This window comes from Oncorhynchus keta, chromosome 3 (genome assembly GCF_023373465.1).
Source record: "Oncorhynchus keta strain PuntledgeMale-10-30-2019 chromosome 3, Oket_V2, whole genome shotgun sequence".
Lineage (NCBI taxonomy): Eukaryota > Metazoa > Chordata > Actinopteri > Salmoniformes > Salmonidae > Oncorhynchus > Oncorhynchus keta.
Window position 1 is genome coordinate 390,305 of NC_068423.1, and position 248,551 is coordinate 638,855.

The following is a 248,551-nucleotide window of genomic DNA, read 5'->3' on the forward strand; positions in this document are numbered from 1 at the left end:
ATCGTTCAGCCTCGATTCGGTGAAACAAGATATTACAGTTTTTTAAATCTAGTTGGTAGGATAGTCTCAAACAGAGATCATCCAGTTTATTCTCCAGTGATTGCACGTTGGCCAATAGCATGGAGGAGGAGATGTGAGGGTGCTTTGCTGGTGTCACTGTCAGTGATTTATTTAGAATTCAAGGCACACTTAACCAGCATGGCTACCACAGCATTCTGCAGCAATACTCCATCCCATCTGGTTTGCGCTTAGTGGGGCTATCATTTGTTTTTCAACAGGAAAATGACCCAACACACCTCCACACTGTGTAGTGGCTATTTGACCAAGAAGGAGAGTGATGGAGTGCTACATCAAATGACTTGACCTCTGCAATCACCCGACTTCAACCCAATTGGGATGAGTTGGACCGCAGAGTGAAGGAAAAGCAGTGCTCAGCGTATGTGGGAGCTCCTTCAAGACTGTTGAAAATGCATTCCAGGTGAAGCTGGTTGAGAGAATGCCAATGAAAGCTGTCATCAAGGAAAAGGGTGGGTACTTTAAAGAATCTAAAATTCTATTTTGATTTGTTTAACACTTTTTTTGGTTACTACATGATTCTATATGTGTTATTTCATAGTGTTGATGTCTTTCACTACTATTCTAAAAAAATGTAAAATGTAAAAAAAAAACCTTCAAACAAGTAGGTGTGTCCAAACATTTGACTGGGACTGTAATGTTAAATAGACGTCTGTGCCCAGTGGGATGGGTCGTTCCACTAATTCTGTGCCTTTTGAGGAGTGTATAGTAACTTCATAAAAAGTGTACTTAACTTAATAAAAAGAACTTTTTCCTATCTCAAGAGGTTTAATTAAAAAAATACTCTAGTAAGTGCCAATTAAAGTAATGAGTTGACCGTAACAGGGTTGACGATTTCATCTTAAATCAGCCATAAATCCCCTTGTGACAGGGGGAATGGAAGCTTGTTCTGTGCAACAGGGAGTGGCAATTGAATTCGAGCATCACAAAAATTAAATAGCTCAAATATTTCTAGCCTGTCTATCTATGCGTAACAGAGTTGATGTTTTAAGCTCGAACCGCTCGTTTTCTACCACAAAACATACATTGACAAACAAAGGGGAGAACCAGCTCACTTGCTTTTACACTATGATTTGACTATTAGATGTTCAATGTTTCTTTTTGACAAAATATTTAAAAAGGAATAGTTTCACCATATTAAAACGACAGTTCAGTTCACGTAACATAACAGGGTTGTTCTTAAATGATGGACTAAGGCTTTACAATTATTATTTTGGGATTACGTGTTCGAAATCTTCCTAAAAGTGACACCGGGTTGACCGAGGAACATGTCACAATGCTGTATTTCGGCAATTTAGTAAGCTTTTATTAATGTAAAAATATTATTGATTGAATTCTCCATGTGGTCTATATTAAATGGCACTTAATTTAATACAACAGGCTTTTGAAATTCAATATTGGTGCACATTTAAAAAACAAAAACAACGACAAAAGGGACACAAAGGTACTCTTTTCGTGGAACGACTCAGATACAGACACAGACTCACAGCAAGCATGCCCAGCCATTTATTATCTGGGTTTCCCTGGAATAGCTGACTCTGTATTGAAGGAGCTCTTTGATCTCCACATCTCTAATGTGTGCCTGGCTGCATACATTGTAACGGCGTTCTTCGTTTGTGGAAAGAGAGTCGGACCGAAATGCAGCGTAGTGGTTACTCATGACTTTAATAGAGGAAAGCGATACATGAAATAACTATAACAAAATACAAAACAACAAACGGAACGTGAAATCTAATTACAGCCTATCTGGTGAACACTACACAGAGACAGGAACAATCACCCACAAAATACAAAGCGAAACCAGGCTACCTAAATACGGTTCCCAATCAGAGACAACGAGAATCACCTGACTCTGATTGAGAACCGCCTCAGGCAGCCAAGCCTATACAACACCCCTAATCAGCCGCGATCCCACATACTACAAACCCCAATACGAACATACAATATAACATAAACCCATGTCACACCCTGGCCTGATCAAATAATAAAGAAAACACAAAATACTATGACCAAGGCGTGACATACATGCTATAATGTTCTGTTATTGGGGATCGATGCAGTTCAGAACTCTCCCATAGTATGCAGATGTGATTATCATCGCTTAAAGCGTGTTCAGTGTTCAACCAGCCAATCATTATGAGTTAATTTAACGGCCGGTTACCTCCCAAATGGCACCCCATTTCTTATATAGTGCACTACTTTTGATGAGGGCCCATAGGGCTCTGGTCAAAAGTAGTGCACTACTATGTAGGCAATAGGATGGCATTTGGGGGCGCACACCAGTCTCTCTCTGAAGCCCTAGCCGAGTTAGGCTGCATGCACACAGACCAAATCGGAAATATTAGCCAATAAACGATTGACAATTTTGCTTCAAAGTATTCAGACCCCTTGACTTTTTCCATATTTTGTTATGTTACAGACTTATTCTAAAATGGATTCAAATATTTTTTTCCCTTCGTCAATCAATACACAATACCCCATAATGACAAAGCAAATACAGGTTGGTAGAAATGTTTGTAAATGTATTAAAAAATACAAGTATTCAGAACCTTTGCTGTGAGAGACGAAATTGACCTCAAGTGCATCCTGTTTCCATTGTTCATCCTTGAGATGTTTCTACAACTTGATTGGAGTCCACCTGTGGTAAATTCAATTGATTGGGCATGATTTGGAAAGGCATACACCTGTCTATATAAGGTCCAACATTTGTCAGTATATGTCAAAGCAAAAACCAAGCCATGAGGTCAAAGGAATTGTCCGTAGAGCTCCAAGAGAGGATTGTGTCGAGCCACAGGGGAAGGGTACCAAAAAATGTCTGCAGCATTGAAGGTCCCCAAGAACACAGTGGCCTCCATCATTCTTAAATAGAAGAAGTTTGGAACCACCAAGACTCTTCCTAGAGCTGGCCGCCCGGCCAAACTGAGCATTCGGGGGAGAAGGGCCTTGGTCAGGAAGATGACCAAGAACCCGATGGTCACTCTGACAGAGTTCCAGAGATCCTCTGTGGAGATGGGAGAACCTTCCAGAAGGACAACCATCTCTGCAGCACTCCACCACTCAGGCCCTTATGATAGAGTGGCCAGATGGAAGCCACTCCTCAGTAAAAGACACATGACAGCCCATTTGGAATTTGCCAAAAGGCACCTAGACTCTCGGACCATGAGGATCAAGATTCTCTGGTCTGATGAAACCAATATGAAACTCTTTGGCCTGAATGCCACATCTGAATGCCACCATTCCAGGTATCTGGAGGATACCTGGAACCATCCCTGTGAGGATGTTTTTCAGCGGCAGGGACTGGGAGACTAGTGAGGATCGAGAGAAAGCAAAGTACAGAGAGATCCTTGAAGAAAACCTGCTCCAGAGCGTTCAAGACCTTAGACTGGGTTTCACCTCAGGACAATGACCCTAAGCACATAGCCAAGACAACGCAGGAGTGGCTTCGGGACAAGTCTCTGAATGTCCTTGAATGGCCCAGCCAGAGCACGGACTTGAACCAAATCGAACATCTCTAGAGATCTGAAAATAGCTGTGCAGCAACCTGACACAGCTTGAGAGGATCTGCAGACAAGAATGGCAGAAACTCCCTAAATACAGGTGTGTCAAGCTTGTAGCGTCATACCCAAATAGACTCAAGGCTGTAACCGCTGCCAAATGTGCTTCAACAAACTACTCAGTAAAGGGTCTGAATACTTATGTAAATGTGATATTTCAGTTTTTTGTTGTTGCTTTGTCATCATTGGGTATTGTGTGTAGATTGATGAAAAAAACAACAATTTAATCAATTTTAGAACAAGGCTGTAACGTAACAAAATATGGAAAAGGTGAAGGGGTCTGAATATCTTCTGAATGCACCGTATGTGTTCTAGTCAAAGTCAAAGACACTGGAGGTAATATTTTGAGCCAGAGACATATATTTTGTAGATGGTTCTGTCCACAGCCAACTCGTATGCTTTCAAGCTGTTCACCACTATGGAGAAGTTTCCCTGGTAGAATAGTCAGGGATGTCCTCTTGTCTACCTTCCCGTTCTTAAACCTTCCCGCCCTGCACTACTCTTCCTCTGGATCAAAGCACCACCCTTCCTCTGGGAAGGGCCAGCAAGCTCGCCCTACTAACCTGTTGCACTGCAGCAGAATCTGTCCGACACAGTCGGTGCTGAATTGGAAGGCATTGCACAGCACCGCAGCAGTAACCAAATCCCCTGGCTTCTCCAAAGTTTGACCATAGGACAGGGCTGCCTGCTCACACTCAGCAGCATGAAGACCCTTTCACCTCTACATTTTTTTCCTCTGCATGTGTGTGAGTGCATTTGGCTTGTGTGTGACTGTTGGTGTGTGTGTCTGTGTGTGACTCCATGCAAGAGGCTGCATTATTGATGAGAAGAGGAAGGAAGGATTGAAAGCAGTGCCGGGACTGTGTGTGTGCGTGTGCGAGTGTGTGCGTGTGTGTGTGAGTGTATAGAAGAGATGGGGGAGAGGAGTTCGGTGCAGCAGCACAAGCATCCTCCCTACGATGGTGGGCTTTGCAACTATTCCCAGAAAATCATCTCCTGCTTCGGACTGGACGGTAACAGAGAGGGGTGGTTGTCCTGTACAGTGTGGAGGAGGGTTGGAAGGAACATACCAATGACTGAGTATATATGACGTTAATTTCTCTCAATTATCCGGATGTCTAGGATGACATAGGAATGTTGTCTTTTGTGTCTAGTCATGGTGTGTTTGTGAGAGTGTGTGTCTTGGTGTGTATTTGTTTGTGTGAGTATCGATGTGTGCCGGGCTGACTGGGTGTGTAGCTAGCTGCACCCACAGATAGACGGTAGAATAGGGTAGCAGGGACGAGCAGGGCCGTGCCCCACTGCAGCATAACTAACCAGCATGTCCTCTAACAGAGCTAGCATAGATCACCAGCCTGTGTGTGTGTGTGTGTGCGTGCGTGCGTGCGTGCGTGCGTGTGTCCTCTGCCTTATTCTTTATCATGCCATATCCTTTTATCTACATTTTATTGGTATCTTTACTGTACATTGGATGTGTGAGAAATTGATGTAGGATAGATTTGTGGGTGAGAAATAGACCGATAAATAAAACATTGTCAGTATTAAAATGATCAATAAGCAGTAATAAGCCCTAGTTCTCTGCAGTAATAAGCCCTAGTTTCTTTGCCTGTTCATCTCGCATATTACCTCTCACCGGGAGAGCCTGATGATTTTCTAAATGTGGCTTGGGAAGGAAAATCCAGTCCTTAATGAAGTAGATGGAAGGTATCATCTTTAGTTCATGAAGTCTCACGCAAAGATGCATCCAAAGATGGATGAAAGAAGGGGGCTTGTAGAGGGACATCTGCTATATCTGGATGTTTTTCCTTCTATTATAAATCCTTTTTTGGGAATCTTAGTGATAATACATTTTTCCCAAACATTAAATGGTTTCAAGATTACAAGACCAATCCAAGACCCTCTACATAGTTTATATCCCCCTAATCTCGAGGCTGTGTGTGTGTGTGTTTATGGTTTTAATGAAGTAGAGGCAACAAATGTGACCTGCAAAGTAACAGAATATAAGTAATGCTGCTAATAAGGCTTAATTTGTAATCAAGTTGTTGTAACCAATGTAATTGTGACTTGAATCAATGTGGTCCTGTGCCTCAGTTGGTAAAAGCATGACTAGCAACACCAAGGTTGTACGTTCAATTCTCTCAGGGATCACATACATAGTGGTGTAAAGTACTTTACCAAAAATACTTTAAAATACTACTTAAGGTTTTTTGGCGGGGTATCTGTACTTTACTTTACTATTTATATTTTTGATAACTTTTACTTCACTACATTCCTAAAGAAAGTAATGTACTTTTTACTCCATACATTTTCCCTGAGTACCAAAGTACTCGTTACATTTTGAATGCTTAGCCGGACTGGAAAATTCACAGACTGCCTCTGATCTGGCGGACTTACTAAACACACATGCTACGTTTGTAAATGATGTCTGAGTGTCGGGAGTGTTCCCCTGGCTATCTGTAAATTGTGTCTGAGCGTTGGAGTGTTCCCGTGGCTAAAAAACAAGAAAATGGTGCTGTCTGGTTTACTTTTTGTAAGGAATTTGAAATAATTTATACTTTGGCTTTTGATACTTAAGTATATTTGATCAATTACATTTACTTTTGATACTTAAGTATATTTAAAACCTTACACTTTTACTCAAGTAGTATTTTACTGGGTGACTAACTTTTACATGAGCCATTTTTTATGAAGGTATCTTTACTTTTACTCAAGTATGACAATTGGATACTTTGTCCACCACTGCATACATAATGAACATGTATGCACACAGTGTTTAGATAAAAGCTCCTGCTAAATTGAACATTTAGAGCATAGTGTAACCTGGCTACTTTACATCTCATATAACCACTCAGCATGTAGGAAGATAAGGTCTTCCTAAGGACTTTGTTTTTACTAGAAATAATGCACATTATAAATAAACAATTAACTTGAATCACGTTTTTTTTAATTTTATTTAACCTTTTCAACTAGGCAAGTCAGTTAAGAACAAATTCTTATTTACAATGGTGGCCTACCCCAGCCAATCCCGGACGATGCTGGGTCAATTGTGCGCCGCCCTATGTGACTGAACAAGTGAACCTATTATAATTTCCTTTATTTATTTGTGTGCGCGCGCATGTTTATGCATCTATTATACAGTTGAAGTCGGAAGTTTACATACACATAGGGTGGAGTCATTAAAACTCGCTTTTCAACCACTCCACAAATTTCTTGTTAAAAAACTATAGTTTCCTGGACAATACGCTGACAAAAGTGGAAAACCATGCAATACTAAAGGTGGACTGTTGGACTGTTCATTTGAAAATCCTGAATGCCTATGGGGTGTAGCCTCAGGGGGAGGATGGGGTTGTCGTACCTATCAAGAATGACATCAGTTGTTATAGAATGTAATAGATGTTGAACTTCCTAACATACAGTTGAAGTCGGAAGTTTACATACACATAGGTTGGAGTCATTAAAAAACTCATTTTTTCAACCACTCCACAAATGTATTGTTAACAAACTATAGTTTTGACAAGTCTGTTATGACATCTACTTTGTGCATGACACAAGTAATATTTCCAACAATTGTTTACAGACAGATTATTTCACTTATAATTCACTGTATCACAATTCCAGTGGGTCAGAAGTTTACATACACTAAGTTGACTGTGCCTTTAAACAGCTTGGAAAATTCCAGAAAACTATGTCATGGCTTTAGAAGTGTAATGCCCGGGGTGTAGTGGAGGAAGGAGTCAGACGCAGGAGACAGAGAGTTCAGAGTAGCGCTACTTCTTTATTCACCAACCAGGTGAAAACAGACGCCACTCAAAACAAATGCCCCAAAACACAGGGGAACTAAACAGTCCCGAAAATAACTCATGTACACGAACAACCGTGACTTACAGGCGTGTACACGAGTACACATAAAACAATCCCGCACACCCAGCAGGTGGACCGGCTGGCTAATAAAGCCCAACTAATAAACCTAATTAACAACAGGTGTAACTAATAAACAGACAAGGGGGGGGAGGAAAAGATCAGTGGCAGCTAGTAGGCCGGTGACGACGACCACCGAGCACCACCCGAACGGGAAGGGGAGCCACCTCCGGTAGGAGTCGTGACAAGAAGCTTCTGATAGGCTAATTGACATCATTGGAGGTGTACCTGTGGATGTATCTCAAGGCCTACCTTCAAACTCAGTGCCTCATTGCTTGACATCATGGGAAAATCAAAAGAAATCAGACAAGACCTCTGAAAAATAATGGTCTGGTTCATCCTTGGGAGAAATTTCAAAACGTCTGAAGGTACCACGTTCATCTGTACAGACAATAAACACCATGGGACCACACAGCCATCATACCGCTCAGTAAGGAGACTGGTTCTGTCTCCTAGAGATTAACGTACTTTGGTGCGAAAAGTGCAAATCAATCCCAGAACAACAGCAAAGGACCTTGTGAAGATGCTGGAGGAAACAGGTACAAAAGTATCTATATCCACAGCAAAACAAGTCCTATATAACCTGAAAGGCCGCCCAGCAAGGAAGAAGTCACTGCTCCAAAACCGCCATAAAAAGCCAGACTACGGTTTGCAACTGCACATGGGGACAAATATCATAATTTTTGGAGAAATGTCCTCTAGTCTGATTAAAAGGAAAATAGAACTGCTTGGCCCTAATGACCATCGTTATGTTTGGAGGAAAAAGGGGGAGCTTGCAACCCGAAGAACACCATCCCAACCGTGAAGCACGGGGGTGGCAGCATCATGTTGAGGGGGTGCTTTGCTGCAGGAGGGACTGGTGCACTTCACAAAATAGATGGGAGCATGAGGAAGGACAATTATGTCGATATATTGAAGCAACATCTCAAGACATCAGTCAGGAAGTTAAATCTTGGTCGCAAATGGGTCTTCCAAATGGACAATGTCCCCAAGCATACTTCCAAAGTTGTGGCAAAATGGCTTAAGGACAACAAATTCAAGGTATTGGAGTGGCAATCACAAAGCCCTGACCTAGAAAATATGTGGGCAGAACTGAAAAAGCATGTGCAAGCAAGGAGGCCTACAAACCTCACTCAGTTACACCAGCTCTGTCAGGAGGAATAGGCCAAAATTCGCCCAATTTATTGTGGGAAGCTTGTGGAAGGCTACCCGAAACGTTTGTCCCAAGTTAAACAATTTAAAGGCAATGCCAATCAACTACTAATTGTCTGTATGTAAACTTCTGACCCACTGGGAATGTGATGAAAGAAATAAAAGCTGAAAGAAATTATTCTCTCTACTGACATTTCACATTCTTAAAATAAAGTGGTGATCCGAACTGACCTAAGACCGGGAATTTTTAGGATTAAATGTCATGAATTGTGAAGAACTGAGTTTAATTGTATTTGGCCATGGTGTATGTAAACTTCCGACTTCAACTGTATTTCTGTGATCCTTTTCTGAGAGTTTACTAAACAGACAATTATTTATTTAATGGTATTTAATAGACAAGACAGGACAGAGGGTTTAGTTCTATTCTAAAATTGTAAACCTCACAATTCCACAACCTTAATTGGACAGATTTGATCGTGAACAACAGACTCATCCATGAATGGTTGTGGAGCAAATCGGAAACTGCAGTGTAATGGAAAATCTAATATCGAACAAAAGCATGATGCCGTTATTAATATTCTTAATGCGACCTGTCCCAGTAAATTATTGTGACCAGTGGCATGGCTCTTTTTTAACATCACTGTCCCAGAGCACCCATCAGGTGCAAGAGCCAATGAGTGTGGCAGTGACACATCGTAAAGGAAAACTGTAATTTATACGGTGCATTTATGTATTATCAACAGTAAATACTGTGAAACGTTTTACTGGAGCATACTGTAAATTGTGGTGAAACAATTGCTGTATTTTGAATGGTGCTGTAATTCCACTCCACAAAATACAGTACGTTACAGTACCATCTTTTTTTTGGAGCACTAGTGCATGGTACTGTTGTTTTTCTCTCATTAACATATTTTGATGTGTGACTTGTAAGAGGCTTTGTTTGTCGCACCCGTTTGTGAGAGTCCTATATCAATTTGCCTCCTATGTGATAATAGTGCCCTATCAATATAAGCAAACCTTAAACCTTTAATGGTTGAGAATTTTGCCATGTCCTTTTGGTTTGTTTGGCCCTGTAGTCGCTGCCAATTTCAAAGCCTTTTTTAAGGCCTCTAGAAGTGCAAGTGATTGATATGCTGTAATCTATCAATCAATCAAATGTATTTATAAAGCCCTTTTTACATCAGCAGATGTCACAAAGTGCTATACAGAAACCCAGCCTAAAACCCCAAACAGCAAGCAATGCAGATGTAGAAGCACGGAGGACAGGAAAAACTCCCTAGAAAGGCAGGAACCTAGGAAGAAACCTAGAGGAACCAGGTTCTGAGGGGTGGCCAGTCCTCTTCTGGCTGTGCCGGGTGGAGATTATAAGAGTAAATGGCCATTTAAGGCCAGATTGTTCTTCAAGATGTTCAAATGTTCATAGATGACCAGCAGGGTCAAATAATAATCAGTGGTTGTAGAGGGTGCAATTGGTCAGTATCTCATGAGTATATTGGCTTTTCATAGCCGAGCATTCAGTTAGAGACAGCAGGTGTGGTAGAGGGAGAGCGTCTTAAACAGCAGGTCCGGGACAAGGTCAGGATTCCCTTGCCACAGGCAGAACACTTGGAACTGGAGCAGCATCATGACCAGGTGGACTGGGGACAGCCAGGAGTCATCAGGCCAGGTAGTCTTGAGGCTTAATCCTAGGGCTCTGGTCCTCCGAGAGGGGAGGGAGAGAGCAAGAATTAGGGGGATTACACTTAAATTCACACAGGACACCAGATAAGGCAGGAAAATTACACCATATATAACAGACTGACTCTAGCCCCGTGCCACAGACTATTGCAGTATAGATGCTGGAGACTGAGACGGGTGGGTCGGGGGACACTGTGGCCCCATCCGACGATACCCACAGACAGGGACAACCAGGCAGGATATAACTCCACCCACTTTGCCAAAAAACAGCCCCCATACCACTAGAGGGATATCAACAGACCACCAACTTACTACCCTGAGACTAGGCTGAGTATAGCCCCCGAAGATCTTCTCCACCGCACAAGCCGGAGGGGGTGCAAAACAGAACAGGAAGATCATGTCTGTGACTCAACCTACCCAAGTGACCCCTCCTAGGTAGGGCATGGGAAGAGCACTAGTAAGCCAGTGACTCAGCCCCAGTAATAGGGTCAGAGGAAGAGAAGCCCAGTGGAGAAAGGCGATCTGGCCAGGCATAGACAACAAGGGCATTTTGTCAATACAGTGCCTTGCCATTCACCTTCGCACCCCTGGGCCAGACCACGCAATCATAGGATCTACTGAAGAGATGAGTTTTCAATAAAGTCTTAAAGGTTGAGACTGAATGTGCGTCAATCACATGGATAGACAGACCATTCCATAAAAATGGAGCTCTATAGAAGAAAGCCCTGCTTCCAGCTGTTTTCTTTGAAATTCTAACGACAATAAGGAGGCCTGCATCTTGTGACTGTAGCGTACATGTAGGTATGTACAGCAGGACCAAATCGGAGCGATAGGTAGGAGCAAGCCCATGTAATGCTTTGTAGGTTAGCAGTAAAACCTTGAAATCAGACCGAGCCATAACAGGAAGCCAATGTAGAGCAGCTAGCACTTGAGTAATATGATCAAATTTTTGGGTTCTAATCAGGATTCTAGCTGCCGTGTTTAGAACTAACTTATTTAGTGCTTTATTCGGGTAGCTGGAGAGTAGAGCATTGGATCAGTCTAATCTAGAAGTGACAAAAGCATGGATTAGCTTTTCTGCATCATTTTTGGACAAAAGGTTTCTAATTTTTGCTTTGTTACGAAGATGGAAAAAAGCTTGAAATATTCCTGATATTTTTGTCAAAAGAGAGATCAGTGTCCAGAGTAACTCAGAGGTCCTTCAGTTTTATTTGAGATGACTGTACGACCATCAAGATTAATTGTCAGATCCAACAGCAGATCTCTTTGTTTCTTGGGACCTAGAACTAGCCTCTGTGTTTTGTCAGAGTATAAAAGTAAAACGTTTGCCGCCATCCACTTCCTACTGTCTGAAACACAGGCTTCCAGTGTAGGCAATTTTGGGGCTTCACCATGTTTCATCGAAATGTAAAGCTGTGTGTTATCCACATAGCAGTGAAAGTTTACATTGTTTTTCCAAATGACATCACCAAGAGATTATATAGTGAAAACAATAGTGGTTTAAAATGGAACAAGGGCCTCCCGAGTCACGCAGTGGTCTCAGGCACTGCATCGCAGTGCTAGCTGTGCCACTAGAGATTCTGGGTTCTAGTCCGGGCTCTGTCACAGCTGGCCGCGACTGGAAGAGCCATGGGACGGCACACAATTGGCCCAGCGTCGTACGGGTTAGGGGAGGGTTTGGCCGGCAGCGATGTCCTTTTCCCATCGTGCACGAACGACTCCTGTGGCGGATCGGGCGCAGTGAATGCTGACACAGTCGCCAGGTGTATGGTGTTTCCTCCGACACATTGGTCGCCGTTGGCTTCCGGGTTAAGTGGGCATTGTGTCAAGAAGCAGTGCTGCTTGGTTGGGTTGTGTTTCAGAGGACGCACGGCTGTCGACTTTTGCCTCTCCCGAGTCTGAACGGGAGTTGCAGCGATGAGACAAGACTGTAACTACCAACCCGATACCACGAAATTGGGGAGAAAAGGGGCAGGCGGGACAGAACCGTGAGTAACACCGGAACTTACAATTGATTTGTCAGAGGACAAACCATCCACAGAGACGAGCTGATATCTTTGACAGATAATATCTAAACCAGGCAAGAACTTGTCAGTGCAAACCAATTAGGGTTTCTAATCTCTCCAAAATAATTTGGTGTGCAGCACCAAGGTCTAGGAGCACGAGGACAGATACAGAACCTTGGTCTGATGCCATTTTATTATTTTTTAAATATTTGTTTTAATATATATTTTTCTTACATGTTCCAGGTCAAGGTTTGACTTTTTCAAGAGCCTTTATTACTGCCACTTCTAGTGAATTTGGTACCCATCCGGTGGATAGGGAGCCATTTATTATGTTCAACATGGGAGGGCCAAGCATAGAAAGTAGCTCTTTCAGTAGTTTAGTTGGAATAGAGTCCAGTAAGCAGCTTGACGGTTTAGAGGCCATGACTATTTTCATGAATGCGTCAAGAGATACAGGATTAACTTCTTATGGGCAGGTGGGACGGTAGCGTCCAACATCCGGTGAAATTACAGAACGTGAAATTCAAATGACAGTATTATAAATATTTAACATTCATAAAATCACAATATATCAAAATAATGAATAAAGATTAACTTCTTGATAATCCAGCCGCTGTGTCAGATTTCAACAAGGCTTTACGGCGAGAGCAAACCATGCAATTATCTGGTTGACTGCGCCCCGCATACGAACACATGAAAACCATATTTCAACCAGGCAGGTGTGACATGAAAGTCAGAAATAGCGATAAAAAAAATGCCTTAACTTTGATGATCTTCTTCTGTTGGCACTCCAAAAGCTCCCAGTAACATCACAAATGGTCCTTTTGTCGATAATGTCCTTGTTTATATCCATAAAAACTCAGTTTAGCTGACACGCTTCAGTCAATAATCCACCCAGTTTCCCTCCATCAAAATGCATACAAAATGAATCCCAAACGTTACTAATGAACTTTTCCAAACAAGTCAAACAACATTTATAATTAACCTCTTGCTCCTTCCTACCTGACACGCAGGTGTCCCATCTAGACATATGGAAATGCAAATGCACTACGCTAAATGCTAATAGTACTAGTTAAAACTCAAACGTTCATTAAAATACACATGCAGGGTATTGAATTAAAGCTACACTCGTTGTGAATCCAGGCAACAAGTCAGATTTTTAAAATTCTTTTCGGCGAAAGCATGAGAAGCTATTATCTGATAGCATGTAACACCCCAAAAGACCCGCAGGGGACGTAAACAAAATAATTAGCATAGTCGTCGCTACACCAACCGCACAAATAAAATATAAAACATTCATTACCTTTGACCATCTTCTTTGTTGGCACTCCTAGATGTCCCATAATCACTATTGGGTCTTTTCTTTTCCGATTAAATCGGTCCATATATAGCCTAGATATCGATCTATGAAGACTGTGTGATAAACGAAAAAAATAGCGTCTTGTAACGTCATTTTTTAAAATTAAAAAAGTTGACGATAAACTTTCACAAAACACTTCGAAATACTTTTGTAATGCAACTTTAGGTATTAGTACACGTTAATAAGCGATCAAATTAATCACGAGACGAAGTGTATTCTATAGGGGTACGTCTGGAAATAATGTCCGGGTAAATCTCAACCAAAATATCCGGTCGGAGACCTGAAGAAAAAGCCTGTCTCTCTTGTTCGTTTGACCAAGAAACAAAGACTAGGCAAATGACAAGACTGTTGACATCGTGTGGAAGCTGTAGGTACTGCAACCTCGGCCGCATTTATTGTGGTTCACCTTTATCAATCGGTTGAAGTCGCGCATGGATATATTTTTCCATTTTCAGTGATCAGATTTTCCTGCACTTTTCGATGAAACGCACGTTCTGTTATAGTCACAGCCGTGATTTAACCAGTTTTATAAACGTCTGTGTTTTCTATCCACACATACTAATCATATGCATATACTATATTCCTGGCCTGAGTAGCAGGGCGCTGAAATGCTGCGCGATTTTTAACAGAATGTTCGAAAAAGTAAGGGGTAGGAGTAACAGGTTAAGCCTTTAGGTACCCTAATAAGTTATTGTCTTTACCGGAGAAAAATGCCAAAGAACGCTTTCTCTTCCACGCGCTTGGAAACACTACAGCCTAAATGGAAGCCAACTCGAAAAACTACAATTGTTTGTTGACATCTAGTGGAAGCCCTAGGAACTGCAATCTGGGAGGACTTGGCCTTATAATAAAAGTGGTAGCCATTGAAAATTGTGGGGGTTGGGGGGGGGTTGTCCTCAGGGTTTCGCCTGCCATATCAGTTATGTTATACTCACAGACAGTTTTAGAAACTTTAGAGTGATTCCTATCCAAATCTACCAATTATATGCATATCCTAGCTTTTGGGCCTGAGTAACAGGTAGTTTACTTTGGGCACGCTTTTCATCCGGACGTCAAAATACTGCCCCCTACCTAAGAGAGGTTAAAACACTTGAGTGTCTCCATTGATCCTAGGTCCTGGCAGTTCTGTGCAGAATAACTGAGCTTTGGAGAAATACGCAGATTCAAAGTGGAGTCTTTAATTTGCTTTCTAATGATCATGATCTTTTCATCAGAGAAGTTCATGAATTTATCACTGCTGAAGTGACAGCTGTCCCCTCTTGTTGAATGCTGCTTTTTAGTTATCTTTGCGACAGTATCAAAAATAAAACTTGGAATGATCTTATTCTCTTCAATTAGGTTTGAAAAATTGGATGATTGAGCAGCAGATGCTCTCTGCCTGCTTGTTTGCTGTCTTGACCTCGACCCTGAAGCCTGAAGTGAACACCTTTGGTACAGGTTCCATTTTTGAAGAGTTACCACTGTTCTGGAGGTCTGGAATGTACACTTGAAGGAGATCTACATGATGAGATAATTTTGGAAATGTACATCACTGTCTTTGGATCTTTACATGACACAGGATGGTAGATGTCTGACATGTTCATAGCTCCGAGATATTTTTTAGGCCTGTCCCTACGTTTTTGTCAAAGTCTTCTACAGTGGAGGTTTGAAGTGTCCTTGTAGAGCTTAGAGCCATCCTAGGATTCTGTCTGAATTGTACTTAATGTTGCACCCTGCTTTGTGGGAAGGCTGAGGGGAAGCCGGGCAACATGCCTACCCTCAGCCTGTGGACCGCCCCACAAGCATCAAACGTAGAAACTCATTCAAGTGCATGTCCATCATCGACGACGGGCACGTGGCTGAGGTGGTCTACCTCATCCCTAAAGTGTACATTTGGCAGCTGCCGTACCTCAACCCTAACTATTTTCTGAATGAGAGACTTGTCAATTTGGCACCAGATAGGGCTATGGTATGGGGTTGGAGGTGCCGGCAGGGGGAACCTATCTTGTCTGTCTGTCCCAAAGTCAACTAGGTGAAAAATCTGTCGATGCACCCTTGAGCAAGGCACTTAACCCTAATTGTAACTGTAAGTCGTTCTGGATAAGAGCGTCTGCTAAATGATTCAAATGTAAATATCTGTCTACTGGCCTGTGTGTGTGCGTGCAAATCCACGTTTGTGGTGTGTCACGCAATTATATCTTATTGACTCCAACAAAGTGTTATTGCAGAGAAGTCAAAAATGAATTGCTGCCCTCTCGAAACGTATGTAATATCAAAATTATGCAGGCAAAGGGGCCTCAGTTTGCCATGCAAGGAACCGAGATGGTGCTTTACATCAGGATTACATCAGGATTACAGTAAGCATGAGGACAAGCCAGATATTATTCATACACTGACTCCATGCCAGGCTGCATCCCAAATGGCACCCTATTCCCTATATAATGCACTACCCATAGGGCCTTGATGTTTGAGCATTGAAGTTCCAAAAAACATTCCCCTGTCCCCTGTGTTCTCTGGATTTTAGGTTGATCAGTTGAAACGGATTGTTTGTTGGTCTATCCTTGGTAGTGTACAGTGTTTTCTTTAAGTAGGCATGCACATCTAGCCACCGCGGGGAGAACTACTGTATTTTATGTTAGTTGTAAACTGGTTGTTTGAAGACGTTTAGTCAACATATTTGACAGGTTATCTAACCATTAAACAACCCAAATATCACGTCTTGACATTCTAAGAACTCTTTACCTGGTTATAACAGAGACCAGTTGTGTAATGAATTTCCTCCTCTTCTTCCGAAGAGGAGAGGCGAAACGGATCAGAGGACCAATACGCGGCGTGGTAATTGTCCATGGTTCTTTTTAATACATTAAGGTACACATGAACAACTGACTACAAAAAAACAAGAAATGTGAAAACTCAAAACAGTCCTATCTGGTGCAAAGACAGAGACAGGAACAATCACCCACAAACACACAGTGAAACCCAGGCTACCTAATCAAATCAAATTGTATTTTTCACATACACATGGTTAGCAGATGTTAATGCGAGTGTAGTGAAATGCTTGTGCTTCTAGTTCCGACAATGCAGTGATAACCAACAAGTAATCTAACTAACAATTCCAAAACTACTGTCTTATACACAGTGTAAGGGGATAAAGAATATGTACATAAGGATATATGAATGAGTGATGGTACAGAGCAGCATACAGTAGATGGTATCGAGTACAGTATATACATATGAGATGAGTATGTCGACAAAGTAAACAAAGTGGCATAGTTAAAGTGGCTAGTGATACATGTATTACATAAGGATGCAGTCGATGATGTAGAGTACAGTATATACGTATTCATATGAGATGAATAATGTAGGGTAAGTAACATTATATAAGGCAGCATTGTTTAAAGTGGCTAGTGATATATTTACATCATTTCCCATCAATTCCCATTATTAAAGTGGCTGGAGTTGGGTCAGTGTCAATGACAGTGTGTTGGCAGCAGCCACTCAATGTTAGTGGTGGCTGTTTAACAGTCTGATGGCCTTGAGATAGAAGCTGTTTTTCAGTCTCTCGGTCCCAGCTTTGATGCACCTGTACTGACCTCGCCTTCTGGATGATAGCGGGGTGAACAGGCAGTGGTTCGGGTGGTTGATGTCCTTGATGATCTTTATGGCCTTCCTGTAACATCGGGTGGTGTAGGTGTCCTGGAGGGCAGGTAGTTTGCCCCGGTGATGCGTTGTGCAGACCTCACTACCCTCTGGAGAGCCTTACGGTTGAGGGCGGAGCAGTTGCCGTACCAGGCGGTGATACAGCCCGCCAGGATGCTCTCGATTGTGCATCTGTAGAAGTTTGAGTGCTTTTGGTGACAAGCCGAATTTCTTCAGCCTCCTGAGGTTGAAGAGGCGCTGCTGCGCCTTCTTCACGACGCTGTCAGTGTGAGTGGACCAATTCAGTTTGTCTGTGATGTGTATGCCGAGGAACTTAAAACTTGCTACCCTCTCCACTACTGTTCCATCGATGTGGATAGGGGGGTGTTCCCTCTGCTGTTTCCTGAAGTCCACAATCATCTTCTTAGTTTTGTTGACGTTGAGTGTGAGGTTATTTTCCTGACACCACACTCCGAGGGCCCTCACCTCCTCCCTGTAGGCCGTCTCGTCGTTGTTGGTAATCAAGCCTACCACTGTTGTGTCGTCCGCAAACTTGATGATTGAGTTGGAGGCGTGCGTGGCCACGCAGTCGTGGGTGAACAGGGAGTACATGAGAGGGCTCAGAACGCACCCTTGTGGGGCCCCCGTGTTGAGGATCAGCGGGGAGGAGATGTTGTTGCCTACCCTCACCACCTGGGGGCGGCCCGTCAAGAAGCTTGATGACGAGCTTGGAGGGTACTATGGTGTTGAATGCCGAGCTGTAGTCGATGAACAGCATTCTCACATAGGTATTCCTCTTGTCCAGGTGGGTTAGGGCAGTGTGCAGTGTGGTTGAGATTGCATCGTCTGTGGACCTATTTGGGTGGTAAGCAAATTGGAGTGGGTCTAGGGTGTCAGGTAGGGTGGAGGTGATATGGTTCTTGACTAGTCTCTCAAAGCACTTCATGATGACGGAAGTGAGTGCTACGGGGCGGTAGTCGTTTAGCTCAGTTACCTTAGCTTTCTTGGGAACAGGAACAATGGTGGCCCTCTTGAAGCATGTGGGAACAGCAGACTGGTATAGGGATTGATTGAATATGTCCGTAAACACACCGGCCAGCTGGTCTGCGCATGCTCTGAGGGCGCGGCTGGGGATGCCGTCTGGGCCTGCAGCCTTGCGAGGGTTAACACGTTTAAATGTCTTACTCACCTCGGCTGCAGTGAAGGAGAGACCGCATGTTTTCGTTGCAGGCCGTGTCAGTGGCACTGTATTGTCCTCAAAGCGGGCAAAAAGTTATTTAGTCTGCCTGGGAGCAAGACATCCTGGTCCGTGACTGGGCTGGGTTTCTTCTTGTAGTCCGTGATTGACTGTAGACCCTGCCACATGCCTCTTGTGTCTGAGCCATTGAATTGAGATTCCACTTTGTCTCTGTACTGACGCTTAGCTTGTTTAATAGCCTTGCGGAGGAATAGCTGCATTGTTGATATTCGGACATGTTACCAGACACCTTGCCCTGATTAAAAGCAGTGGTTCGCGCTTTCAGTTTCACGCGAATGCTGCCATCAATCCACGGTTTCTGGTTAGGGAATGTTTTTATCGTTGCTATGGGAACGACATCTTCGACGCACGTTCTAATGAACTCGCACACCGAATCAGCGTATTCGTCAATATTTTTATCTGACGCAATACGAAACATGTCCCAGTCCACGTGATGGAAGCAGTCTTGGAGTGTGGAGTCAGCTTGGTCTGACCAGCGTTGGACAGACCTCAGCGTGGGAGCCTCTTGTTTTAGTTTCTGCCTGTAGGCAGGGATCAGCAAAATGGAGTCGTGGTCAGCTTTTCCGAAAGGGGGGCGGGGCAGGGTCTTATATGCGTCGCGGAAGTTAGAATAACAATGATCCAAGGTTTTTCCACCCCTGGTTGCGCAATCGATATGCTGATTAAATTTAGGGAGTCTTGTTTTCAGATTAGCTTTGTTAAAATCCCCAGCTACAATGAATGCAGCCTCCGGATAAATGGTTTCCAGTTTGCAAAGAGTTAAATAAAGTTTGTTCTGAGCCATCGATGTTTCTGCTTGGGGGGGTATATACGGCTGTGATTATAATCGAAGAAAATTCTCTTGGAAGATAATGGGGTCTACATTTGATTGTGAGGAATTCTAAATAAGGTGAACAGAAGGATTTGAGTTCCTGTATGTTTCCTTCATCACACCATGTCTCGTTAGTCATGAGGCATACGCCCCCGCCACTCTTCTTACCAGAAAGATGTTTGTTTCTGTCGGCGCGATGCGTGGAGAAACCCGTTGGCTGCACCGCATCGGATAGCGTCTCTCCAGTGAGCCATGTTTCCGTGAAGCAGAGGACGTTACAGTCTCTGATGTCCCTCTGGAATGCCACCCTTGCTCGGATTTCGTCAACCTTGTTGTCAAGAGACTGGACATTGGCAAGAAGAATGCTAGGTAGTAAAAGTATGATTTTCAATCAGAGACAACTAATGACACCTGCCTCTGATTGAGAACCATACTAGGCCGAAACATAGAAATACCCAAATCATAGAAAAACAAACATAGACTGCCCACCCAACTCACGCCCTGACCATACTAACTAAATACAAAAACACAGGAAATAAAGGTCAGAACGTGACAAGTTGATTAATATGGTTAGGATGTCTTCTCAACCTAAAAGGCAGTCTACATCAAGAAAAGGATGACTACATGGGGGGCATAAGACTAGAATAACTCTGTCCCAAATGGCAGGCTATTCCCTATTTTAGTGCATTACTTATGACCAGGGCCAATTGGTACTGTATGTAGTGAAGTAAATAGGGAAAATGATGCCATTTAGGATGCACTTCAGATTGAAAGTATGCATGATAACTAACTCCCTCTTATCACATGAGCTATAATGCCCAGACTGCTTTTTCTAATGGCTGACAATCTCTGTTTTGTAATGCCTGATCATTTTAGAACCCCCCGCCCCCCTCTTGACGGTGGAGAGAAAAAAATGAAGGTGTAAAGTAAATTTCTTGCACTTCTACACATTTTGCCATGGGGAGTAGAGACTGTGAGTCACATGGCTGTGGCTTGCTATATAAAGCAGACATTAAGGCATTCAGTTTCTGTTTGATTGAACATTTTACTTGGCTAGTCAGTTAAGAACAAATTCTTATTTACAATGACAGCCTACCGCAGCCAAACCCAGACAATGCTGGGCCAATTGTGCGCTGCCCTATGGGACTCCCAATCACAGCCGGGTGTGATGCAGCCTGGATTTGACCAGGGACTGCAGTGATGCCTCTTGCACTAAGATGCAGTGCCTTAGACCACTGTGCCACTCGGGAGCCCCAAATGACCTAAGCCACTTTGAATGTGGTATGATCGTCAGTGCCAGGTGCGCAGGATCCAGTATCTCAGAAACGGCCACACTCTTGGGCTTTTCACGCACTACAGTTTCTAGGGTTTACCAATAATGGGGCGACAAACAAAAAACATCCATTCAGCTGTAGGCCTGTGGGTGAAAACAGCTTGTTTATGAGAGGTCAAAGGAGAATGGAAAGAATTGTGCAAGCTAACAGGCGGGCTACAAATGGACAAATAACGGTTCAGTACAACAGTGGTGTGCAGAACGGCATCTCTTAATGCACAACTCGTCAAGCCGTGTCATGGATGGGCTATTGCAGCAGATGACCACATCTGGTTCCACTCCTATCAGCTAGAAACAAGATGAAGTGGCTCCAGTGGGCATGTGATCACCAACACTAGACAAATGAAGAGTTGAAAAACATTGCCTGGAACATGACAACGAGTTCAGTTTACTTGAGTGGCCTGCGCAGTCGCTAGACCTCAACCCAATAGAGCATCTTTGGGATGAGATGGAACAGGCTGTTTGCAGCATGAATGTACTTCCGTTCAATCTGCAGCAACTGTGCGATGCCATCACCTCAGAATAGACCAACATCCCCCTTGTAGAATGCCCCAAATACAGTGCCTTGCGAAAGTATTCAGCCCCCTTGAACTTTGCGACCTTTTTCCACATTTCAGGCTTCAAACATAAAGATATAAAACTGTATTTTTTTGTGAAGAATCAACAACAAGTGGGACACAATCATGAAGTGGAACGACATTTATTGGATATTTCATCCTTTTTATACAAATCAAAAACTGAAAAATTGGGCGTGCAAAATTATTCTAGCTTTATTCTGGCCTCTAGCTTCCTGAACGCCGTGTCTCCCGCTCACCTAACATAGTAATCAACTACCGAACAGCTCCCTGTTTCATCTATTGCTGCTCATTGAACTCTATGATCACTCGGCTACACAGCTGATGCCTGCTGGACTGTTCATTAACACAGTACTTCATTTTTTTTTATCTGTCGGAGCCAGCCTCGAACTAAGGCCCTCCCTGTGTGTAGCTAACTGACCCTCTCTGCCCATTTATTGCCATATACACGTTGTTGTTGTCTTAGCTGTTTACCTGTCGTTGTCTCACCCGCTGTTGTCTTAGCTCTCCCAATCAACACCTGTGATTGCTTTTATGCCACTCTCTAACGTCAATATACCTTGTGTACTGTTGTTTAGGGCAGCTCTCATTGTTTTGTTTTACTGCGGAGTCATGAGTCCTGCTCAACATGCCTCAGATTGCCCCCTTGTCCCACCCCCCACACATGCGGAGACCGCACCTAGCTTAACTGGCGCCTGCAGAGATGCAACCTCTCTCATTGTCACTCAATGCCTAAGTTTACCCCCACTGTATTCACACCCTACCATACCCTTGTCTGTACACTACGCCCTGAATCTATCCTAGCACGCCCAGAAATCTGCTCCTTTTAGTCTCTGTCCCCAACGCACCAGACGACCAGTCTTGATAGCCTTTAGCCGTACCCTCATCCTACTCCTCCCTTGTTCCTCTGGTGATGGTCATCATTTATCGCCCTCCAGGTCCCCTCGGAGAGTTCATCAATGAGCTTGATGTCTTGATAAGCTCCTTTCCTGAGGACGGCTCACCTCTCACAGTTCTGGGCGACTTTAACCTCCCCACGTCTACCTTTGACTCATTCCTCTCTGCCTCCTTCTTTCCACTCCTCTCCTCTCCTCTTTTGACCTCACCCTCTCACCTTCCCCCCCTACTCACAAGGCAGGCAATACGCTCGACCTCATCTTTACTAGATGCTGTTCTTCCACTAACCTCATTGCAACTCCCCTCCAAGTCTCCGACCACTACCTTGTATCCTTTTCCCTCTCGCTCTCATCCAACACTTCCCACACTGCCCCTACTCGGATGGTATTGCGCCGTCCCAACCTTCGCTCTCTCTCCCCTGCTACTCTCTCCTCTTCCATCCTATCATCTCTTCCCTCTGCTCAAACCTTCTCCAACCTATCTCCTGATTCTGCCTCCTCAATCCTCCTCTCCTCCCTTTCTGCATCCTTTGACTCTCTATGTCCCCTATCTTCCAGGCCGGCTCGGTCCTCCCCTCCCGCTCCGTGGCTCGACGACTCATTGCGAGCTCACAGAACAGGGCTCCGGGCAGCCGAGCGGAAATGGAGGAATACTCGCCTCCCTGCGGACCTGGCATCCTTTTACTCCCTCCTCTCTACATTTTCCTCCTCTGTCTCTGCTGCTAAAGCCACTTTCTACCACTCTAAATTCCAAGCATCTGCCTCTAACCCTAGGAAGCTCTTTGCCACCTTCTCCTCCCTCCTGAATCCTCCCCCCTCCTCCCTCTCTGCAGATGACTTCGTCAACCATTTTGAAAAGAAGGTCGACGTCATCCGATCCTCGTTTGCTAAGTCAAACGACACCGCTGGTTCTGCTCACACTGCCCTACCCTGTGCTCTGACCTCTTTCTCCGCTCTCTCTCCAGATGAAATCTCGCGTCTTGTGACGGCCGGCCGCCCAACAACCTGCCCGCTCGACCCTATCCCCTCCTCTCTTCTCCAGACCATTTCCGGAGACCTTCTCCCTTACCTCACCTTGCTCATCAACTCATCCCTGACCGCTGGCTACGTCCCTTCCGTCTTCAAGAGAGCGAGAGTTGCACCCCTTCTGAAAAAACCTACACTCGATCCCTCCGATGTCAACAACTACAGACCAGTATCCCTTCTTTCTTTTCTCTCCAAAACTCTTGAACGTGCCGTCCTTGGCCAGCTCTCCCGCTATCTCTCTCAGAATGACCTTCTTGATCCAAATCAGTCAGGTTTCAAGACTAGTCATTCAACTGAGACTGCTCTTCTCTGTATCACGGAGGCGCTCCGCACTGCTAAAGCTAACTCTCTCTCCTCTGCTCTCATGCTTCTAGACCTATCGTCTGCCTTCGATATTGTGAACCATCAGATCCTCCTCTCCACCCTCTCCGAGTTGGGCATCTCCGGCGCGGCCCACGCTTGGATTGCGTCCTACCTGACAGGTCGCTCCTACCAGGTGGCGTGGCGAGAATCTGTCTCCTCACCACGCGCTCTCACCACTGGTGTCCCCCAGGGCTCTGTTCTAGGCCCTCTCCTATTCTCGCTATACACCAAGTCACTTGGCTCTGTCATAACCTCACATGGTCTCTCCTATCATTGATATGCAGACGACACACAATTAATCTTCTCCTTTCCCCCTTCTGATGACCAGGTGGCGAATCGCATCTCTGCATGTCTGACAGACATATCAGTGTGGATGACGGATCACCACCTCAAGCTGAACCTCGGCAAGACGGAGCTGCTCTTCCTCCCGGGGAAGGACTGCCCGTTCCATGATCTCGCCATCACGGTTGACAACTCCATTGTGTTCATGCTCTACAACATCCGCAGAGTAAGACCCTGCCTCACACAGGAAGCGGCGCAGGTCCTAATCCAGGCACTTGTCATCTCCCGTCTGGATTACTGCAACTCGCTGTTGGCTGGGCTCCCTGCCTGTGCCATTAAACCCCTACAACTCATTCAGAACGCTGCATCCCGTCTGGTGTTCAACCTTCCCAAGTTCTCTCACGTCACCCCGCTCCTCCGCTCTCTCCACTGGCTTCCAGTTGAAGCTCGCATCCGCTACAAGACCATGGTGCTTGCCTACGGAGCTGTGAGGGGAACGGCACCTCAGTACCTCCAGGCTCTGATCAGGCCCTACACCCAAACAAGGGCACTGCGTTCATCCACCTCTGGCCTGCTCGCCTCCCTACCACTGAGGAAGTACAGTTCCCGCTCAGCCCAGTCAAAACTGTTCGCTGCTCTGGCTCCCCAATGGTGGAACACACTCCCTCACGACGCCAGGACAGCGGAGTCAATCACCACCTTCCGGAGACACCTGAAACCCCACCTCTTTAAGGAATACCTAGGATAGGATAAAGTAATCCTTCTCACCCCCCCCTTAAAAGATTTAGATGCACTATTGTAAAGTGGCTGTTCCACTGGATGTCATAAGGTGAATGCACCAATTTGTAAGTCGCTCTGGATAAGAGCGTCTGCTAAATGACTTAAATGTAAAATGTAAACCCAGGCCCTGTGTGTCCCCAGGCGCTTGCTTTATTCATTGCTTTAGGACACAAAAATTCAGATATTCCATCCCTAATTACAACATTTCCCATCAAGACAGAACTGCTAAAGGGGTGGAATTGCAATCTACTGTAGAGAGAGCCTGCAGAGTTCTGTCCTACTATCCTGGTCTATGCCCAAACAGTTTGAGCTTCTACTTTTAAAGATCCATCTCTCTTGAAATAGGTCCCTCACTGTTGCCGCTTGTTATAGACCCCCCTCAGCTCCCAGCTGTGCCCTGGACACCAAAAGTGAATTGATTGCCCCCATCTATAGTCAGAGTACGTACTGCTAGGTAACCTAAATTGGGATATACTTAACACCCCGGCCATCCTACAATCTAAGATAGACGCCCTCAATTATTATTTCAATTATCAAAGAACCTACCAGGTACAACCACAAATCCGTAAACATGGGCACCCTCATAGATATTATCCTTACCAACTTGCCCTCTAAATAAACCTCTGCTGTTTTCAACCAGGATCTCAGCGATCACTGCCTCATTGCATGCGTCTGTTATGAGTCCACGGCCAAACGACCACCACTCATCACTGTCAAACACTCCCTAAAACACTTCTGTGAGCAGGCCATCCCTAATCGACCTGGCCCGGGTATCCTGGAAGGATATTGACCTCATCCCGTCAGTAGAGAATGCCTGGTTATTCTTTGAGAGTGCTTTCCTCACCATCTTAAATAAGCATGCCCCTTTCAAAAAATGTAGAACTAAGGACAGATATAGCCCTTGGTTCACTCTGCCCTTGACCAGCACAAAAACACCCTGTGGCGTACTGCACTGGCATCGAATAGTCCCCACGTTATACAACTTTTCAGGGAAGCAAGGAACCAATACACACAAAGGCTAGCCTTATCAAACAGAAATTTGCATCCTGCAGCACTGATTCCAAAAAGTTTTGGGACACTGTAAAGTCCATAGAGAATTAGAGTACCTTCTCCCAGCTGCCCACTGTACTGAGACTAGGAAACACTGTCACTACTGGCCCAAGCCCCCCCCGCTTCTCCTTCACCTAAATCCAGACAGCTGATGTTCTAAGAGCTGCAAAATCTGGATCCCTACAAATCAGCTGGGCTAGACAATCTAGACCCTCTATTCTTAACATTAGCCACTGCCATTGTTGAAACCCCGATTACTAGTCTGTTCAACCTCTTTCGTATCGTCTGAGATTCCTAAAGATTGGAAAGTGGCCACGGTCATCCTCTTCTTCAAAGGGGGAGACACTCTGTTACAGACCTATATTCATCCTACCCTGCCTTTCTAAAGTCTTCGAAAGCCAAGTGATCAAACAGATCACCGACCATTTTGAATCCAAACGTATCTTCTCCGCTATGCAATCTGGTTTCCGAACTGGTCATGGGGGCACCTCAGCCACGCTCAAGGTCCTAAACAATATCATAACCGCCATCAATAAAGACAGTACTGTTTAACAGTCTTCGTCAACCTGGCCAAGGCTTTCGACTCTGTCAATCACCGTATTCTTATCAGCCAACTCAACAGCCTTAGTTTCTCTAATGACTGCCTCGCCTGGTTCACTAACTACTTCTCAGATAGAGTTCAGTGTGTGAAATTGGAGGGCCTCTGGAAGTCTCTATGGGGGTGCCACAGGGTTCAATTCTCTGGCCGACATTTTTCTCTGTATATATCAATGACGTCAGTCTTGGTGATTCTTTGATCCAGCTCTACGCAGACGACACCATTCTGTATACATCTGGCCCTTCTTTGGACACTGTGTTAACAAACCTCCAGATGACCATCAATGCCATACAACACTTCTTCCATGGCCTCCAACTGCTCTTAAATGCTAGTAAAACAAAATGCATGCTCTTCAACAGATAGCTGCTCGCACCTGCCCGCCCGACTAGCATCACTACTCTGGATGGTTCTGACTTGTAGACAACTACAAATACCTAGGTGTCTGGCTAGACTGTAAACTCTCCTTTCAGACTCACATTAAGCATCTCCAATCCAAAGTTCAATCAGCTTCCTATTTCGCAACAAAGCCTCCTTCACTCATGATGCCACTTATCCTCGTAAAACTGACTATCCTACTGATCTTTGACTTCAGCTATGGCATTTACATATTAGCCTCCAACACTCTACTCAGCGAAGTCGATGCAGTCTATCACAGTGCCATCTGTTTTTTCACCAAAGCCCATATACTACCCACCACTGTGACCTGTATGCTTTCGTTGGCTGGTCCTCGCTACATATTCATTGCCAAACCCACTGGCTCCAGGTCATCTTTAAGTCGTTGCTAGGTATAGCTCCAGCAGGTATATTTCATTGGTGATCCCCAAAGCCAACACCTCCTTTGGCCACCACCACCAAGTTGGAGACCTACATCTCCCTCACTAACTTTAAGAGTCAGCTGTCAGATCAGCTTACTGATCACTGCAGCTGTACACAGCCCATCTGTAAATAGTTCATCCAACTACCTACCTACCTCATCCACATATTTGTTTTTGTTTTTCTGCTCTTTTGCACACCAGTATTTCTACTGGCATATCCTCATCTGCACATCTTTCACTCCAGTGTAAATTGCTAAATTATAATTACTTTGCCACTATTGGCCTATTTATTGCCTTACCTCCTTACTTCATTTGCACACACTGTATACATATTTTTCTATTGTGTTATTGACTGCACGCTTGTTTATCCCAGGCAGGCCAAGAAATTATTTGAATGACTGATTACTAGAGGTACTGGGACTCAAAAACGGACAAAATAATGTCCGTAATGACAAAATAATGTTTGTGTGTGGGCATAATGTCACATATAGGGGGATGTTTTGGGGGTCCGGAGTGTATATGTGACTTGTTTCAGGAAACTAGGCGTATGTCGCGTGTCATTACTTCACAGGAGAAACATTTGAACATAAACTTGTTTTATTTTATCAAAATGTTTTTTTTTTCTTGCAGAAATGCATTCACGAAATGCAGCACAGTTGCAGTCATCAATGCTCTGGATAACATAAAAACAGCCTAACCAACTCTGCTCGGGCGAGTAAAATGGTCAGAAGGAGCTGTTCTCTCATTTGTGTGTGAACATAGCTAGCAAGCTAGCCAACATTAGCCAGTTAACTTGGGTGTTTGACTGCTGCTGTTCCAATCAACCTTACTCCTTGGCCAGAGCGAAACGCTCTGAATTTACAAATGTACAATCTGACAACACTCTGAGACTACGAACGCCCAGAAAACACTGCAGATTAAATTTATGAACACACCCATGGTATAAACCAGCCTTTAGTCTTGAAATCTTCTGTTGTTTAGCGCATGGCCTCATATGTGAATCCTTAACGGGATAAGGCTAAAGCTTAAGAGGGTGTGAACGAGGCTGAATGGGTGTAGACAAAGACCTCTCCATTATGTGTTGATCAACTTTTAAGGTAGAATTACTTTCGCATTGTTCCTCAAGTTTAGTGTATGATATCATTTTCTAGCTCTGTGTCTCAACTTTTATCCAATGTAAAAAACACCACTTCAAATTTTTCTACATAAGACCGAATCGAGCGGGTCGGTCATATAATTGTAAAACGGCAGCAGCTGCCACCTAGACACTGCACTGAGGAGAGGGCTAACACAACAGAGGTGATGAGCGAGGGGAGGGGGATACAAGGGGAGTGTGAGGGGGAAGTGGGGGTAGAAAATAGGCTGGCAGAAGGCATACCCCATGCTGCCGTATTGAATTACGGAAAATAGATTTTCTACGGCATGTTTCACCTCTGTCTAGCTTGCATAGCTCATTTTTCACTCAAGGACACACCAGCTCCCTGGACACATTTTTTACATATCACCCCTCATTTTCTGATCAGTTTTACCTGGATATCAATGGTCATGGTGAAAGAAAAAGGTAACTGAATCGTATTGTAGTTGCTGTGTCTGTGTGGTTTTTGTTTGTCAGCATTATTGTCCGCAGTCGGTTCTGATGTGCAGTGTGTTTTTGTGGATCTGTCCTGGTTTGAATGTTACATTGTACATGTATTGCATGTATTGCTGGTATGTAAGTTGGTGACCAGTATTAGTAATCAGCAACCAAATTTTGTAAGGATTGTTTTTTTGAAGGAGCATTCCAAAGCATAACCAATCTACAATAGTTAGAACAGAGCTCTTACAACCCTGTTCCTGCAGAACTACAGTCCTGTAGATTTTCTCTCCAACACTAATCAAGGGCACATGTTTCTAATAATTAGCTGGTTGATAATCTGAATCAGGTTAGTTACAACGGGGGTTGGAGCAAAAACCTACAGGAGGGTAGGTCTCCAGGAACAGGGTTGGAGAGCCCTGGGTTAGAAGATCTCTCTTTGCTGTCAAGGAGTTATCTGAAGCGTAGCGCTCTGCTGATAAAGACACATACGCAAACATACAGTACAGTTCCTTATGCTGAAATATGCCTGTTGATATTTGGGTTGGACAGTGATGCTTTTCCTGGCAAAACAGTTAATTTAATGGCTTGATGGCCAGTTTGAGTGGTGAGTTTGTGGTAAGGTAATGTACATTTGTGTACAGTGGAAAGTGGAGCACTAGTGTAGAGGTCACAAGAGGCTGCTGAGGGGAGGACAGCTCATAATAATGGCTGTAATGGAATGGTATCATTTGATGAGTTCAATACCATTCTATTTACTTTGTTCCAGCCATTACTATAAGACTTTCCTCCCCAATTAAGGTGCCACCAACCTCCTGTGGTAGGGATCTATACTGTGCCGAGCAGCCCCAGTTGGACTGCACACACACTCATCTGTCTGCAACTGTAACCATGGCAACTGGTTAAAAGGTACACTCCATTGTTATCTGCCGTGGCCTCATTCATAGAGAGCTATTTCTTACTAAAAATCAATCCATGTCCTACCATAATATGTATCAAGTTGAAATATGTGTGTGTAAAAAAAGAAGCTACCACTTGTCTTTTCCTACTAGCATTGACTTTTCTTATTTATTAAGGAAACATTTACTTACTATGACTGTGATATGTAGTTGTCTCACCTATCTATCTTAAGATGAATGCACTAACTGTAAGTCGCTTTGGATAAGAGTGTCTGCTGAATGACTAAAATGTAAATGTGTGTTTGTGTGCAGGTCTGTGTGCCTGCATGCTTGTATCTATGTAAATGTGTATGGTGATTGTGTGTGTTTGTGTCAGTGTGTGTATGTCAGTGTAAATGCATCACAGTCATCACATTAGTCTTATCAATACTTTATTTTAAATCATACACTCTTAGACAAAAGTGCTATCTAGAACCTAAAAGGGTTCTTCAGCTGTCCCCATAAGCAAATCCTTTGAAGAACCCCTTTTAGTTCCAGTTAGAACCTTTTCCACAGAGGGTAGAGCTCGGCTACCCCGAACCGAGCCCGATGGGCGCCGACATTATACATCGGGTTAGGGCTGGGTAAGGCCTGCTTTTTCCTCAATAACTATGGTACGGTCAGGGTTCGGGTACAACTAAATTGATTGCTAACATTTTGAAGCCAAGAAATTTGCGAGTGCTCTGCTGTGCCGTACAATCATATCTAACTAAGATCATAACATGGTGTCAGAAGTGCTTCAACCTCATCAAAAATAAAACATAAGAGATTATTTCACATAAAATAATTATGTTCCTTGAGTTTTGTCGGAGTTTAGACTGACGAAAAGTAGCAAACTGCTCTCTCATGTCTCTTTATTGAGCAGAGCAGCCCAAGCGGAGCCGTTGCTATGGATACTTAGACTCAGAGAGCCGCCATGAGTAGGCATGGGTAGGGCTCGGGCTTGAAATGTATGCCCATGCAGGGCTCTAACAGAGGGTTCTACATGGAACCAGAAGGGTTCTCCTATGGGGACAGCTGAATAACCCTTTTGGAACCATTTTTTCTAAGAGTGTATGAACAGACAGTGACAGTTGTGTATGTGTATGTAACAGAGACAGAAGCCTGCTACATGGCAGACCAATCCGAACTCATCTCTCGACATGAGTGCATTATCTCAGCCAATCATGGCTAGTGGGAAGGTTCCATGCTTTTTCTGCAGTTAAACCAACTGGTCTCGTAATTTAACAATTTCATTCATATTTATAGATTGCATACAAGTTTGTTACTTAGGCACATGAAAGTTCACATGTTCCAGAATGCATTTCTGCCAAAAGCGCATTTTGATTAAAAACACAACGTTCATGTTCAAATGGTTCTCCTGTGAAGTCATGATGTGCGACATACGATTATTTTCCTGAAACAAGTCACTTATTTTAAGTCTTTCTAAAATCCCCTATGGCAAAAAATGAATGGTGAAAAAAACAATTGGAAGCATTTCAGTTTGACCGCTAGGTTTTATGGGTATTATGACTTATAATGTGGTACTATATGGCCTGCATGTTTTTCCAAAGAGCTTGCCATGAACCACTAAATCACAGACAGGCAGACCGACAAACAGACCACATGACATGGTCTATCTGAGACCCACTGAGCTTTGGTGTCTGAGCTGAATGTGTGGCACATGAAAAAATAAGTTAAACAATGACTACACTCAGAGTGATCGTACTTGTTGGTGGATTTCCCTATTAAACTAAGAATGCTCTTGATATACTTGACAATTTACAGGGTATGCCACATACACCCGAGGAGATAGACTGATCTACTTGCTTTGAGCTATTTGTCCTCTTTACCCCATCACATCATTAATGTTTGCTTCAGTTTTGTGTGTGTGTGTGTGTGTGTGTGTGTGTGTGTGTGTGTGTGTGTGTGTGCGTGTGCGTGTGTGTCTGTGTCTGTGTGCGTGCACTGTACAGTCTCTGTGTCTAATCTTATGTTGGCTCAATGATAACCTATGGTGTTATGTGTATCATTACCACATTCACTTTTGTATTTTAATGCCTCTCCCAGCATCTCTGATTTTGCAGAGTATTGCAGAAACTGCAGTAGTGCCTCCTCTTTGGATGGTGCCTCTCTCTCCATCTGTATCTCTCTCTCTCTCCTAAGTGACAATCATCCTCACTATTGCCATTTGCTCTGTGCTAAAACTGAACCACTATTCTGATTATTATAGGAAATGTGACACAAAATTCGAAATAGAAAAGATAGCCTAGATTTGGGTCTGATTTTGGATCCTGTAATGGACAGTCGTCTTTCAGATGGAGAGAACCATGCATTTATAATATCATTTTAATGAATTTCAGACACAAGGATTTGTATTGTTTGAAATAGAATAGAATAGGGGGTTTTGGACACAGTCCTCCTGTATAAAAAAAACTATACATTACACACTTGACACATGCACATGTTTACAAGACACACGGTACACACGGTATGTACCACCAGCTGGTAAATTGAAAGTCATTCTGCGTTCATACAGTATATGGCAGGTACCTGTGTTAGTTAGAACACACCAACAACAATAACTCTCTGGTCTAGGACAGCCAGCCATTTAGAAACAATCATTATTCTGTGTTAGGTCCCGAGGGATTAGTTTGTCAGGGGTTGGGGGCCTGGTAGAGGGAGATACGTTTCCCCCCAATGTTTGAAGTGCTTTGTCTAGGAAGATGGTGCAGGGGCTGGTGGGTGGTTGGGGGTAGGGGTTGTGAATCAAATCATACATATTTATAAGAGGGAAGTTTAAGGACATCTTGTTATGTTTGTGTGATGAAAAGTAAACCACACCCACACCATAACACACATACACACACGCAAGCTTGCGTACCGATGCCTCCCTTCCAGACGAGCTTAACACATTTTATGCTCGATTCAAGGCAGACAATAACGAGCCATCCTGGAAGACTCTCGCTGCTCCGGACAATCAGGTGCTTTCGCTCTCTGAGGCTGACGTGAGGAAAACTCTCAAAAGAGTGAATACTCAAAAAGCCTTCATCCCTGTGGCAATGTGAAAAAAAAAATATGCATAAAAAATATATATTATTTTTGAAAATGTCACAATATTGTTTTTGCGCAAGTTGGATGTACATGAATCAAAACTTGAGTATTCTTCCTTCAAAGCTTGTTTTCCATCTTCTTTTAATATACGTAGCCAATTTATTTTCATCACTATTATTTCCATGACTGATCAAATCTAATTTTCTCATGGCTCTTTCTTGTCCCTCTGCAGAAGACATGTTTTATCCAAGATGGCGTAGCAGTGCAGACGTGGTTTTGTCATCCTCTCATGTGTTTTTTGTATTTTTCGTCTTTTTTGTAAATATTTTGTTCAATTTTTAATTTAAATATACCTTCCGGTAACCCGCCTCACCCAATGTGATACGGATCCACTTTTTTATATACCTTATAGCCAGAACCTCCATCAGAAGCTAGCCATCAGAAGCTAACCAGCTAATTTATCTATTAGCTATTTAGTCATTGTCAGCCACTGCTAGCGACCTTTACCTTTTTTAGCCTGGATATTACTTGCCAGCCTGCCAGCATCGGACTGTTTTCTCACAACAACGCCGGATTCCTGCAGTAAGCCCTGGACTTTTACTCCTGATCATCACAGCTAGCTAGCTGCCACCGAGTGACCCCGCCCTGAAGCTAGCCCTGAGCCAGGCCCACATCCCGGCCTACTCAGTGATCACCTCCCGGACCCTACCCCAACACGGCTTGAACTCCTCTACTTCACCGGATCCTGCCGTAAGATCCGGTCCCTTACATCGGATCACCACTGCTAGCTAGCTGCTACCGAGTGGCTATAGTGGCTAATGCCCCTGCCCTGAAGCTAGCACCATTTAGCCACGAGCCAGGCACATCTCCCGGCTAGCAAACGAAACTACTACAACTACAATACCTCTTTCGCCATCTGTCCCGGACCCTTTGTCATCACGGCACCCCGCCATTCCACCAAGACTGGTCAGCTATCCGCTGTGCCCTCAACCGGCCTTTGCCGGACGTCGAAGCAGAAGCTTCTATTAACTCCCGGCCTGTTAACTTTAATCGCTGTGTCTCCCGCGTGCTAGCGTAGTAACAACTACCCCGCGGCTTCCCTGCTCCATCTATTGCTGGTCACTGGACCCTATGATCACTTGGCTACATAGCTGATGCCTGCTGGACTGTTCAATAATCACGGTACTCCATTTTGTTCATTTTTGTTTATCGAACAGGCCCTGTGTGTAGTTAACTGTCCATCTCTGCCCATTCATCACCATTTTACCTGTTGTTGTTGTCTTAGCTGATTAGCTGTTGTTGTCTTAGCTAGCGCTCCCAATCAACACCTGTGACTGTTTTTATGCTTCACTTTATGTCTCTCAAATGTCAATATGCCTTGTACTGTTGTTTAGGATAGTTATCATTGTTTTAGTTTACTGTAGAGCCCCTAATCCCACTCAACATGCCTCAGACACTTCCTTTGTCCCACATCCCACACATGCTGGAACTTCACCAAGCATAACTAGCGTGTCCAGAGATGTAACCTCTCTTATCATCACTCAGTGCCTGGGCTTACCTCCACTGTACCTGCACCCCACCATACCCCTGTCTGTACATTATGCCCTAAACCTATTCTACCAAGCCCAGAAATCTGCTCATTTTATTCTCTGTCCCCAACGCACTAGACAACCAGTCTTGATAGCCTTTAGCCGTACCTTCATCCCCCCTCTGTTCCTCTGATGACGTGGTTAACCCAGGCCCTGCGTGTCCCCAGGCACTCTCATTTGTTGACTTCTGTAGCCGAAAAAGCCTTGGTTTCATGCATGTTAACATCAGAAGCCTCCTCCCTAAGTTTGTTTTACTCACTGCTTTAGCACACTCTGCCAACCCTGATGTCCTTGCCATGTCTGAATCCTGGTTTAGGAAGGCCACCAAAAATTCGGAGATTTCCATACCCAACTACAGGAGTTGCAATCTTCTCCAGAGATAGCCTGCAAAGTTCTGTCATACTTTCCAGGTCTATGCCCAAACAGTTCAAGCTTCTAATTTTTTAAATGAATCTTTCCAGAAATAAGTCTCTCACTGTTGACGCCTGTTTTTGACCCCCCTCTGCTCCCAGCTGTGCCCTGGACACCATATGTGAATTGATTTCCCCCATCTATCTTCAGAGTTCGTTCTGTTAGGTGACCTAAACTGGGATATACTTAACACCCTGGCAGCCCTACGATCTAAGCTAGATGCCCTCAATCTCACATAAAATTATCAAGGAACCCACCAGGTACAACCCTACATCTGTAAACATGGTCACCCTCATAGATATTATCCTGACCAACTTGCCCTCCAAATACTCCGCCGCTGTTTTCAATCAGGATCTCAGCGATCACTGCCTCATTGCCTGCATCCACTATGGGTCCGCGGTCAAGCTACCAACCCTCATCACTGTCAAAGGCTCCCTAAGACACTTCTGCGAGCAGGCCTTTCTAATTGACCTGGCCCGGGTATCCTGGAAGGATACTGACCTCATCCCGTCAGTCGGGGAAGCCTGGTCGTTCTTTAAAAGTAATTTCCTCACCATCTTAAATAAGCATGCCCCTTTCAAAAAATGTAGAACTAAGAACAGATATAGCCCTTGGTTCACTCCAGACCTGACTGCCCTCTACCAGCAAAAAAAATATCCTGTGGTGGACTGCACTAGCATCAAATAGTCCCTGCGATATGCAAGTAGTCCCTGCGATATGCAAGTCAGGAACCATTACACGCAGTCAGTCGGGAAAGCAAAGACTAGGTTTTTCAAACAGAAATTTGCATCCTGCAGCTCTCACTCCAAAAAGTTTTGGGACACGAAAAAGTCCATGGAGAATAAGAGCACCTCCTCCCAGCTGCCCACTGCACTTAGGCTAGGTAACACTTTCACCACCGATAAATCCACGAGAATCGAGAATTTCAATAGGCATTTCTCCATGTCTGGCATGCTTTCCTCCTGGCTACCCTGACTCCAGCCAACAGCTCCGCACTCCCCGCAGCTACTTGCCCAAGCCTCCCCAGCTTCTCCTTCACCCAAATCCAGATAGCAGATGTTCTGAAAGAGCTGCAAAACCTGGACCCATACAAATCAGCTGGGCTAGACCCTCTCTTTTTAAAATTATCCGCCACCATTGTTGCAACCCCTATTACCAGTCTGTTCAACCTCTCTTTCATATCGTCTGAGATCCCTAAAGATTGGAAAGCTGCCGCGGTCATCCCCTCTTAAAAGGGGGTGACACTCTAAACCCAAACTGCTACAGACCTATAGCTATCCCTCCCTGTCTTTCAAAAGTCTTCGAAAGCCAAGTCAATAAACAGATCACTGACCATTTCGAAACCCACCGTACCTTCTCCGCTGTGCAATCCGGTTTCTGAGCTGGTCACGGGTGCACCTTGGCAACACTCAAGGTACTAAATTATATCATATCCACCATGGATAAAAGACAGTACTGTGCAGCCGTCTTCATTGACCTGGCCAAGGCTTTCAACTCTGTCATTCACCACATTCTTATTGGCCAACTCAATACCCTTGGTTTCTCATCGCCTGGTTCACTAACTACTTCTCAGACAGATTTCAGTGTGTCAAATCAGAGGGCTTGTTGTCCGGACCTCTGGCAGTCTCTATGGGGGTACCACAGGGTTCAATTCTCGGGCCGACTCTTTTCTCTGTATATATCAACAATGTCGCTCTTGCTGAGGGTGATTCCCTGATCCACCTCTATGCAGACGACATGATTCTGTATACATCTGGCCCTTCCTTAGTCACTGTGTTAACTAACCTCCAAACGAGCTTCAATGCCATACAACACTCCTTCCATGGTCTGCAACTGCTCTTAAACGCTAGTAAAACCAAATGCATGCTTTTCAACCGTTCGCTGCCCACACCCGCCCGCCCGCCCAACTAGCATCACTACTCTGGGCGGTTCTAACTTAGAATATGTGGACGGCTACAAATAACTAGGTGTCTGGCTAGACTGTAAACTCTCCATCCAGACTCGCAACAAAGCCTCCTTCACACACGCCGCCAAACATACCCCCGCAAAACTGACTATCCTACCGATACTCGACTTCGGCGATGTCATTTACAAAATAGCTTCCAATACTCTACTCAGCAAACTGGATGCAGTCTATCACAGTGCCATGCTCTAGTTGGCTGGCCCTCACTACATATTCGTCACCAGACTACTGGCTCCAGGTCATCTATAAGTCGATGCTAGGTAAAGCTCCGCCTTATCTCAGCTCACTAGTCACGATAACAATACCCACCCGTAGCACACGCTCTAGCAGGTATATTTCACTGGCCATCCCCAAAGCCAACATGTACTTTGGCCGCCTTTCCTTCCAGTACTCTGCTGCCAATGACTGGAACGAATGACAAAAATCGCTGAAGCTGGAGACCTATATTTCCCTCACTAACTTTAAACATCAGCTATCAGCCCATCTGTAAATAGCCCATCCAATCAACCTACTTCATCCCCATTTTGTTTTTATTTACTTTTCTGCTCTTTTGCACACCAGTATTTCTACTTGCACATCATCATCTTCTCATCTATCACTCGTGTTAATTTGCTAAATTGTAACTATTTCGCTACTATGGCCTATTTATTGCCTTACATCCTCACGCCATTTGCACACACTGTAAATAGACTTTCTTTTTTTCTATTGTATTGTTGACTGTATGCTTGTTTATGTGTAACTCTGTGTTGTTGTTTGTGTCGCACTGCTTTGCTTTATCTTACCCAGGTCGCAGTTGTAAATGAGAACTTGTTCTCGACTAGCTGTCCTGGTTAAAGGTGAAATAAAAATTTAAAATAAAATATGGTGAGTAATACTTTTAGAACATTGAAACACAAGGAAATCACAGTATTGAATTGCAATATGCAGTACCAGTCAAATGTTTGGACACACCTACTCATTCAAGGGTTTTATTTATTTGTTATTATTTTCTACATTGTAAAATAATAGTGAAGACATCAAAACTATTAAATTAAACATGGAATCATACAGTGACCAAAAAGTGTTAAACAAATCAAAATATATCTTATATTTGAGATTCTTCAAACCACATCAACACATCAGAAATACTCATAATAAACATTGATAAAGATACAACTATTATACATGGAACTTTAGATTAACTTCTCCTTAATGCAAGATTTAAACATTTTTTTACGGAGAAAGCAAACTATGCAATAATCTGAGTACAGCCTTTAGACAACAAAGCAGCCAAAAAGATACCCGTATTGGGTATTCAACATTACTCAGAAATAGCATTTTAAATATTCACTTACCTTTGGAATCCCAGTTCCACCATAAATGTTTTGATTTGTTCGATAATGTCCATCAGTTATGTCCAAATATCTTCTTTTGTTAGGGCGTTTGGTAAACAAATCCAAAAGCGCGATCAGGTCGCGCCGAACGTCGGATGAGAAGTTCAAAAAGTTCCATTACATCCCGTAGAAACATGCCAACCTAAGTATGGAATCAATCTTTAGGATGTTGTTAACATAAAACTTCATTAATGTTCCAACCGGAAAATTCCTTTGTCTGTACAAATGAAGTGGAACGTAGCTACCTTTCACCTGAGCACGCCAGACTGAGGCTGTGCACTCTGCCAGACCACTCACTGAAAGAGCCCTTATGAGCTCCTACTTTAGAGTAGAATCCTCAAAAAAGGTTCTAAATACTGTTGACATCTAGTGGAAGCCTTGGGAAGTGAAACATAACTAATATCACCCTGTATCTTCAATGGGGGCTGAGTTGAAAAACTACAAACCTCAGATTTCCCACTTCCTTTTTCCCACTTGGATTTTGTCTCAGGTTTTTGCCTGCCATATGAGTTCTGTTATATTCACAGGCATCATTCAAATAATTTTAGAAACTTCAGAGTGTGTTCTATCCAATAATAATAATAATATGCATATATTAGCATCTGGGACAGAGTAGGAGGCAGTTCACTCTGGGCACGCTATTCATCCAAAAGTGAAAATGCTGCCCCCTATCCCTAAAAGGTTAATTGCCTGTGTATATTTGTTCCTAACCTCCCTGAAAAGTTGCATATCACGGGGGCTATTCGATGCTAATGCAGAACGCCACAGGATGTTTTTGTGCTGGTCAAGGGCAGACAGGTCTGGAGTGAACCAAGGGCTATATCTATTCCTAGTTCTACATTTTTTGAATTTATCAATTTAATTTATGTCATTCATTTTACCATTTGTACGTGATGTTGTATCGGGGTTCCATCACTTTTCTTAAATCCTCTTTGTTTCCACACAGCTCCAAATAAGTGGCATACTCCATGTGCATAGGCTGAGTCAGTGTCTATGTTTACTGTTGTGTGCAAACCTGGTCAAGAACTACAGGAAACGTATGATCTCTGTAATTACAAACAAAAGTTTCTGTACCAAATATTAAGGTCTGCTTTTCTGATGTATCAAATACTTATGTCATGCAATAAAATTCATGACTTAAAAATCATACAATGTGATTTTCTGGATTTTTGTTTTAGATTCCGTCTCTCACAGTTGAAGTGTACCTATGAAAAAAATTACAGAGCTCTACATACTTTGTAAGTAGGAAAACCTGCAAAATCGGCAGTGTATTAAATAATTGTTCTCCTCACTGTACGTATTTACTCCCTATTTTCATTTTTTGTGCTATTCCCTTATTAAAACACCTTATCTTGTTCTTTATATTACTCCCTATAGATCCAGGGCTAAAAACGTTAACGATCTCTTCAAGCCATAATATTTAGATTTGTATTTATATATTTTTCTTTCTCTATTATTGTACTTGGACTATTGGTAATTACCCATTTATCGTTTTTTAATAATTATTCTCTCTTTTTGAGTATATTCTTACTTACGATTTCTATAGACTGTATATTCATCCACTTAGCAGTACACAATTTAACGGTCTCACCAGGCAATCGCTAATATCGTCTCAACATTTATTATGAAGTTACTATATTGTTCATGTATTTGACAATTTCTCCTAACTGTTCAAACTTCTAGTATCATATTCCTTCAATGGGTGTTTATGTACCTGTCATGCCCTGACCTTAGATATCTCTGTTTTCTTTATATTTTGGCTAGGTCAGGGTGTGACTAGGCTGGGTACGCTAGTTTTTTGTATTGTCTAGGGTTTTTGCATTGTCTAGGGTTTTTGTATGTTTAGGGGTTTGTAGGTCTAGGGGTTTTTGTATTCTATGGTGGCCTGATGTGGTTCCCAATCAGAGACAGCTGTTTCTCGTTGTCTCTGATTGGGGATCATATTTAGGGAGCCATTTCCCTTTGGTGTTTGTGGGATCTTGTCTATGTTTAGTTGCCTGTCAGCACTTGTTTGTATAGCTTCACGTTTTGGTATTTTGTTAGTTTGTTCAGTGTTCATTCTTTTAATTAATAAAAATGTACGCATACCACGCTACGCCTTGGTCTCCTTCATACGACGAACGTGACAGTACCAATCACATTCACTTCCCCTAGTGCAGAACTGGTTGCGTCCCCTTCGTCAGACCAAGAGAGGTACGAACCTTTTGTCCCACAACAGCAGATAACTGTCACACTCACGTTCACGCTTTCCTAAGCGACCTGAGTATACCGGATTTGCATCTTATTTAATTAATTAATGATACACTCCCTCAACACGATACGTAATCAAATAGTATTTCTCTTACACTTTCCTAAGTGATCTTTCACGCTTTCCTAAGCGACACTTTCCTAAGTGACCTTTCACCTGAGTATACAGGATTTTAATTTGCAATTTCCGATTCACTTTCTAGCTGTCCTCATTGATTCACTTCCACGACATGATAAGCGCTCTTTAATTTTATTCGACCATGCATATGGACAATTGTCACCTCAAACTAGATTGAACAGACCTGTCAATAGGGCAGACAGATAACTTGAAAAAGACCGATCACCCTCCCCAGCTGAGTGACTGCGTGAGCCAGACAAATTGAATGACCCGCTGACAAGGACCAATTGAATCAGACAAATGGGCTGAGTTTGCACGCAACTCACACAGGTCTAATCAAACATACCCCGGCCAAACAAAATCAGTCAACATAGTCACGACTTAACCAGTCTGAACAACTGGTCAGATGAACCATCTGACCAAATCAGATGAATAACCCCACCCAACTGAACCAGTCAAAACAGATGGTGCACACAATTCTCCCTCTCCAATGGTCATACACAAATTACTATATGGTAATGAGCTCACGGTTGCAAGCTCAAAAGCTTTATTTTACCCCCAATATTTAGCATGCATTTCATTGAACTCAAAAGCTCCCAATATTTCTTTGGTTCATCAAATTTGGAGAGACCTCCTCGGTGACCTACCTCTGAGGTGCGTTCAAATAGACTTTTATTTATCAATATAACAAAAGCTGAGCTAATTCATGAAGTAACTCCCTTCCAGTCTTGGCACAGGCTTCTTATACATTTATCCTCCTTACGTCATACTCATAGTAACTCCTCTTAATGGCTCATCACCTCTGGCATTTAGCCACCGTTATCATATTGCCTTCATATTAGGACATTGAACCTGTAGAGTCACAGAAATAGTTTCATGCATGTAGGAACATAGTAACAGACCTTGGCCCTCTACGAAAATAACCGATACATGCCATCATGCTAACTCCTCTGAAAGGGACACCGCTGTTCTGGAAAAACCCCAAGAGGTGTAACCATAGCAACAGCCCATAGTTGGCCATAACCGTTACAGGAATAACCAAATTAGTGTCCAACCCCCAGGTCTAATGGTGTCTAATGACCCAGAGCACAAAACTAGTGCACTAGTTTTGCTGGCTCCTTCTGAAATAAATAATTGCCACATATGTACTGAAAAATTTACAATAATATGTACATATAACTAGGAATAAAGTGTCAGATAGTTAACAGTAACAGCAGTTTATGTGATGAGTCAAAAAAGGTAGTGCAAAAATAGTTAACCAAATAGCTACACGGACTAACTATTTAGTAGTCTTATGGCTTGGGGTTAGAAGCTGTTCAGGGTCCTGTTGGTTCCAGACCGCATCGGTACCACTTGCCGTGCAGGCCTTCCTCTGACACCGCCTGGTATTGAGGTCCTGGATGGCAGGGAGCTTGGCCCCAGTGATGTACTGGGCCGGCCGCACTACAGGTCGAATGCCAAGCAGTTACCATACCAAGCGGTGATACAGCCAGTCAAGATGCTCTCAATGGTGCAACTGTACAACTTTATCAGGATCTGATGGCCCATGCCCAATTATTTTCAGTCTCCTGAGGGGGGAGAGGTGTTGTTGTACCCTCTTCACAACCGTGTTGTGTTTTTCCCATGATAGATCCTTAGTGATGTGGACACTGAGGAACTTGAAGCTCTTGACCCGCTCCACTACAGCCCCATAGATGGGAATGGGGGTGTGCTCAGCCCTCTGTTTCCTCTGGTCCACGATCAGTCGTCAGTGATCAGGCCTATCCCCTTTGCATCGTCAGCAAACTTGATGGTGTGGACACATAGTTGTAGGTGAATGGGTAGTACAGGAGAGAACTAAGCACGGCAAATGTGTTGTTGCCTACTCATCACCTGGATATTATTAATAATATGCATGTCAATCTATCCTGGCTCAAAGTGAGGAGAGATTGACTTCAACAATGCTTGTATTTATGAGAAGTATTGACATGTTGAATGCACCGATCTGTCTGTTTGAACTACACAGCACGGACACCCATGCACACGACATGACACAAGACGTCTCTTCACAGTCCCCAAGTCCAGAACAGACTATGGAAGGTGCACAGTACTAAATCGAGCCAAGACTACCTGGAACTCTATTCCACATCAAGTAACTCATGCAAGCATTACAATTAGATTTAAAAAACAGATTAAAAAAAAAACACATTATGGAAGAGTGGGGACTGTGAAGCAACACAAACATAGCCACAGACACATGCATACACACACACATGCACGATAGCATATGCACTATACACACAGGTACACATGGATTTTGTACTGTATATTTGGTAGTGGTGGGTAGGGGCCTGAGGACACACAGCCAATGTATTGTATTTAAAATTGTATAACCTTCCTTAATTTAGCTGGACCCCAGGAAGAGTAGCTAATGGGTATCCATAATAAATACAAAATACCTGGGGGCGTCCCATCAGGAAGTCCAGGATCCTGTGGATCTGTTTGGGTGGTATGCGAATTGGAGTGGGTCCAGGGTTTCTGGGATGATGGTGTTGATGTAAGCCAAGACCGGCCTTTCAAAGCATTTCATGGCTACAGATGTGAGTGCTACAGGGTAATTGTCATTTAAACAGGTTACTTTGGTATTCTTGAGCTAAAACTGCTTGTTGTCAGAGAGGAAGAAGTGATCTTTCATCTGTGTTGTGGGTGGCAGGTGGAGGGGTGTCTGAGTGAGTAGGAAGGTGCACAGCGTAAACAGCACTGAAGTTTCTCTGTCCAGTGTTTGTGTTCTTTTGCCAATTTTAATATTTTATTTTTATTGGCCAGACTGAGATATGGCTTTTTCTTTGCAACTGTGCCTAGAAAGCCAGCATCCCAGAGTCACCTCTTCACTGTTGACATTGAGACTGGTGTTTTGCGGGTACTATTTAATGAAGCTGCCAGTTAAGAACTTGTGAGGCGTCTGTTTCTAGACACTCTAATTGACAACAGTTTTCAGGTGTGCTAACATAATTGCAAAAGGGTTTTTAATTATCAATTATCCTTTCAAAATTATAAACTTGGATTAGCTAACACATCGTGCCATTGGAACACAGGAGTGATGGTTACTGATAATGGGCCTCTGTACGCCTATGTAGATATTCCATAAAAATCTCCAGCTACAATAGTCAGTTACAACATTAACAATGTCTACATTGTATTTCAAAAATTTATGTTATTTTAATGGACAAAAAATGTGCTTTTCTTTCAAAAACAAGAACATTTCTAAGTGACCCCAAACTTTTGAACAGTAGTGTAAATTCAAATTAATTGAATTAATTTATATATATATATATATCACCCAGCCCTAGCCTAGTCCAGGACTCGTATTCTTAAAGTATCTCATAGTAGGAGTGCTAATGTGGGATCAGTTTTGCCTTTTGGATCTAGCACTTTTAGCACTGAGACGCTTTATACGCTTGGACTAAAAAGCATTATACATGCTTATAAATCTAAGTCTAGGATTAGTCTGTGTGCGGGAAACCAGACCTATAATGTGTGTGATTATAGTGGTTCATGTCTATCTCTGTTCTATTCTAGTGGCACATGCGCAGGACACACACCATTCCAATGAGAAGCCTCTGATTCAGTGCTACAAGTGTGGGGAGCCATGTAAGGGTGAGGTGCTGCGGGTCCAGTCCAAGCACTTCCACCTGAAGTGCTTCACCTGTAAAGGTAAGTACAGTACCAAACCCTGGAGATCATTTGAGGGGACTCTAGCGATAATCCATATTCAAGTCATTGAGCTCTCCCAGGGTGAATGTAGCCTTCAAACAGCATGCATGATGGCAGTTGTGTTGTTAGACAATAGTGCTGAGGGATTAGTGCTTTTTGAGTTTGGTTCGGTTTCGGTACAATTCTTTTTTTAAACATACGTTTTTTAAAATTTCAAATTCAATATATTTTTTTTGTTTTCAATGAGAGCACAATGGTAAAGGCCGTCAGCTGCCACAGTAGACGGAACTTCCCGCCAGAGTTCAAGTAATTTAGAGTTCTATACCAGGCGGTGTCAGAGAAAGGCCCTAAAAATTATCAAAGACTCCAGCCATCCTAGTCATCGACTGTTCTCTCTGCTAAAGCACGGCAAGTTGTACCGGAGCGCCAAGTCGAGGTCCAAGAGGCTTCTAAACAGCTTCTACACCCAAGCCATAACACTCCTGAAAATCTAATCAAATGGCTACCCAAATGACTATTTGCATTGCCCCGCCCCCCTCTACGCTGCTGCTACTCTCTTTTAGTCACTTTAATAACTCTACCTAAATGTTCATACGACCTCAATTACCTCGACTAACCGGTGCCCCTGCACATTGACTCTGTACCGGTACCCACTGTATATAGCCTCGTTATTGTTATTTTACTGCTGCTCTTTAATTATTTGTCACTTTTATTTCTTACTTTTTTAGGTATATTCTTAACTGCATTGTTGTTTAAGGGCTTGTAAGTAAGCATTTCACTGTAAGGTCTACACTTGTTGTATTCGGCGCATGTGACAAATAAAATTAGATTTAATTTCATTTAAACTTTTGCCTTCTACTGTAGCGTTGTTTTCTACCGGATGTTAATTTGCACTGTCCGTTTACTGAAATCCCCATAGCAATGCATATCGTCGTGCAGGCTTGGTTTTGCCATCAATCTCTTTCTTGCTTTCTTGTTCCGCTATACCAAATAGTATGAAGTGTTTTGCGTCCCTACTCTAAATGCAGAATTACTTTAATAAAATATTTAAGTTGTGTATATTACATTTGTTTTATTTGATTACTTTATTATTTATTTCCAATTCATCATCTCATCTTAATAGAGCTGCTGCCTATGCTGTCTGACTAAATCACTATTTTAGTAGTTTTTCTAAGTAAATAAGGCATACTTTTATGACTGCTGAATACCAACTATCAATCATGTAGATCAAGTATTTTCAGGTAGACATACCATGAGCAGCAACGTATCTCTATCCCTCCCTCCTGCATTCTTCTGTCTCTTTTATTTAGCAGGCGTGAAAGACACACAGACCGGACAAGTGTGTGCACAATGGATTATGGTTATTGTAGTTAATTACCACATTTTCTGCTCTAAACTATTTGGAATATTGGCCTGTTGGAAACCAACTCCCCACTACATCACAGTTTGGGCTTGATCTGTTTTAACTCTAGAGAAACTATGCATTGAGCTCACAAAAAATATTGAAATCTAATAATTGAACCGATGTCAGTGACTTGCTTGTTTAAGAATCCAAAAATTATCGCTCAGCACTATTAGCCAATGTCAAAGCTAGCTAGCACAAGCTTCCCTCTCCCGATCGACTGTCGTGTGGTTGTGTCACAGAAGTGAATAATATTAGGACATTTTCAATTATGGTTGCTAGTCCTCTCATCGGCGACCGTTAAATCGCTGTGTGTCCTTGTCTCCTCCTTCCATTGAAATTGTCTGGTCACTAATTACAGCCCCAAGTGTGAGCCCAGTGCAAGTGAAGTCACTAAAGCCATCTGTTCCCAATGGATCACAGTCTGTGCTTCTTCACCCAAGTTCCAGAGGACTACAGTGTGTGATGGCCTGTTATCCCATGTTGTGTAAAGGTGACAAGTGCCTTGATGTGAATCTGATAGTAAACAGATTGATCATCCAATTAGTTACTCTTTTTCCACAGCTGCTGTATCATCTCAGACTGGGGATGGAGCGCACTGAGTCCGGAAAGCGAGACTACCAATTAGTTAGTTAGCTAGCCAGGTCATCAGATCCTACTGCCCTAAAAGCGCTCTCCTGGCCCCTTACACTAAGTCTGAATTTGTCCTGCTAGGTGACCTAAACTGGGACATGCTTAAACCACCTGACCAAGTCCTAAAGCAATGGGACTCCATAATGAATGACTCCAAACACGCAGAAAAGGCTACTCTCCTTGATGTTATCCTCACAAATAATCGTGATTATGTATCAGTCTGGTGTTTTCTGTCATGTTACAGCCTGTGTTCGTAATGGCTGCTCAGTGAAACGACCTGTCCTGATTTGTCATAGACGCTTGCTAAAAAAACTTTCATGAGCAAGCCTTCCTTCATGAACTGGCCTCTGTAAAATGGTATAGAATCAGCATGGACCTTCGTTTTTCATATTTTTTTTTATAACAAACACACCCCCATAAAGAAAATTAGAATTAAAAACAGGTTCAGCCCGAGGTTCGACCATGACCTTGCAGAGTTACTCCATCCCAAGAATTGCATTTAGCAAAAGGCTTGGCACACCCATACTCAGGCTGACTGGCTCTCGTTCAAGCAAATGAGAAATAAGTGCACTCAGGCTATCCAGAAGGCCAAAGTTAGTTACTTTAAGGAGCAGTTCTCTCTGTGGGTCTAACCCCAAGAAGTTCTGGAAAACAGTTAAAGACCTGGAGAATAAACCCTCCTCCTCACAGCTACCAATGACCCTTAAAGTTGATGATGTGCTTGTTACTGACAAGAAGCACATGGCTGAGCTCTTTAGTCACCACTTCATTAAGTCAGGATTGCTATTTGACTCAGCCATGCCTCCTTGCCCGTCCAATATTTCCTCATCTCCCACCCCGTCTAATGCGACTATCCCTGATGATTTTCCCTCATTGTCCTCTGCCCCACTACAAAGTCTCTACTTGCAGGCAGTCTGAGGCGCTAAAGAAGCTCCTAAAACTTGACCCCCAAAAAACATCTGGGTCAGATGGTTAGACCCTTTCTTCTTTAAGGTTGCTGACCATATCATTGCCAAGCCTGTCTCTCCTTTCTGGGAAGGTTCCTGTTGCTTGGAAGGCAGCCACGGTTCATCATTTATGTAAAGGGGGAGATCAAGCTGATCCTAACTGTTATAGGCCTATTTTGCCCAGTTTATCAAAAGTGTTGGAAAAACTTGTCCATAATCACCTGACTGGCTTTCAATGTCTATACTATTATCTCGGGTATGCAATCTGGTTTCCGCTCAGGTTATGGATGTTTCACTGAAACCTTAAAGGTCCTCAATGATGTCACCATTTCCCTTGATTTTAAGCAATATTGTGCTGCTATTTTTATTGACTTGGCCAAAGCTTTTGATATGGTAGACCATTCCATTCCTAAGGAGTATTGGTGTCTCTGAGGGTTCTTTGGCCTGGTTTGCTAACTACCTCTCTCAAAGAGTGTAGTGGCTCAATCCTTGGCCCTACGCTCTTCTCAATTTACATCAACAACATAGCTCAGGCAGTAGGAAGCTCTCTCATCAATTTATATGCAAATGATAGTCTTATACTCAGCTCGCCCCTCCCCAAATGTTGTGTTAAATGCTTTACAACCAAGCTTTCTTAGTGTCTCTACCCTTAACCTTGTTCTGAACACCTTCAAAATAAAGGTCATGTGAAGAATGTTCCTCTCCCCACAGGTGTGATTAATACCTCTGATGGTGAAGAGCTTGAGACACTGTCCATCTCTCAGCACATATCAAAGCTGCAGGCTAAAGTTAAATCTAGACTTGTTTCCTCTATTGTAATCGCTCCTCTTTCACCCCAGCTGCCAAATTAACCCTGATTCAAATGACCATCCTACCTACGCTAGATTACGCCAGGTCGCAGTTGTAACATCATTTATAGATCGGCAGGTAAGGGTGCTCTTGAGCGGCTAGATGTTCTTTACCATTCGGCCATCAGATTTTCCATCAATGCCCCTTATAGGAAGCATCACTGCACTGTAAACTCTGTATACCCATTGCAAGACCCACTGGTTGATGTTAATTTATAAAACACTCTTACACGGAACCCAAACCGGCTGCGCACGTGCGCCATCGTGCATACATTTATTTTGTCCCCCTACACCAAACACGATCCTGACACGCAGGTTAAAATATCAAAACAAACTCTGAACCAATGACATTAATTTGGGGACAGGTCGAAAAGCATTAAACATTTATGGCAATTTAGCTAGCTAGCTTGCTGTTGCTAGCTAATTTGGCCTTGGACATAAACATTAGGTTGTTATTTTACCTGAAAACAATTAATCCACACATAAAACGGTCAACCGAATCATTTCTAGTCATCTCTCCTCCTTCCAGGCTTTTTCATCTTTGAACTTATATAGTGATTGTCATCTAAACTTTCATAGTATTACCACGACAACCGGCAAAACAGTTTGTCTTTCAATCACCCAGGTGGGAATAACCAATGAGGAGATGGCACGTGGGTACCTGCTTATATAAACCAATGAGGAGTTGGGAGAGGCAGGACTTGCAGCGCGATCTGCGTCAGAAATAGAAAGGACTTCTATTTTAGCCCTTGGCAACGCAGATGCTCGCTGATGCGGGCGAGCAGTGTGGGTGCAGTAAATTAATAACATAGATTTCTAAATGTATTTTGCAATGCTCGCTCACGCGATGCGAGCAGTGTCGTCAGGGTATTAGGCCTCCCCTCTATCTGAGATATCTACTGCAGCCCTCATCCTCCACATACAACACCCGTTCTGCCAGTCACATTCTGTTAAAGGTCCCCAAAGTGCACACATCCCTGGGTCTTTTCAGTTCGTTGCAGCTAGCAACTGGAACAAGCTGGAACAAACACTCAAACTGGACAGTTTTATCTCAAGCTCTTCATTCAAAAACTCAATCATGGACACTCTTACTGACAGTTGTGGTTGCTTTGCGTGGTGTATTGTCTCCACCTTCTTGCCCTTTGTGCTGTTGTCTGTGCCCAATAATGTTTGTACCATGTTTTGTGCTGCTACCATGTTGTGTTGCTACCATGTTGTTGTCATGTGTTGCTACCATGCCATGTTGTCTTAGGTCTCTCAAATATAGCCCTTCTTACATCAGCTGATATATCAAAGTGCTGTACAGAAACCCAGCCTAAAACCCCAAACGGCAAGCAATGCAGGTGTAGAAGCACGGTGGCTAGGAAAAACTCCCTAGAAAGGCCAGTACCTAGGAAGAAACCTAGAGATGAACCAGGCTATGAGGGGTGGCCAGTCCTCTTCTGGCTGTGCCGGGTGGAGATTATAACTGAACATGGCCAAGATGTTCAAATGTTCATAAATGACCAGCATAGTCAAATAATAATAATCACAGTAGTTGTCGAGGGGGCAGCAAGTCAGCACCTCAGGAGTAAATGTCAGTTGGCTTTTCATAGCCGATCATTAAGAGTATCTCTACCGCTCCTGCTGTCTCTAGAGAGTTGAAAACAGGTCTGGGACAGGTAGCACGCCCGGTGAACAGGTCAGGATTCCATAGCCGCAGGCAGAACAGTTGAAACTTGTTGAAACCCTTCACAGTGCACTACTATTGACCATAGCCCTATGAGCCTTAGCCAATAGTAGTGTACTATATATGGAATAGGGTACTATTTGGGACACCCACTTTAACTTAATTTGCATTGTTGTTACAACATGCTCCCTCCTACACGTATGTCAGCCAGACATAATCATTATGCTAAAAATGTGTGCATGGTTCTATTGAGATCTCTGTGATAGAGTACTTTCTGATGTGTTGTCTCCAGAAAAATTGGTTGTAACATACTCCCACAGTGCCACTCCTGCACATGCAAATACTGTTCACATGCACACGTGTACACGTACACACAGACACAGGACACAAACCCCACATGGTATTTGTGCTTGACTGTCTATAAAGGAACTCATTGCATGCAGAGAAAAGCTCATCTTGGCACTGTGCATGCATTTCACTTTCAAATACGAATGGTTTATAACTCGCAGCTTCTCACATAGGGAGACAAACACAAGCCATGATAACGGCAAACACCGTTACCTGGCATGCAAACCAGCCTGGCCTGTGTGGCCTAAACCTACTTTAGATGAGGTGGTCTGAGGACCAATTAAATATCTGTGCGTCCCAAATGGCTCATATTCCCTACATAGTGCACCACTTTTGACCAGAGCCCTATGGATTCTGGTCAAAAGTAGTGCACTAGAGAATAGGATGTCATTTGGCACACACATATACTGTACCTCTGACTGAAATCGATTTGGTAAAGAACTAATCTTGTCACACCCGCAACTCTGAGCCTTGATCCAATTAAACATTATTCTCTCTCTCTGTCCTATTCATCCCTGGGATTGAATGTGGCTCGTTGCATAAGGACGATTAGACCTAGTTATCTCAAGCATTGAACCGTCCCAGGCTCCTAGTCCTCAGTTCTCTGGCTTTTGTTATGCTCTCTTTTGTAATTGCACAATGTATCGTACATTACTCATATGGTAATTGTATGGCTATAATTAAGTTGTCTCCGACCTGCCAAAACACTGTCTCTTTAAACTGAAAGAGTTTTATTAAACACAGAACTGTTATTCTGTCACATTTATACAACTCAACCTCTCTGCATACTAATGAAATATGCAAAACAAAGTGCAATATAAGTGTAATAGGTCACATAATATTGTGACATAATAACAGATCAGTGATCTTCAAGTTGAGGATAACAGGGAGCTGACCCATGATGGGATATAGGTCAATGGTAATTGATCAGATCCTACAACAGATAGAAATACAACAGCACCATAGGTCCTCTCAGACCTCTGTGGTTGGACCATTTAAAGAGGAAGTTCAGGGTTTTACAACTTGATGTTAGGTTAAGGGACCACCGAAAACAACCAATACAAACTTCAGCTAAATTTAGCCACCGCTAGCTAAAAATCTATGGGAGTGATATGGGCAATCGAACTTCCTCTTTGAAATCATCCATCCAAACCCACTGACTAAAGCCATGTAAGGATATCTGGGTGTAGGTGCTGGTAGAGAGTAGCCTTGCATGCAGTCTCAGAGCGTGCTGCTTTAAGACGTCTGTTGGAAAGAGACTAGTTGGAGAGCCATGGATGATCTAGTCCCACACATTGTTTTTACCACTGATGTATACAGCATTTGACGCAACTGTTTTCATACAACAGAGCTGCACACAAATAATCAAATAAACGTTGTGGAGACACCACACAATGGTTGTGTAAAGATTTTTGTGCAGACCTACTCTCTATTGTATCAACAAAAAAAATCAGTTGTACATCCAATTGTGAAACCTGAGTGTGTGCGGGGCCATAGATCTTCATTCACACTGTTGACGACCAGCAGGCTGTATTGACTGTAGCGGTCTGGGCTGTGCTGACTGACTGAGAACTAACAGGCCATGGTAAATCCCCGGCCACAGATAGTCTATTTTGAGTCTGCAGAGCTGCTGGTCCAAGATAAATACCTTGAGTTTTAACTGTCATTCATTAAGTGAATGGTGGCAGTTGTGACACTCCTAGTTGGAGATAACCTCGTCCCCAGGCTCAATTCCCACTGGGCACACATAGGTTGAATCAACGTTGTTTCAACATAATTTGTCAATGTATTGTGATGTGGAATCATCATGGTAATTTGAAAAAGTCATTAACCAGTATTGTTTTCATCTCATTTCAACCAGTGTTGTAAACATTGAAATTAGGGTAAAACTTAAACTTAAATACATGGACTTAAATGTAGATTCAGTTATATGACTGTAAGTCGCTTTGGATAAAAGCGTCAGCTAAATGGCATATATTATTATTATATTATATGGCATAAATGCAAAAAGTAAACAGCGTAGTAGGTAAATTTCTGCAACAACTATGGTCAACTATGGTCCTTCTGTAGCTCAGTTGGTAGAGCATGGCGCTTGTAACGCCAGGGTAGTGGGTTCGATCCCCGGGACCACCCATACGTAGAATGTATGCACACATGACTGTAAGTCGCTTTGGATAAAAGCGTCTGCTAAATGGCATATATTATTATTATTATTATTATTATTATTATTATTATATTATTAACTAAGAGCGTTAAAGCATGAGGCTCAACTTCATTGCTGTTTTTGGTCGAGTGGCTATCACAATGTGAACAGCTTGAAGTGAACCCGTGCACATGCGCAGATACTGTGTGTGAGCGAAGTCTTGCATCTCGCTCATCTCAATATCTGCTATGGCAACGTCATTTCGCTGAGTCTTCCTTTAACTTGACTAACATGTTGTTTCATCAATATAATTTCAACAAAATCATCAGAACTATGTAACCATTGAAATGGTGTTAAATTCCAAATAGAAAGGTAATTCAAGTGGGTGGTTGAATTTTAGATTTAATTACAGTGGCTTGCAAAAGTATACACCCCCCTTGGCATGTTTCCTATTTTGTTGCCTTACAACCTGGAAATAAAATAGATTTTTGGGGGGTTTGTATCATTTCATTTACACAACAGGCCTACTACATTGAAGAAGCAAAATATATTTTATTGGGGAACAAACAAGAAATAAAACAATGCAAACTTGAGTGTGGTTAACTATTCACCCCCCAAAGTCAATACTTCGTAGAGCCACCTTTTGCAGCAATTACAGCTGCAAGTCTCTAGGGGTATGTCTCAATAACCTTGGCACATCTAGTCACTGGGATTTTTGCCCATTCTTCAAGACAAACTGCTCCAGCTCCTTCAAATTGGATGGGTTCCGCTGGTGTACAGCAATCTTTGTCATACCACAGTTTCTCAATTGGATTGAGGTCTGGGCTTTGACTAGGCCATTCCAAGAGATTTAAATGTTTCCCCTTAAACCACTCGAGTGTTGCTTTAGAAATATACTTAGGGTCATTGAACTGCTGGAAGGTGAACCTCTGTCCCAGTCTCAAATCTCTGGAAGACAAACAGGTTCCCCTCAAGAATTTTCCTGTATTTAGCGCCATCCATCATTCCTTCAATTCTGACCAGTTGCCCAATCCCTGCTGATGAAAACCATCCCCATAGCATGATTCTGCCCCCACTATGCTTCACTGTGGGGATGGTGTCTTGGGGTGATGAGAGTTGTTGGTTTGCACCAGACATATAATTTTCCTTGATAGCCAAAAAGCTAAATTTTAGTCTCATCTGACCAGAGTACATTCTTCCATATGATTGGGGAGTCTCCTACATGCCTTTTGGCCGAACACCAAATGATTTGCTTATTTTTTTCTTTAAGCTTTTTTTTCTGGCCACTCTTCCGTAGAGCCCAGCTCTGTCAAGTATACGGCTTAAAGTGGTTCTATGGACAGTTACTCTAATCTCCGCTGTGGAGCTTTGCAGCTCCTTCAGTGTTATCGTTGGTCTCTTTATTGCCTCTCTGATTAATGCCCTCCTTGCCTGGTCTGTGAGTTTTGGTGGGCGGCCTTCTCTTGGCAGGTTTGTTGTGGTGCCATATTCTTTCCATTTTTAGAAAATGGATCCGTGGGATGTTCAATGTTTCGGATATTTTTTTTACCCAACCCTGATCTGCACTTCTCCACAACTTTGTCCCTGACTGGTTTGGAGAGCTCCTTGGTCTTCATGGTGCCCCTTGCTTAGTGGTGTTGCAGACTCTGCGGCATTTAAGAACAGGGGTATATATACTGAGATCATGAGACAGATCATGTGACACTTAGATTGCACACAGGTTGACTTAACTAATTATGTGACTTCTGAAGGTAATTGGTTGCACCAGATCATATTTAGGGGCCTCACGGCCGATACATAAAACTCTGACGAAGGCTGCGAGGCCGATACGTAAAGCTTATTAAAGAGCAGTGATACTATCAAGAGCAGAGTGTGGGTTTCCTCTTTTTTCTCTCCTATGTTTACAACAACGTCATACTATCAACCTAAATAAAGAGGTATATTGAAATAGAATGTGAAGCCACAGTCCAATGATTTCTGCCTGAACAGTGAGAGATAATGAGCGATAATGTACTGCATTTCAGTGAGAACAAGTCTACCATCCAAATACCTACCTCTATGTACCCTGCTTAGCTTTGGAAACAAGCTGTGTTCGTTTCAACTGAGATATCAGGTCAACACATTTAGACATTGATCAGCGTCCATACTCATTTGCGTAAACTACCTAAATAACATAGTTGAATGTAACTAACTTTAGTTGAAAGTAACTAAGCTGTATGTGAAAGTCAATTCAGAGTGAGGATGTAGGCTACATTGACATGGGACCTGGTCAAAAATACTGCACTAAATAAGTAATGGAGGCCAATTGGAATGCAGACTTAGAGTTCTAAATTACAAATACAATAAGCAATATCTGTAAATTGTCAGCGAAGGAACCTTGATGTTCTGGAATTAACTTTCCTCATATGGGCAATATTGGGATTCAGATTATTGACACTTTCTTTTCAGTGTAACATAGTACAGGGTTGGGTGATGTCAACCGTTGCCCCATTGTGGTTATGTACAATGGTATTGCCCCTTATTGGCCAACCGCCAATTAATTTTAAAGAAAATTAAAAGCAGCGTTGAGCTATAGCGCAAAATAGCTCGCTACAACTGGACGAATCATAACGAAAGATTGTGTTGTGTTAAATTACATGTCTTTACCGTTAGGCCCATAAAAAAGTGTAAGGGCCTGCACACACAGGATGTCCCGTTTAAAGCATAAAGACCCCCGAATGTCAAGGTACAGTGTATTCAGACCCCTTCACTTTTTCCACATTTTGTTAAGTTACAGCCTTATTACAAAATGGATTAAATTGTTTTCCCCTCCTTATCAATCTACACACAATAACCCATAATAACAAAGCAAAAACAGGTTTTTAGACATTTTTGCTCCCAAAAAATAACATTTACATAAGTATTCAGACCCTTTTCTCAGTACTTTGTTGAAGTACCTTTGGCAGCAATTACAGCCTCGAGTCTTAGCTATGATGCTACAAGCTTGGCACACCTGTATTTGGGGAGTTTCTCCCATTCTTCTCTGCAGATCCTCTCAAGCACTGTCAGGTTGGATGGGGAGCGTCGCTGTACAGCTATTTTCAGGTCTCTCCAGGGACATTCAGAGACTTGTCCCACTCCTGCGTTGTCTTGGCTGTGTGCTTAGTCATTACCTTGTTGGAAGGTGAACCTTCACGCCAGTCTGGAGCAGGTTTTCATCAAGGATCTCTCTGTGCTCCGTTCATCTTTCCCTCGATCCTGACTAGTCTCCCAGTCCGTGCCGCTGAAAAACATCCCCACAGCATGATGCTTCCATTTAAGAACAATGTAGGCCACTGTGTTCTTTTGAACCTTCAATGCTGCAGAATTTGTTTTGTACCTTTCCCCAGTTCTGTGCCTCAACACAATCCTGTCTCAGAGCTCTACGGACAATTCCTTCAACCTCATTGCTTGGTTTTTGCTCTGACATGCATTGTCAGCTGTGGGGCCTTATATAGACAGGTGTGTGCCTTTACAAATCATATCCAATCAATGTAATTTACCACAGGTGGACTCCAATCAAGTTGTAGAAACATCTCAAGGATGATCAAAGGAAACAGGATGCACCTGAGCTCAATTGAGTCTCATGGCAAAGGATCTGAATACTACGCTTTGTCATTGAGGTATTGTGTGTAGATGGATTAAATATATATTTTTCTTATCAATTTTTGAATGAGGCTGTAATGTACCAAAATGTGGAAAAAGTGAAGGGGTCTGAATACTTTTTCCGAATGCACTGTATATTTTGCACTCTGCTTAAACTTCACAATGCACTCTGCTTAAACTTCACAATGATTTTTCTCGCTCTTAATAATTATGTTTTCTTTGTTTACTACACCTGGTATTCACAAGTGGTCTCCTATCCCAGTTCTAACCAGGCCCGACCCTGAACAGTCATGGTGGTATGGCCACAAGCAGATTTTTTTTCAACCTAATTTTCTCCCTGAATTTGGTCCCTTGGCTCATCTCTACATATCCTCAATGGGACAATTGTGCGCCGTCCTATCCCTATAGGGCTCCCGGTCGGTTGTGACACAGCCTGGCAGGTAGTAGTGCCTCTGCATTGCAGGCAATGCTTTTGACCGCTGCACCACCCAGGACCCCAAGGTTGTCCAGCACACAGCTTTGACCTACTACAGTAGCTATGTTGGCCTATTGTACTTCAGACAATGTGTATCAGACCAATGCCTACATCTCACTTAACATTTTACTGCAGTGGACTAAATCAGGGACACAGAGTTTCTACAAATCTGTACTTTGAAACACAAGTATATACCTCAGATGGAATCTAAAACAAAAATCCAGAAAATCACATTGTATGATTTTTAAGTAATTAATTTGCATTTTATTGCATGACATAAGTATTTGATACATCAGAAAAGCATAACTTAATATTTGGTACAGAAACCTTTTGCAATTACAGAGATCATACGTTTCCTGTAGTTCTTGACCAGGTTTGCACACAACGCAGCAGGGATTTTTGCCCACTCCTCCATACAGACCTTCTCCAGATCCTTCAGGTTTCGGGGCTGTTACTGGGCAATATGGACTTTCAGCTCTCTCCAAAGATTTTCTATTGGGTTCAGGTCTGGAGACTGGTTAGGACCTTGAGATGCTTCTTACGGAGCCACTCCTTAGTTGCCCTGGCTGTGTGTTTCTGGTCGTTGTCATGTTGGAAGACCCAGCCACGACCCATCTTCAATGCTCTTACTAAGGGAAGGAGGTTGTTGGCCAAGATATCGCGATACATGGCCCTATTGTCATGGATAATTGTTTCAGAAATATAATACTCTCAGAAGAACTTTGTGAATTCAATGTAGACTTTAATACAAGTTATTAAGAGCCGTGCTGGTCCACGGAACAGCCGCCGCTTCTCAGCACTGGCTCTGCTTTTATACATACATAGTATTTGTGTACATCACATATGTAAATAAAGTTACTCCCCCTTAGTATCTGCTTTTGGTTACAACGATGGCAGAACTCTTTCCATGTTCTAAAAATAATGTATGTATTGCATGCTTATGTTTTACGTGTTAGTCATCAGTTATCTTGCCTACATCTTTCTTCCTGTATCCTGCTGACCACAGCATGTTCAGCTGTCATGAATGCACGTATGGTCTTGGTTAATGTATTCTTTCAAAAATAGAGTATGGTCTGGGTGTCATATGGCCTGCATATCATCTTCTCTTAATGTGCATGTCCTTGCTACTTCAGCCTAGCAGCCAAACCTATCTACATGCAATGCTGAGCTTTCCTCAATGGTTCGCTCCAACACTATCCATCCTCCCCTCAATACGGTGCAGTCGTCCTGTCCCCTTTGCAGAAAAGCATCCCCAAAGAATGATGTTTCCACCTCCATGCTTCACGGTTGAGATGGTGTTCTTGGGGTTGTACTCATCCTTCTTCTTCCTCCAAACACGGCGAGTGGAGTTTTTACCAAAAAGCTCTATTTTTGTCTCATCAGACCACATGACCTTCTCCGATTCCTCCTCTGGATCATCCAGATGGTCATTGGCAAACTTCAGATGGGCCTGGACATGCGCTGGCTTGAGCAGGGGGACCGTGCGTGCGCTGCAGGATTTTAATCCATGACGGCGTAGTGTGTTACTAATGGTTTTCTTTGAGACTGTGGTCCCAGCTCTCTTCAGGTCATTGACCAGGTCCTGCCGTGTAGTTCTGGGCTGATCGCTCACCTCCCTCATGATCATTGATGCCCCACGAGGTGAGATCTTGCATGGAGCCCCAGACCGAGTGTGATTGACCGTCATTTTGAACTTCTTCCATTTTCTAATAATTGCGCCAACAGTTGTTGCCTTCTCACCAAGCTGCTTGCCTATTGTCCTGTAGCCCATCCCAGCCTTGTGCAGGTCTACAATTTTATCCCTGATGTCCTTACACAGCTCTCTGGTCTTGGCCATTGTGGAGAGTTTGGAGTCTGTTTGATTGAATGTGTGGACAGGTGTCTTTTATACAGGTAACGAGTTCAAACAGATGCAGTTAATACAGGTAATGAGTGGAGAACAGGAGGGGTTCTAAAATAAAAACTATCAGGTCTGTGAGAGCCGGAATTCTTACTGGTTGGTAGGTGATCAAATACTTGTCATGCAATACAATTAAAATTAATTACTTAAAAATCATACAATGTGATTTTCTGGATTTTTGTTTTAGATTCCGTCTCTCACAGTTGAAGTGTACCTATGATAAAAAATGACAGACCTCTACATGCTTGTGTAAGTAGGAAAACCGGCAAAATCGGCAGTGTATCAAATACTTGTTCTCCCCACAGTAGTTGAAATGTATTACATTTTTTATTATAGCATCACAATTTTACACTTTATATACATCACAGAGGACTGAAATATAACAAAACAGTTCGACATAGAAACACCAGATTTGTCCGTTTTTTTAAATAAGCTTTATTAATTATGAAATAATTAAAAATATAAATAACAGAAGAGGGTGTATTTGGTCATTGACTGCAGGAATGGGCTACAACAGTTTGTTATTAATAGACACTAGTGTACATCCCAAAACATACATGTGGAAAAATAATACATTATTTACAAGTGCAAAATACAGCAGTGCTAGCAATCCAATAGGGGAAGACCCCAGGAGGGGGCATCTTAATAATTGATTTATTTGAAGGTGGAAGATATTGTTCTTGTCTCTGGAAATACAATCAATACGTAACCTTACATATCCACAGAGGTATTGGCATTTTATTTTTTGGATTGTTCTGTTGTCATACCCTTTGTCAAATGGAGACACAAACACACATTCCTGCAGTCGTACACATGGAAGATCAACAAATGGATTTTCAGTTTTCCTCAAAACCATCAAACTTTATTAATAATTAGTGCAGTAATGGAGCGTTATCTCTACACCATTGAGTGACCGTTAAAGCCCAAATAAGCAGGGTTCGGAAACAACTCTTTATAGTCATCCTCGGTCCTCATAACAAAAAACAAAATGTGAAATTATACACAGGTACATTGTGCGCTCATATTTACAAGATATTTGCATGGTGCCAAATATCCATCTCTAGGTCATTTACTACTTGTATATCCAAAAATACTAATGCAACATGGGACACTAGGTCCTTCCCTTAAATGTATGAAGTCCAGCATTCATTAATAACCTAGAGGGAGGGTTCTCCTCACTCTGGCAGACAGATAATCATTTCACAGACACTGCTCATGGAATGGAATGTTGTCTTCTCACCAAACCATCATGTATCGACTGTTAGTGTTAAACCTCAGAGGCTCATCTCAGAAAAAGGCAGTGAGAATGTAAATAGGAATACATTCTAATATAAAAGTAATGTGCTTAACATAATGTTGTAATTCTACCACAGATGATTGGATGGATATTTTTTTTTATTCACCTTTATTTAACCAGGTTGGCCAGTTGAGAACAAGTTCTCATTTACAACGGCGATATATATATATATATATATATATATGGATATGGATGCAAGGAGGATAGATGAATAAATAGCATGACTTACTGACTTCTGTTGCGTCCCTGCAGTGTGTGGCTGTGACCTGGCTCACGGAGGCTTCTTCATGAAAAATGGAGACTACCTGTGTACCCTGGACTACCAGCGAATGCACGGTACACGCTGCAACGGCTGTAGGGACTTTGTGGAGGGAGAAGTGGTCACTGCCCTAGGCAAGACTTACCACCCTGCCTGCTTTGTCTGCACCATCTGCAAGTAAGAATCTCCTTTTCAAAGGAGCCCTGGTCAAGAGCTAGCAGAATTACTTATTATCCATCTCATTACTCTTATTGTTCACATTCATTTTACTCTTATCATCCTGTCTGCATCCTCGTCTGCATTGATTGCGTTGGTCTTGAAATGGGTTAATCGGCTCACTCCAACAATGCTGACACACCTTCACCTCATCATACACTGTTAATCAATACACTGAATATTCCCAAACTGATGTACCCTAATGTGACCCGTGCTACACATCTGTCTATATCCGTCTGGTGTCTGATCATTTGTCCATGTATCTTTCTGTCTCTCCCACAGACGACCATTTCCTGCTGGAGATAGGGTCACCTTCAATGGCAAAGACTGTCTGTGTCAGTACTGTGTCCAGCCCATGTCCCCAGGACCTGGCAAAGACCTCATCGACTCCAACTGTAAGTAGCCTCTGTCTCCACTATAACTACAGTACTGTAGTTACATTGAACTAACATTTAAACTCAAATACTAAAAAAAATGTACCAAACAATTTATTTGAGTTCAGATGATGTGTGTAACCCATTGTCTGTGATAACCACCAGAACTCTGTAAAATACTAGTAACCAATATAAAGTATTCAGTAATAAGTACAGCCATTTTTGGGGGAAATATGTTGGTTTGTTAGTGAGAACACTGGACAAAATAGTTGAGTGCAGGCCAACATAATGCAATTTATTTTGAAGAGAGGGTCTGAAGGTAGCTGTTAAACACAGGCTGTAGACTTGGAACATGCTGGCCTAGGCAGAGTTGCAAAGAAAAAGCCATAACAGACTGGCCAATAAAAAAAAATGTAAGATGGGCAAAAGAACAGACACTGGACAGAGGAACTCTGCCTAGAAGGCCAGCATCCCGGAGTCGCCTCTTCACTGTTGACGTTGAGACTGGTGTTTTGCGGGTACTATTTAATGAAGCTTCTAGTTGAGGACTTGTGTGAGGCGTCTGTTTCTCAAACAAGTCACTCTAATGTACTTGTCCTCTTACTCAGTTGTGCACCGGGGCCTCCCACTCCTCTTTATATTCTGGTTAGAGCCAGTCTGTGGTGTTCTGTGAAGGGAGTAGTCAAATCCAATCAAATAAAATTTTATTTGTCACATACACATGGTTAGTAGATGTTAATGCGAGTGTAGCGAAATGCTTGTGCTTCTAGTTCTGACAATGCTGTCTTATACACAGTGTAAGGGAATAAAGAATATGTACATAAAGATATATGAATGAGTGATGGTACAGAGCAGCATAGGCAAGATACAGTAGATGGTATCGAGTACAGTATATACATATGAGATGAGAATGTAAACAAAGTGGCATAGTTAAAGTGGCTAGTGATACATGTATTACATAAGGATGCAGTAGATGATATAGAGTACAGTATATACGTATGCATATGAGATGAATAATGTAGGGTATGTAACATTATATTAGGTAGCATTGTTTAAAGTGGCTAGTGATATATTTTACATCATTTCCCATCAATTCCCATTATGAAAGTGGCTGGAGTTGAGTCAGTGTCAGTGTCAGTGTGTTGGCAGCAGCCACTCAATGTTAGTGGTGGCTGTTTAACAGTCTGATGGTCTTGAGATAGAAGCTGTTTTTCAGTCTCTCGGTTCCAGCTTTGATGCACCTGTACTGACCTCGCCTTCTGGATGATAGCGGGGTGAACAGGCAGTGGCTCGGGTGGTTGTTGTCCTTGATGATCTTTATGGCCTCCCTGTAACATCGGGTGGTGTAGGTGTCCTGGAGGGCAGGTAGTTTGCCCCCGGTGATGCGTTGTGCAGACCTCACTACCCTCTGGAGAGCCTTACGGTTGTGGGCCATACCAGGCGGTGATACAGCCCGCCAGGATGCTCTCGATTGTGCATCTGTAGAAGTTTGTGAGTGCTTTTGGTGACCAGCCGAATTTCTTCAGCCTCCTGAGGTTGAAGAGGCGCTGCTGCGCCTTCTTCACGATGCTGTCTGTGTGAGTGGACCAATTCAGTTTGTCTGTGATGTGTATGCCGAGGAACTTAAAACTTGCTACCCTCTCCACTACTGTTCCATCGATGTGGATGGGGTGTTCCCTCTGCTGTTTCCTGAAGTCCACAATCATCTCCTTAGTTTTGTTGACGTTGAGTGTGAGGTTATTTTCCTGACACCACACTCCGAGGGCCCTCACCTCCTCCCTGTAGGCCGTCTCGTCGTTGTTGGTAATCAAGCTTACCACTGTTGTGTCGTCCGCAAACTTGATGATTGAGTTGGAGGCATGCCTGGCCACGCAGTCGTGGGTGAACAGGGAGTACAGGAGAGGGCTCAGAACGCACCCTTGTGGGGCCCCAGTGTTGAGGATCAGCGGGGTGGAGATGTTGTTGCCTACCCTCACCACCTGGGGGCGGCCCATCAGGAAGTCCAGTACCCAGTTGCACAGTAGTAGTACGAAGCGTTGTATGAGATCTTCAGTTTCTTGGCAATTTTCACATGGAATATCCTTCATTTCTCAGAACAAGAATGGACTGATGAGTTTCAGAAGAAAGATCTTTGTTTCTGGCCATTTTGAGCATGTAATCGAACCCACAAATGCTGATACCACAGATATTCAACTAAACTCAGCAAAAAAAGAAACGTCCTCTCACTGTCAACTGTGTTCATTTTCATCAACATGTGTAAATATTTGTATGAACATAAGATTCAACAACTTGAAACAAACTGAACAAGTTCCACAGACATGTGCCTAACAGCAATTTAATAATGTGTCCCTGAACAAAGGGGGGGGTCAAAATCAAAAGACGGTCAATATCTGTTGTGGACACCAGCTGAATTCAGCACTGCAGTGCATCTCCTCCTCATGGACAGCACCATATTTGCCAGTTCTTGCTGTGAGATTTTACCCCACTCTTCCACCAAGGCACCTTGCAAGTTCCCGGACATTTCTGGGGGGAATGCCTCTAGCACTCAACCTCCGATCCAACAGGTCCCAGACGTGATCAATGGGATTGAGATCTGGGCTCTTCGCTGGCCATGGCAGAACACTGACATTCCTGTCTTACAGGAAATCACACAAAGAATGGCTGATGCCATTGTCATGCTGGAGGGTCATGGCAGGATGAGCCTGCAGGAAGTGTACCACATGAGGGAGGAGGATGTGTTCCCTGTAAAGCACAGTTTTGAGATTGCAAGCAATGACAATAACCTCAGTCCGATGATGCTGTGACACACTGCTCCAGACCGTGACGGACCCTCCACCTCCAAATCATTCCGCTCCAGAGTACAGGCCTTGGTGTAATGCTCATTCCTTTGACGTTAAACGCAAATCCGACCATCACCCCTGGGTGAGACAAAACTGCGACCCGCCAGTGAAGAGCACTTTTTGCCAGTCCTGTCTGCTCTAGCGACATTGGGTTTGTGCCCATAAGCAACGTTGCTGCCAATGATGTCTGGTGAGGACATGCCTTACAACAGGCCTACAAGTCCAATCTGAGCACTGATGGAGGGATTGTGCGTTCCTGGTGTAAATCAAGGAGTTGTTGTTGCCATCCTGTACCTATCCCGCAGGTGTGATGTTAGGATGTACCGATCCTGTGCAGGTGTTGTTACACGTGGTATGCCACTGCGAGGATGATCAGCTGTCCGTCCTGTCTCACTGTAGGGCCATCTTAGGCTTCTCACAGTATGGACATTGCAATTTATTGCGCTGGCCACATCTGCAGTCCTCATGCCTCCTTGCAGCATGCCTAAGGCAGGTTCACGCAGATAAGCAGGGACACTGGACATCTTTCTCTGGTGTTTTTCAGAGTCAGTAGAAAGGCCTCTTTAGTGTCCTGAATTTTCACAACTGTGACATTAATTGCCTACCATTTGTAAGCTGTATTTCTGATCAATTTGATGTTATTTTAAATGGACAAAAATCTGCTGTTCTTTCAAAAACAAGGACCCAAAGTGACCCCAAACTTTTGAACGCTATTTATGTTTTTTAATTTTTTATACATTTGCAAACTTTTCCAAAAACCTGTTTTTGCTTTGTCATTATGGGATAGTGTGTGTAGATTAATTAGAAGAAAACAACAACAATTTACTCAATTTTAGAATAAGGCTGTAATGTGGCTACCCCGGTCAACTGCCCAGCACCCCCCACAGCAACTCGCCCAAGCCTCCCCCATTTCTCCTTCACCCAAATCCAGATAGCTAATGTTCTGAAAGAGCTGCAAAATCTGGACCCCTACAAATCAGCCGAGCTAGACAATCTGGACCCTCTCTTTCTAAAATGATCTGCCGAAATTGTTGCAACCCCTATTACTAGCCTCTTTCATATCGTCTGAGATTCCCAGAGATTGGAAAGCTGCCGCGATCATCCCCCTCTTCAAATGTGGTGGCACTCTAGTCCCAAACTGCTACAGACCTATACAGTATGTCCTAACCTGCCTTTCTAAGGTCTCCGAAAGCCAAATTAACAAACAGATTACCGACCATTTAGAATCCAACTATACTTTCTCCGCTATGCAATCTGGTTTCAGTGCTGGTCATGGGTGCGCCTTAGCCACGCTCAAGGTCCTAAACGATATCATAACCGCAATCGATAAGAGGCATTACTGTGCAGCCATATTCATCGACCTGGCCAAGGCTTTCCCCTCTGTCAATCGTCACATTCTTATCGGCAGACTCAACAGCCTTGGTTTCTCAAATGACTGCCTCGCCTGGTTCACCAACTACTTCTCAAACCGAGTTCAGTGTGTCAAATCAGAGGGCCTGTTGTCTGGACCTCTGGCAGTCTCTATGGGAGTGCCACGGGGTTAAATTCTCGGGCCGACTCTCTTCTCTGTATACATCAATGATCTCACCCTTGCTGCTGGTGATTCTCTGATCCACCTCTACGCAGACAATCTGTATACTTCTGGCCCTCCTTTGGACACTGTGTTAACTAACCTCCAGACGAGAGTCAATGCCATACAACTCTCCTTCCGTGGCCTCCTACTAATCTTAAATTCAAGTAAAACTAAATGCATGCTCTTCACCCGATCTCTGCCAGCACCTGCCCGCCCATCCAGCATCACTACTCTGGACAACTACAAATACCTAGATGTCTGGTTAGATTGTAAACTCTCCTTCCAGACTCACATTAAGCATCTCCAATCCAAAATTAAATCTAGAAACAACTTATTTCACAACAAAGCATCCTTCACTCATGCTGCCAAAAATACCCTTGTAAAACTGACCAACCTACCGATCCTCAACTTCAGCAATGTTATTTACAAAATAGCCTCCAACACTCTACTCAACAAATTGGATGCAGTCTATCACAGTGCCATCCTTTTTGTCACCAAAGCCCCATATACTACCCACCACTGACCTGTACTCTCTCGTTGGCTGGCCATCGCTTCATACTCGTCACCAAACCCACTGGCTCCAGGTCATCTACAAATTTCTCCTAGGTAAAGCCCCACCTTATCTCAGCTCACTGGTCACCATAGCAGGATCCACCCGTAGCACGCACTCCAGCAGGTATATCTCACTGGTCACCCCGAAACCCAATTCCTACTTTGGCCGCCTTTCCTTCCAGTTCTCTGCTGCCAATGACTGGAATGAACTGCAAACATCACTGAAGCTGGAGACTCATATCATATCTCCCTCACTAACTAGCTTTAAGCACTAGCTGTCAGAGCAGCTCGCAGATCACTGCACCTGTACATAGCTCATCCAACTACCTCATCCCCATACTGTATTGATTTATCTATCTATCTTGCTCCTTTCCACCCAATTATCTCTACTTGCACGTTCATATTCTGCACATCTATCACTACATTGTTTAATTGGTATATTGTAATTACTTCACCACCATGGCCTATCTATTGCCATACCTCCCTTATCTTAACTCATTTGCACACACTGTATATATACTTTTTCAACTCTATTATTGACTGTATTTTTGTTTATTCCACGTGTAACTCTGTTGTTGTATGTTTTGAACTGCTTTGCTTTTTCTTGGCCAGGTTGCAGTTGTAAATGAGAACTTGTTCTCAACTAGTCTACCTGGTTAAATAAGGTGAAATAAAAATAATAAAAAAATGTAACAAAATGGAGTAAGTGAACGGGTCTGAATGCTTTCCGAATGCACCGTTATCTTGAATCAGAGGCAAAAACGGGGCAATCAGTTACCAGTCTAATAGTACGGAAATTGACAGCATCAATAGTCCTTTGCCAGTGCTTTGACCAAGGGCCCATTCCGGTAGTTGACGAGGAGGCAGGCAACGGTGTAGAGCTGGTTGATGCACCCAGTGATGGAGAGAGGGATGACCATGTCAAACAGCTTGTCCTCGTTCACTCTGCGAATCAGTCGCTCCACATGGACCCTCAGCCGAGCAATGGCTTGAGTCTCCTTGACTTCTGCTGCTGGCATCTGTACCCTCTGAGAGGAAATCCGGTCGTAGGACCTTGCAGGGCACACAGTCGTCCACGATTATGGACATCCCTGCTTTCAGCACAGGCACGATACCCGACTGCTTCAGGATCTCCTTGTCACTTACAGAACCTCAGTGCAAACACCTTTGTTGCAGCCCTTTACTATGTGGTGCCATGCCAATCATCACCTTGAAAGTGCAGTGGGACTTCATTCTGAAGCAGGAGAGAAGATCGTGTTAGACTGCACAGAGTTGTGTTGCTAATCACCACGTGTGTCTGTGTATTCCTTAAATTCCTCTCGCAGGTGAGCCTTGAATGCTTCCTCGGACATCCAGATACACACTGACCCAAGAATTGTGTAAAGAAAGTCGCCCCATGTTGTCACGATGCATCTCACAGTCGACTGAATCTGTGGGCCGGATCCCTCTACTTCAGACTCAGTGAAAGATAGGTCATGAAAAGGAAAACAACATGTATATGGACTGCAGAAAAAAAGGATTATGAAAAAAAAGGATTATGATGCATGAATATGCAAAATTATAACTAAAATTATCAACCCTCCAGAGGGCAGAAATTATTCACTGTTATAGGTTATGATTTATCTTCCCTCCCTAAAATATTCATTATCATGATTGGTTTAATGGCTTAAAGTAGATTCAAGAAGCTTCAAGCTTGTCAAAGTGGCATTTAGCACTTCTGTGTTTGTCTAAGGTCAGTTGTAGCTTTGACGATTACCACTGCATTTCCTGGTAAATAGTAAATTCAAGTAGTGTGACCTCATTCCTCTTTGCAGCTGCCCTTGCTATGGTCACACTGGAGGCCATTAGGTGGGCATACTTCGCAAACCTATACTCAGTTTATTAGGTACACCCATATCGTACTGGGTCATTCTACAAGGTGTCAGAAATGTTCCACAGGGATGTTGGTTCAGATTGGACGGTGTATCCGAAAGATGCTCTATTGGGTTGAGGTCTGGGACTGTGCAGGCCACTCAAGTAAACTGAACTTGTTGTCATGCGATGCATTTTCGTGAACGGGGTGGTGTACCTAATAAACTCGCCTGTGAGTGTATATGTCAGAAGTGGGAAATATGATGAATGAGGAGAATGACGTAATTGATATCTAATCCTAGGTGTTGTTACTGCCTCCAGAGGGAAGTACTACCCAGGAGTATATAACGCGTCAATAACACCTACAGCGTCATTGCGCAAAATGGTACGCAGCATCATCTGGATATGTGTACCACAAAAGTTCAACATTCACATTCTGCTACCATTTCTGTCAACTCATCGACACATACAATTTGATGCATACTGTACAAATCCAACGTGCAGTATGCACCACACAGAACACACATTGCAACGCAATGCTGCAAAGCAAACACAGTGTTCCATTGGAAATGAATGTACTTCTGGTGTTCCAAAACGCAATGACACTGTCGGTGTGATCGAGGCGTAAGACACAAGATCCTTTTACTGCCACCAGGGCAACAAAATAACACCAGACAAATGCAGATAAATTAAGGAATGATGAGAAAATAAAAATATTATTGTTACCTACAACAAAGATCAAGGCAATGGTTTTGTGCAAACAGTTTAAAGCCTTTATTAAACAAAGCATTTATTTATGTTGGTTTTTACTTAATTTGTTGTATGCTTATTTTTACACATTGTTTCTACTCAAGCCACAACACAGTTTTGGTCTCAGTCTATTTAGACCTTGTTTTAAATGACCTTTTGATACCATATATTATTCATTTTATAGAAGCAAAGCAGCACTCTTTATCCTCTCTATATTATTATCATTACCATAACCTACCTTGTCTAGAACCGTGTATCGGAGGCAGCAAAATCGCTCCGAACAGAAATCGCTGACAGACAGATATTTCCTCCACCTGTCTCCTCAGTTTCTCTACCTCCTTATGAAGATCTTTGCCTTGCTCCAGTGCCAGGTCAGCAGCTGAACAATAATCATGATACAGGTGGAGGAAGTCATTCATCCACCTGAGCCAGCTCATAAGTTGGTTGTTCTCTCCTTTGCCATACCCCAGGTCTTGGCACTGTAACTTAATAGTCATTCCACTGGAACAGGGTGGGGAGAGCTCCCTTCCTGAGTAGCCAACGTCCAGTGGGGGTTAAAGGCTCGATAAAGTCATCACTTTGGAAGTGGCAGCTGCAGACCCTTGTATGGGAGGTGATGTTGAATCTCACATCAAATTTTCCATTGCACGTGTGAAAGCTCAACATATATCTTGGAGGAAGTTGCACACAGTGGTATACAGCAATGCTCAGCTGTACTGCTACCTTCATGTCGTAAAATTCTAAAAACCTTCCTTAAACTAATTTGAGGTTAGGCTATAATGGAAAACAAAAATATATAACAAATGGTACTAATAAAAATATAAGATTTGTTTGGCTGACAATTTATGCTTTCCCTGCTAGCTAGCTATTGTATCAAAGATGATGAGTGCGCAATACTGGTAATCAAGGGCTAGCTGTAATTTTTGCCGAAATACATAGGCTAGTGGGCATGCATAAAGCGAATTGTTACACAGCAATGATTTGATATTGAGATTAAAAAAGGCTGCATTGAAACTTTAAAAAGAGCTGAGTGTACCAAGTCCAGGCAGTGATTTCCTGTTTGTTTGTTTTCTTCTGTTAGGTGTCAAATGAACACGACCCTGGTTTCTCTCTGTGTAGCCAGTTAGCTTATATACAGGGGTATCCATAAATAAGGGTGCTGATTCTCCTCATGTCATCATTTCAAGCTCTTTATACTCGGTGTGTCATCACACATGTCATGGGATGACACTGGGATCCTATAACATGACTGGGAGCTTAGGAAGAAGTGATTTATTTCTTTGTAGATCGCCTGGATAAGCTTTTGGTAATTAAGTGATAATGCCCAATAATGCCCGAGAAGCCGGTGTTTGTTGGATATATTGGCACGGGTGTTAGGCCCGAGACGAAGTCATTGTTATAATATTGTTTTCCAGTAGCCTAATTACAAGTGAACTTAGAAATAACACAAACAGGCTATGAACAACACACCTTAGACCACATATGTCAGAGTCAAGGCCCGCGGGCCACATCCGGCCCGCGAGAAGGTTTTTTACGGCCCCTGGGATGATCTTGATTTATTATTAGAACCGGCCCGCAGACCGCAGCAAGCCGGCAGCCCGCAGATCTTTTACACGCACCAATACTACATTTCCCACAATGCAACGGTGACGCACCGAGCAGTAGGCTGCTTCATTTCAATATTTATTGGCACAGCAGTTGTCAGCATCACAGTAAAATTAACTTTCAGATACCCATCAAAAATGGCAAAACGGAAGGTGGACACTGAGAACCGGGGTTTCAAACAAGGTGGGAGTCGGAGTATTTGTTCACGGAGGTAGCTGGAAAACCTGTGTGTCTTCTGTGTGGAGAAAGTGTGGCGGTACTGAAAGAGTATAATCTGAGACGACATTATGAAACGAAACACGCGGACAAAAACAAGAATATGGACATGGAACAAAGGCTACAAAAGGCAGAGGAATTAAAACGAGGCCTCAAATCTCGACAGGCTCTGTTCAAAAAAGCCAAATCACAAGGCCAGGCTGCTGTCAAGGCCAGTTTTATTTTGGCAGAAGAGATCGCTAAATCAGCCCGGCCATTTACGGAGGGGATTTCATCAAAAACTGCATGATTAAAGTTTGTGACGAAGTTTGCCCAGAAAAAAGGCAACTCTTTTAAATGTGAGTCTGAGCAGAAACACCATTGCCGAGAGAGTAGACCAGTTGTCCATCAATCTAAAAGAGCAGCTTGTGAAAAAGGGAAAAGATTTCATTGCATATTCCTTGGCTGTGGATGAGAGCACCGACATTTCTGACATTGCCCAGTTGTCAATTTTCATCCGCGGAGTGGACTCCAGCCTAAGCGTGACAGAGGAGTTTTTGGCTTTACGTCCTATGCATGGCACAACTACGGGGCATGATTTGTATGAAGAGGTGTCAAGATGTGTAAATGAGATGGAGCTGCCTTGGGAAAAACTCGTGGGTTTGACAACCGACGGAGCACCTGCGATGTGTGGACACAGGAGCGGACTGGTGGCGAAGATACGGGAAAAGATGCAAGAGGAAAACGCGACAGGTGAGCTGACAGCTTATCATTGTATCATACACCAGGAAGCGTTGTGCGGTAAAGCCTTGAAAATGGAGCATGTAATGAGCATCATCACGCGCACAGTTAACTTTATCAGAGCCAAAGGTTTGAATCACCGCCAGTTCAAGGCATTTCTGACGGAGTTAGAAACGGAGCATGGTGATTTGCCTTATCACACAGAGGTGCGATGGCTAAGCCAGGGAAAGGTGCTTCAAAGATGTTTCGAGCTTCGTGAGGAGATTTGTCTGTTCTTGGACAGCAAAGGGAAAGACACAACACAACTCCGAGACGAAATGTTTCTGTGTGAAATGGCTTTTCTGTGTGACATTACGAGTCATCTGAATGCAATGAACTTGCAGCTGCAGGGTCGGGATCGTGTCATCTCTGATATGTACAGTACAGTGAAGGCATTTAAAACCAAACTGACTCTGTGGGAGACGCAGATGCGGAAAGAAAATTTGAGCCACTTTCCCAGCTGCCAGACCATGAAAGAGAAGCTCTCTACCAGTGCGTTCCCGAGCGCACAGTTGGCTGATAAAATAGGTATGCTTGCCGCTGACTTTCGACGCCGATTTGCTGACTTTGAAGCACAAAAAAGCAGGTTGGAACTGCTCGGTAACCCATTTGCTGTTGACGTGGAAAGCTCACCACCAAACCTCCAAATGGAGTTGATTGACCTCCAATGCAATGATGCACTGAGGGCAAAATATGCGGCAGTGGGTGCTGCGGAGTTCGCCCGTTTCCTCCCGACACAATGCCCCAGCTGCGCATCCAGGCTGCTCAAACGTTGTCTATGTTTGGCAGCACATACCTGTGTGAACAACTGTTTTCTTTGATGAACTTGAACAAAACATCACACAGAAGTCGACTTACTGCTGAACACCTCCACTCAATTCTGAGGATTTCCTCAGCTCAGAGCCTTACCCCGAACATTGATGAACTTGTGGAAAAGATGGGACACCACCAAGTATCACCCTCAACCTCAAACAAGTGAACATTACTGTGCAATCACATATTTAGAGTTTTTACTCAGTTCAAGTTTAAAAGTTAAAGTTTAATATTTGTTTTCACTGCATGTTACTTCTCCTTAAACAAAGTGTTGTTTTTGATTAATAGATTTTTGCACTTTATTTTATTGTATTTCAATCCAATTATATTTTAAAAATATTTCAGTTGAGTGGATGATAGAAAATTGCTATTATTGTTTTTTTCTTTGAAGTAAATTTAGCCCACTTTTGCTAAAATAGAAAATATAGGCTACTGATGGTGCCTTGAATACCGGTTTCTTTCATTTAATGTTCATGTTATGGGGATTTTTATATAAAGGAAATTTGTCTTTTGTGTCTGTTGAAAATTAAAGATTACTGACAGAGCCATAAGAAAATATTGCTTTATTTATCTGATCATATTGGAATATATTTGTTAGGTTTTCAGTAGGTTCAATTAGGTTCACTAGACTATATGCGTCATTTAAAAATTTTTCAATGAACATTCGAACAGTCCGGCCCTCGGCTTGTAGCTAAATTTTTTATTTGGCCCTCCGTCCATTTGACTTTGACACCCCTGCCTTAGACCGTTGTCGTCTGTTTTTACAAGGAATGAGATGGGCTTTGGTGCCAATATATCCAACAAACACAGGCTTCTCAGCATTATCACTTAAATATACCTTAACGGAAGATTGAAGCACCCATTAGTAAGCCATGGCTGTTGACCCTCTGCCACCATCTAGCGTATAGGTTTTGAATAGATGGAAACTATTGTTTGTGTGTGTGTGTGTGTGTGTTTTACAGGCTGTACGGGCTGTGGTAGAGACATTAAGAATGGTCAGGCTCTCTTAGCACTGGAGAGACAGTGGCACCTGGGCTGCTTTAAGTGTACGGCCTGTAAAAAAGTCCTCACTGGGGAGTACATCAGCAAGTAAGTCTAACCGCTATTATACACATGAAATGCTTACACACATAATGAAATACACAGTGTACTTGCAAACCAAGTAAAACCCACTATTCTATTATTTTATACACACAACATACTTGCAGACACAGTGAAATATACTATTCTATTTTATCCTATTCTAATGCCGTCTTTCTGTATTCTCCTATCTCTTTGCTCAGGGATGGCGCACCCTATTGTGAGAAGGACTACCAGATCCATTTTGGGGTCCAGTGCGAGGCATGCCAGCAGTTTATCACAGGCAAAGTGCTGGAAGTAAGCCAATCACCAATCACCTAACATTCATCATGTGAGAGGAGAGAGAGGAGGAGGCGGGACTGAGAAAGGTATTGGCGGACTGAACAAAGTTATGTAGAGCACCTCAAGATAAAAACATAATATTCAATATCGGCAAGTTAGACTAAATATTAGCACTACACAATCTGGTGAGTGATAACCTTCGGTCTGGATAATAACACAAAACCAATCTTAAGACATTATCGACAAATATTAAGAAAACAAGCAACACCCAAACATGACGGAGAGTAAGACAGGGGAACCGATTTCTAAACGAAAACGTGACTTAATTTATTTAATATATTTAATAAGGTCGAAACCGATCTGATAAAATCAATAAATGACAAGCTGGGTATACTTGAATTAGTCAGTAAGGATAGAAAAGAATTGAAGGCAAGCCTCGAGGTGAGTGATGAAAAAGCTGCGACATTGGAGAAGGAAACACACAACCTAAAAAGGGACACTAAATAAGATTGAAACCGAGGTGAATGAACTTAAAAAGGAGAACATCGTTCTGAGAGAAGCCTTACTTGCTGCAACTGTAAATCGAGACCTTTCTTGAGTTGGGCTCTGGGATGGTGCAACTGTTGAGAATGTGAGCCTATGGTTGTGTGGGGGGAAAGGGTTGAGTGTGTATGTGTGTATCCCACAACTGTTGCGAAGGAGTAAAAGATGTTAGGGACAATAGAGGATGATTCACAACAATTGTTTGCTAATATAATAATTGCTTGTAATAATGTAATTTTGATAATGGCGAGACTGGTGAGAGGTAAAATCCTTTCCATAAATGGTCTAAAATACATACAAATATGATTAGCAAATTATGCAAAATAAGAAACAAGATTCTTAAAATATATTGTTTTTTTATGGCTCTATATAATATAAATCGAGGTGAGGGAGATGGAAATGCATTTGGCATTTGATCTACTTCTGTTCTGTAAATGGCAGAAGGATGGATCCCAGTCTTTTCAGGGCTATGGGATACGGGGTGGTGGGGGTATGCCGGGCATTGAGATGACAACCCACCTCAGGATGAGGAGGGCTTATAGAAGGTGGAATAGTGGGGACCAATTGGAGGTTTACTTAGTAGCAATGCAAATATCATAGACACTCAATCATGGTACTTTTTAATTGTACGTTTAAAAACATATATTTTGATAAATAAAATTGAAAATTGTGTCTCATAATGGTAAGTGGTGAAATAAGTATTAGCCAGTTACAATTGTAATGGCCTAGCAGATAATAAGAAAAGGTGATCAGTATTTACCTGGCTCAAAGATAAGGAATATAATATATATTGTTTACAGGAAACCCATTCAACAATTTTAGATTAAGTTTTGTGGAAAATGGACTGGGGGTGAAATAAATTTCTCCCATGGGTAAAGAAATTCAAAAGGGGTGTCATGACGTTGGCCAATTGGGGGAGGTTTATGACCCCCATAAATATCCACCCCCTTTTTCCTCTATTTACTGATGTGACTATTGAAAATCCCTTTGTTAGCATAGAGAGTCTGGTAACATCAGAAGGTGGGAAACGGAACCATATTTCAGTAATCCAACCAGTTGGAAATATGCTTTGGTACTTAATGAATATGATGTCAGATCAGTTGGCGTCTGAGACATTATTACTGATGATAGGACGACAAACTGTATTTGGGAAAGTCTACACATTCTAGTTGGGCAATTTAAATGTTTAATATTAAACTATTTGTGAAAATATTAAATGTAATTTTGGCTTCTAAAGGAGAGAATTGGTTGTCATAGCGTAAACTCTGCTCACTCAGAGGCCCCGCCCAAGTGAACAGACATTGGTTGTAAACTATGAAACACTCCCTTCTTTCACAACTATATAAACCTGTTGAGGACTTGGGCACCAAATTATTTTTCAATCTTCAATTTAGAAATGCTACCAAAGAAAATGTATTCAATCTTGTTACAAATGGAGTCACGCATGATTCACTGAATGATATTTTGAAAGAGAAAGTACTTTAAGAATATATTTTCATTTCAGTCTCCTCCATCTCCACTAACTAAAATGAATTGTATGGATTTTGTTCCTAATGATAATGTAAAATTAACATCTGTACAGAAAGACTCATGTGAAGGCCAAATGACAGAGGAACTTATTGATGCAATCGTGGCCTTTAAGGATGGGAAAACTCCAGGGATGGATGGCATACCAGTGGAAGTATACGTTTTAGCCACTCCTATATAAATGCTAGATTATCAGACAAAGTCTGATATCATTATTACTGAAACAGGACCCAAATGCTATATATAAAGATCCAGTCCATTTAAAAAAAATTGGAGACCTCTTACACTTCAGTGTTGTGATGCAAAAATCCTAGCAAAATGTTTGGCGCATAGAATTAATAAAGCATTGTCAGATATTATTCATCCTAATCAGACAGTTTTTTTAACATGCATACATTACATACATTGGAGATAATATAAGTCAAGTCCTGGAAACAATAGAATACTATGAAATATTGGGGACACCAGGCCTGGTTACATAGCTGCTTTTGATAAAGTATGACTGGAGTTGCCATCAAAGTGTTAGCTGATAAAATTAGATCAAACAATAATATTAAGGGATTAGAAATCTGTGTCTTAGAAACTAGTGTCAATGTACGCTGATGATACATGTTCTCTTAAAACCACAATTAGAATCTCTCCACAGCCTCAGAGGACCTAGATACTTTTGCTATCCTCTCTGGATTAAAACCAAATTACGTTAAGTATTGGATCACAAAAAACTGCAAATTTTACATGACCATGTAGTTTACGAATTAAATGGTCTGACGGAGATGTGGACATACTCAGTATACAAATCCCAAAATAAATTATCTCACGCCATTACATTTTTATAGAAAGTTAGCAAAAATAGATAAGATCTTGCTACCATGAAATGGAAAATACCTGTATATTTGTGGAAAAATCACCTTGATTAACTCTTTAGTCATATCACAGTTGACCTATTTGCTGATGGTTTTCCCTACACCTTAGTGACCTGCTTTTTAAATTATATGAACAAAAAATATTCAATTGTATTTGGAACGGCGAGCCAGACAAAATTGAAAGGCCTATTTAAATAACGAATGTGAATTCGGAGGGCAGAAATTATTAAATATTAAAGCATTAGACCTCTCACTAAAGGCTTCAGTCCAAACTGGTTCTCTAGTAAATTGATAAGAATGTCTCATGCTATGTTCAAGAGGGCATTTTTCTCTTTATTCAGATTACACCTGTTCACTTTCGGTTGTTTGAAAAGGAAATTATCTCCAAAATATCATTATTTTTTAAACAATCCTTAGAAAGTTGGTTGCAATTTCATTTTAATCCACCTGAAAAGACAGACCAAATAATATCACAAATATTGTGGTTAAACTCAAATATACTAAATGATAAAAAAAATATAATAAATCGAAGAAATAAAAAAAAAAGGTATCATTTTGGGGAATCATATCATAAATAGGACTGGTGGAGTTATGTCACACAGACATTTTGAAATGTCTGCTCTACCCCAAATTACAACCAATTGATTGCAGCATCATCACAAAAATGGAAGAGGCAAGTAGAAGGGGAAAAAAGTAAGGAACTTGTATGTCGGCCCTGTATTAAAGAACATAAAAGGTTAAAGAAAAGTGTGATAAATAAAAACATACCAATTTCATTCAAAGACCAAAAAACTGACAGCTGTGCCATATAAATTGCAAAATAGTTGGGAAGAGATTTGCGATGTACCCATTCCATGGCACATGGTTTATGAATTGATACGCAAAACAACACCGGTTTCAAAACTTCACATTTTTCAATTTAAATAACTATACAATTTTTTTTGCATCCAATAGAATGTTATATATATGTGGGATACAATCTTCCCAGCTCTGCAGATTCTGCTGTGAGGAGGCAGAGTCATCAGATAATTTATTTTGGCATTGTCCATATGTAGCTAATTTTTGGTCACAGGTCCAGGAATGGCTGAAGAATTGCAACATTTGCCTAGAACTAATGCTGCAGATAGCAATACTGGGTGATTTGAGAAGCCAGTCAATAATTTAATATTTTTTTAATCAAAAATATGTATTTTTAATTTACAATCTGTAGAAGCTATGAGAATAGAAAGGTTCAATACATTTGTGAAGCATCATTGTACAGTTGAAAAATATATGGCAAATAGAAATCCAAAATAGATGATGTTGACAGATAGATGGGAGGGGTTGAATGGAGCTGAAGGGTGGGACAAATAACAAGAACCAATGTAAAACACACAGGGTCTGTAAAATGTATATAGGTTCAGAACTTTTGTGAAATAGCACAGTTACAAATAGAAATCAAACTGGATGGACATCAGAAATAGAGGAAGGGCTAAAAACAAACAAAATATAACTATTGTAAAATAGATTGTGTCTGTAAAATGTGTATAAGATATATAAACTGAATGTAGAAGCCTAAGTGTTTATTGGTTTTCTCCAATTAGGGAAGGGTGGTAGGGTTTGCGGGGAATAATAAAGGTATATTCTAAAAAAAAGTACGACCAATTTTTCAGTTTTTGATTTGTTAAAAAAGTTTGAAATATCCAATAAATGTCGTTCCACTTTATGATTGTGTCCCACTTGTTGTTGATTCTTCACAAAAAATACAGTTTTATATCTTTATGTTTGAAGCCTGAAATGTGGCAAAAGGTCGCAAAGTTCAAGGGGGCCGAATACTTTCGCTGTTGATTGTGGCCTGTGAAATGTTGTCCCACTCCTCATCAATGGCCGTGTGAAGTTGCTGGATATTGGCTGGAACTGGAACACGCTGTAGTACACGTCGATCCAGAGCATCACAAACATGCTCAATGGGTGACATGTCTTGTGAGTACACAGGCCATTGAAGAACTGGGAAATGTTCGGTTTCCAGGAATTGTGTACAGATCCTTGTGACATTGGGCCTTGCATTATCATGCTGAAACATGAGGTGCATTCAAATTGCCATTGCTAAAATTCAATTGTGTTCATTGTCCATAGCTTTTGCCTGTCCATACCATAACACCACTGCCACCATGGGGCACTCTGTTCACAATGTTGACATCAGCAAACTACTCCCTCACACTTTGCCATACACGTGGTCTGCGGTTGTGAGGCCGGTTGGATGTACTGCCAAATTTTCTAAAACGACATTGGAGGGCAGCTTATTGTAGAGAAATGAACATTCAATTCTCTGGCAACAGCTCTGGTGGACATTACTGAGGTCAGAATGCCAATTGCATGCCCTCTCAAACCTTGAGACATCTGTTGCGTTGTGTGACAAAACTGCACATTTTAGAGTGGCCTTTTATTGTCCCCAGCACAATGTGCACCTGTGTAATGATCATGCAGCTTCTTGATATGGCACACCTGTCAGGTAAATTGATTATTTTGGCAAAGGAGAAATACTCACTAACAGGTACGTAAAAAAATTGTGCACAAAATGTGAGAGAAATAAGACTTTTGTGCATATAGAACATTTTAGGGATCTTTTACTAAAGCTCATGAAATTATGATTTTTGTTCAGTGTATGGCCGCAAAACCGCTCCTTAACCCTATATTTGACGTAGCCTGACACAGAATCCTACTCAGATTGGAAATGGCCAAGGTAGTTGACAGATTATGAACAGGCCCTCATTAACATTGAGGGGGCTGTAGTGGAGCGGGTCTAGAGTTTCAAGTTCCTTGGTGTCCACATCACCAACAAACTATCATGGTCCAAAACACACCAAGACAGTTGTGAAGAGGGCACGATAACACCTTTACCCCTCAGGAGACTGAAAAGATTTGGCATGGGTCCTCAGATCCTCAAAGTTCTACAGCTGCACCATCGAGAGCATCCTGACCGGTTGCATCACCGCTTAGTAGGGCAACTGCTCAGCATCCGATCGTAAGGCGCTACAGAGGGTAGTGCATACGGCTCAGTACATCACTGGGGCCAAGCTTCCTGCCATCCAGGACACCCAAGTCATAGACTGTTCTCTCTGCTACTGCACAGCATGCGATACCGGGGCACCAAGTCTTGGTCCAAAAGGCTCCTTAAACAGCTTTTACCCCCAAGCCATAAGACTGCTGAACTATTAATCAAAATGGCCATCCAGACTATTTATTTATGCATAGTCACTTTACGCCTACCTACATGTACAAATTACCTCAACTAACCTACACCCCCACACATTGACTCAGTACCAACACCCTCTGTACTCTATATTGCGTTATTTTACTTAAGTTTATTTAGTAAATATTTTCATAACTCTATTTCTTGAACTGCATTGTTGGTTAAGGGCTTGTAAGGAAGCAATGAGGGTTAAGTGCCTTGGTCAAGGGTACATTGGCAGATTTTTCACCTTGTCGGCTCATGAATTGGAACAACTTGCCCAACACTAACCGCTAGCCTACCTGCCATCACCTTTGGTTATTATGAAGCTGTTTAAGAAACATCCTCTCCCTGTCAACTGCGTTTATTTTCAGCAAACTTTCCGTGTGTATTTTTATGAACATAAGATTCAACAACTGAGACATGAACTGAACAAGTTCCACGGATATGTGACTAACAGAAATGGATAATGTGTCCCTGAACAAAGGGGGTAGGGGTCAAAATCAAAAGTCAGTCCGTATCTGGTTTGGCCAACAGCTGCATGAAGTATCTCCTCCTCATGGACTGCACCAGATTTGCCAGTTCTTGCTGTGGGATGTTACCTCACTCTTCCACCAAGGCACCTGCAAGTTCACAGACATTTCTTGGGGGAATGGCCCTAGCCCTCACCCTCCTATTCAAACGGTACCAGACATGTTAAATGGGATTGAGATCCGGGCTCTTCGATGGCCATGGCAGAACACTGACATCCCTGTCTTGCAGGAAATCACACACATAATTAGCAGTATGGCTGGTGGCATTGTCATGCTGGAGGGTCACGTCAGGATGAGCCTGCAGGAAGGGTACCACATGAGGGAGGAGGATGTCTTCCCTGTAATGCACAGCGTTGAGATTGCCTGCAATGACAACAAGCTCAGTCCGATGATGCTGTGACACACTGCCCCAGACCATGACGGACGCTCAACCTCCAAATACAGGCCTCAGTGTAACGCTCATTCCTTCAACGATAAATGCAAATCCAACCATCACCCCTGGTGAGACAAAACCGCAACTCGTCAGTGAAGAGCACTTTTTGCCCGTCCTGTCTGGTCCAGCAATGGTGGGTTTGTGCCCATAGTCAACATCGTTTCTGGTGAGGACCTGCCTTACAACAGGCCTACAAGCCCTCAGTCTAGCCTTTCTCAGCCTATTGAGGACAGTCTGAGCACTGATGGAGGGATTGTGTGTTCCTGGTGTATCTTGGGCAGTTGTTGTTGCCATCTTGTACCTGTCCCTCAGGTGTGATGTACCGAAGAGCAGGTGTTGTTACACGTGGTCTGCTACTGTGAGGACGATCAGCTGTCCGTCTCCCTGTAGCGCTCTCTTAGGCGTCTCACAGTATGGACATTGCAATTTATTGCAATCTCTGCAGTACTGCAGTCCTCATGCCTCCTTGCTGCATGCCTAAGGCACACTCACGCAGATGAGCAGGGACCCTGGGCATTTTCTTTTGGTGTTTGTCAAAGTCAGTAGAAAGGCCTCTTTAGTGTCCTGAATTTTCATAACTGTGACCTTAATTGCCAACCGTCTATAAGCTGTTAGTGTCTTAACGACCGTTCCACAGGTGCATGTTTATTTAGTTTTTATGGTTCATTGAGCTAGCATGGGAAACAGTGTTTAAACCCTTTACAATGAAGATCAGTGAAGTGATTTGGATTTTTCCGAATTATCTTTGAAAGACATGGTCCTGAAAAAGGGATTTTTTTGCTGAGTTTATTAATTGCATTCATTTTTGTTTCTAAAATGTCATTTTGTGAACAGTTCTTTCACATCTCAAAATAGGACGATGCCCCTTTAAAGATAACTTCATTCCAAAAGACCTGGCTACAGTAGGCTAGACAAGAGAAATGCTGAAGTGTTTTTTTGTAGACTATCAACAGTAGCCAGCATATTGACAGTATGTTCACTATTGAAGGTTTACTCTTGTAAATCAGTTTCCCTAAAATAAATCAACTCAGCGAGATTGATGGCCGCTTCTTTTTACTCAGGACAGCTGGCGCGTGCTGTGTTAACGTAATTCAATTTCTGTGATGCTCAAGTGATCTAGAAGTTGTTACTTGCGGGAACGTATTGATGCTTGAATGAACATCCAATTATATTGCTCAAATATAAATGGCACAACTTTTGTACATGTAGTTTTCAATGGTAGACTGACAGATCAGGTAAATTTTGAACTGGAATGCAAAAATGTGCAGAGTACTGGCCCGGTCGGTGCTGATGCTTTCTTTGAAAGTGGTGAGAAGTAATGGGCAAATGTGGTCTCGCCACACGTTTTCCAGTGGTTCTGATATTAAAGCGTCTGATATTAAAGCGTCAATCTGTCATAATTTAAAAAAAATATTTACACTCATTGATTACTATATAATATAACTTATACAGTGAATTCGGAAAGTATTCAGACCCCTTGATTTTTTTCCAGATTTCGTTATGTTACAGCCTTAAACTTTTTTTTGTATTCAGATGTTTTACTCATTTTTTAAGCACCTTTGGCAGCAATTACAGCCTTGGGTATGACGCTACAAGCTTGGCACAGCTATATTTGGGGAGTTTCTCCTATTCTCTGCAGATCATCTCAAGCTCGGTCAGGTTGGATGGGGAGTGTCACTGCAGAGCTATTTTCAGGTCTCTCCAGAAATGTTCAATCTGGTTCAAGTCCGGGACACTCAAGGACAATCAGAGACTTGTTCTGAAGCCACTCCTGCATTGTCTTGGCTGTGTGCTTAGGGTCATTGTCCTGTTAGAAGGTGAACGTTCGCCCCAGTCTGAGATCCTGAGCGCTCTGGAGCAGATTATCATCAAAGATCTCTGTACTTTGCGCCGTTCATCTTTCCCTCGATCTTGACTACTCTCCCAGTCCCTGCCACTGAAACAGCCTTAGAACATGTATCTACGGCTGTCTGGACCAAAAGAGTATGGCATGACATACTCTTTCTGGCCAGACAGCATGGACTACGAATAGAGTACCAGTTAAAAGTTGACATACCTACTCATTCAAGGGTTTTCCTTTATTTTTACATTGTAGAATAATAGTGAATAGATCAAAACTATGAAATAACACATGTAGTAAGCAAATCAAAATACATTTTATATTCTTCAAAGTAGCCACTCTTTGCCTTGATCAATCAATCAAATTTTATTTATATAGCCCTTCGTACATCAGCTGATATCTCAAAGTGCTGTACAGAAACCCAGCCTAAAACCCCAAACAGCAAGCAATGCAGGTGTAGAAGCACGGTGGCTAGGAAAAACTCCCTAGAAAGGAGAGGAACCAGGCTATGTGGGGTGGCCAGTCCTCTTCTGGCTGTGCCGGGTGGAGATTATAACAGAACATGGCCAAGATGTTCAAATGTTCATAAATGACCAGCATGGTCGAATAATAACAAGGCAGAACAGTTGAAACTGGAGCAGCAGCACAGTCAAGTGGACTGGGGACAGCAAGGAGTCATCATGTCAGGTCGTCCTGGGGCACGGTCCTTGGGCTCAGGTCCTCCGAAAGAGAGAAAGAAAGAGAGAATTAGAGAGAACATATGTGGGGTGGCCAGTCCTCTTCTGGCTGTGCCGGGGGGAGATTATAACAGAACATGGCCAAGATGTTCAAATGTTCATAAATGACCAGCATGGTCAAATAATAGTAAGACAGAACAGTTGAAACTGGAGCAGTAGCATGGCCAGGTGGACTGGGGACAGCAAGGAGTAATCATGTCAGGTAGTCCTGGGGCATGGTCCTAGGGCTCAGGTCAGTTGAAACTGGAGCAGCAGATATGGCCAGGTGGACTGGGGACAGCAAGGAGCCATCATGTCAGGTAGTCCTGGGGCATGGTCCTAGGGCTCAGGTCCTCCGAGAGAGAGAAAGAAAGAAGGAGAGAATTAGAGAACGCACACTTAGATTCACACAGGACACCGAATAGGACAGGAGAAGTACTCCAGATATAACAAACTGACCCTAGCCCCCCGACACAAACTACTGCAGCATAAATACTGGAGGCTGAGACAGGAGCGGTCAGGAGACACTGTGGCCCCATCCGAGGACACCCCCGGACAGGGCCAAACAGGAAGGATATAACCCCACCCACTTTGCCAAAGCACAGCCCCCACACCACTAGAGGGATATCTTCAACCACCAACTTACCATCCTGAGACAAGCACAAGTATAGCCCACAAAGATCTCCGCCACGGCACAACCCAAGGGGGGGGGGCGCCAACCCAGACAGGATGACCACAACAGTGAATCAACCCACTCAGGTGACGCACCCCCTGCAGGGACGGCATGAGAGAGCCCCAGTAAGCCAGTGACTCAGCCCCTGTAATAGGGTTAGAGGCAGAGAATCCCAGTGGAAAGAGGGGAACTGGCCAGGCAGAGACAGCAAGGGCGGTTCGTTGCTCCAGAGCCTTTCCGTTCACCTTCCCACTCCTGGGCCAGACTACACTCAATCATATGATCCACTGAAGAGATAAGTCTTCAGTAAAGACTTAAAGGTTGAGACTGAGTTTGCGTCTCTGACATGGGTAGGCAGACCGTTCCATAAAAATGGAGCTCTATAGGAGAAAGCGCTGCCTCCAACTGTTTGCTTAGAAATTCTAGGGACAATTAGGAGGCCTGCGTCTTGTGACCGTAGCGTACGTGTAGGTATGTACGGCAGGACCAAATCAGAGAGATAGGTAGGAGCAAGCCCATGTAATGCTTTGTAGGTTAGCAGTAAAACCTTGAAATCAGCCCTTGCTTTGACAGGAAGCCAGTGTAGAGAGGCTAGCACTGGAGTAATATGATCAAATTTTTTGGTTCTAGTCAGGATTCTAGCAGCCGTATTTAGCACTAACTGAAGTTTATTTAGTGCTTTATCCGGGTAGCCGGAAAGTAGAGCATTGCAGTAGTCTAACCTAGAAGTGACAAAAGCATGGATTAATTTTTCTGCATCATTTTTGGACAGAAAGTTTCTGATTTTTGCAATATTACGTAGATGGAAAAAAGCTGTCCTCGAAATGGTCTTGATATGTTCTTCAAAAGAGAGATCAGGGTCCAGAGTAACGCAGAGGTCCTTCACAGTTTTATTTGAGACGACTGTACAACCATTAAGATTAATTGTCAGATTCAACAGAAGATCTCTTTGTTTCTTGGGACCTAGAACAAGCATCTCTGTTTTGTCCGAGTTTAATAGTAGAACGTTTTGCAGCCATCCACTTCCTTATGTCTGAAACGAGGGCAATTTTGGGGCTTCACCATGTTTCATTGAAATGTACAGCTGTGTGTCATCCGCATAGCAGTGAAAGTTAACATTATGTTTTCGAATAACATCCCCAAGAGGTAAAATGTATAGTGAAAACAATAGTGGTCCTAAAACAGAACCTTGAGGAACACCAAAATTTACAGTTGATTTGTCAGAGGACAAACCATTCACAGAGACAAACTGATATATTTCCGACAGATAAGATCTAAACCAGGCCAGAACATGTCCGTGTAGACCAATTTGGGTTTCCAATCTTTCCAAAAGAATGTGGTGATCGATGGTATCAAAAGCAGCACTAAGGTCTAGGAGCACGAGGACAGATGCAGAGCCTCGGTCCGATGCCATTAAAATGTAATTTACCACCTTCACAAGTGCCGTCTCAGTGCTATGATGGGGTCTAAAACCAGACTGAAGCATTTCGTATACATTGTTTGTCTTCAGGAAGGCAGTGAGTTGCTGCGCAACAGCCTTTTCTAACATTTTTGAGAGGAATGGAAGATTCGATATAGGCCGATAGTTTTTTATATTTTCTGGGTCAAGGTTTGGCTTTTTCAAGAGAGGCTTTATTACTGCCACTTTTAGTGAGTTTGGTACACATCCAGTGGATAGAGAGCCGTTTATTATGTTCAACATAGGAGGGCCAAGCACAGGAAGCAGCTCTTTCAGTAGTTTAGTTGGAATAGGGTCCAGTATGCAGCTTGAAGGTTTAGAGGCCATGATTATTTTCATCATTGTGTCAAGAGATATAGTACTAAAACACTTGAGCGTCTCTCTTGATCCTAGGTCCTGGCAGAGTTGTGCAGACTCAGGACAACTGAGGTTTGGAGGAATACGCAGGTTTAAAGAGGAGTCCGTAATTTGCTTTCTAATAATCATAATCTTTTCCTCAAAGAAGTTCATGAATGTATCACTGCTAAAGTGAAACTCATCCTCTCTTGGGGAATGCTGCTTTTTAGTTAGCTTTGCGACAGTATCAAAAAGGAATTTCGGATTGTTCTTATTTTCCTCAATTAGAAAAATAGGATGATCGAGCAGCAGTAAGGGCTCTTCGGTACTGCACGGTACCGTCTTTCCAAGCTAGTCGGAAGACTTCCAGTTTGGTGTGGCGCCATTTCCGTTCCAATTTTCTGGAAGCCTGCTTCAGAGCTCGGGTATTTTCTGTGTACCAGGGAGCTAGTTTCTTATGAGAAATGTTTTTAGTTTTGAGGGGTGCAACTGCATCTAGGGTATTGCACAAGGTTAAATAGAGATCCTCAGTTAGGTGGTTAACTGATTTTTGTCCTCTGGCGTCCTTGGGTAGGCAGAGTGAGTCTGGAAGGGCATCAAGGAATCTTTGTGTTGTCTGTGAATTTATAGCACGACTTTTGATGGTCCTTGGTTGGGGTCTGAGCAGATTATTTGTTGCAATTGCAAACGTAATAAAATGGTGGTCCGATAGTCCAGGATTATGAGGAAAAACATTAAGATCGACAACATTTATTCCATGGGACAAAACTAGGTCCAGCGTATGACTGTGACAAGGAGTGGGTCCAGAGACATGTTGGACAAAACCCACTGAGTCGATGATGGCTCCGAAAGCCTTTTGGAGTGGGTCTGTGGACTTTTCCATGTGAATATTAAAGTCACCAAAGATTAGAATATTATCTGCTATGACTACAAGGTCCGATAGGAATTCAGGGAACTCAGTGAGAAACGCTGTATATGGCCCAGGAGGCCTGTAAACAGTAGCTATAAAAAGTGATTGAGTCGGCTGCATAGATTTCATGACTAGAAGCTCAAAAGACGAAAACGTCATTTTTTTTTTTTGTAAATTGAAATTTGCTATCGTAAATGTTAGCAACACCTCCGCCTTCGCGGGATGCACGGGGGATATGGTCACTAGTGTAGCCAGGAGGTGAGGCCTCATTTAAAACAGTAAATTCATCAGGCTTAAGCCATGTTTCAGTCAGGCCAATCACATCAAGATTATGATCAGTGATTAGTTCATTGACTATAATTGCCTTTGAAGTAAGGGATCTAACATTAAGTAGCCCTATTTTGAGATGTGAGGTATCATGATCTCTTTCAGTAATTACAGGAATGGAGGTGGTCTTTATCCTAGTGAGATTGCTAAGGCGAACACCGCCATGTTTAGTTTTGCCCAACCTAGGTCGAGGCACAGACACGGTCTCAATGGTGATAGCTGAGCTGACTACACTGACTGTGCTAGTGGCAGACTCCACTATGCCTGGCCTGCACCCTATTTCATTGTGGAGCTAGAGGAGTTAGAGCCCTGTCTATGTTGGTAGATAAGATAACAGCACCCCTCCAGCTAGGATGGAGTCCGTCACTCCTCAGCAGGTCAGGCTTGGTCCTGTTTGTGGGCGAGTCCCAGAAAGAGGGCCAGTTATCTACAAATTCTATCTTTTGGCAGGGGCAGAAAACAGTTTTCAACCAGCGATTGAGTTGTGAGACTCTGCTGTAAGAGCTCATCACTCCCCCTAACTGGGAGGGGGCCAGAGACAATTACTCGATGCCGACACATATTTCTAGCTGATATGCACGCAGAAGCTATGTTGCACTTGGTGATCTCTGACTGTTTCATCCTAACATCGTTGGTGCCGACGTGGATAACAATATCTCTATACTCTCTACACTCGCCATTTTTAGCTTTAGCCAGCACCATCTTCAGATTAGCCTTAACGTCGGTAGCCCTGCCCCCTGGTAAACAGTGTATGATCGCTGGATGATTCGTTTTAAGTCTAATACTGCGGGTAATGGAGTCGCCAATGACTAGAGTTTTCAATTTGTCAGAGCTAATGGTGGGAAGCTTCGGCACTCAGACCCCATAACGGGAGGAGTAGAGACCAGAGAAGACTCGGCCTCTGACTCCGACCCGCTGCTTAATGGGGAAAACCGGTTGAAAGTTTCTGTCGGCTGAATGAGCGACACCGGTTGAGCTTTCCTACAGCATTTCCTTCCAGAAACCGTGAGAAAGTTGTCCGGCTGCGGGGACTGTGCCAGGGGATTTATACTACTATCTGTACTTACTGGTGGCACAGACGCTGTTTCATCCTTTCCTACACTGAAATTACCCTTGCCTAACGATTGCGTCTGAAGCTGGGCTTGTAGCACAGTGGTGTTCTTTCAACCAGCTTCATGAGGAATCCTTTTCCAACAGTCTACATATGTTGAGCATATGGAGCAGATTTTCATCGAGGATCTCTCTGTACTTTGCTCTGTTCATCTTCCCCTCGATCCTGACTACACTCTCAGTCCCTGCCGCTGAAAAACATCCCCATGGGCCTCCCGGGTGGCGCAGTGGTCTAGGGCTGTGCCACCAGAGACTCTGGGTTCGAGCCCAGGCTCTGTCGCAGCCGGCCGTGGCCGGGAGGTCCATGGGGCAACGCACAATTGACCTAGCGTTGTCTGGGTTAGGGAGGGTTTGGCCGGTAGGGATATCCTTGTCTCATCGCGCACTAGCGACTCCTGTGGCCGGCCAGTTGCAGTGCACGCTAACCAGGTCGCCAGGTGCACAGTGTTTACATTGGTGCGGCTGGCTTCCGGGTTGGATGCGCACTGTGTTAAGAAGCAGCGCGGCTTGGTTGGGTTGTGTTTCTGAGGATGCATGGCTTTCGACCTTCGTCTCTCCCGAGCCCGTACGGGAGTTGTAGCAATGAGACAAAATAGTAACTACTAACAATTTGATACTACGAAAGTGGGGAGAAAAAGGGGCTAAAATTTAAATAAAAAATAAATAAAAAACATCCCCACAGCATGATGCTGCCACCACCTTCACTGTTGGGATGGTGCTAGGTTTCCGACAGACATGACACTTGTCATTCAGGCCAAAGTGTTCAATCTTGGTGTCATCAGACCAGATAATCTTGTTTCTCATGGTCTGAGTCCTTTAGGTGCCTTTTGGCAAACTCCAAGCAGGCTGTCATGTGCCTTTTACTGAGGAGTGGCTCTGTCTAGCTCTGACATGCACTGTCCACTTTGGGACTTTATATAGACAGGTGAGCGCCTTTCCAAATCATGTCCAATCAATTGAATTTAAAACAGGTGGACTCCAATCAACAATCAAGTTGTAGAAATATCTCCTGGATGATCGATGGAAACAGGATGCACCTGAGCTCAATTTCAAGTCTCATAGCAAAGGGTCTGAATACTTAGCTAAATACGGTATTGATAAAAACCTGTTTTTGCTTTGTCATTATGGGGTATTTCGTGTAGATTGACATTTTTATTCAATCCATTTTAGAATAAGGCTGTAATTTAACTAAATTTAGAAAAAGGGGTCTGAATACTTTCCAAATGCACTGTATAATAAATGAGAGAAGGTTTGAATCCTAATCAACACATCCAATGTGAGTACATATTTTGTTTTTGTATTGTCGTCAAGCTGCTTATGCTGAAAAGCTTTGTTAGTGCATAAGGTCAAATTTTGCTTTTGAATTTCCGGTCTTTTTCGGCTTTAGTCAAAAGCTAATATTTCACTTAAAACGTTGTTTCAATTGAGAAAATGTACAAAAAGAAATCATCCCACCCTGGTCTTTAATGATAGAGATGCATTTAACATTACACAGCAGTAAGCAAACTTCAGCCTATTTCTTTATAGCCACAGGTAGGTGACGTCAAATGTAAGGTTAGAGCCATTATGATAGATGTGTGGCAGAAGACATGGGACAGCGAGCCCAAGAGCCGGCATTTATATGTTTTCCAAAGAAAGGTCAATTTAAAGGTCAGATTAATCAGGAAGAGGTGGTGTTTGCTCGGTTGAGTCTAGGACATTGTACATTGAACTCATCATTACATCTGGTTGGTAAGCATGTGAACGGTGTGTGTATGGCAGGGCTATTCAACTGGTGGCCCACGGGCCAGATCCGTCCCGTTTATTAAATTTAGACTGGCCGTTTGATGAATTCTGGACATTTAATAAAAGATCTCCCAAATAATCCCAGCCAAAATCCGACATGCAGTGGCAAAATAATACTAAAATGGCGCGGACAGACATGGCAGCTCTGCTTCTGGCTCCTAAGCAACTTTGCAATATTTTGTTTTGTTAGATACTACTGCACTGTTGGCGCCAGGAACACAAGCATTTCGCTACACCCGCAATAACATCTGTTAAATATGTGTATGTCAACAATAACATGTGATTTGAATAACACCATTGTGGTTGTCTAGTGTGTATTCTGGCGTTTTTTTGTGGTTTCTACAGGGCCGGCGTTATGGGTGGGCCTTAGGGGGGCGTGGCCCACCCTACCGTACCTCCTTGTCTGTCCAAATAAAATATTCATAATTTAATTGACTGAGATGCGCTCCGACAAAAAGACACATAAATCTCATTTAAAGTATACAAGCGAGCGAAACAGCACCCTTCTGTTTCAGCATGTGTAGACCATGTATCCGAGGCTGTCTGGACCAAAAGATTATGGCATGTCATAATATTTCTGGCATCATATACATGGACTACATGTACAGTACCAGTCAAAAGTTTGGACATACCTACTCATTCAAGGGGTTTCCTTTATTTGTACTATTTTCTACATTGTAGAAATTAAGTAACACAATCTATGAAATAACACATATGGAATCATGTAGTAAACAAAAAAGTGTTAAAACCAAAAACATTATAGATTCTTCAAAGTGGCCACCCTTTGCCTGATGACAGCTTTACACAATGTTGGCATTCTCTCAACCAGCTTCATGAGGAATGCTTTTCAAACAGACTACAAATGTTGAGCACTTGTTGGCTGCTTTTCCTTCACTCTGCGGTCCAACTCATCCCAAACCATCTCAATTAGGTTGAGGTCGGGTGATTGTGGAGGCCAAGTCATCTGATGTAGCACTCCATCACTCTCCTTCTTGGTCAAATTGCCCTTACCCAGCCTGGAGGTGTTTTGGGTCATTGTCCGGTTGAAAAACAAATGATAGTCCAACTAAGCACAAATCAGATGGGATGGCGTATTGCTGCAGAATGCTGTGGTAGCCATGCTGGTTAAGTGTGCCTTGAATTCTAAATAATATCACTGACAGTGTCACCAGCAAAGCACAATCACACCATCTCCTCTATGCTTCATGGTAGGAACCACACATGCAGAGATCATCCGTTCACCTACTCTGCATCTCATAGACACAGCAGTTGGAACCAAAAATCTCACATTTCCACTGGTCGTATGTCAATTGCTAGTGTTTCTTGGCCCAAGCAATTATCTTCTTATTGGTGTCCTTTAGTAGTGGTTTATTTGCAGCAATTCGACCATGGAGGCCTGATTCACGCAGTCTCCTCTGAACAGTTGATGTTGAGATGTGTCTGTTACCTGAACTCTGAATCATTTATTTGGCCTGCAATTTCTGAGGCTGGTAACTCTAATGAACTTATCCTCTGCAGCAGAGGTAACTCTGGCTCCTCCTTTCATGTGGCGGTCCTCATGAGAGTCAGTTTTATCATAGCGGTTGATGGTTTTTGCGACTTGAAGAAACTTTCAAAGCTCTTAAAATTGTCCGATTGACTGACCTTTATGTCTTAAAGTAATGAACTGTCATTTCTCGTTGCTTATTTCAGCTGTTCTTGACATAATATTGTTAGGTAAGAACTGACGGGGAACTATAAATGCTCAAACCAAGTTTATTCACCCAAATGGGTTGGACAGCTGAACAGACGAGAAACATATTCGCACAAGTACTGCTATATAACCCTTTCTCCTATGCTGAGTCTCCTTCTACACATCTGAACAGCCAATACATCTTCGTTGCTTGACAGAACCTTAGAGATATCGGTTCTTCCTCACTTCATCTGCCCTCGGCTCCAAATTCCTCACTCCTCCCCATAATATCCCTGATGTCTAAAATAACAATAACATATTCTGACATAATGTAAACATTCTACATTGGCATCTCTCCCTCTGTCATGGATAAGGATACTTCATATTTTCACATTTAGAACTCAGAACCCATCAATATGGACTTGGTATTTGATCAAATATGGCTATATTCTGTGGCATAGCAGTTCAGACGTCTTTTGTCCTCGTCTTGTCGTGTCCCGTATATATATATATATATAATAATAATAATAATAACTTTTTTCACATACATTTTATTTTTATTTTCCATCAACTCATCTTCAAAACACTCTCCTGCAACCCGCCTCACCAATTTATATTTATAAAAAAGTATTATTTACCTCAAATCTGTAATCCTCCAAGAAGCTATCCAGAAACTAGCCAGAAGCTAGCCAGGAGCTTGCCAGAAGCTAGCCCAGAAGCTAATCCAGAATCTAATCACAAGCTTGTTCAAAAGCTAGTTAGCTTCTTTACTGGCAAATCGTTAGTATTCAGCTAACCAGGGTTTGTGGTCATCAGCTATCCTTTAGCTCGAAAATCTATTGCCAGTTTTGTACGGCGCAGTGCAGCGCGGCTCGGAACGGAACATACCGGACCAATTTTTCTCTCCATGTCCCTGGATTTCAACTGCTCTCTGGACATTCATACCTGGATCTCACAGCTAGCTAGCTGCTATCCGTGTGACTATCGGCTTTCGTCGATTCCGAAGTAAACATCAATTATTCCGGAGCTAGCCAGCTCCGTCAATCCCTCCTGAGTTCCATCAATCACTCCTGGGCTGCAGTCACCTATCCGGACCCATTTTACTGCCTACGCAGAGCCCCACCGGGCCTTCACGACTGGACTGCCGACGTTATCTACCCGAAGGAGTTATCCGGCTGACTCCTCCGTCACGACGTTACCTGAACGCCCATCTGCGGCCTGCTAACCGTTAGCTGTCTTACCGGCTGCTATCTGAATAGACAATCGGACAATTTAGTTATTTTTATTATTATTATGTTTTCTTCTTGGGCCTCTATAACTATATCTATTGTTTTTATTTTTGTTGTTGGTGTGTGATTTGGATTAATCCCCTCTACCACACGGAACCCCACTAATCTACTGACGGAACGCAAGAGGTGGCTAATAACAGACCTCCATCCTATGCTAGCTTGCTACCGATGGCCTGGCTAGCTGTCTAAATCGCCGTGACCCCCATGCAACCTCTCCACTCACTGGACCCTTTTGATCACTCGACTAAGGATGCCTCTCCTTAATGTCAATACGTCTTGTCCATTGCTGTTCTGGTTAGTGTTTATTGGCTTATTTCACTGTAGAGCCTCTAGTCCTGCTCACTATACCTTATCCAACCTATTAGTTCCACCACCCACACATGCAATGACTTCTCCTGGTGTCAATGATGTTTCTAAGAGACAATATCTCTCTCTTCATCACTCAATACCTAGGTTTACCTCCACTGTATTCACATCCTACCATACCTTTGTCTGTACATTATACCTTGATGCTATTTTATCGCCCCCAGAAACCTCCTTTTACTCTCTGTTCCAGACGTTCTAGACGACCAATTCTTATTGCTTTTAGCCGCACCCTTATTCTACTCCTCCTATGTTCCTCTGGCGATGTAGAGGTGAATCCAGGCCCTGCAGTGCCTAGCTCCACTCCTATTCCCCAGGCACTCTCTTTTGACGACTTCTGTAACCGTAATAGCCTTGGTTTCATGCATGTTAACATTAGAAGCCTCCTCCCTAAGTTTGTTCTATTCACTGCTTTAGCACACTCTGCCAACCCGGATGTTCCAGCTGTGTCTGAATCCTGGCTTATGAAGACCACCAAAAATTCTGAAATTTTAATTCCAAACTACAACATTTTCAGACAAGATTTTCAGACAAGACGACGACCGCCGAGCACCGTCCGAACAGGCAGGGGAGCCAACTTCTGCGGAAGTCGTGACAGTACCCCCCCCCCCCACCCCCGCGTTCCGCCACCGGCCTCGAGGACGACCCGGAGGACGAGGCGCCGGGCGATCCGGGTGGAGGCGGTGGAAATCTCTCAGGAGAGAACGGTCCAAAATGTCCCCCACCCGAACCCAGCATCTCTCCTCCGAACCGTACCCCTCCCAGTCCACGAGATACTGTAGGCCCCCCACCCGGCGTCTCGAATCCAGAATGCCACAAACCGTGTACGCCGGGGACCACTCGATGTCCAGAGGGGGCGGAGGGACCTCAGGCACCTCACCTTCTTGCAGGGGACCAGCCACTACCGGCCTGAGGCGAGACACATGAAACGAGGGGTTAATACGGTAATACCTAGGAAGTTGTAACCTGTAACACACCTCGTTTATTCTCCTCGGGACTTTGAACGGCCCCAAACACTGCGGACCCAGCTTCCGACAGGGCAGGCGGAGGGGCAGGTTTCGGGTCAAGAGCCAGACCCTGTCCTCCGGTGCAAACATGGGGGCTTCACTTCGGTGCTGGTCAGCGCTCCTATTCTGCCGTTCTCCCGCTAACCTTAGCGAATCCTGGGCGGCTTTCCAGGTGTCCTTGGAGCGCTGTACCCATTCCTCAACCGCAGGAGCCTCGGTCTGGCTCTGATGCTCAGCCCAAGCGAGCTCAGCCCAAGGAATATACCGTGCCCAGTCCGGTCCCGGCAATAGGACCACAGAAACCTGCCCACATCCTGGTTTATGCGCTCCACCTGCCCATTACTCTGGGGGTGAAAACCTGAGGTTAAGCTGACCGAGACCCCCAGTCTCTCCATAAACGCCCTCCACACTCTGGACGTGAATTGGGGACCCCGATCAGAAACAATGTCCTCAGGCACCCCTTAGTGCCGGAAGACATGGGTAAACATGGCCTCCGCAGTCTGCAGGGCCGTAGGGAGACCGGGCAACGGGATGAGACGACAGGACTTAGAAAACTGATCCACAACATTTACATTTACATTTAAGTCATTTAGCAGACGCTCTTATCCAGAGCGACTTACAAATTGGTGCATTCACCTTATTCCCTGGGACGGGGGAAAGTGTGTCCACGGCCGTTGTGGAATGGGGAGGGGTTTTAACTTCCCTCTAGGCAAGTGCCGAGGAACCTTGCTCTGAGTGCACACTGAGCAGGAGGAGACATAAAATCTCACGTCCTTAGCCAGCGTGGTCCACCAGTATCTCCCTCTAAGACTCCGCACTGTCCTCTCGATGCCAGGATGACCCGAGGAGAGGAGAGTATGAGCCCACCGGATCAGCTTAGTCCCCGCTGGACAGTTAGGGGGGGGCGGCTCTAACCGTGAGGCCCTCTCTATCTCCGCGTCCACCTCCCATACCACCGGTGCCACGAGACATGAAGGTGGAATGATGGGAGTTGGCTCAACGGACCGCTCCTCGGTATCATAGAGGTGGGACAGTGCGTCGGCTTTTTGTGTTTTGGGAGCCTGGCCGGTATGAGATGGTAAACCGAAACCTGGTGAAAAACATGGCCCCTCGAGCTTGACGTGGATTTAGTCTCCTCGCTGCCCGGATATACTCAAGATTACGATGGTCAGTCCAGATGAGAAAAGGGTGTTTCGCCCCCTCAAGCCAATGTCTCCACACCTTCAGAGCCTTGACTACAGCTAACAACTCCCAGTCCCCCATGTCATAGTTTTGCTCCGCTGGACCGAGCTTTCTCGAAAAGAAGGCACAAGGGCGGAGCTTGGCTGGCACGCCCGAGCGCTGGGACAGCACGGCCCGACCCCCGCCCTCGGACGCGTCCACTTCCACTATGAACGCTAAAGAGTGGTTCGGATGCGCCAACACGAGCGCATTGGTGAACAGCTCCTTCAAACGACTGAAAGCTCTGCCCGCCTCTGCTGACCAACGCAAGCGCACCAGTCTTCCCTTCAGCTGTGAGGTGATGGGAGCAGCCACCTGACCAAAACCCCGGATAAACCTCCGGTAGTAATTGGCAAACCCTAAAAACCGCTGCACTTCTTTCACCGTGGTCGGAGTCGGCCAATTACGCACGGCTGTAACGCGGTCATCCTCCATCACCACCCCGGAGGTGGAAATACGATAACCCAGGAAGGAAACGGCCTGTTTGAAAAACTCACATTTCTCCGCCTTGCAGTACAGCTCCAGCAGTTGCCCAAGTACCTTACACACCAGAGACACATGCGCCGTGCGTGTGGCAGAATAGATCAAGATGTCATCGATGTACACCACCACTCCCTGCCCGAGCAGGTCTCAGAGAATCTCATCTACGAAGGATTGGAAGACGGCTGGAGCATTCTTCAACCCATATGGCATGACGCGGTACTCATAATGATCAGATGTAGTACTAAAGGCGGTTTTCCACTCATCTCCTCCCCGGATTCGTACCAGATTATACGCACTCCTCAGGTCCAGTTTTGTGAAGAAGCGCGCCCCGTGAAATGATTCCACCGCCGTAGCGATGAGAGGTAGTGGGTAACTAAACCCCACTGTGATGGAATTTAGACCTCTATAATCAATGCACGGACGCAGACCTCCATCCTTCTTCTTCACAAAAAAAGAAGCTCGAGGAGATGGGTGATGCGGAGGGCCGAATGCACCCCTGTCCCAGCGATTCAGAAACATATGTTTCCATCGCTACTGTCTCCTCCTGGGACAATGGATACACGTGACTCCGAGGAAGTGCAGCGTTCTCCAGAAGGTTTATCGCACAGTGCTCTCGACGATGGGGTGGTAATTGGGTCGCCCTCTTTTTACTGAAGGCGATAGCCAAATCGGCATATTCAGAGGGAATGCGCACGGTGGAAACCTGGTCTGGACTCTCCACCGTAGTCGCACCAACGGCAACTCCTATACACCTGCCTGAACACTCCTCTGACCACCCCTTAAGAGCCCCCTGTCGCCAGGAAATCACCGGGTTGTGTTGAGCTAGCCAGGGAATTCCCAATACCACTGGAAATCGCAGGTGAATCTTTAACCTGTTAGGAATCCGACCCCATCCCGGATCCGGGATTGTGACTACAGCCTCAAGCTCATTACCATAACGCAACATTAGCGATTTCTGAAAATTGCAAAATAGCAACATTAGACTGGCATTTCTGAAAATTGCAAAATGAAATAAATATGCCTGTCCTCAAGCTTATCCTTTTCTTAACAATCCTGTCGTCTCAGATTTTCAAAATATGCTTTAGAACCAGAGAAAATCAATAATTTGTGTAAGAGTGGTGATAGCTAGCGTAGCATTTAGCGTTAGCATTTAGCACGCAACATTCACAAAAACCAGCAAAGGGATCAAATAAAATCATTTACCTTTGAAGAACTTCAGATGTTTCAATGAGGAGACTCTCAGTTACATAGCAGATGTCCAGTTTTTCCTGAAAGATGCTTGTGTAGGACACAACGTTCCGTTTTGTTACTATGCATTTGGCTACCGAAACTAACCGAAAATTCAGTCACCTAAACGTCGAACTTTTTTCAGAATTAACTCCATAATATCGACTGAAACATGGAAAACGTTGTTTGAATCAATCCTCAAGGTGTTTGGTCATATATCTCTTCATTGAAATGCCAGTCCTAGACACGTGCATTCTTCTCTGATTCGGATGGAAAAATACTGGGACCTGACTTTTGCGCACCAATTTCCACGCAGACACCATGCGGGACACTTGGTAATTGTAGGCTCTTATGGCCAATCTTCCAATGATATGCCTACAAAGACGTCACAATGCTGCAGACACCTGGGGGAAACGATAGGAAGTGTCCGTTGATTCCTGTGCCATTCACAGCCATATAAGGAGATCATTGAAAACGTGCCTTCAAAAATCCTGTTGATTTCCTGGTCACTCAAACATCTTGGTTTTGCCTGTAGATATTGTTCTATGGCACTCACAGTGAAAATCTTTACAGTTCTGGAAACGTCAGAGTGTCTTCTTTCCAAAACTATCAATTCCAAGCATAGTCGAGCATCTTTTCGTGACAAAATATCGCGCTAAAAACGGGCACGTCTTTTTATCCAAAAATGAAATACTGCCCCTAGAGTTCTAACAGGTTAAGGAACAGACTAACCTGCTCCTTATGACCCCCCTGCGTTACCATGTCCAGCGGCACCGTAGCCTCCCGAACTACTCCTGACCCTAATGGTCGGCTATCTAAGGAGTGCACGGGGAAAGGTAGGTCTAACGACACCAGGGGAATCCCTAGCCTTAACGTGAGCCCATGATCCATGAAATTCACAGCTGCGCCTGAATCGACTAGCGCCTTATGCTGTAGAGAGGGAAGAAACCCAGGGAAAGAAGTTAACACATACATATGCCCGACAGGAAGCTCTGGGTGAGTCTGGTGCTTTACTCACCTAGGGTGATCGAGTAGTGCTCAGCCTGCCCTCCCGACTCTCAGACGAGTTCCTCCAACTGGTGCAGGAGGACACCCCTCCTCCGGTCTCCCTCGAAGCCGCCCCTCCTAACTCCATAGGGATAGGGGCAGGAGGGCTGGGAAGTGGAAACGACAGGACCTGATCCGAACGCCCGCGTGCAGCCAGCAGGTTGTCGAGACGGATAGCCAAGTCAATGAGTTCAACCAGTGTGAGGGTGGTGTCCCGACATGCTAGCTCCCTGTGGACGTCCTCCCTGAGACTGCATCGGAAATGATCTACCAGGGCCCTGCCGTTCCACCCTGCTTCTGCGGCCAAGGTCCTGAACTCCAGGGCAAAGTCCTGCACGCTCCTCGTCTCCTGACGCAGGTGGAACAGCCGTTCACCCGCCGCACGACCCTCTGGTGGATGGTCAAACACAGCTCGGAATCGGGGGGTGAACTCGGGGTAATGATCCCTCGCCGAGTCCGGACCATTCCACACTGCGTTGGCCCACTCGAGGGCTCGCCCAGTCAAACAGGAGTCGAGGGCGCTCACGCTCTCCTCTCCGGAGGGCACAGGACGCACGGTAGCCAGGTACAGTTCCAGTTGTAGAAGGAAACCCTGGCACCCAGCCGCCGTTCCATCATACTCCCGTGGGAGCGTCAGCCGAAGAGCCCCGGAGCCATATGTGTTAGCAGGAACAGGGGGTGCTGGAGGAGGGGGTGCTGGAGATGAGGTGGGAAGGCCACTCTTCTCCCATCGATCCATCCTCTCCATCATTTGGTCCATGGCCGAACCAATCCTATGAAGAGCGCTGGTATGATGGAAGACCCTTTCCTCCATCGATGGGAGAGGAGATGCGGCTACTCCTGTTGATTCCATGTAAGGGGTGCGGGATTCTGTCACAGCCTACTAGGAGTGGTGGGTTGGAATCAGGCACAGAGAGCAGGGTTCAGTAAATCGTGATTTATTCTCCGGCCAAAAAACGGTCACGCCAACATGCATTAAAACAGACCAGCCCAAACACAAGACCAAACAGTCTGGAGAATACAAACATGAAATCCACAACCAACTGAGTAACAAAAAACAATCCCGCACAAAACAAGGGCGGGTCAAACTACTACATATAGGGAAGCTAATTAAACCAAAATACACACAGGTGAAACTAATAAGACAAAACCAACAGACAAACGAAAAAGGGATCGGTAGCAGCTAGTAGGACAGTGACGATGACCGCCGAGCACCGCCCGAACAGGCAGGGGAGCCAACTTCGGCGGAAGTCGTGACACATTTTTCAATGTCTGATTGTCTTAACTCACCACGTACACCACTAACAACCTGAGCTTTTCGGTCATGTTTTCTTCGCTTCAAAAAAACAGACTTCGTTAACTAACATCCATTGCGATTGATAGTTCCTCAGTATTTCAAAAAACATTTCCAGCCCTCCCGGCCTCGATAATCACCAAGAGCAAAATACTCTGATCTGATGATATCATACATCCAGTGGAAACATCATTTAAAAACTGTCCCAAACTCATTAGCGCAGAAATTTCGGAAGGCCCGGAATAGGCTAGTTGATTCAATGTGGCAAGTTCACTAGCGACCTGCTTTGGGCCGGCCCTGGGTTTCAAGCGAATATGTGGTATGTTGAATTGGGCTCTAGTGTTTAAACGCTTTAAGCTACAAAATATTATGACCCCATTCCTGAAAGCTATGACAGTCAGAACACGTACGTGTTTTCCTCTCTGATGCTCACAAGGACTCGTTAGATGGGAGTGTGACAAAATGCACCTAATGACTGAGGGAAATGAATTCAAAGCATACTTCCTTCATACTGGAATTTGGCATTACCTGATTTTACATATCTCTGTATTATTAACTGCGAAAAAAAATGGAAAAAACGTTTTGAAGGGTCATCCGACTCGGAATTCCAAGTCGGATACTCTGGCATCTTTCTAGAAGTCCGACTTTTTGACCTGAAGATCACTGACTTCATGATTTTACCTTTTTCCCAGAGTTCCCAGCACCATGAAAGCACCATGACCATCAGATGCAGGTACCACCAGTCCAGTAAAATAAAACAGATAATTATTTGCAAATTATTCAAATGTATGCTTAGCTGTGCCTCGAAAGTGCTACACCATCTGATACATTTTGTTATCAAAGCTAGAGTTTTGAAAAGGCCAGGCATATAGCCAATATGCTGTGATAATGCATTAGGGCTACTGCACAAACCTCATTCCTACATAAGTTTTTATTAGGTTAATGTTAAAAAAATAAAAATAAATGTTTTAATAAATTATCTGAACGCTAGGTCTCAGCTTGCTTTTTGATTGTGAAAATGATCTTGACTAAGAAAAGGTTGGAGACAACTGATCTAGACTAATCACATTACCCTCCTCACCTCTCCCTGGCTACCGTATGTAAAAATGATCCACCTCTGTCAACACATTGACTATACTTCAATGGATGTTTGTATCTGTTTGCTTTATACCGCTCTCCGCGAGTCATCCAAAGTTGGAAATGTTAAGCCAAGAGTGTAATATACTATGTCTATAGTACACACTGTGCAATACTGTATAATACTCAAGATTACTACATACCTACAGTATCTGCCTTGAGTCATGCACTATCTGAAGTATAGGAGATGTAAATGGAGTGTGAACTGCCTGACAGTGCGGGGAGAGCACGGGAACTCGCACTTGTTTATAGCTTAGTCCTAGCTTTACATGTGTGGGTCGGCTGTAAACTCACGCCACGTATAAGCTTATTCTTGCTTATTTGTTGGGGTTCAAGTTGGCAGGATGTAAGGGAAGTATGTTTAGCAACTTAGTACTTAGTCCTGCAATGGTCAACTCTCATTAAGTTAGTTACTTTGCATAGCTTGTTCACCATGGAGATAAACGTGGTGCGCCTTGCGTCACCGGGGAGAGCTGCAAGTCCGCACGAGGGAAACATACAAAGCATCTCGATCTTGGCAAGGGTAGGCGTGGAGCCCGAGGGCTTAACAACACCGGGGGAGTACCCGGTGGACAAACCAAGACAAAGACAACTAGAACCAACCCTCAGCACCGCAATACGAGTATCACCCAGGTTGGTACACTGTCACAAGTAATTAAACGAAGGACAAACCCGAACAAGATGCCACATGCCAAACCGAGTGGGGGGACAGCAGAGCACCCAGATAGAGAGGCTAGCTAGCAAGGTTCTCTATGCTATTGATATCTGGGTATACTGTACATCTGCTCTTATACACTCTAACATAGAGCTCTTACCAAGAGAATCCTCTCAGGAGTGCGCAGAGAAAAAGAAGATGTGGCCCATGCAAGTCTCTTCTTATTGGTGTCCTTTAGTAGTGGTTTCTTTGCAGCAATTCGATCATGAAGGCCTGATTCACGTAGTTGAGATGTCTGTTACTTTAACTCTGTGAAGCATTTATTTGAGCAACAATCTGAGGTGCAGTTAACTCTAATGAACTTATCCCCTGCAGCAGAGGTAACTTTGGGTCTTCCTTTCCTGTGGCGTTCCTTCTGGGAACAAGTTTCAGTATAAGGCTTGGTGGTTTTTGCGACTGCACTTTAAGAAACTTTCAAAGTTCTTGAAGTTTTCCGTATTGACTGACCTTCATGTCCTAACTTAATGATGGACTGTAATTTCTCTTTGCTTATTTGAGCTGTTCTTGCAATAATATGGACTTGGTATTTTACCAAATAGGGCTATCTTCTGTATGCCAACCCTACCTTGTCACAACACAACTGATTGGCTCAAAAGGAATTCCACAAATGAACTTTTAACAAGGCACACCTGTTAATTGAAATGCATTCCAGGTGACTACCTCATGAAACTGGTTGAGAGAATGCCAAGTGTGCAAAGCTGTCATGAAGGCAAAGGGTGGCTACTTTGAAGAATCTTGAATATATAATATAATATATAATAACACCCTTTTGGCTACTACATGATTCCATATGTGTTATTTCATAGTTTTGATGTCTTCACTATTATTCTACAATGTAAGAAATAGTAAAACACTTAGAAAAATCATGGAATGAGTAGGTGTGTCCAAAATACATGTTTATACAGTTGAAGTCAGAAGTTCACATACACCTTAGCCAAATACAAATACATCCTAGTAAAAATTACCACAATAAGTTGGATTCCTCCTGACAGAGCTGGTGTAACTGGGTCAGGTTTGTAGGCCTCCTTGCTCGCACACGCTTTTTCAGTTCTGCCCACACATTTTCTATAGGATTGTGGTCAGTGCTTTGTGATGGACCCTCCATTACCTTGACTTTGTTGTCCTTAATTTGCCACAAATTTGGAAGTATGCTTAAGGTCATTGTCCATTTGGAAGACCCATTTGCGACCAAGCTTTAACTTCCTGACTGATGTCTTGAGATGTTGCTTCAATATATCCACATAATTTTCCTACCTCATGATGCCATCTATTTTATGACTTGCACCATTCCCTCCTGCAGCAAAGCACCCACACAACATGATGCTGCCACCCCCGTGCTTCACGGTTGGGATGATGTTCTTCGGCTTGCAAACTACCCCTTTTTACACCAAACATAACGATGGTGATTAGGGCCAAACAGTTCTATTTTTGTTTCATCAAACCAGAGGATATTTCTCCAAAACGTACGATCTTTGTCCCCATGTGCAGTTGAAAACCGTAGCCTGCTTTTTGTGGCGGTTTTGGAGCAGTGGCTTCTTCCTTGTTGAGTGGCCTTTCAGGTTATGCCAATATAGGACTAGTTTTACTGTGGATATAGATACTTTTGTACCTCCCAAGAATGAGCCAGACTTGTGGTGGTCTACAAATTTTTATCTGAAGTGTTGGCTGATTTCTTTTGATTTTCCCATAATGTCAAGCAAAGAGGCACTGAGTTTGAAGGTAGGCCTTGAAATACATCCTTAGGTACATCTCCAATTGACTCAAATGATGTCAATTAGCCAGAATCAGAAGCTTCTAAAACCATGATATCATTTTCTGGAATTTTCCAAGCTGTTTAAAGGTGCAGTCAACTTAGTGTGTGAACTTCTGACCCATGTGAATTGTGATACAGTGAATTATAAGTGAAATAATCTGTCTGTAAACAATTGTTGGAAAAATTACTTGTGTCATGCACAAAGTAGATGTCCTAACCGACTTGCCAAAACTATAGTTTGTTAACAAGAAATGTGTGGAGTGGTTGTAAAACAAGTTTTAATCTTCCGACTTCAACTGTATATGATTTTGTGTTCAGTAACTTATTTCCAGATTCTATTGTATTTCATTATTTGTGTGGTGAGTGAACTATGTCGTTTTTGATTCTCTGGGCACAGATATTTTAAAGTAAATTGCACTCTGAATATTGTTTTCTTTATTTTTGAATTATTATTTGGGGCATTAGTCTTGTCTTATTGTTTGATATACATTTCAGTATGTTCTGTTCTCTCTGTGTATCCTTTACTATTTTTCCAATACCTACTTTTACCTGAAGGGAAGTGACCCAGAAAATCAGTTGTTTTGACAATACAGTAAATGAGAGAGTATTCATGGGGTATATTAGACCCTCCATTTGCAGCCAATGGTTTTCTAAGTTTTCATATCCTCTTTAGCAACAGGTGACATGTAATGTTTAAGGAGTCATTTTATTATCACGATTACATTGTGCTCTGAGAATGGCCTTAGCTGCTGCAGACAATATGCCATTCAGGCCAATGAGTGTTACTGGGTATGGGACCTCACTAATGGGTTATAAGTGCTTTAGCCTTGTTTATCCACTGGCTACACAGAGGGATGAGACATTTTCCTATTATCTATCACCAAGAGAAGCCTTATGACACGATTACTGTAAGCCTGGAAGGCAGTGACATTATTCAAATATTTGATTTCCCATAACTCATAGTCTGATTGCATCTCTGTCTGCAGACACGCTGACACCTACTATGGCAGGAAAGAGAGAGAGGAGTGAGAGAGAGAGACAGAGAGGAATAACAGCAGCAGATGAGAGAGTAGGCAAGCAGAAGGATTTGAGTCACTTACATTGAGGCAGACAGATATGCTGCTTTGTTCAATTCTGGATACACTGATGAAATGGAGCCATTGCTACTCTTCCATTCCCAAGGGATTTGGCCATTACAGAGTGTGTGTGCAGAATATTAATCAAGAGATTACATAAGAGCATTTCACAATTCTGCTAAAGATGAATTTTGTGTAAATACATCGATACTAGAGTTTTGATTAGTGCGGTTTGTGTGTGAAGGTGGTCTTGATCCAACAGGGATGGTTAAAGACACATTTCCCAGGCCATAGCCCCATATCCGTGACACTTGTCTGTTAGAGTGCTGGTGAGTGGGAAGGGTGGTTGGTAAGGCTGTTTGCTGCTCCATTTGGGTATTTATCTCTTCTGGTCAGTGTCCCGTTCCTAAATGCATTAGTGAAATGTCGCTGTGTATGCAAAGCACCTCATTATGCAGTTTCAGGGGAGGATACTTTTGACTTAAGTACTGTACAAAGGGAAGACCGCTCCTATATTTGAAGGCAGGTTGAATGATCATGCTAGACAGTGAACCCTTGGTAGTGTGCCTGGATTAATGGGTGAATGAAAGGTTGATTTTAATCAGTTAACTGTATACAGTTTGTATACTACATTGATGTAAAGTAAATGTCTCTTGACTGCTCTTGCGAAGAAATGTACATACACTGGACATTACACTAAACCATGCCCTGGATGGAATAGTGAGTCTGCATGGCCTCAGGTGGATCATATATTCCAGTCCTTAATGATATCTGTGTGTGTTTTGTGTGTGTGTGTTGTTTCCAGGCAGGGGACAAACACTACCATCCCAGCTGTGCACGATGCAGCAGGTGCAACCAGATGTTCACAGAAGGAGAAGAGATGTACCTGCAAGGTAAGTAGCTAAATGGGCTGACATTATGATTGAAGCATTTTAAGGGTTATTACAGTATAGCTGGGTTGGTTTAGGCTGGTCCCAGATCTGCTGTATAGCCAACTTTTATGTTTGAACATACATGTTGGCAAGATAGCTCAAACATATCTGGGATCAGGTTAGGTTTGGATGTCTTTGTTCTCTAAGACCATCTGTCTCTGTTCTGTTCCACAGGATCAACCGTGTGGCACCCTGGCTGTAAGAACACAACCAGAACAGAGGAGCAACAGAGGGAACAGGTAGGAATCTATATCTAGACATGAATGACCTCTTGTACCTTGACCTTGTTTGCATTGTTCAAGTGTCTCTTCTGTGGTCAGCCAGTCCCAATTTGCTCCCAATACCCCTTCCCATTGGACTTAAACCTTCGATGTGTGCAGATGTGTAAGTAATAAATCAAAACAAAGTTGATTGGTCGCTTACACAGATTTGTAGGTCTTATAGCAGGTCCAACGAAATGCTTATGTTACTCGCTCCAATAGTACAGTAGAATGTCTCGTATATGCACAAATACAACAAAGAAAATCAACAACAAAAAAATCAAGAAATAACAATCCAAAGTAGATATATTAGAGTGAGCATGTTTGAGAATATACTGTAAATACGCGGTGGCTATAGACAATATATAATTTTGAAAAGATAATGGTATGTACAGTAGTTGGTACACTATATTTAGGATGAGCTATGTCGAGAATACAGTATATACAGACAGAGTGAGTAAACAACAGTATATTAGATGAATGAGGTGACCAGCATTCAATGACTTTATACATGGGGCATTAGTCTCAATGTGCAGGACTGAGTACCAGACAGGTAGCCAGCCGGCTAGTGATGGTTGTTCAATAGTCTGGTCATAAAAGCTGTTTCTCAGTCTCTGTCCCGGCTGATGCGCCTGTACCGTCTCTGTCTGCTAGATGGTAGCAGGGTGAACAGACCATGGCTTGGGTGCCTGAGGTCTTTAATAAAGTTCTTATTGGCCTTCCTTCAACACTGAGTGTTGTAAATGTCCTGGAGGGCAGGCAGCGTGCCCCCGGTGATGCACCACCCTCTGGAGAGCCATGTGGTTGATGGCGATGCAGTTTCCGTAACAGGTGGTGATGCAGCCCTACAGAAGAGTATGGTGGAAGCTCCACCACTACACGGCCTATACCTACCCAGACCTCTCAGATCTGCAAAGATCAAAGAGTTGGGGCTAAAAGGAAGGGGTAAGGAGCAAACTGAGACTGGCTGTGTCTGTGTTACTGGTTTTTAGGCGGCTAAAATGTATTTCTAGGCTGCACAGACACCTACAGACACCTCTTTAATCTTTGTCCGTCTTATGTCTACCTCTGTATGTAGTGTGTCCCTCACTCTGTAGTGGTTGTGTGCGCGTGAGCTGCAGGTTTGCGGTCAATTACATTTAATTTCAGTGAATTCATGAGGTATTGAATGAACTGAAATTCCAATTGAAAAGCATTGATATTTTTTTTATTGGAATTCAAATGTCAGTTTATTTCCATAATTGATTGAATTGAAATGGAATTGACCCCATCCCTGGTGAGCTGTGACTTGGACTGCTGAAGGGGCTCCATCTCAGTCACGTTGGAGAGGAAGCACAGGACAGCCCCTCTCTCAGACACACTCATGTGGAAAGAGTAAAGGCTAAAGACAAGGAAATATTTGAGAAGTCGACATAAAAATGGTTCAAATTATACATTAACTTTTGGGGATGCCCAATGTCTCTTGAGGATACCCGATTTGTTATGGGGGCACCCAGCCACCCCTGTAATTTGAGCCAAGAAGATACATATCAAACGATATATAGTGATGGTTGATTTCACCCTAAAACTCTTTACAAAGCCTCCATTTATAGTAACCATGTGGTTGTGAAAACATGATTCATGTCAATCAATACATGAATTCAGGACTGTTGTTTCCATCTGAAGTGCATTTCCCATGGGAATGCATTGTGGTATTTACAGTGTTAAGGTAAAGTCACAATGCAAATACCCTCATTCACTTTGCAAGAGGCAAATTAATGACATCATTGCAAGATAATGTGTTTGTATTTTATCTAAAGATTTAATCTACTTGTCATGTTACAATGTGGTGAAATTTCAAAAACAAAGTTAGGTTTTAAACTGTATTTTCTTTCTTGAACCTTTATTTATCCAGGCGAGTTCATTAAGAACAAGTTCTTTAAAATGACGGCCTGATGAATTCTTATTTCCCCCTCCTTTTGATGAATTAGTGATTGAGTGACAAATTTCATTCCTCATTTGCAAATTGAGGCGAACACAATACTGTAGCAACTTTGATCCAACACCTATAAAACTCATCAAGAGGTTGTTGGGATGTTGTCTTGACTTCCTTTTCTGTTCTCCTCTTGCAGCCTTCAAGATCGTCATCCGAGAGTATCTGTTCCAGACCTGGTTCAAGCATACATGGCTCACCAGGTCATACCATATATGTGAGTTCTGTCTACCATACAACTACACTCACACACATACTGGGCTGGATGTACTGCTTATATTTTTTGTAGGCCACATCCCTAGGGAAGCTTAAGATAAATTGTCATTCCATGTGTAAACTTTGTCTAACATGCTGACCAGATCGCGTGGAGCATTGCACGCATGTTGTTTTTGTCCCCCCACACCAGACACCATCAGGACACGCAGGTTGAATTAAAACAAACTGAACCAAAAATATTAATTATGGGGACAGTTTGAAAAGCAATAAACATTTATGGCAATTTAGCTAGTTAGCTTGTTGTTGCTAGCTAATTTGTCCTGGGATATAAACATTGGGTTGTTATTTTACCAGAAAAGCACAGACTAATCCACAGAATAGTAATTGCTCCTCCTTCAGGCTTCTTCTTCTTCTTTGGACTTTAAAAGGTGCATTACCACAACCGACTGGAATGTCAACCTCAGTTCATCTTGCAATCACCCACATGGGTATATGCTCCTAAAAATCAATGAGGATATGGCACGTGGGTAGGAGATGGGAGAGGCAGGACTTGCAGTTCTATTTTAGCACCTGGCCACGCAGACACTCGTGAGCAGTATGATTGAAAAACATGTATGTGTACATTTATTTTGCAATGCTCGCGCACGCGAAATGTCCGGTCTGGTCAGCATGTTAGTCGTAGACCTTATTCTTACCGATACATACATTTTCTGTTCAGCCTTACATCTAAAGTGGAAGGAGCCCTATGCTTATCAGACTCTCTTATCGTTCCTTTGTAGACACTGACAACTGGGGTTGTTGTTTTTTTGCAACCCCAGTGGTCAGGGTCTATAGAGGAACTTTTTAGCTGCCCTTATATATTACTAATACTGGCTAGTAGATGTGTGCTTTTAGTCATGTATAACCTCTCTCGCTCTGTCTCTATGTATGTATTGATCTGTCTATCTGTCTGTCTGTGTCCCTAGGCAAAAGTGGACAATGAGATCCTTGAATACAGGGACCTAGCCGCCATTCCCAAAGTCAAAGCCATTTATGATATAGACCGCCCTGATCTGATTACCTACGAGCCTTTGTACACCTTGTCCCTTGACGAGAGGGAGGAGAGGAAGGAGAGTGTGGGAGAGGTAATTAGCATGCAACCCTGCATGACCGTGTATGTGCTTGTGCGTGTGTGACGCATCATGTTGAAATGATCAAGCCCTCATTCTGAAGTTGCAAGCTGTGCCGGCTAAGTATTGGTTTGAGAGAAAACAGCTGTGATGCATAAATTATATTATCCTAAATCATATCCATTTTCTCCATCTCTCCCCCCCAGAGAGTCATGTGTCAGGCAATAAATATATCTGTTGTTGCAGGGTGGAAGGCAAACACTTTGTGTACATTTCGTATTTAGTAATAATAATACATTATAATTATACAGCACTTTTTCAAGGATCCAAAGTGTAGTGTTATTGTCACACTCAGGTTCATGGTAAACTCACCCTTATAAAGGAAAGCTATTATTGACACGAGAGTGCTCAGTAATTTTTCTGTGTCTACAGCTCCATACTGCGAGAAGGGAGCGTTCCCCCATGCCAGATGACAAGGTAAGACAGCCTCCAACTATTCTCATTGATGATAACATAGTGTTGGTGTGTGCTTAAAGTATGTTGTATGGCGTTTCTTTGCTTACAGTACGGTCAGGATTCTTAGCTAAGTTAGCTTGAAAAAAAGACACCATTTTTTTTCTCTTTCAGTCCTCAAGAAACATGTCACCTACACCATCCGCTGTAGGTGGTACTGCATTACACAGTAATACACTGTACATGTTTAACTGCAAACGTTCAGATGAAATTACAAAGAAAGGAAGCTCTTGACTATGGGTTGATAGTGATTGACAGGTGATGTAACTGTGTTGTCCCTGTAGAGCTGCTATGACATAAGAGAACGCATCCTTCAGAGGTCTACCAGTCAGGGCTCCATCGGCTCACCTGTCTACAATCGTCATAGTTACACCCCGTTGTCACGCTCACCACAGCATTTTCACAGACCAGGTGAGAGGTGTGTGTGCGAACTCATCTTTGTGTGCGTGCGCGCATGCATGCATGTATGGTTTGTATTGTTAGTCTTTACAGGTTACACAGAAAAGTAATTTGAAAATCATTTAAAATAGTCTGAGATGTACAGTAGACACTGCCTCAACACTCTTCCTTGACTATTTTAACAAGAACATAATACCACTTGTTCACATCTCACAGGAGAATCATTCATGCCTGTCACTCTTTCTTAACCCCACCTTAATCTTAACTCCCCACTGCAGCTGCTCTGTTGCTGTCCTCCTATATCTTTACTCTTCACTGACCACTCTGATAACACTTTATAATAACTGTCATGAATTATATTTATTTTTATTATTTTTATTTTATTTAACCTTTATTTAACTAGACAAGTCATTTAAGAACAAATTATTTTTTACAATGACAGCCTACCATTATAAATGCTATAACATGGTGTATAATCTAATTATTAAATATTTATTATTGAAGTGGAACTGAGTGTATTAACTCCTTTGCAGATTTCAAACAAACAGACAATCATAACATCAGTCAAAAATATAAAATCCCCAGTTTATGTTAAAAAAACAACTTTATAAGAAGTTTTAAAAATAGATTATATTTGACAAGAACATCCATGACGTAGAGTAATGCATGTTGGCAGAATAGATGGATGCAATTCAATGCATGATTCATATTATTCACCAATACTTTTCTTGGTAGTCCAACAAATATTGCTATCAGGTTATAAATCACAGCTGTCCTGGTACATTGTTTGCTGCCTCTAGCCATTCGGGATACACTGTTTCAGTTTCAATGACTCAATATTTTGGACAAAATCTGACAAATGTAAAGAAGACTGGGAATGTCAATACAATCAAACTAGCAAGGGCAATTTTTTTTATTGTTTTTATTTCACCTTTATTTAACCAGGTAAACTAGATGAGAACAAGTTCTCATTTCCAACTGCGACCTGGCCAAGCAAAGCAGTGCAACGCAAACAACAACACAGAGTTACACATGGAATAAACAAGCGTACAGTCAATAACACAATAGGAACAAAGAAAGTCTATATACAGCGTGTGCAAATGGCGTGAGGAGGAAGGCAATAAATAGGCCATAGTAGCGGAATAATTACAATTTAGCAGATTAACACTGGAGTGATAAATGAGCAGATGATGATGGGCAAGTAGAGATACTGGTCTGCAAAATAGCAGAAAAGTAAATAAAAAACAATATGGTGACCAGTGAGCTGAGATAAGGTGGAGCTTCACCTAGCATAGACTTATAGATGACCTGGAGCCAGTGGGTCTGGCGACGAATATGCCCACCCCATATAGTTTTTTGTTGGCTACAGCTTGAGATGCAGGTGTCATTTGGTTAGCTAACAAGAAATGTGAATCACTTTGCTAGGTTGCTATGCTGAACTTGAACAACTGTTATCCACAGTTAGCATATCTCTTAGTTGTCAGTCAAATGTATTTGGCATTGTTCAAATGGGCGGGCAGGAAATTTCCCACCTAGGTGTCAAAATGTGGGTTGGGACAAGCATGCATTGACAGGCTAGCTGCAGAAAGGCGAGCAGGCTGCTTTTCCCATCATTTATCGGCCTGCATGCCGAAAAGGTTTGAGAGGGTTTATCTACTGTTCCCTTGTTGGATTTGAGCGAATCTCACTCTTGCTAGCATTAGTTGTTGATCTTGCTGTTATTGATGTGCATAGGTAACAGAGATAGATAGCCTACCTGTTCGTGGTTGTTTGATCAATAGGACTGTAAAGTTTCCAAATGTAAGAGGACTCCTGTGGTATTTACACATGGATTTCTGTAAATATGTATGTAACCCATTCACCAGGCTCGAATTTGACTCTCACAATGTTACCTTACATAGAATATCTCAACCGCATGGGATGTTAGGTGAGAAGGACATCTCCAATAAGAATCCCTATTGTAAACTATCTAGGGTGATGACAACTTAGGGTATTAACTTCAGATAGAATGACTATAGATTTTTGTTATTGTATAAGGATATGCTTTCCCATGCATTAAAATAAATTTAAACAGGAAATGACTGCACCAAGGCAACATACATAAGGTTCAAGATGTGTATTATTACATTTTCAAAGCACCACATCAAAATAAATAAAAAATAATAAACGCCAATGAGTCGTGCACAACCCATTTCCGCATTGGAGCTAAAAAAAAATGACGACGCACATAAAGTCCCAAAGCAACCGCTGTGGTTACTCACTACTCTTCCCTCAGCGAAGTATGGCAGTTCCGTGAAGGTTTCCTCACAAGATCCACAGCAAGCACAGCTATCAATGTAGACAGTACTCCCTTCGCAGTAACTGATATCCCATGGGAACATGAACTTGTTAATCTTTTCCTAGCAATTCTCTCTCGGTGTCACACAATGCTAGGCTAAACTCAAGGCTGCCAAATACCTCCACGATGAGATGGTAGCTTCAGTCTTTACTAAGTCTTTCTTAACAAAAATTATAACAACCCTCTTTAAAATAAATTCAGTATTTCCCTTCAAAACTCGGCAGGTATGGGTTTTGTTCTATTTTTATTGTCTTCTTTTATCATTTTTCTTCACCAACGGTCATAATGTAATGCCCATCCTTTTCTCAACGTCTCCTTCCCTCTCTTTTTTTCCCAGGCCCTCCGTTAACCAGGTCCACTCCCATTGGCCACAACTTATTAACAAGAGACCTCATTGGTCAAAACTTAAACTTAAAAGTAAACCAACCTATTCACTTATACATGACCAATTAATTATAACAAATAAACTAAATACTTGGTTCTAACAAGGGTATTACATGTATTTTGTGGCTTTTGGCAAATGCTTTCTTATTATCTAAAGTCACACTGTTGCTACTGCCTGTGAACACACAGTCCAGTTCAAAGTGAATGATGGCAGGCCCATGTGGGAAATGGCTTATTTGCATATAGGCCTACTGTAGCTCTGATTGGCTATGGTGCACCGGTCTGTATGGTGCACAGACTATGGTGCACCGGTCTGAGTCCGGTCCTGGACAAGACAGATGTTTTTATTAGCTTTTATTTACCTCAATGTCTGTTAATTGTCCAAACGCACATCTGCTTTCCCACTCTATATTGCTATCAAATTTTCACAAATGCCTTGCCTCTATGTCATTCCCAAAATTTCTATGAAAGTATGAAAATGTGAAAATGACCATTTAAGTGTTCGCTTGTAAAGAAAATATATAGAAAAATGTGTCATTCATATTGCTAAAATGCTGTCAGTTCCACTTTAATGTAGAGATAATACCAATTTTTCCCTTATTCCTTATCCCCATCTCACTCAAATAATCCTTCCTCCTCGTTTGAAGTTTCTTCATTTCTAGTTTTGACATGATTCCGATTTTCTCCCTTTTCTCCTTTTCTTCACCCTCTTTCACCTCACCTCCTCTCCCTCCCTAACTGTGGTGGTGTGTATCCACTGGCTCTGTCTCCTCTCTTACCTATCCTCTAACTCTTCCCTCCTACGGTCCTCCCTCCCTGCCTCCTTGTGTCTATCTGTGATGGTGTGTCTACCGACTGTCTCACTCCCTTTTCCCATCCACACTTCGGTCTTCCTCCTCCAACTCCCCTCCACATCATCTTAATGATGTCTCCCCAACGGCTCTGTCCCACCTGCCCTCCCTCTCCCCTGCAGAAGCTTTGACAGGCATGCAGAAGCTCTGCTCCACCCTGTGTAGTAACAGTATGGGCTCCTCCAGCCATAGTGACTCCCGTCCCACCTCACCTTTCAGACACCACTCCTTTCCCCATAGCCAAGGTAAGACAGGGCCTTAGACCCCATCGTCCCGTCACTGTCCCCACTCCCCAGGCAAGCTGTGTCACCTCATTCAAGTCTTACTGCCTCAGACTCTATGGCTTAACTCATGTTCCTACCCTCATCTCCAGCCCCTGTATACTGTAGCCATGCACATTTGATGTAAAATGGCTGTCAGAAGCTGAGTAACCTGGTCCAAAATCTGTTTGTGCTTTTCTTGCCAACTGACCATAGGCTGGCAAGGAGACCTGGGACCAAGCTAGAGACGTCTCATCTGCTGACAAAGTCATAAGATGACATAGACATGCAACGCAGCTCACGTACACCAACCAAGTGTCCAGAGACCTTTACTGGACCTCTGGACATTTTGGTTCATGTCATATTTTATTTTTGTTCTGAGTGTTTGTATTTGGCAGTGGTGATGGCCATGCATGCACTTAAATGTTACCCAAGTCACATTACTGGCATTCTGCCTGTTTAATGATCAATGTCCATTATGTCTGGCTGCATGCTATTGATAGGTCTTGTATTACCTCATGGATACAGGATGTAACTAGGTCTGTCATTACATTTCATCAGCCGGTGATTGTCATGCAAATAACTGCCAGTCTCACTGTATTTTATTATTATTTTTTTTAATTAGTTGAACCTTTATTTAACTAGGTAAGACAGTTTGGGAAAAAATCTTATTTACAATGACAGCCTAATGGGGAACAGCGGGTTAACTGCATTTTTCAGAGGCAGAATTACATATTTTTACCTTGTCAGCTCGGGGATTCGATCCAGCAACCTTTTGGTTACTGGCCCAACACTCTAACCACTAGGCTACCTGCCGTGGATACACTAGGCTATGGTAATTGACCATTAATTAACATAAAAACATTTAGCATCTCCTGGCTTCCATGCAAGCCAGTGATGCGGACTTTGGTAATAAATCCCTTGAGCCTTATTGCTAATATAGTGCGCTGAGTACCAGGCCATTAGCGACTTGCAGTTAGAAAGTTTGGTAGGCTACTTAATGACCATCAGCGGCATCAGAGCGCAGATTTGGAGAAGCCTAGCTACCATGACTAAACGGTCACATGGAATTTGACTGTCGTCATGACTCGTGACCACCGATGTGGCAGTAATACCGTAACAGCTCTAGATGTAACTGAGCTCCATAGTGTGACTAACTGATTTGCTAACACAGGATTATTCAATAATTCTCAAAATTAGATTACTCTTTCAATCTCCTTGCGTCCATTTTTATGCTTTATCCTAATCTCACATGCCAGACTTTACAGCTATATGCAATAGTCCCTCGTCTGGCTCTGCGAGATTATCTTTTTCCAAACTTATGTTTTCCGTATCATTGCCCTGCTTATGTTTTGTTCTTGGTTCTTCTCATTGGAGGCACTGATCCACATAGCGGGCGGAGCTCCCCTATACCCCAAAGGCCAGACAGCCGGCCTGTCACTCCGCCTCTCTCTCTGACCCCTAAACATTTCCACCTCCCAGGTAGGAGACACACGGAGCGCACCCTGTCACTGTCACTGCTACTGGTCACATGAGATCTTTTATATCTCTCTCTTATCGCTCTCTCACCACTTCTGTCTACCACTTTTTCCATTTCAATAATGCTTTTGATTCATTCCATTAAAGGATGCTGGCACTTAGTGTGCTCTTTTCACCAGACACATCATGAATATAAGACTCTTTGTAGAAAATAATAATTGATTTTAATGTACATTTTAATGTAAATGCTGATGTTTATTGGTTTACAGTGTGTGATTGTGAAGACACCCTCCCTCTGGTATTTTTCATTGGTCATTTCACAATGCCCTCTGTATCACAGGAAAAGTATTTGATACGTATACATGAAATGCAAAAGACTGAGTTTTGTCTTTCTCCCTGTATCCTTTCAGATCAGGGGATCAACATTTACAGGAAACCACCCATCTACAAACAACACGGTACATTCACTCTCCCCGACCTGGTTTCACCAGCATTAACAGCATCATTATTGTTATGAATACTTATACTGATACTATTATTCCCAAATAGTGTCATGAGCCTCATTGGCTATAACAAATCGATAAGCTTAGCTTATTGATGCGCGGGTTGACTCATAACCCTCAGTCCCCACGGTTATATCTGCGGGGCGGGTTTAGGGTCATTAAATACTGTGTGGATCAGCTGTTTGTTCACCCGCCCGCAACCCGACTATATGTGATAAAGTTCAAATCTGAGGCCCACACCTGACCCTTACCCGCTAATATAGAAAACGTGGCTAAATGTAGGCTAAAAGCTCAGGGTATCAACCACATGAAATATGTATCTAAGCCAAACTGAACTTTTATCAAAACATGTTGGGTCATTTTAACAGCTTTGACTTTCCTTAAAACTGGTCAAACTGTTGTAATTTGGAAATTTAGCACGAAAGATCTTTCCCATTTTTATTTATTTTTGTGCATTTTCTCTTCAGTCCCTATAAACATCTTTGCGGAGATGAAAGAGAAAACAAACTTTACCAATGTCAACTAGATTGAAGCATTCATTCTAGTGATTTTTGACATAGGGTTTATTTAGTCTTCTAGGGCAAAAACTAATGACCGAAGAGAAGCTGCATGTATCTAATTATAGACAAGTTGACAAACAAATAGCCAACCAAAATGTTTGAAATTATAAGCAGAAACATGGGCTAAAAATGCCTGTCAAAAAAAAGTAAAGACATCTTTGACTGTACAATGCAGGCCTCAGATTTTCACTATCACATATAGTCGGGCGGTTGCGAATGTGTTATTAACAATTTGCGGGTGGGTGTGGGTGAACAAACACCTGACCCGCACATCATTATTAGCTATACAAAGCAGCACCTACCCTTTTAAAGGTATAGGGTCCTTTAAATTATGGTTTATTTGTTTGGATTGAAATCGTGTGATCACCACGTTGATCTCTGATTGTACACCACCTTGAAGTCTCTCTTCTGAGCCTCGAACGCCTAAGCAAAATATCAAGGCATGTGAGCCTACGGCATATACAAAAATCTAAAAAGAAGTTTCAGGATGGCAACTTAATTCCCTTCAATAATGCTTAATCCTGACATGTTTTGAAGCCTGCTCCTTCCCCACTAGTGGTGCATTGACGAATGAGTATGCTTCGAAACACGTCACTAATAAATATTTAATGGAAATAAGGTCTAGATTTGATCAGATCCGCGCTAGCCGACCTCTGCATGGAGGTTGTTTTAATGGTGACTGAGGTGGAACTGCGTTAGAGCTGTCAAATCAACAAACGGCTCCTTGCGTTACCTTATCATGGACACTGCCATTGGATACAGCGAAACCACACCCAACTTTATTTCAGACAAATCCCACGCAGCCGTGTTACGAGTTCAAACACTTAAATGCGTGATCTTCTGTTGTCTACACCTCGATTAAACTGATAAGTTATAAATCCCCCCCCATCCAAATTAACACGGAAACATGCATTAACCTATCATTATTTCTATCGTCAATAAGAGCCTACACTTTATATTGCCGTTTAGAACTTCTAACGCAGTAGGGATAATAAGGAAGGGAGTGGTTGATGACACACAAGAGTAGCCGCTCACCAACACCGCCAAAACATCCGCAATTCGGATGTCGTCCAACACGGGTTAACGCTCAATCTGATTGCATCGAGGCCTAAGTTGCCATCCTGAACCATCTTTCAAGATTTCATTGTAACATTGAACTCCTAGGACGGAGCACCCCTGCAGGCGTACACACAACAACTATATACAGTGCATTTGGAAAGTATTCAGACCCCTTGACTTTATCCACATTTTGTTACATTACAGCGAAAACAAAACATTTTTGGAAATGTATTAAAAATAAAAATCAGAAACACATTATTTACATAATTATTCAGACACTTTGCTATGAAATTTGAAATTGAGCTCAAGTGCATCTTGTTTCAATTGATCATCCTTGAGATGTTTCTACAACTTGATTGGAGTCCACCGGTGATAAATTCAATTGATTGGGCATGATTTGGAAAGGCACACACCTGTCTATATAAGGTCCCACAGTTGACAGTGCATGTCAGAGCAAAAACAAAGCTATGAGGTCGAAGGAATTGTCCGTAGAGCTCAGAGACAGAATTGTGTTGAGGCACAGACCAAAAAATGTCTGCAGCATTGAAGGTACCCAAGAACACAGTGTCCTCCATCATTCTTAAATGGAAGAAATTTGGAATCACCAAGACTCTTCCAAGAGCTGGCCTCCCAGCCTAACTGAGCAATCTGGGGACAAGGGCCTTAGTCAGGGAGGTGACCAAGAACCCGACGGTCATTCTGATAGTGCTCCAGAGTTCCTCTGTGGAGATGGGAGAACCTTCCAGAAGAACAACCATCTCTGCAGCACTCCACCAATCAGGCACAATCAGGGGCCAGACAGAAGCCACTCCTCAGTAAAGGGCACATGACAGCCCGCTTGGAGTTTGCCAAAAGGCACCTAAATGACTCTCAGAACATGAGAAACAAAATTCTCTGGTCTGATGAAACCAAGATTGAACTCTTTGGCCTGAATGCCAAGCTTCACGTCTGGAGGAAACCTGTCACCATCCCTATGGTGAAGCATTGTGGTGGCATCATCATGCTGTGGGGATGTTTTTCAGCGTCAGGGACTGGGAGAATATTCAGGATCGAGGGAAAGATGAATGGAGAAAAGTACAGAGAGATCCTTGATGAAAACCTGCTCCAGAGCGCTCAGGACAGCAGACAGGGGCGAATGTTCATCTTCCAACAGGAGAACGACCCTAAGTTCACAGCCAAGACAATGCAGGAGTGTTTTTGGTACAAGTCTCTGAATGTGCTTGAGTGGCCCAGCCAGAGCCTGGACCTGAACCTGATCTAACATCACTGAAGAGACCTGAAAGTAGCTGTGCAACAAAGCTCCCCATCCAATCTTAAAGAGTTTGAGAGGATCTGCAGAGAAGAATTAGAGAAACTCCCCAAATACAGGTGTGTCAAGCTTATAGCGTCATATCCAAGAAGACTCGAGGCTGTAATCGCTGTCAAAGGTGCATCAACAAAGTACTGAATAAAGGGTCTGAATACTTATGTAAATGTGTTGTATTTTATTTATTTTTTATAAACAAAACAGCAAATGGTATAAAAAACAGTTTTTGCTTTGTCATTATGGGGTATTGTGTGTAGATTGATGAGGGGGGAAAACTATTTAATCCATTTTAGAATAAGGCTGTAATGTAACAAAATGTGGAAAAAGTCTAGAGGTCTGACTACTTTCCGAATGCACTGTATATGTATGTACAATTAGGTACAAGCGTAAGTGTAAGGTGTAAGTGTAAGGTTGCGGGATTACTTTGATCTTTACCGTGTAGAGATTGTCACGCAACATTTCAGACAGATGTTGAAATGTTCAGCTGTGTTTCAAAGGACTTACTCAGACACTGATAGTCCAGTTCCCCTGGTTTCCAACCTAGATTCACCTGCACCAAAAAGAAAGTCTGCTGATGAAATCATCAGATCCGCTACGTTTCCTGCTGCCCATGTCCCCCCTCTGGATGACACGTCACCGAGCAAGAGCGACCACTGGTCCCCCTGCGCTCTCTCCCTGGCCCTGGTTGCCTTAGGTACAGTAGGCTCCCTATGAGCATGCTTGCACTGCCCTACCTCCCACCCCTTAGAGGCTCACTACCCCCTAGACATTTGTGGAGAACCAAGAGGATTTGATAGGTTTGAGCAATATGCCAATAACTCACTCTGATAGACTAGGTATAATTTCTGCCATATTCTCTCAGATTTCAACAAGTGTCTAGGATGTAGTGGTTGGGGTTCTTTATGAATAGGGCAGAATATCACTTTTATGCACTTGTAGCTTAACCCCACCACTAAGTTTTATTGCATCCCTGCTCTCACTAGAATTTGACTCTGGAACACAGACTTTTACAATTATTTTTGCTGATGCTGAATAGTGTCTCCTTGAAAGGCTGTTGTTGTTGGCATCATGTCACTTTTTGCTTACCAGTTCTACTTTCGTTTACAGCTACCTATACAATCAATCAATTGATTGATATACAGGTAATTACCAAAATAATGGAACCACTTTTAGTTTATTGATAACAGGTGCTTCAACACAGGTGTGGTTCCTGAGTTAATTAAGGAATTAACATCCCATCATGCCTAGGGTCATGTATAAAATGCCCAGTTGCACATTATAATTTTAGTATTTTCTGTTGTTGAAGGGGCTGTGTGTGTCTCAGTCACCAGATCTCAAGCCAATTGAATACTGATGGTCAATTCTGGAGCGGCGCCTGCGTTTTCCACCACCATCAACCAAACACCAAATGATGGAATTTCTCATGGAAAAATGGTGTAGCATCCCTCCAATAGAGTTCCTGACACTTGTAGAATCTATGCTAAGGCGCATTACAGCTGTTCTGGCGGCTCATGGTGGCCTAACGCCCTATTAAGACACTTTATATTGGTGTTTCCTTTATTTTGACTGTTACCTGTCTCTACACCATTCACAAATTACTTGGACAGAGCTACTGTAACTGAGACTGGTCTCAAACTGACCTGTTTTCCTACACTGTTTTTTTGTGTATGAAACTAATAGTAGAAAGTCCATCTTGTGAAGACTGTTGTAATGTCTCCATTAACATTCAGTGCAGCTGAGTAGTTGTACTGCCCTGGTGTTGTCTATGTCTAGTCAACTATGTCTCTCATTTGTGTTCTCCCACACTCCTGTTCTTCAATCCCACTGAAATGGCTGGAAAGATAAATCCTACAGTACTTTTGTAAATCCATTTTAAAATCCTGGACAGTACTTTTGTCAATGTGATGACCACAGATGGAAGCATTCTATTATGCATTCTGTTATAGTTTTGGACAGTCTCATTTGACTGTTTCTAGCACTGCTCCTTGGTCAAGATGTCCGTAGTTCACACACAGTGATAAGTGTCACGCCCTGATCTGTTTCACCTGTCCTTGTGATTGTCTCCACCCCTCCAGGTGTCGCTGACTTTCCCTAGTGTATTTATCCCTGTGTTTCCTGTCTATCTGTGCCAGTTCCTCTTGTATGTTTCCAAGTCAACCAGCGGTTTTCCCGGTCTCCTGCTTTTTGCATTCTCCTTTTTCTAGTCCTCCCGGTTTTGACCCTTGCCCGTTTCTGGACTTTGTACCCACCTGCCTGACCTTTCTGCCTGCCTTGACCCTGAGCCTGTCTGCCACTCTGTACCTCCTGGATTCTAATCTCGTTTTGACCTTTTGCCTGTCCACGACCATTCTCTTGCCTACCCCTTTGGATGAATAAACATTGTAAGACTCCAACCATCTGCCTCCTGAGTCTGCATCTGGGTCTCACCTTGTGCCTTGATAGTACGAACTGGCCATGACAGACCCAGCAGACTTGGACCAGCTCTGCCACGCGGTCTACCTGCAGGAAGTAACCATTAGGAGAAATGAGGAGTTGGTACAGGGCCATTTGGAAGGGCTCAGGTCCTTGACGGTACGCCATGACTATGGGTTAAAGGCTTATTATGGAGCAAATCGGGGAGTTAGCTCAGAGGTTGCCTGTCAACTCTGGAAAAACCACAATCACCCAGTAATTTTTCCCTTATTTGTAGTGAGTTTGTACAGCCTATCCCGGCTCCCCGAGAACCCTGCTTACCACCTCCAGAGCGATATTCTGGGAATCTTAGTACCTACCGGGGTTTTCTATTTCAGGGCTCACTTATTTTTGTGCTACAGCTATCTCTGTTTCCTTCAGACAGATCAAAGATCGTGTATATTATTACGCTAATGTCGGGAAGGGCGCTCTTCTGGGCTATGGCAGTTTGGGAGCAACAATCTGCCATTTGTGGTCATCTGGAGGAATTTATGGCAGAAGTGAGAAAGGTATTTGAATCTCCCGCTTCTGGGAGAAAGACAGCCAGTACGCGGTTGATTTTCGCATTTTGGCCGCCAAGAGGGCCTGGAATCCGGAGTCTCTTTTCGATACTTTTTTGCACAGATTATCTGAGGTAAAGGATGAGGTAGCTGCTCGGGCATTGCCGATGGATCTTGACTCCCTTATTGCCCTAACCATTAAAATTGATGGACACCTAAGGGAATGCAAGACTGAGAGGAGGTCTGGTCTCGGGCACACTTGTGCACCCGCTATAGCGTGTTCACCTCCAAGGGAATCCTCTTCCGAGAGGATTCGAAGCCACCCGAGTCCTCTCGTGAATCTACGATGGGTGAGTTGGATACTCCTGAGCCTATACAGTTGGTAAGAGCTAGGTTATCATTTGGGGAACGCTCACGGAGGATGAACAGTAACTGTTGTCTGTACTGTGGAGGGGCAGGACATTTTATAGCTACCCTATTAGGAAACCCTTGTCTCTAATGGGTACCAGCACCATGGTGAGTCAGACTGGGATTTCCCTAATTCCCATCACCTGCACACCTTTTTTGTGCTTGTACTGTGGGGAGACCAATCTAAGTCTCTGAGTGCTCATTGACTCTGGGGCTGATGGAAGTTTTATGGATGCCACTATTGCTTCGGAGCATGGTATTCCCACTCAGCCTCTCTCTGTTCACATGGATGCTAGTGCACTGGACGGCCGCTCTCTAGGGGAAGTCACCCATAGTACTGTGCCCATTCAATTACGGGTTTCTGGTAACCACAGTGGGACCATACAGTTCCTCCTCATTGCATCTCCCCATTTTCCAGTTGTTTTTGGATTTTCCTGGCTTCAAAAGCACAATCTTGTGATTGACTGGACCACAAGCTCCATCCTCGGTTGGAGTCCTTTTTGCCATTCCCACTGCCTTCGATCAGCACAGCCTTTTCTTTGTGGAGAAGGACAAGACCCTGCATCCATGCATTGACTACCGGGGACTTAACGACATTACTACCGGGGACTTAACGAAATGTTACCCCCTACCTCTCCTCTCCTCAGTGTTTAAACCTCTCCAGGGGGCCACCATATACCTGGTTCGGATACGCGAGGGGGGTGAGTGGAAGACAGCCTTCAACACAGCCAGTGGACATTATCATACCATTTGGACTCACCAACGCCCCCGCTGTTTTCCAGGCATTTATCAATGACTTTCTTCGGGACATGCTTAACCAGTTTGTGTACCTTGACGATGTCCTGTTTTTTTCCCCAATCCGTAGAGGAACATGTTCATGTCAGACAGGTCCGTCAGCGCCTCCTGGAGAACCAACTGTTCATGAAAGCCGAGAAATGTTCCACCGCTCATCAATCACCTTTCTGGGATATGTCATTGATGAGGGAAATGTTCAGATGGATCCTGGAAAGGTGAAAGCAGTGGTGGATTGGCCTCACCCAACTTCCAGGGTGCAGTTGCAACGGTTACTTGGTTTTGCAGACTTCTACTGCCGTTTCATTCGAGACTATAGCAAGCTGGCGGCCCCCCTCTCGGCACACCTCTCCCAAGGTTCCGTTTAATTGTTCTCCAGCTGTCGACAAAGCCTTTGTGGATCTGAAGCATCGGTTCACAACAGCACCCATCCACATCCATCCGGAACCCTCGCTTAAATTTGTGGTGGATGTGGATGCTTCAGAAGTTGGAGTGGGGGCCATCCTGTCCCAGCAATCTGCCCAGGACCAGAAGCTTCATCCCTGTACCTTCCTGTCCCATTGTTTCAATCCTGCTGAAAGGAACTACGATTTTGGCAACCATGAACCCCTGGCCGTGAAGATGGCGTTGGAAGAGTCGAGGCACTGGCTGGAAGGAGCAGAACAGCCATTCCTGGTCTGGACCGACCATAAAAACCTGGAATATCTTCGTACAGACAAGCGCCTCAACTCCAGGCAGGCCCGGTGGCCCTCATGTTCACCAGATTTAACTTCACCATTTCCTACCATCCAGGGTCAAAGAATGTGAAGCCTGAAGCCCTCTCCCGCTTATACAGTTCCTCTGCCACACCCTTGACCTCTGAAACCATTCTCCCTACGTCATGCTTTGATGCCACTGGATTGGGGTATTGAGAACCTGGTCCATTTACATTACATTTAAGTCATTTAGCAGACGCTCTTATCCAGAGCGACTTACAAATTGGCGCATACACCTTATGACATCCAGTGGAACAGCCACTTTACAATAGTGCATCTAAATCTTTTTAGGGGGGGTGAGAAGGATTACTTACTTGGTCCGCGAGGCACAACGCTCCTAGCCTGGACCTGAAGGGGGCCCGGCAAACCGGCTGTTTGTCCATAATCCAATCCGGTCCTGGAATGGGCTCATTCCTTCAGACTGACCTGTCATCCAGGGTCCTGTCGTACACTAGCTTTCCTTTGACAATGCTTCTGGTGGCCCACAATGTTTCCTGACATCTCTGCCTTCATTGCCGCATGCCCAGTGTGTGCTCAAAACAAGACTCCATGGCAAGCTCCTTCTGGCCTCCTGCAGCCACTACCATTCCCTAATCACCAAGACTACCCATTTCATCACTCTCCCCAAACTACCTTCTGCTAAGGAGATGGCTCAGCTTATGGTGCAGCATGTCTTCCGGATCCATGGACTCCCGGTAGACATGGTCTCTGATCGGGGTTCTCGCCTCAGCTCTAGAAGGCATTCTGCACCCTTATTGGGTCATCGGCCAGCCTGTCATCCGGATTCCATCCCCAACCCAAGTCAGTCGGAGCGAGCCAACCAAGCCCTGGAAACCACGCGTAGATGCCTCAGTCTCAACCAATCCCACTACCTGGAGCCAACTAGTCTGGGTGGTGTATGCCCGGAACACCCTTCGCTGTTCTGCCACGGGACTCTGCCCTTCCGAGTGCTCCATGGGGTATCACTCTCAATCATTCTTCCCGGAACAAGAGCAGGAAGTCAGCGTACCCCTGGCCCAGATGTTTGTCCGACACTGTCGACGTACCTGGAGACAAGCCAGGGCGGCAATTCTCAAGACCAACTCCAGGTATCGTCGACAAGCGCACTGTCGCCGGACCCCAGCTCCCCGCTACCGCATTGGGCAGAGGGTATGGCTTTCCACTTGGAACCTGCCCCTGCGGGTAGTGTCCCGCAAATTGTCTCCCCGGTTCATTGGTCCTTTTCCCATCTCCAGAGTCGTGAGTTCCACTGCTGTCCGTCTTGTTACCCCTTACCCTCCGTATCCACCCTACCTTCCATTTGTCCAGAATTAAGCCTGTGTCACACTGTCCTTTGTCTTCTGTTTCCAGGCCCATCCCGCCCCCCTGGGTAATCGATGGCCAGCCAGTGTATACGGTGAGACGCCTCCTGAAGGTTCGACCTCGGGGCAGGGGTTTCCAGTACCTGGTTGACTGGGAGGGTTATGGCCTGGAGGAGAGGTGCTGGGTTCCTGCTAAAGAGATCTTGGACCCGGCCCTCATCACCGATTTCCACCGCCGACACCCCGGTCAGCCAGGTATTCGCCCAGGTAGGAGGCGTCCCTGGGGGGAGGGTGGTGTCCCTCCCTGATCTGTTTCACCTGTCCTTGTGATTGTCTTCAACCCCACCAGGTGTCGCAGATTTTTCCTAGTGTATTTATCCCTGTGTTTCCTGTCTCTCTGTGCCAGTTCCTCTTGTATGTTTCCAAGTCAACCAGCGGATTTCCTGTTCTCCTGCTTTTTGCATTCTCCTTTTTCTAGTCCTCCCGGTTTTGACCCTTGCCTGTGTCTGGACTTTGTACCCGCCTGCCTGACCTTTCTGCCTGTCTGCCACTCTGTACCCCCTGGATTCTGATCTGGATTTGACCTTTTGCCTGTCCACGACCATTCTCTTGCCTACCCCTTTGGATTAATAAACATTGTAAGACTCCAACCATCTGCCTCCTGAGTCTGCATCTGTGTCTCACCTTGTGCCTTGATAGATATGGACCTGTGTGTCAGTGTGCCTGCATGTTTTTCTGTTGGCTTATTCGTGGGTTGTGTATGCTACTCCTAGGATCAGAAGGAGGAAGGAGATGGTCTAGGGAAGAGGAGGAAGAGGAGTCCCTGAAGAGAAAGCAGCTCCAGGAGGAGCATATCAACAAGGTTAGAGAAGACACATTAATAACCTGTTCCCACAAACACACACTGGCCCAGATAGGCAGCTCTGCCCTACTATTGTACAGTATGTTTGAAAAACGTTTTTCCTGCAGGTATAATGCTTCGAAGCATGATCAAGCCTTCATACTGTCTCATAATAATGTTTACACTCTGTTATGTTTCAACATTTTAACTGATTCAAAATATCTGGTGTTTAGTAAGGATCATTATGAGATCAAAAAACAGAAGATGGTCATACGTACTCAGGACAAGTGTTACAGTGCGTTATAACTTGATCATAATGCATTATACCTACAGGCTTTAAAAAGGCACTGATCACGCCGTTTGGCATGTGTATTTTTCTGTTGTTCATTTAAAAATCGAATTTTCGGTCTCAGGGGTGTGTTTCCTGACCGATTCCGCATTTGGTTAATGATTTTTCTCCCCCATGAGGCACTGTAGACGCAGAAGCTTATTTCACTTACTCAAAATCCACAGAATGGACATCTAACTAAGGTGTTTGGTGCAGTATTTCTCAAGTAGAAAATGTCCAATGTGTTGTCTTGTGTAAACAAAGTCAGGCTGCTGGGCAGGTCTGTCTCTCTATCTATGCTATTGGATAGAGAGCAATCACCGCAGCTGTTCACCCCATCTTAGTGGGCAAATATAAATGTACGTCAAATCAAAACCCAACCTTCATTTACCCGTTGTGTCACACGGATGTTCCAAACTCCGTTTTAGACAAGACTGACCCAAATTATACTATTTACACTTTATTACATTGTACATACTAGAATAACTGTTTCTGACTCATATTGATGCCACGTAGGCTGTTTTCAAAAGGATTCATTGCTTTTTATAGACATTTTCTCTTTAAGTTACATTTTACCATAATGTTCTGTGGGTCCACAGATCCAGTCTGGTTTGGGGAAGCTGATAATGAAGGAGGAGAATGAGAAGGAGCAGATCAGGGAACGCAGCCAATCAGCTCAGCGCTATGATCCCCAGCAGACGAACTGTGCCGGAGGTATGTTCTAACCAACCTCACCATATAGTAATTAGTACATTGTTTTAGAAGAACCACATCAAAGGAGCTGTAAATTATGGTGGTGTTCATTAGGCACCAAATTGAGGAATGTGGTCAGAAGCGAATTGAAATAGTACCTCTATATATAGAGTAGAGTCATTATTATCCCTGAGGTGCAATTAATTTTGCAGCACGTAGTTAACAAAACACAATGAGCACATAACAATACATTTACACAAAAACAAAACCAGTATATACAGCAATCTGTACACAGCACACGATACAGTTTGTTTGTGGAAGCTGACAGCAGCTGGGATGACAATTTAGACCTGTTCGTTTTAAACTTAGGCAGCCTGTATCTGCCCTCTGAGGGAAGCATTGTAAATTCATCATATAAGGGATGCTGGGAGTCTCTCCGAATGGATTGCACCTTGAGTCTGACTTGTGCCTAACATGCTGACCATACCGCCCGCGTTAATAAGTTTGCGCAATTCAACGAGTGTCTGCGTAGCCAGGCACTAAAATAGAACTAGGTTCTATTTTTGATGCTTGACTCGCTGAAAGTCCCATCTCTTCATTGGTTTTTAGGAGCATAAACTCGTGTGGGTGATTTAAAAGATGAAACAAGGTCCACACTCCAGTCCAGTTAGTACCGGTAATGCACCTAGAGAACATACGATTTTGTGACTCAAAATAGGTCCCAATTCAACAACGATCCAGAAAAAAAGCACCTTGTGCATTTCGGGTAAAATAACAACAAGCTAGCTAGCTAAATGTCCATGAATGTTTCAACCTGTCCCCAAATTAATACAGTTGGTTAAGAGTTTATTCATACCAATGATGCTGCTACTTTATTTCACAACACCACTTCCTGTCACAGTCTTCCTCCTCTTCATCTGAAGAGGAGTGGCGAGAAGGATCAGAGGACCAAAATGCGGCGTGGTTTGTTTTCATCTTGAATTTTAATAAAGAAAACACTGAACACTGAAACACACTATACAAAAACAATAAACAAAATAATGACCGTGAAGCTAATGAGAACTGTGCTGGCACAAGCAATCAACATAGACAATCACCCACAAACAAACAGTGAAGATAGAGAACTCTGCAAGCTGTCATATTATCCAAGTCTGTGCCCAAACAATTCGAGTTTCTGCTTTAAAAAATTCCACCTTTCCAGAAACAAGTCTCTCACCGTTGCCGCTTGTTATTGGCCCCCTTCAGCCCCAAAGCTGTCTTGGACACCATATGTGAATTGATTGACCCCATCTATCTTCAGTTTCAATAAGCATTTTTCTACGGCTGGCCATGCTTTCCACCTGGCTACCCCTACCCGGGCCAACAGAAACTTGTCCAATCCCGCCCGCTTCTTCTTCACCCAAATCCAGACAGCTGATGTTCTGAAAGAGCTGCAAAATTTTTGTTTACATACACCTTAGCCAAATGCATTTAAACTCATTTAAATTCCCTGTCTTAGGTCAGTTAGGATCACTTCATATTAAAAATGTTAAATGTCAGCATAATCAGAGTGATTTATTTCAGCTTTTATTTCTTTCATCGCATTCCCAGTGGGTCAATTAGTATTTGGTAGCATTGCCTTGAAATTGTTTAACTTGGGTCAAATGCTTTGGGTAGCCTTGCACAAGCTTGTTGGGTTGGGTGAATTTTGGCCCATTCCTCCTGACAGAGCCTGTGTAACTGAGTCAGATTGTGGGCCTCCTGGCTCTCACACACTTTTTCAGTTCTGCCCACAAATTTTCTATGGGATTGAGGTCAGGGCTTTGTGATGGCCACTCCAATACCCTGACTTTGTTGTCCTTCAGCCATTTTTCCACAATTTTGGAAGTATGCTTGGAATCATTGTCCATTTGCAACCAAGCTTTAACTTCCTGACTGATGTCTTGAGATGTTACTTCAGTATATCCACATAATTTTCCTTTCCTCAGCTTTTTCCTTTCCCATCTATTTTGTGAAGTGCACCAGTCCCTCCTGCAGCAAAGCACCCCAACAACATGATGCTGCAACCCCTGTGGTTTATGGTTGGGATGGTGTTCTTCGGCTTGCAAGACTCTCCCTTTTTCCTCCAAACATAACGATGGTCATTATGTCCAAGCAGTTCTATTTTTGTTTCATCAGACCAGAGGACATTTCTCAAGTACAATCTTTGTCCCCATGTGCAGTTGCAAACCCTAGTCTGGCTTTTTCATGGCGGTTTTGGAGCAGTGGCTTCTTCCTTGCTAAGTGGCCTTTCAGGTTATGTCGATATAGGACTCGTTTTACTGTGGATATAGATACTTTTCTACCTGTTTCCTCCATCTTCACAAGGTCCCTGTTCTGGGATTGGTTTGCACTTTTCGCACCAAAGTACGTTCATCTCTAGGAGACAGAGCGCGTCTCCTTCCTGAGTGTAATGAAGGCTGCATGGTCCCATGGTGTTTATACTTGCGTACTATTATTTGTACAGATGAACGTGGTACCTTTAGGCATTTGGAAATTGCTCCCAAGGATGAACCAGACTTGTGGAGGTCTAAAAAAAAATTCTGAGGTCTTGGCTGATTTCTTCTGATTTTCCCATGACGTCAAGCAGAGGCACTGAGTTTGAAGGTAGGCCTTGAAATACATCCACAGGTACACCTCCAATTGACTCAAATGATGTTAATTAGCCTATCAGAAGCTTCTAAAGCCATCACATCATTTTCTAAAATTTTCCAAGCTGTTGAAAGGCACAGTCAACTTTAGTGTAAGTAACTTCTGACCCACTGGAATTGTAATACAGTGAAATAATCTCTGTAAACAATTGTTTGAAAAATGACTTATGTCATGCACAAAGTAGATGTCCTAACCAACCAAAACTATAGTTTGTTAACAACAGATTTGTGGAGTGGTTGAAAAACGAGTTTTAATGACTCCAACCTAAGTGTATGCAAACTTCTGACTTCAACTGTATATCCACCCTGCCGTTCTAAAATCTTCAAAAACCAAGTCAATAAACAATCAATAAATAATCTCCAACCATTTAGAATCCCAATGTACCTTCTCCACTATGCAATCTGGTTTCTGAGCTGGTCATGGGTGCACCTCAGCCACGGTCAAGGTCCTAAATGATATAACTGCCTTTGATAAAAGACAGTACTGTGCAGCCGTCTTCATCGACCTGGCCAAGCCTCTCATCTCTGTCAATCACTGCATTCTTATCGGCAGACTCAATAGCCTTGGTTCCTCAAATGACTGCCTCGCCTGGTTCACCAACTACTTCTCAGACAGAGTTCAGTGAGTCAAATCGGAGGGCCTGTTGTCCGGACCTCTGGCAGTCTCTATGTGCCACAGAGTTCAATTCTCGGGCCGACTCTTTTCTCTATATATATCAATGATATCGCTCTTGCTGCTGGTGATTCTCTGATCCACCTCTACGCAGATGACACCATTCTGTATACATTTGGCCCTTCTTTGGACACTGGTAACAAACCTCCAAACGAGCTTCAATGCCATACAACACCTCTTCCATGGCCTCCAACTGCATTTAAATGCTAGTAAAACTAAATGCATGCTCTTCAACCGATTGTTGCCCGACTAGCATCACTAATCTGGACGGTTCTGACCTAGAATGTGGACAACTACAAATATCTAGGTGTCTGTCTAGACTGTAAGCTCTCCTTCCAGACTCACATTAAGCATCTCCAATCCAAAATTAAATCTAGAATCGGCTTCCTATTTTGCAAACAAAGCCTCCTTCACTCATGCTGCCAAATACACCCTCGTAAATGGACTATTCTACCGATCCTTGACTTCAGCGAAGTCATTTACAAAATAGCCTCCAACACTCTACTCAGTAAATTGGATGCAGTCTATCACAGTGCCATCCATTTTATCACCAAAGCCCCAGATACTACCCACCACTGCGACCTGTATGCTCTCGTTGGCTGGCCCTCACTACATATTCATCACCAAACCCACTGGCTCCAGGTCATTTTTCAGTCTTTGCTAGGTAAAGCCCTGCCTTATCTCAGCTCACTGGTCACCATAGCAACACCCACCCGTAGCACTCGCTCCAGCAGGTATATTTCACAGGTCATCCCCAAAGCCAACACTTCCTTTGACCGCCTTTCCTTCCAGTTCTCTGCTGCCAATGACTGGAACGAATTGCATCTCTGAAGCTTGAGTCTTATATCTCCCTCTAACTTTAAGCATCAGCTGTCAGAGCAGCTTACCAATCACTCTACCTGTACACAGCCAATCTGTAAATGGCACTCCCGACTACCTCATTCCCAAATTATGTATCCTCTTGCTCTTTTGCATCCCAGTATCTCTACTTGCACATCTCACTCCAGTGTTAATTTTCAATTGTAACTATTTCACCTCTATGGCCTATTTATTGCCTTTACCTCCCTACTCTTCTTCATTTGAACACATTGTACATAGATTTTTCTATTGTGTTATTGACTATGTTGTTTTTGTCCCTTTGCTTTATCTTGGCCAGGTCGCAGTTGTAAATGAGAACTTGTTCTCAACTGGCCTACCTGGTTAAATAAAGGTGAAATATAAATAAATTGTTATCCAGCCTATTACCCTAAGATGACCAAAACAGCAGATCATATTGAATGTTAAAATGGATTCAATTAACAATCTGTAAAAGATGGTCATCAGCTTCTTATCCACCCTGAAACTCCTTCCTCAGGAAGAACAGGTGCTGATTTCCCGTCTCACAGATAGCTTCCACATTAGCCTCAACTCTGTTTGCTGTCAAGGGAAGTGCCAAAGTATTTGTATTGATCAACAATCCCCACTGGCTCACCATCAGTATGCATTGGTGTCAGGAAGCTCCTCCGGAAAATCAATAGCGATATCATTGGTTTTCTTGACATTAAGTTCTTAAAAGGAGCGGTCACCCCATCCAACATACTCCACCACTGGGCCTTGGCTGACCTCTTCATCCGGTAAAAGACTCCCAATAACTGAGTCATCTGCAAACGTAATGGTATGCCTAGAGTCGTGATCATCAGTGCACAATACAAACAACAGAGGGAAAAGACATACCCCCAGGAGGATACTGTGCCAGATAGGGAACCGTTGACTCTCACCCTTTGAGTTCGGTTGGTTAAAGTCAATCAACCAGCTGACTACTGTACTGTATGTTAAAATCAAGATCAAAATTGGACAAAAGCCTCTGCTTAGCGGTTGTACACAATTAACTTCAGAAGAGAAGTCAACAGATAGTAGTTTGGCATGGGTCTTACTTCCCTCAAGATATTTAAGGACGTAGTTAAGAAGAGTGATGGTTGCATCTTCCAACCCTCTCAATACCCACCTCTATTAACATAACAAACACAAATGTTTTGGTTTTCCGCCGCAAAACGTTTTGAAACCTTTTGATATGGTGTGCACCAATACATAATATCCTGGTCAGATCCAACCTCAAAAGCAACCCTATCAAATAAACAGCATGAACCATTCAAATGATTGGACAGCCAAATCGATCTTAGATGTTTCATCGAAATTATGCTTACTTTAGTTTAAACTTTTCAGATAATTCCAAAACCTCATCGCTGCCTGGTTATGGACGGAATGGATTACACAGGGTAAGATCAGATGCTTCACATATCGGATATCACAACTATTTATTCACTCCAACATTAAAATCAAACTTATTGATTCATGTGGATGGTTTCCCCTTATAGGCTTTGATTGACAAAGTGTTGTTGATCATATTGTTCATAGACACATGTGATCGCTGTTACAATACTGTCTCTGCCCATACAGCCTCAGTCCGCAGATTTCACTCCTTACAACAGCCATGGCAACATGTGTGGGGGAGGAAGAGGTGAGTGTTGCTCAACAAATACAGCTGTGGTTGTGTTCACAGCTACTTCTACATCTACATACAATTTCAATATTCTTAAAACTACAATCTAGAAATGTGTTTTTCAGCAAAATGACACTACTTTTGGTATACAGTTGAGGAATGGGGCTTGGGAAATGTAACCCCTCCCAGATTGTACCTTTAACTGATAATACATTGTAAATAAGCGACCCAATTATTGAACAGTCAGATTTGGAAATAATGGAGTATATCTTTCAGATTTAAATAGTACAGGAAAATCTAACTGAGTCTCATTTTCTGTCCCATGTTGTCTTGCAGAGTTTCAGGTATGTCGCTCATTTGCTTATCCACAAATATCTTTCATTATGCAATTTCATTTTGCATGCGTTTGCTCACTCTATACCTAGGGTCGCAAACTTCATGTTATCCTGAATGTCAACCCACTCCTGCTAAATGCCTGCATCACTATTAGCTATCCCAAACTGTAGTGAATGCATTGCAGTGACCCTGCATGTTCTTGTCAAGGAACACATACAACATTGCTCAGACATGTTCAGTCTCACTGTGACGAGATGGAACCACTGTACTGTACATGCAACGTAGAATGATCTTTGCATCATTGCCTGTTTTATTGTTGCGAAATGTCTCCAGTTGTCACTAAATGTCTCATTTATTTACATATTCAATTTTAAACTGTAACAGTCCTCTTCACTGTGAGGTCGAGGTGTCACAAGTGTAGGTAACCTAGGATGCTATTGATAGTAATTGTATTAAAAGAATGCCAATCTTTGAGTGCCATGACCTATTACCGAAAGACAAAAGTACTGCAGTGACCATAAGTACCAGTATGCTGCTCTATATGATAGGAATAAGATACGGTAGCTGGGATAGTAGTAAATAGCGATGGTAGATATATCTCAGTTCCATACCACTATATTACATGTGTGTGTGTGTACTGTATGTTCTATCCTGTAGCACATTAGGGATGGCAGTGCTGCAGTAACAAGAATGGACAGGGGAGTGTCTATGCCTAATATGTTGGAAACAAAAGCAAGTATCTTTTATTTTTTCATATAATTTCTTTATAAAGATTTTGAATTTACCTGATGTATGTGCCCTATCCTTATTAGTATATTTGACTGACATTCCAAGTTTTTTTGAATTTATACTTTACTACAAAAATGTGTACGCTACAAAAACAAATATGCTGAGTCAGTAAAGAGAGCTTGAAATGAGCTTGGCACATCGGAGCCACCGCAAACATTGGGTGATATTAATAGAAGGAATAGTGAGGTAAACCTCGGCACCGATAACAGGAGGTACAGTTGAAGTCGGAAGTTTACATACACCTTAGCCAAATACATTTAAACTCAGTTTTTCACAATTCTTGACATTTAATCCAAGTAAAAAATCCCTGTTTTAGGTCAGTTAGGATCACCACTTTATATTAAGAATGTGAAATGGCAGAATAATAGTGGAGAATGATTTATTTCAGCTTTTATTTCTTTCATCACATTCCGAGTGGATCAGAAGTTTACATACAACTCAATATGTATTTGGTAGCATTGCCTTTAAATTGCTTAATTTGGGTTAAATGTTTTGGTAAGCCTTCCACAAGCTCCCCACAATAAGTTGGATGAATTTTGGCTCATTCCTCCTGACAGAGCTGGTGTAACTGAGCCAGGTTTGTAGGGCTCCTTGCTCGCACACACATTTTCAGTTCTTCCCACAAATTGTGATGGCTTTGATGGCCACTCCAATATCTTGACTTCGTTGTCCATTTTGCCACAACTTTGGAAGTATGCTTGGGGTCATTGTCCATTTGGAAGACCCATTTGCGACCAAGCTTTAACTTCCTGACTGATGTCTTGAGATGTTGCTTCAATATACAGTGGGCCAAAAAAGTATTTAGTCAGCCACCAATTGTGCAAGTTCTCCTACTTAAAAATATGAGAGGCCTGTAATTTTCATCATAGGTACACTTCAACTATGACAGACAAAATGAGAAAGTAAAATCCAGAAAAACACATTGTAGGATTTTTAATGAATTTATTTGCAAATTATGGTGGAAAATAAGTATTTGGTCAATAACAAAAGTTTATCTCAATACTTTGTTATATACCCTTTGTTGGCAATGACAGAGATCAAACGTTTTCTGTCAGTCTTCACAAGGTTTTCACACATTCCTCCATGCAGATCTCCTCTAGAGCAGTGATGTTTTGGGGCTGTTGCTGGGCAACATGGACTTTCAACTCCCTCCAAAGATTTTCTATGGGGTTGAGATCTGGAGACTGGCTAGGTCACTCCAGGACCTTGAAATGCTTCTTACGAAGCCACTTCTTCGTTGCCCGGGCGGTGTGTTTGGGATCATTGTCATGCTGAAAGACCCAGCCACGTTTCATCTTCAATGCCCTTGCTGATGGAAGGAGGTTTTCACTCAAAATCTCACGATACATGGCCCCATTCATTCTTTCCTTTACACGGATCAGTCATTACATACATTACATTTAAGTCATTTAGCAGACGCTCTTATCCAGAGCGACTTACAAATTGGTGCATTCACCTTATGACATCCAGTGGAACAGCCACTTTACAATAGTGCATCTAAATCTTTTAAGGGGGGGGGGGATTACTTTATCCTATCCTAGGTATTCCTTAAAGAGGTGGGGTTTCAGGTGTCTCCGGAAGGTGGTGATTGACTCCGCTGTCCTGGCGTCGTGAGGGAGTTTGTTCCACCATTGGGGAGCCAGAGCAGCGAACAGTTTTGACTGGGCTGAGCGGGAACTGTACTTCCTCAGTGGTAGGGAGGCGAGCAGGCCAGAGGTGGATGAACGCAGTGCCCTTGTTTGGGTGTAGGGACTGATCAGAGCCTGGAGGTACTGAGGTGCCGTTCCCCTCACAGCTCCGTAGGCAAGCACCATGGTCTTGTAGCGGATGCGAGCTTCAACTGGAAGCCAGTGGAGAGAGCGGAGGAGCGGGGTGACGTGAGAGAACTTGGGAAGGTTGAACACCAGACGGGCTGCGGCGTTCTGGATGAGTTGTAGGGGTTTAATGGCACAGGCAGGGAGCCCAGCCAACAGCGAGTTGCAGTAATCCAGTCGTCCTGGTCCCTTTGCAGAAAAACAGCCACAAAGCATGATGTTTCCACTCCCATGCTTCACAGTAGGTATGGTGTTCTTTGGATGCAACTCAGCATTCTTTGTCCTCCAAACACGACGAACTGAGTTTTTACCAAAAAGTTATATTTTGGTTTCATCTGACCATATGACATTCTCTTCTGGAACATCCAAATGCTCTCCAGCAAACTTCAGACGGGCCTGGACATGTACTGGCTTAAGCAGGGGGACACGTCTGGCACGGCAGGATTTGAGTCCCTGGTGGCGTAGTGTGTTACTGATGGTAGGCTTTGTTACTTTGGTCCCATCTCTCTGCAGGTCATTCACTAGGTCCCCCCTTGTGGTTCTGGGATTTTTGACCCCACAGGGTGAGATCTTGCGTGGAGCCCCAGATCGAGGGAGATTATCAGTGGTCTTGTATGTCTTACATTTCCTAATATTTGCTCCCACAGTTGATTTCTTCAAACCAAGCTGTTTACCTATTGCAGATTCAGTCTTCCCAGCCTGGTGCAGGTCTACAATTTTGTTTCTGGTGTCCTTTGACAGCTCTTTGGTCTTGGCCATAGTGGAGTTTGGAGTGTGACTGTTTGAGGTTGTGGACAGGTGTCTTTTATACTGATAACACGTTCAAACAGGTGCCATTAATACAGGTAACGAGTGGAGGACAGAGGAGCCTCTTAAAGAAGAAGTTACAAGTCTGTGAGAGCCAGACATCTTGCTTGTTTGTAGGTGACCAAATACTTATTTTCCATCATAATTTGCAAATAAATTCATTAAAAAATCCTACAATGTGATTTTCTTTCTTATTTTTCTTCATTTTGTCTGTCATAGATGATGTGTACCTTTGATGAAAATGACAGGCCTCTCTCATCTTTTTAAGTGGGAGAACTTGCACAATTGGTGGCTGACTAAATACTTTTTCCCCCTCTGTAACCACATCATTTTCCTACCTCATGATGCCATCTATTTTGAAGTGCACTAGTCCCTCCTGCAGCAAAGCACCCCCACAACATGATGCTGCCACCCCATGCTTCATAGTTGGGATGGTGTTCTTTGGCTTGCAAATCTCCCCCTTTTTCCTCCAAACATAAGGATGGTCATTATGGCCAAACAATTCTATTTTTGTTTCATCAGACCAGAGGACATTTCTCCATAAAGTACAATCTTTGTCCCCATGTGCAGTTGCTAACCGTAGTCTGGCTTTTTATGATGGTTTTGGAGCAGTGGCTTCTTCCTTGCTGAGTGGCCTTTCAGTTTATGTCAATATAGGACTCGTTTTATTGTGGATATAGATACTGTTGTACCTGTTTCTTCCAGCATCTTCACAAGGTCCTTTGCTGTTCTGGGATGGATTTGCACATTTCTCACCAAAGTACGTTCATCTCTAGGAGACAGAACACGTCTCCTTCCTGAGCGGTATGACGGCTACATGGTCCCATGGTGTTTATACTTGCGTATTATTGTTTGTACAGATGAATATGGTACCTTCAGGTGTTTGGAAATTGCTCCCAAGGATGAACCAGACTTTGGAGGTCTACAATTTCTTTTCTGAGGTCTTGGCTGATTTTCTTTTGATTTTCCCATGATGTCAATCAAAGAGGCACTGGGTTTGAAGGTAGGCCTTGAAATACATCCACAGGTACACCTCCAATTGACTCAGGCTAATTGACATCATTTGTCAGAAGCTTCTAAAGCCATGACATTTTCTGGAATTTTCCAAGCTGTTTAAAACCTCTCGAGGACGGGACGCCTGTTGACAACTTCCAGTGAAATTGGAAGATATTATGAATATTAAACATCTAGGTATGTACAAGTGTCTTATGTCAGTTGAAATCTTAAATTCTTGTTAATCTAAGGGAATTGTCCGAATTATAATAGGCTTTACAGCGAAGGCATGCTATTGTTTGAGGACTGCGCCCGCATCAAAATTGTTTTCAACCAGCACAGGCTTCGTAAAATCACAAATAGCAACTAAATATTCACTTACTTTTTGAAAATCTTCCTCTGATTTGCAATCCCAAGGGTCCCAGCAACATCATGCATGGTCGTTCTGATAGATAAAATCTTTTATATGCCAAAAAGTCAGTTTAGTTGGCGCCATCGTTTTGAGTAGTCCACTCGTTCAACATGCAGAGAAAGGAATACAAAAAGCTACCCCTAAAGTTTGTTAAAACAAGTCAAAATACATTTCTATTTAATCCTCTGGTACCCTAAAATGTAATTTAACTATAATATTTCATACCGGAAAGAAGTTTGTTCAATAGAAAAGTAAAATTAGCAAGTGCGCGTCCTCTGTCGTGCGCACACGGACTGATCTCCAACTCTGACTCCCAGTACCAAAACTCAAAATTCTTCCTTGTTTGAGAAGAAACAAGCCTGATTGCTTGAACAAAGGCTGTAGACATCTAGTGGAAGCCATAGAAACTGCAATCTGGGAGCTGGAATTTCATAGGACCCATAACTTTCCATTGAAAGAGCATGGCTCTCAAAAAAAATCCTGGTTGGTTTTTCTTTTGATTTCCTCCTACCATATCAATTGTGTTTTAGTCTCATACATTATTTTAACATTTCTACAAACGTCAAAGTGTTTCCTATCCAATGGTACCAATTATATGCAGTTCCTGGCTTCTGGGTCTGAGTAACAGGCAGTTTACTTTGGGCACGTCAGTCAGACAGGAACTGGATAAAAATAGACCCTAGCCTGAAGAAGTTTAAAGGCACAGTCAACTCATTGTATGTAAACTTCTGACCCACCGCAATTATGACACAGTGAAATAATCTGTCTGTAAACAATTGTTGGAAAAATTACTTGTGTCATGCACAAAGTAGATGTCCTAACCGACTTGCCAAAACTACAGTTTGTTAACAAGAAATTTGTGGATTGGTTGAAAAACGAGTTTTAATGACTCCAACCTAAGTGTATGTAAACTTCCAACTTCAACTGTATATGATTGGTGTCTCATATCACCACTAACTACCTACAGTATGCAGCTGGTAGTCAGTCCCTTCATGGGTTCCTGTAACCAAAGGCAGCCCCTCTAAAGTACTAATTCTCCCATGAGGCTATGGCTGTGCTGCAGTCTAGACAGGGGCTAGTGAACTGAGTCACCTCTCGCTTAGCATGCCGGCTTCTCCATGCTCATTCGCACATGGCTTCAATACAGACTGTATGTATAACATACAGTGGAAAATCCAATACCAAATGTGTCTTTGATAAAACTTAATGGAGGAGACACACCTTCATTGTTGGATTTTCATGACTGGTTTGACTACTATGAGTTGATCAGATAGAGGGCGGGGGAAAAAGCACAAATCACTCCCCTGGTTGCTTATTAGAGCATTTCAATAAGATCTTGCAAAACTCTTCCTCTAAATTTCAATCGATCTCATCTAGGTGTGTTTGTGTACTGGGCCTAACATACGTTTGCTGTAAAGCCCACAGTATAGCTGCTTCCCATGACTCGATCTATGACTTGACAATTTTTAAATATTGTTTAACACGTACTGTATCTATTTTGTAACTTAACATTATTTTAGGGCCACAGTCCTTTGAAAATGTTGATCTGTAAGCCTAATCTTGTCTGGTCAGATTTTCCACCATATTCACATTTTAACTGATATACACCCCCCTTGCCCTCAGAACAGCCTCAATTCGTCAGGGCATGGACTATACAAGGTGTCAAAAGCGTTCCACAGGGATGCTCGCTCATGTTGGCTCCAATGCTTTCCACAGTTGTGTCAAGTTGGCTGGATATCCTTTGGTGGTGGACCATTCTTGATACACACGGGAATCTGTTGAGCATGAAAAACCCAGCAGCGTTACAGTTCTTGACACAAACCGGTGCACCTGGCACCTACTATACCCCATTCTAAGACACTTAAATATGTTGTCTTACCATTCACCCTCTGAATGGCACACATACACAATCCAATTCAATTGTCTCAAGGCTTAAATACTTCTCTATCCTGTCTCATCCCCTTCATCTACACTGAAGGGGATTTAACAAGTGACCATCAATAATGGATCATAGCTTTCACCTCGATTCCCATGTTCAGTCTATATCATGGAAAGAACAGGTGTTCTGAATGTTTTGTACACTCATTGTAGATGTTTTGGTAATAATGAGCGCAGTAATGCACGTACCTACACAACGATACAGGCATCATGCACCTCCCCACCAACTGATACCCTTATAGTTGAGCTCCCAGGGTCTATAGCCCCATCAGCCCTCACTCACAATCTCCTGTCACACTTGTTGTCCCTACCCAGTGTTCCCCTGTCTCAGTCAAAACTATCAGTTTTGAACATGCAATAACTGTAAAAACGATGCCCTGTCCAATCAAACTTGGATACCTGGTTTCCGTGGGATCTCAAATATGATAATGCGTTGTCTGCAGCGATGAATGTGTGGATTCATGTACTCAATCAAATAATTACAGCATAAGTATTCTTTCTTTCCCCTTTTTGGATATACAGTGTATTCAGAAAATATTAAGACCCAATTACTTTTTCAAACTTTTGTTAAGTTACAGCCTTATTGTAAAATTGATTCAATTGTTTTTTTGCCTCTCGTCAATCTACGGACAATACCTTGTAATAACGAATCAAAAACAGTTTTTTTGCACAGATTACAGCCTTGGGTCTTCTTGGGAATGATGCTACAAGCTTGGCACACTTGTATTTGGGGACTTTCTCCCGTTCTTCTCTGCAGATCATCTCAAGCTCTGAGGTTGGATGGGGAGCGTCGCTGTACAGCTATTTTCAGGTCTCTCCAGAGATGTTCGATCGGGTTCAATTCCGGGCTCTGGCTGGGCCACTCAAGCACATTCAGAAGCCACTCCTGCGTTGTCTTGGCTGTGTGCTTAGGGTCGTTGTCCTGTTGGAAGATGAATCTTCGTCCCAGTCTGAGGTCCTGAGCGCTCTGGAGCAGGTTTTCATCAAGGATCTCTCTGTACTTTACTCCATTTCTTTGCCTCGATCCTGACTAGTCTCCAAGTCCCTGCCGCTGAAAAACATCCCCACAGCATGATGCTGCCACCACCATTCTTCACCGTAGGGATGGTGACAGGTTTCCTCCAGATGTGACTCTTTATATTCAGGCCAAAGAATTCAATCTTGGTTTCATCAGACCAGAGAATCTTGTTTCTCATGGTCAGAGTCCTTTAGGTGCCTTTTGGCAGGCTTCAAGCGGGCTGTCATGTGCCATTTACTGAGGAGTGGCTTTTGCCTGGCCACCCTACCACAAAGGCCTGATTGGTGGAGTGCTGCAGAGATGGTTGTCCTTCTGGAAGGCTCTCCCATTTTCAGAGAGGAACTCTTGAGCTCTGTCAGAGAGACCATAGGGTTCTTGGTCGCCTCCCTGACCAAAGCCCTTCTCTCCCAATTGCTCAGTTTGCAGGGTGCCCAGCTCTCGGAAAGGTCTTGGTGGTTCCAAACGTCTTCCATTTAAAGAATGATGGATGCCACTGTGTTCTTGGGGACCTTCAATGCCCCATAAATGTTTTGGTACCCTTCCCCAGATCTGTGCCTCGACACAATCCTGTCTCTGAGCTCTACGGACAATTCCTTCGACCTCATAGCTTTGTTTTTGCTCTGACATGCACTGTCAACTGTGGGACCTTATATAGACAGGTGTGTGCCTTTCCAAATAATGTCCAATCAATTGAATTTACCACAGGTGGACTCCAAGTTGTAGAAACATCTCAAGGATGATCAATGAGCTGAATTTTGAGTCTCATAGCAAAGGGTCTGAATACTTATGTAAATATGGTATTTATGTTTTATTTTTATTAAATGTGCAAGCATTTAAAAAAAAGTTTTTGATTTATGGGGTATTTTGTGTGTAGATTGATGTGGATTTTTTTTATTTAATCCATTTTAGAATAAGGCTGTAACAAAATGTGGAAAAAGTCAAAGGGTCAGAATACTTTCCGAATGCACTGTATCTTAAAACCTAGTATCCAGGTTTGATTGAATTGGGTCCTCAGTCCGTTTTGATGGCCCAAGGGTCCATCTTTCAACAATCTCCTTTTGAAGCTTAATTCAGTATTGACATCCTTTACTGATGAGTGTCTCCCTTTTGAAGGTTGTACCATATGAAATGCTCATGATAACCAGTAGAGGGCGAGCTAAACTGCCCAGGGAGGTGGACAGAACAAGACTGGAGGTATCATTTGATTTCTGCATGTGTGTGCATGAATGCTACACAAATACTTAGCAAGGAAAGTACAGAATCCATAGATCCATATAGCTTCTTGAGTTTTTCAATGACCATATAGGAGCGGAAATGTTAACCACAACATCCCCCCTTCCCCTCCTTCTTTTCTCAACCTCTCTTCTCACTCTAGCGCCACTTAGCCCCAGAAACGTTCTTTGACATCTTTGGGATGGAGATCCAGGAGTTTGACAGGCTTCCACTGTGGAAACGCAACAACATGAAAAAGAAGGCCAATCTCTTCTAGCAGTCAGAGCAGAATGCACTCATCCCATCCTTTCAGATAGCACTCTACTTTAACACTGTAATATAGATGTAAGGTTTGTTTCGATTTATGTCAACCTTTTTTTCTGACATGTTCAAGAAGGCAATGGACTTCTTTCTTTTTTCACGATGCCTCCTCTGCAGACTGAATAGATGATATGATTACTAATAGATACATTTGAAAGGCTACAAGGAAAGAAAATAAAACAATTTCTTCCATGTTCAAAAATGAGAAAGAATTATGAATTAAGTCATGTTCTTTTTGATTGCTGCGCTTGTTTTCATTTCTGGCTTTGCTTTGAATGGAACTGCTTTCCTTGACCTGCTTGTTTCCTCATATTTGTTGCTGTTGATTCCTGTGGAACTTTGTTAGTAGAATTTCATGGCACCATACGATACATGCTGTTCACATGCAAAAATTGAATGTCTGTCAGCTTCACATGTCAATGGTCAGTTTGCCCTCATTTGGGCTATCAAGTCAAATCAAATGGCTGTTTTCATCATGGGAAATATTGGGTCTTGCCATTTCTTTATGGCCCTAATACATACCAGCTAGCCTAAGCTCCTAACTATGTTACTCTCACTGGCATCAGAGTCTGGAAAAGCTGCTATTCAAAACAATATCATGTGGTTTACGTATAGATCTGGGTCATATTCTTTAGGGCATGAAACGGAAAACATTTTAAACTGCTTTTCAACAAAAAATGGAAATGAGCCTTCGTTATTGGACGAGTCCAAGTAGTCCCTCCCTGTTTCAGTCTGTTTTCTTTGGTTTGATGCCAAATGAGTTCGACTCAGTTTCGCCTCTCAGGCTCCCATTGGAGTAGCAATTCCTATTTTACTAACAAACACATTAAATGTAAAAAATAAAAATGAAATACTATTTGAAATGACTGTTTTATAAAGGAAACCCACACTGCCATTTGTTGTACTAAAATATAAGCAAAAAATAAAGCTTTAAATCACTGTGTATGTTAATCCTCGGCTACTCCAAAGGTATCGCCTGTATTAGTTTACCTGTTCTCCTCTATTAAACTATAATAAACACTGTGGTTCATATATGTTGTTCAAGGAACTACAGTGTGTAATGTAATATGAGGACTCTCCTGTCAAGTTTTATGGAACAAATCAGACAGTGTGTTCCGTTGACTTCCTGGACTTCAGCCAATAAAGAGGCAGACACCCATGTAACTGTCTCTTTCTCTCTCAAACACACACATACTGATACACAAACACACAGTTTTATAGTAGGCCTATAGTTTTAAAGTATGGTATGAATGGAGGAAATACTGTATTGCTAAATATCTATGTATCAAATTGGATAATAACTTCTGTAAGCTTATTGTTAGAATTAACTGAATTCCAACTGGTTATCAGGACAGACATGAATGCCATTCTGGATATGCGGGATGAATCTAATAAGACCAACTACAATCCAAAGGCAACCAAGGCTCTCCAATATATGCTCTCTGATCCCTGAAGCAAAAGAGCACACTTTCTATTCAAACAGGCACAAAACATTCTCCCGAATCGATTACGTACTAGAATGTACTCTATTTTCTTTAATCAATAAAATAGAAATTCGACATATGAGTCTATCTGATCATCATGCTTCTGACAGATACAAATGTCATAATTTCCTAAAATAACCACAAGATGGCACTTTAACGCTTCCTTAGTACAAAATCTTACGTTTTGTACAATTTGAATTTATAATGATTAACAAAAATTAAATCTGATCCTCTGATTTTTATGGGACGCCATTAAAGGTTAAAAAACAAAACAATGCAACTGCATTTGCATCTGGGTGGAATAAATCATAAAGAAGATATCATAATTGGAAAAGTTGTCAACAAACACTTTTTTCAGACGAGGTAACAGCTACTCTCTTCAAAGTCAGAAGATAACTAAAATATATAACTAAATCTATTGACAAGACAGAGAGGAGAATTTGCCATCCTTTGGGCTAGACTTAACCATTACTTCCATGGTAATCGACCCAGTCGTCTATTGGCTAACAAGTTTTTAATTAATGATCAATTAGTGAAAATTGCAACTGTTGAATCCAAATGAATCAACCAAAAAGTATCCAGTTTCTATAAAGAATTGTACACCTCATTGTAAATCAAACACCAAGCCAGATCAAGTCCTTTTTAAAAGATATCTCCTCTTCTCGCAACTGAGGAAGCCGGCTTGCTGGGAGCCTAAATCTCTCTACATGAACTCAAAAGGTCATTGGATAACATGAATAAAGGTAAATCACCTGGTTCCTCCTGAGGTCTATTTAAAAATGTGGAACAAATTACATCATACTTGTAATGATTAACACAGCTGTTCACAAAGGTTCATTTTGGAAGGGATGTAAATGCAGGACTAATTTTGCATTTTTTTAAAAAGGTAAAAACCATTCAGTGCTCTCATTATCACCCTCTTTCTTTGATAAACACAGATATTAAACTATTTCCTAATACATATTTTACATGCTTCATCAGAAACCAAAGCTCCTTGGGCACTTCTATCATTCGATGCAGAAAAAGCTTTTGATAGACTAGAATTGTCATATCTTTGGCTGGTTTTGTGACATGGTACATGGCTCTGTTTTCATTAATATGATTCAAATACTACAGTATATGCCAATCCCTCAGCCATAGTAATAACAGGCAATACCGGCTCTGTTCTGTTCTGTTCAGAATAACTAGAAGTAACAGGCAAGGTGATCTCACCTCATCAAAACTATGAAATACCACATAGGGAATCGTGTAGTAACCAAAAAAGTGTTAAACAAATCAAAATATATTTTATATTTGAGATTCTTCAAAGTAACCACCCTTTGCCTTGATGACAGCTATGCACACTCTTGGCATTCTCTCAACCAGCTTCATCAGTAGTCATCTGGAATGCATTTCAATTAATTAACAGGTGTGCCTTGTTAAAAGCTCATTTGTGGAATTTCTTTCCTATTTAATGCGTTTGAGCCAGTTGTGTTGTGACAAGGTAGGGGTGGTATACCGAAGATACCCCTATTTGGTAAAAGATTAAATCCATATTATGGCAAGAACAGCTCAAATAAGCAAATAAAAACGACAGTCCATCATTACATTGGGACATGATGGTCAGTCAATCCTGAAAATTTCAAGAACTTTGAAAGTGCAGTCACAAAAACCATCAAGTGCTATGATGAAACTGGCTCTCATGAGGACTGCCACGGGAAGGAAGACCCAGAGTTACCTCTGCTGCAGAGGATAAGTTCATTTGAGTTAACTGCACCTCAGATTGCAGCCCAAATAAATGCATCTCAACATCAACTGTTCAGAGGAGACTGCGTGAATCAGGCCTTCATGATCAAATTGCTGAAAAATAAACACGACAAAAGGACACCAATAAGAAGAAGAGACTTGCTTGGGCCAAGAAACACTAGCAATGGACATTCGACAGGTGTAAATCTGTCCTTTAGTCTTAACCAGCATGGCTACCACAGCATTCTGCAGTGATATGCCATCCCATCTGGTTTGCGCTTAGTGTGACTATCATTTGTTTTTCAACAGGAGAATGACCCAAAACACACCTCCAGACTGTGTAAGGGCTATATGACCAAGAGTGCTGCATCAGATGACCTGTCCTCCACAATCACCCAACCCAATTTTTTATTTTACCTTTATTTAACTAGGCAAGTCAGTTGAGAACACTTTCTTATTTTTAATGACAGCCTAGGAACAGCGGCAGAACAAGAGCTTTTTACCCTGTCAGCTCAGGGATTTGATCTTGCAACCTTTTGGTTACTAGGCCAACACTCTAACCACTAGGCTACCTGCCGCCCACATTGAGATGGTTTGGTTATGAGTTGAACCGCTGAGTGAAGGAAAAGCAGCCAACACGTGCTCAGCATATGTGGGAACTCCTTCAAGACTGTTGGAAAAGCATTCCAGGTGAAGCTGGTTGGGAGAATGCCAAGGCTGTGCAAAGCTGTAATCCAGGCAAAGGGTGGCCAATTTGAAGAATCTGAAATATAAAATATGTTTTGATTTTTGGTTACTACATAATTCCATATTTTATTTCATAGTTTTTATTCTACATGTAAAAAAATAAAGAAAAACCCTTGAATGAATGAGTAGTTGTGTCCCAACTTTTGACTTTTGTGAAACTAGAAGCATGGTATTGTTAAAGAGTGCCAGGTAGTCTATATTGATTTAAGACTCATTGACACAGGACTAGAAGTCTTTGGTTTATTACAACTTCCCTTTGCAATTTCGTCAGCTTTTCTTCATTGGTATAACTGATCATCTCACTTAGAGTAAGGCCTTGAAGATGAAGACTCAGGATCAGGTGTCTGCTACTTTTTTTTCACTCCTCAGGAGATGCAGTTGAAGCACCAGGAATGTCTGAAGAGGCAAAGAGAGGCTGTGAAGCGACGAATGAAGAAGCTAAGTGCAAAGCAAACTGAAATCATTGTAAGTAAACAGCACAGGGCTTCATCTGTGTGAACAGAGGTCACAAGCATCACAATAACATGTCAGACATCTTGAATGCACACATGAGTGTTCCAGTCAAATTGAAGTGGTCTGAGGGGCTTTGGCCCTTCTAGTAATTATATTTCTATGGTCACATCTGACATTTATATTTATAAGGCATCTATTTGTGGTGAAAAACATGCACAACATGGTAGCATATAAACTCTAAGATGTGAAATGTTGCAATGACTTTCACATTGACTGGTTCTGTGTCCCACAACCAGAAAAAGTCCTCAGCGATGAAGGAGAGTATAAAGAAGAAGTATGAGGACATCCAGAGGGTTCTGAATGAGGACCTCAGGATAACTCTGACCCAGCTGGAGATGGAGGAGAGAGCTGCAGTCACAGCCCTGGAGGACCTGATGGAAAATAATTGTATCATCATCCAGGAGATAGAGCAGGATCTGGCCAAGCTCACCACTGAGCTAGCCCAGAAGGACATTATTCTGCCTGATACAATGGTGATTTGGCTCTTCAGTTCTATTCAACATAAACTAATTTAATGGATATTGATGCTGTTGTATTCACTATCACTGTCTTTATTTCCTCCACATCGACTCTAGGACACAGAGATAGAAGGCAGGTATGTCATTTGATCCAAATACATTTGTTGTTTCTAATACCGCATGCACATATATTTTATATAAATAATTTGATTGACAAAGATGTTTACAATCATCATTATTGATCATAAACTGTCAATAGCTATGTTCCCATTAACTTGACCGGCGATTTTCTGTCGACACGTAGAACGTTTGCATAGAAAATGGATTGCGTGTCCAGCTGTGTCAATAAAAACAGTTGGATGTAGTGAAGTTACACCAACAACCAAAACACTTTTCTGCAAAAGCCTGTCAAGTAAAAATGTAGTGGTTCAAATATTGCCATTACCAATTTAGGCAAATTGCGCATGAATAAATTGGCGACAGCCTGTATGCCCTCCCACCTAACTGTTTCATGTCTCAAGTAGCCTGCGAAAGCCAGCATGGACAGAATGCAAATTAATAATTGACAAATATACCTTCAAGAATTTCAGGAATTTTCAAAGTCAGGACAATCTTTTTCTTGCAAAGAAACATTATTTATATACTTGAATTTTAGGGGATTTTGCAAGCAGTTGTCACGTTCTGACGCTAGTATTTGTGTTAATTGATTGTTTTAGTTGGTCAGGACGTGAGTTGGGTGGGCATTCTATGTTTTGTGTGTCTAGGTTGTTTTTCTGTGTTCGGCCTAGTATGGTTCTCAATCAGAGGCAGGTGTCATTAGTTGTCTCTGATTGAGAATCATACTTAGGTAGCCTGGGTTTCACTGTTGTTTTGTGGGTGATTGTTTGTGGTGTTTTACACCACACGGTACTGTTTTCGGTTATTCACGTGATGTTTATTGTTTTTGCATGGAGTGTAGAGTTTATTGTTTTTGCATGGAGTGTAGAGTTTATTGTTTTTGCATGGAGTGTAGAGTTTATTGTTTTTGCATGGAGTGTTCAGTTTATGTGTTTAAATAAATACCGTGGACACTTACCACTCCGCATATTGGGCCTCCGATCCTTCTCGCCTCTCCTTTTCAGACGAAGAGGAGGAAAGCCATTACAGCAGTAGACATTTAGTAAATGTGAAGTGGCGCTTTATAATTACGTATACCTTCAAAATGATTCATTCGGCAATCATCAGTTATTCAAAAAACACTGTTTCCATCATCATTTGTCGCAATAAAGTTCTACTAAAGAAAAATCCACCCCTGTTGAACAGATACAAATGTTATCAATCTTTAGAACATTTATCCTATATCTGCCGTTTCCATTACACATGTCTTTTTGGGTCAATGGAAACCTGCCTACTGTTCATGTGAGAGCCACTGCAGTAAAGTCAACCTGGTCTCAGAGCATTTCATATTATTCTGTATGTATATCCGGAACATTCAATTTAGTATGATATGTTTCGAATGGCGTGGTATGTATTAATTTGTGGATGTCCATTACCTATTTCGTATGACATGTTACGAATTACAATTGTGTTATATATTACAAATTTGCTAAATGTATGATATGTTACGAATTCTAGCTAGGTGGCTAACGTTAGCTAGCTAGTTAAATTTAGCTAGGCTAAGGGTTAGGGTTAAGTTTAGGAGTTATGTGAAAGGGTTAAGGTTAGTGGAAGGGTTATCTAAAAGGGTTAAGTTTAGGGTTAGGAGATGGGTTAGCTAACATGCAAAGTAGCTAAAAAGTAGTAAGTAGTTCACAAGTTGCTAATTAGTTAAAATGCTAAAACTGTCTGTGATGAGATTTCAAACGCCAACCCATCCACCCTACTTTTGTTTTTGCCTTAAGTAACCATCTGTCTTATTTAACCATATCAAATGTAACATATCATACTCATTTGATTGATTTGAGTTACATTTACTATGTTACATTTAGTCTTTGAGACCAGGCTTTAAATGTTGGTAATTGTCCTCTCTCTCACCCAGAGTGATGGATCTGCTGAGCAGGACAGACCCAAGCAAAGTGAACCTGGATGAGCCTAAAGCTGACCAAATTCTCACCCTCACCAACAATATGCTGCTACTCATCCACTCCCAGACCCCCATTACCAAGAGACTCATCAAGAGCTGTGAGTACCCTTAGTATTCCATGACATCTTTTCAATTTTATGATTTAAATCTCAAGATGCTATGATGTCACTAGGCAGGTTTCCATTGACACAGGTTTTTTCAACAAAAGCAATGTCGCAAAACAAATCTTTGCAACATGTGTAATGTAAACGGCAGATATAGGAGACATTTTCTAAAGATACAACATTTGTATCCATTCGACAGGGGGGATTTTTTATTTTGTCTAAGTTTCTTTATTGTGACAAATAATGATTGAAACAGTTTTTCAAATAAATGATGATTGCCAAATAATTTTTAAGGTATTCGGAATACATGATGCCATCATGTAATTATAAAGATCCACTCCACATTTCATTCTAAATGTATACTGCTGTAAACTATTAAAAAATATATATGTTTTTTTGCAGGACAAAGATTGTCCTGACTTTCAATAATATCTTAATTACTTCTTCTTGCTTCTCTTGTTGGCTAGATGCAAGTTTCATGATCCAATTATTTCAGATCTACAGGAGTGCAAGTTTCACCATGGCACGGTCCGTGACGATACGTTGGCACATGAGAATTATTGGAATATGTAAAATGTGGCTTTCGTGGGGGGGTGACATCATTACATCCAGCTGTTTTTATTGACACAAGATAGTACAATGGAAACGCACCATAGCAGGCAATTGTTGCATCTATTTTCAATGCAATATTTCTTTCTAAAAAAAGTTACTGGACAGGTTAATGGAAACATAGCTAAGTACAACTGGAAGTGGAGAGATAGGCAGGATCTTTTTGTACCATGGATCCTCTACACCTAGTGGTCTATCAGAATACTGTAGAAATTCTAAAACAATTCAAAAAGTGTATTTCATTATGGATACATGTGTTACATCTATAATTTATAAGTGAAGGTAAGCCGTTATAGCATACAGCATGTTTTTGTACTTAAAAACATGCTGCATGTTATTAAAACTGGTTATGCCTTGAAAGTGGTTATGCCTTGAAACATCCAGCCAATTATAATAGAGTATTGTATTAAATATAGTATTTTCTCATGGGAAAATTACACCTCTGTCAACAGATTCTACAGAGGTGTCCCTGGACCCAGAGACAGCGCACCCCAAGCTGGTCATCTCCCTGCACGGTGACAGTGTCACCTACACAGACACCTGGCAGGAACTACCAGAGCTCCCAGGACGCTTTGACACCACCCTCAATGTGATCAGCCTGCAGGGTTTCAGCTCCGGGCGTCACTACTGGGAGATAGATGTGGCTGGGAAGACTTACTGGGAGCTGGGCCTCACCTACCCCACCATCTCCCGCAAGGGCCGGGCCGAGGACTGCTGGCTGGGTCGCGGCTCTGACTCCTGGGCCATGGAATTCTTTGACGGGGAGTACACAGCCTGGCACGGTGGGGTGCCCCACCAGCTGCCTGTCACGAAACACTTAAGCCGTATTGGGGTCCTGTGTAGTTTCCCAGCGGGCCTAGTGTCTTTCCTGGGGGCGGACAGCATGACCCCTCTGTTCTCGTTTTGTGTGGGGGCGTTCAAGGACTGTCTCCACCTGGCATTGTGCCCAGGTCACGACCACAACGGTACGAACGCCAAACCAATTTTGATCTGTAACGCACCTCCAACTCCTAGTTCTATCCAGAATGCCCAAGAATGCTGACTCTGCTCCTTATGATACTCAAAGGGGATGATTCCCTTTTTAAGCGATTTTCTCTCAACACGTATTCTGACCTTGAACTTAGGCATGAGAATAGCACACTATTCACCTGCTTTTCTTTTTGGGTGGATATCTAATATCTAATGAAGGTGTGGCAGAGGTGTCTATAGATATGCCATATTCTCACATCGACTTAATGTCCTAATAATTCATCCACCTTTACGCAAGAGGAAAAAGTATCTACTTAATATTTTCCGATAGAAATAACATCATTCTCCATGCAGTGTAATTTACAATTTCATGAGAGCTATTGAAAAGATCTAGGTAAATTAGTAATCCATTTGGATAAGGGGATTGTAAATATTAATGATACTTGTTTTAGATATATTTTATCTTATAATCACTGGAGACAATTGTGAAACCAGTCATATGGCAACAAAATTAAGCATATCGATATATCAACTTTGTCACATTAAAGAGTATGAAATGCATTATGCAGAATATTAATTGTACAGCCTTTTAACTTGCAGGGATGGGCCCTCTTGAATATCTTAATTATAGGCTACCCCAGCTTTCTCTGTTTCCTATTTCTATTTTGTTAAATATTAGCCACTATCAGTATTGACAGTCAGTAGGCTTAATAACAACACATCTGCCATTCTGCCCTTCAGAAAGGCAGTTAACCCCCAACAACAATTGCTCCCCGGGTGCCGATGATGTTGTTTAAGGCATCCCATGCACCTCTTGGGTTAAATGTGGAAGACACATTTCGGTTGAATGCATTCAGTTGTGCAACTGACTAGGTATCCCCTTTCCCTTGAATAACTGAATGTGGCACTTTTCAGAATGAATCAAACCAATGTCTTTTGTCTTTTGTGATTCACAAATCTGACCGATAGGCTCAAATCGGGCTTATGTAGCAACATTTGAAATTGCGATTTTTACATTGGATAAAAGTTGAGACAAAATTGTATATAATACACTACAGTTGAGGAACAATGGGAAAGTAATTTTGCATTGAAAGTTGATAAACTTGTAAACTCACTTTTGAGAAAATGTCCCTTGAATGTTTTGGAACTACTACTGGAGAGCCCTTCTTTGTCAACACCCCTTCGGCATCATTCACAACCTCTTAAGCTTTAGCCCCACCCATCTCTTTAAGGGTTGATCCAAGCTTTCTGTACTATCAACAGCAATCAAGCACCCAAGCTAACTTGCTAGTTACTTCCAGACACAAATGAGAGAACAGCTCACTCAACATTACTCGCCCTAGCAGAGCTGGTTAGGCTGTTATGTTATCCAGAGCTTTGGTGACTGCAACTGTGCTGTCAGATTGTCCATTCTTCAGAGCGTTTCGCTCTCAGAGCATTCAGAACGCACAGTGGACGCTATGACCGATGAGTAGGATTGATCAGAACGTTCTGACCTCACAGTAGTGAAGCACCCAAACTAACTGGCTAACATTGGCTGGCTTGCTATCTACTTCCAGACACATAATGAGAGAACACCCCACTCTGACCACTTATTTTGTGGTCCCAAAAAGAGACAGAGGATTTCGACCGATTCTGAACCTCAATGGGTACTTGAAGGTACTGAGGTTCCACATACTGTCCCCAGCCGTGTGTTGCAGGCCGTGTCCAGGGACCTGTGGTTTGTGACGCTGTACCTGAGGGTTGCATACTTCCATGTACCTGTTCACCCAGCTCAGTGGCAGTACCTCCGATTCGCTTTCGAAGGGACAGTTCTTGGCACCCCTCTCCTTTGCACCCCGCACTTTCAATAAGTGTTGATTCTCAATTACCTGGACGAATGACTGATTTGTGCCCTGACCAGGATACAGTTCCTATCAGACAGAGACATGCTCCTGACCCACATCGGCGGGCTGGGTATTACTGTAACCGACAAGAACAGTTGTCTGACGCCCACCCAGAGGGTGGCCTTCATTGGCATGGAGATGGACTCAGTCCTCATGAGAGCACGCCTGTCCACCAGAAGGGTTCAGGCAATCTCACCTTGCCTTGATCACTTTTGACAGGGGCGGCCTCATTGTTGATTCCCCTGAGCCTGCTCCATCTCCAGCCTCTTCAACAGTGGTTCAACTCCCACCAGCTGCACCCGAAGTGCCACTGTCACCGCCAGCTGCGGATGACCACACAGTGCCTCATGGTATTGTTGAGGTGGCGCTGTGACCCCTTTCTCTCAGGTGGGGTGGAGATGCTGAGGATGTGCTGCCGGGAGCTGGTCAGCACAGACGCCACCCAGATTGGCTAGAGGTGTGTGACCAAGGGCAGGTCGGTCAGCGGATGTTGGCTACCCCCTTGGAGCGGCAGGCACATCAATACACGAGTGCTCCGAGCTGTATTGCTGGCCCTGCAGTCTTTCCTTCCACATCTGAAGGGAAGACATGTCCTGGTGAGAACGGACAACACCATAGTATTGGCTTACATCAACCATCAGGGTGGACTTAAGTCCCACCGCCTACATCTTATGGCATGTGAGCTCCTTCTCTGGGCTCAGGGATGTCTAGCGTCTCTACGCGCAGCGCATGTACCTGGCATCCTGAATGTGGCAGCGGATATGCTGCCAAGGGAGGGTCCGGGACTGGAGCCGACATCCCCAGGTGATGCAGCAAGTTCAGGAGGGCGCAGGTGGACCTGTTTGCCTCCCTGGACAATGTGCACTTCCCCCTGAGGTACTCCATGTCGGAGCCACCTGGGCCTCTGGTCTTGGATGCTCTGGCTCACGATTGGCGCAGGCTGGAGCTTTACGCATTCCCCCCTTTTTCCCCTGTTCCAGGCTGTGCTGGACAGGACCAGCATGGCAGAGCATCATCTGCTTCTGGTGGCCCCATACTGGCCCAGACAAGCCTGGTTCAGCCTTCTCCTATCCCTGTTGTCTGGGACACCTTGGCTATTTCCCCTGAGACCGGACCTGCTGTCTCAGTCGGTGGGCTTGGCCACTGAACGGTGCCAATGGTCCATGTTAGGACTACAGGAGGGTGTAATGAACTCCATTCAGAGTGCAAGGGCACCGGATACAACCGCGGCATACCAGTTGAGCTGGTGATTGTTCTGCTCTTGGTGCACTGGTATTGAGGTGGTGCCTGAGTCATGCGGGGTACAGTATGTCCTCCAATACCTGCAGTCTCGCTAGATAAACTAGATAAATCTGTTGAGTTATCTATGAACAGGGGCGCGCAATGCATGCAGTTTTGATAAACAACATTCAAACAATAATGTTCTAGTCCAAATGCTGCAGACCAAAAACGATCAGCTTATGAACACCATAACCAAGTTGGATGACTAAACCGCGGAACTCATTGAAGTCGCTAACCAAATGAACGATGAGAGAACCCAGGTGAACAAAATGATCTCTAAGCAAGCGGAGGACATCTGATCATTGAATCTCTTGCTCCGCACTCAAGACCTCTACCTGCAAACCATGACAGATAAGTATGAGACCGAAAGGAGCAACTGCGACACTCACATGTCTAAAATAAGTACTCTAAGCACCCAAGTGGACCCTGCGATGTAGCAGAATACCACCCTTAGGTACCATCTGGAGGAATTCCAGAACAGTCACGCGCTACAGCATGACTACCCTACCCAATCAAGCTCGCAACTGGAGCTCGGTACAAAATAGAAGGTTTCAGACTTTGCCTCCCTCGGGTGTCCCTCAGTCTTTTCCTCTTGGCCATTCGGCACAGAGTAATATGGCGCCTCCTTGCCAACAATGCCAAAGCTTGGCTTCTCCTCTTGGCTTTTCGGCCCATACTTCCCCACAGGATGAAGCCAACCCTCTCTGCGCACTTTGCAAGGAACACCTTGACAAAATCGACAAAAACCTCCACACCTTTGACCCCGTTCCAGGGAAGCCAAATGACACGGAGACATTATTAGCAGACATAGAGTACGTCTTGGATGGCTACCCAAACGCTACTGGAACACATGCTATTTCCATTATATCGCTTCCTTGACCAAAAGCCAAATGATTGAATTAGTGGATTAGAAATAATATATTTACCTGTTGAAGCAAATGTCGAATAGACATGTGACAGGGTTAATCTGTCTACAACAGCAGCACGTGCAAAACGACTATGCGAAACTTGCCATGGCTTTGAAAATAGAATTCAGAGGTTCTGCGACTCCCAAACACAACAGCTCGCTGGCTAACACTGTCAAACAAGCTTGGAATTAACACCCACAAGCATACTATCATAGGCTTCGTTCAGCTTACTTTGGCCTACTCACTGAAACAGGAATGGAAGAGCTATTGCCATTCAAAAAATGTTTCTGTCGAACATGTATCCTCAACTTCATTAACTACTTGGGCCCTACAGCCCACGTTGGTTTGCCAATCTTAAAACTCAGAGAGCTTGCGAGCACAGCTTTTGAGGCATCAAAAGTGAGCCACTAAGAGCCCTGGCATCTTGGTTTTGAACATTGAACAGGAGCACTCACTCCAGGTGCGTTATCAGGGATAGGTGTCACATTCTGACCTTAGTTCCTTTTTTATGTCTTTGTGTTAGGTTGGTCAGGGTGTGAGTTGGCCTAGGTTCTTTTTTCTATGTTGTTATAGTCCTCCTCTCCTTCCACCAACGAGAATCATTGCAGAAACACCCACCCACCAACCAAGCACCAAGCAGCGTGATATAGAGCAGCAGCGTTCTCTGGACTCATGGACATGGGAGGAGATTTTAGACGGACCCCGGGCACAGGCTGGGGAATATCGCCGCCCCAAGGAAGAACTGGAGGCAGCGAGAGCTGAGCGGCGGCGATATAAGGAGGTAGCATGGCAGCGCGAAAGGCACGAGAGGGAGACCTGAGCCCACTCCTCGTGCTTACCGGAGGAAGCGCAGTACTGGTCAGACACCGCGTTATGCGGTCAAGCGCACGGTGTCGCCAGTATGCCCTCATAGCCCGGTGCACTATAGGCCAGCCCCCCGCAAGTGCCATGCGAGTGTGGGCATCCAGCCATGGCGTGTTGTGCCAGCTCAGTGTGTCTGGTCTCCGGTACGCCTTTTCGGCCCAGGGTATCCTGCGCCGGCTCTGCGTGCTGTGTCTCCGGGGTGCTGGGAGGGTGCAGTGCGTCCTATGCCTGCGCTCCACCCATGCCGGGCGAATGTGGGCATTGAGCCTAAGGGAGAGGTGAGAGTGGTATGCACCAGATCTCCAGTGCACACCCACAGCCTGGGCGAACCTGGAGGGAGGAGACGGAGAGACAGACTGGTGCGTGGGGCTGCCACAGGACCCACCAGGCTGTCTCTCCATCTCCTCCCTCCAGGTTCGCCCGTCTGTCCTGAGTTGCCAGAGCCGCCCGTCTGTCCTGAGTTGCCAGAGCCGCCCGTCTGTCCTGAGCTGCCAGAGCCACCCGTCTGTCCTGAGCTGCCAGAGACGCCCGTCTGTCCTGAGCTGCCAGAGCCGCCCGTCTGTCCTGAGCTGCCAGAGCCGTCCGTCAGTCAGGAGCAGCCAGAGCCGCCCTTCAGTCAGGAGCTGCCGGAGCCGCCCGTCAGTCAGGGGCTGCCGGAGCCGCCCGTCAGTCAGGAGCGGCCGGAGCCGCCCGTCAGTCAGGAACTGCCGGAGCCGCCCGTCAGTCAGGAGCTGCCGGACCCGCCCTTCACTCCGGCGTTGGCGGAGTCGCCCTCCAATACGGCGCTGCCGGAGTCGCTCTCCAATACGGCGCTGCCGGAGTCGCCCTCCACTACGGTGCAGCCGGAGTTTCCCGCTTGTCCGGCGCTGCCGGAGTTTCCCATCTATTCGGGGCCCGCTGCAAGTGTTCCCAGTCTGAGGTCGGGGCGAGGGTCGCCGCTCCAAAGGCACCACTTAAGCGGGCAAAGACTATGGTGGAATGGGGTCCACGTCCCGCGCCAGAACCGCCACCGCGGACAGACGACCACGCAGACCCTCCCCTATAGGTTCAGGTTTTGCGGCCGGAGTCCGCACCTTTGGGGGGGTACTGTCACATTCTGACCTTTGTTCCTTTTTTCTGTCGTTGTTAGGTTGGTCAGTGCGTGAGTTGGGGTGGGAAGTCTAGGTTATTTTTTCTATGTTATATTTATATTTATTTGTGTTTGGCCTCGTAGTTCTCAATCAGAGGCAGGTGTTGTTTGTTGTCTCTGATTGAGAATCATACTTAGGTAGCCTGTTTTTCAATTAAAATATGACGAACACTTACCACGCTGCATTTTGGTCTTCCTCTCCTTCCACCAACGAGAATTGTTACAATAGGAGTGTTGAGAGATGTCACACAACAACGGTCTCTACCACGAAACCACGATACCAATAGCCATGCTGTCAAAATAACTATAAAGAATGTAGCCAACCACACAGGTACCGCAACAATCAAGCTGATCACTATGTTCCTGCACCCAACCCACACAAAGTGTAACAAGGCTAACAAAGGTTTCAATGATAATCAAATCATTGACCAGTCCTGGAGGACTGCTTAATCCATGATGCGCTAATTGATTCAGGCTCGACAATGTCGCTCATCTCTCAAACATTGTTCAATGATCTCAAAAAGGCTTTGCATCCAGCTAAACGTTGGTTAAAAACAAAATGATGCGACACTAAACTTTGAAGTTTCACTCAGATTACCTCGACTCTCCCAATGCGACTCATGCTGAATCATCACTTGCAAAAACGTATCGCTTGTTCACCCTGTGTATGTTACCAGCCTCGAAACTGAACACCTGCTACTCGGAGCAGACTTGATGGATCATTTTATCTCGCTAAGTATAGTCACAAGTAATTTGCTGATTGAAACAAAGTCATCCACAAGGAGTATCTGTCGAAAGGACCACTTGGGAAAAAGACGTTATCGAAACCTCTTTGCAGAATCTGTTTCAAGCAGATATTACGATATCTTGTCACATTCAAACTTGATTGACTATTCTTCTCATGATTTCGAGCAAGTAGTCTCTGTGAGTGAGCAACTTCCCTCCTCCTTGGAGTCATGCGATACTGTAGCTAAGATTAACTTCTTGTTCTTCAGACACTTCTGCAAGCACCACGGCAGTCTCAGGAAATAATGTATCAATGTTCAGACTGGTCTCTGCTTCCGATGATACATTTTCCGCTTTAAGGGGGACTGAAACCCCTTACAGTGAAACTAACGGCATCAGTCACGCCACTGACCGGATGACTCACACTGGTAAAACACTGTGTGATATCGCAGAAAGATATCCTCGTCTCAGTTTGCAGGTACTGGAATGCTTGCCACACAAGGACGCTGTGGTGAATGGCAGGCCATGACAGTCACTGAGCTTTTTGAAGCACAAACACCAGGAGATTTGGTTGAAAGGTTACAGCTAATCTACTAACAACGCAGCTACTGGCAACTCGTACAAAGGGTCAGACCTTTTGTGTTTGTGCCCCGGACACCAACAACAGTCACAGGTGGGGAGGTCCCAAAACACAAAGGGGGGAAATACTAGCCCAGACCCATGATGAGCCTCATCGAGGCCAGTGGGGGGGTCGAGACTACATGTAACAATGTACGTAGCCGCCCGATCAGGAAACAAATCAAGTTGTAAACTTCCCCATGATAACGGAGAGGAGTGGACAAGCCCCTCGATGGGGATAACCTTAGAATATATCTGAGATATCACTGTGGTGTCCCACACTGGTCGTAAAAGAAGTCCAGTGGACTTTCCATCTCTCCCCCCAAAAATTGTAACAATAATCATTCCTTGCCATGTGCAGTCTCAACTACAATGCAACTAGTAAATTGCTCTAATCATGTGTTCCGGTAGTATAACATTTCGGAATAAATCGGTAGGATAGCTGGTCCCCTTGGGAACCAGTACCAATGCCAGCAACAGTCAGTCCAGCCACAATCAGTAAGAAGGTTAGAGACCTAACAATTCAAATTGCCCTTGATAACAGCGACAGAGGATGTAGTAGTCACTCAGATTGCAACATGTGGAAGTGAATCTCCAAAACACTCTTCTGATGGTTAACACACAAGCCGCTAATAAATAGAACCCTCCATTCGGGAGGAAAGTTATTAGAAGTCATGATCACCATGATCACTTAGTGGATAACATAGCTATGAAAAAGACTCCTTCATACCTATCGCCACTGGAATGGTGTAAGACACATTGACTTGTAGTAAAACCACTACAGGTCCCCTTGGCACATGGCTTAACTTGTTGTAACTCCAATCCCGTGAATGGGGATCATTGTCATCATCTGACACCAATTAGCATAACGCAACGGACATAAATATTACTAGAAAATATTCCTATTCATGAAAATCACAAGTGAAATATATTGAAACACAGCTTAAGCTTTTGTTAATCACCCTGTCATCTCAGATTTTCAAAATATGCTTTACAGTTTAAGCAAGACAAGAATTTGTGTAAGTTTATCGATAGCCTAGCATAGCATTATGTCCAGCTAGCAGCAGGTAACTTAGTCATGAAAATCAGAAAAGCAATCAAATTAAATCGTTTACCTTTGATGAGCTTCGGATGTTTTCACTCACGGGACTCCCAGTTAGATAGCAAATGTTCCTTTTTTCCCAAAATATTATTTTTATAGGCGAAATAGCTCCGTTTGTTCTTCACGTTAGGCTGAGAAATCGACCAGAAATTGCGGTCACGACAACGGCGAAAAATATTCCAAATTAGCTCCACAATATCGACAGAAACATGGCAAACATTGTTTATAATCAATCCTCAAGGTGTTTCTCAAATATCTATTCGATAATATATCCACCGGGACAGTTGGTTTTTCAGTAGGAGCGAGAGGAAGAATGGCTACCTCTGTATTTTACGCAAGAATCACTCTGAGACCCACCAGGTAACCACTTGCGCAATGTAGCCTCTTACGGGTATTCTTCAACATAAAGGCGTGAAACTATGTCACAATGCTGTAGACATCTTGGGGAATACGCAGAAAAGGGAATCTGGTTGATAGCCCATTCACTGCTCAATAGGGACGCATCGTAACGCAGAGCATTCAAAACATGAGTCACTTCCGGATTGGATTTTTCTCAGGCTTTCGCCTGCAATATAAGTTCTGTTATGCTCACAGACAATATTTTTACAGTTTTGGAAACTTTAGAGTGTTTTCTATCCTAAGCTGTCAATTATATGCATATTCTGGCATCTTGTCCTGACAAAATATCCCGCTTACTTATTTTTCCAAAAATTAAAATACTGCCCCCTAGTCACAACAAGTTTTAAGGTCGGCACCAATTCTTACTGACTTACTGGTCATTGGCATGGAAATTATCTGATGACGTCAGACTCATTCTGAACAGGTTGCAGCTTACCAGGATACTTGGTTTTCTTTACCTTAGCATGTGTGCTTGTCTAAGCATAATTACACATGCACAATGGAACATTTAATGAGGATTTATACTAGGATCACTTAAGGGTACGAGCAAAATACCAGCCTTGGTAAAATTGAACATTTACCCTGACGCCCCTTTGACTCCACAGCTACATGAATCACCAATTTCTTCCCAGAGGTCCATAGGTCATCCCTGTAGACTGTCCGAAGCCTTACAGCTGTAGACTTATCATGTAGTTATCAATTTACGATAGTGCCCTCAGCAACACACCACTAAGTAGAGTCGCTGTACTGTAGATGCGATGTTAGATAAAATGCCATGAAAATGGAATTTAGCAAGACCGTGGACGTATATAGAATATGGTCCAATTAGATCATTAGGGTGTGGTAACTATATTTTGTATATATTTTCTCTGTATTTTTATTCATTTTTGTTTCATTTTCTTTGACACTTAGGAAGTGATACTGCTACAAACAAGTTCCAAACACAACCACTAGTAAGTGCCACAACGCCACTCATTTGGAGAAGAAATGTAATGATGTATTTTTTATTTTTTTATTTATTTTACCTTTATTTAACCAGGTAGGCAAGTTGAGAACAAGTTCTCATTTACAATTGCGACCTGGCCAAGATAAAGCAAAGCAGTTCGACAGATACAACGACACAGAGTTACACATGGAGTAAAACAAACATACAGTCAATAATACAGTATAAACAAGTCTATATATAATGTGAGCAATGAGGTGAGAAGGGAGGTGAAGGCAAAAAAGGCCATGGTGGCAAAGTAAATACAATATAGCAAGTAAAACACTGGAATGGTAGTTTTGCAATGGAAGAATGTGCAAAGTAGAAATAAAAATAATGGGGTGCAAAGGAGCAAAATAAATAAATAAATTAAATACAGTTGGGAAAGAGGTAGTTGTTTGGGCTAAATTATAGGTGGGCTATGTACAGGTGCAGTAATCTGTGAGCTGCTCTGACAGTTGGTGCTTAAAGCTAGTGAGGGAGATAAGTGTTTCCAGTTTCAGAGATTTTTGTTGTTCGTTCCAGCAGCAGAGAACTGGAAGGAGAGGCGGTCGAAGAAAGAATTGGTTTTGGGGGTGACTAGAGAGATATACCTGCTGGAGCGTGTGCTACAGGTGGGAGATGCTATGGTGACTAGCGAGCTGAGATAAGGGGGATATTGCTTGAGTGTTCTGCATTATTAACATCTGTCTAAGTTACTGCCTAGATCCACCAGCCTGGACTACCGGACGACGGGTCCAGAACGACGATCCGCAACCAGGACATCCCCTGGCTATTCTTGTGGTGGTCTGCAACTTTCAGAAATCCTACCAGGGTAAACCACGATGATCCACAAACCAGGACATCCTGTTGTCATTTTTGTGTTAATTTCAACTTGCAGAATCCTTCCAAGATTGAACCTACCAGAGGGAGACTGTCATGACTGTCCTGTGAGGATCCGAATGGGTCAGATCAGCTGTGCAATGGATGACAGTAACCAGACTCTCTTTCACCCATAGAGGGGGAGAGGAGGGAGCTGGTGGAGGGTTGACACCTTCCACCCTGTTGTAGATTAAAGGAGAGGAAATCCAGAGAACATCCCTCTCCAAATCCACGCAGGAATGTTCCTTTGTCTACCCGAAACTCTAACACATTCTAAAGCGAATACTGGAACAATATTTCTAACATAAGAACGTGGGGAATGGTCAGTGGTAATCTAAATAATAATAATGTCATATAGGTTGTTATTTTGTGATATCATTAAAGGTTATAAAGGAAATACTGTATATACAGTATAGACTACATGTACAAAGTCTCCATCCTATACTTCGTATATGAAATATGAAACATTTTCAAAGTCTTTTTGTTAAGATAAGAATGTGATTTTAAGAGATCATTTGTCTTCTATAAAATTTGCACAGTAGGTATCCAAGCCCCGAAAGACGCGAGAAGCTCGCCTCCCGGACAATCACAGTAACGCTGATTAGCTGTCCTTAGTTAAAAATCTAGAAAAATGAATTTAAGTAGGACCATTCTACTACTCTTCAAACCATCCTATTCTACTACTCTTCTCGAATCACCGTATTCTACTACTCGTATCACCAATGGGAACCGTCAACACCGCTGGCTAGCCTATCTTCCAAGGAGCATCTTCCAGAGGGAACAACAGCAGAAGACTGGGGAGGAGTGATCCCTTTTGGACAATCAGAGCCTTACAACCGTGCCGCTGAAAGGCCCAACACCCTTCCTAAGGAGAGCTGGTTCCAACAGAGATCCACGGTGAACGAAGACATTTAAAAGTAAATGCATTCATGATTTCTTACTCCAAACGGGCAGCAGTTCATGTGCAAAATAATGATTACTGTGAGAATAGTTGCTAAAATGTGACTCACCACCTGGATTTGGTCTTATGTAGCAAAATGTGAAATTCGATTTTTTACATTGGATAAAAGTAGAGACTCAGAGGAACAATGGGAAAGTAATGCTGATTTGAAAGTTGATCAACATATAAACTCACTTTTGAGAAAATCGCCTTTGAATGTTTTGGTATCACACCCTCTTAAGCTTTAGCCCCACCCATCTGGTTTCACTCTCGGAGCACACACTTGATGCTCTGGCTGATGCTTAGTTTACCTCTCGATAACATGAAAACAGCCTAACCAGCTCTGCTGGCAACAATTTCATTACGCTTTTTTTCAGACGTTTACTGACACCAGCCATATTCAGTGGGTGTTGTACACACGTCACTTAATGTTAGCTAAAGAGCCAGCCAGCTAACGTTAGCTAGTTTACCAACAATGAACAAAGTGCCAGCAATGCCAAACACTAGACTCTAACTAGAAAAGCAAACAGCTCTGGGAAACAAATAATAACGTCCGCTAGGGAGCCAACCATCTAACGTTAGCTAGCTAGCTAACAGTACACTTTAGCTTAAGACATAAGACATATAACTAGCTAGGTAAATAATGAACAACATTTAAGATCACACATGTCATGTAACGTTAGCTAATGAGCCAGCCAGTTAACGTTAGCTAGTTAAACAACAATAAATAAAGTGCCAACAATGCCACAGTGCTGGAAGCTAACCAACCAGGTCCAATGTTAGCTAGCTAACATTAGGCTCTAACTAGAAAAGCAAACGGCTCTGGGAAACAAGTAATAACGTCAGCTAGGGAGCCAGCCAGCTAACAGTACACTTTCTGTCAAAATTAGAAACGTGTAATATCTGAAAATGTAGCTAGCTAACGCTAGACTATCTTACCTGTATACATCATCATGCATGATGCCGGATGCATCTCCCTCTCAGGAATGCCATACCACGGTTACCCTTAGTTTGAAGATGTAATCCGGAGACAGGTGTTTTCTCCATCTCTTTACATGCTGACTACACCGCTTGCGTTGCGTGCGCTCGCGTTGCAAAATAAATGTAAACATAAATGTTATTAAATTATTACACCCACACTGCTCGTGCGCCAACTAGCGTCTGCATTGCCACGGGCTAAAATAGAAGTCAGTTCTATTTGTGATGCTGATTGCGCTGAAAGTCCTGCCTCTCCCATCTCCTCATTGGTTTATAGAAGCGGATACCCACGCGCCATCTCCTCATTGGTTATACCCACGTGGGTGACTGAAGATGAACGGAGGTCGGTGGTGGTAATACACGTTATGAACGTTAGTTGCCAATCGCCATATAAGTCCAAAGAAGAAAAGGCCCGGAAGGAGGAGAGATGACTAGAAATTATTTGGTTGACCGTTTTAAGTGTGGATTAATTGTCGGAGTAGAGGACCTTGTCCATTTCAGGTAAAATAACATTTATATCCCAGGACAAATTTGCCAGCAAGCTAGCTAGCTAAATTGCCTTAAATGTTTCATGTTTAATATAATTGGTTCAGTTTTTTATATATTTTAACCTACGTGTCGTGATCGCGTTTGTTGTGGGGGGACAAAATCAATTTGCGCATGATGGCGCATGATGGCGCATGATGGCGCGTGGCCAGTTAGGGTACAGCATTAGCTATCATACTATAATTCAACTGATTTCAAAGCTTGATCCTCAACCAACAAGGCTCGTAATTTAACATTTGTATTCATATTTACAGATGGCATACAAGTTTGTAATTAAGGCACATGAAAGTTCACATGTTCAAGAAGGGTTTTCTGCCAACAAATGCATTTTGATTAAAAAATATATTTACGTTCAAACGGCTCTCCTGTGAAGTCGTGACTTGCGACATATGCCTAGTTTCATGAATTGGGTCACAAATGTATCAACAATAAGTGTCTCTTTCTCTCCATCCACCATATGTTATGTCAGTCCACTAGGGACCTTTTCTCATGTATTAATAAGTGTGTATGTTTATTCTGTCTCATCAATTTGTTAGCTAGGAAATAAATAATGAAACCAATTTGTGTAGTACTGAATCATAAGGCTGGGATTTTTGCAGACGCAGGAGGTTACGACTGTTCAGAATGATGATATGATACGAGTTTATGATTCATACATTTACTGTTTTATGGATGTGATAGGTAAAAACCTGTAGAGTTTAATTCGGGAGAAGGTAACCCTTTAAAGAACCACTCTCGTGGTGCCCCAAATCCTAATGAGTTAATTATTACATGATTCATTTAATTGGGTAACAAAATTAAGCATAGTTAGTTGATCAGAGAAATAACAGTCATCAGATAAATTAAAGTAAAAGTCACGACAACTGTTACAAGCTCAAGTATGACAGGATGTCGTATCGCATCAATGTGAGTGAGACAGACGATGGAAATTAATGTCTCCACTGGGACCATTTTATCCTGGAGAAAGGCGCTGATCCCTTCCATGACTTTGAGGATGCCGATGTACTGGGCCCTCATAACATCTTCAGGTCAGGTCACATATTCACTATGAGTGTCAGCGTATCAGTACTGATTTGTGATCAATTTTGCCTTTTTAGATAATGATTAATTTGATTATTTGGATGGGGAGGCTGATCCTAGAACAGCACTCCAACACTTAAATTGCCTTTAAGACAAATAAATAAATTTGTCACACAATACATAGAGTATCTGTATAAAAAGACACCTTATATACTTTCTCACATTCAAACATGTTGTTGTATACACCCACAACTGTTCACTGTTGTGCATTGACTCTGGTCCAGAAACACAGATGTTGACACTCAGCCATGGTGCTTCATAGGAAGAGGCCGGAAGCTGCTGTGGGATCACTGTGACGTCAAGGGGTGTGCTGAGCCCACAGGTCAGCCTTAGATATCATATCTCTGACCACTGCCTGTATGGACAACAAGTTAACAAGAGGCCTAATAATTTCTCCCGAGGGGATAACTGAAGCTGTATTCAATTGAATTTCCCATGTAATTTTTCAGCTGTGGCCCTTACAGATGCTGGTACCAAGCCTACTACTGGTCCCAAGCCCACTTTTGCAACTCCCAAGCCAAAACCAACACCGGTCAAACCCTCAGCAGGTCCAGAGAAGCCTACAGCAGTGCTAAAGCCCAGTGTAGCCCCAGGACAGACCACAGCCAGCCCAACCCCTGTTAAAGTAATGATGAACTGTCGTTTCTCTTTGCTTATTTGAGCTGCTCTTGCCATAATATGGACTTGGTCTTTTACCAAAAAGGGCTATCTTGTGTTTACCACCCCTGCCTTGTCACAACACAACTGATTGGCGCACACACATTAAGAAGGAAAAACATTCCACAAATAAACTTTTAACAAGGCCCACCTGTTAATTGAAATGCATTCCAGGTGACTACCTCATGAAGTTGGTTGCGAGAATGCCAAGAGTGTGGAAAGCTGTCATCAAGGCAAAGGCTCGCTACTTTGAAGAATCACAAATATAAAATATATTTTGATTTGTTTAACGCTTTTTTGGTTACTACATGATTCCATATATGTTATTTCATAGTCTTGATGTCTTCACTATTATTCTACAATGTAGAAAATAGTCTAAATAAAGAAAAAACCCTAGAATGAGTAGGTGTGTTCAAACTTTTGACTGGCATTGTACATCATTGTGGTCCCTGTAGCTCAGTTGGTAGAGCATGGCGCTTGTAACGCCAGGGTAGTGGGTTCGATCCCCGGGACCACCCATACGTAGAATGTATGCACACATGACTGTAAGTCGCTTTGGATAAAAGCGTCTGATAAAATGGCATATATTACTATATTTATCATGGATGGACACTTCTCCATGTCACAGGTGTCCTGGTTGCCCTGAGTTTGAAGATGTAATCCGGAGACAGGTGTTTTCTCCATCTCCTTAGCTATCATACTCTAATTCCAGAAAGTGGAGAGTAACACTGATGCAGTTCTACTACGCTATACATTTCAGCAAAATATGCGTTAGACTGGATTACATACACATACTGAGCTGCTCAAATATGCAGAAGCCTTCAACATGGCAGACCAATCTGAACTCGTCTCTCGACATGTCCAGCCCACTCATTATCTCACTCAGCCAATCATGGCTTTCTATTTTTTTTAATTTAACCTTCATTTAACTAGGCAAGTCAGTTAAGAACAAATTCTTATTTACAATGACGGCCTAGGAACCGTGGGTTAACTGCTTTGTTCAGGGGCAGAATTACATATTTTTACCTTGTCAGCTCGGGGATTTGATTGAGCATTCTTTTGGTTACTGGCCTAAAGCTCTAACCACTAGGCTACCTGCCCCCCCATGCCTAGTGGGAAGGTCAAATCAAATCAAATCAAATTTTATTTGGTTGCTGACTTTTTCTGTGGCTTAACCAACTAGGCTCGTAATTTAACAATTATAGTTGTATTTACAGATGGCATACACACCTGTTACTAAGGAACATGAAAGTTCACATGTTTCACAAAATTCACACATTTTTACAAAAAAACGCATTTTCATGAAGTTAAAAAGGTTTTCGTTCAAATGGCTCTCCTGTGAAGTATTGACCCGTAACATACGCCTAGTTTCCTGAAACAAGTTACATTTTAGCCTACTCAACAACCTGAATCAAACAGAGAGCAATGACATTTATGTTAGCTAGCTGGCTAAGTCTATCCAGCATTCCAACTCTTCCAAGTCAAGGTAAGGCTTTTGGTTTTATTAATTTATTGCCTCTGGGGCTCATCTGTGTAAATGCTAAACTTCTTGCTTTACACTGTACTGCGTGATTTTACAAATGGAATAGATTGTGAGTTTACTAACACGTTAGTTCTAGTAGCTATGTGTTGACTATGACATTAGCTAATATGGTGATAACAATGTAGGCTGTGTGTAGATAATTTTTTCATCTGATCAGACCACTGTTGTGTTGTGCATTGAATTCCAAAAGTGACCGGAAAATGTGAGAGGAGGAGAGCATTTGTAGATGTGATAGGTGATCAGGGGAGTGTTCATTCAGCCAATTCAGTTGAGAAATGTGTTTTTAAACGGAAGCAAATGGAGCGAAACTGGAATGGACCGACCTGAATTTGTCCAATAGTATCTCTCGTTTTAGTTGCAAAACGTAACGTTTGGACTAATGATTACACCCTAGTTTAGCAAGATGTAGGCAAGAGTGTGCTAGGTGGTATTGACTGTTTCACTTTCTGTCACCTTGATTACTCCAATTTTTCTTTAGATCTGTGTACCTACATTATAAACTTTAATTTGTAGGCTCGGTTGTAGCAACCTCATGAGAGGGTTATAGGGCAAATTCGAGTATCAGTAGCCTAAACCTATCAATGTTACATTGAGCTGGGTGATTGGAATATGATTGACAGTCATCCCATATGCTGTAATAGAAATAAGTCTGTGCTCATAAAAAATGTATCATCCACCCTAACCTTAAACGGCACAGACCACCACTGGATTCATCAAAAGACAGTAATTAGTTAATTTGAAAAACATCTATTGAAATGGCACTGTGGATGTATTAGACTTCAGAATTGCATTGGGGGCATACTCATATTGCAAGCTACTGTATGGGGTTTGGGTCCATTACATCTATTAGTTTACTCAGTGCTACACATAGATTACAATTCTAAAGACTACACAAATATTAGCGTCGTAGCTCTTATAACGGGACTTTAACCGTGAGAAATCACCTCAACATTCAGTCTTATCGGACATTCATATTGCTATGTACATCCTTAACTATGGCTCTTGGATGATTCTACATTTTTGTATCTGTTTGCATCACTTTCAATGGGGTACCTTTATTTTGAAAGCGAACCACTGATTCACGGTTATGTTGTTCACAACACAAACCACACGTTCTATGGCTGCATGTGGATGTGGCAATCTGACGACGTGTCTTTGCTCAGCAGTTGTCAATTTTGCTGCAGCGGGAACCTTCGACTTTTATAAATACTGACTGTTGGTGAGACATCTTTTGAATTAATTCTCTATTTTGTTTCTCTATTTGCCTACCTCAACGTTAGCCTATCGCTAGCTAGTCAGATCATAGCCTGCTGTAGCTAACGTCCGCTGGAAGCGGCCATATTGTAGTAACGTTAATCGCATATTTTGTCGTCCCCCCCAGTTTTCTCGTCATTAAGTAAAGTTGCTGAGGAAATCCAAACATTTGCAGCCTGAATAGATAAAGTGTTAAGTACGAACCGGTCAAGGGGTCACGTGTATTACTGGCTGGCCACATCAAGCCACGCGACGGTGGAGGTCTATGCCCAGCCTAGCTAGTCGTAGGATAAGCAGTGTGCACTGAATTTGCACTATTTCTGTAACTACAGCTATCAATCCTTAGTAAAAAAAAAAACACAACTAACTATACTGAACACAAATAAACGCAACAATTTCAAATACTTTACTGAGTTAGTTCATATGAGGAAATAAGTAAATTGAAATGAATATATTAGGCCCTAATCTATGGATTTCACATGACTGGGAATGCAGCTATGCATCTGTTGGTCACAGACATACCTTTAAAAAAATGGGCCTCAGGTATTTCTATGCATTGTTAAAATGCAATTGTGTCTAGTTTTAACCTTCCTTATACCATTCATAACCCCACTGCCACCATGGTGCACTCTGTTCACAACGTTGACATCAGCAAACTGCTGGCCCACACATCATACATGTGGTCTGCGGTTCTGAGGCCGATTGGAGGTATTGCCACATTTTTGAAAACACGGAGGCAGCTATGGTAGAGAAATGAACATTCAATTGTCTGGCAACCGATCTGGTGGACATTCCTGCAGTCATGCCAATTGCATGCTTCCTCAACTTGAGACATCTGTGGCTTTGTGTTGTATGATAAAACTGCACGTTTTAGTGGCCTTTTATTGTCCCAACACAAGGGGCACCTGTGTAATGCTCATGCTGTTTAATCATATTCTTGATATGCCGCTTGACAGGTGGATTTATTATTTTGGAAAATGAGAAATGCTCATTAACAGGGATGTAAACAAATTTGTGCACCAAATAAGCTTTATGTGCGAATGGACCATTTCTGGGATCTGTTATTTCAGCTCATGAAACATGGGACCAAAACTTTGCATTTTATATTTTTGTTGTGTGTAGTATAGCTGGCTAACTTCAGCGCTTTAGACTGTTGACAACAATTGGTGCAAGCCGGTGCACCAAGCTATTTTTTTACCAATGAATCTACAACGAGACAATTTGGTTTAGCTTACTCTCAAGCAGATGTACACCTGTATTTCAGCCTAAAGAATGCCCACTTTATTTTGATTTATAAATAGCTGTGTACTGTCCTCAGATCACATTGCCATGATGTTGCAGAGGCTGGCCTTGTGTTCCAGTCTACGTTCCAGGAGCCTGCAAGCAAATGTTTGCCCACGCTTTGCCAGGGCAGTGTCCCAAACCAAGTGTAAGTAGCCAACCCCATTCCAAAACACACTGCACTGGTGCACCCCACTACAGATTACACTTGGCACCACACCTCTTTGGCAGTCTCAGATGTATGCCCATATAATAGCCTAACATATGCTGTTGTCAGACAACCCAAGGTTTACGACGAGAACTGCTTTTCAGTACGTTTTGGATAAAGTTATTTGGGGTCATGTTCAGTAGGCATGAAACGGAAGCAAACAAGTTAAATATGAGGGTACTGTCTGAACTAAGAAACTTTCATTTTAGTTTTTCGTTGCGTAATGTTTTGCTATGGTGTACCCTAATGAACATGACTGGTGTTAAATGAATGTCCTGTTATCTGTTGCAGTCCCTGTCACCCATTCTCCTGGGAAGTCAGCAGCGCACCGCAGTGAGCTCAGACAGGCCAAGCGCATTGTGGTGAAATTGGGCAGTGCTGTGGTGACGCGGGGAGATGAGTGTGGCTTGGCCCTCGGGCGTCTCGCCTCCATTGTGGAGCAGGTGAGGTCACAACCCGGTCATTAATTATATAAGTTGTAATGACCAGGAACTACTAACGAGAACCAGAAATAATGTAGAAATAGAAGACTCCAGAATATTGAAATTGAAGACATGATTGTGGGTTTTGATTGGCATTGAAAGGTATCTTCTAAAATTTAAGGGGAGAAACTGCTGAGGTAATGTTCAGTTACATTTTTGGTGGGTCTTTAGAGAACACTTACACTAAGTGGTGTGTAAGAAGAGCTCATTGTTGTCTGTCCCTTAGGTGGCCGTGCTGCAGAACCAAGGCAGGGAGATGATGATTGTCACCAGTGGGGCCGTTGCTTTCGGAAGGCAGAGACTGAGACACGAGATCCTGCTATCTCAGAGCGTCAGACAAGCCTTGCACTCTGGACAGAACCAACTCAAAGAAATGGTATACCAAATCTCCTCACAACAGATTGGATGACAATAGATCAATAACTATTGGCATATTGGCTTTTACTAATGATTTCTATTTCTCTGCGCTTCAGTCACTTCCAGTTCTGGAGGCCCGGGCGTGTGCAGCTGCTGGACAGAGTGGCTTGATGGCTCTGTATGAAGCTATGTTCACCCAGTACAGCACCTGCACTGCACAGGTACAAACACACAAAATAATTACTGTATCATTCTTTGCAGATGGAATTGCATAGTGTCTGATGTCACTACATTCATGTATTGTTTTTCTATTCCTTTTCTTAGCCAAAGTTGTATTGACAAATCAAATGTTATTTGTCACATGCGCCGAATACAACAAATGTAGAACTTACAGTGAAATGCTTACTTACGAACCCCTAACCAACAATGCAGTTTTAAAAAATGCAGATAAGAAATAAAAGTAACAAGTAATTAAAGAGCAGCAGTAAAATAACAATAGCGAGACTATATATACACAGGGGGGGTACCGGTATAGAGTCAATGTGCGGGGGCACCGGTTAGTTGAGGTATTTTGTACATGTAGGTAGAGTTATTAAAGTGACTATGAATAGATGATAACAACAGAGTAGCAGTGGTGTAAAGGAGGGGGGCAATGCAAATAGTCTGGGTAGCCATTTGATTAGATGTTCAGGAGTCTAATGGCTTGGGGGTAGAAGTTGTTTAGAAGCCTCTTGGACCTAGACTTGGCGCTCTGGTAATGCTTGCCGTGCGGTAGCAGAGAACAATCTGACTAGGGTGGTTGGAGTCTTTGACAATTTTTAGGGCCTTCCCCTGACACCGCCTGGTATAGAGGTCTTGGATGGTAGGAAGCTTGGCCCCAGTACATGTTTTTAGAATTACTATATGCCTACGTTAGACCCTCATACTGAGATCTTTCGTATGCCTCTTCAATAGATCCTTGTGACGAATCTCGACTTCCACGATGAGCAGAAGCGTCGCAACCTGAACAGCACCCTCCACGAGCTGCTGCGCATGAACATAGTGCCCATCATCAACACCAATGACGCAGTTGTACCGCCCCCTGTTCCAAACAGTGACCTTCAGGGGGTAAATGTGGGTACTTTGTGAAGGGCATGCTGGGAATGTGTAGTGTGGTTGTGATGGTTTATTACATAAGGCATATATTTTCTTTTACTTTCTCCACCCACACAAATGTTTCATTTTGGTTTAGCATTTGTTTGAAAATATATGTAATTAGCTTTGACGATTTCTACTTTTATTAGTACTGCTTCATGCATTTGAGGGGCGAATCTGGACTTCCACTTTGTCTTCCATTGATGCCAATGCAAACCTAAGTGAAAACCTGGCTAATGTGGAAGTTAGTATATGACTTATGTTGAAGTCAGAGCCAATGCTAGTATAGAGGGGCCTATTGTAGCAAGTTTTTATACAGCAAGCTGCTCTTACTTTAAAATGACATCCTAGGCTAGGGTACATTGCATAGTTATGATACATGGCTATGATGAGCTGTTTGCATGTATTAAATGGGGTCATGCTTTTTAATGTTTTTTTTCTTGCATTTTTAGGTAATACACATCAAGGATAACGACAGCTTGGCTGCAAGACTGGCTGTTGAAATGAAAGCAGACCTTCTTATTGCTCTATCTGATGTTGAAGGTATGTAATTAATTTCGAAATTAGCTACGTTGTTGTTCATTTACTCTCAGCTAAAATAAAAAGTATTTGCGTTGACCATGTTGTATCCCACAGGATTGTATGACAGCCCCCCAGGAACAGATGATGCTAAACTCATCGATATCTTCTACCCCGGAGACCAGCAGTCTATCAGATATGGCTCAAAGTCCAAAGTGGGCATTGGGGGCATGGAGGCAAAGGTTAGTGGCAAGCAACCACCATCTACACTCCAAGTGTTAAAATAGTGTGGTTGGCCGTTTGAAAGAAGGTCAATCAATCAATCAATTTCATTTATAAAACCCTTTACATCAGCAGTTGTCACAAGTGCTTTTACAGTAACTCGGATTAAGGCCCTAAAGTCAAAAGCAAGCAGAAAGAAAGAGGGAAGGAAATACTCCCTAAATAGAAGAAACCTAGGGAGGAACCAGGGCCAGATGGGGGACACACCCTCCACAGGCTGTACGGGGTATGTTTCATTGTAAATGTTTATTAGAACCATGTCTCACCCAGGTGAAGTCTGCTCTGTGGGCGCTTCAGGGTGGCACGTCGGTCGTCATTGCCAATGGCACCGACCCCAAAGTCACGGGCCACGTCATCACAGACATAGTGGAGGGAAAGAAAGTGGGCACATTCTTCTCTGAGGTCAAGCCTGCTGGTGAGTCACTGATACCTTTGTAGAGAAATACACTCCAACCTACAGTAGATTAGAAGCAGTAGTTACACTCATTAATAAACTACATTATTTGTATAAATGCAGTTCATTACAATTCATGAGCATTTGTAACATTTATAATAATGTATAAAGAATTTATAAGCATTTCAAAAAGCATTTATAATGACTCATGTATGAAAATGGTTATAAAGAGTCACTGAAACAGTTAAGATGGTGAGATGCCCCAGTCAGGTTCATGTTGTTGTGGGATGTGACACACAGGTCCCACTGTGGAGCAGCAGACAGAAATGGCCAGGCAGGCAGGCAGGACTCTGGCCACTCTTCACCCAGATGAGGTGAGCGTTCCCTTTTTTACCCTTTTCACACTACAGAGCTGTGCTGAGCTATACTGACTGGCCTGGTTACAGAGTGCCCATCTGAGCTGATGTGTGATCAATCTCTGCTGTACTTTAGTAATCTTTTTAAGACGTCTGTATTCATTCACACTCAACCAGAGAGGGGAGATAATTTGCCGTCTGGCTGACCTGCTGACAGAGAAGAAGGATGAGATCCTCAGTGCCAACAAGAGAGACATGGAGACTGCAGCATCATCAGGTACTCAAATGTAGCTTCACCAGGTCACAATGGCCTCACAAATTAGGATCATACCAGATATTGTTAATATTGCTGACACAAGCTGTCTGTCGATTAGCAATTGATAAAAGCCATAAGAATGTTGGTGTTATATTTTAGTGTGATTCCCTCCAGGCCGTCTCTCCCAACCCCTGCTGGCAAGGTTGAGTCTGTCCACATCGAAGCTGAACAGCCTAGCCATAGGCCTGCGTCAGATTGCTGTATCGTCCAGGGACAGCGTGGGGCAGGTGCTCCGCAGGACCAGAGTCGCCAACAACCTGGAGCTCGAACAGATCACTGTGCCCATCGGGGTCCTGCTGGTCATCTTTGAGTCCCGACCCGACTGCCTTCCTCAGGTCAGTCACCTGATGATGGCCATGCTGCTAAACCAATCCCAAATGGACCCCTAGACCCTTCACCCTAGGCACTTGTGGAGATCTGAGAGGATTTGATTGGAAAATAAGCAATATGGTGAAACTTTAACATCGCTTCACCTTGCTCTCTAATAGGCTATTACCATATTGTTTACATTTGTCAAATCCTCTCTAATTTATTAGTTATCTAAACATTTGTTTTACTTTACCCCATTTTTCTTAACCCCCTTTTTCTACTTGGTAGTTACGATCTTGTCTCATCGTTGCATGTCCCCTACGGACTCGGGAGAGGCGACGGTCGAGAGACGTGTCTTCCGAAACACAACCCTGCCAAGCCGCACTGCTCGCTAAACTTCTTGCGACTATCAAACCCGGATCCGGGAGCGTAATCATAGCCTCAAACTAATTAGCATAACGCAGCGGACATAAATCTTCCTACAAAAACTTCCTATTCATGAAAAGCACAAATGAAATATATTGAGACACAGCTTAGCCTTTTGTTAATCGCACTGTCATCTTAGATTTTCAAAATATGCTTTACAGCCAACGCTAGACAAGCATTTGTGTAAGTTTATCATGGCATAATGCTACGCTAGGCTCTGCTGGCAGCAGGCAACATTTTCACGAAAATAAGAAAAGCAATCAAATTAAATAATTTACCTTTGAAGAACTTCAGATGTTTTCACTCAGGAGACTCCCAGTTAGATAGCAAATGTTCCTTTTTTCCAAAAATATTATTTTTGTAGGCGAAATAGCTCCCGTTTGTTCGTCACGTTTGGCTGAAAAATTGACCGGTCACTACAGCGCCAAACTTTTTTCAAAATTAGCTCCATAATAGCGACAGAAACATGGCAAACGTTCTTTAGAATCAATCCTCAAGGTGTTTTTCACATAACAATTCGATAATATATCGATCGGGACAATTGGTTTCTCATAAGAAGCGATTGGAAAAATGGCTACTTGTGTACTTTACGCAAGATTTTCTGCGGGAGCCATCATGTGACCACTTGCTAAATGTGGTCCCTTACGTCTATTCTTCAACATAAATGCGTGAAAAGCTGTAGACACCTTGGGGTGTGCTGTAGACACCTTGGGGAATGCTGTAGACACCTTGGGGAATACGTAGAAAACGTAAACTCATTCGTAGCTCATTCACAGCCATATAAGGAGTCATTGGCATGAGGCAGTTTCAAAAAAATGTGGCACTTCCTGATTGGAATTGTATCTGTCTTTCGCCTATAACATCAGTTCTGTTGCACTCACAGACAATATCTTTGCAGTTTTGGAAACGTCAGTGTTTTCTATCCAAAGCTGTCAATTATATGCATAGTTGAGCATCTTTTCGTGACAAAATATCTTGTTTAAAACGGGAACGTTTTTTATCCAAAAATGAAAATACTACCCCCAAGTTACAAATGGTTAACCCCGCAGCCAGCCGCACCATCCAACTGACGACCGGATTCGACTTGCAGGCGCCCGGGCCCGCAACAAGCAGTTGCTATACCCGCAATAACATCTGCTAAATATGTGTATGTGACCAATAAAATTTGATTTGATTGAGAGCACGATGACACAAGGAAATCGCGGCCGGCATAACCATCCCTTAACCCGGATGACGCTGGGCCAATTGTGAGCTGCCCCATGGGTGTCACGGTTACAGATTTTAAGTACACAGGACATATGGTCTAAGGGATTGAACCCGAGGCTGTAGTGGCACATCAGCACTGCAAAAGTGCCTTAGACCACTGCGCCACTCAGGAGGCCTCAAATCCTCTCATATTTACACAGATTTTAAGTACACAGGACATATAGTCTAAGGGTTGATTTGAGATTCCACCCTATTGTGTTTTATTTTCAGAGACATGATAGTACTGATGTGTGACTGAAGTGTCGTATGGACTTGTACCGATATGAAATACAGGTGTCAGCTCTGGCTATTGCCAGTGGAAATGCTCTGTTACTGAAGGGGGGAAAAGAAGCGGCCAACACCAACCGTATCTTGCATCAGCTGACCCAGGAGGCGCTCTCTATCCACGGGGTGAAGGATGCTATTCAGCTGGTAAGAGCTTGATCCAAATCAATGGGACATTTGAGGCAGGAGTTGAGTTTTAGGTTATGCATAACACTTGTATTAGATACACTTACTTTACAGATAGGAGAAATCATTTGTGTGGTATGAACAACATTACATGTGTACTGTAGGTCAGGGCTGGAGTAAATTCTAATTTAATTGAGTCATTTTAGGACGTAAACTGAAATTCACATTTTCATCAATCCTTCTCTATGAGAAGATAATTGGAATTGACTGAATTAAAATGGAATTGACCCCAGCCCTGTTGCAGGTACATATGATTTTAGTTTGCATCATAGTAAAGTATGTTATTAACATGTGTGCTGTAGGTGAGTACCCGTGAGGAGGTGGAGGACCTGTGTAGACTAGATAAGATGATAGACCTGATCATCCCTCGAGGCTCGTCCCAGCTGGTCAGAGACATCCAGAGAGCTGCCAAGGGCATCCCTGTGCTGGGACACAGTGAGGGCATCTGCCATGTCTACATTGACTCTGAGGCTTGCATCGAAAAGGCTATTGACATCAGTGAGTGTTTCATTACCTCATTGTTTATAAGCAACTTATGGTGAAGCTATCTTGTGGATGTCATGAACTATCAGTCCTTGCGTCTAGGGCATGTGTCAAACTCGTTCTGCAGAAGGCAGTGTCTGCCAGTTTTCGCTCCTCCCTTGTACTTGATCGATGAATTAAGGTCATGATTGGTAAGGAACTCTCCTCAGCTGGTTGTCTAGGTCTTAAAAAGCAAAAACCAGCAGACGGCTTTAGTTTACATTCAATTATGTACTCATTCATACACCCAGTCAGTGGTTCCCAAGCTTTTTATAGTCCCGTACCCCTTCAAACATTCAACCTCCAGCTGCGTACCCCCTCTAGCATCAGGGTCAGCGTGCTCTCAAATGTTGTTTTTCCCGCCATTGTAAGCCTGCGACACACACCAACGATACATTTATTAAACATGAGAATGAGTGTGAGTTTTTGTCACAATCCGGCTCATGGGAAGTGACAAAGAGCACAAATAATAATATGCACATTCAGTTGAAGTAGGAAGTTTACATACACCTTAGCAAAATACATTTTAAACAATTCCTGACATTTAATCCTAGTAAAAATTCCCTGTCTTAGGTCAGTTAGGATCACCACTATTTTAAGAATGTGAAATGTCAGAACAATGGTAGAGAGAAGGGTTTATTTCAGCTTTTATTTCTTTCATCACATTCCCAGTGAGGCAGAAGTTTATATTCTCAATTAGTATTTGGTAGCATTAACTTTCAATTGTTGAACTTGGGTCAAACTTTTCAAGTAGGCTTCCACAAGCTTCCCAGAATAAGTTGGGTGAATTTTGGCCCATTCCTCCTGACAGAGCTGGTGTAACTGAGTCAGGTTTGTAGGCCTCCTTGCTCGCACACACTTTTTGAGTTCTGCCCACAAATTTTCTATAGGATTGAGGTTAGGGCTTTGTGATGGCCTCTCCAATACCTTGACTTTGTTGTCCTTAAGCCATTTTTCCACAACTTTGGAAGTATGCTTGGGGTCATTGTCCGTTTGGAAGACCCATTTGCGACCAAGCTTTAACTTCCTGACTGATATCTTGAGATGTTGCTTCAATATATCCACATAATTTTCCTTTCCTCATGAAGCCATCTATTTTGTGAAGCAAAGCACCCCCACAACATGATGCTGCCACCTCCGTGCTTCACTGTTGGGAAGGTGTTCGATGGCTTGCAAGCCTCCCCCTTTTTCCTTCAAACATAACAATGGTCATTATGGCCAAACAGTTCTTTTTTTGTTTCATCGGACCGGAGGACATTTATCCAAAAAGTACGATCTTGGTTCCCATGTGCAGTTGCAAACCGTAGTTTGGCTTTTTCATGGTGGTTTTGGACCAGTGGCTTCTTCCTTCCTGGGCTGCCTTTCAGGTTATGTCGATGTAGGACTCGTTTTACTGTGGATATAGATACTTTTGTACCTGTTTCCTCCAGCATCTTCACAAGGTCATTTGCTGTTGTTCTGGGATTAATTTGCACATTTCGCACCAAAGTACGTTCATCTCTAGGAGACGCAGCCGTCATACCATGCATTCTATGGTCCCATGGTGTTTATACTTGCGTACTATTGTTTGTACAGATGAACGTGGTACTTTCAGGCATTTGGAAATTGCTCCCAAGGATAAACCAGACTTGTCGAGGTCTACACATTTTTCTGAGGTCTTGGCTGATTTCTATTGATTTTCCCCATGATGTCAAGCAAAGAGGCACTGAGTTTCAAGGTAGACCTTGAAATACATCCACAGGTACACCTCCAATTGACTCAAATTATGTCAATTAGCCTATCAGAAGCTTCTAAAGCCATGACATAATTTTCTGGAATTTTCCAAGCTGTTTAAAGGCACAATCAACTTGGTGTATGTAAACTTCTGACCCACTGGAATTGTGATACAGTGAAATAATCTGTCTGTAAACAATTGTTTAAAATGACTTGTCATGCACAAAGTAGATGTCCAATCCGACTTGCCAAAACCATAGTTTGTTAACAAGAAATTTGTGAAGTGGTTGAAAATTGAGTTTTTATGGCTCAAATAGAGGTCGACCGATTATGATTTTTCAACGTTAATTATTGGAGGACCAAAAAAAGCCAATACCGATTAATTGGATGCTTTTTATTTATATATATATATATATTTGTAATAATGACAATTACAACAATTCTGAATGAACACTTATTTTAACTTAATATAATACATAAAAATCAATTTAGTTTAAATAATGCAAAACACAGTGTTGGAGAAGAAAGTATGAAAGCTGGTGGTTCCTTTTAACATGAGTCTTCAATATTCCCAGCTAAGAAGTTTTAGGTTGTAGTTATTATAGGAATTATAGGACTATTTCTCTCTCTACCATTTGCATTTCATATACCTTTTGACTATTGACATTCTTATAGGCACTATAGTATTGCCAGCCTAATCTTCGGAGTTGATAGGCTTGAAGTCATAAACAGCGCTGTACTTTAAGCATTGCGAAGAGCTGCTGGCAAACGCAGGAAAGTGCTGTTTGAATGAATGCACTTGAGCCTGCTGCTGCCTACCACCACTCGGACTGCTCTATCAATATCAAATCATAGACTTAATTATAATAAACACACAGAAATAAGAGGCGTAGGTCATTAATATGGTCAAATCCGGAAACGATCATTTAGAAAACAAAACGTTTATTCTTTCAGTGAAATACAGAACCCTTCCAAATATTGTTGTTACATTGCACAACCTTCAATGTTATGCAATGGCATAATTATGTAAAATTCTGGCAAATTATTTACGATCTTTGTTAGGAAGAAATGGTCTTCACACAGTTCGCAACGAGCCAGGCGCCTCAAACTGCTGCATATACCCTGACTCTGCTTGCACAGAACGCAAGAGAAGTGACACAATTTCCCTAGTTATTATTGCCTGCTATCATTAATTTATTTTAGCTAAATATGCAGGATTAAAAAATATTTACTTTTGTATTGTTTTTAAGAAAGGCATTGATATTTATGGTTATGTACATTGGTGCAACGACCAGTGCTTTTTTCGCGAATGCGCTTGTTAAATCATCACCCGTTTAGTGAAGTAGGCTGTGATTTGATGATAAATTAACAGGCACCGCATTGATTATTTGCAATTCAGGACAAGCTAGTTAACCTTTTGCGACTAGCAATCCCGTATCCCGGAGCGTAATCATAGCCTCAAACGCATTAGCATAACGCAGAGGACATAAATACCACTAGAAACTTTTCCTATTCATGAAAATCGCAAATGAAATGAATAAAATATATTCAAACACAAGCTTAGCCTTTTGTTAACAACACTGTCATCTCAGATTTTCAAAATATGTGTTACAGCCAACGCTAGACAAGCATTTGTGTAAGTTTATCATGGCATAATGCTATGCTAGGCTCTGCTGGCAGCAGGCAACATTTTCACGAAAATAAGAAAAGCAACCAAATTAAATCATTTACCTTTTTGAAGAACTTCGGATGCTTTCACTCAGGAGACTCCCAGTTAGATAGCAAATGTTCCTTTTTTCCAAAAATATTATTTTTGTAGGCGAAAAAGCTCCCGCTTCTTCATCATGCTTGGCTGAGAAATCGACCGGGAAAATGCTACTACTACAACGCCAAACTTTTTTTCAAAATTAGCTACATAATATCGACAGAAACACGGCAAACGTTGTTTAGGATCCATCCTCAAGGTGTTTTTAACAAATATATTCGATAATATATCCGTCGAGGCAATTGGTTTCTCATAAGAAGCGATTGGAAAAATGGCTACCTCAGTATTTTACGCAAGATTTTCTGCGGGAGACACCATGTGACCACATGCTATATATGGTCCCTTACTGCCATTCTTCAATGGAAATGCCTAAAAAGACGTCACAATGCTGTAGACACCTTGGGAAATACGTGGAAAACGTAATCTCATTCACAGCCATATAAGGAGTCATTGGCATGAGGCGGTTTCAAATAATGCGCCACTTCCTGGTTGGATTTTTATCTGGGTTTCGCCTGGCACTCACAGACAATATCTTTGCAGTTTTGGAAACGTCAGAGTGTTTTCTTTCCAAAGCTGTCAATTATATGCATAGTCGAGCATCTTCTCTACCCCCTACTTTTTCGAACATTCTGTTAAAAATCGCGCAACATTTCAGCGCCCTGCTACTCATGCCAGGAATATAGTATATGCATATGATTAGTATGTGTGGATAGAAAACACTCAGACGTTTATAAAACTGGTTAAATCACGGCTGTGACTATAACAGAACGTGCGTTTCATCGAAAAGCGCAGGAAAATCTGATCACTGAAAATGGGAAAATATATCCATACGCCACTTGAACGTGTTGTTGAATGGGAACCACATTAAATGGGGCCGAGGATGCAATTACCTACAGCTTCCACACGATGTCAACAGTCTTGTCATTTGCCTACGATTTGTTTCTTGGTCAAACGGACACAAGGCAGCACATTTCTTCCGGTCTCCGACCGGATATTTTGGTTGAGATTTCCCCGGACATTATTTCCACGTACAGCTATAGAATATACATCGCCTCGTGATCAATTTGATCAATTATTAACATTTACTAATACCTAAAGTTGCATTACAAAAGTATTTCGAAGTGTTTTGTGAAAGTTTATCGTCAACTTTTTTCATTTTAAAAAATGACGTTGCGTTAAAAAACAATGTTTTTTTCCTTGATCACACAGTCTTCATAGATCGATATCTAGGCTATATATGGACCGATTTAAACGAAAAAAAGACCCAATAGTGATGTTTATGGGACATCTAATTTTACATTGGCGTGTTATGTTCAGTAGTTCCAAAACATGCAGTGATTTTGCAGAGAGCCACATCAATTAACAGAAATACTCATAATACACATTGATACAAGATACAACTATTATACATGGAAGTTTTGATAAACTTCTCTTTAATGCAACCGCTGTGTCAGATTTCAAAAAAACTTTACGGAAAAAGCAAACCATGCAACAATCTGAGTACGGCACTTAGAGACCAAAGCAGCCAAAGAGATATCTGTCATGTTGTGTAGTCAACATTAGCCAGAAATAGCATTAAAAGTATTCACTTACCTTTGATCTTCATCAGAATGCACTCCCAGGAATCCCAGTTCCACAATAAATGTTTGATTTGTTCGATAAAGTTAATCATTTATGTCCATATACCTCCTTTTGTTAGGGCATTTGGTAAACAAATCGAAACGCGCGTGCAACTTCCAACGGCAAGGTCGAATGAAAATTCAAAAAAGTTATATTACTGGTCGTAGAAACATATCAAACGGTGTATAGAATTAATCTTTAGGATGTTTTTATAATAAATGTTCAATAATGTTCCAAACGAAGAATTCCATTGTCTGTAGAAAGCAATGGAACGGGAGCTACCTCATGTGAATGCGCATGACTGAGCTCGTGGCTGCTGGCAAACCTCTGACTCATTCCCCTCTCATTCAGCCCCCCTTCATAGTAGAAGCATCAAACAACGTTCTAAAGTCGGTTGATATCTAGTGGAAGCCTTAGGAAGTGCAACAACCAATATCCCACTGTATCTTCAATAGGGGCTGAGTTGGAAAAACTACAAACCTCAGATTTCCCACTTCCTGTTTGGATTTTTTCTCAGGTTTTTGCCTGCCATATGAGTTATGTTATACTCACAGGCATCATTCAAAACCGTTTTAGAAACTTCAGCTTGTTTTCTATCCAATGCTACTAATAATATGCATATATTAGCATCTGGGACTGAGTAGGAGGCAGTTTACTCTGGGCACGCTTTTCATCCAAAAGTGAAAATGCCGCCCACTATCCGAACGCGCGCCACTCCCTAGCATACTACTCGCCAATGTCCAGTCTCTTGACAACAAGGTTGACGAAATCCGAGCAAGGGTAGCATTCCCGAGGGACATCAGAGACTGTAACGTTCTTTGCTTCACGGAAACATGGCTCACTCGAGAGACGCTATCGCAGCTGGTTTCTCCACGCATCGCGCCGACAGAAACAAACATCTTTCTGGTAAGAAGAGGGGTGGGGCCGTATGCTTTATGGTTAACGAGACGTGGTCACAACAACATACAGGAACTCAAGTCCTTCTGTTCACCTGATTTAGAATTCCTCATTATCTACCAAGGGAATTCTCTTCGATTATAATCACAGCCGTATATATTCCCCCCCAAGCAGACACATCGATGGCTCTGAATGAACTTTATTTGACTCTTTGCAAACTGGAATCCATATATCCTGAGGCTGCATTCATTGTAGCTGGGGCTTTTAACGAGGCTAATCTGAAAACAAGACTCCCTAAATTGTATCAGCATATCGATTGCGCAACCAGGGCTGGTAAAACCTTGGATCATTGCTATTCTAACTTCCGCGACGCATATAAGGCCCTCCCCCGCACTCCTTTCAGAAAAGCTGACTACGACTCCATTTTGTTGCTCCCTGCCTACAGACAAAAGCTAAAACAAGAAGCTCCCACGCTGAGGTCTGTTCAACGCTGGTCCGACCAATCTGATTCCACGCTCCAAGACTGCTTCCATCAGAAAACCAGCCCAGTCACGGACCAGGATGCCTTGCTCCCAGGCAGACTAAATAACTTTTTGCCCGCTTTGAGGACAATACAGTGCCACTGACACGGCCCGCAACCAAAACATGCGGACTCTCCTTCACTGCAGCCGTGGTGAGTAAAACATTTAAACGTGTTAACCCTCGCAAGGCTGCAGGCCCAGACGGCATCCTCGGAGCATGCCCAGACCAGCTGGCTGATGTGTTTACGGACATATTCAATCGATCCCTATCCCAGTCTGCTGTTCCCACATGCTTCAAGAGGGCCACCATTGTTCCTGTTCCCAAGAAAGCTAAGGTAACTGAGCTAAACGACTACCGCCCCGTAGCACTCACTTCCGTCATCATGAAGTGCTTTGAGAGACTCGTCAAGGACCATATCACCTCCACCCTACCTGACACCCTAGACCCAATCCAATTTGCTTACCGCCCAAAAAGGTCCAGAGACGTTGCAATCTCTACCACACTGCACACTGCCCTAACCCATCTGGACAAGAGGAATACCTATGTGAGAATGCTGTTCATCGACTACAGCTCAGCATTTAACACCATAGTACCCTCCAAACTCGTCATCAAGCTCGAGACCCTGGGTCTCGACCCCGCCCTGTGCAGCTGGGTACTAGACTTCCTGACGGGCCGCCCCCAGGTGGTGAGGGTAGGTAACAACATCTCCACCCCGCTGATCCTCAACACTGGGGCCCCACAAGGGTGTGTTCTGAGCCCTCTCCTGTACTCCCTGTTCACCCACGACTGCGTGGCCACGCACGCCTCCAACTCAATCATCAAGTTTGCGGACGACACAACAGTGATAGGCTTGATTACCAACAATGACAAGACTGCCTACAGGGAGGAGGTGAGGGCCCTCGGAGTGTGGTGTCAGGAAAATAACCTCACACTCAACGTCAACAAAACTAAGGAGATGATTGTGGACTTCAGGAAACAGCAGAGGGAACACCCCCTATCCACATCGATGGAACAGTAGTGGAGAGGGTAGTAAGTTTAAGTTCCTCGGCGTACACATCACAGACAAACTGAATTGGTCCACCCACACAGACAGCATCGTGAAGAAGGAGCAGCAGTGCCTCTTCAACCTCAGGAGGCTGAAGAAATTTGGCTTGTCACCAAAAGCACGCACAAACTTCTACAGATGCACAATCGAGAGCATCCTGTCGGGCTGTATCACCGCCTGGTACGGCAACTGCTCCGCCCACAACCGTAAGGCTCTCCAGAGGGTAGTGAGGTCTTCACAACGCATCACCGGTGGCAAACTACCTGCCCTCCAGGATACCTACACCACCCGATGTCACAGGAAGGCCATAAAGATCATCAAGGACAACAACCACCCGAGCCACTGCCTGTTCACCCCGCTATCATCCAGAAGGCGAGGTCAGTACAGGTGCATCAAAGCTGGGACCGAGAGACTGAAAAACAGCTTCTATCGCAAGGCCATCAGACTGTTAAACAGCCACCACTAACATTGAGTGGCTGCTGCCAACACACTGACTCCACTCCAGCCACTTTAATAATGGGAATTGATGGGAATTGATGTAAAATATATCACTAGCCACTTTAAACAATGCTACTTAATAATGCTACTTAATATAATGTTTACATACCCTACATTATTTATCTCATATGTATACGTATATACTGTACTCTGTATCATCTACTGCATCTTTATGTAATACATGTATCACTAGCCACTTTAAACTATGCCACTTTGTTTACATACTCATCTCATATATATATACTATACTCGATACCATCAACTGCATCGTGCCTATGCCGCTCTGTACTATCACTCATTCATATATATCTTTATGTACATATTCTTTATCCCTTTACACTTGTAAGGGATAAGGTAGTAGTTTTGGAATTGTTAGCGAGATTACTCGTTGGTTATTACTGCATTGTCGGAACTAGAAGCACAAGCATTTCGCTACACTCGCATTAAAATCTGTTAACCATGTGTATGTGACAAATAAAATTTGATTTGATTTTGATTTGATTGAAGTTAACAAAGTTAACCATTTTCACTGTAGTGTCCAAAACGTCTTTCAAGCTGTCAGGCATTCCCTTGGCAGCAAGAGCTTCTCGGTGGATGCTGCAGTGTACTCAAGTGGCGTCGGGAGTAACTGCTTGCACACGCGTTATCACTCCACTATGTCTCCCTGTCATGGCTTTTGCGCCATCAGTATACATACCAACACATCTTGACCATAAGTCCATTTGATGGCCCAAAGCTGTCCAGTACTTTAAATATATCTTCATGTTGTCCTCGTTTCCAGTGGTTTGCGGAAGAGGATGTCTTCCTTAATTGACCTCCCGTAAACGTAACGGACATATACTAGGAGCTGTGCCAGGCCCGCCACGTCTGACTCATCCAGCTGTCTCGCATATAATTCACTGGCTTGTATGCAAAGCAGTAATTGTTTCAAAACATCTCCTGCCGTGTCACTGATGCATCATGAAAGTGTTGTTTGAGGAAGGCATTGCCTGTATAGTTTTTTTTGCCTTTTCCCCCAGCATTGTCCCAGCCATATCCGCGGCAGCAGGAATAATTCAATTCTCTACAATAGTACGGGGCTTGCCCGTCCTAGCCACTCGGTAGCTCACCATATAAGATGCTTCTAGCCCCTTCTTATTAATGGTCTGTTGCTTTTATACATCTTACTACTTGAAAGGGGTCTTTATTCTTGCTCAAACTCCCGTTACTTATTTTTCAAATTGTCATGTTTCATTTTCTAAATGTCTGCGCTAAAGTTCAGGTTTCCTGCTGGAGAGTTATGGTTAATGTGATTGGATGTTAATTATTTGACCAGGCTACCTGTATTTGACATTGTGTTATTTTGCTCTACACTAGGTGGTTTTAAATGTAATTTTTGGCAGTGAAATGAGGTTAATCAGGCGAGGGGGAAAAAAACGCACCCAAATGTATAGCCCCGTTGGAAAATACAAAAATGTACTGTTTGAAAATGTAAATTAAAAAAAGATTTGTATTTTTTTATGTGCATCACATTTTTATTTGGTGTACCCCCTACGGCATTGGGCGTACCCCTGAGAATACCTGCTCTAAGTGAACGGTAGTCTAATAAATGTTCTCTCTGCAGTCAAAGACTCTAAATGTGACTACCCTGCAGCCTGCAATGCCATGGAGACCCTACTCCTCCACAGAGATCTACTGAGGACACCTCTGTTTGACCAGATTATAGATATGCTTAGAGTGGAACAGGTGAGATGTGCATACACCTACCATCTCTCCATGTAGACAATACTCATACTGAGGCTTGTTCAGTAACTTTTATACAGATGACAGACATTACACAATCCAGAGCATTAACACACTATATAGAGACATCATTTATAAAGGGAGAGACCGGGCCAACACACTGTTAGACCTTTTAGTGTTGTCATCCAAAGCATTGTCGTCTCTAAAGCAGCCATTCATAAATAAACTTACCGGAGAACCCCACAGCAGAATAGTTCATTTTTCCAACAATAACTTATTCATGTAGTACCTTGCCACCCTATCTGACCAATTGTAAGGGGGAAGGCTTACTGTCTTTTTTATTTAAATCGGTGAAGCATCTACCTGGTCAGTTTAATGGGATATTGGTAAAAAAAAGTATTCTGATGTTGAGATACTGTATGCGCACATCCTTCTTTGATTTGAAATGTTATGTCCCTTTAACTACACAGTAGAGATATGTACATGGTCAAATACAGTCATCATTGAAAATGTAATGTCTTGTCATCCCACAGGTGAAGATCCATGCAGGCCCCAGGTTTGCCTCCTACCTGACTTTTAGCCCATCTGAGGTGAAGTCTCTGAGGACAGAGTACGGGGACCTGGAGTGCTGCATTGAGGTGGTGGATAGTATGCAGGACGCCGTGGACCACATCCACAAATACGGCAGCTCCCACACAGATGTCATTGTTACAGATAACGGTGAGCAAATCCTGCAATGCACATGCACACACACACACAGATTACCGACCATTTCGAATCCCACTGTACCTTCTCCGCTATGCAATCTGGTTTCAGAGCTGGTCATGGATGCACCTCAGCCACGCTCAAGGTCCTAAACGACATCATAACCGCCATCGATAAGAGACATTACTGTGCAGCCGTATTCATCGACCTGGCCAAAGCTTTCGACTCTGTCAATCACCACATTCTTATTGGCAGACTCGACAGCCTTGGTTTCTCAGAAGAATGCCTCTCCTGGTTTACCAACTACTTCTCTGATAAGAGTTCAGTGTGTCAAATCGGAGGGCCTGTTGTCCGGACCTCTGGCGGTCTCTATGGGGGTGCCACAGTTAAATTCTCGGGCCAACTCTCTTCTCTATACATCAATGATGTTGCTCTTGCTGCTGGTGATTCTCTGATCCACCTCTATGCAGACGACACCATTCTGTATACTTCTGGCCCCTCTTTGGACACTGTTAACTAACCTCCAGACGAGCTTCAATGCCAGGCAAACTCTCCTTCCGTGGCCTCCCAACTGCTCTTAAACGCAAGTAAAACTAAATGCATGCTGTTCAATCGATCACTGCCCGCACCTGCTCGCCCGTCCAGCATCACTATTCTGGACGGCTCTGACTTAGAATACCTGGACAACTACAAATACCTAGGAGTCTGGTTAGACTGTAAACTCTCCTTCCAGACTCACATTAAGCATCTCCAATCCAAAATTAAATCTAGAATCGGCTTTCTATATCGCAACAAAGCATCCTTCACTCATGCTGCCAAACATACCCTCGTAAAACTGACCATCCTACTGATCCTCGACTTCGGTGATGTCATCTATAAAATAGCCTCCAACACTCTTCTCAACAAATTGGATGCAGTCGATCACAGTGCAATCTGTTTTGTCACCAAAGCCCCATACACTACCCACCATTGCAACCTATATGCACTCATTGGTTGGCCCTCGCTTTATACTTGTCGCCTAACCCACTGGCTACAGGTTATCTACAAGTCTCTGCCTGGTAAAGCCCCGCCTTGTCTCAGCTCACTGGTCACCATAGCAGCACCCACTCGTAGCACGCGCTCCAGCAGGTATACAGTGGTGCAAAAAAGTATTTAGTCAGCCACCAATTGTGCAAGGTCTCCCACTTAAAAAGATGAGAGCCCTGTAATTTTCATCATAGGTACACTTCAACTATGACAGACAAAATGAGGGGGAAAAATACAGATAGGATTTTTTATGAATTTATTTGGGAAATTATGGTGGAAAATAAGTATTTGGTCAATAACAAAAGTTTATCTCAATACTTTGTCATTGCCAACAAAGGGTATATAACAGAGGTCAAACGTTTTCTATAAGTCTTCACAAGGTTTTCACACACTTGCTGTTATTTTGGCCCATTCCTCCATGCAGATCTCCTCTAGAGCAGTGATGCTTTGGGGCTGTTTTTCTGCAAAGGGACCAGGACGACTGATCCGTGTAAAGGAAAGAATGAATGGGGCCATGTATCGTGAGATTTTGAGTGAAACCCTCCTTCCGTCAGCAAGAGCATTGAAGATTAAACGTGGCTGGGTCTTTCAGCATGACAATGATCCCAAACACACCGCCCGGGCAACGGAGTGGCTTCATAAGAAGCATTTCAAGGTCCTGGAGTGGCCTAGCCAGTCTCCAGATTTCAACCCCATAGAAAATCTTTGGAGGGAGTTGAAAGTCCGTGTTGCCCAGCAACAGCCCCAAAACATCACTGCTCTAGAGGAGATCTGCATGGAGGAATGGGCCAAAATAACAACAACAGTTTGTGAAGACTTATAGAAAATGTTTGACCTCTGTTATATACATTGTTGGCAATGACAAAGTATTGAGATAAACTTTTGTTATTGACCAAATACTTATTTTCCACCATAATTTGCAAATAAATTAATAAAAAATCCTACAATGTGATTTTTCTGGATTTCTTTTCCTCATTTTGTCTGTCATAGTTGAAGTGTACCTATGATGAAAATTACAGGGCTCTCATCTTTTTAAGTGGGAGAACTTGCACAATTGGTGGCTGACTAAATACTTTTTTGCCCCACTGTATCTCACTGGTCACCCCCAAAGCCAATTCCTCCTTTGGTCGCCTCTCCTTCCAGTTCTCTGCTGCCAATGACTGGAATGAATTGCAAAAATCTCTGAAGCTGGAGACTCGTATCTCCCTCTCTAGCTTTAAGCACCAGCTGTCAGAGCAGCTCACAGATCACTGCACCTGTACATAGATGGGCTGTTTACAGATGGGCTATCTGTCCTCATCCCCATACTGTATTTATGTATTTATCTTGCTCCTTTGCACATCGACCATTCCAGTTTTTAATTGCTATATTGTAATTACTTCCGCCACCATGGCCTATTTATTGCCTTAACTCCCTTATCTTAGCTCATTTGCACTCACTGTATATAGACTTTTTGTTTTCTTTTGTTCTACTGTATTATTGATTTATTTGTTTTTTCCATGTGTAACTCTGTTGTTGTATGTGTCGAATTGCTATGTTTTATCCTGGCAAGGTCGCAGTTGCAAATGAGAACTTGTTCTCAACTAGCCTACCTGGTTAAATAAAGGTGAAATAAAAATAAAATAAAAACAGTTTTCAATGAGTTCTGTAGCACTGCATGTCAACGTTCCAATGTTGTCCTGTCCTAGTGTATAGGCCTACCATGCATTTATTTACAACAAAATACATTTATGTTTACACTATAGGATTCCCAAAAAATATTGTTGATGTCAAATTATTTCAAATGCACTAACTGCTTCCTAGAATAATATATATTGTAATGTTTTTTCTGCACAGAGAATACAGCTGAACAGTTCATGCAGCAGGTGGACAGTGCCTGTGTTTTCTGGAACGCTAGCTCTCGCTTTGCAGATGGATACAGATTTGGTCTTGGTGAGTACAAATAATTTTATTGTACAAAAATATAACAGTAAATCTAGTTAGAAATGCTTTTTAAACATGTATAAATGTTGTATAATTATGAATTATATTGCTTAGTTTGTTATAATGCTTATAAATGTGTATTCATGTTGAGTACAGTTGATTTGATCTGTTAGATTCTTAATTCATATTAATGATAAACAGTTATTATAAAGTGTCTAGACCAGCACATCCTGATCCATATTGTGGTGTTGCAGGTGCGGAGGTTGGCATCAGCACAGCTCGGATCCATGCGAGGGGCCCAGTGGGTCTGGAGGGGCTGCTGACCACCAAGTGGGTCCTCCGGGGTGAGGGGCACACAGTGGCAGAGTTCTCAGAGGCGGGCAGTATGAAGTACCTTCATGAGAACATCCCTGTTCCTCAGAGATTCCCCAGCTAGGAACCACAGTCAGTCACAGAACCCTCCAATACAGGAACTGTCATGTAAAAGTGGGAAGTGAAAACCTTAAAGTTCATTTTTATGAGTAGGGCTTAAATTGCAACCTTATATATGGATCTGTATGTGACTGTGGGGGTCAACAAACCACTTTCAGATACCACATACATGAAAGCAGCAGGAGACTGTTTTGTATCTGCTACAGTGTCTGAGCGTGTAAAGCATTAAGATGACCTGGAAATTAAAGAAGAGGTGGTGAAATGTTGCACAGGAAAGCAAATGGTCAAAGTATACGTGTGTGTGTACGATATATATATATATATATATATACAAAAGTATGTGGAGGCCTGTTCCAGTGAGTGGATTCAGCTTTTTCAGCCATACCCGTTGCTGACAGGTGTATAAAATCGAGCACACAGCCATGCAATCTCCATAGCCCAAATTGGCAGTAGAATGGCCTTACTGAAGAGCTCAGTGACCTTCAATGTGGCACCGTCATAGGATGCCACCTTTCCAGGTAGTTAGTCAACGTTCTGCCTTGCTAGGGCAATGTAAGTGCTGTCATTGTGAAGTGGAAACTTCTAGGAGCAACAACGGCTCAGCCGCGAAGTGGTAGGCCTCACACGTAAAAATCTTCTGTCCTGCAACATTCCCTAACGAGTTCCAAACTGCCTCTTGAAGCAACGTCTGCACAAGCACTGTTCGTGGTAATTAGCCCAGTGTGGTCTGGGTTAGGAGGGGGTTTGGCAGGCTGAGATTTTGCTGTCCCATCGTGCTCTTGTGACACGGTCGCTAGGTGTACGGTGTTTCCTCCGACACATTGGTGCAGCTGGCTTCCAGGTAAAGCGGGCATTGTGTCAAGAAGCAGTGCGGCTTGGCTGGGTCGTGTTTTGGAGGACGCACGGCTCTCGACCTTCGCCTCTCCCGAGTTGCAGCGATGGGACAACACTATAACTAACAATTGGATACCATGAAATTGGGGAGAATTTTTATGTCTTGCGGGCTGGAATGAAGTTCCGGAGGGCAGATTACGTGCCCCCTCCCCCCCTTTCTGTTTCAGCATGACAATGCCACCTTGCACAAAACCAGGTCTATACAGAAATGGTTTGTTGAGATCGGTGTGGAAGAACTTGACTGGCCTACACAGAGCCCTAAACTGAACCCCATCGAACACCTTTGGAATGAATTGGACCGCAGACTGGGTGCCAGGCCTAATTGCCCAACATCAGTGCCCGACCTCCCTATTGCTATTGTGGCTGAATTGAAGCAAATCCCTGCAGCAACGTTCCAACATCTAGTGGAAAGCCTTGCCAGAAGAGTGGAGGCAGTTACAGCAACAAAGGTGGGACCAACTCCATATTAATGCCTATGCTTTTGGAATGAGATGTTCAACGAGCAGTTGTCCACTTACCTTTGGTCATGTATTGTGTGTGTGAAAAAAATGTAAGAATGTGAAATGTCAGAATAATTGTAGAGACAAGGATTAATTTTTTCACATTCCCAGTGGGTCAGAAATTTACATGCACTCAATTAGTATTTGGTAGCATTGCCTTTAAATTGTTGAACTTGGGTCAAACGTTTCGGGTACCCTTCCACAAGCTACCCACAATAAGTTGGGTGAATTTTGGCCCATTCCTCCTGACAGAGCTGATGTAACTGAGTCAGGTTTGTAGGCCTCCTTGCTCATCCACGCCTGTTCAGTTCTACCCACAAATGTTATATGGGATTGAGGTCAGGGCTTTGTGATGTCCACTCCAATACCTTGAATTTGTTCTCCTTAAGCCATTTTTCCACAACTTCGGAAGTATGCTTGGGGTCATTGTCCATTTGGAAGACCCATTTGCGACCAAGCTTTAACTTCCTGACTGATGTCTTGAGATGTTTCTTCGATATATCCACATAATTTTCCATTCCTCGTGATTCCATCAAATGTGTGAAGTTCACCAGCCCCTCCTGCAGCAAAGCACCCCCACAACAACGTGATGCTGCCACCCCCGTGCTCCACGGTTGGGATGGTATTCTTCGGGTTGCAAGCCTCCCCCTTTTTCCTCCAAACATATCTATGGTCATTATGGCCAAACGGTTGAATTTTTGTTTCATCAGACCCCAGGACATTTCTCCAAAAAGTATAATCTTTGTCCCCATGTGCAGTTGCAAATCGTAGTCTGTCTTTTTTTATGGCGGTTTGGAGCAGTGGCTTCTTCCTTGCTGAGCAGCATTTATAGGATATATATATATCCACATATATATATGTGGAGATAGATACTTTTGTACCTGTTTCCTCCAGCACCTTCAAGGTCCTTTGCTGCTGTTCTGGGATTGATTTGCACTTTTCGCACCAAAGTACGTTAATCACTAGGAGACAGGATGCGTCTCTTTCCTGAGCGGTATGACTGCGCCGTGGTCCCGTGGTGTTTTCATTTGCGTACTATTGTTTGTACAGATGAACGTGGTACTTTCAAGTATTTGGAAATTGCTCCCAAGGATGAACCATGACTTCTTTTGATTTTTCCACGATGTCAAGCGAAGAGGCACTGAGTTTGAAGGTAGACCTTGAAATACATCCACAGTTACTCCTCAAATTGACATAAATTATATAAATGAACCAATTAGAAGCTTTTAAAGCCATGACATTGTCTGGACTTTCCAAGCTGTTTAAAGGCACAGTCAACTTACTGTATGTAAACTTCTGACGCACTGGAATTGTGATACAGTGAATTATAAGTGAAAAATGACTTGTTATGCACAAAGTAGATGTCCTAACCGACTTGCCAAAACTATAGTTTGTTAACAAGATATTTGTGGAGTGGTTGAAACACCTAGGTTGGAATCATTGAAACTAGGTTATGTAAACTTCCAACTTCAACTGTACATGCAGGCAGTACCAGTCAAAACTTTGGACAGACCTAATAATTCCAGGGCTTTTCTTTATTTTTACTATTTTCTACATTGTATAATAATTGGAAAGACCTCAATACTAACACATATGGAATCATGTAGTAATAAAAAAAAATGTTAAACTAATCTAAATATATTTTAGATTCTTCAAATTAGCCACTCTTTGCCTTGATGACAGCTTTGCATACTCATGGCATTCTCTCAACCAGCTTCATGAGGAATGCTTTTCCAACAGTCTTGAAGGAGTTCCCACATATGCTGAGCACATGTTGGCTGCTTTTCCTTCACTCTGCGGTCTAACTCCTCCCAAACCATCTCAGTTGGGTTGAGGTCGGGTGATTGTGGAGGTCAGGTCATCTGATGCAGCACTCCATCACTCTCCTTGGTCAAATAACCCTTACTTAGCCTGGAGTTGTTGGGTCATTGTCGTGTTGAAAAACAAATGATAGTCCCACTAAGCGCAAACCAGATGGGATGGAATATTGCTGCAGAATACTGTGGTAGGCATGCTGGTTAAGTGTGCCTCAATTTCTAAATAATTCACTGACTGTGTCACCAGCAAAACACCATCACACATACGTTCACCTACTAGTCTCGAGACACAGCGGTTGGAACCAAAAGCCTAATTTGTACTAATCAGACCAAAGGACAGATTTCCACCGGTCTAATGTCCATTGCATGTTTCTTGGCCCAAGCAAGTCTCTTCTTCTTATTGGTGTCCTTTTAGTAGGTGTTTCTTTGCAGAAATTCAACCATGAAGGCCTGATTCATGCAGTCTCCTCTGAACAGTTGAGGTGTCTGTTACTTTTAAGTTTTATTTAACGAGGGAAGTCAGTTAATTAAGAACAAATTCATATTTACAATGACTGCCTACCACGGCCAAACCCGGACGACACGGGGCCAATTGTTCGCCGCCCTATGGGGCTCCCAATCACGACCGGGTGTGATGCAGCCTGGATTTGAACCAGGGACTGTAGTTGGACTGCAGAGTGAAGAATAGCAGCCAACAAGTGCTCAGCATATGTGGGAACTCATTCAAGACTGTTGGAAAAACATTCCTCATGAAGCTGGTTGAGAGAATGCCAAGAGTGTGCAAAGCTGTCATCAAGGCAAATGGTGGCTACCTTGAATAATCTAAACTAATATATTTTGATTTAACACTTTTTTGGGGTTACTACATGTGCATGTGTTATTTCATAATTTTGATGTCTTCACAAAATAGTAAAAATAAAGAAAATCCCTTCAACGAGTAGGTGTGTCCAATCTTTTAACTGGTACTGTGTGTGTGTATATATACACCTAAATATTTCTCTCAACAAAAATATAAACGCAATGATTTTACTGAATTACAGTTCATATAAGGAAATCAATAAATTGAAATACATTTATTTGGCCCAATCTATGGATTTCACATGACTGGGATGGGATGCAGCCATGGATGGGCCTGGGAGGGCATAGCCCCATCCACTTGGTAGACAGGCCCACCCACTGGGGAGCAAGGCCCAGCCTAACAGAAATTTTAAAAAAGCTCCACAAAAGGGCTTTAGTACAGACAAATACTCCTCAGTTTCATCAGCTGTCCAGGTGGCTGATCTCAGACGATCCCGGGTGTGGAGGTCCTAGGCTGGTGTGGTTCCACATGGTGTGCAGTTGTGAGGCCGATTGTACGTAGTTCCACATTTTCTAAAACGATGTTGGAGGCAGCTTATAGTAGAGAAATTAATATTCAAATCTCTGGCAACAGCTCTGGTGGACATTCCTGCAGTCAGCATGCCAATTGCACATTTCCTCAACTCACCTCTGTAGCGTTGGCCTTATTTTCCCCAGCACAAGGTGCACCTGTGTAATGATCGTGCTGTTTAATATGCCTCACCTGTCAGGAGGATGGATTATATTGTCAAGTGTGTAACGCTCACTAACAGGGATGTAAACAAATGTGTACACAATTTGAGAGAAATAAGCTTTTTGTGTGTATGGAACATTTCTGGGAGTTTTCATTTCAGCTCATGAAACAGGGGACCAACCGTTTACATTCCCCTGTTTTATATTTTTGTTCAGTGTATATATCCATTCATTCGCCGTGTGTGTCTGACAATCCCCTGCACTAGGTCTCGGCAGAATGTTTTGTATAGTGACCACAAGAGGTTGGACATTTTGTGCAAGTTGTGCCTCCCCCTCCACTCATAAATGTTTATGGTAAAATAATTTGTAATCATGATTGGTTACTGGCCCTATTTGATTTGACTTTTTTTTATTTTTTATATAAACTTTTTTTCCCCTTCTGTTTTTCATGTTTATGGTCACATGTTTGCTGTCAGTACAGGTCCATAGTGAAAGTTTGTTATCTTTGGTTCCTCATGCCACAGATTCTTTGAATAATAAAGATGATGTACAGTTAGGTACTTGATGTTCTCAATCACATTTGTTTCACAATCACGGTGAGAGAGAAATATGTTTGTTTTTTGTTGATATGAATAATTATTGTGATTGATACCTGATTGCTCAAACTTGATTTACTTGTAGTGAACGTCAACACACCAACATTGTATTGTCTCACACCACATACATCAACTGGTAAGATTTTGTTATATTCCAAACAGTGCTACATTGACAAGTTAACAAAGTTACTTTGTCATAGACACATGAAGTTCACGTGTTTCGGTATAGGTCAGAATAATGTTTTAAAAAACACAATTTAAGCAGGCTCAGTTGGAAGAAATTGCAACTGTCTTTGCTGCTGCATGCTGCATTAGTGACACAATTAAATATACTGTCCCTTCAGTCCACTGGTTTATTATTCAATGTGAGGAAATGGTATGTATAAATTGACGACTGTCTGCATAAAGCCCTTTAAATGTTCTTGTATACAAATCTACATCAGGATTCCAATCCACTGCTTGCTTTCTTCAGCCCAGCCATATTCTCAGTAAGTGGTCTAATTACTAAAGGACAATCTCCTTATTCCCTGATATCAACCATATTCTGAGATTGACTCATGTTGGCATCCCCTCTACATATGTATAGACTTCTGCAGGCTGTCAGACAGATCTGGCTAGACAGAGCGATCTAGAGACCGCTTTATTGGTTGTTTTGCTTCAGCTCTGACGCGACGCACCGAGCCAATGCAGGCTGTCAGTCAGCCTGGCTAGACAGAGCGATCTAGAGACCACTTTATTGGTTGTTTTGCTTCAGCTCTGTGACGCGACGCACCGAGCCAATGGTAGAGCTCATGCTGCCCCAGTCACTATGCTTGTTGTACTCGCCAGGGCGCAGGAAGTACTGATGGCCCCTGTAGTTTGGGTGCTCGTGGAGGATCCAGTAGCCCTCCATAACATTGCAGGAGGAAATGTCTCTCCGGTGGAAGCGGTCCTGCAGGTTGGGGCAGTCGTCACTCAGCTCCATCATCTTTCCCCCAAAGTCTGATCTCTCAAAGATCTTCATCCTGTAGTTTCCATTGTACTGTGCAAGGAGAAAATTGATTCACTTCATAGAACTGAAATAATGTTTTTTCAATGTCAGACTTTTAGGCCTGAATGTTGTATGAAGGCTTGGAAAGTTTGGGAAACTTCACATGAACTCCCTAGCTACATAGAATATTGTCATAATTAATTAACAGCTGTTGTAAACAGTCATGACAGCTGATGTAAGCTTATGGGAATCTTGAATCTGAGAACATCTGACAGCTTCCACCTGAAAGACATCTGTAATGTTGGGTAGGGCTCGCAAAAAAACTTTGTAGGCATACCTCCTACAAACATTCCTAAATATTGGTTAGTTTCAAGTCAATTGCCTATAACCATGTCAAACTTATACCAGCTGTTATAAATGTTTACAAAGGTAAAACAGATTCAAGAGAATTTGTTTGTGTTGTGTCATGACTGTGAAGATATAGCTGTTCTCACAGCTGGGATTATGCGACAGGAGCGGATGCAGTCGTTGAAGCCGGACCAGCGATGGTGGTCAGCGTACTTCCCCCTTGTCAGCATGTACTGGTATCCAGAAAAGTTAGGCTTCTCATAGGCCATCCAGCACCCACTGTCCACTCGAATGGAGTTACATCGGGAGAAGTGGGAGTGCATGTCAGTGCAGTCACCACTGCACTCATAGTGGCGTCCCTCAAAATTCCTGCCCTCGTAGAAGATGATCTGAACAGAGAGCTTCTGAAGTTAATGGGAATACAGGCAGAAGCACATCTACATTTTAATCAAACTAGCTTAGAACCTTCTTCCTGGGTGAAAAACACCCCTGTGTTTGGATTTACACTTGAAATTGACTCTGCAAATATATTTGAGAATGGCACAAAGGATAGGAGAACACCTATTTTCCTAGCCTTGGTCTCAGATCTGAATGTGCCGTCTCACCAACACCTATTGTCACTGTCATGCCAAACAATGGCCACAGGAGTTGGTTATACAGCACAATCAGATCTAGAACCAGGCAACAAAAAAATCTGGGCTCATACTACAATTATGATTTCAGACAAAACTCATGACTAAATCTGAAATGGAACGGCAATAGACTTGAGAAGGCGGTCTGTAATGTTCTTTTCTTTGGAAAATGATATGTTCTGCTTACCTTACCCATCATGACTGTGAAGGTCAACAGGACAGGCCTGTCCTCATCCCAGAGCCTTTTATGTGTCAGAGAAAAAGGATAGAGCATTGTTATTAAAATCACGTGAGTTATCATGTCAGCACAAACTGTTCTATCTGCCCCTATGACACTGAGCACATGTCAACCTCATGCTCCCTTTAGATTGAATTCCATTGTTATGCAAATACAGTTAGACTATTTACTAGGTCCGGACAATAGAGTTGCACACTTGGTGTTTGGTCGCGAGGAAAACATTGCTCAAAACAGGTTTGAAAAAGGTTAGTTGGAAAACTGGACTTCACAAACATCCCTGTCTGTCCCCCACCTGTTTTACTCTCACAGCCATATTTTTAAAAATAATTCTGAATGATGGGCTCTGATGTATAATAATCTTTGTACAAGTAAACAGTTTTCAGGTTCCGTCTTGGAATATCCTCATATACTGCATTTACATATTTCTGTTACTGTACATATACAATAAACCACTATGGGTTCTTCCTCTTTGTGGAAAATGGAATAATTGAACTTGAATCTCGGGACTCTATTGATTTAGAACGTCAAACAAAAGTAGAGACTGAGTACTATAATTTATCCATACTGTAATATGTTTATTATAGTCCTAAGGTGCATTCCCACTTTAGGAGACGGGTGCAATAGGCCTTTTCCATCTTTGTAATCATTTCGGTCTTCTATGGTGTTCACGCTCAGCTCGCTCTGTCGCTCCTAAAAACGGCGGGTGGTTTGCTGCAAATCTATTGTCGGAAATGTCGAATATTTCGGGGGCGATGACGGATACCGCTGTGGTAGCCGTCATTGTAAAAATGAGAAGGGGAACTTCTCTCATGATAAATGTTGATTTGTAAAATCGCTGGGTCAACTTTATTTTACTGTCCTTTGTGAAGGCCTCGTCGTTGACAGCTGGCTAGTTAACTGTCCATAGCCAGCCATTTTCCATAGCAAAGAGTCCACTATCTAACGTTAGCTAGCCATCACATTTTAGCTAGACACATAGCTAACTTTATGTAATTAAATATTTGGCATGTTATTTGACACATGGTTTACAACTTCATAGTTAAACACATTGTTTACGTTAGCTAGTCAAGCACACCAAGCTAACCTTACTAGCTAGCTAACGCCGGTAGCACCCCCAAAAACTTTAAATCATTCTTCTATCTGTGTTACCACCGCAGATGGAACAATGAGCCAGATATTTCACCGGATGTTAACATCTAAAGCATCCGGTTTGCGTTTTCGCTTACAACTGAATATGGTGATGCGAGGAATCACAGTGGCCTGCAGTGGGAGAAGTTTGAGTGAGGTGGATTTTGGCTGACATTCTGCACATATTCTCATTTATGAAACATTTGATCTCCATACAGTTTTCTGTTCTCTAAACTATAATCTGTAACAGAGTGGACTGCGTTTTGTAGACATTACCCTTGCTAAAGTTCTATACATTTCGCTGTTTAGGAGTGCAAGGGCGAATTGAGTTGCTGCACAAGGCACTTCAGAGTAGGTGTTCCCTAATAGAAATATGCAAATAAGTGCTAGAACGTGCCGATAGGATCTTACTAGCTCGTGCTTGGCTCTGCCCACCTTGTTTATTCTGCCCACTATAATTAATTTAGTCCCATTGGAAACGGCAGGCTCTGTTCTATCTTGGGCTACTTATAAAAACTTTGGTACCACTGTGGTGACTCGGCAGCCAAGTTGGCTACTTTGACAGCGGACCACACTTCAAAGTATAGCCTTTTCGTTAGTTAGGCCTATGTGAAATCAATGTCTGTTTACATAGGGACTGGGACTTCCCCAGCTTAAAAATGTTTATAAAAATGTCACTGCATCAAGATAGCTAATGGCAGAGCCAATATACACGCACGCAAGTATGTGGACACCCCTTAAAATTAGTGGGTTCGGCTATTTCAGCCACACCTTTTGCTGAAAGGTGTGTTAAATCGAGCAGATAGCCATGCAATCTCCATAGACAAGCATTGGCAGTAGAATGGTCTTACTGAAGAGCTCAGTGACTTTCAATGTGGCACCATCATAGGATGCCACCTTTCCAACAAGTCAGTTTGTAAAATGTCCGCCCTACTAGAGCTGCCCTGCTCAACTCTAAGTGCTGTTAATGTGAAGTGGAAACTTCTAGGAGCAACAACTGCTCAGCCGCTGTTGTAGGCCACACAAGCTCACAGAATGGGTTCGCCGAGTGCTGTAGTATGTAAAAATTGTCTGTCCTCTGCTGCAACACTCTACCGAGTTCCGAAGATGCCAGGAAAATGTTTCCTGTCCCAATGCCAACTGTAAAGTTTGGTGAGGGAGGAATAATGGTCTGGGCTGTTTTTCATGGTTCGGGCTAGGCCCCTTAGTTCCAGTGAAGGGAAATCTTAACGCTACAGCATACAATGATATTCTAGATAATACTGTGCTTCCAACATTGTGGCAACAGTTTGGGGAAGGCCCTTTTCTGTTTCAGCATGACAATACCCCCGGTCACAAAGCGAGGTCCATACAGAAATGGTTTGTCGAGATCGGTTTGGAAGAACTTGACTGGCCTGCACAGAGCCCTGACCTCAACCCCATCAAACACCATTGGGATGAATTGGAACATCAACTGCGAGCCAGGCCTAATCGCCTGATATCAGTGCCCGACCTCCCTAATGCTATTGTGTCTGAATGGAAGCAAGTCCCTGCAGCAATGTTCCAACATCTAGTGGAAAGCCACCCCAGAAGAGTGAAGGCTGTTATAGCAGCAAAGGGGGGACCAACTCCATATTAATGCCCATGATTTTGGAATGAGATGTTTGCCAAGTGTGTGTCTATGTACTTTTGGTCATGTAGTGTATTTCTCGTAACAACTGTTGTAGAACTCTTTTTGTTCTTTTAAAAGAACCTTCACCTGTGATAGCGAGACACCACTGCCCTTAACGGTACTCCCACCAGCTTTGGTCATGGAAGTAACGTAGGCTACTCTTACTCCTCAAGCTGCTAAGGAAACCTGGCTAGCTTGAAATCTAGCTAACTTTAGTTAGATGCTAGGCTAGCGTCTGTACCAACGAGGGAACAATGAGCTACTTCTCTGGAGCAAAATATACCTGATATTCTTCTCTGTAATACAGTAAATGTCCTACATATTAATGTTATGTTGATCATTATTTGCAAATAAGTCTTAGAACTCAGTTATTTCGCAAAAAATCTGTCTGGTCATCTGAGGACCAGGCTAATTGACGCTTCCAAATGCTACATACTGTCATGGGTGACAATGGCACTGAGCCAACCCTGAACATCTAACACCCTCTGTCTGGCTTAGAGCGACGTGATGAGGGTCAGAAACTTGTGCAATCTATATCCTCTGAGGTATTATTCAGAGAAGGGCTATCCAGTTTAGGCCTTATTTCCTGTTCAGAGAACTGACCTTAAAAACACCAGATTTAAACTAGGCTAGATGTTATTCAAGTGAGACTGGAGTTTCCCTTTAATAGTGAGTTTGAAGTCTTATGATGGAACCTTACGGAGCTAGGATAGTTTTAAAGCGATGGCTGATTTATAAATAGTAAGTTAAAAGCAGGGGAGGTGTATAAATGGACTCCCTGAGAAATAGAAGTGCTGGCCAGCTCAGCCTCGTAAGGCATACTCAATTCTCAAACCAGCTGGATGAGTCAACAGACGTGGCGGGCCTGGCACATCTCCTGGTATACACTACCATTCAAAAGTTTGGGGTCACTTAAATGTCCTTGCTTAGAAGAAACATCAAATTGATCAGAATTAGTGTAGACATTGTTAATGTTGTAAATGTATATTGTAGCTGGAAGCTGCTTTTTATTTTTATGGAATATCTACATAGGTGTACAGAGGCCCATTATCAGCAACCATCACTCCTTTGTTCCAAAGGCACGTTGTGTTAGTTAATCCAAGTTTATCATTTTACAAGGCGAATTGATAAGTAGAAAACCCTTTTGCAATTATGTTAGCACCTGAAAACTGTTGGTCTGATTCAAGAAGCAATAAAACTGGCCTTCCTTAGACTAGTTGAGTATCTGGAGCATCAGCATTTGTGGGTTTGATTACAGGCTCAAAATGGCCAGAAACAAAGATCTTTCTTCTGAAACTCTTCACTCTGTTCTTGTTCTGAGAAATGAAGGCTATTCCATGCGAGAAATTGCTAAGAAACTGAAGATCTGGTACAACACTGTGTACTACTCCCTTCACAGAACAGCGCAAACTGGCTCAAACCAGAATAGAAAGAGGAGTGCGAGGCCCCGGTGCACAACTGAGCAAGAAAACATTAGAGTGTCTAGTTTGAGAAACAGATGCCTCACAAGTCCTCGACTGGCAGCTTCATTAAATAGTCCCCGCAAAACACTAAAGATTGATTCTATACTATTCTAACATAATCATTTGTGGTGCTTTCGCTGTAAAGCATTTTTGAAATCAGACACTGTGGCTGGATTAATGAGAATTCTATCTTTAAAATGGTGTAAAATACTTGAGGAATTGAGGAATTTTAATTATGAGATTTTTGTTGTTTTGAATTTGGTGCCCTGCACTTTCACTGTCTGTTGGCGAGGTGGGACGCTACCGTCCCACATATCCCAGAGAGGTTAACCTCTCTGGGATAGGGGGGATGCAAATGTCCCACTTCGCCAATTGCCAGGGAAAATGCAGAGTGCCAGATTCAAATAAAATACTATAAAATTCAAACTTTCATTAAATCACACATGTAAGATACCAAATTAAAGCTACACTCGTTGTGAATCCAGCCAACATGTCAGATTTCAAAAGCATAAGCCGAAAGCATAAGAAGCTATTATCTGATGATAGCGCAACAGTAAACAAAGATAGAAATAATATTTCAACCCTGCAGGCGCTACACAAAACGCAGATATAAAATATAAATGTTCAATGTTAATGATAAATCAAACCTGTATAAGCTATTTTGGAATTTAAACTTTAATTAACCTGAAAGCGTATTTGTATTAAGGTTAATGTGGAAAAGTTTCTATTGTCTCATTTGTATAAACCAATCAATTTGGATATTATTTAAAATGTCCATTTGAGAAAGCTAAATCTGGCAATTCTACTTCTTAGTTATTGAATTAGACATCAATATCCAATCAGTTGAGATTGGCTGGATATCATAAGTACCGCTTGTTAAAGTTGATACAGTTGAAGTCGGAAGTTTACATACACCTTAGCCAAATACATTTGAACTCAGTTTTTCACAATTCCTGCCCCACACACACAAGTATTACTAGCATTTTCCAACCAAGCATTAGCGTCACGAAAGTCAGAAATAACAATAAAATAAATTGCTTACCATTGAAGATCTTCCTCTGGTGGCAATGACAAGTGTCCTAACTACACAGTGAATGTTCGTTTTGTTTGATAAAATCTATTTTTATAGCCTAACACGAAACATTTGTAAACCGGTTGCGTCGTGATTTCCGTCTCATTCAACTTTGGACGAAGCGTTCGTGGTAATTACACACACTAAACAAACGTTTATCCAGTCATGGTTTCATTGCAATCCTCTGGTTGTTACTAACACAACCATACATTATAGTTTTTTTCCCCGGGATGTATTGACCAGAAACAAACCGATTTGAAGACACCAATCAATGACCTCATTGCGCACCAATGGTAGGACCGGCCTATCGTTGATTGACTGTATTTTGGCCCAATTACCACTGATCATCTTGAAATATAGCTTGGAAGCCAATGAGCTGAGATAAACGGCAATATGTAATGGTTATACATTCGAAGATCAGCCTTTGGCGTAAACTCTGGCGTAAAAGAGGTTCATTTGCCAATGCAAAATTGATCGAGACAGCGAGACCCGAGTTTCTTCAGGAAGATGAATCTTTCAGCGAAGCTAGTTTTGCTAGTTTTGACTCCCAGGCGGAAGAAATGTTTCTGCACGGCGAGGATGCCATGCTGGATTGGTAAATTCTAATGCTAATGTCATTGTTTGAAATTAATATGAAATATTATTCATTTGAGATTTGTTGATTTTCTTATTTTATTTGCAATATATAAAAATATCATCTGTAATGAAATGTGTAAAGTACACATTGGCAATACTGTCGTGTGTGATATATTTTTTACATTTATTTTACATAAACATGGAATGGAACAGCACTTCACCATAGTGATTATGTTCCCTGTACTCTATATATATATTTTACACATTTACATTTAAGTCATTTAGCAGACGCTCTTATCCAGAGCGACTTACAAATTGGTGCATTCACCTTATGACATCCAGTAGAATAGTCACTTTACAATAGTGCATCTAAATCTTAAAGGGGGGAGAAGGATATTCCTTAAAGAGGTGGGGTTTCAGGTGTCTCCGGAAGGTGGTGATTGACTCCGCTGTCCTGGCGTCGTGAGGGAGTTTGTTCCACCATTGGGGGGCCAGAGCAGCGAACAGTTTTGACTGGGCTGAGCGGGAACTGTACTTCCTCAGTGGTAGGGAGGCGAGCAGGCCAGAGGTGGATGAACTCAGTGCCCTTGTTTGGGTGTAGGGCCTGATCAGAGCCTGGAGGTACTGAGGTGCCGTTCCCCACACATAATTTTCCCTTCCTCATGATGCCATTTATTTTGTGAAGTGCACCAGTCCCTCCTGCGGCAAAGCACCACCACAACATGATCCTGCCACCCCGTGCTTCACGGTTGGGATGGTGTTCTTCAGATTGCAAGCGTCCCCCTTTTTCCTCCAAACATAACGATGGTCATTATGGCCAAACAGTTGTATTTTTGTTTCATCAGACTAGAGGACATTTCTCCTTAAAGTATGACATTTGTCCCCATGTGCAGTTGCAAACTGTAGTCTGGCTTTTTTATGGTGGTTTTGGAGCAGATGCTTCTTCCTTACTGAGCGGCCTTTCAAGTTATGTCGATATAGGACTCGTTATACTGTGGATTTAGATATTTTTGTACCTGTTTCCTCCAGCATCTCACAAGGTCCTTTGCTGTTGTTCTGGGATTGATTTGCACTTTTCTAGGAGACACATTTCTAGGAGACAGAACGTGTCTCCTTCCTGAGCAGTATGACAGCTGCGTGGTCCCGTGATGTTTATATTTTCGTACTATTGTTTGTACAGATGAACGTGGTACCTTCAGGCGTTTGGAAATTGCTCCCAATGATGAACCAGACTTGTGGAGGTCTACAATTATTTTTCTGAGGTCTTGGCTGATTTCTTTTGATTTTCCCATGATGTCAAGCAAAAAGGCACTGAGTTTGAAGGTAGGCCTTGAAATACATCCACAGGTACACCTCCAATTGACTCAAATGATGTCAGTTAGCCTATCATAAACTTCTAAAGCCATGGCATTTTCTTTAATTTTCCAAGCTGTTTAAAGGCACAATCAACTTAGTGTATGTACACTTCTGACCCACTGGAATTGTGATACAGTAAAATGATCTGTAAAGAATTTTTGGAAAAATGACTGTCATGCAAAAAGTAGATGTCCTAACCAGCTTGCCAAAACTATAGTTTGTTAACAAGAAATTTGTGGAGTGATTGAAAAATTAGTTTTAATGACTCCAACCTAATTGTATTTTAATTTCCGACTTCAACTGTACACGTTGGGTGTCACACATAATTAATTATTAAAAATAAATTGTCTGTTTATTCTTCACCCCCAGAGGTCACTGATCACAGAAAGCTGAAATCAAATGGAAGTACAAAGGGTGGGATGGAGGCATTTCAACATGACAGAGGAAACAAAATGGCTGCTCTCCCTTTGTTAGCTGTAGCATCTCGTGCAAGCTAATCTTACTTTGTACACTTTTAAGCATAGCAAGGCAACGGTATTACTAGTAATCATCCTACATTCAAACCTAATCGTCATTTTTTTTTGCTTGCACTAATTTACCGGAACTCGCGGTAGTTTTAGAAAAAGATATGCCAGTGGCCTACCCAGGCTGTCTAAGCGCCTGGTCACCAACCTTTTCTGAGTTAAGCTCAAATTTTATTTGACACATGCGCTGAATACAATGGGTATATATATACCTTATAGTGAAATGTTTACTAACAAGGCCTTAACCAACAATGCAGTTGTAATAAAATTACTTGTTCATTATGAAATAAAAGTTACAAATAATTTAAAGAGCAACAGTAAAATAACAGTAGTAAGGATATATACAGGGGGTACAGGTACAGAGTCAATGTGCACCTGTTAGTCGAGGTAATATGTATGTAGGGAGAATTTAAAATGACTATGCATAGATAATAAACGGAGTAGCAGCAGTGTAAAAGGGGGGGCAATGCAAACATTCTGGGTAGCCTTTTGATTAGCTGTTCAGGAGTCTTATGGCTTGGGGGTAGAAGCTGTTAAGAAGCCTTTTGGACCTAGACTTGGCGCTCCTGTATCGCTTGCCATGCGGTAGCAGAGAGAACAGTCTATGACTAGACTGGCTGGAGTCTTTTACAATTTATAGGGCCTTCCACTGACATCGCCTGGTATTGAGGTCCTGAATTTGATTTGATACCTGGTCTGCCAGTATTGTTATTCTCAGACCATAATATACTGAACAAAATAATCAACGCAACCTGCAGCAATTTCAAAGATTTTGCAGATCATATAATGAAATCAGTCAATTGAAATAAATAAATTAAGCCCATATCTATGGATTTCAAAGGACTGGGAATACAGATATGCATCGGTTGGTCACTGGTACCATAAAACAAAAGTAGGGGCGTGGATCACAACCACCATTTGCCTCATGCAGCGCGACACATCTCCTTCGCATTGAGTTGATCAGGCTGTTGATTGTGGCCTGTGGAATGTTGTCCCACTCCTCTTCAATGGCTTTGCGAAGTTGCTGGATATTGGCGGGAACTGGAACAAACTGTTGTACATGTCCATCCAGAGCATTCCATACATGCCCAATGGGTGACATGTCTGGTAATTTTGCAGGCCATGAAAGAACTGGGACATTTTCAGCTTCCAGGAATTATGTACAGATCCTTGCGACATGGGGCCGTGCATTATCATGCTGAAACATGAGGCGATGGCGCCGGATGAATGGCACAACAATGGGCCTCCAGGATATTGTCACGGTATCTCTGTGCATTCAAATTGCCATCGATAAAATGCAATTGTTCCTTTTCCGTAGCTTATGTCTGCCATACCTTAACCCAACTGCCACCATGGGGCACTCTGTTCACAGCAAGGACATTAGCAAATCGCTCGCCGACACAATGCCATACACGTGGTCTGCGGTTGTGAGGCCGATTGGACGTACTGCCAAAGTCTCCAAAATGACATTGGATGCAGCTTATGGTAGAAAAATGTACATTCAATTATCTGGCAAAAGCTCTGGAAGACACTGGTCTATAGCATACCATTCCTACTGAGGTAGTCTACTGCCAGCTTCATTATTAGGCAAAAGAAGGTGCATTTGCCCATGATTTCAGCAGCGTTGGGGCCTGGGGATGCTGCCGCCACGCTGAAGTGGTACTCATAAAAATTATTCAATGTCTGCATTCATTTGCGAGTAATCACATTTTTTGATAGGTGAATTAATATTTTGTCGACATTTTAAAAGTGAGTGTCCATATGACATTGTGAAATACAGGGATAGTCTATTAAATCGGACACATTATGTTTATGATGCCCAGTTGGTCTGGCAAAAAATAGTCTTGTTTGCATCCCATATTAACGAATTGACATATTCGATTTTATCAACGCCAGGTGTGTTACAACAGGGTTACTGCTGTACCATATCTTGTTTTCATTATTGACATCACAACGAGAAAAGGTGTAGTCTAATGGCAACAGAATGGTTTTAATTTACAAAAATATGCATGTGTTATTATTTTTAACCCGTGTGTACTCAAACATTACTTAGTGAGTACTCAAATAGTTAACACTTACTATTGTTTCACTTGTTCAGTCTGGTTTAAGCAGGTTAGCCCTTTACATTCAATCCTTAGCGCAGCAAATCACTGAGTATGTTTACATGCACACCAATACATTTATATTAAACTGATTTTGGCAGTTGGCAGAGCAGGGCTCTACAGTGCAACAATTTTGGGTGCATATACATTGGGGCAAAAAAGTTGTGCAAGTTCTCCCACTTAAAAAGATGAGAGAGGCCTGTAATTTTCATCATAGGTACACTTCAACTAATGACAGACAAAATGAGAAAAGAAAATCCAGAAAATCACACTGTAGGATTTTTAATGAATTTATTTGCAAATTATGGTGGAAAATAAGTATTTGGTCACCTACAAACAAGCAAGATTTCTGGCTCTCACAGACCTGTGACTTCTTCTTTAAGAGGCTCCTCTGTCCTCCACTCGTTACCTGTATTAATGCACCTGTTTGAACTTGTTATCAGTATAAAAGACACTTGTCCACAACCTCAAACAGTCACACTCCAAACTCCACAAGACCAAAGAGCTGTCAAAGGACACCAGAAACAAAATTGTAGACCTGCACCAGGCTGGGAAGACTGAATCTGCAATAGGTAAACAGCTTGGTTTGAAGAAATCAACTGTGGGAGAAATTATTAGGAAATGGAAGACATACAAGACCACTGATAATCTTCCTCGATCTGGGGCTCCACGCAAGATCTCACTCCGTGGGGTCAAGATGATCACAAGAACGGTGAGCAAAAATCCCAGAAACCCCCCAGGGGGACCTAGTGAATGACCTGCAGAGAGCTGGGACCATATTAACAAAGCCTACCATCAGTAACACACTACGCCGCCAGGGATTCATATCCTGCAGTGCCAGACGTGTCCCCCTGCTTAAGCCAGTACATGTCCAGGCCCGTCTGAAGTTTGCTAGAGAGCATTTGGATGATCCAGAAGAAGATTGGGAGAATGTCATATGGTCAGATGAAACCAAAATATAACTTTTTGGTAAAAACTCAACTCGTCGTGTTTGGAGGACAAAGAATGTTGAATTGCATCCAAAGAACACCATACCTACTGTGAAGCATGGGGGTGGAAACATCATGCTTTGGGACTGTTTTTCTGCAAAGGGACCAGGACGACTGATCCGTGTAAAGGAAAGAATGAATGGGGCCATGTATCATGAGATTTTGAGTGAAAACCTCCTTCCATCAGCAAGGGCGTTGAAGATTAAACGTGGCTGGGTCTTTCAGCATGACAATGATCCCAAACACACCGCCCTGGCAACGAAGAGTGGCTTCATAAGAAGCATTTCAAGGTCCTGGAGTGGCCTAGCCAGTCTCCAGATCTCAACCCCATAGAAAATCTTTGGAGGGAGTTGAAAGTCTGTGTTGCCCAGCAACAGCCCCAAAACATCACTGCTCTAGAGGAGATCTGCATGGAGGAATGGGCCAAAATAACAGCAACAGTGTGTGAAAACCTTGTGAAGACTTACAGAAAACGTTTGACCTCTGTCATTGCCAACAAAGGGTATATAACAAAGTATTGAGATCAACTTTGCACACCTCTAATATTTGTCATTGTGCTCCTAAATTTCTGTGTGCTCCTACATTTTCAACTTGGAACCACATGTGCTCCTTGTAAAAAATGTCACTGCCTAGTATGACATTGGTCAGGCATTTACCTGACATTGCCTTACTCTGCTTATCTTAATAGGCAGACTGTCATAATAAAAGTAAACATATGCCAATTTAAAACACCTGGTTTTCTGATTAATCTTTTCGAACTATTAGGACATGTAAACACCTTAATTGGTTTTCCAGCTGTGTATTTGATCTGCGCATGTGCTAGCACCATCTGAGTGAGCTCTTTAGCGCAATGGAGTTTAGAATTAGTTTTCAACTAGGCTTCCCAAAAATAACATGGTGGTAGAACCTTTATTTTGATTGCCGACTTTCTGCATTTATCAAAGTCCCATCAGGGAGCCTGATTTCAGATGTGTCCATGTAAGCATGATTATTAGGGAAATCGTTCTTCTTGCAAAGCATATAAACTATTATATTAATCTGACTATCCACAATAATCATATTATTGTCTGCATGTAACTAACTGGTGGTTATAGTATAACTAACTAATTGTGACCGTGTGCTGTTCAGGGGAGCCCATGGACTTGCTGTGTGAGGAGGGAGGACCGCTGGGCCATGCTAAAGTCTGTCACTCTGAGGTGGAGAGTCCTGTGATCATAGCCGTTCGGACTGAGGAAGGTGACACCGCATCAGTCAAAACACCTCAAAACAAGACATGGTATCAAGAACAAGATGAATCTCTCTCAAACGAGCCACTTACGATTCCCCACATGGCAGTTTCTTATTCTTGCTAGCAATCTGGCCATCCAGAATCACAACACGCTGACTTGTGCCACATGGAACCGTGCACATTGTTTTGACGTTGTCAACTAAACCCATCTATAGAAGATTTCTCTAGAAAGAATGAATTCATGAATGAAGTTCACCAGATGAACAGAAGGTAGCAGCAGTCACCCATGAATGGAGTCTGTCTGTGTTGTGTTGGATGCCTATGAATAGAGCTTATGTTTTCTGCTGCAAGTCTCATGAATGAGGCTCAATGGCACCCATCTGTCACAGGGTATTCTTTCAGTTCTACTCAACTGAATTGGAGGATATCCTGAGACAGTCCACACTGAGAAACGGTATTGAATTAATAATATTCAGAGTGAATGAATACCAACATAATAGACAATGATCAGGCAATTGCACCCTATTCCCTATGTAGTACATTCGTTTTAACCAGGGCTCATTGGGCCCATAGCTATTGTCAAAAGTAGTGCACTATATCAAATTAAATCAAAGTTTATTTGTCACGTGCCCCGAATACAACAGGTGTAGTAGACCTTACAGTGAAATGCTTATTTACAGGCTCTAACCAATAGTGCGGAGAAAGAAAAGTGGTGTGTGTGTAGGTAAGTAAAGAAATAAAACAACAGTAAAAAGACATTTGAAAATAAGAGTAGCAAGGCTATATACAGACACCGGTTAGTCAGGCTTATTGAGGTAGTATGTACATGTGGGTATAGTTAAAGGGACTATGCATATATGATGAACAGAGAGTAGCATTAACGTAAAAAGAGGGGTTGGTGGGTGGTGGGACACAGTGCAGATAGCCCGGTTAGCCAATGTGAGGGAGCACTGGTTGGTCAGGCCAATTGAGGTAGTATGTACATGAATGTATAGTTAAAGTGACTATGCATATGAGATAAACAGAGAGTAGCAGCAGCGTAAAAGAGGGGTTGGGGGGGGGCACACAATGCAAATAGTCCGGGTAACCTGTTCAGGAGTCTTATGGCTTGGGGAATTTTTTTTTTTTTTGTCCTAGACTTGGCACTCCGGTACCGCTTGCCATGCGGTAGTAGAGAGAACAGTCTATGACTGGGGTGGCTGGGGTCTTTGACCATTTTCAGGGCCTTCCTCTGACACCGCCTGGTGTGGAGGTTCTGGATGGCAGGCAACTTTGCCCCAGTGATGTACTGGGCCATACGCACTACCCTCTGAAGTGCCTTGCGGTCGGAGGCCGAGCAATTGCGTACCAGGCAGTGATGCAACCGGTCAGGATGCTCTCAAATGTTACAGCTGTAGAACCTTTTTAGGATCTCAGGACCCTGCCAATCTTTTTAGTTTCCTGAGGGGGAATAGGCTTTGTCATGCCCTCTTCACGACTGTCTTGGTGTGTTTGGACCATTCTAGTTTGTTGATGATGTGGACACCAAGGAATTTGAAGCTCTCAAACAGCTCAACTACAGCCCTGTCGATGAGAATGGGGACGTGCTCGGTGCTCCTTTTCCTGTAGTCCACAATCATCCCCTTGGTCTTGGTTACGTTGAGGGATAGGTTGTTATTCTGGCACCACCCGGCCAGGTCTCTGACCTCTTCCCTATAGGCGGTCTCATCGTTGTCAGTGATCAGGACCCCTACCACTGTTGTGTCATCTGCAAAATTAATGATGGTGTTGGAGTCGTGCCTGGCCATGCAGTCGTGGGTGAACAGGGAGTACAGGAGGGGACTGAGCATGCACCCCTGGGGAGCTCCAGTGTTGAGGATCAGCGTGGCAGATGTGTTGCTACCTTCCCTCTCCACCTGGGGGCGGCCTGTCACGAAGTCCAGGATCCAGTTGCAGAGGGAGGAGTTTAGTCCCAGGTTCCTTAGCTTAGTGATGAGCTTTGAGGGTACTATGGTGTTGAATGCTGAGCTGTAGTCAATGAATAGCATTCTCACATAGGTGTTCCTTTTGTCCAGGTGGAAAAGGGCAGTGTGGAGTGCAATAGAGATTGCATCATCTGTGGATCTGTTTGGGCGGTATGCCAATTGTAGTGGGTCTAGGGTTTCTAGGATAATGGTGTTGATGTGAGCCATTACCAGCCTTTCAAAGCACTTCATGGTTACGGACGTGAGTGCCACGAGTCTGTAGTCATTTAGGCAGGTTGCCTTTGTGTTCTTCGGCACAGGGACTATGGTGGTCTGTTTGAGGCATGTTGGTATTACAGACTCAATCAGGGACATGTTGAAAATGTCAGTGAAGACACCTGCCAGTTGGTCAGCACATGCCCGGAGCACACGTCCTGGTAATCCATCTGGCCCCGCAGCCTTGTGAATGTTGACCTGTTTAAATGTCTTACTCATGTCGGCTACGGAGAGCATGATCACACAGTCATCCGGAACAGCTGATGCTCTCATGCATGTCTCAGTGTTGCTTGCCTCAAAGCGAGCATAGAAGTGATTTAGCTCGTCTAGTAGGCTCGTGTCACTGGGCAGCTCGCGGCTGTGCTTCCCTTTGTAGCCTGTAATAGTTTGCAAGCCCTGCCACATCTGACAAGCGTCGGAGCCGGTGTAGTATGATTCAATCTTAGCCCTGTATTCACGCTTTGCCTGTTTGATGGTTCGTTGCAGGGCATAGCGGAATTTCTTGTAAGCATCCGGGTTAGAGTCCCGCACCTTGAAAGCGGCAGCTCTACCCTTTAGCTCAGTGCGAATGTTGCCTGTAATCCATGGCTTCTGGTTGGGGTATGTACGTACAGTCACTGTGGGGAGAGACGTCCTCAATGCACTTATTGATAAAGCCAGTAACTGATGTGGTGTATTCCTCAATGTCATCGGAAGAATCCCGGAACATGTTCCAGTCTGTGATAGCAAAACAGTCCTGTAGTTTAGCATCTGCTTCATCTGACCATTTTTTTATAGACCGAATCACTGGTGCTTCCTGCTTTCAGTTTTGCTTGTAAGCAGGAATAAGGAGGATAGAGTTGTGGTTGGAATTACCAAATGCAGGGCGAGGGAGAGCTCTGTACACATCTCTGTGTGTGGAGTACAGGTGATCTAGATTTTTTCCCCTCTGGTTGCACATTAACATGTTGATAGAGATTTGGTAGAACTGATTTAAGTTTCCCTGCATTAAAGTCTCCGGCCACTAGGAGCTGGGAGACCCTCTGGGTGAGTGGTTTCCTGTTTGCGTATTTCCTTATACAGTTGGCTGAGTGTGGTCTTAGTGGGCATCTGTCTGTGGTGGTAAATAAACAGCCACAGCCTCTCTAGGCAAGTAGTGGGGCCTGCAATTGATCATAATATATAGCAAAATCTAGAGACTTCCTTAGATTTCGTGCACCAGCTTTTGTTTACAAATATGCACAGACCGCCCCCCCCCCACTGCTCTTACCGGAGTGTGCTGTTCTATCCTGCCGGTGCAGCGTGTATCCCGCTAGCTGAATATCCATGTCGTCATTCAGCCACGATTCCGTGAAACATAGGATATTACAGTTGTTGATGTCCCTTTAGTAGGATATTAGTGATCGTACCTCGTCTAGTTTATTGTCCAATGATTGCACGTTGGCGAGTAATATTGACGGTCCTAGTTGCCTTCTGCGGGCTCTTCCTCTGCGTCGCTTCCTTTCACGAATAATTGGGATGTTTGCCCTGTGGGGTGTTTGGAGAATATCGTGTGAGTCCTGCTTGCTGCTGTTGTTGTTGTTGACAAAATCTTTGTCTAATCCGAGGTGAGCGATCGCTGTCCTGATATCTAAAAGATCTTTTCTGCCATAAGATACGGCTGCAGAAACATTATGTACAAAATTATTTACAAATATCGCAAAAAAAAACACATCATAGCACAATTGGTTAGGAGACCGTAAAACAGCGGCCATCTCCTCCGGCATCCATTACCAGTTGGGATATTTGGTGCCATTTGGGATATTGACAGTCACTCTCACACTCAGTAAAAATAGACCCATATCCTCGTTCATATAAGCCATTGGATACACAGTGAACCAGGAAAGCCTGGTAAAGTAGACGAGGCCGAGGGGTGCAGATCTGATCAAATGTAATGTGATTCATAAACAACCAGTGTAGACAAACAGTGAAATGCTCACTCAAGGGCCCTGTTCATGTCACCGCTTAGTGTAACTCATACATTAGACATGAGGAAGACTGTTATGCCATGTTACCCTCCCCCTTTCAGAATAATCCCCCACTGGAAGTCCAGCCAGAGAGGAAATGGGGAGGATTTAGAATTGAGCTCCCCAAAGGAAGAAGCATGCTGCATTTAACATGGCACTACTTAGTGCACTACTTTTGACCAGAGCCCATAAGGTTATGATCAACGTAGTGCACTATATAGGGAATAGGGTGCCATTGGATTTGCATGTGTGTGTGTGTGTGTGTGTGTGTGTGTGTGTGTGTGTGTGTGTGTGTGTGTGTGTGTGTGTGTGTGTGTGTGTGTGTGTGTGTGTGTGTGTGTGTGTGTGTGTACAGGGGGGTGGAGGTAACATAAAGAGGTTGTGACGGTAGAGGTTGTTAAAGTGAAGGTAGCAAAAACAGTGGCTTGTGAAAGTATTCACCCCCTTGGCCTTTTTCCTTTTTTCATTGCCTTACAACCTGGAATTAAAATAGATTTTTGGGGGGTTTGTATCATTTGATTTACACAACATGTCTACCACTGGTATTTGCCTCTGTGAAAGCCGCCGGCTTCCGGCTCTCTGCCACAGCGTTCTGTAACATGGGGCAGTATGGCTTGTATGTAAATTATGTCACAATGTCTGGTTGTTCGTAATTGCAGCCTTAAGTCTTGGTGCAAAATATTTTTTATTGTGAAACAAACAAGAAATAAGACAAAAAAGCAGAAAACTTGAGCATGCATAACTATTCAACCCCCCCTCCCAAAGTCAATACTTTGTAGAGCCACCTTTTGCAGCAATTACAGCTTCAAGTCTCTTGGGGTATGTCTCTATAAGCTTGGCACATCTAGCCACAGGGATTGTTGCCCAATCTTCAAGGCAAAACAGCTCCAGCTCCTTCAAGTTGGATGGGTTCCGCTGGTGTACATCAATCTTGTAAGTCATACCACAGATTCTCAATTGGATTGGCCATTCCAAGACATTTAAATGTTTCCCCTTACACCACTCAATTGTTGCTTCAGCAGTATGCTTAGGGTCATTGTCCTGCTGGAAAGTGAACCTCCGTCCCAGTCTCAAATCTCTGGAAGACTGAAACAGGTTTCCCTCAAGAATTTCCCTGCATTTAGCATCATTCCTTCAATTCTGACAAGTTTCCCAGTCCCTGCCGATGAAAAACATCCCCACAGCATGATGCTGCCACCACCATGTTTCACTGTGGGGATGGTGTTCTCGGCATGATGAGAGGTGTTGGGTTTGCGCCAAACATAGCGTTTTCCTTGATTGTCAAAAAGTTACATTTTTGTCTCATCTGACCAGAGTACCTTCTTCCATATTTTTGGGGAGTCTCCCACATGCCTTTTGGCGAACACCAAACATGTTTGCTTATTTTTTCTGGCCACTCTTCCGTAAAGCCCAGTGTAGTGTACGGCTTAAAGTGGTCCCATGGACAGATACTCCAATCTCCGCTTTGGAGCTTTGCAGCTCCTGAAGGGTTATCTTTGGTCTCTTTGTTGCCTCGCTGATTAATGCCCTCCTTGCCTGGTCTGTGAGTTTTTGGTTTGTTGTGATGTCATATTCTTTCCATTTTTAAATAATGGCTTTAATGGTGCTACGTGGGATGTTTAAAGTTTCTGATAATTTTTATAACCCAACCCTGATCTGTACTTCTCCACAACTTTGTCCCTGACCTGTTTGGAGAGCTCCTTGGTCTTCATAGTGCCGCTTGCTTGGTGGTGCCCCTTGCTTCGTGGTGTTGTAGAATCTAGGGCCTTTCAGAACAGGTGTATATATACTAATATATATATATATATATATAAACTGAGATCTTGACACACAGGTGGACTTTATTTAACCAATTATGTTACTTCTGGAGGTAATTGGTTGCACCAGATCTTATTTAGGGGTTTCATAGCAAAGGGGGTTGCAGATGCAACTGTTCAGAATGATGATATGATACAAGGTTATGATTAATAAGTTTACTGTATAGTTATAGGTAAAGACCTTTTCAGAGTATTTTTAAAGAACCACTTATGGTGCCCCAGATCCCAATGTTAATTAGGATGAACTAATCCTAATTGTTACATGATTAATTTAAAATCAGGTAATAATTAAACATGGTTATTTATCTAATTACCGAACTGTCTTCAGATTAATGTTTGTCAAGTCACAACATATTGGAGCCCTTTGCAAGGAATCTAAGACTAAATTAGGCTTTACTGTTGAATTCAGTCTACAGGACTTCTGTAGCAAATTACGTTATACACCAAAGAGCAGTAGGCAGTATTGTCGTTGAGAGGGTGTGCGCGTTTGAATGAATTTGTAATTTGTGTTGTTTAATGTTTTAGGGACTCCTGAGAAAACCAGCAAACCAGGCTGTCGTCTTGTGAAACAGTGGATGTAAAGAATATAGCTAGAGAAAGCATTTACTACAAATTGAATGTACAGTTTTGTAAGCTTGCCTTGCAATGAAGCTGAAGTAACGTAGCTAACTATTTACTTGCTTATTGTGTAGTGGAGGATAAAAAATAACTGTATACCTATGGATGTGTAGCTAGCTACAGTATGTAGTCAATCTGTGTATGGACCCTAAAACTTTTGGTATGAATATTAGTTCAGAACCTATCTATGAACCTCAGTTGTGTCGACTTCAAGTCTGAATGGCATTAATGAAGCCTATGGGTTGCGTAGAATATAATAACTTTATTGTGCCAAGGATGCAAGTCCTATATACAGTGGGGAGAACAAGTATTTGACACGGCCGATTTTGCAGGTTTTCCTACTTACAAAGCATGTAGAGGTCTGTAATTTTTATCATAGGTACACTTCAACTGTCAGAAACGGAATCTAAAACAAAAATCCAGAAAATCACATTGTATGATTTTTAAGTAATTCATTAGCATTTTATTGCATGACATAAGTATTTGATACATCAGAAAAGCGGAACTTAATATTTGGTACATAAACCTTTTTTTGAAATTACAGAGATCATATGTGTCCTGTAGTTCTTGACCAGGTTTGCACACACTGCAGCAGGGATTTTGGCCCACTCCTCCATACAGACCTTCTCCAGATCCTTCAGGTTTCGAGGCTGTTGCTGGGCAATACGGACTTTCAGCTCCCTCCAAAGATTTTCTGTTGGTTTTCTGTTGGGTTTAGGTCTGGAGACTGGCTTACGGAGCCACTCCTTAGTTGCCCACTCCTTAGTTGCCCTGGCTGTGTGTTTCGGGTCGTTGTCATGCTGGAAGACCCAGCCACGACCGATCTTCAATGCTCTTACTGAGGGAAGGAGGTTGTTGGCCAAGATCTCGCGATACATGGCCCCATCCATCCTCCCCTCAATACGGTGCAGTCGTCCTGTCCCCTTTGCAGAAAAGCATCCCCAAAGAAGGATGTTTCCACCTCCATGCTTCACAGTTGGGATTATGATCTTGGGGTTGTACTCATCCTTCTTCTTCCTCCAAACACGGCGAGTGGAGTTTAGACCAAAAAGCTATATTTTTGTCTCAACAGACCACATGACCTTCTCCCATTCCTCCTCTGGATCATCCAGATGGTCATTGGCAAACTTCAGACGGGCATAGACATGCGCTGGCTTGAGCTGGTGGATTTTGCGTATGCTGCAGGAGTTTAATCCATGACGGCGTAGTGTGTTACTTTGAGACTGTGGTCCCAGCTCTCTTCAGGTCATTGACCAGGTCCTGCCGTGTAGTTCTGGGCTGATCCTTCACCTTCCTCATTATCATTGATGCCCCATGAGGTGAGATCTTGCATGGAGCACCAGACCGAGGGTGATTGACCGTCATCTTGAACTTCTTCCATTTTCTAATGATTGCGGCAACAATTGTTGCCTTCTCACCAAGCTGCTTGCCTATTGTCCTGTAGCCCATCCCAGCCTTGTGCAGGTCTACAATTTTATCCCTGATGTCCTTACACAGCTCTCTTGTCTTGGCCATTGTGGAGAGGTTAGAGTCTGTTTGATTGAGTGTGTGGACAGGTGTCTTTTATACAGGTAACTAGTTCAAACAGGTGCAGTTAATACAGGTAATGAGTGGAGAACAGGAGGGCTTCTTAAAGAAAAACTAACAGGTCTGTGAGAGCCAGAATTCTTACTGGTTGGTAGGTGATCAAATACTTATGTCATGCAATAAAATGCAAATTAATTACTTAAAAATCATACAATGTGATTTTCTGGATTTTTTGTTTTAGATTCCGTCTCTCACAGTTGAAGTGTACCAATGATAAAAATTACAGACCTCTACATGCTTTGTAAGTAGGAATACCTGCAAAATTGGCAGTATATCAAATACTTTCTCCCCACTGTACATGTACTGTAGTTATTACCATGCATGAGATCCCCACATTGTAGCTTGAATATATATTGAATATATTCACTGATCATGTACTCTTCCTTGGCAAATAAAGGTGCGGTTCAGGTATGAATCTCTGTGAGACATTCTTTGTCAGTTATATCCAATACCAGGTGTATCAAACTCCATCCTTTGAATGATGCTGTGTCTGCATGTATGTATTCCAATTATACACGTAAACAGTGTCTACTGCTCCAGGGACATCAATGATTACATATTGTAACTATGCAATAGACTAGCAACATGATTTAAGTAAATGATGATTTGTAATTCATATACACAGAAATACACCTATGGATATCTAACTTCCTTCATCTGCATTAATCTGAGGATGCAGGATAGGTGTAGTATTCCAATGATATACTTCATTTGAAACAGTGGAGAATGTGAAACGCTTTATTGAAAATTCCTTATCCAGGTGTTATAAATACATAATACATGCATTATAAATATTATAAGTGTAATATTATAATTGCAAGTAAAATCTGTACTTCACAGCACATATGGTGTGCATTATAATAAAATAAGAAAGAGGAGGTGGGGAGAGAGGTGTAGAAGACAAAAGGAAGGAGGTAAAACAGAGGAGCAGGGAAAACAGCATATGATTAATGAATTACAGTGTTCCCTAAAATTCTCTCAGTTCATCACAATTACATAGTTTTTCTAGTGGTGTCTCCTAACCAGCCTTGGACTTCCAGTCGGCCTGAAGGTTATCTTAAGAGCAGGTGAGGTGGCGATGACAGGACTGGCTTCCTCTCTCACATCAAGACGAGAGACAGGTGGATAGAGAGCATGATTAATCTTTGTTTTTTTATTCTAACAGTTAGTCATCAATCATCAGGAGGCGAAATACAAAACTGACCTTGGATCATTAACTCTGGGACTACTACATCTCTATCTGTATTTCAATGTAAAGCATCTCTTTAATAATACTTCCTGTAATATAGTATAATATCCCTTATAACAAATCATGATAACATTGGATAGATAGATAGATGCATGTGACAATAGCAGGATCATATCAAGGATAGCGTCACAAATTAATACATACAGTTGAAGTCGGAAGTTTACATACACTTTAGCCAAATACATTTAAACTCAGTTTTTCACAATTCCTGACATTTAATCCTAGTAAGAATTCCCTGTCTTAGGTCAGTTAGGATCACCACTTTATTTTAATAATGTCAAATGTTTATTTCAGCTTTTATTTATTTCATCACATTCCGAGTGGGTCAGAAGTTTACATACACTCAATTAGTATTCGGTAGCATTGTCTTTAAATTGTTTAACTTGGGTCAAACGTTTCAGGAAGCCCTCCACAAGCTTCCCACAATAAGTTGGGTGAATTGTGTCCCATTCCTCCTGACAGAGTTGGTGTAACTAAGTCAGGTTTGTAGACTTTTTCAGGTCTGCCCACAAATTATCTATAGGATTGCTATCAGGGCTTTGTGATGGCCACTCCAATACCTTAACTTTGTTGTCCTTAAGCCATTTTGCCACAACTTTATAAGTCTGCTTAGGGTCATTGTCCATTTGGAAGACCCATTTGCGAGCAAGCTGTAACTTCCTGACTGAGGTCTTGAGATGTTGCTTCCATATATCCACAATTTTCCTTTCCTCATGATGTCATCTATTTTGTGTAGTGCACCAGTCCCTCCTGCAGCAAAGCACCTCCAAAACATGATGCTGCCACCCCCGTGCTTCACGGTTGGGATGGTGTTCTTTGGGTTGCAAGCCTCCCCTTTTTCCTCCAAACATATCTATGGTCATTATGGCCAAACAGTTATATTTTTGTTTCATCAGACCAGAGGACATTTCTCCAAAAAGTACGATCTTTGTCCCCATGTGCAATTGCAAACTGTAGTCTGGCTTTTTTATGGTGGTTTTGGAGCAGTGGCTTCTTTCTTGCTGAGCGGCCTTTCAAGTTATGTCGATATAAGACTCGCTTTACTGTGGATATAGATACTTTTGTACCTGTCCCTCCAGCATCGTCACAATGTCCTTTGCTGTTGTTCTTTGCACTTTTCGCACCAAAGTACGTTCATCTCTAGGAGACAGAATGCGTCTCATTTCAGAGCGGTGTGTCGGCTGCGTGGTCGCGTAGTGTTTATACTTGTGTACTATTGTTTGTACAGATGAATGTGGTACCTTCAGGCGTTTGGAAATTGGTCCCAATGATGAACCAGACTTGTGGAGGTCCACAATCTTTTTCTGAGGTCTTGGCTGATTTCTTTTGACTTTCCCATGATGTCAAGAAAAGAGGCACTGAGTTTGAAGGTAGGCCTTGAAATACATCCACAGGTACATTTACATTTACATTTAAGTCATTTAGCAGACGCTCTTATCCAGAGCGACTTACAAATTGGTGCATACACCTTATGACATCCAGTGGAACAGCCACTTTACAGTAGTGCATCTAAATCTTTTTAGGGGGGGGGGGTGAGAAGGATTACTTACCCTATCCTAGGTATTCCTTGAAGAGGTGGGGTTTCAGGTGTCTCCGGAAGGTGGTGATTGACTCCGCTGTCCTGGCGTCGTGAGGGAGTTTGTTCCACCATTGGGGGCCAGAGCAGCGAACAGTTTTGACTGGGCTGAGCGGGAACTGTACTTCCTCAGTGGTAGGGAGGCGAGCAGGCCAGAGGTGGATGAACGCAGTGCCCTTGTTTGGGTGTAGGGCCTGATCAGAGCCTGGAGGTACTGAGGTGCCGTTCCCCTCACAGCTCCGTAGGCAAGCACCATGGTCTTGTAGCGGATGCGAGCTTCAACTGGAAGCCAGTGGAGAGAGCGGAGGAGCGGGGTGACGTGAGAGAACTTGGGAAGGTTGAACACCAGACGGGCTGCGGCGTTCTGGATGAGTTGTAGGGGTTTAATGGCACAGGCAGGGAGCCCAGCCAACAGCGAGTTGCAGTAATCAAGACGGGAGATGACAAGTGCCTGGATTAGGACCTGCGCTGCTTCCTGTGTGAGGCAGGGTCGTACTCTGCGGATGTTGTAGAGCATGAACCTACAGGAACGGGACACCGCCTTGATGTTAGTTGAGAACGACAGGGTGTTGTCCAGGATCACGCCAAGGTTCTTAGCGCTCTGGGAGGAGGACACAATGGAGTTGTCAACCGTGATGGCGAGATCGTGGAACGGGCAGTCCTTCCCCGGGAGGAAGAGGAGCTCCGTCTTGCTGAGGTTCAGCTTGAGGTGGTGAGGTGGTACACCTCAATGATGTCAATTAGTCTATCAGAAGCTTCTAGAGCAATTTTCCAAGCTGTTTAAAGGCACAGTCAACTTAGGGTATGTACAATTCTGACCCACTGGAATTGTGAGACAGTGAATTATAAGTGAAATAATCTGTCTGTAAACAATTGTTGGAAAAATTACTAGTAGATGTCTAGTAGATGTCCTAACCGACTTGCCAAAACTATAGTTTGTTAAGCTCTTCATGAAAAATGTATGGTCCTTGTATGCATGCATAGTGTTTTCCTACATCTCCAGTCTGTAGCAACTACAGTTAAATGACAGGGGACATAAACAAAAAGACACACTACTCTGTTGACGCATGCACACACAGACACACATATATTACACAATGCAGCTCCAGTAACTCCATCCCTTCCCCTCCCCTCCTGGCAGCCGCTCCAGTGCACTGGGCATCCCATGTCAACAGTTTACACACCCACGTCCTGTTTGAAGCAATAAGGAAACGAGGGCCATTTCCTGCCTGCCCCGTTGCCAGCCGCCACTGAAAACACTCTTTCTTTTTCTCTCTCGCTCTGTGAACGTTTTAGTGGCGACTACGGAGACCGATCAGGACAAGGCAACACTGAGCCAAGAAGTGCCAGGAACATATTCACTAGACATCAAAATGAACAAACTGAAAAAAACTGACTGAAACAAGGAGGGACTACTTGAACTAGTCCAATCAGAAAGCTTGTTTTAGTTTTCAGTTGCAAAACGTTTTGCTACAGTGTGACACTGGGGGAAACGATCCTCAGCCTTTAATGTAGACCTACACTAACTAATGTCTCCACGTACAGTACACTCCTGTCAGTGTCTATATGGGCTTGATTTTGACTTGAGATCTGCATGAGACGTGTGTCAGAGAGGGAACATATGAATGATAGAGCATATCGACATCGTCAGCGAAAGGTCTGAGTAGCTCACCCTTAACTTTGAATCAGGCCCTAAAATATTACATAGATAAATCCCTCAATAACGGTTCATTTGCAGTGTTCTGGGTGCTAATGCTATTGGGTGGGTTGAGTGATAGTGTCTAGACAGTAGACACCAAGGTACTGTGTTGATTATGGATGAGCCAATCAGATTCAATTATGCATCATTAAAGAGAGATTGACAGCAGATTACTAACAATGAATGCACCAAAGAAGCATTAATATTCCCAATTCAAATGCATTGATATTCTCAATCGAATGAGTCTGTCTGCTCCTAGATTACACACACACAGGGAGAGACAGAGACAGACAGAGGATATGAAGTGTCTAGTTGATGACGAGAGAGTATTACCTCCTTCCCCTGTATATCCTCACATTCTCTTCGTTTCCTGTTAGTCTTTCAAGGTGACTTTGAAGAGAGTGAACGTTTCCGAGGAGGAGATATAAACAGAGAGCAGATCAAATAGTTCCCCTCCAAATGAGTATAAACTAAACATGGTCAGGGCAAGATAAAGCGGTCACAGAGCAGTCCAGGCCCATGGTCTGGTCTATGTTCAAATTGAACACTGTTTGACTGATCCACAAACACATGTACTCGTCCATGATCAGCCTGTCCTGTCCACACCATTATGGAAACATTTAACCACGCACTCCATAATTTACGTGTTCTCTATCATGGACACATTGACACACACACACCTCTGTAAATCATGCAGCTCCTCTAATAGTCACACGCACACACACACAAAGCCTCTACTCTATCATTCATACTTTCCCTCTTTCACATACAGATATACGTCTCTAGACCAGTCACCCCCTCTCTCTAGCAGTCATACACAAATACATGCAGATAGGTATTCTACCTTACACACACAAAGAGTTACGAGGACAGAGCAGGCAGCCGTGGTAAAGAAAAAACTGACACAGCTGTTCCTGTGGAAGACAGATACTCCCACTCCAGCAGTTAACACTTCATAAAATCAATAGCACTCACCCTGTCCTCTGCCTCCCCAGCCACACACACTTTTCTTTAAGTAGCATAAAGTCATATAAATACAGAAACACACTGACATTATACAGACAGTGATTCTCTCTCTCCCTCGAACCACACCCACCCACCATGGTCCGACATTAACCTGTTCGTATGTTGAGTGTCACTACTTCACAGGAGAGCCATTTGAACTTAAACTTACATTTTTTTCCCAAATGTGTTTTTTGGCAGAAATGCCTTCTAGAACATGTGAACTTTCATGTGTCTTAATAACAAACTGGTATGCCATCTGTAAATATGAATACAATTGTTAAATTCGAGCTTATTTGGTTAAGCCACAGAAAAAGTCAGCAACCTTCCCACTAGCCATAATTGGCTGAGATAATGAGTGGGCTGGACATGCCGAGAGATGAGTTCGGATTGGTCTACCATGTAGAAGGCTCCTGTCTATTTGAGCTGGTCAGTCTGTGTTGGTAATCCTGTCGAACACTACCTTTTTTATTGTATCATGTACACCTCTACTTTCTGGAAGATCGAGTTTTGATAATCAGTGGAATTGGAGTATGATAGCTAAAGAGATGGAGAAAACACCTGTCTCCTGATTACATCTTCAAACTAAGGGCAACCATGGCATGTCATCTGTGACAGGGAGAGGCATCCATCATGCATGATGATGGATATGGGAAAGATGACTATCTAGCTAGCTACATTTTCAGACATCACACATTTCTAATTTTGACAGAAAGTAGTTTCATTTCAAGCTAAAGTGTACTGTTAGTTTATGTTACGTGTATGAGATTATTCATATCTCAGAGCCATTTGTTTAGCTAGTTAGAGCTTGGTTAGCTACCACTACCAGCAGATTCATGCAAGGCTTAGTAACGTCATGAGTTGGCACTATGTTCATTGTTGTTTAACTCGCTGGCTCGCTAGCTAACATTACGTGACATGTATGAACTTACACATTGGTTATCTAGCTAGGTTTCTATTGGCTAATGTCACGATCGTCGTAGTGAGGAGACCAAAGTGATGTGAATACATACTTTTAATGTAAGACGAATGAACATGAAGTATACTAAACAAACAAAACTAACGTGACCGCTATCAACACCGAGTGCAAACATGCAACATCATAGACAATCACCCACGAATTACCCAAGGAATATGGCTGCCTAAATATGGTCCCCAATCAGAGACAATGATAAACAGCTGCCTCTAATTGAGAACCAACCATTGACATACAACACACCTAGACTTAGAAAACAACCCCATAAACATACAAAAACACAACAAACCACCCCTTGTCACACCCTGACCTAACCAAAATAATAAAGAAAACGACCTTCAGACGAGTCTTGAGGGCTGTGGGAGTCGAAACATGCATGTGTTCGTGAGTCTCACCTTTCCATTGATGGGTCATAGTGTGCAGCCCAAACTGTTCGACACTACTGTTCGACACTACAGACAAAAGTTGGCAGATCGGCTGGACTGACTTCAGACGAGTCCCCAGATGCTTGTGGGGGTCGTAAGGTAAAACGGAGAACACCATCGTGTTCGTGAGAAAATTCCATCTTTCCATCTTTCCATAGAGGGGTCATACAATAGTTTGTAGGCAAACCGTTCAGATGCTACATACAATTTTGTCAAACCGTGCTCAGATGGGGAAATGTGCGATACAGGTAGATACGGTGGATTGCAACACATCCAAAGCAAAAAAAACATCTCTAGGTTAAACCGACAGATATTTATAGGGATTTGTTTATTATGTTAATTCGTTTTCCGCAGGGGCGCAGACACCGACCTTAGGGTTTTTTTGAGCTAGGATTGATTTTGTACTTTATGTTGTGATTCTCACCAGATATGTTGGTGTCTTCTCACACTATTCAAACCCCAGAATTGAATAAGCAGCATATGAAGTCCTCAGCCTATAGACAACATATTGCAAACGAATAATCTGAACAAAAAACATATTTTGGACAATCGCCAATCGACATCCAAAAACAGCACACATTGTTTTCCATGAACCTGCACATCATCTTCTCTTTTGTGGCACCAATGTGAGGGATTATGGCAGGGGAAACAGTGTTGTAGTCGTCTAGTGTGTCGTGTGAGAATAATGACAAGCGAACCTGGGGAGCTTTGTGTTTACATTGCCCTAAAAACGGGAACCGGACTGAGGAATTCAAGCGAACTGAACTCAGACCACCTCTCGAGAACTTCTCAGTTCGGGGATCATTTTTACAATATTTTATCGTTTTTTTTATGCCTTTTTTGTCATATCCAATTGGTATTTACAGTATTGTCCCATTGCTGAAACTCCCATACGGACTCGGGAGAGGCAGAGGTCGAGAGCCGTGTGTCCTCCGAAATATGAGCCTGCCAGGCCGCACTGCTTCTTTAAACACTGCTCGCTTAACCCAGAAGCCAGCCGCACCAATGTGTTAGAGGAAACACTGTTCAACTGGCGACCGACGTCACTGTGCATGTGCCCGGCCTGCCACATGTAATCCCTAGAGCGCGTTTGGACAAGGACATCCCGGCTGGCCAAACTCTCCCCTAACCCGGACGATGCTGCTCCAAATGTGCACTGCTTCATGGGTCTCCCGGTCGCAGCCGGCTGCGACACAGCCTGTGATCCTACCCGGGTCTGTAGTTACGCCTCTAGTACTGCAATGCAGTGCCTTAGACTGCTGTGCCACTCCTGACGCCTAATTTATTAATCTGTCAGTAAATTTCGGCCAATGTTCCTCAAACTTTACAGTGCTAGGCGACCTCGGCTCCGCTCCGCAGGGGCATCAACCATACTACACAGTCTACTCCAATTGTAAATTGGTACCATTAACTAAATATTAAGAGGCAATAAATACATTATATATTCACAGAAACCTGTGACTGTCTGTAACTACAACAACATTAGAACAACATGCTTTGAAAACTGTATTTTTCCTAAAATAGCATTTTGAGCAACGGTCATATGCTTGTGTTTCTTAGAATGCATCTCTCCATCCTCTGTGCACACAGTGGGTAGAGGCAGCCTACAGCGAAACGGGGACAGGCAGATACCTTCATAGCAGGAATCAACATAGTGCATAGGTTACTGTTGACCAAATAATGGTTTTAGAACAATCTACTGGAACGTTGTGCAAAATTACAGACATAAGCTAAATGCTTACAGTATACAAGAAGAATGCTTTATTGATCAATTTCCTTACATTTCCTTACCTTACTCCTGTCTGAAAGAGCTCTACAGACGCATCAGCCTGGTCTGTATGTTTTTCTCTGTAAGAGCTGCTCCTGTGGTTATAATGTGCTCACTCTGCTGTCAGGAACACACGCACACCCCTCTGCCAGTACTCTGATGTGGATCAGCTATTTACATGCTGGGGAGCTGAGCGCTGCTTTTTCCCCATCTGAACCTGCAGCCCCGTCCAAACCATCCAACACCCACACCATACAATAACAAACAAACAGCCAAACTCTCCTTCATTCCATTGGATACTCCCCAAGGCTGAGTAGCTTCCATCTCCTAAGTTAAAGGCCCAATGAAGCTGTTTTTATATCAAATCATTTCTGGATGATATAGAAGTACCTTACTGTAATAGATTTCCATTTAAAATGGCTTTTTAGCAAAACTATTTCTCAAGTGAAAATGTTGCTACGACTGTCTGGGAGTGGGGAAAGCTGAAAACTAGCTGTTATTGGCAGAGTGGTTTGGGACTCTCTTTTGTTTACTGGTCTGTTAACCAATTTACTGCATGGTGATGTCACCATAGAAAGCCGAAACTCCCGCCCATGCAAACCTTTCTGAATGGAAGGTCCTGTGTAGATAATATTTCCAACCAGCAACTATCAGGAAATGGCACTGATCGAAATTCACACTTTTACACTGTTGTACAATTAAGTGATAATGCCCGAGAAGCCGGTTTTTGTTTGCTGTATCGAGGGCCGGCAAACCGTGCAAATATATACAACAAACACTGGCTTCTCTGGCATTATCAATTTTATACAACGGGTTACCAACATATTCAAATAATGATCGTGTTAAGGTTCTCTTCTTCCTCCTCCTCTGAAGAGGAGGCGTAGCAGGGATCGGACCAAAATGCAGCGTGGTAATTTTGATACATGTTTAATAAACGAATAAACACGAACAATACAAAACAAGAAACGTAACGTGAAAACCTAAACAGCCTATCTTTTTAATTTTTTAAATTAAAAATAATGTATTATCTTCAATACCATTCATTCTTTACAACTCATAATTTTCATACATACTCAAATAATGGTATTTTAATTAAACTAATTTAACTAAACATAAACCCCAAACAAAACCTCAGGGGAGCATCTTCCCTCCCCGTCACCCTACAAAATACCTTTCCCTATCTCCCCGTCCCTAATCTATCCCCTTACAAATCTAAATGACATCCAGCCCTAAACCCCCCTTCCACCTCTCCCGAGCAGCATGCTGCCCCCACTTCCTCTCCTCCCTCTTCATCCTCCCCCTCAAATCTCCTTCCACCCTCCTCACTATCCCTTCCACCCCCCAATCTTTCCCTGTCTTCACCATGTTCTGCCTGGCTTCCCACAGCCCCCGTTTAAAGAGACTCATGAGAAGCCAGAGCAGAAACCTGTCCCTATCCGTCCCTCTCGATCTCCCTACACCTCTCTCTAACCTGGCCCACGTCAATACAAAATCCCCCCTTACCAAACCTAACAACACTCGTGCCCTAGCCCATACTACTCCGGCAAAGGCACAGTCCCAAAAGACATGGCGCACAGTCTCCTCCCTGCCACAAGAGGATCTTGGACAGGTGGAGGATTGCACCAAACTATACCGGTACATGATGGAAAGTACCGGCAAGCACTTATGGAGGCTCAACCAATTCAGGTCCTTGAGCCTGTTGTCCAGACCCCGCACTCCCTCCCAGACCACTTCCGAGATGCCCACTACAGGCGCCGGACTCCCTGCGTTTCTGACCTCCTCGTACAGATGCCTGTGATCTAAACCTACTCGGGCAACTTCAACCTCAGGGTGCGCAGGCAGCCACTTGGCAGCTGTTCCGCCCGAGGACCCGTGTTAGACCACACCATTACGCTTCTCGCCTGATACGAGAAGAACACCCGCAGGAGGTAACCGGACGGGTGTATAACCGGACGAGCAAGCTCCGTCAACAGGAAAGAAACAAAAATGGCGTCCAGCTTGAGGGGGAGATGTGGTACCCCCCTACCTCCCTCCCCGATGGGACAGAGCATGCACGTCCTGGCGACCCACTCGTACCTGCCACCCCACATGAACTGAAACGCAAGTCTCACTAGAGACTTTCTCAGACAAGCCGGCAATGGGTAGATGTACGCCAAATACAAAAGAGACGGCAACACATCCACCTTTAGGACCAGGACTTTGCCCATAAAAGACAAATACCTAGCCTTCCACATTGCTAGCTTCCTCTGTACCACTGCGATACGCATGTTCCAGTTTAGCGTCGCTGAGCCGGAAGTCTCAAAATAGACCCCGAGAATCCTCAGGGCCCCCTCACAGAGAGAGAACCCCCCAGGCACATCCGTTCTACCGCGCCATCTTCCGAAAAACTTGACTGAAGACTTTGCATGGTTCAGAACTGCTCCCGACGCTCGGGTGAAATCCCCAAAGATGGCAAGGGACCTTGTCAGGCACGAGTCCTTGCACAGCAGCAAGGAAGTGTCGTCGGCGTACTGCGTCATCTTAACACGCAGCCCACCACTTCCAGGGATCAACAAGCCTTCCACCCTGTGTCTGCCCTAATGGCAACCCCCAGAGGCTCCATGTACAGAACGAAGAGGAGAGCCGAGAGTGGGCACCCCTGCGTGACCCCAGACAAGAGGTCAAAAACGTCACCCAAGTGACTATTTACACTAACTCGGCACCCCGCTCCGACATATAATGTACGAATCCATCCTATGAACTTCTCCCCAAATCCTGATCGACCTAACACTCTGAATAAAAAGGATCTATTCACGCGATCAAAGGCTTTCGCCTGATCTAGCGCTGCTACCATTAAAGGCAGTCCTCTATCGTCAACCCAAGCGATGGAGTCTCTGGATAACTGTAGGTTCCATCTAATAGAGCGGCCCTCTACCCCGCACGTCTGATCCTCATGGACGACGTAGGGAAGGGCTGTGCGCAACCGGTCTGCTAAAACCTGTGCAAGTAGCTTGTAATCTACACACAGCATGGTCAACGGCCGCCAGTTGCCAAGGTCTGTTACTTCCCCCTTCTTATATAAAAGTGACAGCACACCAACAGCCATTGATCCCCCCGGGACCCCCGTTTCAAGGATGGCCTTCAAGACTTCGAGGACCACTTGTCCAAGTATACCCCAAAACTTGAGATAAAACTCAGCCGGCAGCCCATCCATCCCAGGCACCTTCCCTTTTCCCATCCTCCTAAGAGCGCTCTCAACCTCTTCTAGTGAAATCTGGGCCTCCATCACTTCTCTAATGTCCTCCTGCAACCGCCTGGACAAGTGTTCTAAAAACACATTTCCTTGCTCTACATCTATTTCCCTTTCCTTAAATAAACCTTGGAAATGATCAGTTGTCACCCTGACCATATCCTCTGGTTCTCTAACTATACTACCATTTTCTTCCCTAACGCCATGCATTACCTTCCTACTCTGTCTGGCCCTAACCGACTTAAAGAACATAGCAGAACAAGTCTCATTATGTTCTAGAAAGCCACTATGCGCACGCTCCAGGAAAGCTTGAGCCTTCCGCTCCTGCAACTCCCTGAGCTGCGCCTTTAGGGTTGCGGATCTCTCCCAGTCAAACGACCCGCCGAGGTTGCCTGCCTCGTATTCGAGTTCAATTAACCTTTGGATACGATCCACTGCCCTCCTCTCCTCCCTTTTTTTCCTCTTGCAATACCCTATTATAAAAGCCCTAATCCTCACCTTAACTAATTCCCACCACTCTAAAACCCCCTCGCACATGGACCGGAGGCCTTCAAGCCTCCAAAAGAAACCATAAAACCCGTCAACAAAAGCCTGCTCCTCCAGCACATCCCGATCTAACTTCCAGTACCCCCTACCAAAGAGGCAGACTGGCGACCCCACCTGCAGAAGCACCCCGTCGTAATCCGAAAAGAAAACAGGCAACAGCCGCCCAGACAACTTACCCAAAGACCTGGGTACAAAAATATAGTCGAGCCTCCGCTCAACCCCCCTGGAGTTGCGCCATGTAGGACCGGCCATTTTCGGAGTAGTGTGCAGACCACCATCTACCAGACCATGGCAAGCCATTAGCCCGGCAATGGCGCCTGCACTGCTATCCCCCTCATTCCTAAATCTGTATTAAAATCCCCCCTATCACTAATTTCCTATTTGTGACACACTGGGGCGTCAGACAGTCCACCATCTCCCTCCTGTCTACCACCACCTCTGGCCCATACACCACCACTAATCTAAATTTACAATCCCTTATCGTGACATCCACCCTTATAACCCTCCCCTGCATTACCACAAAAGAATCCTCCACTTTTACCTCCCTGTGCCCACACAAAATCCCTACCCCCGATGAGTGCACCCCCCCAATACCCCAAACCGACTCCCCCTTGTCCCACTCCCTCTTAAACCTACTAACATCCCCTCCATCCCTCAGGTGAACCTCCTGTAAAAAACAAAAATCAAACCCACACCCTCCAAATAACAAAAAAACGCCGTCCTCTTAACAAAATCCCTTACATTTAAACTAACAAAAGTAAAATTAGACCCCATGAAAAAATTAAATAAATACATGTAATACACTCAAATTCTAAACTCAGACAGAAAAAAACAAAAACAGGAGACTCGCCCGATGCTCCCCTGCTCCATATCTACCGGTGAGAACACCATCCGTACTCCCGACATCCCCCCCTCTTCCTCCATCTCACCAACCCAGGATGCAGGAATAGTGTTTGGCTCCGGGGTGCCCTGCACCCTGGGTCTACCCCCACAATCCTCCCCCTCCCCAGTGCTGCAGCTGGATTGGAAAACAATCGGGGAGGCTGAGTCCCCAAACAAAAAACTCCCCACCTCCTCCTGTACCCAGTCCTGAGTCTTGTTAGGTGTGTCCCCACCCAACAGAAATTGAGGGCCTGGGGAAACCAGCAGCAACCCAGAGGTTTCTCCCACCCCCATCACTCTCTTGGCCATCCCTTCCCTCTCACTGTCGGCCAATCGCACCCTCCTCTTCATTCTCTTCTTTGGTGATGGCGGCAGTGGAGAGATACCACCCTCCCTCCCCCCCGCCAGCTCCTCCACCATACCCCTCATCTCTTCCACCAGGGCACTTTCCCCCCCAGTCCACTTGCTCTTCCACCGTCTCCTTCTCCAACACTCTCCTTCTCTCTTATGCTCCTCCACTCGTTTGCCTTCTTCCGCCGCTTTTCCTGGTTCTCCTACTCCCGTGCCTTCCGTCTCCTTCTCTCTTCCATCCGCCGCTTCTTGGTCCTCCTCCTTCCTTGCGGCCTTCCCCTCTGGACCTGTACTCTGGTCATGAGGTGTGCTTCCTTCCCCTCCTCTTCTTCCCCCATCCCCCGCTCCTGCTCGCCCCCCAGCCGCAGACGCATATGACTTCTGACGAGCCGGGCACCCCCGCCACAGGTGTGCTGACGAGCCACACCCGTGGCACGCCTTAGGCTTGTCACAATCCCTCGCCTCGTGTTCCTCAGATCCACAAAATCTGCATTTTCTTGTGCTGTAGGCCATACAGCGCCTGCAAAATGGGGGCTGACGTGCATAAAACAACGTCCCCCTGTCAGCCCCTAGGGAGAACATAGCAGGAGGATGGAGGTAGCCACCATGTCCCTTTGGGTCCTCCCTGAGGAGGGCCTGGAAGCCTCTCCTCCCATTCCAAAACCCAAGGGAGTCTTTGAGGTGCCTTGCTGAGGAGACGTTATCCATGAATCTCCCCAGAAAGGCCCTCACCTCTTCGTCCTTAACGTAAGGGTTGTAAATGTTGACAGTTACAACCCTAAAGTTGTTCTTCGCCAGGCTTGTTATTTCATAGTGGCTCATCGGCCTCTGACCTCCCACTGCTCTTGCCTTTCTCAGGATATCATTGTGTTTCTCCTCTGTATATAGTGCCACGTCGTATGCTCCCTCCAACGAGTTGCCTTGGAAACAAAACACGTCCTTCACCGTCAGCTTTAGAATCCCCATCAATATTATCCTTCCAAAAGTTTCCCGTCCTAAAGGCTCCAACTCCTTTACCTTCCAAGCATACCGAATCGTGTTGGCCAGCCCAATCCCAGGGACCGACCGTGTTGATGTATTTTGCACCATCTCCGCAAGGAGAATGGCGCTCGTTCTCTTCTCTTCTCTTCTCTTCTCTTCTCTTCTCTTCTCTTCTCTTCTCTTCTCTTCTCTTCTCTTCTCTTCTCTTCTCTTCTCTTCTCTTACAAAACAAGGAAAAAAGAAAAACCAAAGTGACTGAGCCTATCTGGTGCAAACACAGAGACCGGAACAATCACCCACAAAACACACAAAGAATATGGCTGCCTAAATATGGTTCCTAATCAGAGACAACGATAAACACCTGCCTCTGATTGAGAACCACTTCAGGCAACCATATACTTTTCTAGATAACCCCACTATACCACAATCCCAATACCTACAAAAAAAAACAAGACAAAACACACCACATAATTAACCCACGTCACACCCTGGCCTGACCAAAAAAATAAAGAAAACACAAAATACTAAGACCAGGGAGTGACAGATCGACATATTACATTTTACATTTTATTTGGATTGTATTCGTACTATTTCATCATTCCACAATATATAGTGGTCCTTCTGTAGCTCAGTTGGTAGAGCATGGCGCTTGTAACGCCAGGGTAGTGGGTTCGATTCCCGGGACCACCCATACGTAGAATGTATGCACACATGACTGTAAGTCGCTTTGGATAAAAGCGTCTGCTAAATGGCATATATATATATAGTCCCAAGACAAATCTTGGGACGCGACCTAGTTGTTCGTTCTTTTTGTTCTGCTTCTATAGACGCGACCCAGTCGTTCCTTCTAAATGTTCCATTCCCATACTGACTGGCAACGTTCTTACTCCTTGCTTGCTAGCTAGCTAACTACGGCCAATTTACAGTCGCGTCAAAATGTGCAGCCAGAATAACAGCTAAGTAGCTACATTTACATTTGTTAAAGACGTTTTATAGTTAAGATTTATTTGGATACATCCATAACAATGAGCTTATGATGTGCGACTTTGCCTGCCAGAAAAAATGTGCTCTCTTGTCAGGACACTGTTCAGACAAAAGAAAGACAATCCATGACATTAATTTGATCTAATTTTAATAAATGAAACCATACATTTTGTTATCCATCACGGCTGACATAGCTATAGATACTTATTGTATGTCACATTTATCTGTACATTCCCCTGGATTGTGCATTGGTTTAAATATAAATTGGAGTCTGTGCTACTAATTTTGCTGCCTTGCTTCAGCCTTTTGGGTGTTGATGGTACTGCAGTGTTTGCTTTGTTTTCTGCCAGGATGTTGCTCCAGCATTAACTGTCTGTCAGTGACAGATGCTGGTTGCTATGGAGCGAACCTTCGCACTGATGCCCACTCACTGACATAATCTCCCTCGCTTCTAAACCAGCATTGGCCAGTTTCTGGACTGTCGTGGTCCTGATGCTGTGATTTGTGTATGTAGTTGTTCCCGCTGCCCTGATCTTGGGTAATAGTGCTGCCAGATAGTTCACACCCATTGGCTCTGATGTGTACCAGATCGAGTCCCCGATTCTCTCCTTGGGGGGAGATAAAAGGCAAGGGCGTTCTCCAGGCATTTTAATAGATATTTCTCCAGTGACATCACTGGGCATAGTGGGTTCCCTGGCTGCTCGAACATGAATCCCCTCTTTGACTCTCTGCCACTCTCCCTTTGGTCCAGATGATTCTTTATAGCCTCGTTATATGTGAGAGTGGTGTATCTCAGAGAAAGCGTTGTTATATTATTGTTTTCCAGTAGCCTATTTACGCGGGCAACTTAGAAATAACACAAACAGGCTATGAACAACATACCTTAGACCGTTCTCGTCTGTTTTTACGAGGAATGAGTTGGGCTTTAGTGGTCTGTTCCCCTGTTTTCCTCCTTGCCCTATGTGTAACTGGAGGTCGAACCACACTTTCTGGACCAGACCCCTTGGTGTACTGAGATTCAGAGCCTGGGAGTTTTGGAGCTGGGCCATGTCCTTATTGGTGATGGGAGGGTGGCTGTTTGTGATATATTTTCCTTGCCGCCTTAGCTGTTTGATGTTGCCTAGAAATACATGATTTGAGGTGGGAAATTCAGTGTCCTCCATAAGGCACCAGCTGTGACCAATAGGTGGGTCATTTACAAACCGGTTGAGCCCACTATGGAGTGCCAGGTAGCTACTTATGCTGTACTGCTCCCCCTTTGCATTTCGTACATTTCCATAAAACTGTCGGAGAAGGATTTTAAACTCTTCCTTCGTGACAGTTTTGAAGTCAACAACTTTTTTCTTCTCTGCTAGCCAGCCCTTGAAGCAACACACAGCCCAGTTTGTATTCTTAACTACGTTTTTTTCGTTGCAGCTTTTCTCTGTCATTCAATGCGGAATCCTCTAAATCTGCATGCCTGGGTGTTATTGCCATCTCTTTTTCCCATTCTTCCATAGTCATGCCGCCGAAAAGATCAAAATAAATGTTCCGCTCATCCATTTTAGTTTTCGCAACAAAGTATTGATTTAGCCAGTCAACTGAAAAGTTTTGGTATGTTGCTATGACAACCAGCTCAATTTGCTGTCAGTGTCGTTCAGACACATTCACTTTATATGGGACTGTGGAGATCACAATTCAATATTGAAAAGGTCGGAGAGACAGACAGCAAGGATTATACAAATCTCTGCTGTTGAAAACCAAATGCTAGTCTAAAATAAATAATAATAATGTCTAGATGATTTTTATAGTGGAGAATCAAGTTTATACATTTCCTGGCAGGGTTGATGAGACAGTGGATTGCGCAGTAAGATGGAACAGAGTAAATAGGCATTTCAACGTTATAGATTTAGCCGGTGGTAACTTGTGAAATAGACAACGCCTGGAATGTGTTTTTAACCAATCAGCATTCAGGATTAGACCCACCCATTGTATAATATGATATATAAAACAGGAAAAACAGAATTCTGACTGAACTGGCCCTTTTAATAATCTATAATTTGAAACCAAGTGTTCGCAAAAAGCCCTGAATCACTTGCAGTCAACAAATATAATGCATGTTGTTTTATAGGTTTTAGAGCTGTGATGTCATGTAAACAGTATTGAATATGGAGGGGGAAAGAAAAGGATTTCCATGTAGCTCTGTTTTTGGTGTGAATTTATTATGTTATTTAACTAGGCAAGTCAGTTAAAAACAAACTCTTATTTACAATAACGGCCTACCAAAAGGCAAAAGGCCTCCTGCGGGGACGGGGACTGGGATTAAATAATAAATACAAATACAAATATACACTAACATTCAAATGTTTGGGGTCACTTAAAAATGTCCTTGTTTTTGAAAGAAAATAAAAACAATTGTCCATTAAAATAACATCAAACTGACCAGAAATACAGTGTAGACATTGTTAATGTTGTAAATGACTATTGTACCTGGAAAGACAGATTTTTTTAATGCAATATCTACGTAGGTGTACAGAGGCCCATTATCAACAACCATCACTCCTGTGTTCCAATGGCACATTGTGTTAGCTAATCCAAGTTAATCATTTCAAAAGGCTAATTGATCATTAGAAAACCCCTTTGCAATGATGTTAGCACAGCTGAAAACTGTTGTTCTGATTAAAGAAGCAATAAAACTGGCCTTCTTTAGACTAGTTGGGCAACAGCATTTGTGGGTTCGATTACAGGCTCAAAATGCCCAGACCTTTCTTCTGAAACTCATCAATCTATTCTTGTTCTGAGAAATGAAGGCTATTCCATGCGAGAAATTGCCAAGAAACTGAAGATCTCATACAACACTGTGTACTACTCCCTTCACAAAACAGTGCAAACTGTCTTTAACCAGAATAGAAAGAAAGGGAGACTCCGGTGCACAACTGAGCAAGAGGACAAGTACATTAGAGTGTCTAGAAACAGACGCCTCACAAGTCCTCAACTGGCAGCTTCATTAAAATGTACCCGCAAAACACCAGTCTCAATCAACAGTGAAGAGGCGACTCCGGGATGCTGGCCTTCTAGGCAGAATAGCAAATAAAATGCCATATCTCAGACTGGTCAATAAAAAGAAAAGATTAAGATGGGCAAAATAACACAGACACTGGACAGAGGAAGATTTAAAAAAAAAAAGTGTTACGGACAGACGAATCGAAGTTTGAGGTGTTCGGATCACAAAGAAGAACATTCGTGAGATGCAGAAAAAATGAAAAGATGCTAGAGGAGTGCTTGACGCCATCTGTCAAGAGTGGTGGAAGCAATATGATGGTTTGGGGGTGCTTTGGTGGTGGCAAAGTGGGATATTTGTACAGGGTAAAAGGGATCTTGAAGAAGGAAGGCGATCACTCCATTTTGCAACGCCATGCCATACCCTGTGGACGGCACTTAATTGGAGCCAATTTCCTACTACAACAGGACAATGACCCAAAGCACAGCTCCAAACTATGCAATAACTATTTAGGGAAGAAACAGTCAGCTGGTATTCTGTCTATAATGGAGTGACCAGCACAGTCACCGGATCTCAACCCTATTGAGCTGTTGTGGGAGTAGCTTGACCATATAAGAAGTGTCCATCAAGCCAATCCAACTTGTTGGAGGTGCTTCAGGAAGCATGGGGTAAAATCTGTTCAGATTATCTCAACAAATTGACACCTAGAATGCCAAAGGCCTGCAAGGCTGTAATTTCTGCAAAGTTTGAAGGACAAAGTTTGAAGGACACAATTATTATTTCAATTAAAAATCATTATTTATAACCTTATCAACGTCTTGACTATATTTCCTATTCATTTTGAAAATAATTTCATGGAAAACAAGGACATTTCTAAGTGACCCCTAACTTTTGAACGGTAGTATATATAGGACAAAACACACATCATGACAAGAGAGACAACACTACATCAAGAGAGACCTAAGACACCAACATATTATGGTAGTAACACAACATGACAACACAGGATGGTAGCAACATGACAACAACATAGTAGCAACACAACATGGCAGCAGCACAACATGGTAGCAGAACAAAACATGGTGCAAGCATTATTGCGTACAGACAACAGAACCAAGGGCAAGAAGGTAGAGACAACAATACATCACGCAAAGCAGCCACAACTGTCAGTAAGAGTTTACATGATTGAGTCTTTGAGATAAACCTGTCCAGTTCGGCTTCTAACCCCACCACGTCCGTCCAGCTAAGCCAACCCAAAGCTCTGGAGAAGTTCGTCAACGAATCCTTGCCCGATAGTCCTCTGCCCCATTTCGAGGTAAGAGAGCGAGAGTCTACAGATCTGAGGGAACTATATAATTGTAAGTAATACAGTGATGGCTCCACTTAGCCTTCCAATGGATTGAGGTGAGTTTCCTCCATACTGCTTTACTGCTGTCCACTTCCAAGGGAACTACCTTCAGACCCGGCCAGAGAGAGACCTCTTCCTGCTTCCCTGAACCAGTGACTTCACCATGCATGCCTGTGGGGAGGATGGTGCAGCTGGAGTGGAAAATGCTGTGCTTCACAACAAAAACTCAACCAAATATCAGTGTGACAGCGCATATTGGGTCAGGTTACCCCAACTAATCACATTAAAACCATTGCGCAGAGCTCAGCATTGTTTATAAGAGATGGAAATTAACTTTAGACTCGGGGTTCTACTGCAGGCAGGTTACGCCCGAAATGGCACTCTATTCTATTTATAGTGCACAACTTTTGACCAAGGCCCTGGGAAAGAAAAATAAACGTCCCTTTCCAGTATAAAATATTGAACCATCTTCACTTTTGCTGAGGTTAGTAGAGTCTAGAGTGATGTCAGTTTTGGTTAAAGGCCCTTTATCTACTTCCCCAGAGTCCAATGAACTCGTGGATACCATTTTTGTGTCTAGTATGAAGGAAGTTAGAGGTAGTTTTGTGAATCAATGCTAACTAGCTTTACTCATGGACTTCCAGTCATTGTGCTAACACTTTAGCAGGGGCCTGTTCGGGATGATATAACATCACAGATAGTTCAGAATCCAATAGAAGTATATTGTGTAGAACAGATAGTACTTCCTGTCATGTAGAATAGAGAATTGTGTCAGTCTGCGCTATTTATGCTTTACCTCTATTGACAACTTTTACAGTGTTAGTTTCATCAGCTGTTATAGAATTAATTAAGGAAAAAGGTTAGTTTGACTGCACTGGCCCTTTTAAAGAACCGTGTAAGAGTCTAATGACTTCCACAGGCTTCAAGCTTTCTTTTAAGAGGCATTTTCTCAGCTACTGTTGAAGCCGGGAAGTTTACCTACATTTAGGTTTTTCAACCACTACACACATTTATTGTTAACAAACTATAGTTTTGGTAAGTCGGTTAGGACATCTACTTTGTGCATGACACAAGTCATTTTTCCAACAATTGTTTACAGACAGGTTATTTCACTTATAATTCACTGTATCACAATTCCAGTAGGTCAGAAGTTTACATACACTAAGTTGACTGTGCCTTCAAACAGCTTGGAAAATTCCATAAAATGATGTCATGGCTTTACAAGCTTCTGATTGGCTAATTGACATAATTTGAGTCAATTTGAGGTGTACCTGTGGATGTATTTCAAGGCCTACCTTCAAACTCAGTGCCTCTTTGCTTTGACATCATGGAAAAATCAAAAGAAATCAGCTAAGACCTCAGAAAAAAATGGTGGACCAACACAAGTCTGGTTCATCCTTGGGAACAATTTCCAAACCCCTGAAGGTACCACGTTCATCTGTACAAACAATAGTATGCAAGTATAAAAACCATGGGACCATGCAGCCGTCATACCGCTCAGGAAGTAGATGCGTTCTGTCTCCTAGAGATGAATGTACTTTGGTGCGAAAAGTGCAAATCAATCTCAGAACAACAGCAAAGGACCTTGTGAAAATGCTGGAAGAAACAGGTACAAAAGTATCTATATCCACAGTTAGACTAGTCCTACATCGGCATAATCTGAAAGGCCGCTCAGCAAGGAAGAAGCCACTGCTCCAAAACCGCCATAAAAAGCCAGACTACTGTTTGCAACTGCACATGGGGACAAAGATTGTACTTAAACAATTAAACAATTTAAAGGCAACGCTACCAAATACTAATCGAGTCTATGGGAATGTAATGAAAGAAACAAAAGCTGAAATAAATCATTCCCTCTACTATTATTTCACATTCTTAAATTACAGTGGTGATCCTAATTTTTATGAGGATTAAATGTCAGGAATTGTGAAAAACTGAGTTTAAATGTATTTGGCTAAGGTGTATGTAAAGTTCTGACTTCAACTGTATGTACTTTAGTTGCCTGGTTTGCTAGATTGACATGTACAAAATGGGTTTATTGGTTTATTGGTGTTAAAATACCCCAGTTATGCTACGTTGGAAAACCATGATGTCGTCCAGCCTGTAGTTTTTGTGTTTCATACTTTTTCATTACGACAACGACAAGTTGATGTCGGACGACAATAGAATATTTGTGATGTACCTGCGACAACTGTATACAGATATGTTGATAGACGTAGTACAAACCTACCTTTTAGTCTTTAAATCTTTGTTTGTTTAGTACGCTTCCGTACTCACTCTGTTTACATGGCCTCATGTGAATCCTTAAAGAGATGGGTGGGGCTAAGGCTTAAGAGGGTGTGAACAATGCTGAATGGGTGTAGACAAAGAAAAGCTCTCCAGTAGGATTACCAAAAGGTTTTTCAACTTTCAAAGCAGAAATACTTTCTAATTGTTCCTCAACTCTAGTGTTTGATATACCATTTTCTAGCTCTGGCGCTCTACTTTTGTCCAATGTAAAAAATAAAATACAACATTTTGCTACATAATATCGAGCCGGTCGGTCGGTCACATATTTCAGCAATTACCAAGAAAGGCTAAAGCCTACTGTACCCAATAAATGACAGCAGTACGTTAATGATATAACAGGCCTACTTATAACCCATTGTAAACTAAATACAGAGCTCAACATTAAAAGCCCACAAATATCTCAACAGAATGAAACAAAACACCTTTTGAATTTTTAAAGAACTGGTTTAGATTAATATTAATAAATAGGCCTGCAATAAGAGTGATGATGATGTAAATAATGATAATAAAACAAATTATTATTAATATGAAATATAAATAAAATAAGTTCCAAAATTGCATTCTACCTGAATAGCAAGTTACACAGTAGCCTGCAATTGTCCGCGCCAACGTTCTTCTCATCTTTGTCCACTACAATATTAAAGCTTGTCCATACGAAGGACATTCCCCTTGAAGGCTTTTCAGTATTGGCATACTCTCCAACTTTCATTTTACTTCCATGAAAAAAGGCTCCCAACTTCGCAAACAACAGTAGCCAAACCTTCTCTCGCTCTCCTCAGCAGCAGGCGCATGCAGGTAAGGAAGCTAGCAAGGAGTGAGAGAATGGTGCTGAAATTGGGATGTATGATATGCAACTCCGGACAATTTGGCTGGCTACAATTTTATCGACTTTTAATGTATTTAATTGGCCAAAAGCCGGCAATTACGGCTAACATAAACCCTGTCATACACATATGTGCACGCGCACACACACATTACACACTCAAACGCAGGGGTTATCTTTGTGTAGAGTGATCACTTTGATTTTCCGGAAAGCAACCCAGGTAACGTCTTTAAATGCTGTTTCTATTCAATTTGATGACTAAAAACACTTGTGGTTTTTATTTACCCTATTTGTTCCATGGAGATGGACACAAACATACCCTCCTTTATTCACTTCACTGCTTGGATGTAGCACGAACGCCTGTGGTTGAGGTAACAGAAAACAGAATTTGAAATAACTTGGATGACTCCCAGCCACAGTATTACTTCTGCACGCTGTTTATTGTGTTGATCATTCACACAATGTGGAAATGTGTCTTTAGCTTCATTGATATAAAAACAAACCACATAACCTCATCAGGTGCACCTCGTCAACATGGGGTAAACATCTTGAACCACCAGATGTAGTCGTTGTCTGGAGCTTGCTAAATAGTATAACCAGTCTGTCTCCAATGTAAGAGAAGTATCTCTGACCAAAATGTGTGCACTCTGTCATCAGGCAACTAAGATGATACAGATGGGAAATGGAGAGAACATTTACCCTTTTCACGAGGGCCCAACCACTTCAAAACAAGTGCACTATGTAGGGAATGCCATTTGCAATACAGCCTCTTGCTGTTTGGATACGGGGGACGTCAGGTTTCAGTCCCATCCTCCTCCATCCATCACTCCTTCCAGCACTTCTGCTAGTTAGATTTTTTTATTCCAACCCCAAACTATAATTTCATCCCAACCGGTCGCAGTTGTTGGACTGAATTATCCACTACTCTAGAGATGAAAATTCAGTGTTAGCATTAGTTTTATGTTTTAGACCATGATGGCACTTGACACACTTGGAGGATTGTCTCCACTCCGTGGTTCTCACCAGACATTCTGTATCTCTCACAGCTATACTATTCCTCAGCTTGATTTTCTCTTTGTAAATCTCACATTGCTATTGTCTCCATATCTGGATCTATACGAAAGTAAATGTGTGTGTAGATCCCTGTCTAAATGTGAGTGAATGTGGATGTTTCATATTTTGCACTCTATTCAATCTCTAGCCCCCTGTCATTCTCTCTGAGGTTTCGCCGTTAACCGTGACGTGGGGGCAGTGCACTTGTCTCATCTTCGGGATCCCTGGACCCCTTATCTCCAGGCAGGAACCACAGCTGGACTCAGACTCCCATAATCCTTAGTTCTGGGTGGTTGTTCATTTTATGGTTGGAATCTCGATTAGCATGACTGAGCTCAAAACTCTGAACCAAGCATCTAAACAGAAAAGCTCATCAACATAACTTTGAACTGGGATTCTGAACTGCTTCAGCATAACCTTTTTATAGCGCTAAACTGCTTGTGTGGCGTTGTATAATATCTCTCCACTTATTGTTTGGCTTCCCCCATTGTCTGTCCTTCTCCCCTACAAACCACTACCACCCCAGGCCATTTCTTCATTTCACTTCACCAATTTGGACTCTTTTGTGTATGTCCATTACATGAAATCCAAATAAAAATGCATTTAAATTACAGGTTGTAATGCAACAAAATAGGCCAAGGGGATGAATACTTTTTCAAGGCACTGCACGGCCAAGTACATCACTGGGGCCAAGCACATCACTGGGGCCAAGCTTCCTGCCATCCAGGACCTACAGTATATATGGCATAACTATCGTCTGTCTAGAGCGTTCGGATGACCAGAAGTAGAATGCAACAAGACAGACTAATTAGCGACTGAATGTTTTTTTTTCATCATCAATGCAAACATTGTCTAAGGCCTCCGGGAGGCAAACAGTCAAGTAGTGTTATTTTTTTCCAGGAACTACAATATGACTGCAACTACAAAGATGAGTCTACATCATCACACAAAACGCTGATTGTTTTATTCCAAAGTGTAGGTACTGCGTCCTTGTGCAACTGCAATATCCGCTACATTACAACAGACAGACAGAAGGGGCTGTTTTTGTGAGCATGTCTTCATAATATGTGTTTTGGAATGTTCATTCAAATTGCCACGGGGTATTTATTTCAGTTGTACAGAAATATGAGGCAGAGAAATGAGCTACATCATCATGGTTCAAAAGACGGTCAGTAAAGAGCGAAACGTGGAGTGTAGTGATGGGTCGTTCGAGAATAAGTTGGCTCTAAGAGCCAGCCGGCTCTTGTGGGTGAACGTTGGGAGCCGGCTCGCATATCAGAAGAGCCGAATATATTTATAAAATGTAAATCTGAATAATCAAAATGTTTTAATGAATAGAATTAACTAATTCAAAAAAAGAAAAAAGAAATAAAATGATATAGGCCTAAATGCTCAAGCGCTCACACATTCGTTCTGAAAGATCTGTAGATCCTTTGAGCTGGTGGAAGAACAAGGCCTCTGTCTATCCACGGCTTACTAAAGTCATGACAGGGAGACTGCATAGTGGCCACGTCCGTTCCCACTGAGAGGGACTTCTCGAAAACGGGACAAATAATACTGAGAGAAGAAACCGCTCCTCGAAAGAAGATATCAAAAGAAGAAATCAGCCCCTCGTAAGTGAGGCATCTTGCATTTCTGAATGCAAATCTCTCATAAAATCAAAATATGGCCAGCATTGCTGTGTGCTGCTGGTTATAACATGGCAATAAAGAAGAGAGAGAAAAGAGGGACCAGTTTAATGTTTTAAGTGGGATGCTGCAGTTTTGCACATTGTTATTTATTTTTATTTTATATGGTGAAATATTATATTATGATGTTCAGATTGTATTTGTTTTGAATTGTTCCATTTATTTGCAATTTGTGGGATACTGCAGTTTTGCAAATGTTATTTATTTTTCTTCAATATGGTGCAATATTAATTTATGCTGTTCAGATTGTATTCGTTTTGCATGGTTAGATTTATATACACTTTGTTTATATACATTAAAAAGTTATACTTTAAATGCAAATGGTTAACATTCTTTTTCATAACAAACCAATGCATTTTTAAATACATTGTGGCTAAGGTAGAATATGATTTCATTGAATAATTTAATTAGAATTGTTTTAACACCAATCATAGTCAAACTATCGCAAACTGTTTGACTTGAAAAAATACAAAACATATCTTTTTTAAAGAGCCGTTTGGGAGCCAAAAGAGCTGGATATTTTTGGTGAGCTGAGCCGAATGAGCCGGCTCACCGAAAAGAGCCGGAATGCCCATCACTAGTGGAGTGTGAAATGCAGCTACATTAGAAAAACGAATGTGTGCGTAGATTTTTCATTAACATTGTTCCACATTTTGGATGTTCATTTAATATTTCGTTTTCTGCTTTGCTGTATACTGCAGGAACTTGATGCAGCATCTAAGTGGTTAAAGTAGGATGGTGATGTTTGTATATTTCATGTCTTCAGCTTTTGTATCGACCAGTGCTGTATTTTCTGATTTAGGTGGAGGATAGTCATACATGGTGGCGTTGATGGGTACAGCCGTCTCGTTGTTTCTCCGTGCGTCCAGCAACAATCGCAGAAGTACTGTAATGGTATGGCGTTCCCTCCAGAGTTAAGACCGACCATGGAGAAGAAAACAACACTGTCAGCTTATTGAATGTAATACATATTTAAAATATTATTTTAAAAAATAGTGCTACATGCATCCTTAAAATGTCTTCTTGGCCTACACATTGATTACATTCTATAGTGAGATTACATTCTATAGTGAGATTACATTCTATAGTGAGTGATATATGCGGCTACATTTTCTTTCTGTAAATCATTTTCAGAACGCAATCACCTCATGTTTGACAGCTTTATTGCTTTCTCCATGTTTTTGAAAAAATATAAGCCTTTAAATGACCTTTTACAGACTACTTCTAAAAATGAGGCTACACTTGTGGCAGCACCTATTCCTGTGCCACCCCCCATCTTCTGCACCACTTCTTGTGGCTCCACCTATACCACTCCCTGAGGCTTATCTTCCACCTTCACCACACTCTTCTGTTGGCGTTGGTGATGACAATGAGTAAGTCATCCCTGTAAATAGTTCAATGTTTTGTTATTACCGGTGAATTGTGGGAAGTATCTAAGCTTTGTTATTCTGAGTGTCTCTTTAGTGTTGACCTCCAAACACTGCTGAAGTAAATAAGATGCCAACCAAATGAACGTGATGAGGGACAACGTTTATGATTGTATTATGATAGGCTTTAAAAGAGCCTGCTTTAATCCGGAGGTAAAATTAGACTTGGTTTTTAGGGATGCTGGCGGAAAAGGGGCAGCTGATGAGGGTGGTCCCTCAAGAATTTCTCCGGCTGCTAATGTGTCATCCATTTCTCTGCAATATTTGAGGGACCTGATTGGAAAAAATGCCTTTAAAGCAACTCTCAAGGTGAGTTACACTTTTACACCAACAAAGACACATTTGTATATGGCAATATATGACTTGAGTAAGACATTTCATTTTTGTATGTTATGTGTCCTTTATTTACTGTTTGTCTTCTGTGTGACAGCAATCTATGATGGCGTATACAAGCAAGTGGGCCGCATGATTGCTGTCTGTCTGGTACATGGGGGTCTTGAGCCACACATATTTTCAGAGAGGCTATGCAGAGGTGTGTGGCCTACAACCTCTTGTACCAGAACTGAAAGAAATTGCAGAATATGACTTCAGAGAGAAGTTGGAGAAGGGAAGTATTTTCATACTGTGATGGATGTTATGTTACTGTTTGCACAAAGTTCGAAAAAAAAATTAAGGTTGTTGTTGTTCGTGAATACTTTCCCACATGGATTTGGTTTCCTTTTGTTGGCAGTCAATCTTTTTTAAGGGTAGTGATAATCAGTTTATTGTTTTGCTAATTCGTTCAATAAACAGTTTTTTGGGACAATCTAAGATCCAGTTAGCACAAACTGTAAGGTTGTATTCGGCACATGTGACAAATACAATTTCATTTAAAGGGAATTCATTTAAGGAGAATTATCTAAAATGTTTATTGCATGACTACCGATTAAGTTCGGAATACTGCAGTCAATGTTAATTGGTGATGTGTCCCAAAAGGATCGATATGAAAGTTTCCGACAGGATTGCCTATCAGCAAATAAGTAGTGTAGTGAAAGTTTTCAAAAACATTTACAACTAACCAGAATCAATTGGACACAATAATACATAATGCAGCTTTAATATTTTAATAAATGTATGATTTCTTAGTGTGGGTAAACTGAGCATTATGCAAAGTAGTTAAGTCATGTATGTCAAGGGACTATGTTACAATGTTACAGTAAATATGGACATTTAATTTACATGTGTTATGGCAAAAAAAAAACAGACACTGTAGTTGGTACATAGGTCGTGATGCAGCAAGTTGATGAGGGTAGTGGAGAAGCACTAGTGGGACTTTTTGAGTGAAGTGACTGAGGGCAGAAAGAGACATAAGGGTGCCCAGGAACTTGAAGCTGCTGATCATCTCCATGTCAATGTACAGTAGATGGAAGAATGGTCAAGTATCACCATCGAGTTTGTTTTGCTTACACTGAGACTGTTGTCCTATTACCATTATGTCAGGTCCCACAGCTCCTTCATGTACTCATGATCACTGGTGATCAGGTGTACCATGGTAGTGTCGTCAGAATGTTCAGGTGTTGGGGCCATTCTGGGGATACACATTCTTGTGATAATGTAAAAAAAATCTAATTTGTTTTTACAGGGTTTACACCCAGAGCCCTGAGTCAGCTAACCAGTTTGTGGGTCAGGATGGTGTTGAAAGCAGAGCTATAAAAGAAAATGCACTCTGATGTATGTAAACATGTATAATTGACATTTGTTGGGACAATAGACAGACTGGAGTTGGTCCAGTGAAATCTTTGCTACTATGTGCTACACAATATCTATTTTCCAGTTTTTACAATCAATATTGACTGCAGTGGAGATGGTAAGAAGCTTCGATATCATGGGGACCTAACATCTAACTTCCTCTCCTGGTACACCCACACAGACACTGCAGTCAAAAATGCGAACCGGCGGCTCTCCGTCCTACGGTGTCTGAAGACGTTTTTCCTGACTTCAAACATTAACAAGAGTGTCGGATTGAAGTGTCAAAAAATATAAACGGAACCATAAGAGCAGATTACTTTTTTTGTCATCTTTACTGGCACAGTTGTAAAATAATTTGTAATTGATTAATTGACTCCAAGAACCATAGATTGTTTGTAGTTCATAACAAACACACAACTGACAAACGTTGCTTGACTGTAAATTTGGGATACATGTTTTAATAACATTGGATATTTGATTGCTCTTAATGTTGCATACCTTGTTGTGTTGTGCATGCCAACCAGGTGAGAATCACCAGAAATAATTGATGAATCGGGTCTCCTATGCTGCTTTATCAGCCTCCCCCTTGCCCACTCCAAGCTCCTCTTCGTGGTATCCTTCTGCAAGACACAATTGTGTGAAAATAAAGCGGAAGGAATGGGAACCCTATTCCTTTGAAGCAGTACTATACAGTACAGGGTATATGCCTGAAGTTGTTATTTTACCCTAATAAGCTTCGATGGAATATACATATTTTAAAAAGTGAACGTGCACATTAAAGTCTACTGTTCGAAAGCGGACATGTAGATGTTAGCAAAGGGTTTACAAGGTTGTCACTAGCCAAATTGGCTTTACATGAGCTTTTCAGTGTCTTCATACTAATCGTGAGCTAGCGCTGCTAACGCTAGCATTGAAATGACAGCCAGTCAGGCTGAAGAAGTTGCCTACCTTCAGCTGTTGTTTTGCTAAAAAATGTAACTCAAAAACATGCCCTGCTTCAGTACTAGCCAATAAGTCACATTTAGGTAGCTTGTCTCCCTTAAGTCAATGATAAAGCAAAATAAAGACAATAGTCCAAAAATCGAGAACTACCAGGATTTTGAGTATCTCCGTTGTCTAATCTATGTATGCCTGGCCCTACATTCATGCAACAATCTTGCTCGTATGTAATTTACCTTGATAGTATTAACATAGTCCAATGTGTTTCCGTGGCTGTTATAGTTGACATGCAGGGCTTTTAATTAAACACAAGACAACTCCGTTCACTGCAGCTAGCAGTATGACCGGGCAGTTTGAGGCTAAATATACAGTATGATATCCCGGGGTTCGAGGCTACCGACATTAGCTAAAACAGCTAACAAGTATCTGACTTAGCTTATGCTAAACACTGCTGATGCTGGTGCTATATTAATGTTAGCTGAATTTTAGAGCCAGGAATGAGAAACAGATCCTTTCACTGTAAACTACCTGATAAACTTGATGATTCAGTAACAACAATTTTCAAAGACAAAACCGTTACCTTGTAAAGGTTCATACTCTGCTTGCAATGCTGTGGAAAGGGAAGTTCCTTCAAACTGTGAAATCTGGTTGAAAGGAGGAGCTAGGGAAATTAGCATATTAAAGAACGTGTTAAGTTAGCGTGTGTAGGTGTATATTTAGCAGCTGTAGGCGTTAATTTGACTGTGCAGGACCGCAGTTTATTTAGCACATGTTGGACCACCTGCAAGCACATTTGCAAGTGCTTATTTGACACGTGTAGGCGTTAATTTAGCGCGTGAAGATATTAATTTAGGTCATGCACGTGTTAATTTAGCGCCTGCACTTGTTTACTTTACACACGTAGCATTAAAAAGATTGCATTTTGACCACGTGCTTTAGGACCCAAACGGAGTTCCATACAACACTGACATCTGTTTGTTGTGTTGCCAGATTTGTTGATAGATTTTTGGGGGGATGGAGTTGCCAGGTTGGGGTATTGATAGTGGTATGTATGAGGCTACGGGTGAATATAAGGCTGGGTAGTTTTACCTCCATACCAGTGGGATTGGGGAAGAAAGAGGTTTGTACCTCTTCATTTAGACAATGTGCTAACAATAGTGTTTTTGATTCAAAGAAACTTGAAATTTTAGGGCTTTTTAATGCATTTCATGACAAGAAAAGTATAATTGATTTATTTGAACCTTTATTTAACTAGGCAAGTGGACTCTGCAGTGCAGAAGAATACCACCCTTAGGTACCATCTGGAGGAAGTCTACAGCGTGACTACCAATCCAAGCAACCGGAGCCCTGTACTCACAGGAGTAAAGATGATAGGTTTCAGACCTTGCCTCCATTAAGTGTCCCTCAGTCTTCT

The 248,551-nt window shown here is 42.9% G+C and overlaps 4 protein-coding genes across 9 annotated transcripts; 3 read left to right on the forward strand and 1 right to left on the reverse strand.

The window, feature by feature from the left end:
• Window positions 1-4,492: 4,492 nt before the first annotated feature.
• LOC118363575 (actin-binding LIM protein 1-like) lies at window positions 4,493-141,921 on the forward strand. Of its 2 annotated transcripts, XM_052486066.1 has the most exons (23): window positions 4,493-4,642; window positions 43,951-44,085; window positions 59,624-59,807; window positions 60,129-60,241; window positions 72,142-72,268; window positions 72,463-72,556; window positions 103,897-103,984; window positions 104,198-104,262; window positions 106,395-106,472; window positions 107,437-107,595; window positions 108,013-108,057; window positions 108,208-108,240; window positions 108,378-108,504; window positions 113,703-113,807; window positions 114,215-114,262; window positions 124,222-124,301; window positions 125,208-125,322; window positions 130,846-130,898; window positions 131,080-131,140; window positions 131,459-131,466; window positions 132,116-132,190; window positions 140,343-140,423; window positions 140,605-141,921. In XM_052486066.1, the coding sequence occupies exons 1-23, from the start codon at window positions 4,543-4,545 to the stop codon at window positions 140,716-140,718; spliced, it is 2,088 nt and encodes a 695-aa protein (XP_052342026.1). In that variant the 5' UTR covers window positions 4,493-4,542; the 3' UTR covers window positions 140,719-141,921. The 2 variants fall into 2 exon arrangements, with proteins under 2 accessions (XP_052342026.1, XP_052342015.1); XM_052486055.1 differs by lacking the exons at window positions 4,493-4,642; window positions 125,208-125,322; window positions 130,846-130,898; ... (3 more) ...; window positions 140,343-140,423; window positions 140,605-141,921 and adding exons at window positions 28,508-28,708; window positions 112,188-112,310; window positions 123,489-123,534 and having other exon boundaries at window positions 124,213-124,301.
• Window positions 141,922-145,478: 3,557 nt separating this feature from the next.
• LOC118363608 (probable E3 ubiquitin-protein ligase TRIML1) lies at window positions 145,479-163,178 on the forward strand. Of its 2 annotated transcripts, XM_052486086.1 has the most exons (7): window positions 145,479-145,704; window positions 145,807-145,826; window positions 147,707-147,849; window positions 148,917-149,429; window positions 159,259-159,299; window positions 159,854-159,942; window positions 160,024-160,164. In XM_052486086.1, exons 1-6 carry the CDS (start codon window positions 145,483-145,485, stop codon window positions 159,905-159,907), a joined length of 993 nt encoding a protein of 330 aa, XP_052342046.1. In that variant the 5' UTR covers window positions 145,479-145,482; the 3' UTR covers window positions 159,908-159,942; window positions 160,024-160,164. The 2 variants fall into 2 exon arrangements, with proteins under 2 accessions (XP_052342046.1, XP_052342040.1); XM_052486080.1 differs by lacking the exons at window positions 145,479-145,704; window positions 145,807-145,826; window positions 159,854-159,942 and adding an exon at window positions 146,595-147,087 and having other exon boundaries at window positions 160,024-163,178.
• A 3,838-nt stretch (window positions 163,179-167,016) lies between these two features.
• Window positions 167,017-199,634, forward strand: LOC118363618 (delta-1-pyrroline-5-carboxylate synthase-like). Of its 2 annotated transcripts, XR_008086154.1 has the most exons (19): window positions 167,017-167,152; window positions 168,506-168,616; window positions 168,968-169,119; window positions 169,385-169,534; window positions 169,632-169,736; window positions 170,470-170,628; window positions 171,102-171,192; window positions 171,286-171,410; window positions 171,721-171,865; window positions 172,145-172,218; window positions 172,378-172,477; window positions 172,631-172,851; window positions 174,791-174,928; window positions 175,270-175,465; window positions 185,153-185,274; window positions 185,805-185,991; window positions 188,839-188,934; window positions 189,180-190,700; window positions 199,608-199,634. XR_008086154.1 is itself a non-coding variant. In XM_035744686.2 (18 exons), exons 2-18 carry the CDS (start codon window positions 168,517-168,519, stop codon window positions 189,359-189,361), a joined length of 2,337 nt encoding a protein of 778 aa, XP_035600579.1. In that variant the 5' UTR covers window positions 167,017-167,152; window positions 168,506-168,516; the 3' UTR covers window positions 189,362-194,658. The 2 variants fall into 2 exon arrangements, 1 of the variants encoding a protein (XP_035600579.1); XM_035744686.2 differs by lacking the exon at window positions 199,608-199,634 and having other exon boundaries at window positions 170,470-170,622; window positions 189,180-194,658.
• LOC118363633 (gamma-crystallin S-1-like) lies at window positions 194,711-196,907 on the reverse strand. Of its 3 annotated transcripts, XM_052486096.1 has the most exons (4): window positions 196,832-196,855; window positions 196,159-196,416; window positions 195,398-195,715; window positions 194,711-195,304 (listed from the first exon to the last, which is right to left on the reverse strand). In XM_052486096.1, the coding sequence occupies exons 1-3, from the start codon at window positions 196,841-196,843 to the stop codon at window positions 195,428-195,430; spliced, it is 558 nt and encodes a 185-aa protein (XP_052342056.1). In that variant the 5' UTR covers window positions 196,844-196,855; the 3' UTR covers window positions 194,711-195,304; window positions 195,398-195,427. The 3 variants fall into 3 exon arrangements, with proteins under 3 accessions (XP_052342056.1, XP_035600599.1, XP_035600591.1); XM_035744706.2 differs by having other exon boundaries at window positions 194,711-195,715; window positions 196,159-196,401; window positions 196,832-196,907; XM_035744698.2 differs by having other exon boundaries at window positions 194,711-195,715.
• Window positions 199,635-248,551: the final 48,917 nt, after the last annotated feature.

What these genes read in the sequence shown, in the direction of transcription:
- LOC118363575 (XM_052486066.1), top strand. Translation starts at nt 4,543, where the DNA reads ATGGGGGAGAGGAGTTCGGTGCAGCAGCACAAGCATCCTCCCTACGAT. An exon ending in AGACCTCATCGACTCCAACT is followed by an intron (nt 60,242 to 72,141) that starts GTAAGTAGCCTC and finishes TGTGTTTTACAG; the next exon opens with GCTGTACGGGCTGTGGTAGA. An exon ending in TAAACATTTCCACCTCCCAG is followed by an intron (nt 113,808 to 114,214) that starts GTAGGAGACACA and finishes GTATCCTTTCAG; the next exon opens with ATCAGGGGATCAACATTTAC.
- LOC118363608 (XM_052486080.1), top strand. Translation starts at nt 146,891, where the DNA reads ATGATTCATTCGGCAATCATCAGTTATTCAAAAAACACTGTTTCCATC. An exon ending in CAAGAGACTCATCAAGAGCT is followed by an intron (nt 147,850 to 148,916) that starts GTGAGTACCCTT and finishes CTCTGTCAACAG; the next exon opens with ATTCTACAGAGGTGTCCCTG. An exon ending in AGTTCCAAACACAACCACTA is followed by an intron (nt 159,300 to 160,023) that starts GTAAGTGCCACA and finishes CATCTGTCTAAG; the next exon opens with TTACTGCCTAGATCCACCAG.
- LOC118363618 (XM_035744686.2), top strand. Translation starts at nt 168,517, where the DNA reads ATGATGTTGCAGAGGCTGGCCTTGTGTTCCAGTCTACGTTCCAGGAGC. An exon ending in TCGCCTCCATTGTGGAGCAG is followed by an intron (nt 169,120 to 169,384) that starts GTGAGGTCACAA and finishes TCTGTCCCTTAG; the next exon opens with GTGGCCGTGCTGCAGAACCA. An exon ending in AGAACCAACTCAAAGAAATG is followed by an intron (nt 169,535 to 169,631) that starts GTATACCAAATC and finishes TCTGCGCTTCAG; the next exon opens with TCACTTCCAGTTCTGGAGGC.
- LOC118363633 (XM_052486096.1), bottom strand. An exon ending in CCTGTCGCATAATCCCAGCT is followed by an intron (nt 195,716 to 196,158) that starts GTGAGAACAGCT and finishes CTCCTTGCACAG; the next exon opens with TACAATGGAAACTACAGGAT.